At 35.8% G+C, this 288,358-nt stretch overlaps 1 protein-coding gene and 1 pseudogene across 1 annotated transcript; one reads left to right on the top strand and one right to left on the bottom strand.

The window, feature by feature from the left end:
* Nucleotides 1-48,755: 48,755 nt before the first annotated feature.
* Nucleotides 48,756-218,423, bottom strand: Tusc3 (tumor suppressor candidate 3). Its single transcript, XM_042701903.1, has 10 exons — nucleotides 218,061-218,423; nucleotides 136,332-136,501; nucleotides 123,880-123,997; nucleotides 118,228-118,368; nucleotides 114,323-114,463; nucleotides 105,600-105,689; nucleotides 69,038-69,101; nucleotides 57,080-57,154; nucleotides 53,758-53,848; nucleotides 48,756-49,710 (listed from the first exon to the last, which is right to left on the bottom strand). The coding sequence occupies exons 1-10, from the start codon at nucleotides 218,196-218,198 to the stop codon at nucleotides 49,695-49,697; spliced, it is 1,044 nt and encodes a 347-aa protein (XP_042557837.1). The 5' UTR covers nucleotides 218,199-218,423; the 3' UTR covers nucleotides 48,756-49,694.
* Nucleotides 217,249-217,485, top strand: LOC122125017 (annotated as a pseudogene).
* Nucleotides 218,424-288,358: the final 69,935 nt, after the last annotated feature.

The following is a 288,358-nucleotide window of genomic DNA, read 5'->3' as shown; positions in this document are numbered from 1 at the left end:
TGAACTCTTAATGGCAACTGTAAAGCGTGGACTTTACTTTCTTTCTTTTTTGTCAGTCCTGGGGCCTGAACTCTGAGCCTGGGCGCTGTCCCTCAGCTCTTCAGCTCAAGGCGATCGCCCTACCACTTGAGCCACAGCACAATTTCCATTTTTCTGAGTGTTTGATTGGAGATAAGAGTCTCACAGACTTTCCTGCCTAGGGCTGGCTTTGAACTGCGATCCTCAGATCTCAGTCTCCTGAGTAGCTAGGATTATAGGTGTGAGCAACCAGCTCCTGGCTTACTAATTCTCTTTAAAAACTATGGGGTAAGTCCCCTCTCACCAAAATCTAGATTTATAGGCTCACTGCTAACTTGATCTTCTTTTGGATATGTGTTAAGCTTTGCAACTCTGATTTATCCAGGTTAGACTAGCAACAATTCAATTTTTTTCTGCTTGTAATATCTACAAGTTTGGTTAATGTCTAAATGTCCCTTCTAGTTGATAAGATCAAAATTCTTAAGTTACTATTATCTTCTCTCATATTCTACACTTTATAAGATAATATTGTAGGGTTTCAAAGAGCATCCAGAAAATGACTACATCTTGTTACCTCTACTGTCAAGAGCTTTGTCAAATCATCATCTTTTATCTAAGTATGCATAATCATAGCCTTATCTTTCTCTGGTCTAATTTGAAGATAGCAGTAAAATGACCTTAGAGAATGTGGTAATTCAGTTCTATTCTGATGATCCCACTAAATTCAATCCTCTGACTGATTATGACAAAGATTTCTGAAAAAAAATGCAAAGATAAATGTAAAAGAAAAATGAAACTACCAGAAGACCCTCAAAAGCAAATAAAGGAAAAGGTTGAGAAGGAAAGTCAAAAATTCAGAAAAAATCCTGGCTTAGGTTATTTGATTTGTTGTGCGATTTTTTTTTTTTACTACAAGAGTAAATTGTATCATGGTGAATAAAAGTAAAAGAATCATCTTTCTGGAAAATAAATGGGCAAGTCTTATAGGGAGTAAAAAGAAAAAAGACTGGGCTACCCTTATTCGGCACAAAGTGAATACCATGAAGAAAATCTTTCCAATGATACAGAAAGTTAAACTGGTTAAAAACTCCATCTATCAATCCTGGCATTGTGGAACAACCTGTAATTTCACCACTCAGAAGGCAGAGGGAAGATGATCATTATCTAGGACAAACTGGGATACACAGTGTGATGCTGTTTCAACAAAAACAGAAGCAAAACACACAGGAAACCAAAACTTTCTTTCCCCTGCCTCTCAGGGTCTCACTCTTTTACCTAGGTTGGTTTCCTGATTCTCTCGTCCCTGGCACCCAGCTTCTTATCAATTTCTTAAGGATATCTATTATCGCTCAAATATTCTTAATTTATTAAAAAATCAATGTGAATTTTTTTTATCTTTTGTTGGTTTTCTAAGAAAGCTTTGCCTACACAAAGTATGGTAAACTTCTGTTTTCTTCTCAAATATTTTATTATTCATATTCTATATTTGCATCCATGATCTATTTCCCTTAATTTTTGTATGTGGTATGGGAGAGGATCAGTTTGTATACATAATAGCCCCAAGACTAACCATTAGTCAAATAGGTACTCCTTTTTTGTGTGTGCTGGTCTTGGGGCTTGAACTCAGCGCCTGAGAATTGTTCTGAATTTAGTTTACTTTATGAATCAAAGTTTTATTAAATTTCAGTTCGATGTACTGACTTGACTACGCACAGCCACTGAAGAGACACAAATGAGAAAATTCAGTAATGTCTTCAAAGAATAAAGGAGTCACTGGGATCATTAAACTATCATCAAAGGGACAGTCTGGAAGATGTGACAGTATATATGACTGTCTGTGTCCGTTGAAATTTACTTATGTTCTAGAACTAAATTTTAAGATGCGACTATAAATTAGGAATGGTCTGTCTAGAAGAAAGTGGAAGAGGTTGAGGTAATGGAAATAAATTAGGGATAAATCCAATTGAGCTAAGAAGGTAAAAAGCAGAGACACAGTCGAGTGAAGTATCTCGCCATCATCTTAGTATAATTTTTGAGGCTAGAGCATCTGAAGTAATGAACACATTAACCCAGAATGAAGATGAGGTGCTTGCTGTCCAGCCTACTTCTACATCCAGGAGAGTGTGAAGTCTAAACATGTTTCCAGAGAAGAATCAATGAATTGGAAAAAAGAAAAGGATGAAGACACAAATTCCAAAATCAAGGATTCTCTGAATATGAAACACATAAAGCAAATGATTTTGTCTATATTTACTTACAAAAGGACAGTGTAAAAATGCTAACAACTGTATTTATTATTAAGTAAATCCAAGTATTTGGTGGTGCCAATTTGAGACAATGTGTAAACAACGTGTGAACACTTGTAATTCCTCAAAGAATGAGTAGTTTGAAACACGCATTCCATTTTAAGACACACTGAGGATGCCCTTATATGTCAAAACTTCAAAGGAGAACAGTCCCATTTGTATCATCATGTTTAAATTTTCTTTTCTCATCCCTACTGTCAATCACAAAGGATTGGGAAATGAGAGCTTTTCTTTAGAAACTCATTTTTTAATCACTTGTCAAATGCAATGGCTCAATGGAAAGAATGAGAAGATGATTAGACTCAAGTTGTACAATCAGTGGATCTAGGAGCAGTTTTGCCAACTTTGTAAAAATGAAAAATAGAGTATATTTGAAGTGTTTGAAAAAGGCAAATGAAAGTACAATAATCTCACAAGAAAGTCAACTCAGGAATGAGCCGAAAAGCTATCTGAGAAAGATTCTAATTGAAGTCATACAGCGATATGTGAAGATTTCATGGGATGTTTGGCTCTGAAGGTATACCTGATTAAGTCAGGAAAAGAATATCACATGTCACTGTTTTCCTTAGTATATCAACATTTTTTTAACAAAGGAAACTTTAAAAAGATGGTCTTGACAAAATCACTTTGCTATCTCACAAGAACTCCTGTTTCCTGTATTCATTTATCTTTCTGGTCTCTGGCTCTTCTCCAAGATGCTAGAATTTAGACCTGAAATAGTATGGTCACGTTGGCTGATAAATTTGTATTTCTTCTTCCTGACAAAAGTCTCTTCAACTTCCTTTTCCAGTTTATTCCTTGTCATTATGAGAATCAGGAGCTACAACCTGGCACTAGAACCATTGCAGTATACTGAGCTTCTTCTCACATCTATTCCCAATTTAGCACTTAAGTTGAATTCTCTAGGAGAAGACCCTGAGACCATATTTGGGGGCAAGAATCATTTTCTTCTACAAATGTTGATCTGTATGACAAGCAGGAAGCAGATTAGAAAAGGTCAGGTCTAACAAACCATGACCAAGTTCAAGGAGTAAAAGTTTAAGAAATAGGGAGTCAGGGCTGAGACTTCCTTTAAGAAGGAAAATGAGGGGCTGGGGTATAATTTGGGGAGGGGAAGGGAAGAAACAAAATTTTAAATAGGGATACAGGTGGACCCATTGCAACAAGGAGATGTACAAGACGTTATTTTGGAAAATGAACTTTACAACTTTGGTGCGTGGGGTGGGGGAAAAAGGAGGGAGATGGGGAGGGATGGGAAGGGGAAACAAAGGAGGAGGCAACAATGCTTGATAAGAAATGTACTCATTCCCTTGTTCATATAATGGTAACCCCTCTATACGGTATTTTCACAATCAAAAAGAAGGAAAATGAAAGCATATACATAAGTGTTGCCTACCAGAGGACCTGCATTGGACATCTCCCACTGTTCACTTCACCCAAAGAGAAGAACTGTGCTCCAAGCTGAGGGAGCAGACTGAGTGAAGCCACCTTGAAAACCTGTCAGGTTCATCCTGTCTGATGACTCTGTCTCCAGAGTGGGCAATATTCGTGTTCTACTCTTCCTTTTTAGTTTTTATAATTTTTAAAACAATGTTTTAAATTATCTTTAGTTGTACAAACAAGATGTCACATAACAAAGCAGTTTGTGAATGGGATGCATCTTGATCAGTGTCCTACCCTTAGGACATATTCATATTCAGTTTTACTGATTTTCTAATATATTTATAAGTGTTTATATAGGCATATAAACATATCCACATGTATCCCACATATGTATAGGTGCATGCATGTGCATAAGTATGTATATATGTACATGCATGCCATGTGCATGTGTGTTTGAGTAGTTTCAATAATACTGATTTTTGAAAGGCTGAGAAATTTCCTAATTATTTCCTAATTATTGCCTCTTAACTGTTCAACTTCCCTGTCCGTTCTTTTGTCTTTAAGTATATGCTTTCATTTTCTTTTTTTTTACATTGTTTTTTGTATGTTTTCATTGTAAAAAATGCTGTACAGAGGGATTACAGTTACCTGAGCAAGGTAATGAGTACATTCCTTTGAGAATTGTTGCCTCCTCCTTTGTTTTCCCCCTACCATCCCTTCCCTCCCACCTCCACAACTACCGCCCCCCCCTCCCCTGCCATGAAGTTGTAAAGTTCATTTTCAACATAGTGTTTTGTACATCTCATTAATACAATGGGTCAACCTGTATCCTTATTTAAGCATTTTGTTTTTTCCCTTCTCCTCCCCAAATTAGAGAAGTGTATATACAAGATGCAGGGCACTGACATCAAATACAGTGAAAATAGGGGTTATACTGTGGGGGAGGAACATACAAAGCAACAAAAAAAAATCACATGGTACATTATAAATATGTTAAAAACTGTAGCAAGAAAGAAAAGTGATATTTGTGTTTTCATTTTCCTTCTGAAAGGAAGTCTCAGTCCTGAGCCCCTATCTCTTAAACTTTTATTGGACAGTGTTTAAATATTGATAATTCAGAGTACTTTACTTTTATGATGGAACAATTTGAAAATTAAGTAATAATGACAGAGGAGGTAGTGAAATGCCAGTAAAAAGCAGGCAGTCTTTAAAAATGTACCAAAATGATAGATGAACTCATCAAGGAAACAGAAAAGTAAAATCAAGTACAGCTTCAGGTAATTTATCGTGTACCTTTTTCCTAAAACCAAGCTTTAGAAGATCTTCTTTATAAATTAATTTTCTATTTCTCCAGTCTCTTGATCTTTAAAGATAGCTTGAGTCAGGTCATTAATTGTCATGAACCACTATTTGAAAGACCAGAAGTTTTTCTGGGCTGCAGGTCCTCATGGATGCATTTCCAGGTAAACCACTGTGACCAGCCCAACTCTGAATAGTCTGATCTTTGGGCACAAATAATCACATGCATTTTTTTTATTAACTTTGTCAGTCTTTCCAATACCTTCCTGAGACAGATTTCAAGAGGAAAGATTTAGTCTCAAAGTCTTAGATGTTTAAAGTCCAGAGATGCATAGTCCCAAGGTGTTAGGCTTAGTGTGATACAGTAAATCATGGAAGAGAAAAATCTCATGACAGGAAGCAAAAATCACATAGGTTATGGATTTAGAAGACAATATAAATATACGTTTTCTGTGGTACACTCCTGCAATCTATTGTCCTGAGATCTATAAATGATAGATTATATTACTACTGGTTTTAGTCTAAGTTCCAAATTACCTAACAGTAACTTCAACATCTGGTCCTTGCACTTTGGATTTTATTCTTTAAAAGAAACAGGATATTTTGGGGTCACAGAAATAGAGATGAAGAATTCACTCATGTGTAGTGACATGAAATAGTTCTGCTGCTTCTGGATACTAATTCTCCATTCTGCTATAAATACAAACCCAGTCTAAATTAAGATTGAAAATTTCCTATTTCACATCATTTGAATGAAACTGAATTACATGCCGAGTGTCCAAACTCTAAATTCAGAAGCTCTAAATTCAGCTCCTGGACATGGAGTGAGCTGTGCATGTGTTAAATTCCAGGTTAAAAAAGTGGGTAAAAGTCTTGCTCTAAAAGCCTGTTATTAATGAAGTACTTGTTAGGTGGGAAAATGTCAAATGAAGAAGGAACTAAAGCATAGATGTATTTGCCAAAGTTCCCAAATCTCCAGGATAGGAGAAACAGTCCTCTGGTCAACATTGCTAGTCATCTATACAAAGGTCTTTGGAAGATCTTTCTTGTCTTGTATCTCATTTTCTAATTTATTGCCTGATATTTCATGATTACGGTTATTATTTTATATGGTGGCCTAAATTGGCCAGTTGTTCTCAGAAGAAGAATTAAAAAGTACGGCCCAGTTCTTTCCCCTTATTTCTTTAACATTTAAGTATTATCAGTCTGGACTAACAAAAAAGATGTTTCAATTTTAAGAAATAAAATGTTTCCATTTTCCTTCTTAGATCTCATCTTCAGTACTCCTCATTATCTAAATCTATTGGGGATCAGGCTCAAAATTCATACCAAATCCAAGAGAGACTTTGTAGACAATACTAGACTTTCAAGTTACATTTCGGCAAAGACAGCTGCTAACTGGGGAAATGCAGTCATTCATCCTAACTGCCAAACATGTAGGAAGTTCACCAGATACACTGGGTAATTGACTCACTGAGATTTGGATTCCACATATGTAACACATCTTCCTTCTTTTGACAATGCTGCCAGGAAAAGGCAGTTAGGGTTGTCCCATGTTCTAGTATTTATGAGTCCATATTGGCTCTTAAGGAGTACTTCATCCATATTAACTACCCTATAAGATAATACATTCTGGAATTTTTCCTGGAAACAATGCCTAGTTTGCTTTTCATAATTTAGCACTCACCTTTAGAAAACACTTAGTGGGAATGTCTGCAAGTTCTTTAATAAGGAAGTAAGGTATAATTTACCTGAATTAAGAGATCTGAACTCAGTGTTCAAATGACAAGAAAAAGAGAGGCAGAATGTCATAAGAATTGTTTTTTTTTTTCTTTTTTGCTGTTCTTGTTTTCTTTTTGCTTTTTTGTTTGGCTATAGGTCTTTGGCAGTGTAAGGAGGAGGCACAAAGATGGATGGACAAGGGGTAAACAAATAAAACAATGATACTTACTGGACACCATGTTGAAAATGAACTATATAACTTTTGGGTAAGATGAAAGAGAAAAACTGGGAGAAAGCGAGGGAAAAGATGACATCGTGCAAAGCAAAGTGTACTCTTCCCCTGATTTATCTAACTCAAGCTCTTCTGTTTGTTAAAATTGTTTTTCTTCTAATTTGAAAAGAAGAATTAGTATTTTCTGAACATTATAAATACACAATGACCCATGTTTGTCCTGGGACTGTGTCAAAGATCACTAGCAGATCCTTCTCTTCCCAGTTCTAATCCATGATTCTAGACATCTTCTTCCCTTGCCTGAATTTCTTCTACATATTTTTTGCTGGTTTGAGCTTTAATGTATCTCTAGCACATTTCAAGAATTTGCAATGACTTCTAATATGGTTTTTCAGTAAAAATCACATCTATGTTAAGGGGCTTTACATTTTTAGCACTTTAATCTTTGATACTAAATGTTTATTTCCCTTTGTAATTCCATCTGATTGACGATCCTGCTATTCTTGTACCCCATCCCCACAGCCCTTACATGATTTTGTCCATAGATTTACCCCTGAAGATTTCTTCAGTCAGGATTGCCTTTCTATCACCTCTCAGAGTATTCTATACCTTCTTCATATACCCTTCTTAACTCGCTGTGAGAAATCTATACATTCTTCGCACATATGTCTCCTATTTAATTTCTGCCTGGAAAGCTCACAGTCACTCCAGATTATTAAACACTCACTAATTATTAACAGTTTACATCCAACTAATAATACATTGTAATATCCTGCATTGTCTCATTACCTCAACCAATTTAGCCCTACAGGGAACCAAGGTCATTTGTATGTACCCCGGTGTAACTTGTCTCATGACAATATCCTATCTACTAAATAGTAGACAATTTAGGAACCTGTTCTGTATTTATTTCATAATCAATCATTCCTAGGTAGAACAAAATTTGACCAGTAAAAATACAGAAAGTAATCTATATGTACTAGAATTCTTAGCCAGTCAAAATTGTGTATATGTGAATGTGTGGGTCCTAGAACTCGAATTTGGGGCCTTGGCACTCTCCCTGAGCTTTTGTACTCAAGGCTACCATTTCAGCCATAGCTCCAATTCTGGCTTTTGTAGATTAATTGAGGAATCTCAGATCCTCAGAGACAGCTTTGAACTGTGATCCTCAAATCTCTGAGGATCTGAGTAACTAGGATTACAGGTGTGAGCCCGTGCTCAGACTAGTCCTAATTTTTTTATTGTGAAAATACCGTACAGAGGGGTTACAATTACATAAGCAAGGTAATAAGTACATTTCTTATGAAGCATTGTTGCCTCCTCCTTTGTTTCCCCTTACCATCGCTTCTAGTTCTAATTTTTTATACAATTATGTAAGAAAACTCTCCCCTTTAAAAATACTTGATCAGTCTCTAGGATAAGGAATCAGCTGGATCTTTGGGTAAGAGAAAGATATACAAGGAATAAGGCAACTCTTTAAATAATTAAAACAAATAAATGCAAAGATAGGGATTTGTGTTCAACATGGTTTTTTGTCTCATTTTTGGGCAAATGAATATTTGTCAGTTTAAATAAATTGAATCATTTCCAATCTCTCAGCACCAAAACTTACAGAAATTAACTAGCTTCTGAAATGAATGCATCTTTATTAGCAATGTACTGCAATAGGAGAAGATAAATATTCAGCACTACATTTACATCTTATTACAACCATCATCTTCATTTCCTCCATTTGCCACTCATAATCAAATATGGACCTTTTTTCCTTGAAAAGTGTGAGTTTATGCAATAGCAGCATTTTATTGCAGGTTTCTTCATCTTTCTAGGGAAAAATGGTCTTGTTTTTATTATGGAATTTAGTAAGTATAGTACCCACAGACAGTCAGAAAAAGAGCAAAGCATAACTCTAATAAAAACTAAATTGAGTTTTTAGTATCTTAATTTGCAAGGAGAAATCTGATCCTTCATTATACTAAATAATAATGTATAAATTATTTTAGGTGAGTTATGATGGGTATACATAAAATGTACATAAAATCAAATACAAGCCAGCTAGAACATGAAACCTATGGTCAAGCACTGTTGCAAGTACTGTAGGTGTGTGGGTTCAGTTAGTTCTCAAAATTCCTAAAGAGTAAACACTCCTGTAATGAGAAAACTGAGTCACAGAAAGGTTAAGTAACTTGTTCAATATTCTAAAACTAATAGTAGAAGAAATAAATATTAAACCTCAGCAGACTGGCTCAGTCTCTGTTTTTCACTCCCTCATCGAGCATTGTATATTAAATTCTTTAATGGCACTAATGTCGAATGCTTTGTATGGCTGAAGAAAAACTGTCATATCATGCTTAATAAGCTACCGTGACTTATTCTAAGAGCATGCAATCAGTAGGTGCTCCATTCAAAGGGGTTGAGTTAAATTTATTTCCCCTACCCTAGATCTCATAGATTAAGATATAACAATGATATGTAGAATCATTTACATTCTATATTCTGCTCTAAAATTACTCTTCAAAGTTATTGCAGCTTCTTACTGCTGCCAGCAGAAGAGGAGTTATTGTACGTTGTGAAGCAACTGCTATCACCTGCCACCTCTAGCAAGCTCCACAAAGAACTAGAGTCAGAATTTGCAGATCATCTCAGAAGCCCAGAATAAATACCAGAGACAGGATTGTTTTTTATTTGGTAAAAATGGATCATTATCAATACTTTTAATGCCACACAGAACTCAGCTAAGTGTGGTGAGTGGAAAGGCTATTTTAGCTTAATCAAATTTCCAACTACAACTTGCAGGAATATTTCAGTCCCTCTAATTCTAGTTACTTATTTTGGTTGATTATACAATAATGAAATCTAAAGGAACTCTTCTAGCAAGTACAAAATGTTAACTCCTAAAGGGGCAAAGTCACTGTGCCCTAATTAAGTGAAGTATTTAAAATCAGGGTTCATCTTACATCCATGAGAGACTAGAGTCAATGAAATAAGATTCAGCATGCTTAAGACACTGTTCTTTTGGGGATCATTGGCAGCCATTGAGGTACTGGGGGCCAGGAGCACAACTGTTTTCTCCATTAGAAATTCAAGTCATGAAGCCTTAGGTTACTTCTTTACTTTATAACAGCCACAAGTCCATCTCTGCCATTATCCATGAGAGTATTTCTTTAACAAGAAGATGTACATATTATAATTTAACAAATTTTCAAAATTACATCACCATTGTATCAACATGTACATTTTAAATTTCCTTGCATATTGGCCCTAAATATATAGTTAGAGAATAAAACCTTTTGTTTTATTTTCTGCAATTTTCTCTAAAGCCTTGCTGCTTAAGATCCTTCTGAAACTTTGTTTTCAATCCTCTAGCTGAAAAAAATTACTGTTAGTTTTACATTGAGTATATAATTGTGTATATGCTTTATATTCATGGTAGCGCACACGTCTCAGTTTAAGATTCACTTTAATTCTTGCTGACAATAAAATTAAAATGTCTCATCTGAGCTGGTTATCTCCAAACCTTGACAGGAAAACCAATAAGAGTAGTTTTGCATCTTCTCCTAGTTCTTTAGAAAATAAAAAGAATGCAAATTAAGTCAATGAGAAACCATGGGCAAAATATTTAATGAATCATCAGAGAGAACATAAAACCCTCTGTTCTTCAAATACTTATTACTATTTTTTTTCTATTAATCTGGTAGAAGTCAGTAGCTAGAGAACTGGCTAGGGTTTTTAGGCAGGTGTTTATGATTCAGACAAGTATAGCTCTCAATGAAACTCTACAGCAGAATTTACCCTAAGAGTTTTCACCTGTTACTACATTATTAAGGAACTGACATACCTTGCTCACTTGCTTTCTTTTTCAGATAGAATTCAAAGGTCACTTCTGATAGCCACCTGGTTGCACATGCCTGGATCTCCTTGCTTTGTTCTTGTTCTTTTTCATTCATTCTGCAAATCCCTCCATCTGGACTGGTCTATCAGTGCTGACACAGCGTGAGGGAAGCATTTTCTCTCCTTGTCGGCTGGTTGAAGCTCTGGTTTCTGCTCAGTGCAATGCAGACAGAAGTGGTGCACACTGCATTGAGGCCTAGCTTCTGAATATTTATTTCGATGTTGTCTATATCCTTTCATTCTGTGGTGAGTTTGTCAGTGGAGAGTGTCAAAATAGGGGAATAGGTAGTAGAGGACTATGTTTGGAGATATTTGATGCAAAGACTGCAAAGCAGAGCCCCTAAACCTCTGTGAAATGGAAAACAAGCAACCTTCACTGTTGACAGATAGTTTGCTATTTACCTTAATATAATAACTACATGCATCTGATCATACAAAATAGTATTGTCAAAATGAAATAATAGTTTTTCTTTTTTCCTGTTTTTGTTTTCTTTTTTCTGTCTGTTCATTTATTTTAAATTTTATTTTATTGTAAAGATGCTGTACAGAGGGGTTTTAGTTACATGAGTAAGCATGTTACCCCATCCCTGTTGTTCTCCCACTATCCCTTTCCTCCCCCACCTACCTCTACCTCCCCTCCAAGGTTGTAAAGTTCATTTCCAATATACAGTCTTTTGGGTATCATTGTTGCAATAGGTCATCCTGTGTCCTTGTTAGCATTTTGTCATTCATCTATATGTCATTGGGAAAGTAAGGGGAGGCACAAAAATGGAAAAATGCAGCTATAGTGCTCACTGGACAACGTGTTGAAAATGAGCTATACCAAGCTGGAAATGTGGACTAGTGGTAGAATGCTTGCCTAGTATGCATCCTTAATTAAGTTTATTTTTACAGATGTTGTATGGTAGATTCAGTCAAGAGACCAGAGAAGACATCACTTAAAAGGCTGAATTTGGAGTCTTATTGGAGCACTAGCAGGTAGCAGAGGGAACTCCAGTCACAAAGCCCTACTGCCCTGAATACAACTAGCACACAGCTTATATAGCCCCCAAACCACATGAGGTGCATGAAATTAATCTTAACAGAATAGAAAGCAAATCATATGTGAACACAAAGTGAATTTAAAAAGTAAACATCAAATCTAACAAAGATGTTAATTATAAACCAAGACAAATCAAATGTGTGCACAAGGGCAATCAAGAACCAATAATTTAAGGAGAGTAAGACTTGTCTGGAATTTACCAATTCAAAACACATTTGTAAACTATTAAACCCCCCCAAACAAAAACAAATCCTCAAAGAAACAACCACCTGATTAATAAGTGGGCTAAAGAATTAAAAAGATACTTCTCTGGAGAGTAAATAAGAATAGCCAATAGACATTTGGAGAAATATTCAAGATCTGTGGCAATAAAAGAAGTACCAATCTAAACTACATTGAGATTCTACCTCACCCCAGTTACAATGGCGATTATCAAGACAACAAACAATAACAGATGCTGACAGGGTTGTGGCCAAAAGGAAATGCTACTCTATTGTTGGTAAGAATGTAAATTTGTTCATCCACTCTGGAAAGCAGTATGGAGCTTTCTCAAAAGACATAAACATAGAGCTCTCCTAAGATCCAGCCATCCCACGCCTGGGCATTTACCGAAATGATCACAAACAAGGCCGCACTAAAGCTACCAGCACAACTGTGTTCATTACAGCAGTATTTACCATAGCTAAGATATGAAACCAAACCAGATGCTGCCTCTCAGTAGATGAATAGGTCAAGAAAATTATGTACATAGAAAGATAGATAGATAGATAGATAGATAGATAGATACATACATACATACATAGATATATGTAATGGAATTCTGCACTTCCATCAGAAAGAATGACATTACCCATTTGTAAAGAAATAGAAAGACTTGGAAAAAATTATATTAAGTGAAGTACGCCAGACCCAAAGAAACATAGGGTCCATGGCTCCCCTCATTTGTAATAATTATGTATGTCTAGGATATTCCTAGTAGAGAACCACAATAGCTCAATGGCTTTGTACATGTGACCATATAAAATTATGCTAATCAAAATGAACTCTAATATACAGAAACAAGAGGGTTTGGGGAGGTTTCTTTTTGTTTTTTAATGTACTATGTGAAATTTTCTTTTTTCTTTTTTTCCCCTTTTGGTTTATCCCCTGTTGTCACTGTGTGTGTGTGTTTGTGGGTGTGTGTATGTGTTTGGTACCCTGTGTCTTTTATATACCTTATCTTATTTTGGGAAGGGAAGGGGAACAACAAAATGATGAGAGAAAGGACAAACGGTGAACCAATGCAACAGCAATACTCATAAGACACTATGTTGGAAGTGGACTTTACAACTTGAGGGTGGTGAGGAGTCAGAGGGGGAGGGAAAGTGGGAACAATCAAAGGAGATAACAATATTCAACAAGAAATAAACTCATAACCTTACTTATGTAACTGTAGCTCCTCAGACATCACCTTTACAATAAAATAAAAATTTAAAGAAAACAGAATAGCCTCTGTTATTAAGGCCTTTTGCTAAACCCAGTCTTCTTACTTCACATAGTTTTTAATTTATTGGAAATGGGATTGTTCTAATTTCATTCTCCATCTGTTCATTATTGGTATACAAGAAACCTACTGATTTTTGTGTGTTGATTTTATATCCTGCTATTTCGCCAAAGCTATTTATCAGCTCTAGGAATTTTGGAGTAGAGTTTTCAGAGAGTTGTAGATATAAAATCATGGCATCTGCAAATAGGGATAATTTGACTCCTTCCTAATTTAGATCTTTTCCATTTCATTTCTAATTGCATTAGCTAAGCTTTCAATTACTATACCGTATAGGAGTGGGGCAAACACTGATTTTACAGGAAATTATGTTAGTTCTTTACCATTTACTATAATCTTGCCTGAGGTCTTATCACATATGTAACCTTTATTATGCTGTAATATGAATCTTATATTCCTAGCATGTCCAGGAGCTTTAACATAAAAGAGTGTTACATTTTGTCAGACTTTTTCTGTATCATCATGTGATTGTTGTCCTTGATTCTGTTTTTGTGGTGCATTATGTTTTTTTTTGTTGTTGGTATTGGTCATGGGGCTTGAACTCTGGGCATGGGCTCTCTCTCAGCTCAAGGCAAGCACTCTACTACTTGAGCCACAGCGCCACTCCCAATTGGAGAGAGGAGTCTCATAGACTTTCCTGCCAGGGCTGACTTTGAACCGTGATCCTCAGATCTCAGCCTCCTGAGTAGCGAGTATTACAGATGTGAGCCACCGACACCCAGCTGGTGAATTACATTTATTTTGTATATATTGAAGCAGTTTTGCCATTCATAGGATGAAACAAACTTGATCAAGGTATGTAAAATAATGATTATGTTTATTTAGAAAGTATTTTATTGAATTTTGCATCTTTGTCCATCAAAGAGATTGGCCTGGAGGTCTTTTCTTTAAGTCCCTATTTAATTTTGAGATAAGGCTAATGTAGCTTTGTAGAACAAGTTTGATAGTGTGGTCCCTCCCTTTCTATTTCATAGAAAATTTCATAGAAAAAATAGTAGTATTGGTTTTCTTCTATAAATGTCTTAAGGAATTCAGCTGTAAATCCATCAGAGCTTTTCTTTGATGGAAGGTTCTTTATTTCCATTTCAAATTCATGATTTGGTATAGATATATTTAAATAGTTTATATTCCCTGGGCTTTGTTTCAGTGGATTGAGGTTATTTAGGAATTTATCCATGTGTCCTAAGTTTTCCAGTTTTTTAAACGGTTAACAGAGTATTCCCTCATAATGGTCTGAATTTTATATGTGATTGTTGCAATAGTCCCTTAATTTTATTTGGGTGATTTCTCTTTTTAGTTAGATTGGTTAAGAACTTATCAAACTTGTTTATCTTCTCAAAGAACCACGTTTTAAAAACTTCTTTGTATAGTTTATTATAGACCCGACTTCATTGATTTCTGCTGTAATTAGATTTCAATCTGGCATAAGAAAAGTGTATTTTGCTGTCCTATTAAATTCTTCAATTCTCATTGCTTAAGAGGACATGTCTTTAATTAGAAGTATTTTTATTTCAGAAATCATATCAAGAATAAAAAAGTTAGAGATTTTTATCATTTGTCAGTTTATAAAATTGTTATAATAAAACAGACAGACTTTACAGCACTTTAAACTGCCGTGGATGTGTCCAATGAGAGTAGTAATACTAAATTTACTAAGATATGAGAATTTTACTGCATTATTTCCTCTCAGGGATTTCCTTTCCTTGTAAAAGGTAAAAAAAAAAAAAAAAAAAAAAAACCTGTAAAACTGCATATACTGCAAAAGTGGTTATGTTTTCAAAAAACAGTCTCTGTGCAATTAGGACTCACAGCTCCTTGTATTTTTACTGAAATGATCAAGATTATATAAAGTTCCTTAAATTTCAGGTCAACATTGACCTTGTTCGTAAGTTGAATGTGTCCATTTTCTCCCACCCAATACTTCTGTAAGTTGTTTGGTAAGATTCACACATTTACTCACAAACAAAATGAACACTGTCTTTATCCAGAAATTGCTTTCAGGTGACACAGTGTGCATACAATAATTTCATTTGCTTATTAATTTCAAGAATATTTAGTGCTGAACGACCACTGAATATGATGGCAATTAGTATCTTTTCTGCTAAATTTAGCCAAATCCTGGGTCTTAGCTTACACAAATAGCTTTTCTTTGAAGAAATTGCCCTTCATTTGAAGTACTTGTGAATTCTGTTCTATGCTTAATGTTTCTCAAACTGAACACAAGTGGATTATACAAACAGTAGGGACATATGTATAGGGTCCAGAAGGAAACATTAACACTGTGTTGATTCAATAGATGCAATTACAGCCATGCCCTATGTAAAGACAAGTTGGATTTTCTATGTAGATTTGCATATTAGGGAAATACTGTTTCTAAATATGTCCATTGATACTAATAACCTTAGAAGCTACACTAGCTTCAGCCTTCATGACTGCAGCAAAACAGTCTTGTTTCCTGCTGCTATGGGTCATTACCTTTCTTATCTTTTGTACTCAGTGTTTTTAGACCTTTTTATCTACTTAAGGCTCCTGTTCTGTATACTTCACCATTCCTTTAAATCAGCCAAGAACGTTTAGAATTTCTCGTTGTTGCTTGAGATATTCAGTCAGCCTTATATGAGGCTTTGGACTTTTTTTCCTTCATACACTTCTAAAAATCTTCTGCCTCTTCTGACTGGATAATTTCAATGCTCTTTCTGCAATTGTAGGTATTTGATCAAGCAACACTAGTCCTGCAGAGGTGCCAAAATCTATAATTTCTTATTTCTGTTGTAAGAAATTACCACAAACCTACCAACTTAAACCCACACAAATTTATTATCCTCTAGTTTAGAGATCAGAAACCTAGAAATCAGTGTGAGTGGGATGAAATCAAGTAAGAACAGACCAACATTTCTTCCAGAGCTTGTCAAAAAGGTCAGTCTTCTTGTTCTTTCCAGTTCTAAAGCTTACCTGAATTTCTTGGCTCAGCATTCTGTGCCAAGTCCCACTTGTGCACATCACCACATCTCCCTCTCTAACTCCATTCCTCCATGTCTCCTCTTACAGTGGCTCACTTTGGTACTACTGGATAATCTTCCCATCAAAGATCCCTAATCACATCTGCAAAGCACCTTTGCCTCAGTGGGAAAGCAAGCTTTGGAATTAAGACATGGACCTGTATGTGGGACCATTATTTTACCTACCATAAAATGTCCTGGTTTGCTTGGTGCCAGAAGTGAGCATAGAAGCATCAAGAACATGCAGTTCATGACTGGGCAATGGTGTTGAAGTTCTTACAGAGTTTTTAACTTTCTTTGTGAGGAGATCATGGGCTCTGAGTGATGCTACAGGTGACAGATTCCATAACATTTCCATGTAGCGGCGCTACTCTCCTATATGATAGGACGCAGAGATCATCTTTGGACAATTATTAGGTTTATGTGAGGTCACAGGAGAGAGGCTGTCATGATGGAGTGAGTCAGAACCTGATAAGAGACTGAACACGATCTTCTGTTTCTTTTCTTTGTCCTCTTTCTCCCTTTCTTTTGCTTCTAGAACTCTCAGACAGCAACACATTTGAAATTCACTGAAATGGTTAATTCCAGAAATGGATGTGTACTTCAGGTGGTAGAGTACCAGCCCGTAGTGAAATATGTAAGCAAAAGTGTAAGACCCTGAGTTCAAGCCCAACCCCCATCCCTCAAATGCCCAATCCCTAATATATATAATCTAATTTCTTTCTTATCATATAACAAGATACTAAAATTTAAATGAGCAAGGCAATTTCTGTGTAAAGAACTGATCATTTATTTTTAAAATACGGCAAGTACTTAATATTTCTTCCCATATCAAAATGTGTATGTCATCTTTAGCAAAGATAACCTGCATCAGGGTGGAATTTATCTGAACACCACAGAAAACAAGCCATTTATTAATGCCATCAGTTTTGAGGAAAAAGAAGGGAAGTGTTCTCTAGTCAGGGGATCTCTTCATGTCACCTCATATATTTAATCCCTGTCATACTTTTATCCTAGATTAATTTGTGGTATTAGCAGTGCTTCAGGTTTCAAGCTCTCCTGCCCTTTCCCATATGCATTTGCTCAACATTCTTCTCCAAGAATGCTTCTCTATGGTTGCTTTTAAGGGCCGGATAGGAAAAGCTAGGAACCTAAAAGCAAATCTAATTTCAGCTGGCAGGACTCCTGAAGATTCCTGATTCCTCTTGCTCAATTCAAAACCCCCACCAGAATCTTCGTTGTCTTTGTGTATTCAACTTCTTGAATAGCATTGTTTATAACTTCTTTGGTTCAAAACTATCTACCCAAAAGGAAACTCTTCCCATCAATTCAGGGGGACTCCTGTGTCTAATATCTCACTTTTTTTTATTTCTTATGGATCTTGAACCCACTTGGTGCACTGGGGGAATACACCTGTCCTGTCATCCAAGTTCCCATGGAGCTCTTGCGATCCTTATTGTGATTTAAATTCTCCTTTTCCTCTGGTTGGGTTTGCTTGTTTGGTAACGCTGGCACTCCAATCTCAGGGCCTCCTGGATGCTGGGGAAAAACTCTACCTCAGAGGATCTTTCAGCATTATCACCAAGAGACTGCTGCACGCTATTTCAGACAATCTGTCAAATTAATAAAACACACACACACACCTTATTCAAAAGGGCTAGATCATTTTGTTAATCTTCTCATAGTTATTACTTAAAAGAAAATATTAAAATAACAGAGTTTAGTGCATTCTAGCATGTAATTTGCCAAACTCCTTTACTACACAAATAAGACTTCCATAAACAGTTTCCCTGCAAACACATACAATCTTGTGTTCTTCTTTATGCGGTCCCCCTCTGTATCTCTCAGGTCCATAGCACCAAACTCCCCTAACTGCTCTTGGGACTTCAAATCCTGAGCAAAATAGTTAAAGAAAAAATCCCTGAAAAGCTAAGGAACACAACAGGCATCCGACACACTGAAGAGCTTTAAGAGACAGTAAGGCAGCTTCAGTGTCCTCATTAAATACCTCTCTTACTGGCAATCTGGGGCTTGATGGCTGTCTTGTGAACTATCGGAAATAATTGTAGTTACAATTTTATTAGACTCTGGGGGATATCGTTATATTTTCTCTCATCTTCATTTTAAGAACATTTTGTTGTGGACTCTATGCATCTAAATTCAGGAAATGAGCTCAGAGCACCTCCTAGCCATTATGCATTAATGAGTATCCTGCAGTAGGCTAAACATTATTTACAGGAAATGCATGCTACACATTCTATGCTTTCAGACTCTTACCATCTACAGCCACAGGATGCTGCTAGTTACGTTTTTCAACATGAATTTTTATATTTATTTCTCCCTCTTATGGGTAATGAAATTTTTTAAGACGCCAAATATTCACTTTTATTGAACCCATGTGCATTTCAAACGTGAAGTTGGCAGCAGCATTCCTCTGTCCTGTCTCTTTTTTAAACTATAAGATTTTTTTCTCCATTTTGGTCCCTTCAGGTGAGATTCTGGACACCTGAATGAAAAACTGTAAGTATTTCCAAAGCACTAGTATTTTCAAGAGTCACTGAAGCCTCAGATGAAAGTGGAAGATTCTTGCTTAGAGGATTTTGTTTCTGGTGGGGGTAGAGGATTTCATTACAAACTAGAAGAAAACTATGTTTTCTACAATGTTAAATTGGACCATATCTTTATTAAGAGCAAGTAAGTGATCAAAGGCAGATCAATTGTGAATCATAACAAAGAAAAACACTCAGATGTCCCACAAAACAGTTCATGGCCTGTGTCTAGCTTGTTTGCTATAAAATTTTGGGAAGGGCTGGAAGTGGACTACTGGCTATGAACATGTCCACAGATTTTGAGTCATGATATGAAATAGATTCTGCTGCATTCATGACTTTGAGCTGTTAAAGCTTTCTCATTCATTTCCCTCTCATTAGATAGAAATTGCAAAAACAATCATCCTACCAAAATTGTGTTTACCTCATAAGGCGTTGGGAAGAATTAAAGACAATAGATTATACAGAATGTGAAGAACAGATTTGCGCTCTAAAACATCCCCTTACCCAGGGGGAGCTGAACAGTAAAAGTCTCATTTGAAGATAATGAAATACATCTGAAAAGCTCTTTACCATTAGAATTTGTTACAAGAGCAGAAAGTTTTTACTTCATAGTCTGAAAGAAACTTGGAAAATTAAAAGCCTGCCATGTATGGGCTTGCTCTCTAAATTCAGATCAACAGGTCTTCCTCTTTTCCTTCTTTCCTCCTAACAGTACCTGATCCCTTTAAGACGGAACAAGTCAGAACCACAAATCAGAAATTCATCTACTCTTCACCTGCAGCCAGGCAGCCAAAGTTGAATGGTGAAGCACATATAATACCCTTAAGACTGGGATTAATGTATCTGAATAGGCCTATCTTTTTGCATGTTTGGTAAGTTCTCTGCTAGGATTATGTTAAATAAATTTCCTAGACCATTAACTTCTGTCTGTAGGTGCTCCTCTACACCCATTATCCTCAGATCAGGCCTGCTGACGGTGTCTTCCAAATGTTTTATAGATCTATCATATTTCTTGGATTTGTCTTGGATAGTGGTATGTTCTTTTTCTATAATATCTAGACTGTCTTCAAACCCAAAGATCTGATCTTCTGCATGGTCTAACCTACTGTCAAGACTTTCTACTTTGTTTTTAATTTCCTTTCCTTCTAATTGGTTGGCTTTGAGGCTTCAAATTTTTTGTTGGATCTTTGTTTTAGATCTTGTATGAACATCTTTACTTCCTTAATTTGGTGTTCAGTGTTTATTCTCAAATCACTTAGTTGACTGGTTATGGTTTCCTTGGACTCCATTCCTTTTGTCGGGCTCCACTCGGCATTGCCTTTGTGGCCTCCCTGTATTCCCTCAGCGGTCTGTTTATGAATGACAGGAATGTCTCCATTGATCTTTGTCTATTCTCATCCCACTCATGCAATTCCTTTATTACTCTTTGATTAGTTGCCTCTTGCTCACACAATTCCTGTGTTAATCTTTGATTAGCTTCCTCATGCTCATGAGATTCCTTTATTAATTTTTGGTTACACTCATGCTCATAAAGTTCCTGTGTTAATCTTTGGTTAGCCTCGTCTGGCTTCCTATCACAGGCTTTCAATCTTTTCATTCACCGTGTTTACCAATAGTGTTGGTAGAGCTTTTTGGGAACTCTCCACCAATTTCGTGCTAGAACACTATTTTAAGGCAAGCATCAACCTGACTCCAGTAGTTGCACAGATTGATTGACACAGTCAAAATGGCTGCAGATACAATCTATTTCAACAGATACAATCTAATGCAACATCAAACAACTATGGATTAATGGGCTAGAATGTCAAAGAGGGATTCAGCAGACAAGAAATTAATAGGTTTAGGGAGAATTGTGGGGAAAAATAGGAATACAGGAATGTGGATAAGTAAAAGGAAAAAGTGAATTTAACCAAGCCCTAATTTCAGAGAGGAAACGGAATCAAAGCAGACACCCTGAAAACATTGCAGGAAGATGTAGGAGAAACCCTAGGTCTCACAGGCACAGGTCGAATATTTTTAAATAAGTTTTTATTGTGAAAATACTGTACAGAGGGGTTACAGTTAATTGAGCAAGGTAATGAGTACATTTCTGATCAAGCATTGTTGCCTCCTCCCTCCCACCTTCTCAACTACAACTCCCCCTTCTCCTGCCTAAATTGTATCATTTTTTAGACATAGCATCTTGTACATCTTATTGTTGCAACCAAGATGAAACTTTTTAAATAGAGACCCAGAAACACAACAAATCAAAGAAAGGTTGGACAAATGGGATTGCATGAAATTGCAGAGTTTCTGCATGACAAAAGACATAGCTAGCAAGACCAATAGAAAGCCCACTGATTGGGAGAAGATCCTCACTAGCTATACAACAGATGAGGGTCTCATATCTAAAATATACTTAGAACTCAAAAAATTAAAGTCCCCAATGACAAATCCTCAAAGAAACAACTGCCTGATGAACAAGTGGGCTAAAGACTTAAAGAGAAACTTCTCTGAAGAAGAAAGAAGGATGGCCAATAGACACATGAAGAAATGCTCAACCTCCCTAGCCATAAAAGAAATGCAAATCAAAACAACATTGAGATACCACCTCACCCCAGTTAGAATGGCAAAAATCAAGAACTCTAATAACAACAGATGCTGGAGGGGATGTGACCAAAAGGGAACCTTACTGCATTGTTGGTGGGAGTGTATACTTGTTCAACCACTTTGGAAAACAGTATGGAGGTTCTTCCAAAGACTCCACATAGAGCTCTCCTATGATCCAGCAATCCCAATTTTGGACATTTACCCAGATGATTACAAACAAGGCCATACCAAAGCTACCAGCACAACTATGTTTATCATAGTATTATTTACCGTAGCTAAGATATGAAACCAACCCTGATGCCCCTCAGTAGATGAATGGATCAAGAAAATGTGATTATATACATATATATATATATATATATATACACACACATAAATATATGTATACACACAATTCTGTGCCTCCATCAGAAAAAATGATATTGCCCATTTGTTAGGAAATGGAAAAACTTGGAAAAAATTATATTAAGTGAAGTAAGCTAGGCCCAAAGAAACATAGGTCCCATGGTTTCCCTTATTTGCAATAACTAGTACATGTATAGGATAAGGAGAAAAGGCCAAAAGCTATGTACATATGACCATATAAGATGATGAAATGAACCCCAAGATAGGGATGCAAATATCTTTTTTCTTTCTTGCTCTTGTTTCTAACATTTATAACGCACCATGTGATTTTTTGGTTGCTTTATATGTTCCTCCTCCACGGTATAACCCCTGTTTTCACTGTATGTGATGACAGTGCCCTGCATCTTGTATATTCACTTCTCTAATTCGGGGAGGGGAATGGAAAATACAAAATGCTTAAATAAAGATACAGGTTGACCCATTGTAACAATGAGATGTACAAAATACTATGTTGAAAACGAACTTTACAACTTCATGTGGTGGGTAGTTGTGGAAGTGAGAGGGAAGGGATGTAGGGGGAAAACAAAGGAGGAGACAACAATGCTCAATAGGAAATACATTCATTACCTTGCTCATGCAACTGTAACCCCTCTGTAGACTATTTTTACAATAAAAAATGTACCAAAAAAGATTAGGATTCAGTTTTTAGGGTCTTTTAAATATAGGATCATATCATCTGCAAATAGGAATGTTTTCATGCCTCCCTATTTGGATCTCTTTTTGTTTCTTTCTCATTCCTTCTAGTTTTGGCTAGTATTTCTACTACTACATTGAACGATAGTGATGACAGTTGACATCCCTTTCATATTCCTGATTTTAGAGGAAAGAGTTTCAGTTTTTCCTTATTTAGTGTGGCACTGGCTATAGGTTTGTCATACATATCTTTTATTATACCATCCTCCTCTGAGGTTCTGCTGAACTTTGATCATAAAAGGCTGTTTGATTTTTATCAAAGTCTTTTTTTCTACATCTATTGAAATGATCATATGGTTCTTGCTCTGATTCTGTCTCTGCATTTAATGACTTAAAAATATGTTGGACTAGCCTAAAATTAAATCAACTTAGTGGTGGTGTGCAATTGATATTATTGTAGAATTTGGCTAGCACATGCTTGATGAAGGAGTTTGTAACTGTGTTCATCAAAGAGACTACTCTCTAGTCCTTTTTGTTATATCCATGTCTGGTCTGGGGATAATTGCATACCCTTTGGAAAGTTCAGTAGTGATCTCTCCTTTTCTATTTCATAAAAAAATTTGAGTAGGCTAGATTGTAAATTTTAGCAATGAAACCATTAAATCTTGGGTTTTTCTTGGGCTCTTCTTCCATTGCTTATTGTAGACATGTTTAAGTGATTTTTATGCTCTCTTGATTTTGTTTTATTTTGGTTACCTCGAAATACACTCCTTTCTATTATATGGCCCAGTTTGAATAAATGTTGTGAAGTATTCTTTAATGATGTTCTGGATTTAAATTGTATTTGTTGTGATATCCCATTTTCATTCTTAATTTATTTGGACAATTTTTCTTACACTTTTGGACAAATTAGCTAAGTATTGATCAATCCGTTTATCTCTTCAAAGAACCAGATTTTTTATTTTGTAGATTCTTGAATAGGTTTTTAGTCTCTATTTCAATGATTTCTGCCTTAATCTTGGTTCTTTCTGTTTATTGGTTTGGGGTTGGTGTTCTTATTGTAAGAGTTTGATGTGCATTAGAGTGTTCATTTGAGATCTCTTTGTTTTATTGAGAACTCATAACTATAAAATTTCCTCTAAGAACTGCCTTTGCCAGGTCCCAACACTTTTGAAAGGTTGTGTTTTCACTTTTATTGAATTCTAGAAAAGTTAGGACTTTCACTGTTTTCAATGACCCACTCACTCATCATTCAGCTTTGTATGTTCATGCTTCATGGGTTTGAAAAGTGCTGTGTTTTCTTTATTTCTGTTAACTTCTGATTCCATTAGGGTCTGACAGGATATTGGGGTTAATTTTATTTTATATTTGTGGAAATTTATTTTATGTCCTAGAATGTGACAATTTGGAAAATGGTCAGTATTTGTTAATTTTCTTTTATACCTATTGAAATATGCTTTAAACCCTAGAATGCTATAATTTGGAAAATGTTCAGAATTCAGAATTCCTATTAAAATGTCTAGTCATATCATTTCTCTGTACAAACCCTCTATTACTGACTTTTATTTTTCCAAGCAAGCTTACTCAGGCCTAAGGCTTTTCACTGTCTGTTCTCTCTGTCTAAAGCAAAAAAGTAATTTGTTAACTTTAATGATACTCAGACATCAACTTATCATCGAGAGCTTCCATAACCATTTACAAAATAACACCAAAATCTCAACTCAGCAGAGCTTAGCCCTGTATTTGATTATTAGTTTCTTTCAGGCTCTTTCTTTACTTACCATCCTAGTATATATTGTCCATGTGAGAAAGTCTTCAAAATTTTGTCCACAGCAGCAAGAACCATGTTAGGTAATAGAAGCTCAACAATTACTCCTCATATGCATGATTAAATTACTAACATATATCCTCGTTATATTGTTTGGAGTTTTTAGGCAAAGCAAGTTAAGATCTTAGGATATAGATGAAGACAATGGAAACCAATAAAACTGTATTAGATTAATAGTACTCTGCATGATTTTATATTTAAAAAATAATTTTACTATGGCTGTGTCATGAACATCTGTTTATAGAAGAAACTGAAAAGGTACCTGTCAAGTTTGAACATTGTACATTACAGTCATGCCAGTTCACTGGTGGTACAGACTCAAATAAGGATTCATAAAGCCAGCATTGCTCAAGAAACAGGGTTAGCACCAAAGAAAGCATTATCTCTGTAGTTCCTAAATGGAATCAGGGGAGAGAGCTACAAAGAACTAATTTGCTATGAGTCTCTTGTGTCACTGTAAGTCAGAAGGCACTAATTGCCTTTTGTCTTGGACTCTCTGTTCAAGGAGTAACCTGGGACACATGGCTTTCCTCTTTATAACAAAGGGCACATTTACTTACAGCTTTGGAAGATAGGAGGGTGTATCTCCCCCATTTTTTTCTTCAAACTTTGATGTCTTCTCCCATGCAACTTACTGAATATAGAGGTATCACCTTGCCTTCTGTACTTCCCTATGGGTCCTGGAGCCCAGGATAATGGTACACAAATGTAGATAATTTGGTTATCACTGCTGCACAAAGTGATACATTGTCTCTCATCTCTGATCTTGAGACTTAATGCTATCAGCATCCCATCCATGAACTTGTGACAGGCTAATTTATTATCTTGCAAACAGGGTAAGATCTTTCACAGTACTTGATAGTTCTCATGATGACAATAAAATGCTGACAAAGACTTTTTTGTCATGGGACTTGAACTCTGGGCCTAGGTGCTGCTGTCCCTCAGCTCTAACATTCTACCACTTGAGCCACACCACCACTTGAGCCATAGCACCACTTCCAGTTTTCTGGTGGTTTCTAGGAGATAAGAGTCTCACAGACTTTCCTTCCCAAACTGGCTTTGAACTGTGATCCTCAGATCTCAGCCTCCTAAGTAGCCAGTATTACAGGCTCCCATCAAGATCTTTTTATAAGATTAAAAAATGAAGAGCTTATAGACTGATAGACAAAGCTTCATGGAAGTCCATAGCAATCAATAGTGAATATGCTGATCAAATTGAAGAAGAATGGACAATAAATGGTCTATCACCATTTGACATCAATGAGAAGAAACTGACTTTGAAACTGAGGTTGCCAGGATCAAGAGCCAGGTTCCATCAAATAAAGGATATGTTTTGTTGCTATCTGTCCTCGGAACCCAGGAACTTGAGAATGTAATGGTCAGATTGAGTCAACTGCATAGTAGTAAGTAGATTTGTGTGTCATCTAATTCTTTTAAATGTCTCCATCCATTCAGACAAGAGGTAAGAGAGGTTTAGGCAAGACTAGGCAAATACATAACCAGCTTGATGTTGGAACATGATCAGATCAGTCTGCTCAATGACTTATGTTGAACGATAAAATTGTCCCCTATTTCTGCTTATAGACTAACACAGAATTGGTGCTAATTCTAATACATCCTTCTTTCTTGGATTAATGCCCTCAGCCAAGTAGAAAGGTCAGTACAGAAATGGATGTTTATGAGATTTGTTTAGCTAATTAGGGCTAAGTTTCCAGACTACAGTCATTACTTCAGTTTAGAGTCTTGTTGGTAATAGCCTCAATTAAATGCTACATAGGACAAATTAAAAGCATGCCTCCCCGGCTTCTGTCAGTCAGATTTAATAGATTGGTTATTGGAGTGAAATATTCAAGGTGAATTCACAAGGCAAATATTCCTGGATGCTATCTCTTTATAAGACTGACATTTCTGCTAATGTTGTGAATAGGACACTAACTTTCCTTAGTCTAGAAAGCATTCTGAGTTCAATCCTAGTACTACCCACAAGAAAAGCATCTATTTGTCCAGAGAAAAATGAAACATTCAATGATCCCCTTTCTAAAATAGAGCTTAGTGGTATGAGGCAGGGGGTTAGGGGGTAGGTGGCGGAGGAGAAGGAATAAGGCTTTCTGTGTTATTGTATTATTGCTATCAAAATTACTGATTCTTACAAAAGTGAGATGGCAAAGAAAAAAATCAGGATCAAGAAGAGCGTGGTTCATCATGGTTAGGTCCTGAGAAGAATCTATAAGTGTTATTATTAGAATGCTTGGATTTCGGAAAATGCCATAGTTAAGATGCACAGTTCATTCGATAATTACTAACATAAGGTGCTGGTGAGCTCAGGGAGGGAGCTTTGGGGACTAGATATGTCTTCCCATATTCAATCCATTTGACACTTATTTAATGAGCCCCTGGATGTGTCAGCTTTTATTCTACAATCTTCTGACAAAGTAAAAAATCAACAAAAAGAATCTGTGTTCTGCTCTTAGGAAATTTGTATTCTAGTAGAATATTACAACATCACATAAGTACATGAAACAAATGGTGTTTCAAATAATGACATGCCATAGAGAAAAATAAGCTGGCAAGAGTGAGCAAAACAAAAGTGAGAGGGTGTAGAATAAATGGGCATAGGGAACATTTGATAAGTGACACAACAAAAGTATACAGTAGGCAAGGGGGTAAGAAGAATAAATACCTGGATGTAGATATCTCGATGACTCTAAGTAGTGAGAAGGTCCTGGGCTGAAAGCCAGACGCTAAGTTCAATGGCCAGTGTACTGTGTATTTAGAGTCAAATAGAAAAGGGGTCACAGGGATAATGAGGCTGCAGTCATGAAAGCATGAGGCTGAATCCCACTGAGATTCAGGGAGCCATAGTCCTTACGGGGATTTTAGCGTCTGTCTCCCTGATGAGAAGTAGTTTCTGAGCCTGGATGGATGACTGAATAGATCAAGAAGAGCAGGGAAATGTGAAAGACTTAAGAGAGGAGAGAGCAGAGCTGTGGCCATGCCATAGGGCAGCAGAGAAAGATGGAGGTACTTCACGTAGGAACACAGTGCTTCTCCCAGAGGAAGGGGGGAAAGGTAGGTTTGATAAGATTTCTTCTCACAGCTAAGAGGCAGGTGGGGCCCTGGCCGAGGAAGAAATGAAGCTTTAAAGAACATGTAGGTCCTTTGGACTAGAAAATGTAACACGATTGCCGGCAGTGTGGAGTCGTGGGGAGCACTGTGACCGCGAATGGCAGATGAGATTCCTTATCATGGGCGTGCATTTTTTTTTTCTCCAGGCTAAATTCAATGGGCAGTGCAGGTGTGAGGTAAGATAGTCACTTGATTGTATCTCAACATAACGTTTTTCTTCCCAAGTCTAAAGGGCACTCAGAAACATCAGCCAACTTCAATTCCCTGCATAGCCTGCATTAAAAATGTACTTCTGTTTCTTAAGATGTCCAAGTGGTGTTTTTTTGTGTGTGCTGTTGTTTTTCTTTCTCATATGGGGTTGTGAGAGAAGACATTTCTTCTTCACTCACAGCCCTGCCATCCAAATAGAAATCAGACTGGAGACTCATTAGTTAATTAAACATCTCATTTATTAGATCCCTAAGGTAGAACAATCATATTTATGCCAGTCATTCAGGTGGATGGACCTATACATATATGTTAACATGTTATAAAACAAGGCAAGGTGTGGCCAAGGCTCAGGGAGCTCATACCTGTAATCCTAGCTACTTAGGAGGCTGAGATCTGAGGTCCAGTTCAGAGGCACTCCATGGAAGGAGAGTCCAGGAGACTCTTTATCTCCAATTAGCCACCAAAAAGCCAGAAGTGCAGCTGTGACTCATGTGGCAGAACACTAACCTTCAGCAAAAATGCTCAAGGATAGCACCAGAAATAAGTTCAAGCCCCAGGACCCACACACCTCCTTTTCCCTCCAGATATTTTCTGAATATATAATAAGATTACAAATATTTGTATTTGCTTATACTGACAGACTCTGTGTGTATGTGTATGTGTATGGGCATGCAAACGCAGGTAACCACCTTGGGCAAAGAAGTAGCTGGTCACTCAGGTTGCATGCTCTCTTCACCTTTTGCTGTAGCTTTTTGAACGTGATTACATTGGCATCTATACTAGAAGACAAAGGATGGGGGAAAAGTGGTTTTATTTAGTATTTTTCATAAAATGTTTATAGTGAGAAAGTTGTGAATTTTTCTGTAAGACAAATTCTCATATTTTTGAGATGCTGGATATTGAAATCGGGGTCTGGTATATGTCAACTACTTTAACACATAGGTCACACCGTGAGCCCTTTTGTTTTTATTCTTCTTTTAGAGAATAAAATCTTCTCACTGCTTTTTTTCCCCAGACTGGCTTCAAATTCATAATCCTCCTTCCCTCATTGTATTTGAGTGGCTAGTATTCTGTGAGCCATCATAACTGGCTTATTTAAAAGGATTTGTTTTTGCAAGACATTGGTTCCTCAGGCCTTTAATACTAGCTACTCAGAAGGCTGAGATCTGAAGATGGAGGTTTGAAGCAACCTTGGGAAGGAAAGTCCATGAGACTCTTATCTCCAAATAATCTCCAAAAAGCTGCAAGTGGAACTATGGCGTAAGTGGTGGAGCACTAGCCTTGATCACAAAAGCTCAGGAACCTGAGCACTGACCCTGACTTCAAGCCTCAAGACTGGCACACACTCTCTGTCTCTCCTCCACCCCTCTCTCTCTCTCTCTCTGACTCTGTCTCTCTCTCTCTCTCACTCTCTGTCTCTCTCTCCATCCACACTTCCATATCCTAGTTTTTGGCTGATCATCATTTGTGGACTTTAAAAATGCAACTTTCTCTACACCTACTCCAATCAAATCCATTCTCCATGGTGGACCGACTACTATTTATGGCCTTGTAATATGCCATTGTGATAAACATCCATGTGTTGTTGAGCATCTCGACTCATTTCATAGCTTGCCTACTGCAAATCGTGCTACAAAAACCGTGGCATACAGGAATCTGTTACACAATGCTGACGTTGTTTCCTTTCTATACCTAGGAGTGGCACAGGTGGATGGAAGATAACTTTTAGTTTCTTGATAACCTTTGTACGAATTCCCACCAGCATTGTGTAAGGGTTTCTTTTTTCTCACATCTTTCCCAACATTTTTTTTGTCTTTTGTTGTGGTTTGTTGGTTGGATTTATTTTGATAAAAATAAATGACGAATGAGTCTTGATATAGCTTGTTTTTGTGTGTTTCCTCTCCTCTCTTCCTCTTCTCTCCTATTCCTTTAACATCTTTTTCAAGAATCAACTGGCCTGGGGTGGGAAGGTGACTCAGTGGTAGGGCGCTTGCCTTGCAAGCCCAAGGCCCTGGGTTCGATTCCTCAGCACCACATAAGCAAAAAGAAAAAAGCCGGAAGTGGCGCTGTGGCTCAAGTGGTAGAGCGCTAGCCTTGAACTGAAGAGCTGAGGGACAGTGCCCAGGCCCAGAGTTCAGGCCCCATGACCGGACCCAAAAAAAAAAGAATCAACTGGTCTGACTTTATTTCTGGGTTCTCTTTTGTTGTTCCTCTGGTGTATGTTGTCTGTTTTCCTACATCAGTACCATGCTGGTTTTGTTAGTATGGCTCTATAGTATAATTTGAAACTAGGTCTTATGCTGCCTCATCATTATTCTTTTTTGCTCAGGATCATGTTGGTTATTTTTGTATGCACTTGGGGATTTTTTCTAGCTTTTTTCCCTGATTGGGTCTCACTCAGGCTTCATCCTCTTGCTTCTTTCTCCTGAGTGGAATTACAGGCATGGTCCACCATCCCTAGATCTGGCTTTTGTTGTTCTGTGAAGAATGCCATTAATATCTTTATGTCCTTGGTATCTTATGTCATGCTTTCATTGAATCTGTAGATGAACACTTTAACACATTAGTTCTCCCTGAAATCTTGTCATTTGCATGAACATGGATAGAAGTAGAGGTCATAATGTTAAGTGAAATAAGCTACATGTGAGAAGCAAGCGTCACGTGTTTTCTCTCCTATGTATAAGCCAGAATAATGTTAAAAAGATAACCTGGATGTAATTTAGGGACTGCAAAGGAAGGGTATAGAGTTCAGACAAAAAGTGTGGGGGCAGGGGAGGGTTAGGATAGTTGAGAAGTTGGGTGCAAAGACAGCACAAATACTCATATATGAAACTGTGTCTCTCCGCCCCCACCCCCATCTAGCCATGGGGAACTAATTTCATTATCTTTAATGATACCTTGTTTCCATTTGTCTACATTTCTTCTAGTTCTATCATACAGGTGATTTGCCTGACAATCTTAAATCCTTCAGGTATCACAAAGTGTTTTGCAAGTCCCTCTTCCTCCCCAGGGTTAGGTGATTTGTGTACTCTCAGAAAACACACTTTCATCATCATGATGTACTTCATTTATTCCTTGTCATGTTTAAGCTCACGGAGGACAGCTGTGGCCTGTCTTGTTCTACCGTTGCTCTTGTACATTTCATAATGCTGGGGTCCTGGTCAATATTCACTATGTCTAGTTGAATAAATCTATTTTTTGTGCATTGAAATAGATACAAAATTGTGTTTCAACTATATATAGCTGCATATACAAAGAGAGCTGACACATTCAGGTTATATTTTTCCTGGGATGATTTGAAGGTTTGGGTATTTTCAATTCATAATAGCTCATGGTTTCATTTTCTAAATGGCCTTAATTAAGCATCTGTATAAGATCCTGTAAAGCTTATAAGCTGTCTCTTAAGACTCACAGATACATCTAAATGAACCTACAATTAAACGATATAAACAGCATGGTAGCAGGGTGAACTGAATTTAGGCAACCTGAGAGGCTATTCTTAGAAATGCTATTTTCTAAGCATTCCTTGTACAGAGGCTATGGGCTTGGTTGTTTTTGCTCAACTGCTGACATAGGTTATCAGATGCATTTAAGAGTGTGTTGCACACCAAAAACCACTAGTGGGATCTACCCACTTTCCTCTTCTGAGCCAGTGACATGAGCTTCCTCAGTGGAATCCAACACGGTTGGTTGAGTCTCTGTCTCTCTCTCTCTTTCTCTCTCCCTTTCCCTCTCCTCTGTGTCTCTCTGTCTGTCTCTCTCACCCCCCTATTACTGCCTCACACTCTGAGATAATGTTAATGACAATATTTTTCATAATTCTGGACATCCTTGAATGATTATACTAGTTCTCTTGCCTTGAAATGGCAGGGGGCTTTAAAATTTTTTTTTAAGTATATGAGAAGCTAAGCCTGAGGGTAGGAATTCCTGGCAGCAGAGGAAAGAGGAGGCATCCTTTGCCAGCACCATCTGCTTAATTTTCCGAATAATCTAACACCTGCCAATGAGATACATCTTGATTCCTAAAATGGCTTAAAATTGTTGAAACACCAACAATAACTCCTCTCAAGCCCCTCGCTCTCATTACCGGGAGGATAACTTTTCAACCTTGTGTGTGTACTCTAAAATGAGGTGTTTGCTGATACCTGTTAGGGACACCTTCATTGCTACTAAGTCCTCTTTCCCGAGAGTCTACAGCATTCTTGTCACACTATTTGAAATAAGAGGCTGATTAAGTAACAGGTCTGTGAGAGAAATAAACCTTTCACTTAGAAGAACAACCATTGATATATTTCCTGGCAGGCTGAGTGCCCGAAGACCTATTTCCTTACTTTCCCATTTCTTCTTAATCATCCTTTAAAGATAACTCGTAAGTATTTATACCACCATCTCTTCACAAGACTGAAGGAATGCATGGATTGTAATGTAAAAGTGTATCAAAGTGACTAAGAATGATGACCAAGGTTTAAACATGGTCTTTCAACTCAGGATTTTTTCCAAGAGAGTCTTGGCTGGTTTTCAAAAGTTCTTCATGGCTACAATCTGTTACTAGCTCAGTAACTTTGTGGAAGTAAGCAAGATTGAAGGCAGAGGGCTTATGTCAGAGAGCTCAGCAAGTTTGGTAATGTGGCCCTTAAAGTCACATATCCCTTCTGAATTAGTGCATATTAATAGAGATTTGGATCACTAGAAGAACCATGATTTACCCAATACCCCTATCTCTCCCAATGCCAAAGGGTGACATTTCTTAACAAAAATTAAGGCTTACAACTGATGTACAATCTGGTACATTCTTTGAGGACATAGAAGAAATGGGACAAACTGTTTTTATGTATTTTACAATATTATCCATAATTGACACATAAATGTATTGGTCATATTAATGGTGTTTCAATACATGTATACATTAGATAATGCTTTATCAGGTTAATCATCTTTGCTTTTTGAAACAAACAGTACACTGTTATTAGGTGTAGTATGAACTCTGTTTTTATATTAACTCTGGGAAACAAGTTCTAAGGGGGAAGCTGTGCAGAAATAGATACACTGTAGTCAGACTGATTTTATTGGTTATTAAGATCCAATACGTGAAACAGATTTTAAGAGGTAAAAGCATCAAATTCTAGTTGTTCTTGTTAAGTAAGATTCACAAGAGTAAGAAGTAGATGGTTGTAGTCAAAGAATAGACAGTGAAGACTGGCATTGTTCTCATAACAAATCTTTCACTGGTAACATAATACTTTAGCAATGTATTTTCGTGTGTGTGTGTGTGTGTGTGTGTGTGTGTGTGTGCGTGCGTGTATGTGTGCACACACACACACTTGCATACACTGGTCTTGGGGCTTGAACTCAGAGTACTGTCTCTAAGCATTTTTATTCAAAGCTAGTGTTGTACCACTTGGGCACAACTCCACTTTTGGATTTTTTGCTGGTGAATTGGACATAAAAGTCTCATGAAATTTCCTGCCTAGGCTGACTTTGAACTGTAATCCTCATATCTGAGCCCCCCAAGTGGCTAGGAATACAGATGTGAGGCACTGAAGCTAGCTTTTTTTGTTTGTTTTTTTCTTTAAAACAAGACTAACTCACCATATAAGATGGTGCTAAGCAAAATGAACTCCAAGATGTGGACACAAGAGGTTTTACTGTATTGTTGTTGTTCTCAATGTACTACATGATTTCTTTTTTCTTTTGGGTTTTCCCCCATTGTCACTGTATTTAACTTTGGTACCTGGGTATTGTATATACATTTATCTGAACTTGGGAAGGAAAGAAGAACAAACAGATGGTGAGACAAAGGATAAAGGGGGAACCTATGCAACAGCGATCCTCACAAGACAATATGTTGGAAATGATCTGTACAATTTGGGTGTAGGAGAGGGGAAGAGCGAAAAAATGAGGGAGGGGGTAAAAAGTTAGACAAGAAATGTAATCACTACTTAGGTAACTAACCCCTCTGTACATCACCTTGACATTATTTTTTAAAGCATAATTCAAACACTCCAATGAAGATTTTTTTAAACATGATAAATATGTAATTTGGGGACAAATTTTTACCCATGGAAATCATTATGTATTTTGAATTTCATTGAAATAATTATTTTGGTATTCTTAATGTAGGTCCTCTAATGAATATATGCTTCACAAAGATATCCTTCATGTAAGACTTCTCTTTTTGTTATTTTTTTTGTTTTTGCTTTTTCTCTTATTCATATCCTTAAGAGCATATATTTTAATTTTCAAAGAAATAAAAAATTTCCATTTGTATGGTTAATACCTTTATTCTATTTAAGCGATTGTTGGTAGCTGGGTGATGATGGCTTAGGCCTAAGAGCGCAGCTAATTGATAGATGGAGGGAGGAGAAGCTGCAGATTAGACTGGGCAACACTAGCAAAGCCATGTTTTAAAACATAACAAAGTGCTGAAATAGGATAGAGGATGATCCACTGTAACAATGAGATGTACAAGACAGCATGTTGAAAACAAACTTTACAACTTTTTGGGGAAGGGGGTGGGAGAGGGGAGGGAGGAGTTGGAGAGGGAGGGAGGAAAAGGATGGTAGGGGAAAAATAAAGGAGGGTGTAGCAATGCTGGATAGGAAATGGACTCAATACCTTGCTCATGTAACTGTAACCCCTCTGTACGGTATCTTTATAATAAAAAAATATGTATTAAGAAAAAAAAAACAAAAGGTAAGTGGTAATACACTTGCCTAGGGTGAAGTCTGGCAATATAAGACCTCTGAGACTTAGATGTCAAGGTTTACATTTCGGTTTGTGATTCATTAGGAATTCATTTACATATACAATGTGAAGTGAGAACATTCCAAGATTGACAGAGCTGTGTGAAAGCTAAGTCTACTTCCTCAATCTCCTTAAAATTTTTCAAAAATGTTCTCAAGGAACACTTGGATTCCACTTGGAGAGCAAACTTTATGAAGGAAAACTGGGACAATGTCATCTGACTAATGAAAGGCTGTAAGGCTAGGTGGTCATTTTTTACAAGAAATGAATGGTCTGTTTTATTTTTTTTGTCATTGAGAAAAAAGAATAGAACAACTTGGCTTAGAAAGAGATTTTATTTAAACATTTCATCATATATTCTGATGTTGGTTTTGTTACAAGTTTTTTTATGTGTTTGTGATGGTCCTAGGGCTTGAACTCTGGGCCTGGACAGAGAGTCTGAGCTTTTTCTCTCAAGGCTAGGGCTCTGAGCCATTGCTCCACTTCTGGGTTTTTTGGGCTTAACTAGAGATAAGATTCTCGTGGACTTTGTTGCCTGTGCTGGCTTTGAGCCATGCTCCTCAGCTCTCAGCCTCCTGAGAATTTCAGGTGTGAACCACAGGTGCCCAACACAATAGTACTTGGTAATTTTAAAACTTTCCTTGGATGTCTTTTAATAAAAAAAAGATGGTTTTGTTTTATGTATGTCATTTGCTATGTGAGAGTTAACATCTTCTGTAAATGACTATCCAACACTCAAATTCTTTTCCAGACTTTTTGGAGATCAGTACTCTATAATGGCATTTTCTTTGTAAATCCTGTAGTTCTTTTGCTTATTGCAGCAGAATGTTCATGGATGGGTTCTCTGACTTTTTTTCTCATAAATATTAGATTTCTAATTAATTAATAAGAACTTAATAATAATAGGACTTATTGTCAGAGTATATTTCCTAATTTAGAATTCCCTTAGAATTCTCATCCAGTTCTCCTTTCTCTTCACACCCGTTTTGTAGCTTCTATTTGAGGCTTTGCCCTTTTTTTTTTTTTGTTGGGGGTAACTGGAGTTTCCTCTGATCCTATTGATCACAAACTTTTCCCCCACACAATCTAAATCAGTATAGAGCTACTCTTCTGTCAGAAGTTGCAAAACAAAAGTCACAGGGTAGACTGTTTCTGATAATTTCCCACTAGAGTATGTGTGTGAATATAATGGAGACAGAGTAGACCAACTCCAGGCTTAAATGTTTTCCTATTAAAGTGAAGCTACATAGATGGGATAGTGAACCAAAGAGTCTTTTGGGTTTAATATCACATCTGCACTGCATTCTTCTGGCTCTAAACAGATAGTGTTAATTTGTGGAGGCAACTACTTTTGAAACAGGTTGCAGGCTCTTAAGTAAAAGTGTATTTGGAAATATACTTTTATGGATCTGGCATAAAGCCTGAGACAGTGATTCTAATGATGAAATAAGGGATCTAGAATGTTAGCCCTGTACAACTGGAACAGGGAAGATTATTAATGCTGTTACTTTTGACGCTTTTGTACTGTGCTCAACATGGTGATGATGAATGTTGGAAGTATGTTTAAGGAAAGATGCTGCATTCACAAAATCATTAAGCATTCTTCCCCCCAGACAGGCTTGAATACAGTGTACTAAATGATTAGTCTATACTGATACTCAGTATCAGATCTTAAAGGATTTCTGCCTTGTTCTTCATTATTCAAGCAATCCTTAAAGAAAATCAGGTGTGAAAGACAGATTTAGTACCTGAGAAGCAATTACTAAATACCTGGGACAAAGAAAAAGATAGTAGCCAGTTCCACTTGACAGTATGGGCTCTGGAGTCTGATGTAAAGGCATCCTAGGAATGGTGGAGGATCATCAAGGCTCAGTATTCCTTTCTTCCCTGCTCCTCTCTCTCCTTTTCTTTTCCTCCTCTTTTGCTAGTGATGCTGGGGATTAAGCCTAGAGCCTTGGTTATGCTAGGCAAGGACTCTACCAGTGAGCTACATCACTAGCCCTCTTCTGGCCTTTATATTTTGGTGATATAATTAAATACGGCATTGACATTTTCAATCTGATCCATAAGCACTGAAGTTCTATGAATTCCTCCAAGAGACTGACATATAGCACATTGATAGTCATCATTGTGAAGAACTTTTACATATTTGTGTAATGTGTGTTTGTATATGTTTATTAAAAGGAAGTTATAAACGAGAAGTATTCAGCTGGGCGCCGGTGGCTTACACTTGTAATTCTAGCTACTCAGGAGGCTGAGGATCACAGATCAAAGCTAGCCCAGGTAGGAAAGTCCATGAGACACTTATCTCTAATATACCACCAGAAAACTGGAAGTGGTACTGTGGTCCAGGTGGGTAGAGTGCTAGTCTTGAGCTGAAGAGCTCAGAGACATTGCCCAGGCCCAGAGTTCAAGCCCTATGACTGACCAAAAAAAAAAAGAAAAGAAAAGAAAAAGAATTATTCACAGCCAGTCCCAGTTGTTCTTGGCTACAATCCTAGCTACTCAGGAGGCTGAGATTTGAGGTTTATAGTTTGGAGCCTGGGCAAGATTCTATTCCCAATTAACTACCAAAAATCCAGATGTGGAGCTGTGGCTCAAGTGGTAGATCATCCGGCTTAGTGATAAAGCTAAGGGACAGTACCCAGGCCCTGAGTTTAAGCCTCAGTACTAGCACACACACACACACACACACACACACACACACAGATTCAGAAATTTTATGATGGAATATAAACTACATGAAGTTGTAAGAATCAAATATTTGCAAAAATTTCTAAAAGGAGAGGTACCATACTGAAAGGAAATACAATATTGCTCATATGGTCTAGACTAGTTTCAGAATGTGTCTTTCTTCTTTCACATAACTTCTAGAACTGTACAAACTTGAATTATAGCCTCAGATCTATATGTAAGCAGCACATACTGAAGTAGGTATCTTTTACCTAGGTATCTTTTGTGCACTAGCACCATAATGAAATAACATCTCCCTTTGATGAATGACTTAGGTTAAGAAAGGTAATGTGTTGATGAGGCATGTATGCCTTTTAGTTCATCTTTGGAAACAGCTGGGTAACACTTCCCACTATCCCTAAAATGACAAAACTATGAACTTTGCTAGGTTTTGTTATACTTTCTTTGAAGTGTTATTCTTGAGATGATGGAAGTTAGAGACTTTAAGCAGCAGATGACTTGTCTACTAGTTGTCTTACTCCAGATTCTAAAATGGGGCCAGGAAAAAAAAAGTTTTCTTTGTATCTTCTATTCTTCAAAGAAAACTCTAACTAGAAAAGAACTTGATGAGACTTCAAAAACACAAGCATGTAAAATATTTATATTAGATTTCACAACCTGCTCACCTTCAGTACAGTGCCACTACTTTATGGTAAAAGCATAAACATCAATGTACATAAGTTAAATGATTGTTTTCAATGAACATGTGAGAATTATGATAACTAAACTTTCCATATTTTTTTTTATTATGTTACCTGGCTTTTGTCACATGGCAGTAGAAGACTCCTAAAATCCTTTTGGGAAGACATTATTTCAAAAGAATGATTATAACCCAAGAGGAATGTAAAATCCTGTGTGTCTTACCATAGTAGATTGTAGGATAATTGATGGTACAAAGTGCTTCTATGATTAAAAAGAGCTCTTTGCCAATTACAGACTCTAGGGATAAATAAAAGATATTACTACCCCCTCTCCTCCTTGAAAGTAAAAATTGATTTGACTATATAGCATAGTACTTGTCAGGTTTTAACATTTGTTAAAACTAAATAATGGTAAGAAAATGAGGATTTTAAAGTGAGCTGGGTTGAAAATAATACAGTTGAATAATGATACATAGGTAAATGAGAAATCCAACACATGCAGTTTTGAGATAGGACTGAAATTTGGAAACCTGGAAACAATCTACTGATAACAAGTATTAAAAAGATGCCTCAAAAAACGACAGCACCTACATACCAAACATCAGTCTAATTTCCCAGAGGAATGGAAGGCCATATGTTCTGCTTTTTCTGTTTTTTTCTCTTTTTTCTAGTTTCTCTTTTTTACTTTTATTATTTTTAAGTAGTTGTACAAAGGAGTTGCCACTTAGCAAAAGTTTATGAAGACAGTGCATCTTTATCAGTCATCCCTTTCAACACTCTCACCGCCCCCTCCACCCTCCCCATCCACCCCTTCCCTCACTTTTCTTAATTCTGTAGGATTTTACCACTACATAAAGGAATCTAAATATGTGTGTGTGTGTGTGTGTGTGTGTGTGTGTGTGTGTGTGTGTGCATGTACTTCAGTAGGAAAAAAAATCAGGAGCAGGGCTAAATGTTTTTTCCCATTATAGACTTCACATTCATCTTCAGATCTACATTGTTTGTTATGATGAGCCTAGTTTTCACACTAGTATCTAGATAAGAGCACCTTGTAGTAGTGGTGACCTTGCTCCCTTTGCCCCTCCCCTCTAGATATCCTCCTTCTTGGGACCAGGAACCCTCACATTCTTGATTAGGATCATACAGACTGCTAAAACATGTTTCTAGGGCTAATAGATACTCTTTGTGTGGTAAAATATATCAGAATCAAAATGACTGCATTATCCAGTATTGCGCAAAAATCACTTCCAATGGAAATGAGGGTTTTTTTCTTTGTTGTTGTTTTTGTTTTCTTCCTTATTTGTTCCTTTATCTGTCTTTGAGAAGTTCAGGTGGGGCACAGAAATGTAGGGATGAAGGGTGAACAAATGCAGCAATGACTAGACACTATGTTGAAAATGAACTAAACAACTTGGATGGGTACAGGAGGGAAAAAGTGGGAGAGAAAGAGGTGTTGTCCAAAAAGAAATGTGTTCATTATGCACCTTTATAGTAACAAAAATATTTTAAATGTTTGCAAAAAAACTATCTAGTTTCAGAACAATGTCATGACTCCAAAAGTGAACCCTCAAATCTGTAAACAATAACTATTGTCTTTGCCCTTCTGTAAGATCCCAACAACCACTAGTTTATGGATTTTCCTACTCTAGGTATTTTGTGTCTGGTTTCTTTTGCTTGCATGATGTTTTCAATACTCATCCCTTTTTGTCCAATACTTTTCTACAGTTGAGTGTTTGCTGACAAACTGCTGGGCGTTTGAGTTGTTAGCAGTTGTGAGCAGTGCTGGTGTTATGCAGTCTTTATTTAAAAGCCTTTCCATTGTCTTGGATACATACCAGGAGCAGAATTGCTACATTATATGCTAAGTCTGTGCTTATTTCACTGAAATGTCAATGACCTGTAATTCAAAGTGGCAGATTCACTTGACACCCCCATTAACCATGTACAAGGAATCTTATTCTTCCACATCCTCCCCAAGACTTTTTTTCCCCTTAAAATGTGCTTAATTGGGAAGGAGTAGATTATTTTTGTGATTTGGATTTGTAGTTCCACAATAAGTGAAAGCATTGAGGCTCTAAGATTGGTAACAATTGTACATTCTCCACTAACGTCTACTCCAGTGCTTTGCCCATTGTATTAGTTTCCTAGAGCTGCTGTAACAAAGGAGCACGAGATGGTTGGAAAATAAAATTTATGATTAAAAGTCAAGATGCTGGAAAGGCCGTCTTCTCTAAAGTCCTCCTGGGATCCTTTCTTGCCTCTTAGCTTTTGAGGGTTGGCTTTTGATGTTAACAACTGTGACATGTTTTGTTTTTTGGCTGATACTCATTGAGTCAACTATGCATCTTCATGTTGCATCCTTTCTGTGTCCCTATTTCATTGTGCCCTTATCTAGACTACAACTGTTTCAACTCAAGGTCAAAAACCTGAAATCCAGAGAGACTTTTTTTTTTTTTTGCCAGTCCTGGGGCTTGAACTCAGGGCCTGGGCGCTGTCCCTGAGCTTCTTTTGCACATGCTAGCACACTAACACTTGAGCCACAGCACCACTTCTGGTTTTCTGGTTATGTGTTGCTGAGGAATGGAACCCAGGGCTTCATGCACGCTAGGCAAACACTTTACCACTGGGCTATCTTCTCAGCCCACGTTCACTTTTTTGCAGGGAAATAATTTGACATGTAACATGTATTATACATTAATAAATTATTTTCTTTTGGTTGAATTGTAAGAGCTCATCATATATCCCAGATACTAGATCTTTATCAGATACATGATTTGCAAATGTTTTCTATTCCTTTGTGTTTTCTTTACCTTTCACAGTGTTGTTGAAATTTCTTTTTCTTTGGTGGCATATGCTATTTTCCTATTTAGGAAAACACTGCCAAGTTCAAGATCATTTATTATAGCTTTGCTTCCTTCTAAGAACTTTATAGTTTGGATCTTTAAATGTAGTCTTTATGTTTGATCCAATTAAGTTACTTTTTGTATATTGCATGAGGTATGGGACCAAGTTCATATATTCTCTTTTTCTCTATTAGATGTGAAAATTCAATTATTAGTGGTTGAAGAAACTACTCTTCCTCAAAATTAGAAACTCATGTTGACAAATCAGTAAATGTGAGATTATGGGGAATTGGAACTGTAGTTCTATACTATTAATCTAATTCCTTTAATCTATGCCGCCAATATCTATATTTGATACTGAGTACGTCTCATTCCAAATATTCATGGTACTTTCTATTAATGTAAGAATATACACACATAGGCTATGGAGTTTGATGTAAGGGCTTCATACTTGGCAGGCAGATCCTCAACCACTTGAGCAATACTGTTAGCCATTTTTGCATTCATTTTTTTGAGAGGGTCTTGTGTTTTTGCCTGGGCCAGCTGAAACCATTTTTCCCCCTTTTGGAGTTTCCAACGTTTGAACTTAGTGCCTTGTGTAGTTAGCTTGTTCAGCTGGTACTCTACCACTTGAGCCACACCACCAGCTGGCTTTTATATTTTGTAGATGGAGTCTCCTGAACTTTTCTTCCAGCAATGGCTTATGATTGTGATCCTCTAGACCTCAACTTCCTGTGTTGCTATGATCAATTTGGACTGTGATGATCTAAATAATGGCTTCTAGTTTGAAATTAGAGTCATCAGCAACCATGTCCAGTAACATTGTTGAGATGGGACCTGCTAACTTTTTGATAGGACTGGTCTCAAACTTCAGTCTTTCCAGTCTCCACCTCACATAAACCTGGGCTTAGAGATGCATGCAAACATATGTTACTTGTAAGTGCTGAAATGACGAATGTGGATCTTCCAACTTGGCTCTTCTCTTTCAATATTGTATTGACTATTCAGAAAAAAACAAACATGAATGTCTATATGAACTGCAGGATTACCTTTCCCACATTTTAAGTGCCACTGAATTTTTAACAGGCAGTTAAACTTGAGGAACATTGCCATCTTGGCAATATGAACACTATCAGTGTATTAAACACAGGAAGCCAGGTCTTGTTTAATCTTAGCAATGTTTTAATATTTAATATTTCCAGTGAATTTCTTTTAAAGCATTTTATTTTGATATCATCAATAGAATTGTCTAATTTCTATTTTTGCAAATATATAGGAATAGTCAATTTCTGCAAGTTCATCATGTATCTTGAAACTTTCTGTAGTCATGCCATTGTGAGTGGAGATAGGTATATGTCTGTCCTTTTGTGGTAGCTGTATTTTATTTCTCCTTTCCTAATTTAAAGCATGCAGTGTAAGACTGAATGGAAGTGCTATGTGGTCATTTTTATGTTCCTGACTTTAGGGGGAAAGTCTTAATCAGTAAACAAGGTGTTAGCTTCAATCCTTAATGAATGCACTGGATCAGGATGAGAAGTTATTTTCTAATTTGTTTCTTGAGGTGGTGTCTACATCATGGACTAGTACTGGATTTGGTTAGATGTTTTCCTGGCATCAATTCTAATATTAAATATATTGAGCTATTCTTGCAAACTTGGAATAATTGCAAGTGGCAAGCCTTTATAATAAACTGTCAATGTACTGCTGGACTAGATTTGCATTTTGTTGAATTTTTCATGAACAGTCACAAAGGAATATTAGTTTTTGTTTTTTGTTTTGCTGGTTGTGGGGCCTGAACTCTGGGCCTGGGTGCTGACCCTCAGCTTTTTAGCTCAAGGTGAGCGCTCTACCACTTGAGCCACAGCACCACTTCTGGCCTTTTCTGCTTATGTGGTGCTGAGGAATTGAACCCAGGGCCTCATGCATGCAAGGCAAGCACTTGACCACTGAGCTACCTTCCTAGCCTGAAATATTAGTTTTTAATTTCTTAGTTATTTGTCTGGCTTTCATAATAGGGCAATACTAGTCTCAAAGGATTGGTTAGGAAGAGGAGTTGCCTAAGGATGGTTTTCCTTTCATATTGATGTAACTAACCAGTTAGGCTACCTGGCCTTGAGGGTTGTTTTTTTTTTTGAGGGGGAGGGGTCTGGTCGTGGGGCCTGAACCCTGGGCCTGGGCGCTGTCCCTCAGCTCTTCAGCTCAAGGCTAGCACTCTACCACTTGAGCCACAGCGCCACTTCTGGCTTTTTTCTTTTTGCTTATGTGGTGCTGAGGAATCGAACCCAGGGCTTCAGGCATGCAAGGCAAGTGCTCTACCACTGAGCCACCTTCCCAGCCCTGGCCTTGAGGTTTTATACTTGGTAACTGACTCTATTTATAGATCTACTCAGTTATAGAGCTTTGGATGATTACTTTTCCTAGAGCATTCAATTATACTTTCCTCCTATATTATTCATGTTTATGTTTCCATGTTTGTGAGACTTTGTTGTTGTTGTTGGATGTGGGGTTTGAACTCTGGGCCTGGGCGCTGTCCCTCAGCTCTTCAGCTCATGGCTAGTGCTCTACCACTTGAGCCACAGCGCCACTTGTTTCCATGTTTAACTTTATTAATTTTTGAGTTAATAATGTCCATTATTAACTTTATCAATGTCATCCTTACTGCTTTTGTCTAGCTAAAAGCTTACCAACTCTGCTCTTTTCAAACACAAATTTTTGGCTTCAAGGATACTTTTAAATTCTTTCTGCTATACTCTTTAAAAAATGTTTGTGCAGTACTCTGGTTTGTGATCACTTCAGTTTGTTTGCTCAACTGGTACTCTACCACTTGAGCCAAACATCTAGCTTAGCTATTTGGTGGTTATTTTGGTGACAGAGACTCATGGACTTTCCTATCCTGACTGGCCTTGAACTGTGATCCTTTGGGTTCAGTCTCCAATAGCTTGAAATATGGGCATGAACTACCAGTACCTGGCTCTCATTTATACTCTCCTGCTAGATTATTTTTTTTCTCCTAATTCCTTAGGAATACATTTAAGATGTTGACATGTATTCCTTTACAGTATGAAAATTTACAGCTAAAATACAGTATATTTGGTGTGTTTATCTTTAAATATTTTCTAATTCTCCTTAGAATTTCCTCTATAACTCCTTGTTCATCATGTGTTTCCCAGCTTTTGTGCTGTTACAGAATTTTAGTTTCATTCTATTATAGTTGGAGAAGACGGTTTGTCTAATTTCAGTATGTTAAAATTGTACAAATTGACCAGGTGCTGGTGGCTCACACCTATAATCCTACTCAGGAGGCTGACATCTGAGGATCACGGTTCAAAGCCAGCCAAGGCAGGAAAGTTCGTGAGACTTTTTTTTTTGGTTGGTCGTGGGGCTGAAGTCTGGGCCTGGGCGCTGTCCTTCAGCTCTTCAGCTCAAGGCTAGTGCTCTACCACTTGAGCCACAGTGCCATTTCTGGCTTTTTTCTGCTTATGTGGTGCTGAGGAATTGAACCCAGGGCCTCAGGCATGCAAGGCAAACGCTCTATCCTTGAGCCACCTTCCCAGTCCCATCGTGAGACTCATCTCCAATTAACCACCAGAAAACCAGAAGTGGTGCTGTGGGTCAAGTGGTAGAAGACTCACCTGGAGCTGAAAAGCTCAGGGACAGCGCCCAAGCCCAGAGTTCAATACTCATGACCCACTCCCCCCCACCAATTCTACAAATTGTCTACTCTTTTGTCTAGACAGACTGTCTAATACATATTGCATATTATTGTCATGTGTGGGCAACACAGTGCTGTGCGAACAGTTAGGTCTTCCTGACCTAACAGCATTCTGTCTGTTCACTTAAATACCTGCTAATGTGTCCTGCCATTTCTGCTTTGCATTGCAGCTTTCAACACATTTACATTCAGTGATGTAACACATTCTCTATGCTACATATCGTCTGTTTCTCTTTATTCTTCCATTTATGCTTTTGTTCATTTCTCTGAAAGAAGGGATCTCTTTTCATTTCATTTTGGCAGAATGCAAACCTATTTCTTAATGGTTCCTGTGACGATTACAATGATGACCTATGCATTGACAATAATTTGCAGTAATATCAACAACTTAGTGGTGCAGATTCTGAGCAAGTCCATCCATTCCACACTGTCATTACGCTCACACAGTACATAGGTAGGTTATATACGTTACTGACCTATGTTGGACTCTATCACTGGCGAGTGTCTTTTTCAGCTCCAAGAACTCCCTTTAGCATGTTTGGCAGACTAGAACCTTGAGCAACAGATACCTTTATTTTCATTCTTGGGGATATTCATTCTTTATTTTTAAAGGATCCCTCTTTACCAGATACAGAATTCTTTGTTGAGAATTTTCTCCACTTCAAAATGTAAAACCTCTTCCCTCCTCAGTAGTTACCACAGAATAGCTGTTATACATGTACACAGTGAATCACTTTCTCATGCTTTAGTCTTTTTCCCCATCCTGTTAAAGTTGAAGAATTTGAACTCAGGGATGTGTACTTGCTACCAAAGCACTGTACCATTTCAGCTATCCCCTCAGCCCCTCTGCTCTGGCTACTTTTGAGACAGTCTTGCTTTGTTGATCCTGGAAAGCCTGGACCATGGTCCTCCTATTTAAACTCTTTTTGCACATGACTACTCCTGGTTTATCTCCAGACATGGTATCTGAGTTCTATTGTCTGTGCTGGCTTAAAACAGTGATCATTCAGATCTGTCTCCTGTGTAGCTGGGATGACATATGGAGTTTTGCAGACTTCTCTATTGACTGATCTCAAAGCACAACCCTAACTTCAGTCTCCTGGATAGCTAAGATTACAGGCATAAGGCAGCAGCACTCAGTTCACTTTCAAGATTATCATATCTTTTGTAAAAAGGCAATGTGGATTTTGGGGGGTTTCTACTAACTGGGAATTTGTTGAGATTCTTAGAATGTTAGAACCGTATCTTTAAATTTGGGAAGTATTCATATTTTGAAATGTAACCAAGTTTTCATTATATCTATATTGGTATGCCTGTGGTGTATGCTAAGTTACTGCTAAGTTTTCTTCCGATGGGATCATTTCCACTGGTCTTGTTTCCCAGAAACAAAAGAATTGCAGACTGGTAGAATGTGGGGCACTCCTTCCTCGTGGTCTGTAGCGTATCTTCCACACTGATTTAGCCTTCACTTTGCATTGTGCTAGTGTCAATATTAGCAAGAGGTAAACACTTGGTTTCTCTTTAAGTATTTTTTAAGTGCACAACCCATGCTGTGTGTGTGTGTGTGTGTGTGCGCGCGCACACACGCTGTTGTAGTGTCGCAGGTATTCACAGGAGCTTTTAAGTCTTTGTTATTCCGAAGCATGCCACCCTCACCTTTTCTCCTGGCCTTGTAGTTCTATGTGCAACCTTAGCCTCAGGTGACAGAAGCTTGTTCACTTACCTTTCAGCGCTTTTAAATCTTGTTTTGTATAGACAGACACTTCTTCACACAGGGGAATGCTGAGGAAAAATAAAAGCAAGCCCCTAGATTGTGTTTCAGGAACAAGGTCTGCTCTGCTCCTTATAGAACCAGAAACCCACATCGGAAGTGGAGGCTTCTGTGTGCAAAACCACTGCTGACTGGGAAGTACAAAGCAGGTAAATGCTGTAAATCTAGCAAACTGGCTTTCAGCTAGAAACTTTTATTTATCAAACTTAATAGTAATACTGGTAATGAGTTTTTCCTTTCCAGCTTCTCATGGTGTACTGTATTGGAGTACTGTGTTTTGGAAGTTTCCCACTCACATTTTTCTTTTTTTATAGCAATTTTTTAAATTGTGATTAGGTGAACACATAAATTTCACAAATTTCACAGTATTGTGAGAGAGTGATAAAGTCACAAACACATTCTAACCTTCATGGGGCAAACTGTCTTTACCATGAGTTCTATGAGCTTTGACAATAGTTATTTCTTCCAAATCGGGTGATATGTACATTTCTTTCCTTTTGCTTAGTGTCAGCTGTTCCCTCGTTCCCGCTCATTCCCTCCCTCCCATCGCTTCCTTTGAGTTGCTTTAGTTTGCTTTGATCAATGACCAGGGCAGCTGATGGGTTCCACCGTTACATGTTTTCCCTTGCTTCCGTTTGTTTCTGTGTCCTCCTCCTAGTTTTCTTCATATGTCAGTGGGAAGGAATAAACTAATGCTTAAGTGACTCTGATATGACTTTCCTAAAGGAGTATGGATATGCGATGCTTGGTTAAAGAATTAGTCTCTTGCTTTATATGTATTTGTTTCCAAATACATATAAAAGAGATGGAAAAGTGCATAAATAATAGGTCCTTATTAATTGTACAAAGCAATTTTAGGACAAATGGATACACAGCCTTTAAGTATGATTAGCTATTCATGCTTTGCATATATTACTGGTCTGACTCACCAAAATTCTTGCAGGAGAATGAAAATAACGTTGTTGTAATATGTTGAACTGCATGAGCTATGTGAACTCTGAAGAACACTGGGTTTTCAACAGTCTGTTCAAGTATTTTGTCCTAGATGCTGTAGCTCATGTGTGTGCCCTATTACCAGTCCTTAAAACACATGCTTATCAACACTTACCATTACAAATCTCAAAATAATGACGTACTATGTCTTATTAAGAATAACCACTCCCTTTGCAGTGTGTGTGTGTGTGTCATAATAGTAAGGGAATACTTTTCAAGTATCAAGTTTCTAGTTACAGCAAGACTGAATTTCTTCAAACTGCCATGTCCACTTAAATGTAACTGATATGACTTTATGTATTAAAGAAAATTATGGTAAATCACAATGTTACTAGGCTCCAAAATACAATAAGTTATTCATCAGATGATGTTGGAAAATGAAACTTCTTTAGCTGGAATTTTGTATCAGGATTTTTCTAGGCATAGAACTAATTTTTGTTTTGAGATTCTAACACAAGATTATTAAACATACACTCACTTTTTAATGCTAGTCTAATACAAGAGAATCTGGAGGAAAGTGAAAATTACCGGATGCAACATACCAGTTACAACTTCTAGTTGTTTGGCACAGGTAACAGTATCATGTTTTATATATGTGACATTCTGTAGGCACACAGGGTTGCAGCCTCTCTTTAGTTCTGCCTATAGAATCATAAAATAATGATTTATGTTGACAGTCCATTGTTCTCCAGAATCACTTCCCTAATTCAATAACTATGAATAAAGATGCAGCTTTCAACTTAAAATCCTGAGAAAATTAACTGTTTTAACTGCTGGAACGAGTTTTAATGTTCAGAAGAAATTATAAAATGCCTACTGGAAAGAGTTTACTACTACAGGGTAAGGGAGTATTTCTTACCTCATAGAATCTGAGAACAAGTTGGGTGGAGTCATGAGTTTAGCATCACACAGTCACAACAATATGTACTATTTGTAAAATTTGACTTCAAACTTCAATTGTACTCTCTAAACTTCTGAATAAACTTCAGGACTAAAAAAAAAATACATTAAATGGTTCAAGAGTTCTACTGCTACATAGGCCTAAGCATCAAACACATGTTTACTTCCTGCTTTTCCATCAGTGCCATTCCAATCATGAATTTATTAAAACTGAAAAGGAAACCAGGGAAATTAGTGCTTTCAATAGTGGATTTGGGAGTATATAATGTTGACACAGTTTTGAATTATGTAATTTTCACTGAATATCATGTTTTGAAAAGAACTTTCTTTCAGCACACTCATTACCAGAATAGAGCATGACAAAATTGCCTTAGTAGGCTTTTATATTTCCCATTGTTCATTAAAATTCATAGGCACAAAATAAGCAAAGTCAATGTGCATACACCTGGTTCCTGCCTGACTTCAATTCCCAGAAGACAAAATGCTCCATGGTCTTTTACGTTCTTCACAGAAATTAGACAAGTCACAAGGAGAGACAAAAGTAGGGGAACACTTATTTGACTGAATAAGGAACTGTTTTTACTAAAACCATTTCTGAATTTGCATTACAGAACATGAAAATATAGATGAGTTTGAAAGCTTGTTTATAGCTTAACCTTTTATTTCTGGCATCTAGTACACTTGTAAGTCAGACAACATTTACATTTCCTGTCTAGTCTAGAAAGATGTGAGAAACAGATGAGCTGTATAAAACTACAGCAAGATACAAAAGGTAATAATAGTTACATTCCTGAATGTGGTTTTCACTGGGTCATTCGCTCCTCCAGGAATACTAACCTTTCATACAGATTCAGAGACTGAGATTTTGATGGCAAGCTTCTCCATAAAATGCGAGAGGAAAATGGCCATAGTGGGTTCATTTTGCTGTTATAAATCTGGATTCCTAGAAGACACTACAAGATTTGTGTGTGTGAAGTGCTGCTTCTACTGTCAGAAGGCCTTTGAGAAAGCTGATTTAGTACATGTTTGTTTGCTTTAGAATTGGATCTTAGGAAGAAAGCTTCGTTTTCTGTTTAGACATCAATATCACAAGTACCATCCATCCAGCTCTCTTGTCCCACAGACCTTGATCTACTTATGATTAATAAGACCAAACAAGACACTTTGTAACAGTGCACATCCTTTATAACTGAAACTGCAATAATTTTCCATACATGACACGTTTTCATGCATATGCTTTACCCCTATACAGAACTAAATTTAACATACATGACGTAGGTTTCCTTTATGAACACTGTGGTTTCCTTTACTACTGAGGAGTTGGAAAACATTGTCATTTATTTCAATCCTGTGGCACACGACTATAATATGCTTGAAAAACACTTTCATGTTTCTTTTATAGATTGTTACTGTTTTTGAAAATTAAATTTACTAGGAAAACCCAGTTTCAAAAAAGTATACAAGAAGGAGCTAGCTTATCACAATTAACAAAGAAATGACTTCAAGAATTCGAAATAGTATAATGTCAGGAACAGGTTTATCTTCATGGCAAACATTCAGTTTATGCAAATCCTGCTTGGCTTCATTTAATTAAAAAGCTGGAAAAGAAAGAAAATTATTATGTACTGAACACAATAAACAATAGGCTTTCTCTTCCATTCTAAATTAGCACATGTAAGTATAACAGACATAATAATTATATTTTTTCACTTAAATAATATTTTTATTAGGGAAATTTTTTTGAAACTACTTCCTGTAATGAGGTCATATTTGAGGTGAGCTAAAGCAAATTGAGTTAATTTATATAAATGTCCCTGTCATTACTATCATTTAAAATGGTAATACAGGCAAAATAAAGGGAATAGACTGAATATTTGAATGCCTAAAAACAGTTCTCTCATTGAATTTATAATGCATTTATTTAGAACAATAATTAATATTTGGTCTTTCGTTAATGGTAGTCTATGATTGCAATATATTAAATAGCCAAAAGAATGCATCAGCACAAACATATGAAAGGAAAGGTAACTATTGCATTTTGAAGTGCCTTAAGCTAAGCTTTATGATCAGAATGGGAATTTAGCTTGGTGAAATGGTCAATTTAAATAATATTTCTATTTACTATACATCTGCTTGATTTTTGTGCCTTCCTATAGCACATTTTTCATGGCAACTCTACAAGACTACAAGACACAAATACTAAAGCAAAACTGAAATTGAGTGTTACTGCAGCTGAAAAACCCTATTATTGGAAAATTTAAACTGGTTACTTTAACAGCTGGCTGTCCTAGGCATGAAGGGTTTGTCTCACTGAGTGCTGGGATTCTCACTAATATAAAAAACACTGCTGCATATGATTGCCCAGGTTCTTCCCAGCACTAATGCTTTATGATTCTGACAATACAGGCTGCTAAAAGTCTGTATTTTGACATAAGATGTAAAACAATTCTATGACTGTATATTGCATTGCTAATGTATTCTTATTCATAACATAACTACAGTGTAAACCGCATGCAACACATGCAGAATAGTTATTCTAAATCTATTTTAAGGAATTATTAAATTAGAAGATAGACTTAATCAGAGATTGATTATATTGCAAGGGTAGCCGTCTCCACAAATACGATTTTCATTAGAAGCCTTATAGCATGAAGGCTGGAATTCCTGCTTAGTCCAGCCCTTACAGCAGGGAGGGAAAGCAGATACATTTATCTCTGGCAGATGAATTTCTGGGATTTTTATTTGGGGGGAGTCCAGTCGGGGGCCTGAACTCTGGCCCTGGGCGCTGTCCCTCAGCTCTTCAGCTCAAGGCTAGCGCTCTACCACTTGAGCCACAGTGCCACTTCCGGCTTTTTTCATTTTGCTTTATGTGGTGCTGAGGAATCGAACCCAGAGCCTCAGGCATGCAAGGCAAGCGCTCTACCACTGAGCCATCTTCTCAGCCCCTGGGATTTTTTTTTTCAAGTATAAGCTAACTTGAAAATTTAACAAAAACACTGTCCTGAAATATACTGGTTAGAGAAAGGTATAAAATACAGAGTACTTTGAGATGGTTATCCCATCTCCACCAATGTGCTCAGTGGTTTTTCTAACTAGCAAGATTAAAATGTTCTATGATATTTAACTGCTGCTGTATTTTAAAAGTATCTTGGCTACTATATTGTTACTAAAGGTTAAGAACCCTCACTATTATATCTGTTCACAGGGATTTCCAAACTCAATACTTAGTAACTATCCCTTGTTTATACCTGATTATGAAGTAACAATCTGCTGATCTAGTAAATGCCCAGTAATAAGTGTGATAAGCAGACCATCTACTATATTTATAATTACAAGACTTTTCATGAAAATGGGATATTTGTAAAATTTTGTATATCTTCATGACTGAACAGAAGAAAGTGGTGTTTTTAATTTTTTTAGAAAAGCAAAGCATGAGTTGCTATAAGTATAACTAGGATTTCAGTTTTTAAGTGTATAGTGTATGTTCATGTGAATTTTTTTTTTTTGTCGGTCTTGGGGCTTGAACTCTGGGCCTGGGCGCTGTCCCTCAGCTCTTCAGCTCAAGGCTAGTGCTCTACCACTTGAACTACAATAGCTACAACGGCTACGATGCCACTTCTGGTTTTCTGGTGGTTTATTGGAGATAGGAGTCTCACGGACATCCCTGCCGGGCTGGCTTTGAACCACAATCCTCAGATCTTAGCCTCCTGAGTAGCTAGGAGGACAGGCGTGAGCCACGGGTGCCCGGCTCATGTGATTTTTTATATCACTATCACTCATGGATTTAGTGTCATTAAGCTTGGCCTGTTGTATTCTCTTCACATTGATGAATCTAATATTTCTAATGGCATTGCCATTTTTATAGATTTATACTTTCAATAATGCTTGTAAATTTTCCTATTGATGTTCAAATACATACATACATACATACATAAATCCTTTTATACATACATCCTTTTATATTGTACTTAAATTGACTAAATTATAAAAACAACTAGATACATTCCTCTTTTCCTCCTATATCTGTGCTTTTTCAGTGTTGCAGTCTGTTTCCTGATGGCATAAGAAGCTGGTGAACTCCAGTCTTCCAGGTCAGGAATCAATGTCATAGTCACTGTAGTAAACAGTCAGCAAATACTCAGCAGTGAATAATATGTCTGGTTTATACCAGAGTGAATGCATGTACTTTCAAATTAACTCACTAATATGAGACAGAAGCTAATCTGCAAGGGTAGAGAGTTGTACAGGCAGAGATTTGATAGCAAGGCAAAGGTATATTAAAATTAAGACAACTCTAACTCCAAGTTTCAAAGTTAAGGAGAGGATTGAACTACAAAAGGGTAAGCTGTTATCTATGTAATATGAAAAAATCCCATTATATCATCTCTCTAAGACAAGATTTTATGAACAGTAATCATGGTAATAGATCTAATGTTTCACATGCTGCTAAAGCTGAGACATATAGATGTCTTCCTCAAGATACATAGAATTACATACTCAGTGTTTTCACCCGCATGGAAGACTATGATGTGTCCTTATGAACACTTTGCTCATTTTAGAAAATGAGCCAAGAACTAAAGTTAATTTCTTATGCAGTATCTCTCAGATGCCAATGATACACAATTCATAGGAAAGCTGACATTTGACTTAGTTTTCAGGTGTTTTTGGAGCCTAATGAAGTTCGTGAAAGGGTTCAGAAAGTATCTGTTATTCACTCAACCAGCTATGTTAAGTCTAAAAGCTTCTGAATGTTCACCATAAATAAATCATTTTAAGCAAAGTATATGAATTTAAATACATCAGAATTAATGGTATTAGCATCAAATATTTGAGTAATACTATGATCATTTGCTCAAAGTCCCAGATAGAAGCAGACTGAGGGTTCAAGGAAAACACTGAAATTTAACTTTCTGGGACAATTTAATGGCATGAAACAGCTTGATACTGTAGAATAAATAGAACATAAATGCTGAAACTCTAAGCACTCTCAAGGAAAAACTATTTTAAATAGATTTTTGTAATTTTAGCAGGTTCATTTTTGAGGTTGTGAGATACACTGAGAAAATATCATACGGGCACAATAAATGTTTATAGTTCTCTGAGGCTTCTAAGTATAGATTAAAATTAAAAATGAGAATTACTCCGTATAAAAAATAAGAGCTACAGAAGTCACAATGGTGAAGAAAGAATGGAAAAAAGTTTTTTATAGCACCGTGCCTTAATCATCTTTAAAAGTTTTTGATTTAAGACTGGTATGAAAACAATAATTGATATTGAAAAGGAAGATATTGGAAGCTACAGTGAAATAACAGCCAAGGATGAAATTTCAGTGAAGCTCAAAGCCCCTGGCTAGAGGTGCATGTAGTATATATACTGTTCAAGTGAGCATTTTCAATGAAAGACCAAGAGTTGTCCCAATTACAACACGATTATCTGAACTAGGTACAGGTAGGATGTTTGCCCAGCAAATCTTATATACATACTTGGTGCTCACTTTATTTTTATTTCTGCTTTTCCTGGGGCTTGAACTCAGGGATTGGGCGCTGTCCCTGAGCCTCTCTGTGTTCAAGGCTAGTGCTCTACCACTTGAGCCACAGTGCCACTTCCTGTTGTTGAGTGGTTAATTGGAGATTATTATATATTACCTATATGGATAGCCATGGTACTTGGAACGAAATATTGAAAGCAGAAAACTGAAGAAGAAGACCACCAGGCCTAATCCCACGAGGCAAATTACTAGAGAAAGATAATATCATTAGTGTCTAGAGACATGCAATTGACAACTCCAGTGTATATACTCTTAGAATACATTCAGTTACAGAATTCTTACACTTAATAGTTCATGACATAAACCACCAGATAATCCACAACAAAACATATTCATTATTTTCCACCTTCTTCTCAATAAGAATGTACTATTCTGGTTATGGGAAACTGATAGATTTATTCTAGCTGGTAGATTTATTCTCTTACAAAGTTTCTGCAAGAACTAAAAGGGATCAAATTATGTAATAAAAAGACTATCAACCCCATAAAACACTGGCTATAGGAGGAATATTTGTGTTACAAGAATTAAAATTACATTTATTTAGATTACTGCTACTTAAAATAGTTCATTCTAGAGTATAGAAGCTTGAGGAATAGGAAATAAGGTCCCAGTAAGAGCCAGGAACACTCAAGAACAGGTCAGAGCTCTATGGCACAGTACAGATTTCAATGACTATCTCAGGAAGATTAGCAATAGGAAAATTACTTATTTTCTGTTCTTTATAGTATGGTTGTATAGATTTTTTACGATAGTAAATTTGTTATTAATCCAAACATGTTCAATAATTTAAAGATCTGAGCCAACTAAATACACTTATTTGCACTGCAAAAATATGTATCACAGATTAGAATGGATTATTAGACCCAAGAAATATTAACTGCATCAAAATCTTAATAGGTCTAGAATCAATTACATAGTACTTTATGCCTTCTAAAATGTATTTATGAAATATTTCATTTTTCCTGGATGGTAAGAAATAAGGAAAATACTTTTTTTTTTTTTTTGGTCAGTCGTGGGGTTTGAACTCTGGGCCTGGGTGCTGTCCCTGCACTGTTCAGCTCAAGGCTAGCGCTCTACCACTTGAGCCACAGCGGCACTTCAGGTTTTTTGGTGGTTTACTGGAGATACGAGTCTTACGGACATTCCTGCTCAAGCTGGCTTTGAACCACGATCCTCAGATCTCTGCCTCCTGAATAGCTAGGATTACAGGCGTGAGCCACCGGCCCCCAGCTTATTCCCTTTTATTTGTTACCTTGCTACATTATGCTTAGTGGCAAAGATTCAAGGTATTTCATCAGGAAAACCATTTGTTTACTTGATTCTACACAATTGAACAAAATACTAGATTATTTGTAGATGAGGGAAAGGGGCTGAACAAAGCAAAGGATTAGTAATAGTAAGTGAGACATCACACCAGGAGCATAAAGACCCCTGGAAGTGGTAGTAATCACAAAACGGTTATACAGTATCACCATGATAGACCCTAAAATAATTCCTCGTATGCATTTGTGTCTCTGTTGCACACACAATCACAAGAATAAATGAGGTAAATGAGGGAAACATCTAAGAGGGAAATTCAAAGGATTTGTTTTTTACAAACTATATAGATGTCAGATGAAAACATTTACTAAGTATTACTATTATCAGAATGACACTAATTATTCAAAAGATACATCATAAAATGATATCCAGAATTACTTAAAGCAAGGTAATATATTAATTTCATCTGTGGTTTCATTACAACACTATATAGATAAGCATCATGGGAAAACACGGAAGATGGTCTTGATTGTACCTTACTTCCAAGCAATTTTGAGTGTTCAGAAACAAAGGAGGAGGCAATAATGCTTGATAAGAAATGTACTCATTACCTTGCTCATGTAATTGTAACCCCTCTGTATTTTCACAATAAAAAACTTATTAATAAAAAAGAAATCACTATGAATCATTTACATGTTCATCACAAAAATTCCAAGAACATATTTAGATTTTAATTTCAAAATATTCTGATAAATTTTCTCATATACCATTTTTAGGCTTGGAAAAGAGGTGAGAATTAAATGTATTGAGAAAAGTTTTAGGTTTAAATTTGTGATGGCACAAAATCATACAGACTTGATATCAATGATAAAAAGGATGACAGAAAGGACTCTAGGATCCCTTCCCAAGAATGAAGTCAAAAATCCAATGTATATCCTACAGAATTTAAGAAGAAGGGATGGGTAGGGGAATGATGCGTGAGAATGCTGAAAGGAGTAATATTGAGGAAGGTAACACTGAGTTCATAAACGGAACAGTTAAGAGGCAAGTTTTGTACACTAAAGAATATAGAAGGAACTACATATAAACACAAATTTTTTATTTAAAAATACAAAAAAAGAGAGGATGGAGGGGGTATGGCTCAACCAGCAAAGCAAATTTGAGGTTCTAATGGTACTTGCCCTTACCCCCGCACCTGCCCCAAGTATAAAAATATACGTAGAAGTACAACCTCCTAAGAGGGATATTTCCATCAAAGGATAAAACAATTTGGGCCAGGTGCAGTGGCTCACATGGGTAATCCTAGTTATTTGGGAGGTAGAGACCAGGAGGAACAAAATCTAAAGGCTAGGCCAAGCTAGAAGTGAGATTCCATCTCAGTAAACAAGGTAGGAATAGTAGTATATACACCTGAAATCTCAAACACATGGGAAATTATATAGGAAGGTTGTGGTCTCAGTTGGTTACAGGCAAAAACACAAGACCCAACCTGAACAATAGCTAAAAGTAAGCTACCTGAAAAAGAGCTAAAAGCAAAAGTGAGCTAGAGATATGGCTCAAATAGTGAATGACACATCTGCCTAACAACTGGGAAGTCATGATGGGTGAAAAAAAAAAAAAACAACCCTAAAATCTCAAACATAGTTAACTTGCTTAAAAATAATGCTGAAACTGGAGTTATAAATCTTGTATAACAGGAGAATGGACAAAACCTTTGTTAATGATAGTATGAAGAGATGTCCTCTTCCTTGAAAAATGTCGATATAAGGTTTGGAAGGTAATAAAAGTATTTGCAGAGAAAAACTATACAGCAACTCTTTTCCGATCCTAGTCGCGCATATTTGATTTTTTCAAGATTCTGCTCGCAGAACACCACCTCTCTCTGTAATAAGGAAGGACTCTGAGAAGAACGATGTCATCTCAATCAGGTATTATACAGCATTCCACAGGAAATCACCTGAATCGTGTTTTGGAAAAAAATATATTTTTCTAGGACATTCACATATATTAGAGAGAGAAAAAAATGGAAAAAAACCCCCAAAACCTGAACTTTCTTGGAAGCAGACCACATTCTCAGAATCTTATGTTAACAAAGAGTCTGTCTATACTTTTGATTGAAATCAATGTCAAAATAATGAAACTGCATTGCAGACACTTACTCCGTCTTTTTCCAACATCTCCTTTGGAAGTTGCTGCTTCATTCAGAAGAACCATCCCCATGGTGATGGCGGCATCTGCAGCAGTTGTCAAGGAAGCATTAGAAATAGAAGCAAACAAAACCTATTGATTTTTATGGTCTGAAAACAGTATTTCAGAATGGCTAAATTACACACAGAGATAAATAAAATTGGTGCTCATTATGTAACATAAAAATCACCATTCTTTGTGTATGTCTTCATTTTTAACTCTTATATCCTGAAACTTTAATTTGCCAGATTTGGGGAAACCAGTTCTAAATGCTCTTAAATTGTAAGACTTTCAAAGCACATAAAGATCACATAAAATTTCAAAAGCAGTTCTAACATTTCACATATTACATAAAAATGTTACAGTCACAGTAAATTTCACTGGAAATCCTGGAAAATTAAAATATATTCATGATTTCTTATTTTATTTTCATAGCACCTTTGTGCAATTATTTAAAAATTATTTCATATATTGTTTAAAGAAATACTTAAGCTCCAGTTCCATGTTACACAGAAAATATGGTATTCAACTATAAGCTTTATCAAATCAAATAGGCACATAATACTAAAACAATTCTGACAAATTTAGCAGGATCTCAAACTAGCCAGTTCATTGACATTTTAAGAATGAAAACACAATTCCTTCTGTACTTAATGTGGCTTACAACAGGATAGACTTACTCCTCCCTGCTGAACGATGCTAGGGATTGAAGAAATGATGGATGTGCTCCAACTTCATAAAATGATGGATGTGCTCCAACTTCATAAGAACACTTTTTGCGGATTATTAAAACATCTTTAACACTATTATCCAGGTTTTAGAAACCACCAATTCTGGAAATATGTATATGCTCAAATGACTAATAGATTAAAAAATTACAGTTCCAGCCCACAAATTCATCCGTTTCCTTCATTGCACTGTCATTTCTACTGCTATCTGTGTATATACACCACCAACCAGTCTCTGGTGGGAGATGTCTTCCACCCCAATAGAAGCACAAAGCACATCCTGAAGCAAGAGCTATATAATTAAATGGATGTCACAGCAAGTTATTCAGAGTAAGTATCTCCACACTGAGTCACCTTTCATTACCATTACTGAATGTGTGATTATTAATAGTCACTAATTTTGGTTCTGCTCCCATGAACTTATTCAACTTCTGAATATCTGACTCCTCTCATTATGCATTATTATACTATCTTTAAAACAATTTTCAAACTCTTCTATTAGGTAGAGCATTGGAACCCATTTTAGGAAAAATAGCAAATAAATAAAAACCTTGAGTTGCAAGCTAATGTATACCAGTCCTCACCAAACACACATATGCCAAGTGCTACATACAATTAAACTTTTGAGGATCCCGGATAGTTTTAAAAACACTGAAATTTAGATATTACTGAACTTCTCAGTTTAAGATAGGTAATAATGGATAAGAATGATTTCTAGACTTCAAGGATTAATTAATTTAAAAAGTATTTTAGACTTTCTACCTGCATATATAAACAGAGCACATGAATTAAAAACTCACTAAAATGGTTCAGGCAGGAGTTTCTGTTGCTTAATGTAGGTGTTTTGGAGAAAGCTAGATGTGACCTTACTGAAGAATTTCCTTTTTAATCTTTTAAATTTTAATCTGACATATTAAGATACACATAGCCAGGTGCCAGTGGTTCACAGCTGAAATCCTAACTACTCAGGAGGCTAGGATTTGAGGATCACATTTTGAACCCAGCCCAGGCAGGAAAGTCTGTGAGTCTCTTATCTCCAACTGAAACATAGAAACAGCCATAAGTAGCGCTGTTGCTCAGTAATAGAATGCTAGCCTTGCACGAAAGAAATGAAGGGACAGGACTCAGGCCCCACAAACAAAAGATGCACATAACATTCACTGAGGAGAAGGGAAGAAGATGGCGGAGGAGAGGTCTTTTTCTAAAATAGAACTCAAAAAATTAACCCTCGCAACAACAAATCCTCAAAGAAACAACCATCTGATTAATAAGTGGGCTAAAGACTTAAAGCAAGACTTCTCTGAAAAGGAAATAAGAATGGTATAGACACATAAAGAAATGCTCAATTTCTTTAGCCTTAAAAGAAATGCAAATCAAAACAACATTGAGATTCCACTTCACCCCAGTTAGAATGGCTATAATCAAGAACTCTAATAACAACAGATGCTGGAGGGGATGTGGCTCCCTGCATTGTTGGTGGGAATGTAAACTTGTTCAACCACTTTGGAAAGCAGTATGGAGGTTACTCAAAAAGTCTTTTGACTTAGAGCTCCCCTGTGACCCAGCAATCCCACTTCTAGGCATTTACCCAGATGATCACAAACAAGGCCATACAGCACACAACTATGTTTAATGCAGCATTATTCACCACAGCTAAGAAATGGAAACAACCCAGAGGTCCCTCAGTAGATGAATGGATCAAGAAAATGTGATATATATCTATATATAGATATATATAGATATATATCTATATATATATGTATATCGCCATTGTGTATACACACATACACACACACACACACACACACACACACACACACACACACACAATGGAATTCTATATCTCCATCAGAAAGAATGACATTGCCCCATTTGTTAGGAAATGGAAAGACTTGGAAAAAATAATATTACATGAAGTAAGCCAGACTCAAAGAAACATAGGTTCCATGGTTTCCCTTATTTGCAATAACTAGTATATGTCTAGGACAAGCAGAAGAGGTCAAAAACGATGTACATATGACCATATAACTTGATGCTAAGGGATATGAAGCCCAAGATAGGGACACAGGTTTTATCTCTGTTGTAGTTCTTTTTAATGTACTTATAATGTACTATGTGATTTTTTTTTTTTTTGGTTTCTTTGTATGTTCTTCCCCCCATGGTACAACCCCTGTTGTCACTGTATTTGGTTCCAGTGTCCTGCATCTTGTATATACATTTTTCTAATTTGGAGAGGGAAAGGGAAATAACAAAATGCTGAAAGAAGGATACAGGTTGACCCATTGTAACAATGAGATGTACAAGACAGTATGTTGAAAATGAACTTTACAACTTTGGGGCAGAGGTGAGGGAGACATTGGGGAGGTGGGAGGAAAGGGATGGTAGGGGATAAATAAAGGAGGATGTAACAATGCTTCATAGGAAATGGACTCATTACCTTGCTCATGTAACTGCAACCCCTCTGTACAGTATCGTCTCAATAAAAAATGTATATTAAAAAAGCCATTCACTGATAATTCATACAGCATTCTGTAGTATTTTGATTCTGACAAAATAATCTGTGTATATTCAAAATACAAATGGAATTTTAAATGTGCTCATATAAGTACTGAACACAACCCATTTATGGATTTTTTTATTCCATTTATGGATTCATCTGCTAAATCTCTCTCTTCCATAAAAAAGGGGGAAATGACAAGTGTTTCCCAATTTTAATAAGCATAAAGGCATGTAAATATGTAGGTCACATCTTATGCACATAATTAAAATATATATGTTCATAATAAATAGATGTGATCTCAGTGAAGAGATTATCCTGGTTCTGTCATCTCAGCTCTGTATCTTGGTTCTATCATCTTAGCTCTATCTTGGTTCTGTCATCTTAGCTCTGTACCTTGGCTCTGTCATCTTAGCTCTGTACCTTGGTTCTGTCATCTTAGCTCTGTACCTTGGCTCTGTCATCTCAGCTCTGTTCCTTGGTTCTGTCATCTCAGCTCTGTATCTTGGTTCTATCATCTTAGCTCTGTATTTTGGTTCTGTCATCTTAGCTCTATGTTGATTCTATCATCTTAGCTCTGTACCTTGGTTCTGTCATCGTAGCTCTATCTTGGTTCTGTCATCTTAGCTCTGTACCTTGGCTCTGTCATCTTAGCTCTGTACCTTGGTTCTGTCATCTTAGCTCTGTACCTTGGTTCTGTCATCTTAGCTCTGTAGCTTAGTTCTGTCATCTTAGCTTGGGAAGCTGAGGCAGGAGGATCCCAAATTCCCAATGAGCCTGGAAAACTTAACAAGGCTCTGTCTCAAAAATATAAAAAAGAAAGAAAAGCGGGGAGAAGGATGAGCATGAAACTCAGTAGTAGAGTTTGTACTTTGTATATGCCCTGAATTTAACTCCTAGTACTGCAAGATGTTTTTGTTTTTTATTGGTAATTAATTGGATATGTCTTCACTGAATATTTTACTGTCTGTTTCTATGTTGCACACTATGTGGGAAATGTGCTTCTAACCTGAGTTTTTTTAATGTCATAAATTTCAACAGCATCATAGCTGAAAATTACAACATTTTTATAAGATTAGACTTTGCTTTATCTTACTGACATTTAAAGATATCCCTAATATTCACATTACAAATAAGACTGTAAAGAATATCTTATGTACGTGTATTCCTTCTCAAAGTTCTACACTTATGCACAAAAGTTGTTCAGTATAATCATATTCTCTAAAATGAACAATGTATGGGTTTACATTTTTCTATAGATATGTGTATATATGTATATGTGTGTATAGTATATGTGTGTGTATATTTATTGTGTATGTGTACTGAGTGAAACAATACTGGGACTTGAACTCAGGGTCTAAGTACTGTCCCTTAGATTTTTTTACTCAAGGCTAGTCCTCTATTAGTTGAGCCATTGTTCTATTTCTGGCTTTTTGGTGGTTAACTGGAGAAGAATCTCAAAAATTTTCCTGCTTGAGCTAGCTACAAACTGCGATACTTAGCTCTCTCCCTCCAGAGTATCTAGGATTGTATGCATGAACATTCAATTGAACACAATATTGATAGACTGTAGAGTTTTATTAATTGTTAAATGTGGAGCAATGTTCCAACTGAGTGTAAGAAATTTGTGAAGATTTTCTCTTTGTTTAATCTTCTGTGTACTACTAACATATTTTCTTTTTTCCATTGAAACATACTTTCTTTTCCTTAATGGTAAAGTGTGCTCAGTTTTTTTCTTCAATAGAAATTGACTGAACTTTGTACTTTATTTCTCTCAAATCATTATATTATGAAGAAGGCTTTTACTTAATGTGTTCAAATTCATTAATCTTTTTCTTGATAAATTCTGCTTGTTGTTTCTGGCTTATGAAACTAATTCCTATCCCTAGATCTTTCAAGCATTTCTTTTTGCTGGCCCTTTCTTCTACTAACATTGAAGGAAGTTAGGTAACACATTCACATTTTAATAGTTTTCTTTCTCCAAATAAAACCTAAAGACCTTAATGCTGGATGACTTGTTCTTCACCCAATGACACCATACACTCCCTTGTCCTTGTTTGCGCTTAGTCCAATCCTCAGTATTCTTCCAACAAGCCATACACGCCTGTGGACAGTATTTCTAAACTTGCTATTCTAAACTGCCTGGAATGCTTTTCCTCTAAATATTGCATGAATCAGTCCCATTCTTCCATTCATCAGGTCTCTCCTTGCCTCACATATCAGAGAAACCACCTTTGACTTTCCTATTTCCTTATTTTGCTTTTATACATCACATTATTGTAAAAGAAACTTTCAGGCTTTTTTCTTTGTCTTACCACTATAAAGGACAGATTTCTTTACTATCTTACCTAGTAGCGACAACTATTTGATATAGATATTATCAGTTTATAAAGAAAGAAATTGAAGCCCAGAGAGGTCTAGTCTGATTAACTTGTTCCACACTACAAAGATACTGAATACAGGGTGGAAACCAAGAGTATAAAATAAATGCCCCACAATAGTATTAGGGTTAATGAAAATCAAATGAGGGTGAGTAAAGGAAGAAAACTGCCAGCTCAATTTCACCATAAAAATCATACATTGTAAGATATTAAAAATATTCTAACCTCAAAATATATTTTTATTTCATTTTATTTATTTTTATATCATTTCTTTAGCTCTTTATAAGTCACGAATTTTTGTAAGATCTAATGTTTTGTTTTTGTTTTGTCAGTCCTGGGGCTTGAACTCAGGGCGTGGGCACTGTCTCTGAGCTCCTTTTGCTCAAGGCTACCACTCTACCACTTGGCTTTTCCTGAAGTGAACCCAGGCTTCATACATGCTAGGCAAACACTCTATATTTTTATTTCAACTTTTACAAATAAATGTGCAAATTATTCATAAACTGCTATCTGAAATGTATCTAGATTATTTCTACCTTCATATAATTTCTATTTTATATTGATTTTAAATCAAACGTGCCTAATGTACTACTATTATTGGGAGCAGATGAGGAACAATGTAGCACCTACCAAATTAGACTGAGTTCACAATATGCAGAATCACTATTAATGAGGCAGAAAGGAATAGAAGCTGCAAAACTAACAAAAAATTTGAAGTTTTAACATGTCAAAAATCTCCACAGAAGTCAATGATCACTGGAATAGATGCATATTTCAAGAACATACTCAGTAATACCATATCCATAAAGCTAATCCTAAGTATGGCAAAATATAAAATACACAAAGTATTTCCTATTAAAATTGAAAAAAGATTTAAAATATCACATGAGTGAAGTTACCAAAAGTTACCCCCTCATGAGAGGGAAAACCTGTCCTACCAGCAGGCCAGGTTTCTGCAATTCCCTGATGCTATAAAACTAACTCCAGTAAAAGCTTCTTCAACCAATTATAAAATTCTGTCTCGGGACCACCAACAATCTGCAATATTTTCCCCACTATAACTATCATCCATTCTTAAGCATTTATGTAAGGAATTAGAAAATCTGTCTCATAGGTGAGCACCCTTACATTGGTCCAATACTTTGTCCTTTCATTTGAAGGGCCTCAAATTACCTTTGGATAAACAAACAAAAACACATAAAGATAATTTGCAACATAGAAATATTAAAAACATAAAGGTTTACTATAATGTGTGGTACTACATGTGATAAATTAGTTATACAATTCTGAGTTAGAAAGTTATTACTCACAAGCAAGTTAGTTTTGTCATTATACCAAATGAAAATAAAATAAAGCTAAGAGTACAACATCATGTCTCTCTTTTTTGCAGGTACTGGGAGTTCACTTTTTTGGCTTTCTTACTAAGGCCGGCACTCTAACATTTAAGCCACACAATGCTTACAGAGTTTTTGCTGGTTAATTGGAATTAAAGAGTTCCTCAGACTTTTCTGACCAGGTTAGCTTTGAACCTCAATCCTCAGATCTAACCTCCAGAGTAGCTAGAATTAGTGTGAGCCACTGGAACACAGCCCAGAGTTCTCTCTTAAAAATAAATGTAGAGAAATGACTGCAGGAAAAGAAATATAAGGGTAATAGCAGGATCGTTAGGGCAATAAATAAACTGTGGAAAAATAGCATGTGGAGAAAAAAATCTTACTTGTAGAAAATATGAATCTATAACCTATGACACCAAAGAATTTCACCTGCTTTCTCTCAGGTTTTTCTCAACAAAATGTTGCATGGAGCAACTGCACTGAATGATGCTGACTTCCTAAATTAAGAAAAAGCCAACAAAGGGACATTCTCTACAGATAAACAAAAGGTAAGCATCTGGGATTTATGTATTTTGCATTGGGGAAAACAAAATAGTTTAAAAATATAGAAATTCAAAAATGTAAGCAGACTGTCAAGTAAATTTAAAATAAAAATTATAAAATATTAAAACTTTATTGATAATGTGCATTTAAAATTTTTAGAAATAATTTCCCAACTGAGTACAGTGGCTCAGACTTGTAATCTTAGAATAGGAGGCAGATTGAGCCTGGATCCAGGGCAGACCTGGCAAAATACTGTTCATGTGACTTCATCTCAATCAATAAAAAGCTGGGTGTGGTGATTCATGTCATCATCCCAGTTACACAGGAAGCATAAATAGGAAACTCGTAGCCCAGACCTGTCAAGCACAACGGTGAGACCAAATCTCAAAAATAATTAAAGCAAAAAGGACTGGGATGGATAGTTTTAATACAAGTGCCTGCCTAGTAAGTGCAAGTCTCTGAGTTCAAACATCAATACCACCAAAAATGAAATATAATTTTTCTCTCTTGGTGAAGAAACAAATAATTACTGATAGCCTTAAGACAACCGAAACCTTTAACTCAATTAAATGTTGCTGCTAGGATTTTTACAGATGACTTCATATTGCTTGTGAAATATCTTTTCTTCCTAAATCTCAAATTGATGTCAATGATCTATGAAATAAAATATTGGAAACTTTCTATATAAAACAAAATTCTAACTATGCAAAGGAATTATGACCGCAACACAGCTTTTCACTGGTAGGTATTATGTATGTATGTGTGTGTGTGTGTGCGTGTGTATCTGGTTTTGTGAGTGTTATATATTTTTGACAGTCCTGGTACTGGGCAATGTCCCTGAGCCTCTCTGTGTTCTAGGCTAGCACTCTACCACTTGAACCACAGCACCACGTCCAGCATTTTCTGAGTAGTTATTGTAGATAAGAGTCTCATAGGCTTTCCTGCCTGGGCTGGCTTTGAATTTCAATCCTCAGATCTCAGCCTCCTAAGAAGTTGTGATTACATGTGTGAGTCACTGGTGCCTGGCTTGTGAGTTTTTTTTTTTTTAATTTTGTTTTTTGTGATACTAGATCTGAACTCAGGGCCTTCCACATGCCAACCTGGCACTCTACCAATTCAGCCATGCATCTAGCCCTGATTTTTGTTGCTCCTTTTTTTGAGATATATTCTAGGCAACTTTTCTGCTTGAGCTAGCATCAAACTATTATCCTCCAGACCTCAGCCTGCTGATTAGCTAGGATTACAGTTGTGAGCCATGGATACCAGGCCCTGATAGCTTGGGTTGTATTTTGACTACAATATACTGCAAAAATGCTATTGATTGGAAAAAAATAACAAAAGAAAATAAGAGGAAAGTATAACATATAAACAAATAGAGCTAAACTTATCTGTAGCAAACAATTGATGTTTTTTGTTATAAATGAATTTTGCTCCAGAAACATTTTAAATTTAACAGTAAATATGGGTTTGTCTTTATATTTTTACTGAGATTTTCTTATTAATGTCATCTCAAAGATCTGATTTGCCACCTAAAGCCCCACTGATGTACAAAAACTATTAACCGCTTAGTATATTCAAGTTGGAGTATAGAAACTTAGTAACTATTGAAGTAGGTCACAAAATTTGAGAATATGTATTCATACATAGGTACTTCTGATCCTTGTCTCTACAGACTAATAGAACAACAATACTAACATATATATATATATATATATATATATATATATGTATGTATTTACTTTTGAAACCATAACACACACAGGTAAGTGTAAGCAAGGAGTGAGCTGCAGTCATCCATAGCTCATGTACACATCCAAATATGTGTAGCCAACAGTGGAAGAAAGCAACATGTTGGAAACCGATACAGAGCAAGAAAATAATCACTGCTGTTTACACATAGAAATACCATAATAAGTGTTCAGTTGATATGTGAATTCACTGGATACTCAGAACTTCCCTCTTTTTAACATCACTTCCAAAGTCAAACTTTAAATAGTATCATCTGACTATTTTGTAAATACAATTGGAAGGACTCAACAACTCTTATTTTGGAAAAATTCATTTTACTATGTAAATAGTTCTTTTTCTGTTTATCTATATTTTTGTTAAACATTGAAGAATTAACCAATTGTACATGCTACATGAAATTCTGAGTTAGGAAGATGAGAAAATCAAGGCTATATTAGAATACTTACCACAAAATAGAAGAGGCAATCCAAAAATTCATATGGAACAATAAAAGACCCCGAATAGCAAAAACGCTCCTCAACGGAAAGAACACGGCTGGAGGAATATCAATACCAAATTTCAAACTCTACTATAAAGCCATAGTAATCAAAACAGCTTGGTATTGGCATAAGAACAGACCTCAGGACCAATGGAATAGAATTGAAAACCCAGAAATGAACCTACAGACCTATAGCCATCTAATCTTCGATAAGGGAGCTAAAACAATAGAATGGAAGACAGACAGCCTCTTCAGTAAATGGTGCTGGCAAAACTGGTTAACTACATGTAGAAAACTAAATCTAGATCCTTATATATCACCCTGCACCAGAATCAACTCCAAATGGATCAAAGACCTTGAACTCAAAGCAGACACTCTGAAAACATTACAGGATGGAATAGGAGAAACCCTGGGTCTCCTTGGCTCAGGCCGAAATTTTCTGAATAGAGACCCGGAAACACAACAAATCAAAGAAAGGCTGGACAAATGGGATTGTATAAGGTTGCAGAGCTTCTGCAGGGCAAATGACATAGCTAGCAAGATCAATAGAAAGCCCACGGACTGGGAGAAGATCTTTACTAGCCATACAACGGACAAGGGTCTCATATCTAAAATATACTTGGAACTCAAAAAATTAAACCACCCAACAACAAATCCTCAAAGAAACAACTGCCCAATAAGTAAGTGGGCGAAAGACTTAAAGAGAAGCTTCTCTGAAGAAGAAAGAAGGATGGCCAATAGACACATGAAGAAATGTTCAACATCCCTAGCCATAACAGAAATGCAAATCAAAACAACATTGAGATATCACCTCACTCCAGTTAGAACAGCAAAAATCAAGAACTCTAACAACAACAGATGCTGGAGGGGATGTGGACAGAAAGGAACCTTACTTCATTGTTGGTGGGAATGTAAACTTGTTCAACCACTTTGGAAAGCAGTATGGAGGTTCCTCAAAAGACTCCACATAGAGCTCCCCAATGACCCAGCAATCCCACTTTTGGGCATTTACCCAAATGATCACAAACAAGGCCACACTAAAGCTACCAGCACAACTATGTTTATTGCAGCATTATTTACCATAGCTAAGACATGGAACCAACCCAGATGCCCCTCAGTAGATGAATGGATCAAGAAGATGTGGTATAAATACACAATGGAATTCTATGCCTCCATCAGAAAGAATGACATTTCCCCATTTGTTAGGAAATGGAAAGGCTTGGAAAAAATTATATTAAGTGAAGTAAGTCAGGCCCAAAGAAACATAGGTCCCATGGTTTCCCTTATTTGCAATATCTAGTATAGGTATGAGTCAAGCGGAAAAAGTCAGATAATGTGATGTTAGGAAAACGAAACCTCAAATATGTATTTTAATGTTTTTGTTTCTTTCATGCATGTGTTTCTAACGCATTTATAAGATTATTTCTTTGTTGCTTTGTATGTCCCTCCCCCACAGTGTAACCCCCGCTTTCACTATATTTGATGTCAGTATAACATGTGGAGGAGATGGGGACAAACAAGTCGTTTAAGGATTCAGGTGGACCTGTTGCAACAATGAGAAGTACAAAATGTCATGTCAAAACCAGCTTTACAATGTCGGTGGGGGGGGGGGTATGATTGGGTGGGAGGGAGGGGGGAGGCTGGGAAGGGAGGTGAAGGGTAAACAAAGGAGGAGGCTGCAATGCTTGGTAAGAAATGTATGCATTATCCTGGCCATGTAATTGTAACCCCTCTGTACAGTATGTTCTCAAGTAAAATAAAATAAAATTTAAAAAAAAAAAAAAAAAAGAATACTTACCACATTCTGAGAGGTTGATATTTTACCCATTTCATTAACTTCATATAAAAGATAGGAAATAACTCCTTTTGTATGCATTATGTTATTATAAGCCCTTTTCTTCTCCCCAGTAAGATGCTAAAGAGAAAGGAAGTATAAACTACACAAAAAAACTAACAAGGCCAATTAATGCAGAGTAAAAGTCAATTTTCATATTTGAAATTCAATGTAAGTAACAAAGAGAAAATTACAGTTTATATATGATTTAGAATAACAAAATTATACTGTAATTGGGAACAATTAACTTAAGAATTAGAAAATTAGTTATATAGTAAAAGTTTAAAACTTAATGTCTTCAAGAAATCTTGACAGGAACAAAAACGGAATTATTTGCCTGCATCTTTGTTTTGCCCTTCCCATTTCTCAGCTATCTGAAAGGATACTCAGTACCAGGATGATGTGTGATTCTGCCACGAACTGAGCCTGACTGCTCCCATGAATATAGCTCTGCAAGAGAAGACAGAAATACAAAATTTATAAGCAAGCAAAAGATATAGATAATGTATAGTTTTTCACAAACTTAATTAAAACACATGCAACCTCTAAAACATTCAGCAAATAACAAATAATGTAGTTGACTAAGTACTCAGGTTCTGAATCAGAGACCTAAGTGCAAATTCAACAGCTTACATATATTAAATTTGTAGTCATAGGCAAATTTCCTCACCCTTCTTAAGCCTCTGTTGAACTCACACGTAAGTTACCTAACATATAAAATGAGTACTGTAAAATATCTTACCTAGTCTGGCTATTAGAATTTGATTTGATTTAGAGGTTTCATATGTGTTCTTATTGTGTCTTTTTAGCAACCCTGTCATCTTCTTTTACTACCTGTCATCTTCTGTATGAAAATAGACTTGGAGAGATTTAATTCCCCACTCAAGACTGGAGACTATTAACTAGTGAAAGCTGGACTGTAAACTGGGTCTGTCCATGTAGGCTACTCCTTTTTTTTTTTTTTAAACCATTTAAAAAAATTACCAAATATTCAAAATACATCAAGTAAAAAAAAATAGAAACAAAAACAAAAAACCTTAAAAGTTGCACTTGGCACACAATTAAATCGCAGTTAAAGCAAATAAAATCAACACTTTCTCTTCTGCAAATCTTCTAGTATCTAATTCTACTCCCACTATCTAGAGTTCTGTAGATTTAAGCCTTTCATCTTTCCTTACCCTTCCTTCCCAGGTGGTATTTACTTAATCACATGGCTTTAATGATCAAGTCTGTATTGAGGATTTTCATATTTACAACAAGGCTGAGATACATCCATTTCCACAGGTCACTTTGTCTTCACTAGCAGACTCCATTTGGCAGTCTAAAACCTAAAGTGGCCAAATGCAAATTGTGAGGGATAAACCTTCCTTTTTATCCAAGAATGTGCTTATCTCAGCTCATTCAGGAAAACAGCAATGTGATTATTCCAGTTGTTTATTCCAAAACTTTATAACCAGGCTTGTTTCTCCTCTCTTCCCTTACTTTTCTCCTCATCCATTCAATTTCAGAAAACAGCTTGCTCTACCTTCAAGATTCATTCCAAATAAAGCATCTGTCATCACCTCTAGGAAGAACTGGCAAAGTGAGTGACCTAAGGAATAAGGACAGATATTGGTCTGGTCCAGGAACTCATCATCTCTTGCCTAGATAGTTGCAAATCCTCCTTCATTCTTATTTGCTTTGACCCTAAAGCTCATCAGTTTGTTTAAAATTAATCAGATCCGATAACTGCCTTGCTCAGAATCCCTCAATACTTCCTCAAACATGGAAGAGAACTATCATATCATGGAATGCATTTCCTGTTTCCAGTCACAATATCCAAGATATGGACATATTTCTCCCATTTCACCTTAACTGATCATTTCTTGATAACTGATCTGTAATTTGTAGTTTGATTCTTTTTTTTTTTTTTTGGGTCCGGTCATGGGGTCTGAACTCTGCAACTAATCCGTTGAACACATTACTTAACCGTATTATCCCATCTTTAGGAAAAGTATTCCTGGAAATACTGTCCTAAAATCAAATGAGATATATTATACTAGGTTAGTTGCACAGTACATGGCTCTGTAGCAAATAATCAAATATTTACCTTTTAAACAAATTGTACCTATTAAACATTTTAAACTATGGTTAAATACCATTCCAAAATTCGATTTTTACAAGTGAATTTTAAGTATGTTCAACTGATGGTTTTAAGTGATGATATTTAGATACACATTCACTTCAGAACATCATTTTACTGTTCAAAAATCTTTAGGTTTTATTAAACTAGAATTCATTTGATAATGTTTACTACTTTTTATCTACTTGTTTAGGCATAGTATTTTTCTTTTTTCCTTTTTCATTTTTATTGTGATTATAAAGGTAATATACAGAGGAGTTAATTTCACAAGTTACATAAAGTGTATGTTTCTTTTTGAACACTGTCATCCTTTTCCTCATTTTTCCCAGTTTTTCTTCCCCTCCCTACACACAAGTTGTATAGTTCGTTTATGAAATTACTTAACTCTACTTCCTAGAGTTGGACTGATGTCCAAATACAGTCATTGGGGGGTGAAGCTTCAATGGATGAATTTTGTGGAAAGTATACTTACATACCTCATTCCAGGTAAGTATAAGACTTCCAAATAACTATTACAAATGTGGTCTAACACTCTAGACTCTAGTCTCTCTTTTTTTTTTTTTGTATCAAGGAACTAGGGATACTAAAGTGAAGTAATGTTATTTCTCTTTCAGTTTCCTTCTTAGAATACTAATATTCAGGAAATAATACTTTTGAACTATTCATATAGGTTAAAATACCTTAGTGTATCCATTAGTACATTTTTGAAAAAGGTATCCTAAGAACTTCCACTATATCATACTATATATCATACTATACTATCCTGTCTAAGGTAGAACAAATTAGTTGAGCCTTTACTTAAAAAAAAAAAAAAGGAAGGGAAGGGGTAACAATGATCAAGTAATGTACTCATTGCTTTGCTCATGTAACTGTAACCCCTCTATACATCTTAGCAATAAAACTTTAAATATGTAAAGAGATGAAAATATAAGAGAAGGGAGGGAAAGGGTGGGAGGGAGGGAACTTAGAGGAAAGAAAGAAGGCAAAGCAAGTACATAGGCTTCTGGAGAGCTAATGGCAAAAAGAACACTCCCAAGTCATCACTGCCACTGTACAAAATAGGCTAGAGTTCTTTCACTTTAAAAGATTCTTCGTTGAAAGATTCCTCTTATATGTCCATATTTCTAGTCTCACCCCTGGGGTCTCTTTGTATTCATCCAGCTACATCATCTTCTTTGAGGCAGGATTAATTCTTACTAAGTCACTACACCAAAATCAAGATGAGAGATAGATTAAAAAAAATAGCTAAGTCAAGTCTCTTAGGATTTGCTTAAAGGAGGGATACACACACACACACACACACACACACACAGACACACACACAGACACACACAGACACACACACACACACACACACACACACTATCTACATCCACTTAACAAAGAATTCCCCTCTGTTTGACTACCTTAGAAGCTGTACCAATCATGCTTGAAATTTCTCAGCATTTCAAACAACTGGCTTAAACTGGAAATGGTTAAAAAAAAAAAAAAAAAGAAAGAAATAAAACAGTCTATGGGAACAGTAACAAATCTCACATCTGATATCCAAGTATTTTGTCTCTATCAATTGTTAGCAGGAAGATCTCATTCTCCTTACCTCAAATTTTAGAGACATTTAAAAAATCTTGTTCCAGCTAAACTAACTGCATGATCTGTAAACTCTTGGGCAAACTATTCTCCCAAACTATACTCCTATTTGAGGGTTAGATATTTTCACCAATAAACCTAACAGTGGTTTAAAAGAATTCTCAAAATTGCATGTGTATGTATGATACTTGTTTAAGAAACAACTTTTCAGGTTTTATTTATGGAGAACCTAATAAGTCCATGGTAGGAAGAGAAATTTGTATTGCCGATGAACTACAAACCTTAAATACATAATTACATTTTTCAGGAGGCTGTATGGGAAAGTTTTAAACTGAAATCTTGAGGAAAAGCTGGAAAAAGAACTTTATTATTTAGGTGGAGGGTGTGTGTGGGGGGGGGTAGTTGAGGAAGTGGGACGGATGGGATGGTAGGGGAAAAACAAAGGAGGAGGCAACAATGCTGGATAAGAAATGTACTCATTACCTTGCTCATGTAATTGTAATCCCTCTGTACAGTATTTTCACAATAAAAAAAACTTATTTAAAAAAAGAAGTCTAATGTGCTTTTGATCATTGACTATTACAGTAGTAGTTGGGTGCAAATTGAGCTCAAGTAACAGAAGGATCTATATCTCATTCAATAAGTAGATTATACACAGATAACCTCACAGCAAACACAGAAACTCAGATTTGAATCATATTTTCTAGTTTCCCGAGAGATTCTCTAAGAGACAAGGTAATTAACTCAAAAGGAGGTATGAATTAAGTCTACTAGAAATGGATGAATCTAATGAGCTAGTAGTTCCTAATCAGGGTTTTAGAACATTTAAAGACTTTTGTGGAATTATGGCCCTAGGCCAGAAAGTAACTATCAAATGCATTAGTATTCTCATTTCATTATTATAAATGTAAGTCCAAATCTCAATACCAAAAAGGGAAAACCAATGAATGCAGCTTAAAATTTATAGCATTACATTTAAAACAACTCAATTCACATGACCAAGTATTGTGCACTTGTGACTACTCTAAGGATACAATAAGAACATAGTCTCTGAGCCCCAAGCTAGATTTGCTAGTAAATTCACTGTTTACCCCAGGAAATCTAGTTGAGATTTTTGTAATTCATTTTTTCTAGTATAGAACACTTTTGTTTATTTATAGGACAACTAAAGAATAAAAAATGTCATTATCAAATTTCTACACTAAGAATCACTGTCTTCTCTGAAGCAGAATGTGCCTCCTAACATTTCCTTCTCTCTTTTAAGTACCTCTGAATGAGTGTCCACCATATACTTTCAAACTCACTTGATAGTATTTTGACAATTTTCTCTCCAGGTACATACTCAGGTTGAAAATGAATCACATGGGTGAAAAGGCAATTGTTATTCTCAAATAATAAACCTTTTACAGTATCTGACAGATATTTTTGCTCATCATTTGGACTTGTGTTTATTTGTGGTTATTGCCTTATGACTGCAATACAACCAAAGTACCGCCAAGTCTGAGTCCCATTACATTATGTGGAACTATCTGTCAAGTCACCATCAATCCCAGTATTTCAGATATCATTAGCTCATGCTCTCAAACTCATTCTCTTATCAAGACCTGAGAACATTATAGGAAGGGGAAACAAAGGAGGAGGCAACAATGCTTGATAAGAAATGTACTCATTACCTTGCCCATGTAATTGTAACCCCTTTGTACAGTATTTTCACAATAAAAAAAAGTGCACCTACTGTCAATTGCATTAGAAGTCTAGACCACTGTATCCTGATGAATAAATTGAGAAGCTACTGTTGCTAAATCTCTGCCATCAGAGTATCTTGACATGAGATGTGAAATGTAGTATAGAGCAGTATAATAAATGAAATCTGCCTAACAAATGAAAATGGCACGGATAAGGATTCAACTATTAGTACCATGCCTCAGGCATTCAGGCTGAATTTAACTAGTAATGGTGCTAGTGACAGTGCTTATCTGCCATTAGACATTAAAATTTTGGTGTGCTATTCTTTTTTTTTAAGTGTACTATTTGAGGGTTACAAATGAACAAAGCAACATATTCCTAGCCTCATGGGTATAGATTTATTTAGTGAGTATGTATGTACTTATGTGTTGGGCCAGGGCAGGGAGAGATAAAAACCAAAACAAAGCAAAAAAATGAGTATATAAATGTGTGTGTGTGTGTAAGGTAAAATGAACTGCCTACTGTATTTGCACAGTCCTATGTGAAAAGAAAAAGTAGAGCAAGGGAGGGGATGAAATGTTAAAAATGGGGAGTAAGTTAATGAGAGGAAATCAGCATAATCACCACAGACAGTGCATTTGGCATCAGAGCAAGGGACCTCAACAAAGGATAGGAATGCTGGTTTGGAGGATGGAATAATGCACACTGCTAAGGTAGAAAAGTGTTCAGGGAACAATAAGTAGTTAATGTGTTGCTGAGGACTTTTTTTTAAAGGTACAATAATGAGTTTTTAACTTAGTACTTGACTTATCTGCTCATTAGCACCATGTTTCCAAGCCCATGGTTGGTTCTTTGTCTTTTTCTTTTTTCTGATGAGGATTTAGGGTTTTATTCTGAGCAACAGGAGGAGCTGTAAGTGCGTGTATGTTGAATGCGGACTATAATGGAGCAAAGAGACAGCGAAAAGATTACTGCAGTAATAGCAGATGGCAAGGACTGATCTGACCCTAGATATATTCTGAAGGAAGAACAAAAGCATTTATTTTTCACTGTGCTTTGATGCAAAAGAAGACAAGACTATAACTGATAGAATATATAGTTAAAATTTAGTGAAAGTTTAAGTTCATAGTAAATAAATACTGCATCATTCATAGTCCTATTCATATAGGACATCAAAATCTAATTGAGAATACATAAATTTAAGATTAAAAATTTATATATGCAGTTGTATAACTACGTTTGAACTGGCCATCACAAATTGTAATTTTTAAGGGTAAGACATAAAGAATAGGAGCAAAAATTTTTCTTAGTTTAAATAGAACAGACAACAAGTATTTGATTCTATGTATTTCAAAATAATTTCAACAAAAAGTATCCTTAATTCCTAAAGATTTCTCATAAAGATCTCCATATTTACTTTAGGGATTACTTCCTGAGTACTTATTCATAATTTCCTATTTATATTTTATTTCTCAAAGCTTAACTGAGTTCTTCAATATAAAAGAAAAATCTAAACCCAGGAAATAATATAAATCATAGAACAAAAGAGTGATGAATAAAAGTAAAAAGTAAAGACTCTTTAGAATAAAAGTAGCATTTCTTTAGATTTGTTCTAAACTCATTAAATGTTTTTCTTTTTAGTAAGCAATTTTTGCTCAAGATTCCTAGTAAAAATATTGACATCTGCATTTCCACAGAGATTTACAGAGCATATTCCATCATTAGTTTACGCATGTTCAAGTCTTAGTGCATAAGGAAACACTTTTACAACTTATTAAGATATTATCTTTTTACATATAGATTTAAAAGAGTCTTATATTAATTTGTAAAAATAAAAACCAGGCCAGGTCCAGTGGCTCATGCCTGTAAATCCTAGCTACTCAGGGGGCTGAGATCTAAGGATTGCTGTTTGAAGCCAATGTGGGCAGAAAAATCTGTGAGACTCTTACCTACAATAAACTACTCAGAAAAAGCCGGCAGTGACACTGTGCCTCAAAAATGATAGAACAGCTAGCTTTGATCACAAAGAAGCTCAGGACAGCGCCCAAGCCCTGAGTTCAAAACCCAGGAACGGCAAAATAATACTAATACTAATAATATAAAAACAGAACTTTCACATTAAGAATATTTAACACTGCAAATATGTTTTATTTAATAACTAAGAAGGTTCTCCTTATATTGCAGTTTAAAAGAAATCTGGCCTATTTACATGAAATACCTCAGATTTGCCTTTCATCACAAATACATGTTATCAGGGAAGGGTTAATCACAGTATTTACACTGGAACATGTAAGTACTGCAAAAATTTAATTATGAGAGATTGATAAGGTACAAAGATGGGGCTAGGGAGTAGGGAAAGGTGGATGGGGATGATCAATGAATCATGTACTCATTCCATTAATCTGTATAATTAGTATCTATTAATTGTAAGAAAAGTCTCAGTAATGACAGAGAAAAAACACCAAAATCTTTTCATTATTTTCTGTATACAAATTACCTGTAAAAACAAGAGAAAGTATGGTTTTAAATGAAATATTTGGAAAAACAAGTTGAAATATATAAAAATCATTAATTGTGTTAGATCAATGGAAGTATGTATATTTTTCATTTGTAATCAGAAAGCATTTTCCTACACCAGGGGCTAATTTTATATATATATATATATATATACACACACACACACACACAAACACACATATATAGTGTATATATACATACATATATATATACACTATATGTGTATACATATAGTCATGATATAATATACATATATACACTATATATGTGTATATGTGTGTACATGTATATGTACATATACATATATGCATATATATTACATTTACACACTTGTATATATACATGTACTTCTGATATTCTCTTAGTTAATATTCATCTTTCATTTTTACATTCGTTTTCTCAATTAAGTTCACTGATTCTTACATTGGACAACCTGAAACACAATTTAGCAAGTAGAAAATAAGAAATTATGTATTTAATTACACTAAGAAATAATCCTGAAAATTATTCAGTATGAAGAATCTGTTTTGGATTAATACTAGATATTTTTAGATAGTTCACAACTCTTCATTAGTATGAGTATTTCAGTGCTATTGACTCTGAAGTATTTGACAAGTACTTCTAGCAGGTATAACTTACTAAATATAATCACTACATAATTTGTACTACCTGAACTGTAATGTACATAGCTGGGAAGAAGCTCTGAGAAGCTCTTTGTTGCATTTTCTTACTGTAAATGATGGCAATAATAGCTCTGGAGGTTTAAAAATGAAAGTTCAAGACAAACTTATTTATGTATTGTCATATTACTGATTATATAAAGTTGCTTTATAGGTTAATCACCCAAATTCTGTGTAAATGCGTTGAAGGTAAAGGGCAATAAACACAGTCCTATCCCCATATTTTAAGCTCTTTGGGAAATATCATTACACAAAATGTGAACAATATTCTAAGATGTGCAATAGAATATACAAACAATCTGTCTTCAAAAGGCTTTTATAACATCAATAAGTTATCTCAGGCTAAGGAAGCTATTAAAAGCTATTCGTAATTTGAACAACTACTGTAGCTTCAGGTGGAAACAATCTCCTTTAAACTGCATTTCCTAGAAGAAAATTTAATTAGTAAACAATAAACATTTAAGTTGTGCTCAATTACATATATTTTAAAGCTTATGAAAAAGTGATGAACTGTTATAAGCAGTACTTTCTTTTTTCAATTTTCTCTTATTTTATTGCAAAGATGCTGTACAGAGGGGTTACAGTTACATGAGTAAGGCAATGAGTATATTACTTGTCGACCATTGTTACCTTCCCTTGGTGTCCCACCATCCCTTCCCTCCTCCACCTTCCTCACTCCTCCCTAGCCCCAAACACCCTTAGTTGTAAAGTTTGTTTCCAATATACTGTCCCGTGGGTATCCTTGTTGTAATGGGTCATCCTGTGTGCCCTCCACAGATTAGACAAAAGTATATACAAGATGCAGGGTACCAAAATCAAGTACAGTGACAACAGGGGATATGCCATAGGGGAAAAAACATAAAAAGGAAACAAAAAATAAATCACATAGAACATTTTAAAAAATAACAATAAAGACAGACATCTTCTTGGGGTTCATTTACTTAGCATCTTCTTATCTGGTCATTTGTATACAGCTTTTGAGCTTTTCTGCTCATCTGATAAGATTATCCTAGATGTATATTAATTATTGCAAATAAGGGAAACCACGGGACCTAAATTTGGGGGGGACTGGCTTACTTCACTTAATATGACTTTTTTCCAAGTCTTTCCTAACAAATGGGGCAATGTCACTCTTTCTGATGGAAACATAGAATTCTATTATATAGATATAGATATATAGATATAAATATCTATATATATATAATTTTCTTAAACCACTCATTTACTGAGGGGCATCTAGGTTAGTTCTTAGCTATGGTGAATACTGCTGTGATAGACATAGTTGTACTGGTAGCTTTAGTATGGCCTTGTTTGTGATCATTTGGGTAAATGACCAGAAGTGGGATTGCTGGGTCACAGGGGAGCTCTATATGGAGTCTTTTGAGGAACCTCCATACTGATTTCCAGAGTGATTGGACAAGTTCCCTTCTCCACACCCCCTCCAGCATCTGTTGTTATTAGAGTTCTTGATTATAGCCATTCTAACTGGGGTGAGGTAGAATCTCAATGTTGTTTTGATTTGCATTTCTTTTGTGGCCAGAAAAGTTGAGCATTTCTTCATGTGTGTATTACCATTCTATAAATGGTACTTTCAATAAAGGTTTTAACTGAATACTCATGCTCTATTGTGTCTTGTACCTTGATTCATAAAGACCTGATCCCAAGTACTTCAGAAAATGACTATACCTAGAGACATATCTTTGAAGAGATAATTTAGTTAGAATGGGGCCATATGGTGAGCTATACACCAATATTATAAATAGTAACCTTACAGAGTTGAAGATGTAGCTCAATAGAAGTATTAGCCTACTATGCACAAGTCCCTATATTCCATTCACAACACAGAAAAGGAGAAGGGAGAGAAAAGGAGAGGGGAAGATAGAGAAGGTCAGGGAAAAGGAGGACAGGGCTGGCCAGTGAATTTCAACATTAAGCAAATCCTTCCCTTCCTTTCTCTTCCCTTCTAGGTTACAAGCTCCGGTAGTTATATGCCTATAGTTGATAGTTTAATGTTTTGTTCTAATCCATTTTTCAGTATTACCCCCCCAGCAAAACTCAATTTACTTTACATTTATTATTCCAAATTACACACACACACACACACACACACACACACACACACACACACATTTTTTTTCCTACCTAAGATTGTGCGTTGAGTAATATCTAAACTCTCAACTCATGGCATTACAGAAACTCTAAGAAGTAGATGTAGTTAAACATCAATATCTTCATGACAATACATATAGAAATACTGAGGAGCTGATGTGAAGATAGAGGCAGAAACAGGAGTGGGGTAGCACACCCTACGGGGAAGGGTTTTTTCCTGAGAACTTTTTGAAGAACCAACCCTGATAATTTAGCGTGATTTTGGACTGCTGTCCTCCTTAATTGTGAGAGAAAACATTTCTGCTGTTTTAAGCTATTCAGTATGTGGTATTTTGGTGACGGCTCTAGAAAATTAATATGCCTGTTATCCCTTTTCCAAATTGCTACAGTAAAGTTAAAAGACCTTGGCTTGCCCATCTTTTTCTTTATTTCCTACAGATATTTCCAAGTAGTAGGCCATTTCTCCATTTTTGTTCTTACAGAGATATTTTATACATAATTATCACTATGTTGCAAGGCTGTGGTATATTTATATATCATTTTGCCTACAGTTTGGGAACATATCAAGATAAAAACAACTTATTATTCTTTCATTTCCAGTATTAATGTGTGCTAGTTATAACAGATGATCAAGAACCAGTTGCTGAAATGTTAAGTTATAGGCTTAAAACAAGCCATAGGGGCTGGGAAGGTGGCTCAGTGGTAGAGTGCTTGCCTTGCATGCATGAGGCCCTGGGTTCGATTTCTCAGCACCCCATAAGCAAAAAGAAAAAAGCCGGATGTGCCGTTGTGGCTCAAGTGATAGAGCGCTAGCCTTAAGCTGAAGAGCTGAGGGAGAGTGCCCAGGCCCAGAGTTCAGGCCCCACAACCGGGCCCAAAAAAACAAAACAAACAAAAAAACAAACCATAAATTTTGAAGTTGTTATATTCATTCATGGAAAAGGTAACTATGTAGGGACTCTCATTACAATGTTCACCGCGTAAGTTCAGGATAGGGAAGAAATGCTAAACAACTTCAACCTCATGCTGGATTTTTTTAAAATATAAATTTAAATGCTAAAAAGTATAAAATGGAAGAACTGATACAAGTTTCCCAAAATGCTAAAGTTGTATAATGGGAACATATTCAAGACATGTTCCTGAGGTATGCAGCTCAAGGGGTATTCCACAGAGTGCCTGTCCTCTAGCAAGAGGACAGCCCTGTACGGGGAAATGTTGATAATCATAATTCACAATGAAGAGTCAATATTATTCATGTTTTATACATATAGATGACAGAATATTTTTTACTTGCACTTTAAACTACAGCCCTTATTTCAGTGGGAGCAACACAAAATTGAAATTGGCTATCTTCCACTGATAATGCTGACTTCTCTCCCTGCTTGTAAACTTGATTTTAGAGTAGAAGCCTTCTCTCCTGGTATTTCAAACTTCTTTTTAACCATCCACATTAAGATATTAAACATCATTGTTTTTGTTTTTTGGAAGTTTAGCAGAGGTTTATTTAGAGAAATAGGTCAAAGAGGAAGAAACAGTGGGAGAGATGAACACCACAAGGCAAGCAGGAACAGAGAGCCCCGAACATGTACGTGATGAGACAGCATGGCTATAAGGAACACAGGCATTTTCTAAGTTAACTTTAATATCTAAATGGATGTTCTTATTAGCTCACATACTGTGAGCTCACATACTTTGCTCCACTCACCTTCCCTAAATAGAAATCAAAGTCCTCATGGTTTTCAAGGTCCACCATGGTAATAAGCATGCCATGTCATTCCCACCCCTAACTCCAGTCTCATTCATCACTCTTCGCTCTCACTACTACTATCTCACTGGTTTAATATTCCATAAACACTATTAAGAAAATTTCTATATTCATCTTTAGTATTCCTTCTTCTTCTAGACATTAATACAAATTACTGTCCTCTTCCAGATCTCTGCTGAAATGACTCCTTTAGATAGGCCTTCTTTGAAACAGTATAAAACCGCATTTCCTCTGCTCCCACCATTCAGCTTTAATATTCTCATGCACTTACTATTACCTGCCATATTGCTTTAACACTGTGTGCATCCCCTGCCTAAAATGAAAGTTCTTAGCTCTATTTTGTTCATTACTAAATTTGCTGTACCTAGCCAAGATCGCTTATAGCTTGACTAGAAAAATGCATAGCACACAGCTTTTGTTCTTTAAACATGTCTTGAAGGGATAAGTGAATACATTAATGAATGTGAGGCTGTCAAAAACTTAATAATAAATGTTACAAAAGTAAAAACTTCAAATCCTACAGCTCAGTTACAACCCAAAGTATGTGAAGCTTAAGAAATTCCCACTTAGTTCAGAGGGAAGTTGAAAATAAACACTTTCCTTTAATTTTTGTAATATATTCTATAATTAATTAGGCATAGGTAAAGTCTATTTAAAGTTTATATCTGCATTTGTGTCTCCTGATACTTCTATAATTCAAAACTCAAGAGTTTAGAAGATGCTTCTTTCTTTAGTAATATCAAGCCACAACACTGAGATACATAGACATACATGACACTCAATAGTTTCTCACTATATTAAGGTCTAAATTCAACAAATATGGTAATAGGAGAGCTTCAGTGCTACCTGCTCTGAACTGCTGTTTTCAGTTGCAAAGTTAATTACCAAAGGACAGAGGCTTTTCTAAGTAAAAAAGATATCCAGAAACTATTCATTTAGGCTTGTGTGGATTGTACCTTTTTGAAACTACTAAGTTAGTTGGGGGATTACTTTGGGTTTTTGCCTTAAACTTATAGTAGTCTGGATTTTACTTACATGAACATATTTTTACACAATTCATTTTTTAAACACCATAGACAGTTAAGTATTCTTTCCTCAGAATATAAACAGAAATAATCTACCTGTCAGCATCACCTACACAAGCAGATTCAACTTTTCCCTCTGGTTCTGTTATTTCACCTCTGTCTAGAAACCAAAAGGCAAAATAAACATGTATTTACAGTCTGATGCAGTTAATGGAAAAGTAAAATTGGGTTCACTTGGTTTCTACTGTTTTCTGTTTTGTTATTTTAAGTAACATATGGTACCAGAAACGTATGGTACCAGTCCAGAACACATCTACCAAACAGTATTCAACTGGAGTGCTACAGAGGTTAACAGTGGCACTGATAAATTAGAGCGCAAACTGAAGAGCCACGAAAAGATGTCTTAGAAATGACAACAGCTGAACAAACCAAATATAGGCGGCCTGGAAAAGATTCAGGTGCCGTAACTCACCTCAATTATTTGCTCAGTTAATAAGAGGACTAAGAAAGCATTTATTAAATGAGATTCCAGGGGAAAATGTATGATATGGCATTTTAAAGAAACAGCTTCCAACTTAATATAAAAATATCTTTCAACTAACAAAACTTTCTAAAGCTACAATTGTTTCATGAGAAAACAAGTTTTCTATCATCTAAGTGTTTATGGGGATCAGTACCTATTACTTAAATAGGTGTATGCGTGTGTGCGTGTGCGTGTGTGTGTGTGTGTGTGTGTGTGTGTGTGTGTGTGTATTTATCAAATAGAGAATTCTGGCTTTTTAATGAAATATATTGGAGGAATAAATATCAAACTAAAAAAGTCTACAAAAATAAGCTCTGTCTAGTTTTGAAAACAGAACCTCTTCATTTTTATTCTACATCATTCTTTTGGTTCTTTATGCAAGAGTTATTCCATTTTTATCAGAATGCCAGTTATTTATAGAGCAACCTGAAGTTTATCAGTAACCTCTTAACTTACCTCTTAATAACTGAAAACTGAGACTACCTGTGTAAACATGACTTAGTACTTTGTTCAGAGAAATCTTTGTCTGGGAAAGACCATCAATCAAACAAATAATTTGCTTCACAAAATTCTACAATTATTTTACCATTGACAATAGCCTACATGCCTGGATAAACAGCTTTCCATAAGACTTTAGCCTTATACTGTCGAAGAAATGTAGTCTACTATAAATTTGCTTTATCCAAATCAATTCCCTGTCTTGAAAAGCCCACCATAAACTATTTAAGCCAAGTTCCAAAGCCCTATAAAGATGCCACTACTTCTACTTTCTCAAACATTGAAACTCTCCATACCCAGTAAATTCTAATACAATTTAGCTTTGCTTTAATTTACAGATTATCCCATGACATTGTGGGAACTGAGATTTCTCCATTAATCTACTCCTATTCTGAACCTTCAACTACCCTCCTAACCCCCAAACATATACTATCCCTCTTACAAAATTAATTCCCTTCCTAAAACACCACCTTCAATGTATTATTGTATATAGGATATATTCTATTCTATATTCTATTCTATGCTATAGTGTATATTCTGAAGCATAGAATGTTATTCTATAATTTGATATAAAATAACAATCATAATGTAAACTATTATATGGCTTAAAATTTTAATAGCTGAAAATATACTTACAAAGTACTACAGTCTACTTTGTGTCCAAAAATGTAGACTGGGTAATTTATGAAGAAAAGAGGCTTATATATTAAAGTTATGGCTGGGAATGTGGTTTAGTAGAGTGCTTGATTAGCATGCATGAAGCCCTGGGTTCAATTCCAGGAAAAAAAAAAAAAAAAACAGAAAAAGCCAGAAGTGGTGCTGTGTCTCACATGGTAGAATGCTAGCCTTGAGCACAGAGAGTCTTAGGGACAGAGCCCAGGCCCCGATTTCAAGCCACAGTACCGGCAAAACAAAATTAAAAAATAAATAAAATTATGAAGGCTGTGAAGTCCATATTCATGGGGGTGGCACGTAATTAATCCCATCGTAGTACATCATCTAACCAAAGAGTGCAGAAGACCAAGAAATCTCTGAAGCCTGGATTTACTTACAGAGCAATTCTACTCTTGAAATAATGAGCCCACATTTGAATTAATTCTAAGTGCAGAGGCCCTGTTGACCTAATCACCTCATTAAGGCTTACTACTTCACAAGATGGCATGAATAATACAATAAGCAAAACATGAATTCTGAGGTATACAGTCCCACATAGCACAAGGTATTTAAAAAAGTTTTAAACTCAGAAACACTATTTTAATTAAAATAAATAAAAATATATGATTCTTTTCACAGAAAACTCAAATATAAGGCAAATTATAATCTATGGCAAATAATTCAGAATAATGATTTCCATAAGAAGAAGAAAGGATATAGTTGGATACTGGCCGCGCACGCCTGCAATTCTAGCTATTCAGGAGATTGAGATCTGAAGGTCATGGTTCAAAGTCTATAAGAATCTCATCTCTAGGGCTGGGAAGGTGGCTCAGTGGTAGAGCGCTTGCCTTGCATGCTCGAGGCCCTGGGTTCAATTCCTCAGCACCACATAAGCAAAAAGAAAAAAGCCAGAAGTGGCGCTGTGGCTCAAGTGGTAGAGCGCTAGCCTTGAGCTGAAGAGCTGAGGGACAGCACCCAGGCCCAGAGTTCAGGCCCCACTACTGGACCCAAAAAAAAAAAGAATCTCATCTCTAATAAACTACTCAGAAAAAGCTGGAAGTGGCACTTTGGCTCAAGTGGTAGAGTGCTAGCCTTGAGCACAAAGAGGTTCAGGGATAGAACCAAGGCCTTGAGTTTAGCCCAGGATTGGCCCAAAAAAAAAAAAAAAAGGTTTCAGGTAAACTTCATGGAAAAATAAAAATGATTTGAACCTTATTATAACATACACATTTATGGAAACACACCTGTGTATTACATTATTTTTATATTTTCCATAAAATCTTTAAAAGTCAATTTACAATTTCTAGTGGCAGACAAGATGGATAGAAGTCCCTGCTCCTCTGAGAAGAGGAAAGTCCTGAAGTCTCTGGACATAAAATATGAAACAAATGTAAGCTTTTTGAGAGGCAGAAAAAAAAAGCATCAAGATGGCATTTTTCAGGACCCAGAAACAATACTTCAGTGGAGTCTCATAGATTTTTTTTTTCATTTATCATATCTTGGACTAGAATATTAGAAAATCTGGTCACCAGAAAACCTGTTTTCTCTAGTTGAAGACAGGAAAGGAACATTCTTTTTTTTTTTTTTTTTTTTTTGTCAGTCGTGGGGCTTGAACTCTGGGCCTGGGTGCTGTCCCTCAGCTCTGCAGCTCAAGGTGATACTCTACCACTGGAGCTACAGCACCACTTCCAGTTTTCTGGTGGTTTATTGGAGATAAGAGTTTAAAGGACTTTCATGCCTGAGCTGGCTTTGAACCACGATCCTCAGATCTTAGCCTCCTGAATAGCTAGGATTACAGGCATGAGCCACTGGCACCCGGCAAGGAAAGGAACATTCTTGAGAAACTTTTTAGACAAATACTTCTGTTGGTAAGTATTGTGATAAATATTTGTCTCTTTTAGACATGTTATCTTGATTAACCCTAAACTCATCCTACTCTTTACTCAAATCATTTCATGATTTTTTAAGCTCTTAGGATTAAGGTTAAATTACTATAACGCGTTCAAGTTCCTTCATATTCTAGCACAGGCACCAATCACATCTGATTACTCCCTATGGCCTTTATTCACTCTGTGCTATTCTCAACATGCTTTCTACTTGGCCATTAAGAGAAAATTTGATTTTCCTACAATGTCCACCTAAAAAAGGGTCTTTCAGTCCAACTTACTCTGTGCTCACATGATTAAAAGACCTAGAAGTTAAAACTATTCTTACTTGCACCTTTGACTAAATTGAAGTTATTGAAAACTGGATTTGAATCTAGAATACTGTTATAACCCCAAAGCATAGTTTGAATTGAACTGAAATAAATGATCTGAAGTATGACTATATCTGGGGAAAGCACAATGAACATTTTTAGACAAAGTATCATTGCTCTCTGCGACTCAAGAGTCATGTGGCTTGAATTCTTAGTTTCATCCCCTAAACTTCAGCTGCCACTGTAATCTTGCTATTTGTTAAATCTATGGAAAGGCAAAGGACAAGATCTGCAATCTCTTCAACTAATAAATTCTATCCAAGTACACACTATAAGTAGAGTACAGTATTAAAATATACTTTATGCTGACTCAAATCTGTTTATAAAAAGTGAGTTGGCAATGTACTATATATCAATTTTGGCTGTTGATTGTGTAATTCTTGCTTTTGTAGCATTTTCTGAACTACTTGTTCAAAAAAGTGTTTTAAAAGTATTCTAAAACACTGAAACAGATTTTCCAATGCTTTCTTTTTTCTTTTTTTTTTTTTTGCCAAGAAGTCAACACTGTCTGTTAAGTATTCTAGGTCTAAACATGCATAAAACATTCAAGGGCTTTCAATACTTACACCATCTTCTCATCTTCTACCTGAGAGTGAGACAGCTGTTATCAGGATATAAATAAATAAAATTGACTGGACAATCCAATCATCAACTAACATTTTATTTAAGTCTGCTTTTAAGCTTCTGGGAGCAAAGTGGATGTAACATTGGTTAACTCAGACTATATTACCATGATTGATGTTAGTTTTTATTATCCATTTTAATTACTGACAGCTTGATATGTTTTTAAAAATCCAGGTGGTCTGGAGTATTACTGTCACTAATGGACTAATTATAGAAAAGGAGAGAAAGAAGTGGTAGAGAGGAGTATCACTAACTATAGTGAATGAAAGTACTTCAACAGGAAAATTGCTTTTTCTGAACTGTGAATGCCTTAGTTATGACACTACAGTAATGAAGCACAAATTACAATCACTGAAGAGTTATTACAGTTAAGTGATTGCTAGTTATACTGATACATCATTTTATTAAACTTGTTAGCTATTAATAATATAATGAAAATGATAAACAGTTTCACAATTTACTACTAATTTAGAATTCACTCTACAAACAAGCAATCTGTAGGAAAACAATGAATTGTAGTTATTAAAAATTAAAATTACAAGTAAAATAAGAAGTGAAGGCCTACGAATGTCAAAGGTATGAAAAGCATTTCATTTTCAAAAATGAGAGGGCCAAGTGCTGGTGCTCACATATATAGTAGCTACTCAGGAGGCTGAGAGCTGAAGATCTCAGTTCAAAGCAAGTCTCTAAGCAGTTTAGTCTGTGAGACCTACCTCCAATTAACCACCAAAGAGCCAGAAGTAGAGCTGTAACTGTAGTGATTATAAGACTGCTACTTTTGAGGACAAAAAAGCTATAGACCAACACCCCAAGCCCTAAGTGCAAGCCCAAGGATTGGCTGACACACATTCATACGCATGCATGCACACCTTCCCACACAGCATATTTGCTTGTTTCTATTTGCATAAAGACAATATTCAGAAGTACAAAATATGAATTATGTAGCATGGAACCCAGGATGCTGATCAGCCCTTAGTAAAGAAATGTGAGAAAACCCAAATACACATTCTATTTGCATAAAGACAATATTCAGATACTCTTGGAAATTCACCAGTAGCACAAAATATGAATTATGTAGCATGGAACCCAGGAGGCTGATCAGCCATTAGTAAAGAAATGTGAGAAACCCAAATACACATCAGAACTCAGAAAACTGACTGAATTAAGGCTACTAAAAACTCTATAAAGCAACCTAAGAAAGGTGCCACTTGGCTCATGCCAAGGGGCTCAGCTTCACTTAGGAGATGGCTTCTGCTGATCCTGACTCAAGCAGCAGAGAACTAGCCTGGAAATAAAAAAGATTAGGTACAGCACTTGGGTCCTTAGTTCAAGCCCCAAGACCAGCACAAATTAATGATAATGATGATTACAACGATGATGATTATAATGATGATGATGATGAAGAGGAGGAGGAAGAAAGAGGAAGAGTAAGAAATGTAAATGAAAAGTACCTTAGCCATTTAAATGTACATCAAATATAAAAATTGTCTAGCAACAAATAATACTGAGATATATAATAATCTAATACAAATCAGGTGCCATAAAGACTGTTTTAGAAGTAATTCAGGCATTTCCACCTTATAACTAGGTGCATGAATTCAGCAGTTCTAGAATTGCTAGCTAAGAGAAAATGGTATCGACTATAGGTGTACTCTTACGTATTTAAGTACTACGTATTTAAGTACTATATCCTTTTAGAAGAGCATGCACCATAGAAAAACATGGACTCTACTGTTCCATATAATTTTTGTCTTTTTTTATTAAGTAGTTGTATATAGGGTTAAAATTCCCTAAGTCAGGTTATGAATAAAATGCTTCTTCGTTAATGTCAACCCTTCCTTCATTTTACCCCATTTTCTGACTCCTGGCTCTACCCTCAAGTTACATAGTTCATTTGCCTCCATATAAATTTGAATAGGTTAAAGAAAGACTGTACAGATCAGACTGCATATCTAATTGAACTGAACCTGACAGATATGTATCACAGAAACAGAACAGAGATGCTCTCAAAAAATGAGAGAAGCTGTAAATTTTGTTTTTCGACATAATGTCTTTACAACTTTGGCCAGGAAAGTGGGGGGGGGGAGGGAAATGGGGAAGCAGGAGTGGGGGGTGGGAGGGAGGGGGAGATGGGAAGGGATGGGAAGGGGAAACAAAGGAGGCAACAATGCTAGAAATGTACTCATTATCTTGCCCATGTAATTTTAACCCCTCTGTACGGTATTTTCCAAATTAAAAAAAAATGAGAGAAGTATTCCTGGAGATTTACAGTTTATCCTTTGATTTCAAACTATAAGAAAATTTTAATAAGGCCATAAACTGCATATCAAATTTCAGATGTATTGTTGCTACTTATTTTTTTATGTTCCTTTCACTATGAGAATGATTGTTTTCATTCTTTTAGTGAATGGGAAGTATAATGTTACATAATTTTCAGGGCTTACAACATATTATTACCAGATTTGATGTAGGACATAGTAATTTTATTTCTTGGCAGGAATTTTTCTTGTCAGTTATTGCTTCTTTATAAGAGAATTAAAGTACTTTTGCATTACTAATACTGGAGATCTGATACTATAAAAAACTATTTGGGAAAAAAGTTTTACTTGGTATATTGCTAAGTTCAAAAGCTTTTGAAAGTGTATTTTGTCTGTATTTGACATGGTTTCAAGTAAGTCTAAATTAGTAATTTTTTATAAATCCAAACAGATTAGGTTTAATATATGCAATAAATAATAACTTGCATTAGGACACAATAAACATTTTTGTAAGACTGGAAATAATAATCTTTACACTACATAATCAATGGTTACCTGGTGATTGAAACAAATTAAATTTAAAGCACTTTTTCAGACTGCCCCAGAAACAAGCAAGCAAAAAAACCTCTTTACTATTCTATAAATATGTAGGGTGATACAGGCAGTAAATGAACCATATGAAGTTCCTTAGTGTGCACTTTGGCACATTTATAATGTATTGTTTTATGACAAGTATTATAAACATGAACATTACACCTATTCTGTCAAAATATTTTCATGTTATTAGCAGACAACTTAGTTAATAAAGCAATTATGTAAGAGAAATGAATACTACAGACATTCAGAAGAATATTTTGTATTCATCCAAGCAGATAAAGAAAAATACTATAGAACAGAAAGGAAGAATGCCATTTCAGTTTTATACTTACAATGAAAGAAAAGTGATGTTTGTTCATGTCTAGCCAGAAGTAAAATAAGACTCATTTTCATGTCTAGTCAGAAGAAAGATCCATTCTTTTGCCTGTATTCTATTTGCCTACTTTTTATCATTTAAGTAAAACTGACCTTAATAGATTAATAATACTTAGGGTGAAGGAAAAAGACAGGAGTAGAAGTTAAGGAAGATGTGTGACAGTGAGAGACAGATAGACACTTATATGAGAATATAAAATACTCCGCATGACCTAGGCAAAGAATGGACATTTTTCTTCAATTGCATCTATGTCATCACTTTAGTATTATTTTCTGACATTTTATAACTCATTTATAAAGGCATAATTTGCTCAACAATATGAAATTAGGCTGTGAGTAGCTTTTTTATAAAAGAGAAATAGGTATTTGATTTAGTCCTTTGTCAAGATACATAACATATTTGATATGCAGTGTTAAGTCATTATGGTAAAAAAGGAAAAAAGTATCCTCAGACAAAAACGACACTTACATTTTAATACAACAAAATACTTTACAATTTTTTTTACCTAGATATAGGTAATGTAGATATACTGAAGTGACAGATTTTGAATGTTTATCCCATCCAAGTTTATATAAAAATTCATATATTAACACCGTTATTAGCAAATTTTGGTTGAGAGAGGTTTCATTGTGATATTTCTGTGTATGCATACATCCAATTCGTGCCTCCTATTATATCTTCCTCCATTCTCTTACCCCCTTCTGAAAAACACTTTCATCAAGTTTTCTGTTTATGTGGTACTGAGAAATAAAGCCCAGGACTTCATGCAAGCTAGGCAAGCACTCTACCAATAAGCCACATTCACAGCCCTTTCATCAAGTTTTATTGTGCTATTTTCATAGAAAATATGTATGAAGTACTTTATTGTATTCGGACCCTTTCACCTTCTCCCTTCATCTGTTTTACATTCCTGTCTTCATTTTACAAGATTCCTTTTATGAAAATAAGTCATTAACCTTAGACAGAAATCAAACTTTTATACTTATTCATATAACAAGAAATAAATCTGAGTTACTGAAATATATATGGTCTTTTAGAAATGTAATGCTATAAATTAAAAGTCATTTTTGAAATCTCACTATGCTTATTACGAATTATATTTAATATAATTATGCTTAACTGTATTGGTAAGCTGAGAATAATTTCTTTGTTTTTTACAGACCAGATGGTTCTATTTAGCACATTACCAGTTCTAATATACTAATTTTCCACAATTGGAAAAAATTAAATATGAATAAGTTAATGAATAATTTATCCTTTTCTCTATGTGTAGAATGATTCTTTGCTCTTTTTCTTCTCTAGAATCACATTCATTCTGGACTGTATGAAAATATCTCACTGGACTGGATGACACTTGGCATGTTAAATGACATTCTTTCATTTGTAGTTCTCTGATGTATGTTTATGTTCCTTGATAGTTTAATTATAAAGCACAAACAAGTATTGAAGGGAAAATCTTTTTAAGATTTGCTTCAATTTTTGAGAGGATTATAATGTAAATTTCCACTTGCAAAGAAACACTCATTTATTTAGCTATTGTTTATTTAACATCTAACATTTGTGAAATGCATGGTTATAAGGTAAGTATAGTAATAATAGCTTTTCAATTAATTTTCTCCAAAGCTAGCACTCAAGATAGAGTTGAGGATCAACAGAACATATAAATAATAGTGAAATGAAGAAATAAATCCAAGTGGAAAAAGGCCCAGAGCAAAGAAATAACTTCTAGAGATGATGGTAAGCAATATTACTACAGCCAGTCAGCTAGAAAAAAAATAAAAGTACAAAGGAATATTGAACAAATCTTGTAAGAAACCAGACGCAGCATCACAACAATAAAGTCCCCACAGTGCCAAGATTCTAAAGCAATTCTAATACCATGCATGTAATAAGCATCAAGATAATAAAGCCTTAGATGTTGGGTTAACCCATACAATATCTCCTTACTAATTTATGAACTCGATGATATATTCTTACTGCTTGTGCAAATGAAATCCCTAACAAAATGACCATCAACAAATATTTACTAAATGGAAAAATAATGAATATATGAGGAAAAATGTTCCCAGTTCCAACCTCTAAGGTTTTCAGTATATTTCGTAAATCAGTTGCTATGACCTTGTTTACTCCATGTTTTAAAAAACATGTCAAGATAAAGTTAATATTCTCTTTGTTGACAATATTTAAACTGCACTGAGTTTTAATTAAATTTCTACAAAGATTAGTACTTAGTTGAAGTTTATATAGTTCTTGACTTACATGCCTGCTACAACGTATATACTATAATAAATCTACTAAGAATGTTATGAGCTATGACTATTATAGTCCTCCTTCACTGAAGGAATAAAAACAAATACTTTTTATAATAATACAAACAGCAGGAAATGAGAACATCAATTGTGTCTGATACTTAACATAATTTATGTACTTATTAAAATTAGTTAACAAGAAATCAAAGGGCAAATAATAAATCTTTAAGAATGCTTTCAACTTATAACCAAAATACGGTTACAATACCTTTAATATGTACCTCAGAGATCTAACTTGTGCAAAATCTGAGGGATGACCATGTTGCAAATTCAAGAAATATAAGACCATTGTGCCTCATTAATGATGGATCCAAGATGAAATTAGCAGTATATCATTTTGCAGTAAATGCTTTTGCACATGCATGAAGAAAATAGCACTTAGTTTTATTCATATCTGAACTACAGTGCAGTGGAAAAATTCTGGATTATGTATGGCAAGTCCAAAAGAATATTCAAACAAACGTTAAAATTCAGACCCTTGTTCATTGTATGACTAGTAAAGATCTTCTCCCAATCCGTGCAATTTCTATTGATCTTGGTAGCTATGTCCTTTGCCATGCAGAAGCTCTGCAACTTCATGCAATCCCATTTGTACAACCTTTCTTTGATTTGTTGTGTTTCTGGGTCTCTAATAATAACATTTCAGCCTGTGCTAAGGAGACCTAGGGTTTCTACTAATCCATCGTGTAATGTTTTCAGAGTGTCTACTTTGACTCCGAGGTCTTTGATCCTTTTGGAGTTGATTCTGGTGGAGGGTGATATATAAGGATCTAGCTTTAGTTTTCTACAATTAGTTAACCAATTTTGCCAGGATATTTACTGAAGAGGCTGTCTTTCTTCCATTCTATTTTTTTTAGCTCCCTTATCAAAGATTAGATGGCTATAGGTGTTTAGGTTCATTTCTGGGTTTTCAAATCTATTCCATTGGCCCTGAGGTCTATTCTTGTGCCAGTAACAAGCTGTTTTGATTACTATGGCTTTGTAGTAGAGTTTGAAATTTGGTATTGATATTTCTCCAGCACTGTTCTTTCTGTTAAGGATCATTTTAGCAATTTGGGGTCTTTTATTGTTCCATATGAATTTTTGGATTGCCTCTTCTATTTCTTTGAAGAATGAGGTTGGAATATTAATAGGTATCGCACTGAATTTGTAGATAGCCTTGGGAAGTATTGCCATTTTCATGATGTTGATTTTTCTAATCCAGGAGCATGGGAGTTTTTGCCACTTTCTAAGTTCTGTTTTGATTTCCTTTTTCAGGTTTTTAAAGTTTTCATCATAGAGGTCCTTCACTTCTTTGGTTAAGTTAATTGCTAGGTATTTTATTTTTATGGGGCTATTACAAATGGGGTTGCTTTCCTAAATTCAGCCATACTTTTCTCATTGTTGGCATACCAAAAAACCATTGATTTTTGAGGGTTAATTTTATACTCTGCTACTTTACCAAAGTTTTGAATCAATTTGAGTAATTTGGGAGCGAAGTCCATGGGATTCTAAGATCATGTCATAGTGGGCTAAACACTTAAAGAGAAACTTCTCTGAAGAGAAAAGAAGGTTGGCCAATAGACACATGAAGAAATGCTCAACCTTTCTAGCCATAAAAGAAATGCAAATCAGGGGCTGGGAAGGTGGCTCAGTGGTAGAGTGCTTGCCTCCCATGCATGAGGCCCTGGGCACCACATAAACAGTAAAAAAAAAAAAAAAAAGGCTGGAAGTGGCACTATGGCTCAAGTGGTAGCATGCTAGCCTTGAGCTGAAGAGCTCAGGGATAGTATCCAGGCCTAGAGTTCAAGCCCCACGACAGACAAAAAAAAAAAAAAAGTAAAAGAAAAAAAGAAATGCAAATCAAAACAACACTGAGATACCACTTCACCCCAGTTAGAATGGCTATAATCAAGAACTCTAATAACAACAGATACTGGAGGGGATGTGGACAGAAGGGAACCTTACTTCATTGTTGGTGGGAGTATAAACTTGTTCAACCACTTTGGAGAGCAGTATGGAGGTTCCTTAAAAGACTCCACATAGAGCTCCCTTATGACCCAGCAATCCCACTTTTGGGCATTTACCCAAATGTTCACAAACAAGACCACACTAAAGCTATCAGCACAACTATGTTTATTGCAGCCTTATTTACCATAGCTAAGATATGGAACCAACCCAGATGCCCCTCAGTAGATGAACTGATCAAGAAAATGTGGTGTGTGTGTGTGTGTGTGTGTGTGTGTGTGTGTGTGTGTGTGTGTGTGTGTGTGTGTGTGTGTGTGTGTGTGTGTGTGTGTGTGTGTAATGGAATTCTATGCCTCCATCAGAAAGAATGACATTGCCCTATTTGTTAGGAAATGGAAAGACTTGGAAAAAATTATATTAAGTGAAGTAATCCAGGCCCAAAGAAACATACATCCCATGGTTTCCCTTATTTGCAATAACTAGTATATGTCTGAGACAAGCAGAAACGGTCAAATAATTTGATGTTAGGGTAATGAACCCCAAAGTCAGTATTCAAATGTTTTTTTTTCTTTCATGCAATTGTTTCTAGCATATTTATAAGATGAATTCTATGTTGCTTTGTATATACCTCCCCCACGGTATAACCCCTGCTTTCCCTGTATTTGATGTTGGTATAATTTGGGGAGGGGAAGGGCAAAAACAAATTATTTAACTAGGGATACAGGTGGACCCATTGCAACAATGAGATGTACAAGTCGTTATGTTGAAAAATGAACTTTACAACTTTGGTGGGGGGGGGGGGGGAGGACCAGGTGGGGGGAATTGGGAGGAGTATGGGAAGGGGAAAAAAAGAAGAGGCAACAATGCTTGATAAGAAATGTACTCGTTATCTTGCCCATGTAATTGTAACTCCTCTGCATGGTATTCTCAAAATTAAACAACAAAAAAAAAGGAACCACTTTTTAGTGAAATTTAAAATAAGTATAAGCTTTATTGTATTTTATGTATTTCTCTTTAAAACAACTTTTCTAACAGAAAAATTTTTTATGTCCCATATAAACATACAGTTGTACAGCTACCCTTTGGCTACTCAGTAATGATTGTTTATGTGATGACTTTCATGCTGTTAAGTGGCCCATTAGCACTTGACTTCTGCCATTACATAGCATCTTAATAGTGAAAACAAAGAAACTTGCAAATCAGCACAGCACCGTATTGTCTGCACTATTAATTTTCTTTACATTCTCTGTATTCCATTTACATTTATGTTTAATGAAGTAGAAGTTTGTTAATATTTTCAGGTTTTTCGTTCCTATTTTAGTATATGTGCTGCTGAAGCAAGCACAATATTTTCAGGTTTTTCTAAGCATATTTTATCTCACAGTTAATAGGTGAAAGTATGAAAATAAACACCAAACTTATACCTAATTCTTATTTTTACAAAACCTAGGAAATAAATGAAGACCCAAAAACATATGTGTATTTTTTTTGTCTTGTCCAGTTAGCTCAGTCCAATTTGACGATTAAATAATTTCAGGTAAAGAAGTTCAGACATCAATTATATATAATACATACTATACGAAGCACAAATAAAATTCTACTGATAGACAAATGATGGGCTTTTCTGATCAGTGTGCCTTCACGAGTACACTGATAGTATGATCAATGGGAAGTAGGGATGGATGGCTCAGACGACTGCAATGGATACTGCTTTTGAAAAATAGTTGAACAACACAGGCCTTACTGACAAAACAATAACAAACCTTCCCTATGAAAGCAAATTATCCCTCTATGTGGAACTTAAGAAGTGTCAACATGTATAATAAAGACAAAGTAACATGATAAACAAAAGACAGATGTTCTTAAAGATGTGTGCATTTTTATACTTCTCTCTGTAGAGTTGCTAAACTCTACTTGTGATTTTAAGTATTATTTTTGACAATTTTTGCAGAGCAACATCTTTAAAATATTAACACCTTGACAATAAAAAAGAAAAAAATATCAGAAAATGTGGCTTTTCACATACTGTTTTCCTTTGCTTTGGAATCTACAAAGAAAGGGAAAGAAAACTGCCATAATTGGGCTGGGAAGATGGCTCAGTGGTAGAGTGCTTGCCTTGCATGCATGAGGCCCTGGGTTCGATTCCTTAGTACCACATAAGCAGAAAAAGCTGGAAGTGGTGCTGTGGCTCAAGTGGTAGAGCGCTAGTCTTGAGCTGAAGAGCTGAGGGACAGCGCCCAGGCACAGAGGTCAGGCCCCACGACCAGCAAAAAAAGAAAAAGAAAAAAGAACAAAAAAAGAACAGAAAACTGCCATAATGTTGGAAACTGAGCCGTGTTCGCAGTGTCTATGAATGGCTGATGGTATTTGCTGAACCTTAGCAATTCTGTGCAGTAGAGCCTGACTTCCATGTCTAGGACCTGGTTGGCTTTCTTTGATAGCTGATGTTTCCTGATGCCAAGAGAGTAGTACTGCTGGGGGACTAGTGTTCAACAAATGATTGATGATTACTGGTACATAAATTCCTCAGCTCTCTCTTCTTTTGGATAGGAAAGTTGGTATATATGATCTGCAAAGGAGTTGAGAGATCTCCCTGCAGAGAGAATATAGTTGCTGAAGAATTAAGTTCTGAAGGTACATAGAATAAATGACTAAATAACATAAATTACTGGGCTACTCTCCCTTCCTAGCACAATTACTCAATTGCTCACTCTAATCCCATCCAAAATGAACTACTTCCAAGTGATTGTCTTTATGATTTTCCTTGAAAAACCCAACACAAAAGAAGACAAAAGTATTTTCAACGTTTACAAGTGTATGTAGTAGAGTCCAGCTTTTCTAGACTGCTGCCCTCCTGCCCTCCTACGTGCATCCTGCTTCACTCACTTCCTCATCATCCCGGGACTGAGTCTCTTGCAGGCCCTACTCTGGCAGCCAATTTGACAAAGGGCTATCTGAAAGTGCTCCATCCTTGTCCTATGATTTTCTTATACTAAACTACAAGTTAAAAATTGGTGTTAAGGTTCATTTTACAGAAGAATAGAGAAAGCAATGGCCCCCAAATGATATTTTTAAGACCACAAGCTTATGAGCCCAACTCTGTTTCTATTCTGTTTTTCTTTGCCTGTAGTTTCAGTACAAAAGCATAGAAAGGTCTTTGTGTGCTAATGTCTTCTGCACTTTCTCTTATACCTTTTGTAAAAAATATTACACTTTAAATTATGTTTATGTAAATATCTATTAAACTATCATAGAACATCCACTTACATATAAATCATATGTACTGATAGCATTCAATACATACAACTAAACAATAAATGAGTCAGCGTGGTTCAAAATACCAGTTCTTTTACCTTTATAAAATGTTTTTAGAGGAAAAAAAACATCACAAAATACCTTACTAGATGAATGGATCAAGAAAATGTGATATACTTGTGCCAGTACCAAGCTGTTTTACTACGGCTTTGTAGTAGAGTTTGAAATTTGGTATTGATATTCCTCCTGCACTATTCTTTCTGTTAAGGATCGTTTTTGATGTTCAGGGTCTTTTATTGTTCCATAAGAATTTTTGGATTGCCTCTTCTATTTCCTTGAAGAATGAGATTGGAATATTGATAGGTAACACATTGAATTTGTAGATAGTCTTGGGATGTATTGCCATTTTCACATTGTTAATCCTTCCTATCCAGGAGCAGGGGAGGTTTTTCCACTTTCTAAGTTCTGTTCTGATTTCCTTTTTCAGGTTTTTAAAGTTTCATCATACAGGTATTTCACTTCTTTGGTTAATTCCTAGGTATTTTTTTTCTTGTGGGGCTATTACAAATGGAGTTGCTTTCCTAATTTCAGCCACACTTTTCTTATTGTTGGCATACAGAAAATCCATTGAAAGCCCAAGGATTGGGAGAAGATCTTCAGTAGCCATAAAACAGACAAGGGTCTCATATCTAAAATATACCTAGAACTCAAAAATTAAACCCCCAACAAATCCTCAAAGAAACAACTGCCCAATAAATAAGAGGGCTAAAGGCTTAAAAGAAACTTCACTGAAGAGGAAAGAAGGATGGTCAATAGACACATGAAGAAATGCTCAACTTCCCTAGCCATAAAAGAAATGCAAATCAAAACAACATTGAGATACCATCTCACCCCTGTTAGAATGGCTATAATCAAGAACTCTAATAACAACAGATGCTGGAGGGGATGTGGACAGAAGAGAACATTATTGGTGGGAGTGTAAACTTGTTCAACCACTTTGGAAAGTAGTATGGAGGTTCTTCAAAAGACTCCACATAGAGCTCCCCTATGACCCAGCAATCCCACTTTTGGGCATTTACCCAAATGATCAAAAACAAGACCATACTAAAGCTACCAGCACGACTATGTTTATTGCAACATTATTTACCATAGCTAAGATATGGAACCAAGGCAGATGCCCCTCAGTAGATGAATGGATCAAGAAAATGTGGTATATATACACAATGGAATTCTATGCCTCCATCAGAAAGAATGGCATTGCCTCATTTGTTAGGAAATGTAAAGACTTGGAAAAAATCATATTAAGTGAAGTAAGCCAGGTCCAAAGAAACATAGGTCCCATGGTTTCCCTTGTTTGCAATAACTAGTACATGTCTGAGACAAGCAGAACCACAGGATAAGGACTCAAATTAGAAGCTTATTTCTAATTAACCACCAGAAAACCGGAAATGGAGCTGTGATTCAAGTGGTAGAGCACTAGCCTAGAGCAAAATTTCTTATGACAGAAAATGATTTGGGAGAATAAGATACTAGGAAAAAAATCTAGAACATAAATGATAGATATAAGGCTTATATTTGTATCTCTGTTTCTAAGATGTTATTAGTTCTTAGGTCTATTCTAAACTGTTCATGAAGATTATGGCACAAGGCTAGGTGCTGATGGCTAATGAATGTACTTAGCTACTCAGAGACTGAGACCTGGAAGAGGACTGTAGGGCAAAAACTGCAAGACTATGTGTCTTATTTATTAGCAAAACAGAATAGATATATGGCTCAAGTTACAAGAGCACCAGTTGAGAGAGAAAGCTAAATGCGAACAAGGCTCTAAGTTCAAGCCCCAGTACCAACCTACTGACCTCAAAAGTAAGGTAACACCATGACTTTTTCCCCATATTTGTGTATGTATAAACTACAAACATATATATATATATATATATACATATGTATATTTGCATGTGTATCACTGAAAAATAAAGCATTTGTGTATAGTGTACTTGTACATAACATACATATATGTGTTCATACTTTTTTTCCTAGGCTAGAGAAAAAAATCTACAGTCCTATGCATACTACGATACAAATGGCTCTATCATCCTGCTTTGCACTCTACCCTCTTAGACTCATATGCAGTCACCTTCTGTATAGAGAATGGTAGGTATCATCTTTGATTCACAGATTGTCCAGAAACCTGTTACAATTTCTATCAAAAATTTTCGATTTTATCATCAAGGTTCAAACAGTGGTGATTACTAATTATGTGTTTTGAAACTTTATATTTCAAACAAATTATCTAATTTTTATCAAGGTAAGTGTTCAATTACACTTACATCTACCTTGCTATTTCTGGTCCTAGTACATTCTCTGGGAATATTACATATTTCTCTTTTATAAATGTCCATTCTCTGTTACTTTGAATTGGGTAATGTATTTTGAGTTCTTTACATGTTAAACATGAGGAATGCCGAAGTGTATTTTAGTGCATATATATAATGAATAGAGGATAGAAGCTGAGAGGCCCTACGTTACTTCATGTACGAAGGTGTGCTATAAATGTCCAAATAAATATTAGATAAAATGCTTAAAATTTATCATAAAGGAAAAGGATTAGTGCATAGCAGTAAGGCACGTAAAAGTAATCCAACCTAGAAACAGAAAGTAGAATATTGTTTGCTAAAAGAGGCATAACGGGACCCTGTGTATTGTATATACATTTATATGATTTGGGGAAGGAAAGGGGAATAACAAAATAGTGAGACATGACAAAAGGTAAACCAATGCAACAGCAATACTCACAAGACACTATTGTGGAAATGAACTTTACAACTTAGGGGGGAAGAGGTGTGCAGGGAAAATGAGAGAAAAATGAGGGAGGGGATAACAATGTTCAACAAGAAATGTACTCATTACCTTAGTTATGTAACTGTAACCCCTGTTCATCAACTTTACAATACTTTTTTTAAAAAGAGGCATGAAATGATGAAAAATGACCTCAAAAGGTATATCTTATAAATAAAAATGCAAGACTCCATAAATATAATGGCAAGTCAATTACATCTGGAAGATACGAAACATATCTTATTTTTGTTAGCAATATTTACTATGCACTTAAAATGGGTTAAAGGTGGTAGACATCACAGGAAATTTTCTTATTACAAATAAAGGAAGGGGGAAAGCAAAAATATAAAAATTTTGACACAAAGTAACATCACTCAGAAGTGTGACTTCAGAGAAAGAAAAAAATTATTTCATGAAAGCATTGGGAACCAGATTGTGAAAATGGAAAGCATTTACAAAAGTGCACTTACTAAAGTAAAATTAAAATACATTAAAATAACAATTTCAACATAAATTTTTGGCCCAAATAAAATGCTGATATAAATAAAACATACGTACATCAATCATCTTGAGTAAGTATACAAAAATTAGAATAGACATCTTTTTGTGCACAACAGTTTCTTATAAATGAGTTTGAAATTTTAAAGTGTAATAATACTGTGCTTTGATTATTTGTCCCCTCTCAAACTCCTATCTAGGCCTAATTGTCATTAAAACTGTATGAAAATGAGTCCTTTAAGAGGCAATTAAGCCATGAGTAATGCTAACTTCTAAATGGATTAATACTGTTTACATGATCAATCCTCATGATCAATCATTGTAGCCAGATTGTATGGCTTTGGCTGTCTTGTCTTCTCATCAGCAACAAAGTTCTCACCAAATGCTGACATGTTTTGACTTCCTAGCTTCTACAATTGTGAGAAATAAATTTCATTCACAAATTATCTAGTGTCTAATATTCTCTTGTAACAGCATAAAACACACTGTGACACACAGCTATTCAATTATATTATAAAATATGAAATCACAATATTAAGCCAATAAAGATGAAAAAAGAAGATGCATATGGTCAAAGTAGATTATCTGCTTGTATAAAGATAGAACAATAAATCTGTTAAAATTCTTTTAGAAATGAAAAGGCAGGAAAGGGGATGGAAATGTCAAAATAAGCTTCCCTCCCCATATAATTATTATAAGCTAACAAAAAGAAAATGAAGTCTCAAACATGTTTAAGTTGTTCTGTGAAATTTAAATACATCTATTTAAAGGAAAACATTTACTATTCTCATTTTAATAGACAATTACTGTTTCAAGTAAAAATTCTTTAGCAGCATGCATTTCATTTCATAAAGCAAAGTTAATGTTCTAGTTTGTTTCCACATTATGGAAACACATTATTATGCAAATCAATTCATTAAAATGAAACTTAAACCAATTTTCTTTTTCAGGATATGCTGACCTAGTACATACAAAAATTTGGAAGGAAAATTTTCATCAAGTACAGTGAGATGCAAAGTAAGAACAAGCTGCATAGTACTGAGCAACTTTCTCCCATCTTTGCATGATGGAATAGATGTTTTTAAAGGCTTCATCTACCTCATGCAGCAACTGATATCTTCATCTAATAACTGACTCAAATATAATAGAAGTTTATAAATATAAAGTAATGATCTCTATGGGATGAAATTGAGCTTTTAAAACATTCTGCGTATAGACAAGTTTCATTATTTCTACAATTCTTTTTTTTTTATTGTGAGAATACTGTACAGAAGGGTTACAATTACATGGGCAAGATAATGAGTTAAGTTTTTCAACATAACGACTTGTACATCTCATTGTTGCAGTGGGTCCACCTGTATCACTATTTATTCTTTTTGAATTTTTATTAATTGGTAAATTACTGATTGTATTTATGGCCTAGAGTAATACACTAATTCATGTGTATACTGTATCATAATCAAATCAGAATATTAACCATATCTACCATGTAAAACACTTACCATTTCTTTTTGGTAAGAAGATTCAAAATCTTCCCTTGCAGTTATTGTAAAATAATATGTATTGTCAATTATCTCCATCTTACTGAACAACAAAGAATGTCAGAACTTACAACTTTTGTCATTTTGTAACCACTATTCTATGCAGCACTTTCATGATCTCAGCTTCTCTAAATTTTTTGAGGTGATAAGAAATACAGTTGCAAAATGTATAAAACAAAAGGTTTTCCTTAACTGAGATTATCAGCAGTACACATTAACTATGCACACCTCAGTTTCATTTGGCATTTCAACACATGCACCCCATCGCCGTCACTCTGCTATCACTCTTACAGCCCTCCTCCTTTGTAAAACTAGTACCACAGCTTTCAACGTTTATCATTCTATTTTCAGCTAAAGTACTTTGCTCATAATCATCAATTCTATAAATTCACCCTCCCACTTCTGATGATATACACCCCCCAAGAGAGCTGGCTTTACTTTCCTGTCGTTCTTTATTTAGTGTATATTAATTGTAGCTAGTGGTTTCACCATGGCATTTCTTATGTGCGTATTTTATATTTTAACCGAAATACCTCCTATTGCTTTTTTCCCATCCCCCAGTCTAGCGTTCAATAGCTTTCAGTGTGACTCTTAGACCATTTTTTAAAATATAAAGAATGTTTATTTTCTTATTGTGGGCTTTAATGTTTCAAGTACCTCGCAGGACGGGATAAATTTTCCCAAATAAGAAAATCTTTATAATCTCAACTTTAAGATAAATGTTCCTTTCACATTAAGGATCCTACTATTTCATGCTGAATTAACAATGACATGTTGAGGATGAAATTCCAACTTTAAAAAAATTCCATATACAAGTGCACTGTAACAGCATCCTGCCTGTAGACCATATGAATACAATTGTACATATGAAAAACAGGTTAGATAAACTAGGTTTAAATATTTCACTAACAGCATATAAAATGTCAACTATTACATTAAAAGAAAGGTTAAAATACCTAACAGATAAACTCTTAAATTAACAAATAAGGAAAGGAAAAAGACTGTATAAGCAGTAATTCCTTTCAGAGGAATGGCAGATAAGATGGTTTATGAAGATAAAAGTAGAATATCTAAAGATAAAAGTAGAATAATAAATACATATTTAGGAAGCAATAAGCAGAATATACAGGATAACAAAGTTTTTTTTCTTCTTTGATAAGTACCAAAGGAAAAAGTTGAAAAGGAAATTACAGTAGACAAAAAATTATTCGCTTTTTATGATTTGCAACTAAAATGGTAACTGAACCACAAAGCTGACAGCATTGTAATTATAATTAAAGCATGCTTTTAGGAATATTCACCTATAAATCCTCATCTTGTGCGTGACATGTGTACAGTAATCAATAGATAACTTTTGGAGTGGTGGTAATTATCAGAACAAACTTCACCAGAGCTTTTTCTATTATAATGCATGTATGGGGCCAGAGCTCAACACCAAAGTACTGAGTAAAATAGTTAAGAAAACAGATTACTGTGACTTGTTAATGTATTTAATATTAATCTATTTTTCTTGTACTTTAATGAAGTACAAATGATGATAAACATATTACTTTTTCCCTAAAGAACACTGTCTTAGAACAATAAGATATAATCAGTAATAAAAAATGTATAAGACTTTCTAAATTTCCACTTTTAAAAAATAGCAAAAAAACTTGATCAAATCTTTGTGTTGGTTTCTTCTTTTTATAAGAGAAACATAACATCTTAAATTAGAAAAGTATTACAAGGGCTTGTGTATTACTGGAATCATGGTAAAAGATACACACAAAAAAACCCAGCATCCATAAATTATAATCATAAAATTATTAGTAGTATAGAGAAAAACTAAAGGAAAGGGAGATAGGATGGGAATCTGAGAATGACTTAGTAGAGGGCTGCACCTTGCAAACAGGGAGATCATTGGGAAGGCAGCATTTATGTGAAAACTTAAAGCGAAAGAACATTTTATTGTTCTCTGATTACTTTTTTCCTTTAAAATAACTTGATTTTGAATAATGAAGGTATTCAGAAATTATTTTTCCTTGTGGGTAATGACACTTGAAAAACATGAAAAATTCAGTCTGATTTACTATGACAGCTATTTATACTGAATTAAACACTGACTCCATACCCTTACTATATATTGAAATCTGAAAATGTTCCTAAATATGAGACCAAATTGTTGCCTAAGTAGTGTGAATAACTATTTATGGTAATATGCAAATAGTCTCTAAAGCATGACAGTTATCAAGGAATTTCAATAGCAATTGGTATATTTATGCATGAAATGATGCTGAACACTTCTTTCAAATAAATGTAACAGGAGGTAAAACGAATAAGATGTAAAAATCTATGAAGTAAGGTTGGTTATGAAGTGATTATTGGTAACAGTATGGTGATTTGTATTTGAGGGAAATCCTTATTCTCTCAAGATCAATAAAGTAAAAAAAGTTAAAGCAAAGCATAGTTTCATGTTATTTTCAACTCCAAAAGCTAATACCTATATATTCCTCAAATACTCATCTACCTCAGTATTTTTTACCTACCCAAAGGAAGGGAAGACAAATTTAAATGAGACAAATTAAGAAGTTACTAATGTAAATTCTGCTACTAATTAAAAATACATTATTCTTATTTTAATTTTATAACAAAGATTACTAATATTCAAAAGCAATGAAACCTGTTTCTTAATGATATTTTAACTATTGAAATAAGTTAAATTTAACATCAATGGGAAACTGACTATAAACTGTTCCTATTTTCTCCTGTAGCACTATATATTATGCCAGAACTATTTATAAATAGTTGAAAGAGGTGTGTGTGTGTATGTGTGTGTGTGTGTGTGTGTGTGTATGTGTGTGTGGTTGCAGGGCTTGAACTTAGGGTCTGGGTGCTGTTCCTGTGCTCTACCATTTTGAGCACAGCTCCACTTCTAGTTTCTGAGTGGTTAATTGGAGCTAGGAGTCTCACAAGGACTTTTCTGCCTGGGTTGGCTTTGAAACACAATTCTCAGACTTCAGCCTCCTTTCTAGCTAGGATTATAGGCATTAGCCACCAGTGCCTGGCTGAGAGGTGATTTTCCTATGTATACTTGTTTATGGTAAATAAACTGTTAATGGATTGCTATTTAAACATTCCTTGCCATGTTAAGCAATAGATTGTTTTGTGTATGTGTACATATGTGACAGAGGCAGTAAATGATATTGATGCTTCATTATGAATAGAATCCTTTTTTACTAAATCCTAAAAATAACTTTATTAGGGAGGTTTGAAGATCATGATATTGATGGTTAGGAATGCACTTACCACTTGTCCATTGTGTGGGTTCTTATGAGCATATGGAGGTCCACGAATATGATTCCACATCTGTCCAGACGTCATAGCAAAGACTATACACTGAAAACCAGGGTACAATGTTTCAATATGTAAGTCAGAGAATAGCAGGAAAATGCATTTAAAGAAATAATGGGAGATAGGTGCCAGCAGCTCACGCCTGTAATTCGAGCTACTCAGGAGGGTGAGATCTAAGGATCATGATTCATAGCCAACCTGGGCAGGAACACCTACTAGACACTTACCTCCAATTAACTACAAAAAGCACCAGAAGTAGAACTGTGGCTCAAGTGATAGAGTGCTAGCCTTGAAAGAAGAAACTCAGGGGAAGTGCTCAGGTCAAATTCAAGCTCCAGGATTGGCACAAAGGCACACAAGCACACACATGCACACACACACACTAACAACAATATTCATCACAAAACTTAAAAAAAAAGAATCATCTATCTTATTAAGAAATTTTTATGTTGGGTAAATTCTTCTTTCCTCTGCCATATCAAATTCCATATATATATAAACTAAGATACATACTTTGCTGTGGAGAATTCTAATGACTAAATTGGATAATGTGTGAAGTAGCTGGCATGGAAACATGATATCATGTGCCTACCTAAGCCAGACAAAAGCATAGACAAAAGCTGAAGGTATAGCCCAAGTGATAAAGCACAAGCCTAGCACACATGAGACCTCTTCAAAAACCCAATACCGCCCCTTGCCAAAACCAAGGACAGATGAAAACATGGTAATTATCCAGATCCTTTAAACTTCAACAGTACTATGAATCACCAAAAGCCTGTATTCATAGCTTACTTATATTCTTGTAAGTACTGAAATGTTTTCAGCAAAGCACGTAACAGTTAAGTCAGATGTGTAGAAATGGAAGAAACCATAAAAAGATGTTAACTACCCACTAACGAAAGAAGTGTATTTTGAAACTAATCTTGAAGATTCAAGGTATTAGCAGAGAGGATTGTAGAGGGTTTGAAACAAAAGTTACAACCCAATCACTGTAACTTAACTCCTGAGTAACTAGGATTATGGGTATGAGCCAATGCTCCTGGCTCATTTCTATTTTTTGAGACAGTCTTGCTATGAATGTAGTATAGGCTGGCCTATATGCAAGCTCAAACTCATGATTCTCCTGTCTCAGTCTCCCAAGTGCTGGGGTCAGAGTTTCTGGTTTTTGTTTTGAGCCACTAGGTAGCTGTGGATCAAACCAATGATATACATCAATGAGAAAGGCATATAAAGGGGGAAAGGATGCTGGTAATAAAGCCTGAGCTTAGATTTTAAGTAGAGTAACTACTTTCAATACACTCATTAGAAAAAAAGTTCCCTGGTAAGATTGTTATGAGATACTTCCATATATTATAAAATGACAAAAAGTCAAGGGGAAAAAAAATCAACCAATTTGAGAACTGACAATACACTGTTTATTTCTCTTATCAAGAAAATAGATATGACATCTCCAGCACAACAGGTAGGATACAATGAAGGCCTAGGAAGGAACTCTGAAGGAACTCCTCAAGTGGATTCAAAAATGGTCTGCACAGAACTGGGATAGACATAACAGAGTTGGAAAGATGGTATATTCTATCTAAAGAAAGACACAGCTGAGTGCCAGCGGCTCACACTGTAATCCTAACTACTAAGAAGGCTACAACTGGAGGATTACAGTTCCAAGCTAGCCCAGGCAAGAAAGTCCATGAGACTCTTATCTCCAATAAACTATTCAGAAAAAGTGGAAGGGGCACTGTGGTTCAAGTGTTAAGAGCACTAGCCTTGAGCAAAAAGAAGCTCAAGGACAGCACTCAGGTACTGAATGTTCTACGACTGTCAAAAAAAGAGAAAAGAGGACTTAGTAGATAGCAGCTGCCAAAGCTAAAGAATGCTCACACACAAAGCAACCAGAGAAATCTCAATTTCCATAGGGTGGACAGGCCATATACAGATACTAGAATATCTAGTACATTAAAATATTTCCACAATCTCAAGACCTATATCTGGCGTGCTTTCTGTGAGAAGATGCCTATTACAGAAATTGAACATAATCTGGGTTGCCGTGGCTCAGGCCTGTAATCCTAGCTACTCAGGAGGCTGAGATCTGAGGATCATGGTTCAAAGCCAGCTCAGGCAGAAAAGGCTGTAAGACTCTTATCTCCAATAAACCACTCAGAAAACCAGAAGTGGCACTGTGGCTTAAGTGGTAGAGCACTAGCCTTGAGCTGAAGAGCTGAGGGGCAGTGCCTAGACCGAGTTCAAGCCCCATGATCAACAATAAACAAAACAAAACAAAAAGAAATTAAACATAGACACACTTAAGTTCTAATATTTGAGTTTCAGGCCTACTTTCAGTACTTAGAGATTTGAGGCAAGTACATTAGTCTGAGCTTCAGTTTCTTTTCTGTACTATTAGTATTTGAATCCATCTTTGTAAGCTACTGAATTATAAGTGGCTAACTTAAAAACTAAGTAAAAGTACTCACATAGTAGTCAATTACATGAGTAATATACTCTTAATATCATGATATATAATATCATTTATTGTTAATCCAGTTTTCTCCCACATCTGTAAATAGCAAAATAGAGTATAAGTGACAAAGAACAATTATAAAATTTTTCATTTGTAAAACAAAATTTAAAAAAAACACTACCACCACCACCAAAAAAAAAAAGGGGTATTAGTAAATGACTATAGAAAAACCATGCCTGTGGCCTAAAATTTCAGGGTTTTGTTTTTTTTCTCTTCCTATCTGTCGATTATGAAATGCCCTGGTAGATTTGCATGCTGAAATAACATTAGTAGCTACATTGTTATCATTCCAAGTTTAGGGATATGTGACTTCAACAGAAAGTACATAAAGCCTTAAAGTACAAGGAAGTAAATTCAGAGAAAAGAAATTTCATCATTTCACATTGAGAGGTATAGTACGGAAATAGATTCAAAAGTGCCAAATAGGAAAATGCCAAGTGTGGCAAATTAGAAGGTAAGTGAAGAGTTGTAAATATCCAGGAGGAATTAGATGATTTGAAATTAACACTGGATTTAGTTTCCTTGAAAATAGTTGGACCCTGAACAAAAGCATTCTCAATGAAACAGCAGAGCTTTAGGAGAAAAGAATCAAGAATAAGACAACTACTTCAAGGAGCTGTGTCACAAAAGTGATCAAATAAGTAAGAAAACTAGCGTTACATTATTTTAGGATGTTTCTATTGCTAATAATGTTCAATAACTATATTTTAAGGGAAAATTTTATGATAACATTGAAAGAGGGGAGAATTGTTGGAGCACTGGTACTGAATAACTGAGAATAATCTAGTACACAAGTGGGGGTATTAATCTTATATGTAAGTAGAAACCATTCAAATAATACAGAAATGGTGAGATAAAGGGCAATCTAGTTCAGCAGTGATACTCATTAGACCCTATGTTCAAAATGAACTATACAACTTGCAGCATGGGGGAGTTAGGGAAAACCCTGGGAGAAAACAAGGAAAGAGGTGACACTTAAAAAAAAAATGTCCTCACTACCTGACTTATGTAACTGGAACCCCTCTGTATATCACTTTTACAATAAAAATAAAGACTGCACTGGAAAAATTATTTTAAAAAATTAAGAATGAATTCTTTACCTGACTTATATAACTATAACCCTTCTGTACATGACCTTTATAATAAAAAATTACAATAATATTAATGATAATACAGCAGTCCACAAAGCCCAAGAGATTCATGTTTCAAATGCAGTGGTGGGAGAAAGTCGATAAATCTACATAGGATGAAAACAAATCTTCATTTTTAATTATCTAATAAAAATATAATTTACTTCAATTAGGCATGTAGCTGATAAATCACAATAGTTTTTGAAGTATCTGAAATTTTGTCTATGAGACAAATACAGGTATTTCTGATCAGAAGCTAAAACTCAGAACCTGTGTGCTGTCCTTTAGTATTTTGTGCTGAAGTCTGGTGCTGTACCATTTGAGCCACACTGCCACTTCTGGACTTTTCATGTTTCACAAACTTTTCTCTGTCCTGGCTTCTGCTCTAATCCTCAGATATAAGTCTCCTAGGTAGTCATATTGTAATTTTTAATTCACAAGATTATAAAATATGTACCATATTTTTAGAAGCTTTCTGCTTACAGTTTTTTTTAAATTAATCTTTATTGAAAAGGTGATGAGCAGGAGGTTACAGTTACATAAAGTCATGAGTACATTTGTTTTTAACCACTTTTTCTCCATCCCTCATTTTCTCCCACTTACCTCTCCCTACTCTCCTCTAAACCAATTAGTGAAGCATGCTTATAGTTTTCAAACATACCTCCTCACTAAATGTCCTAATACTGAAGACTTGTAAAGTTTCTGCTCAAACTGGCTTATTTCCTCATAGAATCAGACTCATGAAATGCAAAAGATGTTCTTTTTGAGTATTTTCTTCAGAAAAAAAAAATGACAGTAAAACAAATACTAAAAAAAGCAATCTTGGAAAAGGCACCAGTGAACAAGCCTTTCAAGATTATTTGCTGCTGTTAGTTTAGTTAGTCCCTTTGAAGATACTTTAGTTTCTAGATTTACATTTTCTTTGAGACACATACTAATAGCTACATTGTTATAATGAAGATGGAAAACCAAGATTTCTAAGTACATGTTAACCAGAATACTGGTATCTTACTGTTGCACAAATCTGGTTTCCCCATCCTCAGTACACAGATAAGGCTCCTGAGGGCAGGGCTCATGCCCTTCTCCTTTTATTGTGTCCTACTTTACATCTTCATGTGGTTCTCCACAGTTCTGAGTATATATTTTCAAACACCTAATTGTTATTCTAAAACCCATCAAAATGTAATAGCATAAATTGGTATTTCTAAGAAAAAAAGTATTTTAAATAATAGTGAAAATGAACACCTTATTTTAAAATTTCCTTAAACCAAATTGTATGTATACACCCATTAAACTTACAGTTATTCAACAAAAACTTAACAAGCTCTTTCCACCGGCCAAACACAATTCTGAACATTAGGGAGACACACACAAAAACCTGATAGAAATCTCTACCTCACGGTACAAAGGACATACTTACTTCTAGTATAAAATAGGTTAGCATTCAACAAACCCTGAACTGAAAACAAGGCCACTTGATATCTAACTCATTCCTAGGTTTCCATAATCCTTTGGTGAGCTAAAATACACTACTGGCCTTAAGATGCCTCCATTCTCCAAACATCCTTTTTTCCTGTTTATTTGTTTGGGTTTTGTTCTATTCTGTTTTGTTTTAATGAGCTCCTCAGTTCCTAAATCTCCCCAGCGGGTAGGTGTGTTTCATGTCTACTTCAGTCACAACTATGATTTTAACAATAGACTCGCGTGAGAAAAAAATTTAGTTTGGGGAAAATGTTTCACATCTAATCTAAAAAAGAAAGAAAATTAAAAAATAAAAAAAGAGGTGTGGAGGAGATCAGGAGAAAGAGTGAAGGAGGGAAAGCAGATGGAAAAGGAGTGTATATTATATAAGAACTCTAAATAATTTTTGGCTAATGTCAAAAAATTCAGGGGAAAAAAAATCACTGAACTCTATTATTTTTAATTGTTGCTCATAGATCGTGAATTTTCTATGCAGACAAGTATACCATAAGCAGATCATATCATAAGTTAGGAATAACACATGCTTCTTCATTAACAATTTTTATTCCCTATACTTTTTTCTAATCTATACCTTAATTCTATGAGATGAAGAATAGTAAGAAATAATAGGTATCATTCTACATTATCACTACTGCAATATCTTTTATGAATTTTTATATTTTACCTAAGAACGTTCTCTTCAATTTGTTGCTTGTTAAACTTTATAAAACTTTAAGAATCATGATGGATAGCTAATTATATCGCCTCTAGGCATACTCATAATCAATAATATTTCTCTTTTATACATCTAATACACTGGTTTACACTTAATTTATATCTTCCCTAATGCTTAACCTTTCCTACAACCAAACACTTGGCATTGTACATAGTACTGAATTTACTTGACTATTTTTTTAGAATATCTGCTCATGTATTCATAAGATTGGCTATAGGCCATTGTGATGTACTCCTGGGTGCTGGCATTCTCTTCTATATATTATCCTATTTGGATCATTGCTTGTCTCTAAAGGCCTCAAGGGAACTTAGAAATCCAACTCCCTTTTATGGATGTGGCTGCTGTGCCAGTGCCATTTCCATGTTCTGGAAGACAGGCCCTCATACATGTATAAGCTCAGACATATGCTCAGTCAGAGCTCCATGCTGTGGCGATGGTGGTGGTGGTAGTGATTCCTCTCTCAAACATGGACCAGCTGGAAAATGGTGCCATGGTAACAACCAGGCACCATCTAAAAACTCTATGGTCTCAAACAGCACCAAGCAGAGGAATGGAATCTAAACATCTTATTGCAATTTCCCAGGTGCTTGCCCTACAGAAGCCTAGGCTGTGCTGAAAGTGGTCCCTGTCCCATACCTCACAGCTGCCTGTGCTTCCTTTTACTCTTCGCCCCTATCTTTCAAAACTGTGGGCAGATAATAGACCAGCTATGTTCATTGCCCCAACTGCTGCCACTTCAGGACTGCTAGGGATTCTGGTACAACTAAATAAAAATGAAGTAGCAAAGATTTGAAAGAAAATAATCCTGAAGAATTTCCCCTGTGTTTTAACTTTAACCAAACCCTTATCTACTCTTCAATCAGAGTGTATCTCCTAGAAAACTGTCTGTATGACTTTGCACTTACAAGTTTCGACTTACACTAAATTCACAACAAGGAAAACTAATTGCCAACCCATAGCTAATCAGATACCATTTTGAACATGATGTTAGTGCTCACATCTGACTTAAGTCTACGGCGTCATATAAATAGGTATATAAACTCAGATTCATTAACACAATATTATAATTTTCTGCTTTACCGTTATGTATCTCTCAAAATTGTTGAAAAGAAAAAATGTCATGTATCTTTCAAAATAGTTAAAAAAGAAAAAAAGAAAAATAACATCTGGAAATTTGTTTCATTGTTGAGTCTATTTGCATAATATAAATATAAACAAATTATATATACACACAAAGCACTAATATTTTATTTAATATATGCAGCTGCCTTCTCAGTCTGAAGGTATTTATTCATATGAATATACCTCATTTTGTTAGCTAAATTACAAAATTTAGTATGATCTTAAGTCATTGAGAAGAAAAATATTTTTGAAGAAACCAAAATAGATCGTGTTCAGCTGGATTCTTGTAATATCCTAGTCTTCCATAGGCCCAAATTGCCCCTTTCTATCAACTGCTCACTGCTACTAGAGTGATTTTTATACATAAATGCAATGATGCTTTTTTCCTATGGAATATTTTGATGACTTCCTTGTACCAGTGGGATAAAAGCCATATCCCTTCACACTATGGACAAGAGTCCATCTCTTCTCTCCAGTATCATTATGTACGTCTTTCTTGGCTGTAACAACTAAAGAATTTCATTTGCTTTTTCCAAATTCACTGCTGTCACACTCTGGGATGCCTATCTTGATTGCCTTTGCTCTCAGTTAGGTATCTTTCTTCTGCATTCCTATAGTTCTCCCTGCTTTTCTCCCTCTTAGCCTGTACCTTACACCTATTTGTTTCTATTGGTAAATTTGTGCATGCAGAAGGAATTCATTACATACCCTCAAAACCTAACAAATACCAGGTATACGGTAGACACAAGAAGTAATTGGTGAAGAAAATACTGTAGGAGCTCATTTCTAAATCTCTACTTTTTGAAAACTATTCTATAAACTATTAGTTCTTTTAGTCTTACTATATTTCTTAATATATGCAGCATAAATTTACCATTTGTAATATGCCAAGAACTAAAGAACATCACTTTTTAAACTTTTGTTGTTTTTTTTTGTTGTTTTTTGTTTTGATTTTTTCGTGCCAGTCCTTGTGCTTGAACTCTGGGCCTGGGCACTGCCCCTGAGTTCCTTTTGCTCAAGGCTAGCACTCTACCACTTGAGCCACAATGCCACTTCTGGTTGCTTTTTTTTTTTTTTCTGGGATTAATTGAAGAGTGTCATGAACTTTTCTGCCCAGACTGGCTTTGAACCACGATCCTCAAATCTCAGTCTCAGTCTACTGAAGAGATAGGATTACAGGCGTGAGCCACTGGCACCAGGTGGAGGTTTTGGTTTTTGGAGGAGTGTGTGTGTACTGGTCTTGGAGCTTGAACTCACAGCCTGGGTAATGTTCATTCAGCTTGTTTGTTCAAAGCTAACATTCTACCTCTTGGGCCACACCTCCCTACTTTAGCTTCTTTGGAATAGTTTTTGGAGTCTCACACACTTTCCTTCCTGGGCTGGCTTCAAACCACAATGCTCAGCCTCCTATGTATATAATAATACCATGCATGAGCCACCAGCACCCAGCTCATATTTCTAAATACATTGAACATACGTTTATTTACCATTTGTAACGTGCCAAGAAATGAAGTACATCATATTTTAATAAAATGAAGGAAGATGGAATAATTTCAACTGATAGTAAATTTTTATCAGCCCAGTTATGAAAAGTTGATTCTTATCATTTAGACTGATTTCTACTATGATAATGATCTGGCTATTTCTGTTAATAATATTAAAACTTCCACTATAATCTGAAGAAAGCAAAAAGAAGGATAATTAGATAACATACCAGTGACACCATGGCCCACCCAGTCTTGTTATAGATGAACTCCAAGTTGTTTCTTCTTAAATAGAGTAAGCCACCAACAAGTGACACCAACAGGGCCAAAGCAATGGTGCCAGAGTAGTTGGGCGGTCTGAAAACCCGAATCTGCAAAAATGCAATGAAAATTTACATAATAAAAGATAAATACTTTTTTATCCTTTCTGTTTTCATATGCTAGTAGCAGCTTTGAATTCAGAGGCTTATGCTTTGACTTGGCTTACTTACTCACTTGAGGCATGCCTCCAGCTTAATTGTTGGTTGGATAACTGAGATGGAATCTCATCAACTTTTCTGACCAGGCTGGCTTTGAACTCTGACACATGATCTCAGCCTCATGCATAGCGAGGATTACAGGCATAGCTAGGATTACAGCTGGTGCCCAGCTTTGTATTTTTCCATTTGACCATATTCTAGAACTTCTGATCTTCAGCACAGAAAATTCAGAGACATATCACTCCACCTTTGACACCTGGCATTGATAATTCTTTTATTATCTATTTCTAAGTCAATAATTGAATTAAAAACGCAGAAACTATGTGAAAAGTCCTTCTCTTCATTTTAGACAAATGCACTCAAGCATATGCAAATCTAACACATTTAATAACACTAAGTGACTCTAGTATACACACCAACTACTGGATTATCTAGGAAATAATCGAGTAAGATGTGTGCATATTTGTATTGTTTCAAATGTGGAGTTTTTTTAAAGGCTACTTTAAACAATTGTATTAAATATAAACCATATACCATGTAATTCACCCCAAAACGAACAATGAACTAGTCTTTAATATATTCGCAGATGGCAGATGGAACAAAAATTTTTTCACCTCAATTACCCACTAATTCCCCCTTAACCTGCAGCCTTAACTACTAATTCACTTTGTATCTACAGATAACCCTAACTCTAGACTTCAATATAATGTTAGACCATTTGAAACTGACGTCTTTCCATTAACACCAGGCTTTCAAAGTTTACACATGTTGAAGCATATGTCATTATTTCATTGTTTTCTTTTTTCTTTTGTGGGGCTTGAACTCAGGGCCTAAACACTGTCCCTGAGTCTTTTTGTGCTCATGGCTAGCACTCTACCAATTAAGCCACAACTCCACTTCTAGTTTTTTGAGTTGTTAACTGGAGATAAGTCTCATGGGGACTTTACTGCTTGGGCTCGCTTTGAACCATGGTCCTCAGATCTCAGCCTCCAGTAGCTAGGATTACAGGCATGAGACACTGGCACTCCACTCCTTCAAATAGGTGGACAATATTCCCTTGTGTGACTACACCTATTTTGTTTATCCATTAATCCAGCTGAACATAGCAGTGTTTCTACCTTATGACCACTATAATTTATGATGTATGGGTTCTTTTCTCTTGCACAGGCAGCTAGTAGTAAAAGGCAAGGTCATATGAAAACTATGTTTACTAGTTTCAGGAATTGCCAAAGTGTTTTCAAAGTAGTTGTATCATTTCACATCCAACAGTACAAAAAGGATCCAGTTTCCCCATTTCCTTGACAGTCTCCGTTATCTAATGGATTGTAGCCATTCTACTGAGTGGCAAGTGCTATCTCATTATAGTTTTGATGTTTCCCTATGGACTGAATATTTGTATATTTTCCTTGTAGATAAGCTTATTTAGATACCAGTTGTGTTTTATCTTTTTTATTATTGAGGTCAAGAGCCCCAAATACATAAATTTCATCAGAAAAATGATGGTACATATTTCCCACTTTTCGTGGGTTGTTTACTCACTTTCGTGTAATTCTCTCTTTAAGATAAAAGGCTATTTTTCGAAGTTGATACAATTGGTACAGTCATGATTTCTACAATATATAGAGATATTGGTTCTCCTAACATTTTTCAGTAAAATGAGCGAGAGTTCTTTAAAGACATGATGTACTGAATACTGTGTAACAGATACTAGAATAAACAATTATAAAATAAAAATAGTATTTAGAGAAAAATGAGAGAGTCAGAGATCAAGAACCGGGAGCACAAAAAGGGCCCAATGGTCTAATGTAGGGCAGTTCTAGCACCAAATAATTTAAGAATTGTGATAGAAATCACATAGGAGTAGTATATTTTGTATTCGTTTATGGGTTGGTCAATCAGGTACAGAAGAAGCTCAAGACAAACCAATTCTCACAGGTTCTAGACACATGAGACACTACACACACCCAAGGCGTCGCTTAGTGGCAGAAGTACAAAGTTAAACTATTGCCTCTATTGGAGCTTCCAACAGTCGGTCAGGGCAAACTGGGCAGGGCAAACAGTTTAAGACTGATTGCTCCACATAACCTTAGGAGATTTCAGGGATAGAGGTAGTTTCTAACTGCTTGGTACCTAGTCTGGAATGATTAAGAAAGAGGAATATTGTCTCCTAAAGGTATGTAAGATATAGAGAATACATAGGTCACAGCATTGAACAGGCCTCAGCATTAAACAGTTTTTTTTTTTTTTTTCATGGGAAGACATGTTCCTGGGAAGGCCATACAGTATAACTGCAATTACCTAGGTCTAGGTCAGGCAAACTCTTACCATCTAGAATGCTGTAGAGATGTTTTGTGTTTTCTGGGAGTGTTACTGTTATTTAGGTTTCTGGGTGTGTTTTGTTTTGTTTTTTTGGTAGGCTGAAGGTAGTACAAATATTTGTACACAAACTATTACATGCTTAGCTTGTTTGTTTAGTTGGTACTCCATCATTTTCACCAGGCCTCCAGTCCTGATTTTTGCTACTTATTTTGAAGATAAGCCTCATTTACTTCTCTGCCCTATACATATATAATCATCAATATTTTTGTTCCATTCCTTCTAGAATACATGGTCTCTTTCAACTTATAATCATATTCCTGTTTTAAATAAAAATATGCTATTAGAAATATTTTTAATCTATTTTTGTTAGATTTGGAACTTCATTCTCTGTGACTGCTCAATTTGACTATTTCCATTAGAATGATTTTTTCTATTAAAATGAATACTATTTAAAAAAAAATAAATAGCTAAGAATTTGAAACCCCTAATTCTTGTATCCATTCAATTCCTAGAAGAGAACAACGTGTGAAGTCAGATTATATGAAATGAAGACAAGACACATTCTATTAGGAGCATTATACTAACTTATAGTTTCCAGAGCAGCACCATGTGCTTATTTTTCTACATGGCTCTAAACCCTTTATTTTATTTCCATTGAAAAAAAGAATCCATTTTAGAATCTAGGTTTTAAAGCTTTATTAACTACTAATTACATTGAACATTTTAATGTATTTTTTATCCTCTGAAATTCTTTTTTTTTTTTTTTTTTTTGTCAGTTATGAGGCTCAAACTCTGGGCTTGGGTACTGTCCCTCAGCTCTTTAGATCAAGACTAGTGTTCTACCTCTTGAGCCACAGCAACACTTCCAGTTTTCTGGTTGTTAATTGGAGATAAGAGTCTCACAGACTTTCCTGCTGGGGCTGGCTTTGAACCGTGATCCTCAGATCTCAGCCTCTTGAGTAGCTAGGATTACAGGCATGAGCCACCAGCGCCTAGCTTGAAATTACTTTTTGTCTCTTTTTTAATGTCATTGAATCACAATTCAACAAACTATCTGAATTAACCTGTTACTGAAAGTTGAATCAGCAACAGCTATCAAGCATAGTTTGCTCAGGACAGTGAGCTGTAGCTCAGTGGTAGAATATTTGCTTAGCATATGCAAAGTTCTAGGTTCAATATCAGCACCACAAACAAAAGCACTGAAAGAATCCATAGTACGTCCTATGCAAGGAGAAATAGCCATACGGAAAAAATTAAGTCCTTTAGGCTTATTACAGTATACTATAAACCAAGCTAATCAAGACACATCATTAAAACTTAAGGGAATAAAAGCATACATGAACATCCGTTCTGTCAGCAATCCACTTTGCTAGCTGTTCCGCTGCAAATCCAATTCTTTGAAGGTCAAAAGTATCAGCTCTCTTTGGTCTGCCTTTTGAAGGAAAATGCATGAATGTAGGAGCAGAGTTCATGTTGAGCTGAAAAACATGAGATAAAAAATATTAATTATAACATCCTAATATTCTTTATCATTGAATTAAAATTTTATACTTTTTGCATGAATTTTGAACAGATTACCTTGCAAAAATTTAAATAGCATTCTACTTAACTACCTAATTTGTTTTTAATCAAACAATGTATTTTTGGATGAAAGAGAACTGGTGAGTTTGCCTAAATTCTCTGAATGATCTCATTTAACATTAATAATTCATATTTTAAGCTATATCCCTCCATATTCAACATCTTTTTTTATTGTCTTTGTAGATTTTTTTAAGTTAGTTAAAAGAAGAAAGCTAAAAGTAGAAATGCTATAATCAGGCAGTACATGGATTATTCAACTTCTTGAGAAGTTACTGGGATTTGAACAAATAAGCATATTATGGAAGTTGCAAACACATTTTACAAAGACTGAATTCTCTAGTAAAGGTTTTAATGCCTTCACTTTCCATAATGATAATGACTAAACAACAGAAGCCAGTGTTTATGCTCTGAAGAACTTGAATTACCAGAAACTACAGGCAAAATCCCCAATACAGTATTTTCTGCTGAACTTTTCTATTGATTAAATATTCTTAAATTGGTTTTGCAGCAATATCTCCTATAGGTAATTTCCATTCAAAAAGCATACTAAATCGAAAACAAATAAGTGTTGTTTAACAATATGATCTCTAGGAACATGTATACAGTTAATTTGCATTACAGACAAAATTGTAAGTATATACATATAGGTATCTGTATATGCATATATACACATAAGTACACATATACATGTATGGAAGTGTCTGCCGCATAGAAATTATAGAAAAAAAACTTAAAGGGTCAAGTGATTTTTGCCCTTGACTTGCAATATAATTTTTAAAGTAGAATAACAATCAAATCAAATAAACTATATTACACAACAGCCATTATCAAGGTTAAGAAATAGCTGTGAAAGCACAGATACCTGTAATAGCCAAGTTTATAGCTCCTGTTATACAGGTAAACTCTTACCATAACTGTCATATTTACAAGACAGCTCCAAATCAATGTTTAGACTGTCAAACAGTTTAGCACAAAAGAGCTGAATTCTCTAAATAAATCTATTTGTATCACATACTATTCATTTTTAATACTGCAAATACTATCAGATTTTTTTTTACTTACATTCCTTTTACCCACATTAGTACTCTAGTATTAAAGAAAAATAGTTGATAATCCATGTTCACTACGATTTTAATGTTCAAGATTAGCTGCTATTATGATAGTATTAAGAGATAAGAACTTTATGAGATGACAGGCCATAAAGACTCCACCGGCATCAAGGGAAGGGATTGTTGTTGTACAAGGGCGAGTTTACCCCTTCTTGCCCTCCTGCTTGCTCTATTTCCTATCATGTGATGATGCACATGGCCATTTCCAGATACTAGATCCTTGGTATTACACTTCATATCCTCCAGTAGTGGGGGCTTATGTATTTGCTAATTACAACTATCCAATCTCATGTGTTTTGTTACTATAACACGGACTAAGACAATATTTAAACAAATATTTTCCTAAAGAGACAAAGAGATTTTGCTTATCCTATTTTTCTTGCTCTTCATTTCTTTCCATCAACTTTACATTATTTTCTACAAAATTTAGGTTTAAACAAGTTCTGCAAAATTAAGATAGTACTGGAAGATTATTGTTGCTTATGCTGTACTGCTATAATTATTTCCTAAACATTTACACATCAGGCATCTAATTTTAATCGTCTAAATAATCCTATGAGAAGGGCACTAATACTTTCCCTCTTTCACAGAAGAAATAGAGGCTTAAGAATATCACTTAGTTTATAAAGATTACACAGCTATAAACAGGTAACACTGTAATGTAACATATGGTCTCCTATTTTAATTATGATGTATTTTAATGAATATTTTATACCAATTTTGAACAAGTTTATTCTAAGACTAAATTATGAAATTCCTATATTTGACAAACATGACAGATTATAACATGCAACATGAAAATACACAGTATATAGCACATATGTCACATATGCACATTAATACATACACATACATATGGACATCAGAGGTCTACTTTTTATTCCATTTCACCAAACTAGGCCTATTACAGACACTTAGATATTAATTAAAATGAAGGCAATTACCACTTCCTTTTTATCCATGCCTACCCCATTACAGAATTTATTCATTTGCATTTCTCCCGTGGATACACAATAGTTTTTGGTCAACATGTAAATTTAAGATTACAAGAGAAGAAAAGTCTCCCTTATTATTTCCTAAATCACAACAATCAGAAATCCATATGAAAGCTTACCATTCTACACTTTTGGAGTTTAAAAAAAAGTCACATAATTCAAAGACTTTTTAATTACAATGTCCTAACTCCCCAAGGTTGTATAAACAGGGCATAACACAAATCTGTTCTCTATTCCAGAAGTCCTTCCAACACACATTCTCATTAACTCACTGGCCTACTATCAGACCCTTAGCCTCAGCCATTCCCATGGGAATCATATATACTTTCCTTTCCCAGCAAGCCCCTCAATAAGCTAGAAATTAAATTTATTGTACATTTTTATTAATTATATCTTCAGATACCACATTATTCTTGACAGTGCTTTAAAATTTTAATTTTGAGAAAATATTTCAACAAAATATAACTAAGTGGGAAACAAAACATCAGTATGAAAAATCTTTTAGTAGCTAAGTGTCAAAAGATACATACTTTACGACTTTTTCAGACTCTAAATACCTAAAAAAAATCATTAACATAACTTTTATGCATTATTGAATTTTAAGATAGAAAACAAATGCTAAGCAAGGGATTAGGTTTTAGGAAACACAGCGCAGATGCATTTTTGGAATTATGCTCAATCAAAATAGTTCTGAACAAAGTTTCAATTGAAATCGATCTGACTTGAAAACTCATCACCATGGTAACTTTATAAAATGTTCAATGCATATAAAATAATGGAATGATTATATCCAACGATGTACCAATAAAGTTACAAACTGACAGCCTATTGGTACCACAAATTCAGAATGACTTTCTTCCCAAAAAGTTTTTTTTTTTTTTTTATTGGGCAAATACTATTCAGAGGGGTTACAATTACATGGGCAAGATAATGAGTACATTTCTTATCAAGCATTGTAGCCTCCTCTGTTTCCCCTTCCCATCCTCACCCCCGTACTCCCACCCAGTGCTACCCCCACCACACCAAAGTTGTATAAGTCCAGCACCAGTGGCTCACGCCTGTAATCCTAGCTACTCAAAAGTTTTGTTTAATATAAATAACTTGTAAGATATAAAAGATTGAGGAATTTCATGTTAAATTAATACTTTGAGCTTTTATTGATAAATTGAGCTGGTTACAAGTGAACTATGTTCCTTCATAGAGCTAGAGCTCTGATGTTTCCTTCCCACAGCATTAAAGCACATCCATTTCACTTGGTGGTAGACCTCATTCACACTACACTGTCCTCCCACAATGGGATGTGAAATATGAGTGTTTGTATTAAAGATCTACTTATGTAAAAAGACAAAGAAACTTTTAATAAAAAACAGTATGCTTAAAAGAACTAACACATTTAACACATTTAACTACTTAGTACAGGCATATTAACAATAATAAACTAAAGTATCCCAAACCACTTTTGCTATAATTCACAGTCTTGGGTCAACACAAACACTTGATCTCAATGTCTGCTCCAACCAGATTGGATACAAATGACTATTTTTCAATGTAGAGGAGACTCAAGTACATAATGAACAGTTCTTCCATTTGTGATCTCTAAGACCAATTTCCCAAGAGTATATAAAAATGTGTAAAGTACACAAATTAATATTTGAGTTATAGACCCATATATTTGCCTTTAAGTTGATTTGAAATTATGCATATATAATTTGAAATGCATATAATGATTTGAAATTATATATGCATCTGATTTAATTCATTTGAAATGATAATGACCAACTTCCTAATCTATAAACTGCTTATAAGAACTGTATTTGTTTTGCTGTTTTAAAATTACATATGTGCTGCTTGTAAGAACTATATGTTTTTCTGTTTTAAAGCTATCTTCATATGTATATATAAACACATACACATAGACATACATATGTATATATATATATATATATATATACACACATATATATAAATTAACTCCAAGATACAGAAACAACAGATCTCTTTTTAACTTTTTGATTATTCTGTCTTCCTTATGAATGGTGTGGTCAGGTGTATGTCTTTGGGGGGCAAAGAACTCAAGGGCAGAAAGGTGAAGAAGTTCAGCAGTGGAGCCCACTGGACACTGATGAAAGGGAACTATATAACTCCTGGTAGAAATGGGAGAGAAGGACTGGAAGAGTGAGGGAACAGAAGACACGATACAAGAGAAAATGCACTCATTGCCTGACTCATGTAATTGCAATCCCTCTGCTTTATAATAACAGCATATTAATTTTAAAAACTTTTTACTTATGTTTTCCTAGAAATTTATAGCTTCTATAGATTAATCCTCTATAATACTTATTGACTATGAGTAAACACACACACAATTCTAAGCACAGATACTCTACTATTTAGTTTAGAAAAAAACATCTAAAATAAACTACAAATGAATTAAAAGGAGAGGATGTAAATGAAATCTACTACTAATAAAAAGATACTGAAGGCACAAAAAGAAAAATATGTTATTGAAATAGAAACTAATAGCAATGAGCTAATCTGGAAAAAATAAGAAAAAAACTACTCACTAATGGTCCATTTCCTATTAGTAGTAAGAATCGATCAAGCATTAAACCAAAGTGCACCATGTGAGAGAAAGAAAAGGCCTATCACCCCAAATTTCTAGATCAAGGTGCTGGGTTTTTGGTGAAGCCTCTCTTCCTAAGCTTAGAAATAGCTCTTCCATCGCCATGTCTCCAAATGGCCTTTGCGACCATGCACTCTTAATCTTTCTTCTTCTCATGAGGCTATCGGTCCTACTGGAGCAGGGACTCATCCTCATGACCTCATGTAACCTTAATTATCTCTAGAAGGCCCCAACTACAAATAGAGTCACAATGTGATTTAGGGTTGAAACACTGGAATTTGAATATGAGAGGTATAATAACTTTAAAATAAATATGTAACATTTTACATGTTAAAGTATCTACAAAAGTAAAACTTTCACTGAATTTTACAGAAAATATCATAAACTTGTATAAAATATTGCCTAAACTATATATAAATACCAAAGTAACACTAGTCATTTGCTGAAAACAAGCTTCCCTACAAATACAGATGTGAACTGTTTTTACTGTACTTGCTACTTGCTACTAGCAAACCTTCTTCTAATGATATAATATTAACTGCAATTATTTTAATAATATCACAGAATTTATTGTTTATATCAGTTAATGTATTAACTCACTCTATGAATTGTATTTTATACAGAAAAAAATGTAACCAACACATTGTATAATATATTACAAAACAAATACAGCTTCTTTACCTGTTGAAAAACATCTGTTCCCTCATCATAGTCCACCATACCGAAAAACAGTTTGTTACAAAACGCAGAGGAATAGCGCCAGGAATTTGCCAGTATTTGATACTCTTCATTAGCTTGCCTGGAAAAGATAATGAAGCAAAACAGAAAACACTTCAGTATTCCATTAAAACAAGCAATTCTAGGGTAAAATTTGACCATCATTTGTATGAACTGAAAGGTAAATGAATATCAACCATAAAAAGAGGAAACAGTTCAAACATGTGCAAATTATATTAAAATTACTCAAAATTTTGCTATTCCACAATGGTTTCCATTAAATACAGACACTTAGATTCATGCATGTATCCCCTATAACTCCTCGTGTAAGGGCCAAATCCAGCTGCTCTTAATGTTACCTAAAATGGGCTATGGCCTAGCGTGGACCTTTGAATAAAAAGTTTACCTATTTTACTTTAGGAAAGAAAATACTTGGTGGCATTTTTTATGATGTAAGTCAAATTTTCCAATACATTGTAGTAAAAGGCATAGGTCAACATTTAACAAGTTGAAAATAAAGCTTTCCTTTACCATTATGCATTCCTTTGATTTAAAGCACATTTACATTCAAATCTGAAAGTAAGCAAAATTTTCTCTGAGTGGCTACACCAGAGGCAACAAACAAACCTTCCCTTAATATAGTATTTATTCATATACTGACTCCATTTTTATTGGGGATTTTGAAGACTTTCCAGATGACAGTGATTTATATATAGAGAAGGTAGGAATAGAGAAACACCTTTGCTGGAAAAATATAAACCATAACAGAAACAAGAATCAACAAGATATTGCTCAAACATTGGGGGGAAAATAGTGCTTCTAATATTACTATTTTCAAGAGTTTATCTTATTCTTCTCCAAAGATGTAAGAAGTGAAATAAAATAGGATAATACTATAAAAACAGTAGAGTCAGTAGCAGATAAAAACTTTCCAGAAACATTTGGAAAACAGCTCATGGAAAAGTTTGACAAAGACAGCTAAAATTTCAGGGGCAATTGCAACTAAAAAGGAAAACAACCAAATTCAGAAATAGTTGAGTCTGAAGATAAGAAATGATTCTGAAACAGAGTTCATAATTAAATTTATCTGTCAAAATAATAGAGCCCAAACTTTAATCCTGCCCTACCAATGACAGAATTCACCTTTCTATTACTTAATACTAAACTATCTAAAAGCTCACTAGAAATTTAAGGAAAGCCTCATGAACTTTTTTTTAAAAAAGTATTTTCTTAAATGACTATTCTTCCTAGAATAGACAAATGTTGAAAATTTAATTCGTCAAGAATACAGGACCCAAAACTATACCCTAAAATAAGCACAAAAGAGTAACAACAAATATCTCTGGATTACATATCTACAAATAGAGGAGTTCAAAGACAGAGTGAACATAGTTTAACTTTTTAAATTATTATTAATATTATCTGTGTGACTGTGATTAAAAGATATATCTAGCAGTGTTACAATCTGAAGTTATTTAGCTTAAACATTTTAAGAGCATTATGTCACCAAAGCACAGTGCACAAACTAATCATATAATCATTACTGCTTGACTGTTATTGTGGTTAGTGGCTAGAATATTATATAGAATTATTTTTAGAATATTTTCAATCCAATTAATTATAAACTTTGAAAGCTTTTGTTCTTAAATTTAACTCACTGTTAATTCATACAAAACTATATACAATGTATCCAAGAGCAAGAAGTAAGCTAATCTCTAAGGCCTCTTACGTCATTGAGCTGATGCTTGATTGGGGAGACTGAGAAGATAACTACAAGAATATATAAAATAATTTTAAACTAAGTATGTGCTGAGATAATCATCCACAATAACATTACAGTAAATAATGGTAGATAGATGGAATGGTCAACAGGACTTTTCAGAAGAAGTGACAGAAAAGGTCAACTCTCAAGAATGAGAGTCTCACTGAGAAGAACTACAGCATGAACAATAAGGGCACCAGGAAAAGCAAAGATGAAGTTTTACATAGTGAAACACTCTCGGATACTGGTTTAAAAAAAAAATCATATAAAAGAGAACGTGATCTGTTTCCTAGAGAAACATGCCAACTACAACAGCTATGCCCTCCTTCCATGTTGCAACGCATATTAGAATAATGATAAAGCTTAAGAGATTAATATTGTTAAAAAATAGAAGGATGACGTCATAATTAAGAAAAAAAGCATATAAATAAAATTGCATTACTGGACGATTTTATTGAAAAACATCTTAACAGAAAAAATCATCAAAACAGCATTCTTGGGTAAATGACATCCATGAAACAACAATAAGTCAATTAAATATTTTTGATTTTTCAACATCTATATGCAATATATTATGAAATAGACTAAGCAAATATGTTGACTTCTTTCCCTCATACTGTTATAAACTATCCTAGCCCAACTAGCCCATAATGTGATATCATATTAATGTCAATTTCATATGTAAATGTGGAATCCAGAGCTTAATTATCAATGGTATTCATACTGAGTCTTCGGCATATGCTCCAACAACAATGACAATGAGGTATCGTTCATAATCGCTATTAATAAGAGGCTTGTTAGAGGAAGAAGTGGATCTGTCTAATACATAAATAAGAAACTCATTAAAAGAATGCAGATTGTAGATGCTACACAGCATACAAAGGAAGTTGGCATCATCGTGGATTGAGCTATGGAAAATAACCAGTTTGTCCAGGACTAAAATTATAATAATAAAGAAAAAAGAGGGAAAAAACAATGAGGAAATAGAAATATAAGATTCATCTTAGAAAATAAGAGGAAGAAAGACTTGAGGGGAGAAAAATTAAAAAGACATGTCTGTAAATAATGACAAAATTCAGGTGTTTTCGAAAGAATTAGAATTAGAATTAGGTAACAAATTATTTAAAAATATTGTATCTGGCAAAAGTGTATAATATATTGGAAGAAAGAAAATAAGCCATGGGTTCCATTCAAAATGCTTTCTTGGAAAACAGAAGATATTATTAAAATGTTATATAAAGATATGACCTATTTTATAGGATTGGTTTTTTGTTTTCCTCTGAAACATTTTTGTTTGCTTGTTTTTGGTTATGGGGCATGAAGCTCTTCAGTTCAATGAGAGTGCCCTACCACTTGAGCCACAGCGCCACTTCCGGCTTTTTCTGCTTATGTGGTGCTGAGGAATCGAACCCAGGGCCTCATGCATGTGAGGCAAGCACTCTACCACTGAGCCATTTTCCCAGCTCATAACCTATTTTATATAGTCTCTTTTATGATATAGCAGGCCAACAGATCCACTATAATTTTCTAAAACAGTCTACATTGAAATATCTCTAGCTTGGATAAATGAAGGCCAAATAATTTCCAATTTCTCAACTCAAATATGCCTAATATTTAAGAGAAAATTAATAATAACAAAATAAATAAGAGCTTTCTTCTGATGGGTATAATTCATAAACAATAAAATCAATGGACAAATCTGTGTCATTAAAAACAAGTCAAGGAAGCTGAGAAAAACATAACAATGGAATAGGTTCAGAGTACAAAAGATTCATTAGCAAGAAAACTATCCTCATAGCAAAGATTCTACATTCTTATTATATTATCATTATCATGTATGCTCCTAATAGTCCAACTTCTTTACACTTCGTAGGAGGTAGAGGAAATCTAACAGAAAAAATAAATTTAGTGGATTTTTGTCTACATTTATGTCAGTTTAGACTAATGATCAAAAGCAAATATTGTTCCTGCTTACTCAGACCTAACTGCCATTTCAAACTAGAAATTAAAAACTACAGTAAATCCAATATCTTCATTTACAACACAAATGCCCCAGCATGTACCTCAAGTTATCTACATTTACTATATTTACAAACTAAAACAACATTTTTGTTGCAGTTTACAGGCGCACTCAAGGCCTAACCTAAGAACTTAGGGGACTGTATAAGATTCATAAGATTCGTATGCAGCCTGAAGAGGGCAGTAAGGCTGCACGAGAGAGATTCAGGAGTGCTTAAGCAGTTAACTCCAGGGCACTAGTTATATTAAATCTGGTATAGTAAAACCTTCAGTCAAGGAAATAACCTACTTAACCCAAATATAATATTTTTTATAGTACAATCCTTCTTACAAGATTACATGAAACAAAACAGATTAACTCATCCATGGTCTATAGATAGTCTATATATTTCCCATGATGAGTACAATTTTTAACTCTACTTTTCTTGGAAGGACAGCTTACAAAGTATGTTTGTGCTTTTTACTGTTACTGCAACTTCCTTTCAGGTAACAGGTTCATATTAAAATACTAGCGCTTACTGCCTATTTAGCCATAGTTTCATGATAAATTTCACACATATGAATAATAAAAATAACAAATTTAAGAATTTTCAGAGATTTATACTAGATCTGAAGTGATCAGACTTGCCTATATAGAATTACTTCTATAATACTGCAATATCGAACTTTTCAGTTAATTCTCTACCAATATGAAAATATTCTCATTTCATTAAATAAGATTCTAATACAGAAAGTACAAAGCTCTGAATTTCATGTGATCTAGAATGAACATATCATTATAATAATATTAGTAAAATAGTTTGCATTTTAAAGATCCTTCATGTTTGTGTTCAGATTCCAAGTTAACCTACTAGGTATAATATTATAAGTAGAAAATCACTGGGTTCCTATAATGACAAAAAGTAAAAATCATCTAGTTCTACAAATAGAACAAACAAAACTATAGCAGGCATACAGAAAACGCTACAGAAATTACATCTATTCTCTCAAAAGTTGGCAGAGGAGCCAAAATGTGGGATTAAAGCAAGCATTATACTCCAGTTCAAAATCAAAACAATCACGACAGCAGGGGGTTGGTGGGGAATAGTTGTGGAGGTGGGAGGGAAGGGATGGAGGGGAAAAATAGAGGAGGAGGCAACAATGCTCCATAGGAAATATACTCATTACCTTGCTCATGTAACCCCTCCATATAGTATTTTTACAATAAAAAAGTACAAAAAAAATCAAAACAATCAGGAAACATCTTCTACTCAGCAAAGTGAGTAAAGTTAAACAGTAAACAGTGAAGAAAATCAGACTGGTGCTCAGAACAGAGCATGAGAAAGAACATATTAGCAATAAGCAAACAACAGTCACAACATGACAGATAGGAAGAGGAAGGGGAAATCTAGCATGGGTGAACATATAGAAAAGAAGTAGCTTCCACTCAGCTGAGCTGAGTGGAATGCCCAATAGTGGGCTGGCATTGATAACTGTTTCATGATCCTCAGGGTGTAAGTAGAGTACTATAAAAGGGACATATCCTGAGATTACACCCAAGGTTGCTGCTGTGGCAAACTGTCTTTACACAGAATTTACATAGACTGGTGGTTCAGGCAGCCAGATGAGGTAATTAATATTATGTATGCCTTGACCAATTTTGCTGTAAGAACTGCAGATATAAAGTTTGAGTTTCAGTATCTGGTTCATTGTTATTTGTGGCTATTCTTGCTTTGTTTGCCTTTCTACATGGTGCTGAGCATGGCACACTAAGTGAGTTACACTCCCAGCCCAGTTTAGGGTCAGCGCACTTTACATACAACCCAGCCTTGATTGAACTTCAGTGGATATTTGACGATTTGGGAAGCTAAAAAGCAAGGCAAACAGAAACAAAAAGCAGCCATGACCTGTGTGTAAATGTGGTCCGTCAACTGAGGCCTTTGCCAGGCAAGCCAGCTAGCTATGCCACATTTGTAGGTACAGAAGCTAGGTCAATGGAAAACTAAGCTATTTATGTTAGGTTACAACTTTTAAAACTAAGGTAGAGATGAAGTCCTGAATGTTCCCAAGGCATACTTTTCTAGCTATTCTCTTGGCCTGTGTCTGGCACCTTGATGATTGTTCTTTTTGATCCATTCTGGATGTTTTTTAATAAATAAATTTGAAAAAAAAAAAAAAACAGCCAATGACCAGTATTCAAACATGGCTAGCAAGTGTCTAAGGACTCATTCATGAACATCAAATTCTACTACACAGGAAGTGGGAAAGGTTTTCACCTACAACCATTGATTGTCAGAGATCACACAAGTGTTGAAAACTGAAGCATTTTTGTACATTTTAAAGACAGCAAATGAGCAAACGCATTAAAACTGATTGAGATTGGGATTTTCATTTTGGAAAAAGTAAAGATAAATTGATGAAAAGACAGGTAAAACTGTGTAGTATTCTTCTACAATAGAGCAAACTGAAGTCATACTTCTTAAGTACATACACAGAGTTGTTCAGAAGTTTTTTTGTTCAATTAAAAAGGCCTGAATGCTTATGAAAATATACAAGGAGCAATGACTACAACTAACACTGAAGCCATGGTGATGGTATTTCGATAACAACAGTACCAAGTAAACATGTGAGTATTCATACTAAAAAGCAGAACAGTGCAGATCTGTGATATGGGAATTGGTACCCACAGATTAAATAAAAAACTCTTCTAAAATAAAGAATATTATGGTGATGCATTAGTGAATAAAAATAAGTCCTTAACATATTCAAAATACAAGAGTGTAGAAAGCCAGTCTTTACAGAAGCTAGCAACTAATTAATTTCACAATCAGCAACATAATACCAAATTCAAGCAAAAATTATCTATGGTTTCTACAACCACTAGCTGAGAAACAGGATGTTTACCTGGTACCCAAGTGTCCTCTCTCCCAGACCTACTTGTCATCTTCAAATAATTATTTCAAGGGAAAAATATACTTGTACAATGGAAGGATTTGTTGACAATCATGTTAATTCAAATAAGCAGTGTTGTAATCTGACATATGAAAAGCATATCAATAATTACAATAGCACTTCTGCCAAAACCATGAAGAAACAATCAGACCACTCTAGAGCAATGCAAGTAATACCTTGATTGCTCTAAAAGAAAAATTTAATGATATTAAAACAAAAAATAATTACAGTGTGAGAACAAAATATATTAAAAGTAACTACAGAGGCAAAGGTAAATTGGCCAGTACAGAAATTGGGAAAGAGCTATAAAAAGCATTTTGTAGTCCAAAACAGATTCTACAATGAGATTATACTGTTGAATTAATGATAATTATCACCCACAAAGAGCACAGATACGATGAAATTACATCATGTATCTTTAACGTTAAAAATTTAAAAAAAAACAACTAAAAGACAGCATCACTCCTATTAAACTGATAACAGATTCAATCAGGCCATTTCTCATGTATTATTTAAACTATGAAAACAGGCACACAAAAAAATGCATGAATTTCAACAGTTTTCTATTCTGACAAAGAAGTAAAATACCTGTTTTAAGTTGCCAGGCAAAAGAGAGACAATTAAAAATTTAACATCGCCGAGTAATATGAGAGAAACAGTAAGGGCAATAGTTCAAAAACCACTTAAAAAGCAAATGCACTTACAAGTACATTAAGTGCAGGATGATTTTTATCTATACTTGGTTTTCACCTTATGTGGTAACTATAAAATCCTATACTATGTGACCTCACTTGTAATAAAAATGGGAAGCCCAGCACTTTTCCACATGATTTTGGATATGTAAACTGAACATTTTAGTTCTATTATGAGATGCTACTAGAATAAAAGTTTTCATGATCCTATGTTTAGAAAATGCTGGCTGATGAATCCTTGCTCTAAATGGCTAATAATTTTAGCTGGGAATGCAAGCAAAATACAAATAGTTCATGGGTCAGGGACGAATGAATACCTTAAGTATTAAAACTCTAATAGCTATGGAGTACCCTTTGAGCTTTAATAGTGTCATCTATAAAAATGGATTTTTCTCAGATTTACCTTCAGATTAATAATATACAACACAAATGTATACATATGTTCATATATATACAAAACATATAAGAACAGTTACAATTTAATAGTTGGGTAATACATTCCTCAGCTTATACTGTATTTTACTAATTTTTATATATATGGAGTCCAATAATATTGTAACCTCTAACACATGACTATTTTATCTACAAAAGTACTGTATTTGATTCTGTAAGTCAAAAAGGTTTTATTTTTTGTAAATATTATTTTTATTGCTATTATAAAAGTGATGCACAGAGGGATTACAGTCAGGGCAATATCACTCCTTCCATCACTCTCTCCCAGTTTTTCCTTCCTATGCCCAGCCACAAGTTGTGTAATTCATTTTCAATGTAGTGTCTCAAGTACCACGTCTGTATTTGTTCACCCTTTGTCCCTCCATTACCATGTTACACCTTACTCTCTCAAACACAGCTAAATAAAGAAGAAAAAAAGATTAGAAAACAAAAACAACAATAAAGAAAATACCTCATTTCTATTTCCTACAGTATATTTTGATAAATATAATTTTACATGATTGAGGCACATAAGCATAGCACCTTTGTGTTCCTCCCCTAAGAATCTCTCTGTGTGAATGCTAGAGTCCTGTATAATTTAATATATACTGGTGTATTTTAGATCTACCTTCTACATATGAGAGAAAAATGTGCTGTTTGTCTCTCTAAACTTGGCTTATTTCACTTAACATGATTTGTTTTAGGTCAATCCATTTCCCTGAAAAATTTTTGAAAATGTTTAAAATGTTTTATCCAACTAATTTGTTCCCTTAATTTTTGAGACACAGAAGTAACTTTAAACAGGGATATCTTATAATATGTATTAAATTCTAGAGGAAATAAGTATTTTGGTGGGAGAATAGATCTATAACTTTTAGCAATTAGGGGCTGGGAATGTGGCTTAGTTGTAGTGCTTGCCTATCATACATGAAAGCTCTGGTTTTGATTCCTCAGTACCACATAAACAGAAAAAGCCAAAATGTCACTGTGGCCCAAGTGGTAGAGAGTTAGCCTTAAGCACAGAGAGGCTCAGGGACAGAGCCCAAGTTGAAGTCCCAGGACTGGAAAAATATAAATAAAATAAAATAAAAACAAAAATTTAGCAATTATGGAAATATTCCCCGCAGTATAATTTGATGGGGAAAGTTTGGAGTTAACATTTAAAGGAAGTGAGAATTGTATTGAGTAGTAATAATTAACAACTTTACTTGGCCAAGGAGTGTGATACTAGCACTGAGGGAGGTGAGAATTGAATTCACAAATTTGTGAATAAACTGACTATGTGATGGAAGAACGGAATGTATTGCTAAATGGAAATATAAGAAATCAAAGGCTCATTCACTAGCCTTTCAGCAAGAAGAAACAACTAGAGAATCTAGCTATGAATTAACTCTGAAAGAAAATTTATTGTTTTTATAGAGAAACAAAACAACCAGAAAAGGCTCACAAAGAAAAGCCTAAACTAAATTATAGTTATGAACTTTTCAAAAACTGTATAAAATCTTAAATAATTACAACTATATTATAAAAATAGTCCAGGTAGGTTCTTATGATAGTAGTTTGTTTACAGACACAACTGTGTTATTGTGGGCCAAAATTAAAATCTAAATGTGTTATCTTCATTATTTTATCTATTTTAAGTAGTTCAGTATTTAAGAGTACAGTGTATCTTGATAAAAGTATACTTTCCATCATTATTTATCTTTTTACATTGTCATTGTTTTCTCTATATATTTTTCACTTCTCTCACCTCTCAAACCATTCTACTTAGTGATTAAGCTTTCTTCTCTTTATTAACTGTTCTATCCCTTTGAAGTCTGTGACAATACAATCTTTCTCCACAAAAACTGAACTAAACATCTATACAGAGAATTAATGAAACAAATAGCTAGTCCTTTGGAAACAAAAATAACATAGCGCAAATTAGTAGAGGATAGGGACAGCAAATACCAAGGAAATAAAGAACATTATAAAGAAACTTTCAAAGCCTATAGTCAAACTGGAAAACCTAAAAGAAATAGGTAGATGTACCTACAAAAATAGGATATAAACTGCTTAAACAGATATGTAAAAAATAATGAGATTGAAACAGTCATAATATTCTCAATAAAGAAAAGTCCAGAACCTGACAGATTCATTGCTGAATTTAACTAAATCTTTAAAGAACACCAATACTCTTCAGACTTTCCTGTAAGACAGAAAGAGAAGTAACTACCAAACTCATTCTATAAAGAAGGGTTGCTTCATTCCAAAACTAGATGCAGACATAGTAGCAATAACAAAAATAGATAAGAAAATTATAAACCCATCAACTTTGATGAAAATGAAACAAAATTTCTCAAAAAAATACTTGCAAATTTAATTTCCCAACATAATAAAAAGATCATATACCATGATCAAATTGGATTCATTTTGGGATCAAAGATTGGTTCAATATATGTTACTTGACCAATGTAATATAGGTCATAAATATTATCAAATATAAAAATCATACCCTCTCATATGCATACAATGAGGTATCTTAGGGAAATGGAAGTCTCTAGATGAAATTAGTTTATGTTTCATATATATCTTTTATACACAACATAAGTGTAATTTTACAAAAGATTTTTGATGCCTGGCCATGAGCTAGCACAAGGATCAGGTGTGAAATTTTCTATTAAAACATCATGGCAGTGTTCAGTTTCAGATTCTGCAGCATTTTAGATTTCACTTTATTCGGTTAGGATGCTTAACCTAAAACAATCCAAAAGCAGAAGCAAGCCAAGTCACTTTTAACAAACTGTAGAACATGCATACCATAAAATATTGTTTAGTAATAGAAAGAATGAACCGTTTAAAATGAAATAACTTGTAAAGATTTTGAGGGAATTATGGTTTAGTTTAAACGGTGCCCAATTAATTATTTAGAATGTGAAAGGTTTTAGTTATTATATTCAAGAATTTTATAAAATGAAAATCAAAAGTCGTATGTGGTATGATTGCATTTATATTCTTTAAGTAAATTAAGGAAATGAAAAATAAGTAAAGGAGAAGTCAAATTGAAAGTAAGCTGTGGAATATGGGGTAAGGGTGGACAACTTTATCACTATTATCATTAATAATGACTTACCAATGACAATACCTGCTTGAGTTATTACATCAGAGATTTGCACAATGCTATTCATGGAGTAAACAGGAAACAATACAAGGCTGTTATAGTTTGGCTATAGATATCCCCAAAGCCTCACATATTCAAAGTTTGGTACTTAAATGGTGGTGAAGTGACTGAGAAGTGATTATATTGAGAAGTGATTGTATCCAAAAAGTGCTAACTTTCTCAATGGACATTTCCAAGAGTATATATATATATATTTGAATGAGCTATTAGGAAGTGGGGCTTAGTTGGGTAGGTCATAGGGGACATATCTTTTAGGAGTTTGTTTTACTTCTGGTCACTAGCTGGGTCTTCTGTCTGGCTACCAGGAGGCAGCAGATTTTTCTATCATGCTCTTCTACCATGATTTACTGTAGGCCCCCAAAAATAGAGCCAAATAATCATGGACTGAAATCTCTGAAGCTGTGAGCCAAAATATATCTTTGCTCCTTGAAGTTGATTTTCTAAAATATTTTGTCAGCTATAGAAAAATGACTCACACACAAGAACTCTACCATTTCTTATTATTTCTTATATATGTACCACCATATCTCAAAATAAACTAAGAAATATTGGCTACATATTCATTGTTTTTGTTCTAGCTCAACTTTATACAAAAACCTTTGATTTCCATAGGTATGTTTTCAAAGAGATCACCATGAAGAAAGACCATGAATGAGCAGGATGTGTAGGGCTTTAAATACAACTAACAAGAAATGGGGATTATTGCAAGATGCTCATCAACTGAGCTTATTAACATACATGCCATATATGCAGAATTTTTTTGACCTGGCATAATGAAAAGTACTGATATTCACTCATTTCAAATTGTTTAACACTTATTTTCTATTCACTGGAGGTATCAAAAAGTAAATGGACTTCCCTAGGCAAATATGATTTGCTCTATTTTTTATTAAAAAGACCATACTCAAATGAGCAGCTTATATGAACACAGATATAATTAGGTAACCCAGAAACCAAAATGTAGGATATGAAAAAGACAAAACATTCTTGATCTTTTTTGGCAAATTTAATAAATATATACTTTGATGCCTGAAATAAAATATTAGCCTATAAATATGCTGATTTTGAGCTTACTCTATAATGTTCATAGTTGTATTCCACAATTATTTTCATATTATATATATATATACATATATATATATATCAGGTTAAACATATAGATAACACTTTTTTTTTTTGGGGGGGGGGGGTCTGGTCGTGGAGCCTGAACTCTGGGCCTGGGCGCTGTCCCTCAGCTCTTCAGCTCAAAGCTAGCACTCTACCACCTGAGCCACAGTGCCACTTCCGGCTTTTTTTTTTCCCTGCTTATGTGGTGCTGAGGCATCGAACCCAGGGCCTCAAGCTTGCAAGGCAAGCACTCTACCACTGAGCCACCTTCCCACCCCCCACCTTTTGAAACTAATTTAAATACAAAGCTCACCTGCAAACAGAGCACTGCCGCTGAGGCTGTAGAGCCGTGAACATAACAATCATAGAATAGTTGCGAGGTGGTGCCTTCACAAACTTTCGGAATTTATCACCATTCATTCGGAAGATGGAGCGCCTAGAACTCCATTCCATCAGCTGTTCTACTTTTTCAGCCAAAAGATTCTGGAATTATACACAAAAAAATTTAATTTACACAGGGTTAAACTATTACTGATATTTTCCAAACAGAAGTTATGTTAAAACTGAATTTTTACCAAATTAGTAAATGTTCTTGTATTGGTGAATGGACTTATTATTAATTGTTGTGCATAAAATATTTCATTGTTCCTAACAATTTCAAAATACTATAAAATACATTTTAAAAATCAGAAAGATGAAATCCACATACATTTTCCTAATCTTCCCACTAAATACATAGTAATGTGAAAATGTAAAGAAGCTTTTATAGGTAAAAAGAAGGCAGACTGGCTAAGGATCACATAACCTGAAAAATGAAAAAGCAATGAGTTCCCTGGATTTTCACTTCGTATTTAAAGGACTCTTTAGGAAGTCCACATTGCAAATGAACACTTACTGTCTCTACCCAAGAGACAAGGAAAAGGGCAGGCCGGTAAAATAACTGTTCTCCAACCAAACACCATAGAACAACTGTGGTCTCATTACCACTGGCAGGTTGAATAGGAGCCTCTGCTTGACTAATTTTAAGAGTTTATGTAATCCTAATGATTCACAAGACTGAGATATTGAAAACAGAATTAAAACAAAGTCAGCTGGAGCAGAAATGAACAGGAGAGTCTATCTCCAATTAACCAGCAAACAGAATGGTATAGTTTGTCTCAAGTGGTATAGACAGGCTATCGGCAAAAAGCTGAAAGAGTAAGAAGGCAAGGTCCTAGGTTCAAGCCCTAATACTGTTAAAACACACACACACACACACACACACACACACACACACACACACAAACACACACACATCTAAATTAATCTACTGTGATGAAGTGAAGATAGGACTAAAGTGGGATAGGCAGGACAATGTAAATGCCCAATGGCTGGGAGATGGCCTAATGGGAGGTAGAGTGCTATCAATAATATTATTTTCTAGAGGGTAGAGAGGACACTGTAGATTAGCCCTTAGAGCTTTCATTTTTATCTAAAAATCCCTGAGGCAAAAGAACTGTACAGGATTGCATATGTGTAAGAAAAAGAAATGTTCTGTCTTGGAAAAACCAAGTGTCTATGGTCAAGAAACAGGCTTGAACAGGAAAGCCCCAAGAAATTCCTTTCTTTTCCCTCCCTTACCAATAGTTGTGCAGCAGTGGCTCTTCATGAATTGCATAGATGAGCTTGTATACATGAATCAGACAACAGGCACACAGGCACCTGCTTTAAATGCCAAGACCTGACATGTGTGCACTTGCTTAAGTAAACGAAGAAGACAAACTGAAAGAAATGGAAGAAAGGGAAGAAGAAATAATAACCAGTACAACATACAGAATTTTTAATTTGTAATTTATGCTCTACATTCAGTTCTAGTATGCTAACTATATGAAAAAATATATGGCTCATTACTGAGATGACTGCTAGTATTAAAAACCTGAACCTGGGTATAATGTCTCAAGCCTGTAATCCTAGCTACTCAGGAGGCTGAAATCTAAAGATCTCAGTTCAAAGCCATCCTGACCAAGAAAATCCATGAAACTCTTATCTCCAAAGCCCCCAGAAAACTGGAAGTGGATCTGTGCTTCAAAGTGGTAGAGCACTAGTCTTGAGTGAAAGAGATCAGGGACAGCACCCAGACCCCAAGTTCAAGCCCAAGACCAAAAAAACATACACACACAAAACATAAAAACAAACATAGAAACAAACTAAAACACTCGACATAATTTTGCTGTAACAAAATGGTCAAGATCTCAAGTTGATCTTAACTTCTAAACAAATTACTAAGATCTAGTTAATAAGCAATGCTTTAGTTTTGCCTACACATATGAATATGTTTCTACACATAAAATCATAAAATCATAATCTTACTAAACTAAAACTAAAATAAAGCTTATTTTAGAAAATAATCAGTCTTATCAGTATACCCCTAACAATTGGAAAGTACACAGGAATTTTATTATCTGTTCTTTAAATTAATTCTGAGAAACAAAGTAATGGTATTTTCTATGTTAGGCATAATCTAATGGTGTGTTACAAAATACTGTTATATAATTAATAGAACATATGTGATAGTCTTCAACTCTTCACTATAACACTTAGCAAGACAATATAGTAACTATAAATCTTTTGTACAAAGAAATATATTGTTATATATTATATAAGCATTTATATTTTATATTATACATATATTTTATATTTATATATTTAGAAATTGTGACCCTCTATGAAAAAACAGAATCAGGATAGAAATCAAGCAGGGAAATCCACTAAGGAGGACAAAAAGTAATTGGCCTTTAAATAGTTGTCTATATATTTCTACTGTGCTTTAGTATAGCTTTCTCATTAAATACAACATACAAACAACACACACACAGTTCCGTACTACTTTTTGCTTCTACAATATTATTCTTACAGAATTCTGTTTGTTGTTTTTGGTTTGAACTCCAGCAATTAACCTTGATAGGAACAGGCTCTATTAGAGCTACTTTGCCAGCCCACCAATCCTCTTGTGTTGATTACTCTAGAAAAGGGTCTAGCTTTATGCTCTAGTTTTCATAAACAATCCTTGTGCTTCCCTCTGTTGTTGAGATGACAGGCACATGTACTTTCCCTGTAACTCAGGATAACAATCATTAGTTGAGATGGAGTTTTCTGAACTTTTATACTCATGTTGACCTCCATCTTTAATTCCCAAATATCTAGGAATATAGTCTTGAGCCACCATGCTCACCTTTCTATTTTTTAAAACACTACATAATTATATCAATATGTTTATACTAAGACATAAAATAATTGCAGAGGGTCAAAGTTTTTACTCCACTTACAAGATCTTAAAGCCAAGGTTAATCTTACAGAGGGTACAAGCATGAATTCTCAATGAAAGATATTCCTTATGCCACAACAATCAGAATGAGCTTTTTGTCATTCACATCCTAACAAGTCCATAAAAGATGACACTGAGTAACCCAATTCTTAAAAGACCCCACATTTCAAAGGAAATGCTAGAAAAACATGCAGATAAAACAATTCTTCTATAATCTTGCACAAGAAACATATCTGCCTTCTGTCATAGAAAAAGATATGTGTCTATCTTCCAAGACTTCTGTATAACAATATCCTTGAAACGAATGTCATACTAAAATTGTTAATACTAGTACAGATGTGCAGAAACATGAGACCCAGTTTCAATAATGTCACACAGTATGTTCTTTATTACAATGCAGAATTTGAAGACATCTACATATTTTAGAAGTACAGAGGTATGTCTCCTCAATATAACTCCTCAATATTTTAGTTCTGCTATATATGTATAAAAGACAGCACAAATATATGCAACAAACTTGAAAATAACCTTTGAGTGGTAGAACTCAGTCACTGATCCTGACAATTACTCTTGGCTATCAAAAAGTTTCCATCTACCTTTTGGCAGGATGGAATTTTTTTTCGAAGTCAAGTAATAATATTTATTTTCATTCAGAAATTCTTTCATCTTAATTAAAAGTTCACACTTAGATGGCTTTTAGAAGTGATGTCATATCTGTGACTTTTTAAAGATAACATTAAACAATGTAATTTTCTTAAGAAACTTAGCAATTACAACAGGAATATAAATATACGACAGTACTTTTAATTATTATGTATTTTGTCTCAAAGGCAAAAGCCACAAAAATATCGTACCTTAATATGCCACAAGAATTTTCTTGCACCAAAATCTGTGCTAAAGAACAAAAATAAGGCTGGTACCCACATTTTCCAAGTGCTTTCCATTTTAAAGTTAATATTAAGTTCATTTACCTATGACATTTCCTCAGTAGGTAAGATATTTCTTATTTCAGTGACCAGAGCTGGTAAGTTACATTGTCATTTAAAAGCCAAACAAAACACAACAGGGGCTGGTGTCATAGCTCTACAAAAGAATATTTGCTTAGCATGCTCAAGGCCTTGTAGTAAATCCCAAGCACAGGGCGGGAGGGGGGATACACGGCAATGGATAGGTATCACCTGGCTTATCTTTCTTTTTATAGTACATTTGTAGTTACCAAAGCAGTTAAAAATATTCCTCCAAAACTGTTCAAACCTAAATCTTTCCTTTTCCTAATTAATGATTCATGCGTTGGCAAGTACTCTGCTACAAATTTTAGGTTACGCAAGGATACACAGGCATGTCCAATATTTTGTCTATGTAAAAATATAATTTTTACACAATCATGTCTTGGAAAAGATAGAATACAATTGTACATACTGTTTATACTATGGATAATCTATAACATATTTCTTTAAAGAAAATGTCCATCAAGTGATTATTGTCTGACAGAGGTATCATTGGTATTTTTTATTACTGTGACCATCATGATAAAGACTCTAAATCATAGTGAAATTCCAATGCCAGGTTCAGTGTACAAATTTGTTAGAATGTCAGTCACTACTGCTTTACCAGATTTGTATGTTCATTCTCATTCCGCCTCTGTCTCTACCAGATTAGTGTTTATTTTCATTCTCTCTATACCAGATTTATATTCATTCTCTCTCTCTCTCTCTCTCTCTCTCTCTCTCTCATGCATCTAGATACAACTATCCTTTAATAGGTGAAAATAAGATATCATTGTTTTAATGTACATTCTTATTTTCTGGCAAAATTGAGCACTTTCCATAATTCTGCATACATCTGCTTTAACTGCCTCATGTCCATTATCTTTTTTTTTTTTTTTGTCTGTCATGGGTTTTGAACTCTGGGAGCTGTCTCTGATCTCTGGGAGCTGTCTTTGATCTCTTCAGCTCAAGGCTAGAACTCTACCACTTGAGGCCACAGTGCCACTTCCAGTTTTTTGGTGGTTAATTGGAGATAAGAGTGTCATGGACATTCCTGCCTAGGCTGGTTTTGAACCATAATCCTCAGATCTCAGCCTCCTGAGTGGCTAGGATTACAGGCATGAGCCACCAGCGCCCGGCCCATTATCTTTTTTCTACTCACAAATATATAAATTTGTAATATAAAACAGATGAAAATGAATGCAACAATACTATATCCAGAATATTGATACAAGTGGTATGAGGCTAAGGTTTTATTACTTCTGCATTACCTTCTATGTATACATGGGTGGACAAAGATAAGTAAACTTATAATATGTGCAAAAGGTTATGTTTTAAAGTACATAATTTTTGTGAGATACTTTTGTTTAAACAGTTTCAACGTATATGAAAATTCCATTTATTTAATCTGAAAAAGAAAAAAACCATGTTCTAACATGGTGATGAATACCAATTAAGAAGTGACATTTGCTAGGCATCAGTGGCTCATGCATATAATCCTAGCTACTTTGGAGTCTGAGATCTGTGTATCATAGTTGGAAGTCAGCCAAGGCAGAAAAGTTTATGAAACTCTTATCTCCAATACATTTAAAAAAAAAAAAAAAGGATAGCAGAAGGAGAGCTATGACTCAAGTAGTAGAGCATTAGCCTTGAGCAATACAAGCTCAGAGACAGCACCTAGGCCCTTAGTTCAAGACCCCGGCCTGACCAAAAAAAAAAAAAGATGCTCCTTGTGGATCTCACTTAGTATCTCAGTTGCTTGACTATTCAAATAATCTTTCCTAATGTGATTACTCAAGCTAGATTAGGATACCAGAAAAACGCTCATGAAATTTTTCATATAAATTTTAAGTTCAAACTACTTTCAAGACTTTTTTTCTAAAATATAACAGAGTGATGAAAGTATTCTCTCATGAGGGTAGTAGTAAAGTTAGGGCTATACATTTTTTTCAAAGCCATAAAAAATATAAAAATCACAAATTCTATTGGCATAGATTTTAAATATCAATCTCAGAGAGGTAGGAGTTACCAAAATGAAATGCAAACCCTCATAAATAAGCCTAATATAACACTATGTTGTTAGTTATTGCACATGTTATGTTAAAATTATCTTAGAGTTAAACAAATAAGCACGTATATTGTAAAGAATGTCATATTAATCGCTGTCAAAAAATCACAAATAAAGCAAAAGGAAAAACTCTGTGGTTTGGAATAGATGTGGGAGGCATCCATATCAATCTGTGGCTTTTAAAATAGAAATGTAAAAGATAGAGAAACAGAAATGACCTTGCATGGACAAATTAAGGAGGGGTAAAGAGAGAGGGGCAGAGAGAGAAAGAAAGCTTCTAAGCTCTGCTGAGAGGACTGAGAATTGTTGATATGCCAATAGCCACAAAACTTGATTTTTAAATATCAGCATCATTGGAAGGAATCAGAAGTGGTCGATTAAAAGGCTAAAAGTGAAGAATGTTACATGAATTGTAAATTTATGATACTTTATTGTGCCAGATAAGGAGTTGCTGCTCAAGTCACTGAAAACAAAAACAATATGAGAAAATACTAAATTACTCAAGACTGAAAATTTTGAGCACATGAGAAATGAAAATAGAATTGAATTTAAATCACACAATTATTTTATGAATAATGGAAGAAAAGGAATTAAACCATGATTAAAGAAAAATTCTAAATACATATTTAGAAGCCACAAAGGAAATTTTATAAAGCATCATTAGAATACCAGGCTAGGACTCAGGAAAGTTTACTACTTTAGGTGAATTTTGACAAACTGCCTATTTTCACAACACAGATGTTTATTAATCATCATGACAAAAACATTACTATGATAATAGAGAATTACAGTAAATAAAACCTTATCCAAAAATGATTCTCAACAATACTAATAAAAAGACTTACTGATATTAGATCATTCATGACACAGTCCACTATAGGAAATTATTTTTTTGCTATGCCTCCCCCAAAAAATGAAACTTCATTCTAAACATGGGAAAACATTAGAGATACTCAAAAAAAGCAACATATTGAAAAAAATACCTGACTAATATTCTTCATAGGTATCAAATTCATGAAAGACTAGGAAGAAAAGAACAAGAAACAAAGACTGAGGAATCATCATAGAAAGAAGGCGGCTAAGGAGACAAGGACAAGGAATCTGGACAGGACAATGTCAAACTCTGAACTGGAAATCTAGTGAAAATGGAATAACAGACTATAGGTTGGATAGTAATACTGAACAATTTTATTTTTAGTAGCTCTACTCACCTTAGAGACTATGAGAAAGACATATGAACTCTGCACAATTTGCAGTCTTGAATTATTTCAAAATGAAAAAAGGGATTAATATAAAAATTATAATGCCTTCAATTTTTTAATATGCAAAGTTTTCAATACTAGTCAAAACTGGAATGAAAATTTCTGAACTATAAATTCAGATAGATGATTAACATTTAGTGTTATAGTGGTAGATATTTGAAATGCATAATTTTTAGTTTTCCTATTTTGTGATGACTATGAAAGGTATACAAAAAGAAAACAACAGACTAAACATTTCATACTCCGATAGACTTGTTAAGAAATTTTCAGGATGATACTTAAAGCATGCCCTCAAGAAACAGAAGTATATAAAAAAGCACATGTATTTCTTAATACAGGAGAATCAGAAAGCATACTCTATAAACTCAAAAATACTGTGTGAAAAAAATACTGTGTGGAAGGCACAGAACTAGAGCTTGAGAACACAAGAACCAATATGATTACTACTGCCCTTCCTTTTTAAAAAACTTACGTTTCTCATATAAGTACATCTACTGACTATTGAAACAGAATTTTTCTTCCAGTAAAAGCATAACTATCCTCTGATAACTATAAAATTTAAGCATTTTTTGGCTTTGTTTTTTGGTGTGCCAGTCCTGAGGCTTGAACTTAGGAAGTGGTTGCTCTCCCTGAAATTTTGTGCTCAAGGATAGCACTCTGCAACTTGAGCCACAGCTCTACTGCTGGCTTTTTGGTAGTTAACTTACTTTTCTGCCCAGGCTGTCTTAAAACTATAATCCTCAGATCTCAGCCTCCTGAGTAGCTAGGATTACAAGTGTGAGCCACTGGCACCCAGCCAAATTTAAGAATTTAATAGCATTGCTATAGGTAGGGGTGTGTGTGTGTGTGTGTATGTGTGTGTGTGTATTTGAGAAAATATCAAACAGTGTCATGAAATACTTTAGATTTGATACTAGCAGTAATAACAAAATTAGATCAATGAATTCAGACTTCATTGAAATAAACTTCAAATAGACTTCAAGAAATAAACTTCTCATAACCTAAAATATAATGCTTCTACATAAAACCAATACAAAGTAAATTAAATGTAAGTTAATTTAATAATCATATTTTCTTAATATAGCCAACAAAATATTTTTTAAAAATAGCAAAACACTTAGGTGATCAATAGAATACATACTAAAATACCTAAAATTAGCTATGAAATCAAGTACATTAGTATAATAAAATACTGCAGATCAGAAAGACACATGTGGTCTACAACAAACAAATCAAATATCATAACAGTAAGTTAGAAGATAGATGGTAACAAATTTACAATAGATACAGCTACAAAAATCTGTTGAGATAAAGGTCGTAAGAGTCATCTGTGTAGCTGAAAATGGACTCATGGTATTGGGAGTTACTCTTTTATTTTTACTATATGAAAACAGGCTTTTAAAAAATTTATGTGAGCTGACTTATAGCTACTTTTTACAGTAAAGTGTGAAAGTAAAAACAATGCCCTCTCCTCCTGTCAAAAAACTGTATTCTACAATGAATACAATGACATTTTCTCTGAAGGATCAAATATAAAGTAATTTTTATAAGAGATAATCACAAAATGGGCTCCAATAACATCCCTATTTAATTGTACCAGTGCATTAGCTTCTGTCCCGATCTTTCTAGTACTCTTTCATGTCTTCTGTTGGATATTTTTATTGTATAAATAATGTGCCATTTAAAAACAAGTACCAGATACTAAGAATCACAGCAGATGTTAAGAGCAGGGAGAGAATTCTACTTGCAGCTGTACACAGCCATCTGTTCTTACACTCTTGGGGACATAGATCCAGGCAAGATCGCCATTACCAATGTAAATGAGTATAGCATGTAAGCTATTATAATAATATACTATATCATAAAATAGTCTGTACTACTTTCGAAGTGACAGTATGTAACTCCTCACTGTTAATGAGAACATGTGTGTTAGAGATGAAGCTTTAGTATTACAATGTGGGGGAAAAAAAGTTCTGCATTTTATGCATGTTTTCTCAGCAAATGTATTCTTGAATTATGTAAATCAGTAAAATCTAGAAGGGTTAAATTATTAAAAGAAAAATTAAATAGAATACAACAGAAAACAAGCCAAAGGCAAAGTTTTAAGCCTATGTTAAAATTTTTCTAACATTTTTTTCAAGTTAAATAGGATTTGTGGACACCAAGTTACTTCGAACTGCAAGGGAGCACGTCAAGTATTGGGAGTGAATAAATATATTAGCTTTCTATTTTCTGTAAAAGCTATGATATCAAAAAGTGTCCAAGCTATCTATTAACTCCAGACGAATTGGTCCCAGTAGTACTAAAATAGCCAAAACAATTTCTTGCATGGGATTTTATGTAAAAGTCATGATAGCAGAGCAATGATTCCAACTCATGATGCCCCAAGAGAGACCAAAATGTTCCCAATGTCATTCTCATAATCTCTGTGCATAAATAACCATTTCTGATTGTAATTTAGTGCTGATACAAACTATAAAAATGTAAGTTAATGGGGCTGGAAAGGTGGCTCAGTGGGAGAGCGCTTGCCTTGCATGCCTGAGGCTCTGGGTAAGATTCCTCAATACCACATAAGCACAAAGAAAAAAGCCGGAAGTGGCGCTGTGGCTCAAGTGGTAGAGCACTAACCTTGAGCTGAAGAGCTGAGGACAGCCCCCAGGCCCAGAGATCCCCATGACCGGATCCAAAAAAAAATTTTTTTTTAAAATGTAAGTTAATGAAACAAGCAATAACTTAAGGAATTCAGTACCAATTAGCTCCTTAAGGAGGTGGGACAACTATAGTATACAATCTAGCAAAAAGATAAATCAAAATGAAGAACCCAAAAAGGAAGAATTGATGGCAAAATATTAGATTTTAAGCACATTGGTTACTAAATGCAAACACATTTAGATATAAAACAAAGGATAAAGAACTCTGGTAATGGCAGTTACAGAGAGTGAAGTATCCTGTGCGCTGCCTAAGAAACCCAACTGCACTTTCTAACCCTGCACAACTGTTGATGTCATTCTTGATTCTCAAAAAGATTGCAATAGGGGTAAATTATGTGGTTACTTAAGATTTATGACCTATTGTGCTCTGTAATTAGATAAACAATTCATCAAAAACTTACAAGGTGGGAAAGGGACTACAAAAGAAATTTAAAATTCCAAACTTGTAACATATTGAAATTATAGGCTTTATTTTTAAAAAAAGTATTTAAAATAATGCTAATTAAACTGCAGGTTGAAAGGAGGATAATTATGTTTCAAAAAATTTATGTTCATTTTTTGAGGCTATCATGAATGGAATTATTTTCTTTCTCAGACTGTTCATTCTTGGCATTAAGAAAAACCCCTTATTTGCATATAATTCTACTTCTTCCTTCCCTATTTGGATCCCTTTTCTTTTTTTCTTTTTTTTTTTTTTTTTTGCCTTACTTCTCTGATTAGATATTCCATTACTGTAATCAATCAGAATACAGAGTGGACATTCTCGTTTTATTCCTGACTTTTGAGTATTTTTTCTTGTTTAGTAGGATGTTGGTTATAGAACTGTGACATAGAGTATTTATTATGAGAGCATACTTTTTTTTATTCATAGTTTCTTCAGAACCTTTATGACAAAAGGGTATCAACTTTTGCCAAAACATTTTTCTGTATGAATTGAGATGATTACATGACTTTTGTCCTTGATTCTATTTATGTGTTGTTTTATCACACTTATATACCTGGGTTGAACCATCCTTGCACGCCTGGAACGAAATCAACTTGAAATTGGTGCATGATCCTTATAATTGTTCAATTCAGTTCCCAAGTATTTTATGGAGGATTTTGAATCTACATTCATTACAGAGATTACTTTGAAATGTTGAGCAAGATAAACCAAACTGAAAAAGCCCAATATTACATGTTCTAGTTCATTTGTAGAATATAAACCTGAAATGATGAGATGAGGAAACTAATAGTAACAGGTATATAAAAAGGAGATTGTCTAATAGGGAAAAAAAGTATACTCAGAAGTGAAAAGGTCCCAGGGACAATATATTTATATATGACTCTCTCTCTCTCTCTCTGTCTCTCTCTCTCTCTCTCTCTCTCTATATATATATATATACATATGATATATATGAAGATATGAAGACACCATAAGGAAATTCACCAAACACCATTTGAAAAGGAGAATGAAGGGGAGGGAAGAGAGAATAAAGTTGTATTGTATGTATGGGTGGAAATGCTACAGTAAATCCCTTTTGTATTATAAACATATGCTAATTCAAAAATAAATTTTTGAAAAGCATTTTAAAAGATGGAGAGAAAGTGGACAAAGAAATATGCAAAAAAGCATAAAAAAGGTTAATTAGAGAAATGAGATGGTATACATGTGAATACTCATTCCAAAACTGTGTAATGTGTTGAAGATTCAGAGGAAAATTATACCTAATGCTAATGACAATTTGAGTAGTAAATATTTTAGTGAATGTTTAGCTTTCATTTTCAAGCATTTACATTTTTTCTTTTGTTATAATTCATTGTTTTAACAATATGTATAATTCTATAGCTACAAATAAAATATTTAGCTATGTGTTGCTACTTACCAGTTTCTAATACTAAATTATAAACTGTTGAAGGACCACAATTCTATTTAGGGTTTTTTTTTCTTTTTATACAATACTGGGGTATTCAGCACCATGCCATAGCCTTTTTGCTTTAGTTATTTGTTAGTTAATTTCTTGCACTTTTGCTCAGTGTTGGCCTCAAAACATCATCTTCCTAGTATGCCTCCCTCAAAGACAATTGTTGGAGGACATTCAGCCACTTGTTGGCTGAGATGAAGTCTCAGTACCTTTTGTCTGAGCTGGTCTAAAATTACAATCCTCCCAATTTCTGTCTCCCAAATTACTGGTTTTACAGACATAGTAAGCTACTATGTCTGGTTATATTCTATACTCTTCAATGTATCTAGCAAATAACCTAATGCATTACCCATAAACAAGTATTGGTATAACAAAATAACAAAAAAAAATGGGAAATGGAAAACACAGCTATCTGATGAGTAACATATTTATTTAGGGCAGAGACACATCTCCTAGGCAGCTGTGGCTGAAGAGCTATGCCTCTAAAATCACTTACTAGAAGCGGGGTAACAGCCAGGGTGAAAGCTGATCATTCATTAAACATGGAAGCTGTCTTTACATATGATAATTTCCATTGCTAGTATTCACTAGGTGAAAACATTATAAAAGACTGTGCTTAAAATGTGTTATCAAAATTATTTTACTAAAATGTAGAATGTAGTTAAATCTAATGCTATAATACAGATATGCATTGATAAAATAATATGCACGATAATATATATGTAATTTAAATAAATGTATCTTTTACCGTGCTTTAGGAATGTATCCTAAAGAAAAAAACATCAACACAAAAACATGGGTCTATGAAAAAGGACATTCATTGCAAAGACACACTTGGAAGGAAGGTTAGTGCAATCACAAAATGGTGTTATTTAACAAAATGAAACAGACTTACATAAGAAGGCCCTTGTGTATGAGGACATAATATAAATTTAAGTAAATTAAATTATTTAAATGTTATGTATAATAACATTAAGTTACTATTTTGTAGTTTTAAAATATGTGTACGTATTCATTAAAATTTTTACATACGTGGTTGAAAGGATAAATAAAAAATTGATGATGGTTTATTTCGAGAGGAAACTTCAGAGATATATTCATTTATACTCTATAAATTTCTATATTATTGAAATTTTTACCTATTATCACTTGATAAACTAAAAAGTAATTGTTGATCAGAAAAAGACAATGTAAGAGATTAAAAAAAAACAATTGGCTAAGAGTCAAGAAATTTTGATGGTTCAGAAAGAATGTTAAAAAAGGATATTATAGTATCTCTGTGCTGCTACTATGCTCATCTTCCCATCTGCAGATCCATTTTGCTCTCTGGGAAGTCATACTCACTTCACTGTAATCTAAACCTTACTTTTGGGTCAAGCTGCCATTTGAGAAAATGAGGATGCTTCATTATATTGTACTACATCTCTCTGTATTGACTACCATTTTAGTTCTTTTCAGTAAAAATGACCTAGAAACTGCACCAGAAGTTTCTCAGTAACCAGAATTTTATGTATCTCTTTATTAAGAAACTCAATAAATCAATCCTAGATATTTGAAATCATGTTTAGTGAAGCATTACAGAGAAGCATTTAATGAAACATTAGAGAATGTACATCAAATAAAACATTTCTCTAGGTTTGCCAGGATAATTTTGAGCTTTGTTGATAATGAAGATGTCAAAAATGGGGCAAATTTGGGACTAAGTTATACCAACGTACTTTAACGACCTTCAGAGTTTACATTCTGCTATCGTAAATATCAACTAATTGAAAGACATACACTTTCATATTCCAAATGGAACTGGAAAAAGAAAATAAGAACTCGCATGAATTTCAAAATACTAATTTTATAATTCTCTGAGAAACCAATATGCACCAATAGTATAAACAAAAAGGGCTGTTGGTTTTTGTTATTGTTTTGTTTTGTGTTGGTCCTGGAGCTTGAATTCAGGGTTTTGTCCAGGTTCTGAGCTTCTTGGCTTGTCTCATGCTCTACCACTGAAGCCACAGCCCCATTTACAGACTTTTTTAAAGGTTAACTGGAGATAAGACTCTAGAGGGACTTTCCTGCCTGGGCTGGCTTCAAATTGTACTCTTCATATCTCAGCATTACAAGCAACTAGTATTACCGGCATGAGTCACTAAGACACAGGTACAAAGTCTCCTTTTTAATTGCTATCTTGGTGTCACTTTTCCATTATTATAGTACACATTATAATAAGTACATGTTTCATTATCACTGAGTAAATTATCATTGAGTAATGTCTGTTTATTTCAGATCCTCTGAAATAAAAGAACAGGAACATAAAGAACTAAAATATTATAGGGGGACTTCCGGACCAAGATGGCGACGGGGCAGTAGGGAAACGCCACAGCTCTCTCCAACCAAAAAGAGTTCGAGTTCCAACGTTTAATCTCCCCTAGAGACCGACAACAACAAAAAGACGAACACTCAGAGAAAAACCAGAGGTGGAAAATAACAAAAAAAGAAAGAGAGGAAAAGAAATTCAGAACAGAGAAGAGCGAAGACCCCTCCCCCAACCTTTACTGGCCACGCGGCAGTGCGCCAAGCCGCCGGCCAGCCAGCCCGGCGGGGGCTGCCGGAGCCACAGAGACAGAGGGGGCTGCTTGCAGATCACCAGGTACCGGATTGCAGAACAGCGGAATGCCAGGAACAGAGAAACCTACCAGCTGGGAGTCTCCACGAGGATCCCACCCCTACCCCTCACTCTCCACCGGAGCAGAGAGGCTCCATACCGCCAAAGCCACCCGGCACCAACAGCGCCACAAAGGGACCTGTCCGCAGACCACCCGCCCAATCACGATCGCAACGACCCGGCGGGGGCCGCCCAACCCAGCCCGCAACCACCCCAACTGAACTCGGATTGCAACAACAACTGACGACCTACAGGGTGAGTACCCCACAGGGGACAGTGAATCCATCAAGGGAGACCAGAGCTGGAGGGAATCCCCAGACCCTGACCTAGACTCCCTACCCCAACACCCGGACCACAGGACCCACTAAAACTGGGAACTGTTCGAGAGCTCCACCAGCCGGTGGAGCACACTCTGCTGGCCAGGCCAGAGCAAGAGCGCCCCTGGAAGGGAGCTTAAATGCCCAAGCCAGGAACAGCGCCCCTGGGTCAAGACTACCAACAGTAGAAGAAATTTGAACTGTGTCCTCCAGGCTGCATAACCTAGGTGGTATACACATTAGCACAGGCCTAACGAGCGCGCTCCAGGCTGGGGCCGGAACCAGGCCGGGGGACCGGGCCTGAACAAAGCAAAAAGGGTCAGAAGTGGGGCTGTGGCTCAAATGGTAGGGTGCCAGCCTTGAGCTGAAGAGCTGAGGGACAGCACCCAAACCTAGAGTTCAAGCCCACAACCAGCCCAAAACAAACAAACAAAAACAAATCAGGAGCCCATAGCAGACTCCAGTATTTGGGAGAGTGCATCCAGAGCATCTGATCTTCCCAAGAGCACCCGCAGGAGCAAACACAAGCAGTCTAGGCTGCTCAACCCTTCCAAAGGCGGGAATTGCCAGCAATCTACAGCAGAGAGCTGAGAATCCTAAGTAAGTCAGAATAGCAGCTGGAAATAGGCTCCCAACAGAATCCAGATCAGGCACAGACTCTCTCTACCAATACAGAATCAGCAACCAAACAAAGACAGACACACCTAAACAAGATTGAAGAGCAGTCTCCTGAACCCCCATGCGAAAATCACAGAGAAAAATCACAAGGTTTTCCACTACCCAGGACAGCAAGCTCACCTCAAAAGCCAGCAGCCACGCAGGGGAGAGCCCCAGTGGGAGCAAAGCAGGAATGGAAGACAAAAGCTACATCCAAGGGTTGCTGGAGGCAATGACTCAAGAAATAAAGCGAGAAATGGATCAGAAATTGAAAGAGCACAAGGATGAACTATCAAAAGATATACAGGATATCAAACAAAAGTTGGATGCAAAAATAGAAGCTGCACAAACCTCAGTAAGAAATGAGATAAACGCCAAATTAGAGGTAATGCATAATGATCTCACCTCATTGAGAGGTGAGATCAGTACTCTGAGAACCAACATTGAATCCATAAAGGGATCCATTTCCACCATGCAAACCACAATAGAAGCCACGGTCAACAGAGTGAATGAAATGGAAGGTAGAGTGTCAGATACAGAAGACAGAATACACCAACTGGACCAAAAAGTGACAGATATGGAAAAAATCACTCAAATTAAACCAAAGGGAAATTCAAGAGCAAGCAGATAATGCTAAAAAATTTAACCTTCGCATAATCGGAGTGGATGAAGGTGAGGAATTCCAGAGCAAGGGAATGCAACACCTATTTAACAAGATAGTCAATGAAAATTTTCCCCACCTCAAAAACGACCATCTTAACTACATCACAAAAGCTTATCGAACACCCAACAAGCAAGATCCCAGGAGAAACACTTCTAGACACATTATAGTAAAAATGATGGATCTGAATAATAAGGAAACAATCCTGCATGCAGCAAAAATGAAGAAGGAGCTATACTACAACGGGAAAAAAATTAGAATCACTGCAGATCTCTCCACACAAACAATGAATGCAAGAAAAGCCTGGGAAAGCACCATACGAGCCCTGAGAGCCAATAACTGCCAACCCAGACTGATATACCCGGCAAAGCTAGCATTCACATTCGATGGAGAACTGAAAATTTTAATAGCAAAGAAAAACAAAATGAATACATAAACATTAAGCCGGCGTTACAAAGAATTCTAAGAGAGGGGACACAACCTGAAGAAAGCAACCAGGAACTGGGACCTGCCCCAAACAGGCATTACTCAAAGTCTAACTGAGCAAGCACAGGAGGAAAGGAAAGAAGAAAAACAGGAAAACGGAATGGCAGGGACAACAATGCATCTCTCTATACTTTCTCTTAATATAAATGGGCTGAATTCGCCAATTAAAAGAAAACGAACTGAGGACTGGATCAGAAAACAAGACCCATCCATCTGTTGCCTTCAGGAGACCCACCTCTCAGCCAAACATACAAACAAACTCAGAGTGAAGGGGTGGAAAAGGATCTACCAATCAAATTCCCCCAATAAGAAAGCAGGTGTAGCTATCCTGATATCTGACAAAATAAACTTTTCATTAAAATCAGTACAGAAAGACAAGGACATATTAATAAAAGGAACAATCCAAGAGGAGGATATAACCATCATCAACTTATATGCCCCAAATATCGGTGCACCCAGATATGTTAAACAAATGCTCTCAAACTTACAGAATAAATGAGATCCCAATACAATAATACTAGGAGACTTTAACACGCCACTCTCACCAAAGGACAGGTCTACCAACCAGAGGATTGGCAAAGAAGCTACCGAATTAAGTGAGGCCATACTTCAAGCGGAATTAACTGACATCTACCGAGTATTTCACCCTAAAACAACACAGTACACATTCTTCTCAGCAGCTCATGGAACTTTCTCCAAAATAGACCATATCATAGTTCATGCAAGGAACTTAAGCAAATACAAAGGGATCGACATAATCCCCTGTATCCTATCTGACCACAGTGGAATCAAGCTAGCTTTCAATAACAAAGCATACCGCAGAAATTTCTCTAATACATGGAAATTGAACAGCACACTCCTTAACAAGGCCTGGGTAACAGAAGAGATCAGAGAAGAAATAAAGCATTTCCTACAACTCAATGAAAATGAAAACACCTCACAAAGAAACTTGTGGGACACAGCAAAAGCAGTCCTGAGGGGCAAATTTATTGCCCTCAGTGCCCACATCAAGAGAATGGAGACAGACCAAGTAAATAATCTCATGTTGCAACTAAAACAGCTAGAAAAACAAGAAAAAATGGGACCTAAAGCTACTAGACAAAGCCAGATAACCAAATTGAGAGCAGAGATTAACCAATTAGAAAATCAGAAAATCATAACCAAAATAAACCAAACAAAAAGCTGGTTCTTTGAAAAAATAAACAAAATTGATGGCCCGTTGGCAAGATTAATTAAAAAAAGAAGAGAGGAAACCCATATTAATAGGATTAGGGATGCCACAGGAAACATCACAACATGTACCCAAGATATCCAAACAATTCTAACAGACTACTTTCAAAAGCTATACTCTCTAAAGGAAGAAAATCTGGCGGAAATGGATGCATTTTTAGAGAAATACAAGTTACCCAAACTGAGCAAAGAAGAAGTTAACCAATTAAATAAGCCAATATCCTATAATGAGATACAGGAAGCTATCAAAAGTCTTCCAACAAAAAAAAGCCCAGGACCAGATGGATTCACAGCAGAATTCTATAAGACCTTTAAAGAAGAACTAATACCCATACTCCTCAAGCTCTTCAGAGAAACAGAGAAGGAGGAAGCTATCCCAAACTCATTCTACGAAGCCAATATCACACTCATCCCCAAACCAGGCAAAGACCCAACCAAAAAGGAGAATTACAGGCCAATTTCCTTGATGAACACAGATGCAAAGATCCTTAACAAGATTCTAGCTAACAGAATCCAGAAACACATAAAAAAAATAATACACTATGATCAGGTAGGCTTCATCCCAGAGACACAGGGATGGTTTAACATACGTAAGTCAATAAATGTAATCCAGCATATCAACAGAGCCAAGGTCAAGAATCACATGATTATCGCCACAGATGCAGAAAAGGCCTTTGATAAAATTCAACATTCATTCATGCTAAAAGCTCTGGAGAAAATAGGAATAGAAGGAACATTTCTAAAAACAATAAAAGCCATTTATGACAGACCAATAGCCAATATTATACTTAATGGGAAAAAGCTACAACCAATCCTCCTAAAAACAGGAACAAGGCAAGGATGCCCACTGTCTCCACTCCTCTTCAACATAGTCCTAGAACCCTTAGCCAGGGCAATAAGGCAAGAAAAAGACATTAAAGGGATCCGCATAGGGAAAGAAGTTAAACTATCCCTTTTTGCAGATGACATGATACTATACCTCCACGATCCCAAAAGCTCCATCCCCAAACTTTTAGAAATCATAAGTCACTTCGGCAAAATGGCAGGATACAAAATAAACCCACAAAAATCAGTTGCCTTCCTATATACTGATAACGTAAAGGAAGAGAGGGAAATAAAGGGAGCAACCCCATTCACAATAACCTCCCAAAAAATAAAATATTTAGGAATTAACCTAACCAAAGATGTAAAAGAACTATTTAATGAGAACTATAAAAAGTTAAAGAAAGAAACTGCAGAAGACACTAGGAAATGGAAAGACCTCCCATGCTCCTGGATAGGCCGACTTAATATAGTAAAGATGGTGATACTTCCAAAACTAATATACAAATTCAATGCAATTCCTATTAAAATCCCAATGACGTACATCACTGAAATACAGAAAACAGTCCAAAAATTTATACGGAACAACGAAAGACCTAGAATAGCCAAAACAATTCTAGGGGATAAAGACAATATGGGAGGGCTATCCATGCCGAACTTCAAACTCTACTACAGAGCTATAATCACAAAGACAGCATGGTACTGGCACAAAAACAGACCCGAAGACCAATGGAACAGAATAGAAGATCCAGATATAAATCCACAGGCCTACAGCCAGCTGATATTCGACAAAGGAGCCAAAGACATACAATGGAAGAAACACAGCCTCTTCAACCGCTGGTGCTGGGAAAACTGGGCAGCCACATGCAGAAAACTAAAAGTGGACCCCAGCCTATCACCATGCACCAACATCAACTCAAAATGGATTAAAGACCTTAACATTAAACCTGAATCTTTGAAACTACTGCAGGACAGAGTAGGAGAGACACCTGAACTAATAGGCACAGGAAGGAACTTCCTGAACAGAGTTCCAGGGTCACAACAAGTTGGAGAGAGACTCGACAAATGGGACTACCTTAAAATAAAAAGCTTCTGCACAGCTAAATCTATCGCAACTAAGCTAGAAAGACAACCAAGTAATTGGGAAAAAATATTTACCAGCAATATATCAGACAAGGGGTTAACATCCTGTATATACAGGGAACTCAAGAAACTAATCCCTCCCAAACCTAACAAACCAATTACTAAATGGGCAAGGGAACTAAAGAGGGACTTCTCAAATGAAGAAATAAAAATGGCAAAGAAACACATGAGGAAATGTTCATCATCCCTGGTGGTGAAGGAAATGCAAATAAAGACAACCCTGAGATACCACCTTACCCCAGTCAGAATGTCCCACATCCACAAATCAGCCAACGACAAATGCTGGAGGGGATGTGGAGAAAGAGGAACCCTATTACACTGCTGGTGGGAATGTACACTTATACAACCACTTTGGAAAGCAGTCTGGAGGGTCCTTAGAAAGCTAAAGATTGACCTCCCTTACGACCCAGTCATACCACTTCTAGGCATCTACCCTGAACAACAGGAACCAATATACAAGGACACGTGCACCTCCATGTTTATTGCAGCACTGTTCGCAATAGCTAGGATATGGAAACAACCTAGATGCCCCACCACAGATGAATGGATCCAAAAATTGTGGTATCTATACACAATGGAATATTATGCAGCCATTAGAAATGACAAAATAATGGCATTTGCAGGGAAATGGATGGAGCTAGAAGGAATCATGTTGAGCGAGGTAAGCCAAGAACGAAGAGACAAACGGTACATGGTCTCCCTCATAAGTGGATGCTAAATCCAAAAGGTTAGGTGATACGACAAAACTAACAGGACTTAAGAAACAAAGAACTCCCGCTCATCTGGTTGAACCACTACTAAATATCCCCATGCTGCTGATCACAAACATGGCATATAACATGTGAACACTGTTATATATTACAGACTGTGGTAGACAATTTGCTCCAGGGAAGTTAGAATGAACTTGTGACTTTGAAATTATGTAATCATTTAATCACAATCAAAAAAAAAAAAAGAACCTCGAGGGAGGGAGGGAGGGGATGGTAGGGGGAAAACAATGGAGGGGGTAACAATGTTCAAGAGGAAGTGTACTCATTACCTCACTCATGTAACTGTAACCCTCTGTATAGTAGCTTTACAATAAAATAAAATTAAAAAAATAAAAAAAAATGATAGATATCATAATTTGTCCTTGGCCAAAAGTTGTATGTTCAGAAATGATTGTGAAATTAAAACCTAAAATAAAAACTGTAAAAAAAAAAAATATATTATAGGGATAACTGAATTCTTTTATGTTAATTGATTTGCCTTTCACAGGTAAATATATTGTTTTCATATACATAGACACACACAAGTCCATAAGCCCACAATAACACACACTGTAACTGTACTTATGCCTTTACTTTTCTCAGTATTAGATGCTTATTATACTGAAACTTTTGGATTTTTATTTCTGAATCCATGCATGTGGACACATGTAGGTAGAATTCAGTAATCTTCACTGCTGCTGAGAATTTAATCCATCCCAATATGATTTCCATCTTTCTATGTAATGGTCACAAAAGTTTTTCCTGTTTATATCTGTACAAACAACGATACAACTATTAGTATTGTTCTCTAGTAAGATATTCTCCAATGGTAGTGTCCACCATCTCCGTGATTATAATCCAGGAATCATGAACTTGAAATGGAAAAAGGAGGATTTTCACAATTTTCTAACTAAAACTTAGCTGTTCAAATATAGAGACACAAAAACACAAAAGAAAGCACTATGTGTTACAGGAGAAAACATATTTTTCTGTTCCATTTTCTTTGTTACTAATAGCTCAAAACATGGTTTGTGCTAGTCACTATTTTGGGATCATGATATTTATTATGGCCTATTACTAGATTCCTGTTAAAGAGGCCTGATAAAATTACTCTTTGTTGTATTTTGGTATTTCAATATAATTATCATTTTTAATCCTTTATATATTAATTCAAAAATTATTCTGTAAAGTACAAAGTTTTCATTTACAACACTGTATAATGTGGCCATGGTACAAAAAGTACAAAAACATAATTGTGAGATCATGCCAATTTTTTCTCCATACAAATTACTAATGTTCCTTAGGAACCATTAATATTCCAAGAACGCCTACAAGTAACCAAAACTCTTATAAAGCTACTTATACATTTATACAAAAAAGCACTAAATGTGCATATAACCTGAGTACATCTTCTAATATACTTTAATTCACCTGTCAATTAGTTATTTTATAAGTACTAAGAATTAAATGCTACCTAAATAAACTGTTCTATGTTGAGAAAAATGAAAAGTGCATTAAAGATGTACTCCTTTCATGTATTTTCTATGTATTTCAATTTTCTTGTAATTTTCATATTCATGATGATCAGTTAATATGATTATTAACCACTCAGGTTTGAATTATGCACTACCTGTTTGGATTACCCATTTCCAATTGTGGGTCTGCTCTTATTAATTTATCATTTTTTGATAAATAATAAGTAATATATTACTAATGTTAATTATTTTCATGGCAATCTTTGACTTGACATGTGAATTTTGTTTTCCTTTGTTACAAAACTATTTAAAATATGGCAAAATTAAAAATTGCTTTTAAGCACCTCTTTGTGTGGTATGTATGGATGGTTCCAGGGATCAAACCTAGAGCCAAGCACTTACTACTACTTACTACTATGATACATGCCAGAATTCTTTCTTATTTAAAACGTTGGTCTCTACCCTAGCATTATAAAGTATTTTCATAATCTAATAATATTCAAGATTTACTTATACTCAGGCTTACAGTTTTTATGTTAATTTTAATAACCTAATATTATTTTTCCATAATTTCCAGTGCCCTTTTCTTTGTATAAAAAATTAATAAGTGATAATAGTTACAAAAACTAAACTCATTATATATTAGGTACTATACAAATCTATGGAGATACATAGTATGTATACACATATACACACAGATTATACACATACACATACACATGCAAAAAATTAGCTTTTGCAAGGGCCCAGAAAGGCAGCAATTACTAATGCTTCATTTATAAAGATTAAACCCTTGCACAAGACAGTATCACAAAGGCTTTGCCTTCAAATTCCATACTTCTTTCAAACCACTGCCTTGTTTTCTTCTACCAGTTCGTTTCACGGGATGAAAAATGTAAGGACTAACACATACAGCCTACTTGATGAATTGTGTGAAAATTAACTGTGCAGAAATAAAAGCTTATATGTACTTTTCATCTTATTTGTGTTAGAAGTCAGTAAACTTTTCCAGACTAACAAAATTTAAATAATGTATTTAATTAATACTAGACCACTTAAGACATAGCTTTGAATGATCAGTACAAAATAAAATACAGTGAATTGTTAATCAAGCACCATGGAATAAAAATTGTAATGTAAAAGCAAATGCTGGTTCTACATTTCAGAACATTCTAAACACTGAAAAAAAACAGATTACATTATAAATAGCCAGAAAAACACATAAATATTTTATTCAGTATATTTTGGTAAAAACTGGCACAAAGAAAGCCACAAATCAAATAATACCTAGACAGAGTCTATGTAATCCTAGCAAATGAAAAACGTGTTTCAGAGAGAAAATATGATTCAATGCAAGTAGGTATTTAATGCACTCAGAATTCCAGCATTATGTTCATACAAGTAGTAAATGTGATTGTTTCACTTGTTATGTGTTACAATTAAGATAAACTTAGTAAAATAAAAATTCACATTCAGCCACACTCTTCTCATTGTTGGCATACAGAAAAACCATTGATTTTTGAGGGTTAATTTCATACACTGCTATTTTGCCAAAGTTTCAAATCAGCTCAAGTAATTTGGGAGTGGAGACCATGGGATTCTTTAAATATAAGATCATGTCATCTGCAAAGAGGGAGAGTTTTACTTCATCTTTCCCTATTTGGATCCCTTTTATGTTTGCATCTTGTCTTATTGCTATAACTAGGCATTCTAATACTAATGACATTGCCCCATTTGTTAGGAAATGGAAAGACTTAGAAAAAATTATATTAAGTGAAGTAAGCCAGGCCCAAGAAACATAGGTCCCATGATTTCCCTTATTTGCAATAACTAGTATTTGTCTGAGATAAGCAGAAAAGGTCAGATAAGACGATGTTTGGAAAAATGAACCCAAAGATAAGGACACAAGTGGTTTTTTCTTGTTTGCTATTGTTTCTAACATATTTATAAGGTGATTTTTTTATTGCTTTGTATGTCCCTCCCCTATGGTATAACTCCCATTTTCACTGTATTTGATGTTGGCATAATTTGGGAAGGGGAAGGGAAAAAACAAATTGTTTAAATAGGGATACAGGTGGACCCATTGCAACAATGAGATGTACAAGATGCTATGTCAAAAAAAGAACTTTACAACTTTGGCGGGAGTGGGGGATGAGTGTAGTCCTGGAGATGGGAGGTCAGGGATGGTAGAGAAAAAAAAACAAAAAAGGAGGCAACAATGCTTGATAAGAAATGTACTCATTACCTTGCTCATGTAATTGTAACCCCTCTGTATGGTATTTTCACAAGAAAAAACTTATTAACAACTTCACATTTTAATTGCTTGTATAGCTAACAAAATAGTAGCAGATATTTTAAACATTTAACATGCTGTTATTCCCACATCTGCAAAAAAATAATCATGCTCAGGGCATCTGTACCTATATCATCTCTTCAGAAATTCAAGCAATCTCTTACTATCCAATAGCATTCATTACATGGAACCACTATCATTATCTTCAAAATGCCACTGTCCAGTTCCCTATTCCATCATAAGCCTTCTAAAATTTAGCTGGAAACTAATATAAAAAGAATGTCCCCACTACTACAGATTTCACCAATGGGCAATAATAAAGTAATCCAGAGAGGGTCAAATTTAAACCTAAATCACTATGGCACTAACCCTGATTTTCTATGTGGCCTGTAATTGTTTAAAACAATCCACACCAGTGGCTAAATCCTGTAATCCTAGCTGCTCAAGAGACTAAGATCTGAGGATCATGTTTTGAAGCCAGGCTGGGCAGGAAAGTCCATAATACTCATCTCCAATTAAGCACCAGAAAAGCTAGAAGTAGAGCTGTAGTTCAAATGGTGGAGTGCGAGTTTTGAGCTTAGGGCCAGTGTCCAGGCCCTGAGTTTTTAGTCACAGAACCTGCATGGACTCACCCATGCACACACACACACACACACACACACACACAAACACACACACACACACACACACACACACACACACACACACACACACACACAGCAGACAGACACAATAAAAAAAATGTAAATACATTTAAAATAGTGCTCTAAGTAAAGACTTCATCCTCCTAAGATTCTTAGAATAAAAGACCCAATTTTAGACTTCCTAGCCAAGCAATATTCACTGGTTTTTTACAAAATGAGGGAACTAGTTCCACTACACATAAATTATTTTAGCACATTGCTTGCACATATTGTATCCTTATATTTATAATCACTATTAAGTCGGTCATTTCATTGATACTAAGCAACTTCCATATAAGCAAAGACAAAGACACAATTCTTTGGGTACAAAAGTCTTTGGGACCACAAATAAGTTCAGAATCCACTGCAGAGACTAAAATAGTTAGTGAAAGGGTCCAAGAAGAGAAGGATTCAGATCTGAATATGCAAGGCAAAGGAATACGTCACACCTCTTAGCTCAAGCTATAAATGAGTTACCTCCTTAAATGTTCATGCATGTTTGCCTTTTCCTCATCTCCAGTCCAATTCATTCTAACTTATAACTTATTAAGACAAAGCAAAAATTAAGCAGTATTTTCTATAGGATTTACAAACTTAATGGTCACAATAACAAAACTTTATAAAAAAATATAAACAAGAATCATTACCCATTTCTATGTCTAAATCTCCTTAGAATCAGCTAATATTCTTTACAATTTCTGTATGTCTACCAACCCCTTAATCCAACTATCTGCCCTTCAAAAATAGCATTTTGTTTTGTTTTTTCTAATTTTATAGTTCAACGTTTGTATGAATATTCCTGCTCTGGTTAGTCATATTTACTTTTCGTTACAGTACAAAGTTCATGTTCCTCCCCAATGCCAGCTACATAGTCTTTCCTGGACTAACTATAGTTTTCCAATAGCAATTACATTTAGAAAATAAGTTAATTCAAACAAATACTTACAAAAGTTTAAAACAAATGTATTTCAGCATCTTTCCTAAGTAATTTTATGAAATTTTATCTTAAAAAATAAATATTTCAAGAGTAAACTCACAGTTTAAAATTGTAAAATAGGCATTGGTGATTCACATCTGTAATCCTGGTACTCAAAACAGGCTGAGATCTGAGGATAAAGGTTAAGTGCAGGCCTGGGCAGAAAAGTCCCTAAGACTCTTATCTCCAATTAACCAGAAAAGAGCCAGAAGTGGAAGTGTGCTTCCAGTGGGAGAGCACACCAGCCCTGCATTAAAAAAAAAAAAAAAAAAAAACAAGAGTGCAATGCTCTGAGTTCAAGCCTCAATAGACTAAAAATTAAAGTGAAATAATTTTTAAATGGAAAATACTGATTATTCCATCAACATAGAATCTACCCCAGCATCTCTACTTCTGATCCAGCATACAGTGGAACAAAACATTAGTTTCATCAAATTCCAAAATAGGATATTATAATATTGCATGCTTAAGTTGAAATGAATTTAAAAGTCACCTAGCCAAATTAAAATTTCAGTAAAATGGCCAAGTACAACTCTGGTTTCCAGTTCCACATATAAGGAAATTTTTTAAGGTGTCACTTCAGCTGAATGAAAAAGCACCTTTTGTTGTATATGTGAAGGCACAGAGCAAATCACAACATGCAAGGCTGGAGAAGAATACAGAATTCCACGTTCATCATGGAAAAACAAGCACTATCATTATTAATACAAGTCTCAGCACTGTAAACTCTGTAGGAAGCAGTGTTACAGTAGGAAAATCTGAGATGTATCTGACAAACTACTGTAGGTTCTGTGTAGACAACTCAAAGCTCTGTACTCTAGGAGAGCGCTTTTTATAGAGAAACCCTCCACCATAGATTTTAGTTTTATCTCTAGGAACTCAATCAATGACTGCCTGGCAAAATATCATGTTTCCACCTGGCAGAGGGTAAATGGAACCATTTGGAATATTCCCTTCCCACTATTCTACCTCATCTTAAAAAGACTGCCCTTAGATGCAACTATTAACAGAGTCTTATCTACAGAGGTTTGATCAGAGGCTAAGTGACCTGGCATAAGGAAATACCTAACTGCAACCTAGTCTACCCTTTCTATCCCACATTAAGGAAAATAAGTAAACACCAAGAAAGACTTGTGAAGTCCACATTTTAGGACACAGGCTCACAAAAAGACTGAAAACTAACCAAAGGGCAAGAGAAATATTGCCTTCCTCTTCCAACACTTAAATTACTAAAAGCCTATTCATAGAACCTTTAACCTGGTACATCATTTCTAGGTACCAGGGAAAAATATACAATACATAGTCAAAGGAAAAAAAATGAAGAGGGAGAGCAATCATAAGAACTAGACATGACAGATGTCGCAAGTACTTTATTAGGAATTAAGACCATTCATGATTACTACACTAGGGCATATTAATGAGAGACCAGACAGCAAGCATGTTTGGATAAGCAATGTTAGTGAAGTGGAAATCCTAGAAACCAAAGCCAAATGGTAGAGCTCAAAACCACTGTTATGAAAAATAAAGGCTGTTGCAGAGCTGATTAATAGACTACAGCTGAAAAGTCACATAACTTCAGGCTTGTTTTATAGAATCCTCAAAATCAAAGAGCTAACAAATAAGCAAAAAAAAACCAGAATACTCATAATAAATAAATAAATAAAATAAAGCTATAAAAATGTGACATTTCCAGAATGGGAATATGAGGATAAAAGGAGAAGTGGAGAGTGGGGGGAGAACAGGACAAATATTTGAAACAGTAATAAAATAAGGAACACCATAAAGGATGAGGACCAAAAACCAAAAAGTCATGCAGGCATTTTATTTTTAAATAATGGGAAAAAATGAAAGAAAAAAAGTCAGAAAAAAGAGAAAACATATTACTAAGAAAGGACCAAAGATAAGAAGTCAATCTGACTTCTCTGAAACCATGCAATAAAGAAAATTACAGTAGAGTTAAATATTTAAAATGTGTTGAAAAAAAGTTAAAACTAGAATCCAGTGCCTTCAGAATATACTTTTCAAAATGAGAATAAAAACTTTCTCTGACAAGTTTAAAAAAAAAAAAAGAGCATGGGATTTTTGGCCAGTAACCTTATTTGTAAGTAATGCTGAAGGAACAAAAATTGACACAGGACCTAAATTTAGTCTACACAACAAAAATTATCAAGGGAAGGATAACTAAATGTAAACCTTACAAAGGAAGAGAATACTATGTGAACTTAAAAATTTAAAAGGGAGGGCAGGAAAGGTGGCTCAGTGATAGAGTGCTTGCCTTGCATGCATGAGGCCCAAGGTTCCATTCCTCAGCACCACATAAGCAGAAAAAGCTGGAAGTGGTGCTGTGGCTCAAATGGTAGAACACTAGCCTTGAGCTGAAGAGCTGAGGGACAGAGACCAGGCCCAGAAATCAGGCCCCACAACCGGGGGTGGGGGAGGGGGGGGAGTTCAAAGGGAATACTATAATAAGGGAATACTATAATTCTCCAGACAAAAATAAAAAATAAAACAAACCTGTGTGACTGTGCATACACAAATGCCAAGAAATAAACCCTGTGTAGATACATTTACCACAAAAGAATTCACAGGATTAAAGTTTTTCCCTCATACTACCAATTTAGAATTCCAACTGCCTTAAAAATCCAGGCCATACTATTTTTGACAAATGACAAAGTACTGAATAGTTACAGGTCAAAGAGTTAAGACAGTCATATGCTTTCAGTACATGTGCTTAATCTCAATGTCAGATAACTAAGCATTTTCCAAGAACAAATGTATGAAGGTTTTTCTGAATAATATCAAACTAAATTCAATACACACATACTTAGTTATACATACATATGCAATAGTCTACACTTATACAACTAATATTTTCAATATTAGATTTTATTGTTTTTGTACTTTGCCATTTAAGAATGATTTACAAAATAATTTATACCTGTCACGTCAAAAAGGATAATTTGAAGCAAAAAGAAAACCTATGAATCTAATTACCTCAGCAAAAATGATGAATTTTGTAGTCTTTTAAGGTACCTCCATACTGCTTTCCAAAGTAGTTGAACAAGTTTACACTCCCACCTCCAATGCAGTAGGGCTCCCTTCTGTCCACTTTCCCTCCAGCATCTATTGTTATTAGAGTTCTTGATTATAGCCATTTTAACTGGGGTGAGGTGGAATCTCAGTATTAGTTTGATTTGCATTTCTTTTATGGCTACAGAAGTTGAGCATTTCTTCATGTGGCATTTGGCCATTCTTATTTCCTCTTCACAGAAGTTTCACTGTAAGTCTTTAGCCCACTTATTTATCGGGCAGTTGTTTCTTTGAGGATTTGTTGTTGGGAGACTAAGTCTTCTGCCCACTTATTGATGGGGGGGGGTTCCTTTGGGGCTTTGTTTTTGGAGGATTTAATTTTTTGAGTTGTGAATATATTTTAGATATGAGGCCCTTGTCTGTTGTATAGCTAGTGAAGATCTTCTCCAAGTCCATGGACTTTCTATTGATCTTACTAGCTATGTACTTTGCCATGCAGAAGCTCTGCAATTTCATGCAATCCCATTTGTCCAACCTTTCTTTGATGTGCTGTGTTCTGAGTCTTTATTGAAATTTTGGCCTATGCCAAGGAGCCCTAGAGTTTCTCCTATTCCTTCCTGTAATGTTTTCAGAGTGTCTGTTTTGACTTCAACGTCTTTGATCCTTTTGGAGTTGATTCTGGTGAAGGGTGATATATTGAATCTAGCTTTAGTTTTCTACAGGTGTTTAACCAATTTTGCCAGCACTATTTACTGAAGAGGCTGTCTTTCTTTCATTCTATTGTTAGCTCCTTTATCGAACATTAGATGGCTATATGTCTATGGGCTCATTTCTGGGTCTTCAGTTCTATTCCATTGGTCTTCAGATCTGCTCTTGTGCCAGTACCAAGCTGTTTTGATTACTGTGGCCTTGTAGTAGAGTTTTAAGTCTGGAATTTCTATTCTTCCAGCACTGTTCTTTCTGTTAAGGGTTATTTTTGCTATTCAGGGTCTTTTATTGTTCCATATGAATTTTTGGATTGCTTCTTCTATTTCACTGAAGAATGAAGTTGGGATATTGATAGGTATCACACTGAATTTATAGATAGCCTTTGGCAGTATTGCCATTTTCATGATGTTAATCCTCTCTATCCAGGAGCATGGGAGGCTTTTCCACTTCCTTACTTCTGCCTTAATTTCTTTTTTCAGGTTTTTAAAGTATTCATCATGTAATTCCTTCATTTTAATTCCTAGGTATTTTGTTTTTTGAAGGCTATTACAAAAGGAGTTGCTTTCCTGATTTCAGCTGTGCTCTTCTCATTGTTGGCATACAGGAAAGCCATTGATTTTTGAGGGTTAATTTTATACCCATTACTTTGCCAAAGTTTCGAATCAGTTTGTGTAACTTGGAGTGGAGTCCATGGGTGCTTTAAATACAAGAGCATGTCATCTGCAAAGAGGAAGAGTTTTACTTCATCTTTCCCTATTTAGATCCCCTTTATGTTTGCGTCTTGTCTTATTGTTCTAGCTATGCATTCTAATAATAAATTGGAGTGGGAAGAGGAGATATCCTTGTCTCATCCCTGAGTTTAAAAGAAACAGTTTAGCTTTCTGCCATTAAATATAATGCTAGCTGTAGGTTTGTCATATACAGCCTTTATTGTATTGAGAAATGTTCCTTGGATTCTTAGCTTCTCCAGAGCTTTCATCATAAAGGGGTGTTGGATCTTGTCAAATGCTCCCCTATGAACCAGCAAACTCACTTTTGGGCATTTACCCAAAGGAAAACAAACAAGGCCATACTAAAGCTACCAGCACAACTATGTTTATCGCAACATTATTCACCACAGCCAAGATATGGAACCAACCCAGATACCCCTCAGTAGATGAATGGATCAAGAAAATGTAATATCTATATCTATCTATCTGTCTATCTATGTGTGCGTATGTATGTATATATGTGTGTGTGTGTGTATGTATATATATATATATATACATATATATATATATATATATATATATATGAATTCTATGCCTGCATCAGAAAGAATGACACTGTCCCATTTATTAGGAAATGGAAAGACTTGGAAAAATTCTTATTAAGTAAAGTAAGCCAGGCCCAAAGAAACATAGATCCCATGGTTTCCCTTATTTGCAAAAACTAGTATATTTCTAGGACAAGAGAAAAGGTCAAAAGCTATGAACATATGACCATAAGATGATGGTTAGCAAAATGAACCCCAAGATAGGGACACAAGAAGTTTTATCTTTGTTGCTGTTGTTCTTAATGTACTTATAATGTACTGTATGATTTTCTTTTGTTTCTTTTGTATGTTCTCCCCCCATGGTATAATCCATTTTCACTGTATTTAATTCCAGTGCCCTGCATCTTGTATATACATTTTTTATTTGGAGAGGGAAAGGGAAATAACAAAATGATGAAATAAGGATACAGGTTGAGTCATTGTAACAATGAGATATACAAGACACTATGTTGAAAAGGAACAACTTGCAGGTGGAGGGAGAAGTTAGGGCAGTGGGGAAAGTATGGGAAAAACAAAGGAGGGGGTAACAATGCTCCATAGGAAGTGTACTCATTACCTTACTCATGTAACTGTAACCCCTTTGTACAGTATCTTTACAATAAAAAATATGTATTAAAAATGATGCTAAGTGAAATGAATGCCAAGATATGTACACAAGAGATCTTTATAGTTGTAGTTTTAAATGTACTATGTGATTCTTGCTTCCTTTGTATGTTCTTCCCCCTATGGTATATTCCCTGTTGTCACTGTACTTGATTTTGGCACCCTGAATCTTGTATATACATTTGTCTAATCTGGGAGAGGAAGGGGAATAACAAAATGGTGAAACAAGTACACAGGATGACCCATTATAACAATACCCATAGGGACAATATATTGGAAAAGAACTTTACAACTTTAGGCGGAGTGGGGGAGGGGTTGAGGAAGGTTGGGGAGGGAGGAGTGTGGGAGGTGGGGGAGGGAAGGGATAGTGGGACAACAACAAGGGAAGGGGTAGCAATGATCATCAAGTGATGTACTCAGTGCCTTGCTCATGTAACTGTAACCCCTCTGTACAGCATCTTTACAATAAAATTTTTTTAAAAACAAAATGACAAATTGAAATTGTAATATAAATGAATCAGTCCCTCACATATTCCACTTTTCACTCCTCTTTGTAAGCCCATGAAATCTGAGATTTTTAAAGGGAATAAAGACCTATAATTGATGAGGACATTAACATAACTGTGTGAAAAAGAAGGTTATAGCTAACAGTATGCGCCACAATTATCTGTTAATTATACAATTATAAGACATAGTAACTGAAGCTCCAAATAATTTCTTAGCAAAACTCTCCTAAAAACATGGCATTATTCTTTCTGTGAACAATAATGAAAATAAAATACACTTTAAAAAAGACATCTGCTTTAGAAATAGTCTCTTATTGTTTAAGATATATATATATATATATATATATATATTCAGATGGAGCATGTTAATACAAAAATGGAAAATAATATTTTGTTTCAAAGGCTCTTGTAAATTCATTTGGAAAAAGTGGTTTTTATACTCTACATAAAATACTAGAAGACTTTCAAACTATATATAGGGTTCCTGGACTACTCTTATTCAGTTGGTCAAAGTAACTACTCATTACAACCCTCATCTCCTATAGCACAAAATGAACTTACTAAATAGCAATCCCTACTGCAATGACAGATGAAGAACAACTTGCAAAATGGAAAACATTGTTTTAAGTTAGACTTCTATAAACATACTAGAAAAAGTACTTAAGTTTGGGGATAATTTTATAGGACTATAAAACTAGAATGAATCCCATATTGTATTACGCTGAACTTCTTCCTTTAAGAATGTCTGTTTCATATTACTTTTGAAAAAATGTGACAAAAAATATGCTTCTGTTTGTGACAGGTTAGCGCAACAGGGACCAGATTTATCTACCTAACAGAAACAAAAACAGGAAAAGGCAAGGGAAAAACTATACAAAACAACTTTCAGAACATTGGATATAAAAAAAAAAGATACAAATGTTCAAGGCACAGGAAAGAATCCAGTGGACACCTGCGGCTGTTCTAGCTCACTGCACGGAGAAGGATTTCAGGTGAGGCACAGAGAAAGAGAATCCTAGCAAAGCCACTTAAGTCAAGGCACTGAGGATCACTGGACACCCATAGAGAGGAGAGAATTATACTCAGACATCTTGAACATTCAGTGTGTGCTGATCATACCCTGTGCTGTGAGGAAAATACCTAAGCCAGATATTCCAAAAAAAAGTCCATCCAAATTATCATGACTAGTAAATCTCCTGTTAGGAAAAGAATGTCTAGCCCCCAGTGCACTATCCCAGAGTTGCATTGCCCTTGAGTGATGGTGTTCAAGGAAGACTATTCTCCAGAGTCCCTCAGCTCAGAACAAAAGGGACACCCACAGTGGAAACTATATTTCCCAACACAGCTTTCTCTTAGCACTGAGGGGAGGGGATGAAATGAATGAATTATAGACTCGTGTTGTCCTTTATGACATATGTGTAAAAGTTTCATGGTTGAGTGTGTTCTTGCTCAGCAGTCTCAACAGTGGATGCACAGCAAATGTGCACTTACATCAGTGAAGAATAGAGGCTGTTTCTACTAACAAAGCATCCCAATTCAGCATTCTTTAGAGAGTAGTTACAGGAGCTTGCTTCAGTCAGAAAAAAGTTATCTTTACACAGAATGCTATTCTGTGTCCGACTAAGGAACCTTACAAAAAGATCTGAAATAGAAATGCTTCTATCACAGCCAGAATAAACCAATACTACTACTCATAGGAATCCTAACATAGCCAGCATCCCAGGTAAAAAACATGTCTGGCTTCTAATCAACAACTTCCAGGCACACAGAAAAATACATTTAATAGTATGGAGAAAACTTAGCCAATTTTTATTGGAAACTGGACCATTTCCAATATGGAAACTGCACAGATTTTAAAAGTAGCAGAGAATTACATTAAACTGCATCCTACATGTTCAAGATGTTGGACACAATGATATTTAAAATAGTGAAATTTAACTATTTGTAGGAAAGCACTACAAATCTGAAATAAAAGTACAATGGGTACAACAGATAGAAAAAAATTAGTAAACTGGAAGACATCCCAATAATAAACTACAGAAGATCAATGAATTGTGTGACAACTTCAAATAGTTTCATAAATGTTTTATAGCAATATACCCATTGATAAGAACATGGTTAGAAACCTCACATCACAGTATTAATTGGATATACCAGAATTGTTGACATGAAAATGACATTACTGGTATGATCATAAAGAATACCTTCACTTATGTTTTCAGTAAATGTTTATGCTTTCAGTAAATCTCCAAAATTGGTAACATTTGACTGGTGAAGGACTGAAAAGATAAGACACACAGTGAAAAGGCAAGGAGGAGAAAAAAGCGGAGATGCGCAGTGGTAGCTAACATTAACCAGAACTTAAAGAAAAAACAACAAAGCCAGGCACTCACGGCTCCTGTTTATATATAGTCTATAATTAAAAGGTGTAATTCTAGCAATTTGGGAGGCTGAGATCTGAGAATCATGGTTTGGAGCCAGCTGGTCACTATCATGCAGGAAACAAGACTAGACTTGTACCAAGAAATAGATTACTGAGAAAAATGTAGCCATTTGAATCAGTAATTGTATTGTTTAACCTTTGGAAATAAGATGGCAAATCTTAACTCAAATGGTATCAACTGTAAACTAAATGTAAAAGTAAACTCAGGAGGTAGATTATACTATATATACAATTATATAACAACTGATCTGTGTATCTCTATTGAAGAACACAATAGCTGGGTGCTGGTGGTTCATGCCTGTAATCCTAGCTACTCAGGAGGCTAAGATCTGAGGATCACGATTCAAAGCCAGCCCAGGCAGGAAAGTCCATGAGATTCTTATCTCCAATTAACCACCAGAAAACTGGAAGCAGTTCTGGGGCTCAAGTGTTAGAGCACTCACCCTCAGCTGAAGAGCTGAGGGAAAGCACTCAAGCCCAGAGTTCAAGCCCCTCGACCAACAACAACCAAAACAATACACAACAGTGCTTTATTCTACTGAATGGTGAAAACATATTTCATACAATTTTAACAAGTGATACTCTTTAAAAAGTACATTGATAGGCTACTTTTGCATGGAGTGATAATAGGAAGGTATTGGAGGCGGAAGGTAGAGGTGGCCGAGTGGTGAGCAGGAGAATCAAGGTGACTTTGGAGATATAAGAGAAATAGACATAGTTGTTAGTGATTGTAAGAATAGAGGTGATTTCAGAGAGCCTGGAAATATGCCCCCCACCTATCTTCCCTGTCCCAGCACTGGGATGTCTGAACAAACAAGACAGAAAAAAAATATATCTATATATCTGCAGGAAAGAAACTTCTGCAAGAATACCAGAATTGTCCTGATGGACCTGCAAAACTCAAGAAAAAGAAGAGAACTAAAAAGGGAGAAAACCCCAAGAAAAACTCCACAGGGGATTATAATTCAACTTGGAGTACAGCCAAAGATCATGCTGACCCTAAGCCTCCCCTGCCTGTGGACACAGTCAGAGCAGCCAGGTTCAAGAGTGACAGATCCCAATAACACCAAGGATCTAGAGAGGCGCTAACAACATCTGGTGCTTGCCCTAAGAATCCAACAATTTTGCAGTGAGATTGAACAACTGAAGCAGGAAAAGAAAGACCTGCAGGACCAACCTAAGAAAGAAAATGAGAGGATAGCCCATGTGCAAGAAGCACTGAAAACAGAGCTGGAAAACAACAGGATATCAATACAGATGTTGGTTTCAGAAGAATGCAATTTACAATCTGCCCTGACCCACGTACAACAGGTAGCCAATGAAAGAGAAATGGAGCATGAAGGTCTCGCCAGCTGCCTGCAGGCTTCACAGCAGCACGCCGCAGAGCTAGAGATGACATTGTCAGAAGTCATCATCACACAGAATGAGACTGAAAAGAAGAACCTACAGCTCATCGAAGACCTGAATAATGTAAAGCTACAACTCCAGGAAAAGACCAGAAGCTATGATGACCTGGAGGCAGTGAACACCGAATTGTAGGAGAAGCTGGAAGTGCTCTGGACACAGAAGATCAACATGAAGAACGGGCAGCACTGAAAAGACAATTACACAACATGAAAGGAGTGTGACCACATTAAAGTTGGAGAGAGACAACTTTGCCAAGGACCTGAGGGTGGAGAGGTCCATGTGGAAGGATAAGGTCCAGCAGCTCTCAGAGCAGATGAACCAACTTAGAGAGGAGAGAGAGCAAGGGGTGAGGCAGGTGTTGGACCTAGGGACCAACCTGGAGGAACTGAGAAAGAAGCTGGCAGGGTTGCAGCCCTTTGCAGGACCATCTCAGGCTGAGCAGCAGCTGCAGGCCCAGGCCTACCAGATATAGGAAAACAAGAGCCTCAGTCTCCAGAACGTGGAACAGCAGGAATGGCTAGAGAAAATGATGGAGGAATGGGATCAGCATGCCGAAGATCACCACAAGGTTTCTGAGACCATGACATGCTCACATGTGCACAACAGGGAGCTGAAAGATCAGCTGGCCTAGCTGCAGGATGCTTTCCACAGGGTGAGTATTGAGGAGGAGGAGCTCACCAGCATCCTAAACTCAGAGCAGCAGGTGAAGAAACATCTGCAGGAGAAGTAAGAAGAATGGAAAGAGGTGACTGAGATAAAGAGCCAAGTGGCTCAGAATCTGTAGGAGCTGCATGACCAGTACTTGGCCCATCTGCAGGAGCTCAGAGGCACCTGTGAGCAGCACATAGCCTCCAATCAGCAGCTGAGCTCAGAAAAGGAGGCCCTGCAGCAGCACCTGTGGAGGCACACCCAGATGCTAGAGCAGCTGAAGCAAGTGCAAAAGCAGACCACGTTGGGGGACCAGAAGGTGACTCAAAAGTTGCAGGATGCTCTGAAGTGCCAGGAGGCAACCAGATAACAGAAGGAGTAATAGCAGGCCCAGCTGAGCTTTCTGGCTTTCCCTAGGGAAGGTGAAGGAGTGAACAATGAAGAAGAAAAGGGTGAGGAGGCAACTCCACCTGACATGACTGTCCCAGAGGATGTACACAACCCACAAACCATGTGGGATATTTACCGTAAAGCACTATCAGTTGCTGAATCAAAAAAGGTAAAACTCAGCTGGCAGCTGCAGGAGCAGCAGGCCCGCTGCAGGTGCCTGGCCAACCTGGCAACCCAGTGCCAGACGAAGCTGGAACAACAGGCTCTCTTCCTCAAGAGCTGGAACCATGGTGTGTATGGGGACAGGAAGCAGGACACACAGGTACCAAGAAGTTGAAAATCTGCTTCACCCATGACCTGCCTAACAAGGTGGACTTCCAGAGTCAAGTGGATGACCTCCAACATCGATGCAGCCAGCTGTCAGAACTTATTAGCACTATTGAAGAAGCCAAAGTTTTCTGTAAAGAACAGATGGAAGTCCTGGATCAGCTGTATCAGAAGAAAGATGAGTGTTTGAGTCAACCAGCTGACCCAGGAGGAGGAAGAGAAAAGACAGCTGCAGGAGCTGCTGTTGCTCCTTGCAGGGGAAGGCTCGGAGTGCCAGGGCACAATGCTGGCAGACACTAAGACCCCTGCTGCTGACACCACTTCAAATCTGTCAGGCCCATGAAGACTGAATTTAGGAAAGTACAGAAAGGTTTTGAAGAAGTGCTACTTAAAGACAATGTGGAGCCTGCCCAAGTAGAGGCTGGGGTACCTTGCTCCCTAGAGAACTCCACAAAAGAGCACACTGTGCTGATGCTGCCTGATATCCAGCACCACCAACAGCATGCAAGCATGGGCAATGAGCACTCTGTCCCTTTCTTCTCCAGACTGGTGCGAATGATGACTTTTAGATAATTACTATCTAAGGACTTGGCGTCCACCTTGTAGAGAAGTAGGCAATTGAGTGGCATTCCCCCAGGCCTTGATAATAATGGGTGATGAGAAAGGTTAACTGCAGGCTAGTAGGCAAAGGCTACTGGGAGGTGGCCCAAATCCTAGGAACATCTACTAGTCCATTGGTTGCCAGGGAAGGGGCCCATGTTGTGGTTATTACAAAGAACAAATTCTTTACAAAGGAAGATGAAGAGTGATGATGTAATTTTCCATTAGCATATTGTATTAGTGATATTTTATAAATGACTTCCATATGAGCATAATCATTGTTATTTTCTGACGTATTTTCATGCTGATTTATGGAGTAGTTATCTATTTTGATTTAAGGAAAAATTTATTTCCTCAAATTAGTTATTTCATTAACTTTATAGGTTGGTGCATTTGTGAGTTTTAAAACGGTACTCTGTACCAACAACACTGAATTTTCTCATTTGTATTTTAATATACCACAATGGTAGTACAAACTGAAAACAAAGAAAAGGTTATTATTAAACCTGACAGTTTAGGGAAAAAAGAAGTAATATTAATAGAACAAATGGAGGTATCCTGTAATGGAAAAACAGTTTCCATTAAGTATTCTGATGAGATTGACAATTTTAAAAGAGCACACCTATAAACAAGTCCTCTCTCTCACTTAAGTTCATTGAAACAATACTTTGAAGTTCACAATTGAAAATGTTATGTGTTAAATAAACTAAATATCAAATAAGCATTTCAGCATTTTAATGATTACAGAAATATTAAAACAATTAAGCCACTGTGTTTGGTGAGTCTTAAGAAACTATTTTAGCCAGATGCTAATGGCTCACATCTGTAATCCTAGCTACTCAGAAAGTTGAGATCTAAGGATCACAGTTCACACTCAGCCCAGGAAGGAAAATTCGTAAGACTGTTATCTCCAATTAACCATCAGAAAACCAGAAGTGGAGCTGTGGCTCAAAGTGGTAGAGCACTAACCTTGAGCAAAAGGTGTTCAGGGACAGCATCCAGGCCAGAAGCTCAAGAAAGAAAGAGCAAACTAGTTACACTATATGCTAAGGGATTTAATTCAATCTATAAACTTGCAAAGATGACACTCCCCTTCTTATTCATATTACTGAATTTTCCTTCCAATAACTGTATCCTCATCTCAAGTGTTTCTCTGGTTTAATACTTATAATCATGCAGTCCCTCCAGAATTGTCAAAGTAAAACAATAATTTAAAAATGCATTTACAATAATCATTACCACTTCCCTCCATAAGAGGATAATTGCCACAGGAATAGAAACAATTTACTTAAAACTCCCACCCAATACAGCCCATGTACTTTCCTGACATTGATCACTTCTAGAAAAAGGAGCTTGCTCTCCCACTAAAAACCAACTCCATTTTTAAAAAATAGTTAACATTTCAAAATTTCTCTTTCTATGTATGTACACATATACATACAATATCCATCAACTGATCCTACTTATAAATAAAATCAAAGAAAATAACCATTCTATCAGTATGTATGCTGAACTTATTAATTATTTCCAATATTCCCTATGTAATCATTATTTCATTTGCTTAACATCATGCCAACGTTCTCTGAACTGGCTCTAGCATTCAGACTTAGCATAGACTTCAGTCTATGTTATAAAATTATTAATTTATTTAAACAAAAATTGCTAGAAAATGTATCCTGAATTCTATAATCTTTGTGATTGAATATTAAATGTTTAATGCCTTACATTGGCAGGAAATTAAGAATACTAATTTAAGTGTTTATAACACCTAAACATTATATCTAAGTGTTTAACAATAGTGTCTGAAACAGAAAAAGAGGGGAACACATCAATCTGAACTCTCAGATTTAACTTTCATGAGAAAGTTTTCACAGCTGTATCAATCACACTCAAGCTAGCTTGACTTCAATGTCTGTCACAATCTCAAAGTTAAATTTCAATATTGCCATTCTTTCTAATAGAGGCATAGAATTCCATTGTGTGTATGTGTCTTTGTGTGTGTGTGTGTGTGTGTGTGTGTGTGTGTGTGTGTGTGTGTGTGTGTGTGTGTGTGTGTGTATCACATTTTCTTGATCTATTTATCTACTGAGGGTCATCTAGATTGGTTCCATATCTTAGTAATGGTAAATAATGCTGTGATAAACATAGTTTTGCTGGTAGCCTTAGGATGGCCCTGTTTGTGTTCATTCGGGTAAATGCACCAAAGTGGGACTGCTGGGTCACAGGGGAGCTCTATGTCGAGTCTTTTGAAGAACCTCCATATTATTTTCCAAAGTGGTTGAACAAGTTTACACTCCCACCAACAATGCAGTAGGGTTCCCTTCTGGCCACATCCCCTCCAGCATCTGTTGTTATTAGAGTTCTTGATTATAGCCACTCTAACTGGGGTGAGGTGGAATCTCAATGTTGTTTTGATTTGCATTTCTTTTATGGCTAGAGAAGTTGATCATTTCTACATGTGTCGGTCATTCTTATTTCCTCTTCAGAGAAGTTTCTCTTTAAGTCTTTAGCCCACTTATTTATCAGGCAGTTGTTTCTTTGAGGATTTGTTGTTGAGGGATTTAATTTTTTTAGTTCCAAGCACATTTTAGATATGAGACCTTTGCCCCTTGTATGACTAGTGAAGATCTTCTTTCAATATGTGGACTTTCTATTGATCTTGCTAGCTATGTCCTTTGCCATGCAGAAGCTCTGCAATTTCATGCAATCCCATTTGTCCAACCTTTCTTTCATTTGTTGTGTTTCTGGGTCTCTATTAAGAAAATTGCCCCACTTGTTAGGAAATGGAAAAATTTGGAAAAAATTACATTAAGTGAAGTAAGCCAGGCCCAAAAAAACATAGGTCCCATGGTTTCCCTTATTTGCAATAACTAGTACATGTGTAGGACAAGCAGAAAAGGCCAAAAGCTATGTACGTATGACCATATAAGATGATGTTAAGCAAAATGAACCCCAAGATAGGGACACAAATATCTTTTTTCTTTCTTGCTATTGTTTCTAATGTATGTATAATGTACCATGTGATTTTTTTTGTTTCTTTGTAAGTTCCTCCCCCATGGTATAACCTCTGTTTTCACTGTATTTGATGTCAGTGACCTGCATCTTGTATATACACTTCTTTAATTCAGGGAGGGGAAGGGAATAAACAAAATGTTTAAATAATGATACAGGTTGACCCATTGTAACAATGAGATGTACAAAACACTATGTTGAAAATGAACTTTACAACTTCAGCAAGGGGGGGAGGGATGGGTGTGGTAGTTGTGGAGGTAGGAGGGAAGGGATGGTAGGGGGAAAACAAAGGAGAAGGCAACAATGCTCAATAGTAAATATATTCATTACTTTGCTCATGTAACTGTAACCCCTCTGAACAGCATTTTTACAATAAAAAATGTACAAAAAATTCAATATTGCATTAATAATAATTTAAAATCCCATAGGTTTGTGGAAGTAGACGAATCTAAAATCAAAGAAAGGAAAACAAAGGTCATCACCAACTAGTTTATGGCATTAAGCTATTTAAATATGTATATTAACTTCATCTGTTAGATGCATAATGCATCTCTAAAATGCTCTAAGGTATTAGCACTTACTTCACTTAATGTGAAGGTTAGCAGCATATCTAAGGAAAACAAAATAAATGTGGTTGAAAACTTTTAAATTGTCCTAAGAAAGCAACAAATTTAAAAGCATTTATTTAATCTTCAAGTCTTGGTTAAGAACATAAAATGTTCATCCCATTTGAGCCCAAATCCCATTTGAGTTCCCAATACCTTACTAACTTTTTATTACAGTAGATCTAATCTGGGCAAATAAAGCTAAGGTGGTTCCTATCCCTTGTCCAAGCCCTGCACATAAGACTAGAAAGAAACCATACCAGTAGGAGGAGGGCAAACTGAGAAGAACAGAGGTTATCATTCCTAAGGAACAGAAGCTCGTCCCACATGAATGAAGGTGTTACTCAGGGAGATGCAGGTACCAATACTCAAAGCACAACTACTATTGCTTGAATGGTACCTGCAACACTGTATGAGGTTATTAGATTACAAGCGTATGGTGCTTATATAAATGAATTCATGAAAGTGGGTGGGGTATGACCACTGTAACCTGATGAAAAGGACAAGTTCTTCTGAGTTCCACACATGATTGCTTATCTTCTCATGTGGTGACAACCAGGAAGGTACTATTCAGAACAGTGTCATGCCTTTTAAGTTTCCAGCTCTAGAACTGCAATCTAAGTGAACTTTCACTGATTTTTAACTACTCAGCCAAAAGAATTGTTATACCAGTAAATCCTGAGTCACACAATAGCCGAAATTACAAACTCCAGCCAGGTACGACACACCTCTCATTCTAGGTATTCAGGAGGTTAGGATTCAGAGGATCACAGTTAAGGGAGCCCAGGCAAAAAAGTCTACCAGACTCCATCTCCAAAATAATCCACAAAACTTGGGGTGAAGGTGTGGCTGGAATAGGAAGAGTGCCAGACATGAGCAAGCACGGCAAACAAGTACAAACCTGAGTCCAAACATTGGTGCAGTCAATTAAAAAAAAAAAAACTAAAAAGACAATATAAACTTTAAAAAAAACATAATTTTTACCTCAAAACTTCTAAAGAGGGGTAAGCTGTCCTGGAATTATTAGCATAAAGGAAAACATTAATATTAGAATCCACTGTATAAAGTGACAAATTATAAACCAAAGTATATGATTTACTTTTGTCTTTACAAAATAATGTATTAGGTCTGCTAGAAACAGTTCTAGTGTATTTCTACTTCTATGCAGTAGTCCTGGAATCTCCTTTTCTTTCCAAATGCATTCCAACTTTACCGACCAATTATATAGTTATCTAGCTTTATATTATCTTTATATGCTATTCACATCATTTTTAAGTTTTAGTCTCCAATCTTTAATTTCTTGACATTTAAAATGCTAGCATAATTTTTATATTAGAAGTGGCCAAATGATTTAGAAGTTCAAATGCATAATTTTCATCAAAAATGATAAGCACCATATTTACAAGGCAGTACAGTACTCCACACTGAATCACCAAAGATAAGCTTGAAGATTTCCAGAGGATATCTGAAACCGTCATGAGTACTGAACTTGACACTTTTTGCTATATAAACATACTTAAAGTTTAATTTATAAATTCATCAGTGTAAGATTAGCAATAACTAATACAACAGAATAATGATAACAATACACCATCATAATAACATTATGTGAGCGTCCTCCCTCTCTCCTCCTATCTTTCACCTTCTCCCTCCATCTCTCTTCTCTACTTCTCCTATAATTAGTTCATATGATGGGATGAAAAGAGCAGGACCATCATGCTGTGAGAACAGCACGTATATTAAGACGGATCATTTCTAAAAAATTCCACTTACTATTTTTGGACTGTGACTGACAGCAGATATCAAAACATATAATGTAACATTAAAAATAAGTGAGCTCAAGACCTTAACATTAAACCTGAATCTCTGAAACTACTACAGGACAGAGTAGGAGAGACACCTGAACTAATAGGCACAGGAAGGAACTTCCTGAACAGAGTCCCAGGGTCACAACAAGTTGGAGAGAGACTCGACAAATGGGACTACCTTAAAATAAAAAGCTTCTGCACAGCTAAATCTATCGCAACTAAGCTAGAAAGACAACCAAGTAATTGGGAAAAAATATTTACCAGCAATATATCAGACAAGGGGTTAACATCCTGTATATACAGGGAACTCAAGAAACTAATCCCTCCCAAACCAAACAAACCAATTACTAAATGGGCAAAGGAACTAAAGAGGGACTTCTCAAATGAAGAAATAAAAATGGCAAAGAAACACATGAGGAAATGTTCATCATCCCTGGTGGTGAAGGAAATGCAAATAAAGACAACCCTGAGATACCACCTTACCCCAGTCAGAATGTCCCACATCCACAAATCAGCCAACGACAAATGCTGGAGGGGATGTGGAGAAAGAGGAACCCTATTACACTGCTGGTGGGAATGTACACTTATACAACCACTTTGGAAAGCAGTCTGGAGGGTCCTTAGAAAGCTAAAGATTGACCTCCCTTACGACCCAGTCATACCACTTCTAGGCATCTACCCTGAACAACAGGAACCAATATACAAGGACACGTGCACCTCCATGTTTATTGCAGCACTGTTCGCAATAGCTAGGATATGGAAACAACCTAGATGCCCCACCACAGATGAATGGATCCAAAAATTGTGGTATCTATACACAATGGAATATTATGCAGCCATTAGAAATGACAAAATAATGGCATTTGCAGGGAAATGGATGGAGCTAGAAGGAATCATGTTGAGCGAGGTAAGCCAAGAACGAAGAGACAAACGGTACATGGTCTCCCTCATAAGTGGATGCTAAATCCAAAAGGTTAGGTGATACGACAAAACTAACAGGACTTAAGAAACAAAGAACTCCCGCTCATCTGGTTGAACCACTACTAAATATCCCCATGCTGCTGATCACAAATATGGTATATAACATGTGAACACTGTTATATATTACAGACTGTGGTAGACAATTTGCTCCAGGGAAGTTAGAATGAACTTGTGACTTTGAAATTATGTAATCATTTAATCACAATCAAAAAAAAAAAAAAAAAGAACCTCGGGGAAGGGAGGGAGGGAGGGGATGGTAGAGGGAAAACAATGGAGGAGGTAACAATGTTCAAGAGGAAGTGTACTCATAACCTCACTCATGTAACTGTAACCCTCTGTATAGTAGCTTTACAATAAAAAAAAAAAGAGGCTAAAACTGGAACTAGAGACATTGCTCAAGTGGTAGAGCACTAACTATGAGCAAAAATAGTCCAGTGAGAATTGCAGGCCCCAAGTTCAAGCCCCACTATAGGCACACATATAAAAAGTTAAAATGGTTACTTTTATGCTACTTATAGAAATAATAAAGCTCTCACAAATTATAGCACAAAAAAAAAATAAAATAAAAATAAAATAAAATAAAATGCACCTAGAATCAATTATCCTCAATTATATGCTATAAGACTTATTAGAGCCCAGTGCTGGTGGGTATTGCATGTAATCATAGCAACTATGGAGGCTGAGATCTCAAAATTGAGGTTTGAAGCCAGTCTATGACTCTTTCTCCAGTTCTGCATGCGTGCATGCGTGCGTGGGTGCGTGCATGCATGCATGTGTGTGTGTGTCTGTGTGTGTGTGTGTGTGGTACTGGTCCTGGGACTTGAACCTAGGGCCTTCTGTTTTGCTCCAGGCTGAATTTCTACCTTTTGAGCCATAGCTTCATTTCTGACTTTTTATTGGTTAATTGGAGATTTGAGTCTCACAGACTTTCCTGCCACAACAGGCCTTGAATGGCAATTCTCAGCTCTCAGCCTTTAAATAACCAGCAAAAAGCCAGAAAAGCAGGCATGACTCAAGCAGTGGAGCAACAGACTTGAGCAAAAGAGCCAAGTGAGAGTAGGAAGCCCTGAGTTCAAGCCGCGGTATGGGCACATCACACACCCACCCACACAAACACATACCACGGGCACACGCTCCTGCACGTGTGCGCGCATGAGCACGCGCGCGCACACACACACGCACGCATGTACACATAAGTCTCAACAGAGAATTATAAATGAATAGATCCTTTTGGTAGTAGGAAGGGGAAAGCATAGGGAAAGTCCCTAGTATGAGCCCCAGGGCTCTAGGAGAGTTGGCAGATAGGAACATGAAATTCCAGCCAAGTGCTGGTCAGCAGTATGCCCCTCCTGATCCGTGGCTTGAGAACTGCTTCATTGATCGTCATTGTCCTCATTATCTAGTGTGTACCCAGCATGAAAGAATTTGCAAACTTAGCAGTCTCTCTATTCATACTGGAGATAGCAGAATCAAAGGTAAACACAGAGGTCCCATCACAATTGATGTCTATCTGTTCTTTCCACTCTCTTGGTTTAATCTTATATGCATTTTTGTTCTGCTTCTTTGTCATATCTATTTCTGTGTGTATTAGTACTGGTGCTTGAACTCAGGACCTGGTCGCTGTTCTTTAGCTTTTTCACTCAAGGTTGATTCTACCACTTGAGCCACTCCTCTACTTCTGCCCTTCTTTTATTGATTTATTTTTTAAGGTCTAAGCCTGGGACTTGGTACCTGCCACTTTTGCTCAATTGATTCATGACTCCAACCCTACAGCAAAAGAACTGGCTCTTTGATGGTTAATTGTAGATATGAATCTCATGGACTTTTTCTGCTTTGGCTGGCTTTGAATTTTAATCATCAGATCTCAGCTCTCTTAGTGTTTAGGATTGCAGGCATGAGTCACCAGCACCCTACTAGTCCTCTCTTTAAAATTGGAACTAAGGATGGAATCTGTATTCAGGCTCATGTTAGGCAAGTGCCCTACCACTGAAATATAGCCTCAGTCCTTTTTTTTAAAAAAATGCTTTTTTTATTTTGTCTGAGATGTGTTCTTCCTATGTAATCCAGGCTGACTTTGAACTGCTTAAGCCTCCAGAATAGTTATGATTACAGGATGGTACCACCACACCCAGCTACTTCTTTTATGTACGGGGTAAGTTTTATCATGGGAAAAATATCAGGGTCATAATGGCAAGATTTGGACAAAGTTCCCACATTCCCTTGCATTCCTTTCCTGTGCTTAGAATGCTGTCAATCCAGAATCTGCTGTTCATTGTTGGGGGCAGGATGTGCTGTTGTTGAGGGCTCCTGCGTGGTTATTAGAGTGACTTATTCCTGGTGGGCAAGTGGATAGATACCTGTTCTGGAAATGAGTGTGAATGGGGTCTCTTGATTGGAAAGTTGTTTAGATTAGGGGCTAGTAGAGTAGAAGTGGGGAAAGAGAGAAGGCAGAACATGAACATGCAGTCTCATTATGGGTGAGCAGAGCTACCATGCTGTGGAATTGTTACCTGTGGTAGCTGACAACATCTGTTTGTATATATGGTTCCATCTGATTGGAAGAAATTTGGGGTACAGATATAAAGACAAGCAAACACGTAGATTAATTCTGTAGTCAATCAATGGTGTGTGTGTGTGTGTGTGTGTGTGTGTGTGTGTGTGTGTGTGTGTAAGTATGTGTGTGGGGGGGGGAATAGGGGATAGAGCTTGAGGACTGTCCCTGACCTTTTTTCACTCAAGGTTAGCCCTCCACCATTTGAGCTACAGCTCCATTTCCAGCTTTTTGGTAGTTTATTGCAAATGACAGACTCACAAACTTTTCTGCCCAGGCTACCTTTGAACCACGATCCTCAGATCTCAGTCTCTTGAGCAGCTAGGATTACAGATATGAGTCATTGGCACCCAGTTAATGTTTAGGCTTTTGCAAAGCCTTACATGAGAACAAAGATAGGCAAATTGATACCATCCATTCCCTGGAAAGAACATATGGAAAGGACAATTCATATGCTTGGTGCTAATGATAGTCAGATGACTTCTACTAGGGTTTTCCCCTCCAGGCACTGTGGGAGTCAATGGTAACAGTGCAGACACAGCCAAATCCAACAACCATACTGCCCACAAGCACAGAAATGGCATCAAGAAACTCTGATCAGTTGGCCAGTACTGGTGGCTTAAGTAATCCAAGCTACTGTGGAAGCTGAGATCCAAGGACTCTGGTCTGATACCTGCTTGGACAGTAAAGTCTATGAGGTTCTTATTTCTAATTTATTAGCAAAAGGCTGAATGTGAGCTGAGGCTCAAGTGATAGAGCACAAGCCTAGAGCGAAAAAGCTAAGGGACGGCATCAAAGCCGCCAGTTCAAGCCCCAGCACCACACTATCACTACTTACCAAAGACAACAAAGTGGTGGTGTAATAATTTGTCCAAGACAATCCAAAGAAATAGGCCTGATGAAAATTTAAATAGGAAATCTAGCCAAGAAGAAACTAGTCTTATTAAAACAGGTCCAAAGTGACCCCAGCTTTCCAGCAAGCCAAGTTGCCCAGCCTGATGGGGTAGGAATATGTAAAGAGTGTGTAAAGGCTGGCATGCCTGAAGTGTGTTGGAATGGAGACCCAAGAACCTTCCGGGAAATGCTCAACCTCTGGGAATAGAATTCATGACCACAGGTCTAGGTCAAGGCCAAGGCCAAGGCCAGTGTAGAAAAAAGGCTTTTTTTTTTTTGCTAGTCCTGGGGCTTGAACTCAGGGTTTGCATGTTGGAGTGTTGTCCCTGAGCTTCTTTTGCTTGAGGCTGGTACTCTACCACTTGATAGCCACAGCTCCTTTTCTGTTTTTTTTTTCTAAGTAGTTTATTGGAGTTAAGAGGCTCCCAGACTTTTCTGCCCGAGCTGGCTTTGAATTGTGATCCTTAGATCTCAGCCTCCTGAGTAGGATTATAAGTGTAAGCCACTAGTATCTGGCAAGAAGGCATTTGTGGTGTGTGTGTGGGAGGGGGGTGTACATGTGCCAGTACAGGGGCTTGAACTCAAGGCCTAGGGATAGTCCTTTAGCTTTTTCACTCAAGGTTGGTATGTACTACTTGTGCCACAACTCTATTTCTGGCTTTTTGCTGATTATCTGGAGGTAAAAATGTCTTAGATTTGTTTGCCTGCTCGAGGCTGGTTTTGAATCATGATCCTCAGATCTCAGCCTCTGAGTAGCTAGGATTACAGGTGTGAGCCACTGGTTCCAGGCAGGAAGGCATTTCTGATTACAGCTCCATAGTTCCTGGTGAGGACTTCCACCAAGTTCCCCAAATTCCCCTGGACAAGAGGCTAAGAAGAGAGAGCACCCCATGACAAGTTTCTCCTGGCAGCAAGAGCACAAGGCAGCAGGGCGTTTGGTATTATGTGGTTGAATGACAGAAGTTAAGTTTATTTCCTGGAGGATCATTGGAGCCTAGGACAATGTATACCTGAAGAGGTCTCTGTGCCTAGATGGGGAGTAGCCTCTCTATAGATAGCACGAAGCCCTCTAGGAGTGGGTTGCCAGATGTTGGAGAGAGCCGGGTAGTGGTGGTGGTGGTGGCAGCAGCAGCGGAGTGTGTGTGTGTGTGTGTGTGTGTGTGAATAGGATACCTGGTCTTTCATTGACCCGCTCACATTCCCTTCCTCTGGTTGCTGCCTCTGCCTCTATGACACTAGATGCGCCACCAATCCAGCACTTTTCTTTACTCCTACTCGCTGCCGAGGCAGGAGGATAATTCCAGGTTAACCGACAAGAAAATACAATTCTGTGGAATCCAAAGAAGAAGCCAGGCACCGGCTCCCATCTATAATCCTAGCTACTCAGGAACCTGAGCTCTAAGGATCAAGTCTGAAGCCACCATGCAGAAAAATCTAAGAGACTTCTTTCTCCAATAATTTACCCAAAAGCTGGAAATAGTGGTGTTGCTCAAGTGGTAAGAATTCCAGCCTTGAGTATAAAAGCTAAGGAACAGCCAGGAAATGGAAACAAGAAGTTTGTTCTTTGTTGCTGTTTTTGTTTTCTTTTTGCTCTGTTTTTTCATTTATATGTCTTTGGGAGTGTAAGAGGAGGCATGGAAATGGACAAAGGATGAACAAATATAGTAGTGGTACTCACTGGACACTGTTGAATTGAGCTACACAACTTGTGGTGAGGAGGGGAGGGAAAAATTGATAGTGAGGGAAGGGGTGACATTATCTAAAAATAAATGTAAACTGCAACCTCAAAAAAAAAAAATAAGTGAGCTCAATTGACTGTACAGTACAAAAATACTTTTTGAAAAATATATTAGCATCTTAGGATGAATAACATATATGTAAATATACAGGTATGTACACGTAGGTTTGTAGAGAAGGGTACCTGCTTTCTGCTAAACATTTTTTCTCCTTCAAAATAACCTTAAAATATAAAACAAGAAGGCAGTTTCCCAGCAGGAGACAATCTATAATTGACAGTATAAAGTTGAACATATTTACTAGATTCTAAATGGATGATCCATCTAAATGTTTGCCAAGTGATTTATGCCCAGATAAAACTAAAATTGGGCACAAAGGATTAACAGCTACCATAAAATATTTTTTTATTTATTTTCTCTAGAAGCAATATAAACTTACTCAATTTCTCAAGAGGAATGAGATAATGTTAGCTACAAAATGAAATATAACTCTCATAGAAACAACCCTAAGGGTCAAAATCTTAAGTAAGCTCTGTGAGGCAGAATTATTAAAATAACCAGAATTACCAAAATTACTAGAATAACCAAAATTTAAATTACTCCCATAGGGCTAAGAGGCAACTGAAAAATATTTCTGTTATAACTCAAAGCAACAATTGTAAATAGTGGTAACTGAATGTCTTAATCCAGACCACCCCAATACAACAGCTAAAAGCAAGCAACAATTTCCCAGTTATAGGAAAGGGTCTGAATTGGGAGACAATGAGGGAGGGGTGACACTGTTCAAAAAGTAATGTACTCCTTACCTAACTTATGCAACCCCTGTGGACATCACATTTATAATTAAAAACATCATAAAGAGGGGATGGGAAGGTGGCTCAGTGATACAGTGCTTGACTTGCATGCATGAGGCCCTGGGTTCAATTCCTCAGTATGACCTAAGCAGAAAAAGCCAGAAGTGGTGCTGTGGCTCAAGTAGAGAACTAGCCTTGAGCCAAAGAGCTCAAGGACAGTGCGCAGGCCAAGATCAGGCCCCACAACCGACAAAAAAGAATAAATAAATAAATATTTAAAATAGAAAAAAAAAAGAGGCAGTCTTAGAGAGTAACTGAAAGCATAAAACTTTAGGAGTAGTATTAAGAAAAAAATGGCTCTAGCTGGGTGCAATGGGTGGATCAAAGTTGAAATTCTAGATAATTGGAAGTAGAACAGGGGACTATAGTTTAAGGGCTAGTCCAGGCAGAAAGTTCTAGAAATTCCATTTCCATCAATGAGGCCAGCTGGTAGAGTCCTGTTATTCCATCTACATTAGGAAGCATAATAGCTGGGCATAGAAGCGCCCCGTTATCCCAAAACTCCATGTTCTTGACCATATAAATGGTGTATGTATGCATGTATGTGGGGAGGGGTGTGTGTGCATGTGTGCACACACATATCTGAGGGAAGCTAGGAGGGCAAAGAATCAGAGGGAAACAGGAAATTATACAACAGAGGGGCCCGTCAGCTGCACTGGACATTGATGAAAACGAACTACGCAACAAAAGGGCAGTGATGGTAAGGAGGGAATGAGAGGGAAAGAAGGAACAGCTGACATTAAGCAAAAGAAAAGAAATATACGTATCACCCAATGTGGAAGAAATAACTGTATTGTCAAAGCTCACAGAATTCACAAACATTATAGACCATGATAATGACAATTTGCCTTGTGAAGGTTAAAATGTGTTGGTGATTTTAAGTTTCACTATCCCACAATACTGTGAAATTTTGTAATTTATGTAATCAATCTCAATAAAATTATTTTTTAAAAAGACCACAAAGGAAAAATCAGTTCATGAATATAAATATGCATATAATATAAAACTATTAATATTAAAATGATCTGACTTTGTGCGGGGCTATGTATACATACTAAACTATGATAGCCCAATAAATAAATCTAAATGTAATGTCACACTACTTCATACTACAAATTGATATAATGTTAAAATAGTCTGAGTAACATTTTTACCACTAATGACAGAAGGAAAAAAATTATACAAGCTGTGCAATTTCCCAGTCAAATTTACAATTATATACTTTTAGAAGTAATGACTAATGTATCACACTAAACCTCTATAGATCTAGAGAGAGGAGAGAAAGGGAGATAAAGGAAGAGAGAAATATAATAAGAGAGAGGGGGAGACAAGGAAGGAGCCTTTGCACATTAGTAATAGTCATGGCTATGAACAACAGGTAATTTAAACACATTAACAACTGAAGCATCAATGAGGTTTCCTTAAATTTCCTTTATTAAGCCTACCTAAGACAATTATAGAATCCAAACAAGAAGAAACCCCCAACCTAGAATTACATAAGCGCTAGCTTAATTACCTTCTTTGTTCCCTACCTTCCACTGTGAAAATATCTATCTTCCTCCCCACCACTTGAAAAATACAAGAAAACTTTCAAGATGGGGTGGGGGGGTTCCTAACAAAATCTCCACACCATTTCTGCCTTATGTTGGAACATTTTTGGCAAAACATATTTTAATAACATTTGCATACAGGTAGCCTTAGAAATAGTTTTCCAAGAACTATGTAACCTGTGGGCAGGGAAAGACAGAAATACTGGAGGAAAGCAGAGACAGGAGTGTCATTATCCCAAAGAAGAAACATACTTGCCTGGTGCTGGTGGCTTACACCTGTAATCCTAGATAGTTAGAAGGATGAGATTGAAGATCGGAGTTCAAAGCCAGCCCAAGCAGGAGAGTTATAAACTACTCAGAAAAAGACAGAAGTCTTTCCATTTCCTAACAAATGGGGCAATATCATCCTTTCTGATGGAGGCATAGAATTCCATTGTGTATATATACCACATTTTCTTCATCCATTCATCTATTGAGGGGCATCTGGGTTGGTTCCGTATCTTAGCTATGGTAAATAATGCCGCAATAAACATAGTTGTGCTGGTAGCTTTAGTGTGGTCTTGTTTGTGATCATTTGGGTAAATGCCTAAAAGTGGGATTGCTGGGTCATAGGGGAGCTCTATGTGGAGTCTTTTGAGGAACCTCCATACTACTTTCCAAAGTGGTTGAACAAGTTTACACTCCCACCAACAATGCAGTAGGGTTCCCTTCTGTCCACATCCCCTCCAGCATTTGTATTAAGTGAAGTAAGCCAGGCCCAAAGAAACATAGGTCCCATGGTTTCCCTTATTTGCAATAACTAGTATGTATCTGAGACAAGCAGAAAAGGTCAGATAAGATGATGTTAGGCAAAATGAACCCCAAGATAAGGGCACAAATGGTTTTTTTTTTCTTTCTTGCTATTTTTTCTAACATATTTATTAGGTGATTGTTTTGTTGCTGTGTATGTCCCTCCCCCACAGTGTAACTCCTATTTTCACTGTATTTGATGTTGGTATAATTTAGGGAGAAGGGAAAAAAACAAATTGTTTAAATAGGGATAAAGGTGGACCCCACTGAAACAATAGATGTACAAAATGCTATAATGATAAATGAACTTTACAACTTTGGAAGCGGGGGGGAGGGAAGAGAAAGTATAGTCGTGGAGATGGGGGGGGAGTATAGTCATGGAGATGGGAGGGCAGGGATAGTAGGGGAAAAACAAAGGAGGAGGCATTGTTGCTCATGTAATTTTATCCCCTCTGTACAGTATTTTCACAATAAAAAATCTTATTAAAATAAAAAGATAGAAGTGGTGCTGTGGCTCAAGTGATAGGGCTCTAGCCTTGAACACAAAGAGGCTCAGGAACAGCAACTGGCCTCTAAGTTCAAACCCAAGACTGGCAAAAAGTAAAAATAAAAAGGAAATGTACTGATTACCCGACTTATGAAATGGTAATTCTGTACAACACCTTAATAATTATATGTAGATACACCCACACATACACAGCATAGTTTTCCCTCAAACAAGAGGACAGATTTATTTCCAGACTGCAGGGCAAGGTTGGACAAGTTTAATGTAGTCTCTTTGGAAGTGTGAAGGTTCCTAACTGAGGGTTTTTCAGCTGCAACACCAACCCCATGAGTCAGTGGCAGGCTCCCAGAACTTCTGTTGCTATGGAGACCAGCAGCTTATGTGGACTCTGCAAAGCAACAGTCTGGAAGTGCAGCAAGACAACCTATATAGCTCCCATACTCCTTCAGGAAGAAGCTGCTCTCCTAAACACACACAGTTCTCTATGGGACTGACTGGATGTGGATCCTATTATAAAAGAGCACATTCTCTGACAAAATAATCCTTGCCTCCACTAGGGTGATCCATGAAAATACTGCACCGCCTCCTTTAGCAACTTACACTCAACTGAAAATACAAAAATCTATTAGATAACAGAAAGCAAAGTACTCAAAAGTTTTAATATAAAAATAGAAGACCACAAAGATACTCCAAAATACCAGCTGGTAGCTTGCTATTCCTCCACATCCCTGGAAATGCACTTTTATTTACTCTTTCTTCTTTCAGTCTGAGAACCACCACAAGGGATAATGCAAAAATACAGCTTTGAAGTCAACTCTGCACTTTAAATATCAGCGACCATTTACATTATTTGGAGCAAATCATCCTAACAAAACACTTTCATCTACCAACCTCAACATTTTCATCAATAAACAAAATCATACTAAAGCTTCTATGGTTCTCAAATGAGACATTATATATACAAAATAGAGAACAGCATGCTGTCAGAATTTAATAAGTGGCAGTTATCATTAGTTCAACTATGCTAGAACATAGAAATATTACTTCTTGTTTTAATTAAATCTAAACAAGTTAATATATTAAAATCATTTCCAAGTTTTGTCTAAGTTCGAAAAAACAGGCTTCTATTTAAATTTCAACGTTTTATAGACTACATATACTTACAACATATTCAAACCAAAGAAAACAATCTTGTAGCCAATTTCCATTAAGCATCATTAAGAAAACTAGGCAATATTTATTGGATTTTATTCTACATATATGTTACATATATAATAGACTACAAAATAATATTTTAATACTAGAAAAAGCCAACTATGTTTTAAGGTTTTCTATTCAAAAAATTACATTACAAAGAAAATATACAATGTGAAAATTCAGAGTTTTATTAAACAGAAGAGGTAACCAAGAATTTTTAATGTTGTAAGACAAGGTAAAAATTAATGATAATGTCGGTTTCTCTTTAAAATGCACATGCTCTCTTTGAGCAGAATTTTCCACCAATGATGTGTCTGGATATATATATATATATATATATATATATATATATATATATATATATGGATCTGTATATATTCCAAAATTTAGTTCATAAATACTTGAACATAAGTAAACCTCTTTCAATGAAAATAAAACACTCCTTAATGAAAATACAGAAAATTGAAAAGCTGAGATTAAATACTGCATATATAAGTAGCACTCACTGAAACCAAGGTAAAATTTCTCCGTGAAAAAAAAAAAAGTAGCACTCACTAGACCAATCAGAGCAATGCATTAAAATCTTGGTGAATGCTAAATAACCAATCATATATGCTAGTGTAACACTGAGTGTTAACACAAAGACAGTTTCTATTGAGAATCTTATATAACTGTTCTTAGCAATTTAAAAAAAATGTATTAGTGTATCCATTTTAGAACCTTCGTATCTATCCTCTAACTACAGTGACCAGATGTCCCAGCATCCCAGGGACAGTCCCACCTCATTCCTGTAACCTCAGCAAAATCATTCATTGCAACTTTTCTCACTCCCTAGTGTACTGATTCAGACAATCAATTATATAGTCATCATCATTCTAAATAGCTGGATCCTTCTGGCTATAACCTATTATCTTTGCCCTGAACCAGATATCAAGATAATTATACAGATGATTTTGAGATGGATAAAATAAACTTTATGTATGTGTAACAGTTTTATTGTCATTAAGCTATAATTTATTATCTCAAATTTGCAAGGGAAAATTTCCTTTGACTTTCACCTCAATTAGTCTAAATTTAAGGGGTATATAATTTTATGGCAATAAATTGACCATGTATTATCCAGCAAATACTAAGAAGAACTATATAAATGGAGGATGATCTTGTTTAAGAAAGACATGTCAGAATCAGAAAGAATGATACTGCCTCATTCATAAGGAAATTGAAGGACTTAGAAAAAATCATATTAGGTGAAGTGAGCCAGACCCAAAGAAACATAGGTCCCATGGTTTTGCCTACTTGTAACAAATAGTGTCTTTCTAGGATAATCTTAACAGATGAGCAGAACAGCTCAATAGCTATGTACATATGACCATATAAAATGATGCTAACTGAAATGAACTCCAAGACATGGACACAAGAGGTTTTTCTTTGTTGTTCTATGTGATTTTTTTTTCTTTTGTGTTTTCCCCTCTATGGTTTATTCCCTGTTGTCACTGTATTTAATTCTGGTACCCTGGGTATTGTATATATGTTTATCTGAATTAGGGACGGGAAGGGGAACAAAAAAATAACAACAGATGCTGGATGGGATGTGGACAGAAGGGAACTCTACTACATTATTGGTGGGAATGTAAATTTGTTCAAACACTTTGGAAAGTAGTATGGAGGTTCCTCAAAAGACTCCACATAGAGCTCTCCTATGACCCAGCAATCCCACTTTTGGACATTTACCCAAATGTTCACAAACAAGACCAAACTAAAGCTACCAGCACAACTATGTTTATTGCAGCCTTATTTACCATAGCTAAGATATGGAACCAACACAGATGCCCCTCAGTAGATGAAATGGATGAAGAAAATGTGGTATATATACACAATGGAATTCTATGCCTCCATCAGAAAGAATGACTTGGAAAAAATTATATTAAGTGAAGTAAGCCAGGCCCAAAGAAACATACGTCCCATGGTTTCCCTTATTTGCAATAACTAGTATATGTCTGAGACAAGCAGAAACGGTCAGATATGTTGATGTTAGGAGAAATGAACCCCAAGATAAGGACTTCCTATTGTTTCTATTATATTTATAAGATATTTCTTTGCTGCTTTTTATGTCCCTCCCCCACGGTATAACTCCTGTTTTCACTATATTTGATGTTGGTATAATTTGGGGAGGGGAACGGCAAAAAAACAAATTGTTTAAATAGGGATATAGGTGGACCCATTGCAACAATGAGATGTACCAGACGTTAGTTATATCAAGAAACGAACTTTATGACTTTGGCGTGGGGTGGGGGGTGGGGAAGATGGGAGGGATAGGAAGAGGAAACAAAGGAGGAGGCAACAATGCTTGATAAGAAATGTACTCATTACCTTGCCCATGTAATTGTAACCCCTCTGTATGGTATTTTCACAATAAAAAAAAAAGATGAGTCAAAGGACAAAGGGAAAACCAAGGCAACAGTGATATTCACAAGACAATATGTTGGAAATGATCTGTACAACTTGGGGGTGGGGAGGGTGGGGGAGAGAAAGTGGGAGAAGAATGAGGAAAGGGGTAACAAGTTCAACAAGAAATGTACTCACTACTTTACTTATGTAACTGTAACCCCCTATGTGTATGACCTTGACAAGATAATTAAATATTTTTTAAAACCTAAATGAATAAGTAAGCAAATAAAGAAAGTGATAAAAGTTAAAAAGTAAATAAATAAAATAGGATAAATTTAAGAGCCAGGAGAGAGATGCCTAGACAAAGGCCACAGACCTTTATTAAGTATCATCAGATAATATGACCCCTGGAATGTTATGGCTTGTCTGTTTGTTTCAAAGGTATAATATGTCAAGCCTTATGTTTATTCTTTATGTGTAAAGACAGAAAAAAAATCCTTCAAACCTTGAATATAGACTTGGTTCCTACTTTGGATGGTTGACCAGCTATCATTGAAGCCATGCATCTTTAAGGAAATAGGAATGAGCCTGTTACAATTTGGATGTGGCTTGTCCCTCACAGATTTATGTCCTGGAACTTTGGTCTATAGGGAGTTGGGTGTTGGGTAGTAGTATTGGACCTTGTAGGAGGTCCTGAGGTCAGTGGGGGTGTGCCTTTGCAAGGGAATACAGGGCCCCAGTTGTGAGGGGCTTCTGGTCCTGCACAGGACTTTCCACATGTTCTCTCTACAGGGGCATCTACCAATAAGCTTTCACCAGAAGACCGGATCTCAGACTTACAAACTACAACACCACTAAATAAACAAACCTTTTTGGCTATGATGTAGCCCCTTGTGGCATTTCATTATTCTGACAAAAAAGAAAATCAGACCAACATAGGGCCTGTAGTAACAGATGACATAAAATCGCTCTACAACAAAATGTTGAGACAAAGGACAAAGGGTGAACTAATACAACAGTGATGCTCAAAAGATACTCTATTGGAAATGAACTTTACAACTTTGGGGGAAAAGAAGTTGGAGGGGAAGAGAAAGTGGGAGAAAAACGAGAGAGGAAATAACAATGTTTGACAAGAAATGTACCCATTGCCTTATTATGTAACTGTAACCCCTCTGTACATCAAAATGACAATCAATTTTTAAAAGAAAATAACAAACTGGAGCAGAAGAGTGCAACAGTTGAATGAAGTTGCTTATCTATTTTACATTGCTTCCAATGCAAATACAAAAGCATCTCAAAGACATTTCAACAATTTAACTGCAAGAATAAAAATCTTTCATATATTCTTAATCTCACTAAAACTGGATTTAAAAAGTTAAGTGACTAAAGCTTTATTAACTTCTCAAAATTTGTCAACACATAGTAATGATTTATTAAAACTGTATTATCTTAATGCAAGTCTATGTGGCAACATTTACTAAACAACAAAACACTTTACCAGAATTCTAACACAGGTTAAAGCTCAAATACAATATAAGGAGAAAAATTAAGGATAAGGTCATCTCCATTCACCCAAAAGTGAAAGGTAAGTGAAAAATCTAAGTTTTTACCCAAATTGGCCAATCAGAATTCATATACTTTCTAAAATTTAATTATATAGTGGAACAATGGACCCTTGTGTTTGCTTGGCTATTGTTACCACTTGAGCCATATCTCCAGCCCTACATTATAGGTTAATGAGAGCTGAAAAAAATATAAATATTATTTTATTTATTAAAGGCCTGGAATTATAATTGGCATAAGCCTTTATTAGGAAAGGGGAATATTTCAGTTCATATAACAAAGAAAGAGAGAAATCTGACTAACTTAACTGATGCTGGTAGAATTCCCTCTAAGTATAGAAGTTCCAAGAGAACAACGATTTTTGTGTGTGATATTTCTGTACTGGTGACACTTATATCAAAGACCAGATAAAGTTAGTGCTTAAATATTTTACTGAGTAAATGAGTATGCCCTCTTTGATTCTGCCTAACTTCTGTACACCTGAGTTTTCTATGCCCGAAGTGACACATGAACCTAAAAGCACATCTTTCCCAGTTTATAATCCCAATAGGAAGGCAATCTTCCTCCTATTTCCATCTAGAAAAGTTCCAGGTAATGGCTACTCAACCTTGTCCCAATAATTATGAGAAAAAAGAAAAATGACAAATATGCCTCTCCTGGCCTACTTTAGTAATATGCTTATCTATACGACCCTGAATGAAGATGAAACAATGTATCAAAAACTTAAACAGTGCGGGGGAGGAGGGGGAAACTTCAACAGTTCCTGTGTGGACATCAATCTTCATTTGATACCCTACTCCACAGCACACTAACACTACTTTTTCAACAGTGTCATATTAGATTGTGATCTTGTTAAGAATAAAATTGTTTTAACTAATACAAGAAAACTGCCCAAATTATATAAAACCATTGCCAAATGAAGATCAGAATTGTGTAACAAAAATAACAATTGACATAAGAAAAAGTAAATGAAGATATGAAAGAAGTCTGATAAAACTGTAAAATCAGAAGTACTTTTCCAGAACTTACCCCTAGATTTTAGATTGAAGGCTCAGAAAGTCAAACATTAATTTAATAACACCCTATCAATGCTATCCATCATATGTTATTATTGAAAAAAAATCACATCAGATACTACCAGCATTTAGTTTTTCTTTGTTCATTCCAATAAATAATATAATTAAAAGCTAAATTTCAGGAATTAAACAATGTCTATAATTTTATTTACTTTTATAGAAAAAAGTCCAATGTTTTTTCCCACTACTATGAAAGCCTATTCATCATTTAAACTAGATTCATAAGCTATTCTTTTTCAGAAAGAAACCCTGTGTACCCAAGAAGTATTTGCTAGTATTTTCACCATAAAATGAATACATGAGTAAGCACATATCTTTGGACATAATAATAGGGTAGTCTCCATGCAAGATTTGAAGGCTAATAATATAAACAATCTTAAATTAGTAATTGATAAAATATTAGTTTGATGTGAGAACACAAGGAACAATTAATGTTTGATGTCTAAGCGGAATATTTTTAAATTGAAAAATGTTAACTTCAGTACTCTGTTTAAAATTTAAAATAAAGCTTTCTTAACTTCATTTTTAGTTCTTTCATTGAAAGATGTGAGGGCTCAAAATGATCATTGGATCCTCTCTAGTTTTTAAGTGACAAAATATAATGACTCAGAGATACATCATAACTGCATGTAAAATTCTGAACCTATATGATTACAACTTTGTTACAGATTCCCAGTTTGCCACACTGTTGTTATACATGAACACATTCAATTAGAAACTCCATTGGTGGTCCATTACAAAGGGCAGAACAATGGATGCTACAACACAAAACAAGAAGTGATTTGTGTTATAACTTTCCGTGTCTTCTGTAAAGCAAGGCATACAGGAAAAAATGTCTACTCTGAGGTGTAAACTTTGAAAAAGAGTTGGTGTTCAAAACTCAGGTCTTCCTTTATTAACTATGATGCCTAGGGACAAAAATCTTTGAACTTAGGTTCTCTCATCTTACAAAGGTAATGATAATAACTGCTAAAAAGATGCTACAAAGTATGTTCTTCAAAACACCAACCACTAAGGTTTGCTTCTGAGCCCAGACCTTAAGTCTAATGGTAAAAAAACACATATACCGGCAGTAAAACTGCTGTATCCCACATGAGGGACATACTATTGAAGAACAGCAATTGAACCTCAAGCTTTAGTCCAGACTCTACAAAAAGTCTATTATATGAGCTCACTGCTATACTTCTGCAAACAATCTCATATCCTGATAATGTAGTCCACAGAGGACACCAAGATTGCATTCTGATAAATTCACTTTGAGGCTGAGTGAATTTTTAATAAGCAATTGGGACAACTGTAATAGGAATCTGTTTTCCTAGTACATTATATTCATAGATTTAAAAAATGCCATTCTAAATCCAGTGTACTTCTGTATACACCAAAAGAGATGAGATTTCAAGTATTTAATTTCAATCAACCAAGTCTATTAGTAAGAAAATATATTCTCCCCGTCGGAAGTTTCAAAGGGACACAATACACAATATTCTAGACATCTAGATTCATCCCAGTGAGGCTGATTTTGGACATCTCTCTGAAACATTAAATAAATAAATTTTAAGTCACAAAATTTGTGATAATCTGTTATACTCACAATAGGAAATGAATAAAAGGGCTACCACGGGCTTTCTGGACAAGGTTTCAAACTATCTAGCCATGACTCAGCCTGGACTGTTGTGAAGAACAGGGTTTCTCTCCTTCCTACCTACCTCCCACACAATACAGACAGCCTCACACATGAGCCTGGGACGTGATGCAGATGAATACTTGCATAGTGGTACTGGGAAAACTAACCACAGGCAGTAGTCCAGGCTAGAAGTAACACAGGTCATGTCTATCCATACTTTGTTACCTAGAACTCTGTCACTTGCCTCTATCTAAATATGAAAGAGTAGGAAAAGCTATCTAGTTTGGCACATGGAGAAGAGAAAATGGATAATGATAAATATCTCACATACCATAAAAAGAATGTAGAAAAAATTCAATAAAATTTGATTAAAGCACAAAGGCCACAAAAAGAAAACAAGGAACAGTAGCGCTCTAAAAGCTGTTGATGACACTCCTGAGGAAAACACTGCCCTAGCAAGTGCAAAGTCCTGAGGTCAATAGAAGAAGGAGGAGGAGGAGGAGGAGGGATGAGCAAAGGAGGGAGGAGGGAGGAAGGAAGAGGGAGAGAGGAAGGGAAGTAGGGAGGAACAGAGGGAGGAATGGAAGAAGGAAGAAGGGAAGGAGGGAGGAAGGGATGAAGGAAGGGATGAAGGGATGAAGGAAGGGAGGGAGGGAAAGAGGAAGGGAGGAAAGAATGGAACACAAAAGTGTTTTTTTTGTGATGTGTGAATCTTTCAAAGCAGTAGAGAACACCATATAAATTGTCAATTTTTTTTTTTTTTTTTGGTCAGTCATCGGGCTTGAATTCTGGGTCCTGGGCACTCTCGCTCAGCTCTTCAGCTCAAGGCTAGTGCTCTGCCACTTGAGCACCACTTCAGGTTTTCTGGTGGATAAGAGTCTTATAGACTTTCCTGCCCAGGCTGGCTTTGAACCGAGATCCTCAGATCTCAGCCTCCTGAGTTACTAGGATTACAGGTGTGAGCCACTGGCACCCGGCTAAATTGTCAACTTTATTAAGACATTATCTTTAAATTCTGCTTATTAAGTAATAGAACCATAGACAGATTTTATAATTTGCTTTTTTAAAATAATACCAATCTTTTGGCAGCTGAGTAAAGGTAAAAAGCTTGTACAAAAATTTCAAATAAGGCAAGAACCCATTGGGCATTTTAATATTATTTTCGTTGACAGAGAATGAAGAGCCAAAGTAACTTCAATTTGAGATTAACCCCACCATCTTGTGCGGAACTGCCCTCAAAATAACCCCGAAAAGAGAAAAACAGTTCTCGGAAAAACTGCAGGTCACCACTACCCTTTAGAAACAGAGTAATTACCCAAGTGTCCCAAGATCAGAAAAAGGGCAGTGCAGTCAGAGTGGACTCAAACCTCAGTACTAAGCAATTTTTAACCAATCATGTAACTGCTTGAGTGGAAATCCCCAAAACTTGCTGCTTGTGTGGAAATCCCCTGAACTTGTTTGTTCAATACTATAAAAGCTATGCTAATTTTGTGCTCAGGGCCTCTCAGCATCACCAGTTGTTTGCTGTGTGCCAGGAGGGCCGAGCTAGCTCACAATAAACACCTCACTGTTGATTACATCGATCTTGGTCTCTGGTGGTCTTCTTGGGGTCCTGAACTCAAGCATTTCACTGGGGGCTCATCCGGGATTCCCCTTATAAGCCCACCTAGACACCCAATCGAGAGGTGGAGGAAACCCAGCCGGTAAGTTAAGGCATTGCTGATAAGTAATTTTCTGTACTCTGGTTTGCCTGCAGGTTCTGGTTTGTGGTCGGCAGAGAGCCCTGGTGGGCACACTATCGGGCCATTGATGGGGTCTGTGGGAGATGTCCCCAGCCCCTGGAGGGACATGGAATCCCCTCACTTCTGGAGGGACATGGAATCCCCTCATTTTGATAAGGGGAAGCAGGTCACTCCCGCAGCTTGGCCTCTGGAGGAACGTGGAATACCCTCACGTGGAAGGCCAACATCTTTTGGTCTCTGGTTAGCAATTTACAACACACAGCATGTCTTTGTCTTAAGTTGTATCTTTGTGTTGAGTGTTCTGTTTGTCATTTGAGGTTTATCTTAGCCTTAGCCCTTGGCCGGGGGGGGGTGGGGGCGGGGGGGGCGGGGGTCTGAGTATGGAGGAGAATCTGCCAGTCTGAGGGAATGGCTGTTAGGGACTTATTTCCCTTGTCCCAAGATGACTGGGACTTCTCTTCCACCTTAGAAGGCCCCTGGGTCAATATTTGCAGGAATCTAAAAGTAAAATCCTCCTCTGGAGGTGAGTAGAGGGGTTGATGGGATTTGAGTCCCACTTGTAAATGTTGGTGAGATGTCACCCCATTCACTGAGATCTGATTGTTCTTTGTTCTATGTTTCCTGAGGTAGGGAAGTCTTAGGTGAGAGTGGCAGGCTCACTCCACAGTCCCTTTGGTTGTTGTCTTGTTTGGTTTTGTTTTACTGGTACCAGTTTTAAATATGGATGCTTGGTTTTTGTGTTTATTTGTGTTTTTGTTATTTATTTGAACAACTCTGGGGGAATAAAAGTTCCAGCTTCTGGCTGGGCTCGGTCACAGAGAAGGCTGTGTGCCTGGTTTTAACTTTTCAGCTAGTCCTGACAATGTAATAATTTGTAAAGTGCTCTTGTCTAAAATTGAATAAAAAACAGGCCAGTTTAGTTTCAGGAGACCTCCCCCCGCCCCAGCCTTCCCCCAACTCAAGGGATTCCAAAGACCACCTGGTAAAAGGCCTTGCTAAACAAGCAAGCCCTGGGAAAACGAAGCTCAACGAAGGTACTTAGTTCAAAAGAAATCTTGTCTTAAATCTTTAAAAATTTTTAAAAATGTATGTACAACTGATTTTAATTTTTACGTGCTTTAAGATTTGTGTGAGTGTGTTTTGTATGTGTTTGTGAACATGTTCAAGATAAAAATTGTCAGCATGCTGTTACAATTGGGTGAGTTTAAGTTTAAAATTCAAAAGGTTATGAGGTTTGACATTACCAAAAATTTTTAATTTTTCACATTGTTTTAAATGGCACATTAAGAATTATTTAACTTAAAAATTAGAAAATTTGGTATTTTAGAATACATAAGGCTGTTTACACTGTAAACAAGATATCTGGCTTAACAAAAAGGAGAAACAGAAGCCAACAGAAGACCTATCTTATGGAGTGAAGGGTGAACAGGCAGAAGTACGATTCAGCTGGCCATGGTGTAACAGGCTCTGGGAGGAGTCCGGGCATGGCGAAAGAGGGCAAACTGGCACAAATGCAGTTCCCCTAACCCTAAAGAATCAGATTAGGTGTGTGCCCGTTCCACAAGGGGGGGGGAGAGGGAGTGCGTAAGTGGCCCATCTTTATTCTATCCCTTTTCCCCTGATGAAAAGATGTTGGTAAAAATGAGTGATATGATCATCTGATTAGCATTGCTAAAACTGCCCCTTGGATGTGTTAAAATTAAAATTAAGAAGGCCTTAAAAAGAGGGTTAGAAAAGGTTTATATGTATAATGTGATTTGCTCTCAATGATATTGTGCAATTGGATATGTTTTTTAAGGCATAAAGGTGTTAAGTCTAGCTTCTTGGTACAGCGATGGTGATTGTCATTCTTGCAGGAAAAATTGTCATTTGAATTTAAAAGTTATAATGTCTACACATAGAAAACCAACAAGACCGCAATAAAGGCCAAGAAACTGCACCCAAACTGAGAATCCAAGAACCATAGGAAGAACCCAGTTTTTGCAGCCCCCAAGAAGGTAGATAACATGGCAGGAACTCCCAAATACCTCTCAGTCCTATCTCTTAACGTTAAGGGACTGAACTCTCCAATTAAGTGACATAGACTGTCTAGTTGGATTAAAAAACAAGACCCTTCTATCTGCTGCCTGCAGGAGTCACATCTTGCCCGTAAAAACAAACACATTTTTAATGTTAAAGGCTGGAACAAAATCTACCAAGCAAACGGCCCCCATAAACAGGCGGGAGTTGCAATCCTATTATCAGATAAAATAGACTTCAAATTAAAATTCGTGAGAAGAGATAAAGAAGGTCGCTACATACTAATTAAAGGATCTCTCCTTCAGGAGGGTATTACAATTCTAAATATCTATTCGCCAAACAACGGAGCAAGCAAATTTATCAAAGAAACACTACTTTCCCTCAAATCCCATATAGATCCAAAGACATTAATTGTTGGGGATTTTAACACACCACTCTCCTCACTAGATAGATCAACTCGGCAAAAACTCAACAGAGAAACCGCAGATCTAAACAGCTGCATAGATCAACTACACTTAACGGACATCTACCGAACATTTCACCCAGCAGCATCAGAATACAAGTTTTTCTCAGCAGCACATGGAACGTTTTCTAAAATAGACCACATTTTAGGCCACAAAGCAAACTTATCTAAATTCAGAAACACTGAAGTTATACCTTGCATTCTCTCTGACCACAAAGGAATAAAATTAGAACTCAACACCAAAAGCCACCAAAGAAAGTCCGGTATCACATGGAGGCTGAACAACACACTGCTGAATCATGAGTGGGTCATGGAAGAGATTAGAAAGGAAATTCAAATGTTCATGCTATTCAACAAAAATGAACACACAAATTACCAGCTCCTCTGGGACACAGCAAAGGCAGTACTCAGAGGCAAGTTTATACCTCTGAACTCCTACATCAACAAATTGGAGAGATCTGAAACTAACAATTTAATGACACATCTAAACCTCCTTGAAAAAGAGCAGCAAGATAAGCCCCAATCCAGTAGACGGCAAGAAATAATCAAAATTAAATCAGAATTAAATGAATTAGAATCCAAAAAAACTATAGAAAGAATCAACAAAACAAAGAGTTGGTTCTTCGAAAAACTTAACAAAATTGACAGACCCTTAGCAAATCTTATCAGAAAAAGAAGAGAACACACCCAAATTAATAAACTCAGAGATGAGAATGGAAACATCACCACGGAAACAACCAAGATTCAGAAAATTATAAGGGAATACTTCTCAAAACTTTATGCTAATAAGTTTGAGAACTTGACAGAAATGGACCTCTTCCTAGCAAATATTGACATGCCAAAACTAAACCAAGATGAGTTAAACTATCTTAACAGGCCCATATCAAGCATTGAAATAGAAACAGCAATAAAAGACCTCCCAGCTAAGAAAAGTCCAGGAGCAGATGGTTTTACAGCGGAATTTTACAAGGCCTTCAAAGCAGAGCTCACACCAATTCTCCTCCAACTCTTCAATGAAATTGAAAGAGAAAGCTCACTACCGAACACATTCTATGAAGCCATCATAACCCTCATCCCAAAACCAGGCAGGGACTCATCAAAGAAAGAGAACTATAGACCCATTTCTTTGATGAACATTGATGCAAAACTTCTCAACAAAATTTTGGCCAACCGCCTTCAACAATTCATCCAAAAAATCATACACCACAATCAAACAGGATTCATTTCAGGGATGCAAAGCTGGTTCAATATAGGCAAATCAATTAATATTATTCATCACATCAACAGGAGCAAGAATAAGAACCACATGGTTATCTCAATAGACGCAGAAAAAGCATTCGACAAGATCCAACACCCCTTTATGATGAAGGTTTTGGAAAAATTAGGAATCCATGGAACATTCCTCAATATAATAAAGGCTGTATATGACAAACCTACAGCCAGCATTATACTCAATGGTGAAAAACTAAAGCCATTTCCTCTTAACTCAGGAACAAGACAAGGATGCCCACTCTCTCCACTTCTCTTCAATCTAATATTAGAATGCCTAGCTACAGCAATAAGACAAGATGCAGACATAAAGGGGATCCAAATAGGGAAAGAAGAAATAAAACTCTCCCTCTTTGCAGATGACATGATCTTGTACTTAAAGAATCCCATAGACTCCACTCCCAAATTACTCAAGCTGATTCAAAACTTTGGCAAAATAGCAGGTTATAAAATTAACAGCCAAAAATCAATGGCTTTTCTGTATGCCAACAATGAGAAAAGTGTGGCTGAATTTAGGAAAGCAACTCCATTTGTAATAGCCCCACAAAAAATAAAATACCTAGGAATTAACTAAAGAAGTGAAGGACCTCTATGATGAAAACTTTAAAATCTTGAAAAAGGAAATCAACACAGAACTTAAAAAATGGCAAAACCTCCCATGCTCCTGGATTGGAAAGATTAACATCGTGAAAATGGCAATACTTCCCAAGGCTATCTACAAATTCAACGCAATACCTATCAAAATTCCACCCTCATTCTTCAAGGAAATAGAAGAGGCAATCCAAAAATTCATATGGAACAATAAAAGACCCCGAATAGCAAAAACGCTCCTCAACGGAAAGAACACTGCTGGAGGAATATCAATACCAAATTTCAAACTCTACTATAAAGCCATAGTAATCAAAACAGCTTGGTATTGGCATAAGAACAGACCTCAGGACCAATGGAATAGAATTGAAAACCCAGAAATGAACCTACAGACCTATAGCCATCTAATCTTCGATAAGGGAGCTAAAACAATAGAATGGAAGACAGACAGCCTCTTCAGTAAATGGTGCTGGCAAAACTGGTTAACTACATGTAGAAAACTAAAGCTAGATCCTTATATATCACCCTGCACCAGAATCAACTCCAAATGGATCAAAGACCTTGAACTCAAAGCAGACACTTTGAAAACATTACAGGATGGAATAGGAGAAACCCTAGGTCTCCTTGGCTCAGGCCGAAATTTTCTGAATAGAGACCCGGAAACACAACAAATCAAAGAAAGGTTGGACAAATGGGATTGTATAAGGTTGCAGAGCTTCTGCAGGGCAAATGACATAGCTAGCAAGATCAATAGAAAGCCCACGGATTGAGAGAAGATCTTTACTAGCCATACAACGGACACGGGTCTCATATCTAAAATATACTTGGAACTCAAAAAATTAAACCACCCAACAACAAATCCTCAAAGAAACAACTGCCCAATAAGTAAGTGGGCGAAAGACTTAGAAGCTTCTCTGAAGAAGAAAGAAGGATGGCCAATAGACACATGAAGAAATGTTCAACATCCCTAGCCATAAAAGAAATGCAAATCAAAACAACATTGAGATATCACCTCACTCCAGTTAGAACAGCAAAAATCAAGAACTCTAACAACAACAGATGCTGGAGGGGATGTGGACAGAAAGGAACCTTACTTCATTGTTGGTGGGAATGTAAACTTGTTCAACCACTTTGGAAAGCAGTATGGAGGTTCCTCAAAAGACTTCACATAGAACTCCCCTATGACCCAGCAATCCCACTTTTGGGCATTTACCCAAATGATCACAAACAAGACCACACTAAAGCTACCAGCACAACTATGTTTATTGCAGCATTATTTACCATAGCTAAGATATGGAACCAACCCAGATGCCCCTCAGTAGATGAATGGATCAAGAAAATGAGGTATATATACACAATGGAATTCTATGCCTCCATCAGAAAGAATGACATTTCCCCATTTGTTAGGAACTGGAAAGGCTTGGAAAAAATTATATTAAGTGAAGTAAGCCAGGCCCAAAGAAACATAGGTCCCATGGTTTCCCTTATTTGCAATATCTAGTATAGGTATGAGTCAAGCAGAAAAAGTCAGATAATGTGATGTTAGGAAAATGAACCCTCAAATATGTATTTTAATGTTTTTGTTGCTTTCATGCATGTGTTTCTAAAGCATTTATAAGATTATTTCTTTGTTGCTTTGTATGTCCCTCCCCCACAGTGTAACCCCCGCTTTCACTATATTTGATGTCAGTATAACATGTGGAGGAGATGGGGACAAACAAGTCGTTTAAGGATTCAGGTGGACCTGTTGCAACAGTGAGAAGTACAAAATGTCATGTCAAAACCAGCTTTACAATGTCGGTGCGGGGGGGGGGGGGGGGGGGGGGGGGTTGGGGGGGTATGATTGGGTGGGGGGGAGGGGGGCAGCTGGGAAGGGAGGTGAAGGGTAAACAAAGGAGGAGGCTGCAATGCTTGGTAAGAAATGTATGCATTATCCTGGCCATGTAATTGTAACCCCTCTGTACAGTATGTTCTCAAATAAAATAAAATAAAATTTAAAATAAATAAATAAATAAACTGGAAGCAGGACGTGGTGGCTCATGATTTACTTGGAAGGTATAGGTGAAAGAATAGCAAATTTGAGGCTAATCTGGGACTCTAACTCTAAAATCCAAAATCTCCCCCATGGTATAACCCCTGCTTTCACTGTATTTGATGTTGGTATAACTTGTGGAGGGGAAGGGAAAAAACAAATCGTTTAAATAGGAATACAGTTGGACCCATTGCAACAACGAGATGTACAAGTCATTATGTCGAAAAAAATGAACTTTACAACTTTGGTGAGGGCTGGGAAGGGCAGAAGATTCAGTAGGGGGGGACGGTGGGGGGCGGGGGAGGGGGGGAAGAATAGGAAGGGATGGGAAGGGGAAACAAAGGAGGCTACAATGCTTGATAAGAAATGTACTCATTATCTTGCCCATGTAATTGTAACCCCTCTGTACAGTATTTTAACAATATAAATAAATAAATAAATATCCAAAATCTTCAATCCTAAAAAAAATAAATAAATAAAAAATAAAAGTTTTAATGTGTATCTGTTTTAAAACAAGCAGCCAAGAGGCAATGAGTAACACCTAGCCTCGAGAGTTCAAGGAATTTTTCAAAATGCAACTAAAAATTAAAGTATAGAATATTAAAACAGAGGTTAATAGGAGGCTTAAAAATTAGGAATGGATTTATGTTTATAAAGTTTAAAAGTAAAACTGTTCTAAACATTTGCCTCAAAGTGCAAAAAGGAAAAAATTAAGATTATCAAAATAATTGCTTAATTCCTATTTTAGTTTGATCTTATAGTTTTTTGTTTGTTTTTGTAACAGTTCCCAGCAGGCCCCCAAAAGGAGTGAAGATTCTTGTTTGTCAGATGTAACTCTGGCTTTTAATAAGTTGCAGGTAAGAGCATGCTTAAAAGCTACTTCTATGTTGACCACCTTGTTGCTTTTAATTGGAGTAAATGGCCTTTTATGAGACTCATTGATCTGCAAATTGGTTCAAAGCCACCCCGGGCAGAAAAAGGTCCCTGTGAGACTGTCACCTCTACTCAGCCAGCAGAAGGCTGAAAGAGTAAGCAGAGTTGCTTTAGGACTCAAAGTAGCAGAGTGCTAGCCTTGCTCTGTAGAGCTGAGGGACAGCACACAGGCCCCAAGTTCAAGTCCAGCAGCCAACTAGAGAAATGCCAATGAGGCATGTATCCCAGTGTGAAGACACTCCTGGGATGAAAGCAATGGAGGAGCAACCAGCAGCAGTAAGCCACTGCTTGGATGGCAGAAATAATGTCAGATCCTAGAGTCATTTGTGCATGGCCCTTCAAAACTTGCTCAGAGCAGGAGGTCATGGGAAGATAGGTTGTAAGCATGCCTAATGTCCATGACCATCTACCTTGTAAGGGACAGGAACTTGTCAGCCATCTGTGATAGTACTAAGGTTGTAAAATGTGGAAGATAGTTTAAATCCCAACCCCTGTATGTTCCAAAAGCTCTAACTGGCAGTAACTTTTGAGCTGACACCAGCTACATGAAATTCATCTGCCCAGGAAAAAAAGTTTATAAACCTGAGAGTATGTTTCTATTGATATCTGTCTGACCTGCATAGGTAACTAAGGCATTGTTAGGATCACAGAGTTGTTAAAACTATCTTCTTAGTACTACTGAATTAAATAATTATGACCTCAGAAATCACTGAGGGTTGTTTCAGTCCATCCTCATGGGTTCCGATTTGTTCTTACTCTACCCACCTTACATTTATCTTCCCTTCTCGGCTGTCTACCTGCATCATCAGCTCCATTACCAAGTAGCATATAAGAGGCTTTCAGAGACTATTAACTATTGCATCTGATCAAGTCTTTATAACAGACAACAGATAGTCTTCTTGTGAGCTTACTGCTCTAAGGCCTTAACTGACACAAATGTAATTGTAATTTTAATTTTATAATCATTGCTAAATGGATTCAATAATGATTCTCTAATACATTATCATATTGAGTTTGTATGCCACCATTTAAAAATTCATCAACATCTAAAAGTGCCAGCTTGTCTACTTTGGTAGACAAAATTCTAAAGTAAACCCTTATGACCCACACTGTTTTATGATCCCCTATATTACAGATTTGGTTTACAATGTAATATATAGCATTTTACTAATCTAACTTACTGGCAAACATCTGTGGACATAAAGTTCCTAAAAAGTTAACCAAGTTATTCAAAAGGGAGATTATTCTGGGGCTTGATCTAATCAAGTGAGAATCTTAATTAAAAGAACTATACTGTCTGTGAAGCCATCCTTTAGGAAGAAAGCCAACAGTTATGCTGAGAACTATATGCAGAGAAGGCTAGCATCTAAGACTGGCATTAAGAAATGAGAGCAACCTTTTTATTGCATATATGTTTATCTGAATTAGGGAAGGGAAAGAGAACAAAATGGTGACATAAAGGGCAAAAGGCAAATCAATGATACTCAGTGATACAAGACAACATGTTGGAAATGAATTTAACAACTTGGAGGGAGGGATGTGGGAGAAAAACGAAGGACGAGTAACAACGTTCTACAAATATAACTGTAACCTCTCTGTACATCACTTAGAGAATAAAATTTAAAAAAGAAAACACTTAAGACAAACCTGTAACTATGAGGAACTGAATTCTGCAACAAGCCCTGAGATCCAAATTAGAATGCAAACCTTAATACTTAGAAGCCAAACCTTAATACTCAGGAGAATTTCCCTGTACCATGCCAACTTTTAAGAAACAGAAACTAAGAGCTAAGAAGTAATTTTTATTATGTATCAATGCCACTCTTTTATTTTGGTTTTGTTTTGTTTATGCTGATATGGGGACTTGCCCTCTCACAACATTTTTGCTAATAGCTAGTGCAAGACCACCAATGTGGCATCTTGATTGTGAACTGGAGAAAAGAGTCTTGAGGACTTTCCTGCCTGAGCTGGCTTCAAATGGAGAACCCCAGAGCCTGGGGAATCATTAGGATCTCAGGCAAGAGGCACCACCAGCACCCTGAATATTTTTTTGTATTTTTTTTATTTTTAATTTTACTGTAAAGATGTTGTACAGAGGGGTTACATTTACATGAATAAGGTACATTTCTTGTCCAGCACTGTTACTCTCTCCTTTGTTGTTTACCCACTATCCCTTCCCTCCCCCACCTGCATCACTCCTCCCCCCCCCCAATCCCCGCAAGTTGTAAAGTTCATTTCCAACATAGTGTCTTGTATCACTGTTGCAAATATATTTATTTTTTGATAGTACTGGGGGTTGAAATCAGGGTCTTATGTTTGCAAGGCAGATAACCTACCTCCTGAATGATCACCTTTTCTGTCTGTTATTTTCCATCCTGGGCTGCAGCAATGCTCAAACTTGTGCTTGCCTGAGTTGATGGAGATGACAGGCATCTGCCACCACATCCAGCCTCATGCTTACTCTCTAGCTAGTATAACAGGCACATACATCTGTATCACCACTGTTAGCTGGGATGAAGTATGGAGAACTATGCCTGGATTGGCCTAGAACCAAATCCCTGAATCTTTGTCTACCAAGTAGCTACAATTACAGGACTGAACCTCCATCGCTGTCCTCTTTCTTAATGCTTATAGTAAACTATATATCTTAAACAGGTAGAGATGAGTATGATAAAAACATTTTACTTGTTAGACCACTTTCTGAGAAGATAATTTTAGAACAAGGCATTTTATATGTAATGTACAAACATTACAGAAAAAAATGAGAAATCTCTACTTCATGAACTGATTGAGCAGTAATCCCATCATGTCCAAGCATATAAGAAATAAAATATTATCTCCAAAATCTCTGAAAATAGTTGTATTATTACAATGCTGTTAATACATTGCTATTCCTCCTGCTATTTTTACATTCCTATTTTATGTATAAAGGCTAATTTTAAAAAGGTCATCTCTATTTCTTAATGGTTTTAATAATCTGCCAAGGAACTAAAAGTTATTCATATCTGCTTACATTTCATAAACAGACTCAAAGCAGAGTCTATAAGAAATTCAACTAACATTAATAATTCTAAACAAAAGGATACTTAGAACATATAATCAAACGTCAGATTTCTATAAAATCTATAGACAGAAGATTATATGTGGTTATGAACTACTACAAACACAGAAAGAGTTATATGATTCACAAAAATGTTGTAGCAACAGGAATTTGGTTTGAGAACTTGGAACTAAGACATAAGGTGAAGGTTACCATTAACTGCCTAACAATTTTCATTTAAAACTGCACTGTTACCTAACCAAGGAAAAGTCTTACATAACACTGAAAATTACCTTTTCAAACCTTGCATCTTTCATATCAATAGTGTGTGTTCCCTTAATCTCTGCTAAAATTTTAAATGGTTTAACCATGTTTCATTGTTTTCTAAGACAAATGATGTATTCCTCACATTACCTATTTAGAATTGTATTAAAAAGTAAAAGAGGCCATCAGTCCTTGATATAATCAATATAGCTTACAGTGTGCTAACAGCTCTAAATCTCAGCAATTAAAAAAGCTACACTTTTCCATCATGGGTTGGCAAGGAAACTGTTCATCTTACTCACTCAGCATGCCAAGGTGATAAACCACCCTGGATCTCAAACATTCTGAGTCACTGTAACAGAGACAAAAGAGCATGACAAGGAATATAAAGACGTTTCAAATGTTGATCTAGAAGTGACACACAAGGCATTTGCTCACATGTTTCTACATCCAGCATGTGGCTACTCCAAAAGAATAGGAAATTACAATTCTACATGCTATTGTCTACTCAGTAAACATTGTATAGAAAATTCAGCTATACAATTTGTGAGTGTGAACAAGAGGAAAAACTGTGAATGAATGAAGGGAGGCATTGCTCAAAAGAAATGTACCTTATTACCTGGCTTATGAAACAGTAACCTGTCTGTATATCATCTTTGTAATAAAAAATTAAAATTCATACATTAAAACTTATTGTAATGGTAACCAAGTCGTGAATGTAGAGCCTTCATGAATGGGATTAATGCTCCTATTTTCACAATAGATCCAGGTAAGCTTATTCATCTCTTCTACATATGACTTTCAGGCTGATTTTGCTAAAAGTTACTGACTCTTCACTTACACTTATCAGCGGGTAGGTAAAAGATTGGCATCTCTACCTTCATTTTGTATCTGGCTCTTATGACCTAAAAACTTTGGGTCACATTTCTGTTTAATGCTGCAGGGGACATGTTAACCATTTAAGTAGCATCTAAAGGGAGCAATCCACCTCTTTAAGGATGAAAACATGGGTATGAATTAACTATGGTATTTTCATTACTGTTAGGAATACCATAATCAACGTATTATTTACCATCAGCTTTTAAAACATAGTTCCAGCCCTGGAATGGCAGATGTAAGTCTTGCAGGCAGATCACCCCACAATCAGCCTACAAGGCTTAGAAATAATGATCTCACCAGGGGAACCAAATTACCTGTTCAAGCAACCAGTGACAACTTCCCTGGAGTTCTGCATAACCAGTCCTGAAAAAATGGTCACAAAGACCAAGGGTACCCAAGATTTCTTGACTATCATACTTCTTGCCTCAGTTTCCTGAAAACAAGGCTTAAGATACTTGATCCCTCTTGGCTATTAATTCCTTTCCTGCTCTTCACCAAATGGAAGTTACATTTTTTCCATTTCTTTTCTGGAGAAACAAACTGTTTCTGAGAAACAAAATGGTGGCCAGTAGAACTACTAATCTGTCTTGGGACACCAAAACACTTCCCATGTGCAGAGAGGGTTAAACTCACCATCTATGAGAATGTAGGACTCACCAGACACCAAAGCTGTTAATACCTTGTCCTTGGAAAAGCCCTCTGGACTGAGAAGAATGAATTTCTGTTATTTAGAAACATGGTTTATATTAGCTTGTCGTAGCAGCCCCAGTGGCCTAAGACACTACCACATGCAAAAAAAGAAAGCTAAGTAGTTTGTGACCAGCCCTAGAAGCACTTCATTCATTCTCAAGGTTAATTTAACCAACTCTTCCCCAATTTCTAGTCCTTATTCTACTTTCTCAGTCACCTGACTATATCAGTACTCCTTTTTGTTTTAATTTCTGTAACTACTACCTGCTTAATTCTCCCATTTATAACAAAATTGCTTGATAAAATAGGTTGACTACTCTTCCTCACAGCCCATTCACTTATTAACTGCCTATACAGTATTCTAGTTTCCTTTACAATAAAACCATGCTTGCTAAATTCAAAGTACTTTGAACAAAGTTTTTGTTTATTAACCTCTCCCCAACAGTACTGGGATTTGCACACAGAGCTGGTGGGATCTGAACACACTTGCTGGGCTGGTCCTCTGTCACTTGATGCCTCTACCCTAATTATTTTCCTGGTCATTTTGGAAATGGAGGCTCAGATTATTCTTTCTGGACTGACTTTAAACCTCAGTCCTCTAGATGTCATCCCCAAGTAGCTAAGATTGAGGCACCACGCCACTGGCACCCGGCTTCTGTACAGTTTTTATTTAGCCTCTTAGCAGTCATCATTTGTAACTTCCAACCTCCCCTTGAATCACTCTGCTCATATATCCAAAATTACTATGTTTCTTTCTAGTTATAGCACTGCAGTCTTGGTATCGTTTTGCAAGTATACCAGCTATAGGACATCAAAACATCAGTATCATTTGAGGAGTGTGTATAACAACTTCAACTTCCACTCCCATGTATGCTTATTTCTAAGTTCATTTTATCTTCAGCCCACATCATAACTTCACATCCACTGTACTGCCTCAAACATCTCAATTGTGACTTCAAAAGACATTTCACACATTCTAAAAAGTGAATATATTATCTTTTTTCCAAACCTCCTCCTTCAATTTTCTAGTTCAAAAGATAGAATTTTTTTCCAACTTTAATAATATCTTTAGAATTTTTCTTTTAACAACAAAAACAAAAAGGCATCACCTTGGCCCCCTTTTCCCTTATCCCACACACCCTTTACTGCCTAGTCTGACTGCAAAACAACTGTGACACCCACCTAGCTTCCTTTATTTTCACTATCACAATCATTAACTTTTACCTTGACTTTTACAACCACTTCTTGAGCAAACTGGTCTTCTTTCTCTAGTCTTGCATCCCCATCAAAGCTGTTCTCCACAGCATAACCAGGGCAGTCCTTCTGAGCATAACTGCATTTTGTCACCTCCCTTTAATTCTGCTCACAGGTACCAGCATCAAGTCTATATTCTTTAACAAGGTCTAAGAAGTTCTCTAAGACTTAACCCATAGCTTCCAATCTAGCTTCAACCTATTACTCAACATCCACACCAAGTGGCCTCATTCAACTACTTCAAGTTCTTTGAATTTGCTTTTTCATTTTTGGTCTTTATCAATGTTGTTTTCCTCTACCTGGTGCACACTCTCTCTTTATTAGCCTATTTTCTTTGGGTATCATCTTCAGCTTAGCCCCACATGGCTACCATAATACCCCCACTTACACATTTTTCACACTATTAATTCCTCTTCTAGCTGAACCTTCACTAGACTGACTGTACAGTAGCTGTCTTCTTAGTCATTTCAAATTCTGCTATTGCCTAATATTCACCAATAAACATTTACATATGAGCCATATTTTAGGGAAATCTATTTTTACTTTTTTTAAATATACTTTTTATTGCTTAAATAGTATTGTTATTTAAAATCATCTAAAGGTATATGATATGAAAAACATACAAGACAAGAAATTCAGAGCCAGAAAATCAATCATGAAACTAAAAGGAGTATCTGCTATGGGGTTTCAAATATTGTAAATGCCCAGAGAGCAAACATAAGACATTCCCATATGTTCAAAGTTCATATTTTAGTAGCAATCCAGGAAGACACAGCTCACTGACACTATGCCTTCTGTGTCATGATGGAACCATCTGAAAATGAAAAAACAAAATGATGGTATTCTATTTAGAGGACTAGCCCCAAATCATAAAAGAAATAGAGAAAATAGAAATACAAACATTCTCCACCTCCATACCTTTATAGATTGTAAATTTTTTTCTATTTATACATTTACACAAGTGTTCTTTGAATGCAAAGGATATACCTTATAACTTCCCTAAGTTTTCTTAACCATCGTTGAGTTATTATGGCCTATGCAACTATGAAGTGCTTTGAAAACTACAGTAATATGCAAAAGTAGCTTACTGTTTTGAATTGTGGCTTTGCAAATAGGTATCTGAAACAAGCAAATCCAATGTGTAAATTTAACTGCTACTTGATAATTAAATGAAGTTAAATAGCTCTTCCACATTAGTTTTGAGTATTCCCTAAGGATCATATAATAATTGTTATTTAGATTTATTTATGTTAAGAACCCTGATCAAAGCAGAACTGTTACCATGAGTCAACACATAAGGTATAAAATTAACTTTAATGTATAAACTACCATAAATCATTTCACTTCCATACTTCACATAACTTTAAATTATAGGAAAGACCTAAGCAAATGTTTACTCTAGAAATTCTTAAATCCTCTTAGTATCTCATAAAAAATTAGATACACCAGAAAAAAATGCATTATAGTCATACATGAAAAATGAATGTAATTTTGGAGAACCAATAACAAATATTTTCTTCAGAAATACTTCCTTCAGAAATACTCTTGATGGATTGCTCTTAGTCAATTCTCACTTTACAATGCAAGAAAAGCTGATGTCCCAAAAAATGTGATTTGCTCAGAGTTTATATTCAAGGAATTAGCAACCATACTTTTCTATAGCTTTTCACACTTTGTAAGTTAGGCTTCACTTCACCTTCAAAATAACCATTTGTAAATACTATAAAGTGATGTGAGGGACATGCCATGAAAGCCTTTCAGAGAGACAGCAATGGCAAGTACTAGAGAAAAAACAAACAAGAAAACCACCTATTAACTAAGGAGGGGGTAACAATGGCTCTATAGAAAGTGTACTCATTACTTATCTCATGTAACTGTAACCCCTTTGTACAGTATCTTTACAATAAAAACATATTTATATATTAAACAAAAAGAAAACCACCTAGTAGTTAAGGCATGGGGAAGTCAAAGGGGGAGCTTTTCAAGAACCAACACAGTACCAGAATTTGCCAAAAAGGAAAATTGTTTCACAAATTTTAAAAAAAAAATGAAAATGCTTACCTAATGCTATATTTACTCATAAACTGTCAAATTAATTTTCTATTAAAAAAAATTAAGACAATGACAACAAACCCTACATCCTGAGAATCCATTCACCAATACCAGAACAAAATCTGAAAAGTAGGAAAGAAGGTGGATAAATGAGCAAAAATTAATCAATGGGTAGGTACAATGTTAGAAATGACTTGGGATACTGGGTTACATAAGAAAAAAAGGCAGCAACTCAAAAGGAACTTGGCAAGACAGAGTGTACTTCTGTAAAAAGGTATGCTACCAACAGGAAAACAAGTATGCAAACACTGAGCAGGCAGTCTGTCTGTCCAGGTTTTATCACACAAGCACTGGGCAGGCAGTCCATCTTCCTGCTTTTGTCCCTAAAGCATTACTGCCCTTCTTTTTAATTGCTCAGAACAAGCATTAACAATTTTGCATGATTAGCTAGTTTAAAAGGGGTTTGAAGTTCATTTGAGCAATCAAAAACAAGACACCCAGCCATGAGAAAAACAATTCTGACTCTGCTGGCACTCCATCATTTAAGTAATGCCTATAGTCCAGGAACAAAAATTCTCACACTAAATTCTGCACTAAACCCTTTATATTTGCACCACTTATTGATGATGTTTTATCTTCTAGGCACTGCACTGAACTCTTTAGATTTACACAATAATTGCTGGTAGTTCATAGACTTACCTGAATGTTTATTCGTGTACATTTACATATACTCAGGAGGCTGAGATCTGAGAATCACTGTGCAAAGCCAGCCCAGACAAAAAGTTGGTGAGGCTCTTATCTCTAATAAACTACTCAGACCTTTGGTGAGGACACAGAGCCCATTTATAAAGTACTTTATCCTTGCCATCTAATCGCTTCCCAACAGCTCCACCACCAATCATGACACACAGAAGTATGCCAAAAGAAACTGAAGCATGTTTCATTAGGAAAAACACTGCACTACTTTCTTAGGAAATATTTGGGTGTCACAATTTTCCATGTTGAAAATTCATTACCTACATAGCATAGACTAATAACTAAGCACATTATTTTACAAAGAGGATAAATTATTTTAACAGGTGCTTTTGAAGACTGGCAAATTCCGTAAGTCACATGGAAATCATTACAGAATTTAAGATCATTTTTTCCATTATCAGAAGAGGTCATTATAAATTACAATGATTCTAAGTGACTATTTTTAGGTGGTATTAATGAGGTAAGAAATTGAAAAACTGCCAAAATAAAGCAAAATGACAAGGTATGAAAATAATTACTACTACAAAGCCACAGTCTTCCACAAACTTGTATCACTCAATATGAGTTTTTGAAAATTCACTTTTAATGACTACACTCATTGTAATTAAGGGAAGCAACTATTTTAAAATCTTTAATCTTTTTTGCCTATTCAACTAATATTTTTTAAATATCTTGCATAAAAATATTTGGGGGGATGTACAGAGGGGTTGCAGTTACATAAGGGAATGAGTTCAATTCTTGTTGAACATTGTTACTCCCTTCCTCATTTTCTCCCACAATCCCTCACTCCCAATCCCTCCCCCACAAGGTGTAAAGTTCATTTCAACATAGTATCTTATGAGTATCACTGTTGCATTGGTTCACCCCTTTGTCCAACAAATGCTACAGCAACACATTTAATTGTACCAAATTACCAACTGTGTTTGCATATTAAAATAATCTGACAATTGGATATAAGATTAAAGATTGGAATGACCATGATTTTCTTCCAAGGAGATAAAACACTGGGATTTCCACAAAGTTCCTTGTCATTTTTTTACTGCCCTCTACCAACTCACCAAAAAAAAAAAAAAAAAAACGGCTATTTCTTAACCTCCTACCTTTTTAATGTACAACTATGAAACATAAAACACTTGGAATAAATATGGCACAAGGAGCTAGAAAGCACACTTTTAATTTATATTTGTAAATTCAAATTTACAGTAGTGCATTTCTAAATCCCTTTTTAGACTTCACCAAGCTTTTTTGTGACCCATTTGTATGGTTAAATTGGAAGAAAAAGAACACAAAGCAAAACAAAAAAACTGGAAGTTTTTAACACTAGGCATAGTTGTGTTTAAGAGAAAGAGAATGCTCATGTAAGGCTTTTCCACTCTTCATCCAGCTGTTAAAAAAAAAATTCCACTTATACCTTGAACTTGAGTCCAATTATGAGCCACCTGTAGTTGTATCATTTCACCAGGAAAAAAAATCTTCAACTATATAAACACAGTACTCTTCTTTACTCATATTCCCAAATTTTTCTCAAGTTCCCACATAAGCTATCCACAGCAAGTATCTGTAACTAATCCTAAAACTCCTTTAAATAAGGGTTAATTCAAATCTCACCTTCCCCAGAATTTAATGGTGAGCTAAGATCGAAATCAAGTGGCCCGAACTTTGCAAATAAACTTGAAGAATGGAAGGGTTTAGGTGCAGTGAGCCTTACTAGATGCTAAATCACCAGCCAGCCTATAGATTTTCCGTGGAAACCAGTATGGCTGTGAGCTCCGACACCTGCATATCCCTTAAAAATATCCTTATATTGCAGTAATGCTAAAAGTGGCAGATCATTCTGGCCAGGAGCAAGTCCTGTGAAATGACAATTCCACAGTTTCATAACTTTTGCGGACAGTTGGAGGAAACTGCTGCTGCTACTGAAACTATTTGGTTGACACAATCCTATCATCATTTGAAAATTATGGACCCAACTTTCTGCAAAAGAACTGCCTAAGGTTCGAATGATATCCATCAAACCTACTTTCCATTTTTTAAATCAAAAAAAAAAAAAAGCAGATAAACATCACCATTGGCACATCAAATTTAGCATAGAAAACAAAAGCAGATTTAAAGGGTTTAATTAAGAATGCAGAATAACTCTGACAAGACAGCACAACAACATATAAGAGACAACTAGTTTGTTGTTGGTTGTTTGTGCGGTGGAATAAATACTTCTATCAGCTATTTCCCCACCCACCACCCTTTCAGTGACACAGGTGGGTAAAGCTGGGCCGCAGCTGGGCTTCGGTCAGACAAGCGCGCCTGCCCTGCAGGTGTTATTAAGGAAAAGCTTCCTGTTTCAGAGTAAGGACCCTGCTCCCCCACATCCAGACAGGAGGCGAGCCCCCCTCCCCAACCCACCCCCTCCAACCCGTCCCACCACCGCCCAAAAGCGCCAGCCCACGCCCAAGGCCTCCACAGCCCAAGCCCCGTTGCCTAGCAACGCGTTGGCGTTGCCTAGCAACGCGGCCTGGCCCGCGGGGGGGGGGGGGGGGGCGGTAAGAAGAAACCAACGCAATTCACTCTCACCTCCTTTTTCTTCTGTCCTCCCCCGAGCTGGATGCACAGCAGCAGCAGCAGGAGGAGGAAGGGAAAGCTCCCGGTGGGCAGGTAACGCAGCCGCCGCCCCGCCTGTCTCCGGCGTGAAGGAGCGGCCCGGGCACCCATCGCCGCAGGGCTGTGTCTCCTCCACGCGCGGTAGCCGTGCGCGCCCAGCTCCTACCGCGCCCCACACTGGCCAGGCCAGGCCAGCTGCCAGGAGTCTCCTGGTTGGGCCCTCGGGGTTGGCAGCCAGCGGCTTCGCCCGGGAGCTGGGTGGAAGCCGAGGACGCGGAGGAGGAGACTGGCAGCGCATCCGGTTCACCGGGAGAAGGACCTGGGAAGGCGCGGGATGGGGCAGGAAGTGGGCGTGGCGAGCGCGGGTCCGGGCGCGCCGCGCGGGGCCCTCGTCAGGACCGTTCCGTGCGACCCTTGCTGGGGGTTCCTGGAGCCAAGAACAGGTGCTGCACCTGCACACAGCGCACAGCTGACCGTCTCTGGCTGATGGAGGAGGACTTCGAAGAATAACAACTTCCCCTGACCCCCAACCACAGCGGACTGTCTTCTTGGCTACTAAAGAATAACCACTGCCCCCCGCCCCCAGCCCAGGCAATCTGCATTAGCTTTGAGCCCTATTTAGGGACACAGAGGGGCCTCCCACCGAACCGTCTGAAGCATTCAACATATTGTATAACCCTGAGGATCCATAGAAGCCGCACCACAGCTTTATAGTGTTTTCCCCAACCCACAGCCAATGGGCCTAAAATGCCCATCTGGCCTCTATTCATTTCCTGTTCATCTTGTGCCAATGTACAGAAGATTTCTCTAGCTGCTTGAAATACAAGAGTGAATAAGACCTAATAGGGTTGTTTTCAAACATAGCTGTAGTTCGTTAAACTTTTGATGTGAGCTAGTTATTTTAATGCACATTGTGTACCCATTTTATACCTCTGTGTAAAGTTTTCTTCACTTATTCAGGAACACTTTCAATAATCTAGTGGAACCCATAGACCGGGACTTTACATAGGTTTATTTTTAATACATTTTATTATTTATTATATTTAATATTATTTAATACATGAGATTAAATAATAAGATTCATGGGGAGTTATAAAATATTATGAAAATTAAAACTTACCTGTTGGTCAACAAATAATTTGTACTAGGGCAGCAGTTAGAGGTGAGAAACAAGGTGTCATTCACTGTGATTAAAATTGACAAAGAAGCACAGAACTGAGAGCTATTCTTCACAGTAGCATGGAGAGTAAATCCTGCAATCACATGCATTCTAGCAGCAGTTCTTATAAATTTAATAATTTTTAATTAGTAAGGTTCTGATCGTTCATGATATCAATCACTGTACTATTATGTCCATGTCTAATTTGTCTAATCTGTATTATTAATGCATGCTATGGTTTGTCATCTATCTTTGAAATGATAGGAAACTGATTTTTTTTCAGTATACAGTTCTCAGGTGCTCTGCAATTCCATGGATTCCAGAATAAGAATATGTGCTTCACAACCTTATTGGGTATGTCCAGCATAATTTTTAAGCAAATAATTACACTCAGAAGATCTGATTTTGAGTAGGCATTATAAAGTGTATCACAAACATTAAATTGATAGCATAAACTAAGTGCAGCATAATAAGAGCTAAGAAATTTAGCTCTACAAGCCATGCTTATGTTGTACTACCTATTAGAAAGTGATTTTCAAATCTTGTTTATTATATCCCAGGCTTTTGATTGCTTGCTGTTATGTGCACATTTTGTCCATATTAGTTATCACTCCTGTTAAAAATAATAAGTTAAACAAATTAAATTTATCAGAGTTTACCTGAACAAAGAACAATCAAGAAATATGACAGCACTCAGAAGACAGTAAGCTAAGTTCCAATAGTATATAAGTGGCCAGCTCCAGGAAGCTCAACAAAAAAACAAGGTGAGGAAGTTATCTGAATGCACACATCTATATGAATTTAAGGCATTTGTTTTATGTGTTTATGGTCTGATGGGAGGTTTCTAGCCATCAGTAAGATGGCTGTTGGCTGTTGGCTGTGATTGCCTGAGGTTCCTTTCTTTTATTTTTCCCTCCAAACCAGCTAAAAAGATGTCTTTCCAGCCTAAGTTAGAGTGTGGGTACATTAGTGTTTCTGATAAACAACTCCAGGACTATGGCCTCTTGCCTATTTTAATATAGATAATTGTTTTTTCTTAGGGATATGTGAAACAGCACAGGCTTCAATCTGCTTCGAGAGACTGTATCAATTCATCATCTTCATCTAAATATGAAATCAGAATATGTAGATCATAGGTCCAATCTGCAGGATTCTACATGTCTGGTTTAGCCACTCACCCATGGGCCAAAAAAAGAGACATGGTAAAGGACAATGACAGGAGTTTTATAATGGGGCAGCCTCAGAAAGCCCCTCAGTACATCTTCTGCTATTGTTAGCTGTCTTCTGAGCTACAGATATTTACCTTAGGATAAATAGGGTATATATAAACTTCCTTAGTCAAAGTTGTGGCCTGATTGACCATTATCCTAGACTTTGTCTCAGAAGCGATTCTGGAGAAGTTGTTACCACTTTATCACGGGAGAATATTAAGAACAACTTGCCAGGCAAGTGTTCTGTCCTGAGGTTTTGGTCTCTTTCTTTGAGCAGTTTTACCGCAAGATCATAAGAAGAAAAGCTTTGTGTGTTTGAGGGGTAATTTGTCTTTTGTCACAAGTTACTAATGGATAAATCCCTTCCTTCCCGGAGCTAAAGGTGATTGCAAAGTGGAGAGTGGCTACAGGAGAGAATGAGGCAGGTCAAAGGACATAGGTGTAAAGTGTTTCCAGCTTTTAACTGGCTTTTAGTTAATTCAGGGGTAAGGGAAATGCAACCTTTAGGCACCTTTTACTCAACATAATTACAGTCTGTAATCTGTTTTGTTTCCCAAATTTGTGTTGATTTCCTTGTTATACTTATCTGTAACACTGTCATTTTCACTAAAGTTGAGAGCCTTCTTTTGCATAATTGTTACAAATACCCCCACCCCCTCTCTCTTCAAGCTATATCTGTGGGCTGTTTGGCTCCCTTTTGAGCCAACCAGTTTCCCCATTCTCTACAGCAATATTGCCACTCACCGTTTCAAATTTACCCTACCTCCTCGGTGTCTAGGATTTCGGTGTCCCAATTTCGTAATTCCGACATTCATTAGAAACACATTAGATATTATTAGTTAATCCACCTATTTATAATTTTAGCATCCTTCCTTACCTGTATAACCCAAACCTTCTTAATCATTCTTCCTTGCATTCTATTCTTAGTAACCAAGTTAGTGTGATCCTTTTAATCCATAAATCATCTGCAAAGTTTGTTTGTTTTGACGTATTTTATTTCATCTTCTGCAGAAAGAGCAAAATCTATAACTTAGGACTTCACATCTCCATATGTTTGGATGTTATCCGTTAGTTGTCAGTTCCCTTTTTGCTCTACCCATACAGGAATCTTGGGTAGATAAGGCAAAGTTCTTGCAGTGCATGATCCTTTAGCATCCAAGGGCTAGATTCTTAACCGAGAAAGCCAAAGGTTTACAATTCCAAGTTCTTACAGCTAAGGTCCTATTGCCCCATGTATCAGGAGGTGGATACTTATGGTTTTGGCAATCAAGTTGTAGACAATACTCTAGGCTTTAACTACCAGTGGCCCTGTCCCATGGTAACTATTGTAACCCTCAGTATCCATCCAGAATGTAGTAAAGACACAGCACCAAGCAGCAGCAAGCAAAGCCTTCTAGTGTCACAGCTCATCTTGAGGCAGGTCAGATTTCAAGTGCTAGAATTTTCAGGTCTCCAGTGATAAGTGTTATAGCTCTTAGGCTTTGTGTGTCAGGATCTTTAGTTCTTGACAGTGATAAGTGTGACAACTCTTTAGGATGGTATGTCTTAGACTCACGGCCCTTCAAGGCAGCTCCCTGGCATTGTTTTTACCATCATAGCTCACAGTTTCCTGTCTTCAGTTATTCACAACTTTCATAAGTCAGGGTGATTTCTGCTCTAAATCTATTCTGCCCTAGTTGCTTTCCAAAACTTCTGAGCTGCCTTTTGTTGTTACTTGCCATACACCGTTTAGATATATCTATAATGGGACTGCAGTATGGGTATTTGAACCAATCATGGCAGATCTTTCTGCAAATGAAGGACTGTGTTTATGTAAATCACAGGCCTCCTTCTGGGCAGCTATAGCCTGGATAAGGATGACTATAGGGTCATTTAGCATTAGCCAAGGCTTGTGATGGCTAAATGACTGTCACAAGCTGTTTTGAAACAGGCCTGGAAAAATGCCTCTGGAACCCCAGTTTCACTTTGGCAGGAAGCAGCTCTGGTCCCCATGTTTCTTCCTGAAGGCATTCATGGAGTGTTCCAAGCAGCTGGGCTGAAGTAAAGGTAGTCTGGCTAGCTGCTTGTCTGAGTGTCCTTTGCTCAAGGCAGCCAGGCCTCCAAAGAAGGTCTAACAGCTGTCAACTAGGTCCCAACATCTTAGATTATTTAAAGGAAAAAGCAACAATAAAAGGGATATTTACAATAAAGGTGAATTACTGAAACTAAGTGATTTAACTATATTTAACAGAACTTACAGTCAGGGATAATTTGTTCTTTCTCACATTAGGGAAACTGATCTGTTTTCTAACTACTTTTCTTTCTTTCTTCCTTTCTTTTTATACATCAGGACTAGGACTGGAAATTGGTACCTCATGCTTTCACTCACTGGCTATCACTCTGTCAACTGAGTCACAATCCAACCCTGTTTATTTTTAAACAAATCTTGTGAGAAGTAAACAGTCCATATAAAGGGATGATTAACACATTGAGAATAAATACATGTAATAAACATTTGCTAATTCCACCATTACTTATACTAATCTGATTCTGTTGCACTACATAGTTCACACTTTGCAGACAGGTACTGTGTTTTACAGATCTTTATTCCCCACCCTGAACTCAACACAGTAGAAGGTTTGGGAAATAGATGACTCCTATCTCTTGCTCTCTGTATTACTTTAGGCAGACTGCTTCATGTCTATGTATCTCGATTTATTTAGTTATTTCTTGCTTGCTTGCTTGCTTGTTTTCTTTTTTAAAACAAGAACAATAGTGCATCATAAAGATGAAAGAACTGAGCAAATGCAAAATATCTACCACAGTGTCTAACACACTATCACTGCTGCATGTTAATTCTCATTATGATAGTGGGTGCTAAGAAGTGTTAAATCAAGGTATAGACATGAACCCCTCCACTTGCCAACATGAGAGATGCACGAACAGACATACTCCATGCTTCAGTTAGAGGAATGTGGATATTGGTGGCATTCAATGACCCCTTAACTGCTTTGTGAACAATACTGGGGGCAAGAAATTGAACAGAGTTTAGCCCCACATACTTATTTCTGCATGTCCCCAAACTATTACATAGATGACAACATTATATAGAAAACAGTTTGAAAAGCAATGAAAAACAATAGTTGGAGATTCTAAGTGTTAATGTTTAATCTTAACTGGTTTTTCTGATTTTCCAAACATAATGATTGCATATATAAGTTGTGTTTGTATTCCTCAAACAGATGGAATCCTTTAAAATGAATTTTCTATAATAAGTATTTAAAGGTATTTTAAAGTAAAGGCAACTTTACTTTAAAATGTAACCTAAAATGTAACCTGCAATTTCAAAGTGCAATGTCTAAGCAAACAATAACAATTGAATTGATTTCAATAATATTGTTAAGCCTTAACCTAATGTCACATCTTATAACATTAAATTATTTTTTACATTAATTTAGTAGCATTTACAAAAAATTTGCACTCAGTGTTTTTATTGTTCTTTGATTCTACCCTAGAGTCTTTATCAAGGCTAACATAAATTCATATTTTAAATACAGTATTGTACTTTAAAATTGTTAAAAGAATTACCAAAATAGAATTATAATACTAAAGAGCAGGCACCTGTGCAATTGGATTTTAACCTGTATTTGTGTTTGGGATGTTTTAGAAACAACCGCTGCATATTATTTGATTATGCTGAGCATTTGGTTATCTCAAACTAACAGTATTTTCCTTATTTGTTCAGCATGTCTATGTATCTAGAGAGGCTAGTCCATAATATGTTAGAGCCAATATCATTTCAAGAACTGTACATTGATTAGTAACTAAGGGTTGGAAAAGAATACTAAGAAAAAAAAAAGAAGAGTGGAATTATTTGCTTAAGTTCTTCTCTATCACATAATCTTATGCCAAAACCCATATACTCTGGCTACTCTTTGGAAAAATACAATCAGAGTTTTCTTAGGCTTGAGATGAAAAGTCACCTGATTTTGATGAAAATATATAGAAAGAAGGTAAAGATATTAACAAATGATTGAAGTTATTTAATTAAAACAATCTTTAGCAATATTTAAAAAAGATAAAGGAATCCAAGAGGGATGTTGGAGTGTGTAGAAACATCTCTGAGATTTTGAAAACAATTGAAGAGGGTTCCACAGAGCCAGGAAAATGTTGGAAAGGAAACTAGGAAGCCAGGTGAGAAGCAGAGATAATTTTGCAATCTTTATTATGGCAAACAAATTGTCTGGGCTTGGATAGATGTGAGGTTGCTGCAGAATACTTAATGTGTTTTGATTTGTGGTTCTCTGGGTTTTAAAATTCTGTAATTTGTTAATGTTCAAATTCCAACATTGTCTGATTGTATTTAATTATTCTTTCTTTTGAATTATATATTAAAAGTGTGAATTGAACTTTTAAAATTAATGAACAAACTGTACAAAATTTCCAAGTATACAGCTTCTTCTCAATCTGTTTGCTAAGCTCATCAAATGAGCTAATAAGCGACATGTCAATAACTTGATCTCAATGAATAAGTGTTCCTTTTTTTTTTTTTTTGTCAGTCTTGGGGCTTGAACTCTGGGCCTGGGCACTGTCCTTCAGCTCTTCAGCTCAAGTTGAGTGCTCTACCACTTCAGCCACAGCATCACTTCCAGTTTTCTAGTAGTTAAAATTGAAGAGTCTCACAAACTATCTTTCCAGGACTGGCTTTGAACCACAATCCTTACATCTCAGACTCCTGAGTAGCTAGGATTATAGGTGTGAGCCACCAGCGCCCAGCATAAGTGCTCTTTTTAACCTTGTCATTTTAAAGGAAAGAAATGATAGGGAGTTCCAGTGAGGGGTTTAGTACCACATATGCTGAGTTGAGGGGTTTTTTGATAGTAAGAAAATTAAGTATTTAAGTGAAATAATAATCGTTAACTTTTATTCATATAATATAATGATATATGTTTGATTTCTTCAAGAGTTCATCACCTGTTTCATGTATTAAATTTGTTACTAAGAAATGTGTCAAAAGATACAGCTTTGTGCTCATAACAGGACTTACCAGAAAGCTCTAATTCTTAGTGTACTAATTTAATAGTTGAATTTAATCTACAATGACTTTTTTTCTTATGCCAACAAGACTAGAAAGAGAGGAACTTTGTTCCATTCATTTATGTATTTCCTAAACTAACATATAGAAAATAGTCTATTTTGCTGAATAATTGATAGCTTTTGTGAGATATTGCTTGGGAGCAGGGCAATACAGAGTGGAGGCTATACAGAATAGATAAGGAGAACTATGAATACTCAAGAAAATTAAGGATTTAAACCTATATAACTCCTCTATAATTTACATATGACTATATTCATAGGTACATGAAATAAAATGTATGTTATCATACAACACAAAATGTAATACAATAAGGAGGAATGTTTCAAGTGTCCAACAAACTATCAGCTTCATAGAGATACATACTGATACCATTTAACAAACACAACATTAGCTAACACTGGCCAACTATTTGTTAGAACTATACCAGGCACTAAGTAATTATTTCACTTACAAATATGAGATGAGAGCTTTCAGATTTTTAATATCTTACTCAATATTTCAATCACATTAAGTGATATATCTAGAAGGAAAATTCATTTGCACCATTGTACTGTTATCTTTGTGATTTTAAAGATATTTGAGGATGTCTAGCTAATACAAAATCATAAGAATTCTATTGACAATGACTAGGACTCCTCTTTTTCATTCTTCAGTGTTTCCTGAATTCTTTAGAAAAAGAACATGCATGTTAAATTTGAATTTATCTAAAAATGAAATACAAGTATGAGATTAATAGAAATAACAATCAACAGACAAAGGATACTAGTTCTTATTGAATAGGACCTTCACAGAACTAGCGCTAGATAGAGTTCCTAGTCCAGTGCACCAGGGCCTTCAGCACCTACAAGGGGAGTGATGATGTAACACAAAGACAGTCTCAAGAAATCAAAGCAGAGCATCCAGGGTGTCCTTCATCCAACAGGACAAACCTCCCTAGTTTATCTCCCAAGTAGTTTTTATTACCTACCATGATATTAGGTAGGAAAGCCATTGGACATGTGAAATACAGTGAATTCCTCTTCTAACACAAATCAGACATCATTCTAGTAGAAAACAACCTCAAGTAGATCATAACATTCTTACGCAACTATCCCTGAGTAAACTAGCTCTATCCTTACCTTGAACTGTGCTAAATGCTAGGGCCACTAATCTTCTGTGCATGTCTCTCCACTTGACTTAAGTGACCTTTGTCATATAGGCATTCTTGGCATTGTGCCTTTGCATTCAGTCAAGTGTGCCTTTAAGCTTTGCTTAGTGAGCACAATAGTCATTGACGTATAGGGGCTTACATCTCTAATCTCAGATATTTTACAGGTTGAGATCTGACGGATCACAGTTTCTGACAGACAAGGCAAAAACTTAGCAAGACCCAATGTCACAAAGAAGTTTGATATATCACTTCACACCTGTAATCAAACCTACAAGAGGTGCCATGGGTGGAGGGATCATGATCAGAGAGTATTCCTGGGCTGGGGATGAGAAGGGAAGTAGAGGGAGGCACCCAGAAATTTTACAACAAACTAAAGAAAAAGTAGAAGAAGACTGAGAACATGGATCATGGTAATGCATGCTAAGACATGATAATGCACTCGTAACCCCAATACTTAGGAGATGGAGTCAGGATCTAGAGATTGGAACAATCTAAGCTATATAGCAAGTCCATGTCAAAAGCAAACAAACGAAAATGCAAAATAATAAAAATAGAGCCAGGTGCTAATGGCTCAAGCCTGTTATCTGAGCTATTGAGAAGACTGAGATCTAAGAATTGAGGTTCTGAAGCCAGTGCAGGCAGGAATGTCCATGAGACTCTAATCTATAATTAACACCCCCATCCTCCCACACAAAGACAGAAGTAGACCTATGGCTTAAGTATTAGATCACTAGCCTTGAGCAAAAAATCTTAGAGGGCAGTTCCCAGGCCCTGAGTTTGAGCCCCAGAACTGGCACAAAGACAAAAATGAAAAGTAAAATATGTATCTGTTAGCCTTTGATAGTTGATGTAGACTCTTCTAAAATTAAAGGAGCCCTTAGTCTAGTTGATTAATTAACTTCAAATTCCTATAATTTATGAGTCATAAGCTAGTGGGAACCTTATATAGCTATAACAAAAAAAGAGATTCTAAGATGCTGATTAATGAAATATACTTTGAGGATTCATATCAAAAGATATTAATGCTTTTGCCATCTTTAATAAGCTTTAATTAGAATTTCTATGCCCAACTTTCTTTTAAAACTCTGAAAATTAACCAAATAAGAGAATAAAACATAATCATTATTCTCAAAATCATGACTCTTCCATCATGCTTCAACAATTTAATTAAAAGATGGGTGATAAATCTTATGTCAGCAGATGTGTATATCAGAATGAGCCGGAAGCCAAATCAATGAGCCAAATACAGGACCACACAACGCTGTTGTAATAATGTTTTGTTGTATAAGCAAATGCTATTTTGTGACTTATTTGCATACAAAGATTTTCTTTGATGATTCAATTTTAGGATAGAGTTGTCGTGTCCTGGGCATAGTTCACTAAACATTTTCAAACAGAGACAAGAGAATAGTATAATTTAGATTGATTCCATTTTTAATGGAATTATATCTTCACATTCATATGCAAATTTGAACATAAAACTTATGTTTAATTTTATTAAAAACTGAGGGATTGTTAACACTGCTATGTTTTGATATTTCTTTTAGCTATATACTAAAATGTCCTCTGCATTAATCTCTAGGGATGAAAATCTGCTTTAAATCCTATTTTTTTCCTCTTAAAGTTCAATTTTGCTACTAAAGACTGGTAACTGTTCCTATAAATATGTAGCCTATTTAATGTTTCTTTAAAATTCTAGAAATAAAGGGCAGGGCGCATAACATCGTGGAAACAAGAGCATTATTTCATGAGGCAAAGCAACTTGATGATTTACTAAAATTTCCAAAGTGGGCATGATGGCATGTGTATATAGGCCATTCTATGTGAAGGCTAAGATGGGTGAAATGGGAGCCCAGGAGTTCAAAGACAGCTTGGACAACACAGGGAATAGAAAGGATTGATAACAATTGATAACTGGGTATACATTAAAGTTATAGAAAGAATGTTTGGTGTTCTTCTGCAGTTACAGTGATTATAGGTAATGAAAGTGCATTATATATATATATATATATGTATATATATATATATATACATATATGTTTGTATCTATCTCTATATCAAGAGGAAAGAATTTTGAATGTTTACACCTGAAAGTTTTAGATGTTTGACTTGACTTGAATATTGTACAATGTATAAGAACATCACATGGTACTCTGTAGGCAGGTAGAATTTGATGTATCCATTAAAATTTTTGAATAAGAAAAAATTTATAATCTCATTTTCTGAAAGTAAATCAAATGAACACTCTAAAATTATGAACTGTGGTTTCAAACCATAGGCTGATTTTGAAGTATAAGCATTGTAATGAATGAACCCCATCCTTTACATTTTTGTCTGACAGTCGGTTGCTCATAATTTTCATTGTTCCACAAACACTGGGAGATTAGTGGATGCCCTTTTTATATTTCATGAGATTAATATGTTTGAATAGACCCTGCCAAAGTAGAGGCATTTTGTCCCTTGATGAACAGTAGTGTAGATATGAAAGAGAACACTTCAAGTAATGAATGGGAAAACAGAGTTTCAAGGAGGAGCCAAATGCTTTCAGCTCCAATTTATAAACCTACCCACTTTAATTAAGGAAAGTAATCTGTATGGTAATAGAAAGGAAAGAAAAAAATCACCTGCCATTGTATCAAGAAGCTCTGTATATATTGAGAGAAGTACATAGAACCCAAGTATAAAGTTTTTTAAAAGAATAATGTTCTAAAGTAATCAAAGTGAGAAGCAATCTACCACAAAAGAAGGTAGTAAACAAAATGGATTGTCAGTAATTAAGGTCAGGTGAAAATATAAGAAACATTTTGGTAATTTCCTAAGATCAACTAAACCATGGGTTCTGTTTACTAATCTGTCAATGCATTCCTCTGTAATTTTTTAAATGTCCTCTATATGCTGAATAAAACAAGGACCAAGTATAGGATATGTATGTTAATTTTAATATCAGTGAAGCATTTCTGTTGGTATAGATGAGGATGAACGAAATACAGTTGAGTCAACCATGAAAGCATTAACAAATACTAACTACAAAACTCTGTACTTGAGTGACTTCTTCACATGTGATTCCAAAGTTGCCTAAAACTTATTTAGAATTATTTCCAATAGGAAATTCCAGGAAAGCACTGTGGATATAGTAAATAATTATTGAAGAAGAAATTTTCTTGTATAATATGAAATAGAATTTTTCTATTTGTAAATGTTTGATTAACAGAAACCCATTTGTTATTACTAAATGGGAAGAATTAGAGGAAATGTGCAGCTAGAATACCAAGTGATCACTCTTTAAAAAAAACTTTTATCCCAGTGCCAGTAAATCCTAGCTACTCAGGAGGCTGAGATCTGAGGATCGCGGTTCAAAGCCAGCCTGGGCAGGAAAGTCTGTGAGACTCTAATTTCCAATAAAGCACCAGAAAACTGAAAGTAGTGCTGTAGCTCAAGTGGTAGAGCGCTCACCTTGAGCTGAAGAGCTGAGGGACAGTGCCCACGCCCAGAGGTCAAGCCCCATGACTGACAAAATAAATACATAACAAATAAGAAAAACTTTTACAGTTATTATAAAGGTAATATACAGAGGAGTTACAGTTACATAAGTCAGGTAATGAGTACATTTCCTTTTGTACAATATCCCCTCTTCCCTCTATCTTTCCCAGTTTTTCCCTCCCTACCTACATGATAATTCTTTTTTTAAATTTTTTTTCTTTTAAATATATTTTTTTATTGTAAAGATATTTTACAGAAGGGTTACAGTTACACGAGAAAGGTAATGAGTCCATTTCCAAGTAGCATGTTACCTTCTCATTTGTTTTTCCCCTACCATCCCTTTCCTCTGTACCTCCCCAACACCTCCCCCACCCCAAGTTGTAAAGTTCATTTTAACATAGTGTCTTGTACATCTCATTGTTACAATGGGTCATCCTGCATCCTTATTTCAGCATTTTGTTATTTTCCTTCCCCTCCCCAAATTAGAAAAAACGTATATACAAGAAGTAGGATAGCAGAATCAAATACGGTGACAACAGGGGTTATACCATGTGGGAAGAACACACAAAGAAACCAAAAAAAGTCACATAGTACATTATAAGTACAGTAAAAAGAACAACAAGAAAGATAAAATCCCTATCTTAGGGTTCATTTCGCTTAGCATCATCTTATATGGTCATATGTACATAGCTTTTGACCTCTTCTGCTTGTCCTTGACATATACTAGTTATTGCAGACAAGGGAAACCATGGGACCTATGTTTCTTTGAGTCTGGCTTACTTCACTTAATACAATTCTTTTTACAAGTCTTTCCATTTCCTAACAAATGGGGTGGTGGAAGAAAACCAAAGAGTCATTTTACATGACAATTCTTAAATACATCATCTGGTACTATAATCTGAATTTCTTAGTAGACCAACTTGGAATAAACTCTTTATGTACAACTTCTGAATATTGATGGATCACTGAAGATTGGCAGCTAAGCTGGATTTTTTGTTACTATTTGAAAAACATTAAAGTAGAAATTGACTTAAAATAGAAGTTAGCTTTAAAATTCAGTGAAAAATGTTAGGAAATCCCCAAATAACTAAAAAAATAAAGAATTTTGAAAGAGGACAAAAGAATAAATAAGTTTTGAAACTTTCCACAACACTATAGTTATCAAGACAGTAAGGTCTTTCCCATACAGTCTAATGGGAATAAAGGAGAAAATCCAGAATAAACCTAGAAGTTTGTGTACCATTGGTTTACAGTCAAAATGAAATACTAATATTATCTAATAAATACAAAGTATTTCTTAAAAGTCAGGTATTGGATATTTTAGTGATATTTTAACACAAAAGAAACATGATTTTAAAGATAGCTTAACAATAAAAGCTTAATAAACAAATGTAACAGGCTATTTCATACTAAAAACTTCAACAAAACAAAACACAGTGATTCTGTACCTATAATGTAAAAGAGTTATAACATTCTGAACTTTGGAGAAATGGAGTTCTGCTTTCAGTGTGATTGAGAGTTTGTTAAAGCTTCCAACTTTTTGCCTTTTATAGACAATATATTTAAAAATATTACAGCATTTCCAAGAATACATTCTATTTTATATCCTTTGTAATAATGAAAGTATTTCATATTTTTAGTATACTAAAATTTACATGCTCAACTTTACTCTTGACACAGTATTTTAAGAAAATAGCCAAAACACAAAATAGGTCACTGCTAAAATTTTATCTAAAATTACATATCTATGTAATTCAAAAGAAAATATATTTTGTTACTACCCAACTAATTTATCATCCTTCACAACATGCAAAAAAAGATAGAGTAAGTAGTCATGTAATTATGAGAAAATAGTACTCTTTTATCTAATGTTACTTAATATAAAACATCTGAGTAACAATATTACATTAAGTCCAATATTACAGTCAACTTATAAACACTAACAGAAAGCAATTTTTGTTATTAATGCCTATTCCGAAAGTGATGGGAAGTGATGGTATATACTCTAAAGAATGAATGGTTCTCTGGAAGTGGCGCTGTAGCTCAAGTGGTACAGCGCTCGCCTTGAGCTGAAGAGCTGAGGGACAGCGCCCAGGCCCAGAGTTCAAGCCCCACGACCGACAAAAAAAAAAAAGAATGAATAACCGGTTCTCAACCCAGAAGCCCCTCAGTAGATGAATGGATCAAGAAAATGTGGTATATATACACAATGGAATTCTATGCCTCCATCAGAAAGAATGACATTGCCCCATTTGTTAGGAAATGGAAAGACTTCGAAAAAATTATATTAAGTGAGGTAGACCAGACCCAAAGAAACATAGGTCCCATGGTTTCCCTTATTTGCAATATCTAGTATATGTATGAGTCAAGCAGAAAAGATCAGATAAGGTGATGTTAGGAAAATGAACCCTAAGATATGTATTTAAATGTTTTTTTATTCATGCATTTGTTTCTAACTCATTTATAAGATTATTTCTTTGTTGCTTTGTATGTCCCTCCCCCACAGTATAACTCCTGCTTTCACTGTATTTGATGTTGGTATAATTTGTGGAGGGGAAGGGGAAAAACAAGTCGTTTAAATAAGGATACAGGTGGACCCGTTGCAACAATGAGAAGTACAAGTTGTCATGCCAAAAAGGAACTTTACAACTTTGGTGGTGGGGGGGTGGATTGGGTGGGGGATGGAGGCTGGGAAGGGATGGGAAGGGGAAACAAAGGAGGAGGCTACAATGCTTGATAAGAAATGTACTCATTATCTTGCCCATGTAATTGTAACCCCTCTGTACAGTATGTTCACAATAAAAAAAAAGAGAAATTGTAAAAAAAAAAAAAAAAAAAAGAATGAATGGTTCTTATGTGCTGTTAGAAAAGTGATAAGGGAGAGGAAAAGGAAGCTGAGGTATGAGGAAAAACAGATGGCAATGAAGAAGAAGAGGAAGAGCACTGTGCCTGGGTTCTGGGGTTAGGCTGCTAGGCATGTTTCAGGTTGGACCTATGCAAATGGCACTTAGATTCCAAGAGGACAGGACTTTGATTCTGAATTTGGTTCAAGAACCAAGAGTTAGTAATAATGATAAATTCTGTCTTCTCTTTCAGGGCAGTGATTTAAGGGTGATTTTTTTTAAGATAAAGAGCTATTGAATGAGACAGTATTTTTCTCAGCTATGACACTACATATCACAGAAGGGTTATAGATAGGAATGGATATTGTACATAGGAAGGGATAAGAAAGATTATAAGAACACAGTACTCTAAAATGTCCCCATCAGTGGTTTGAAACTGTCTGTATTGTGAACCGTAGGTTGAGCCTCATAAATGCAGAAATTTTAACACAGGTATGAATGTTGACTTTTTCTATCAACTGGTAACTGGCTTACCATGGGGTAAACACCAAGATGTGCAAACATTTCTTTGGTAAATAGTGTGTAGCCACTGAAAATTTCGGGAAAGAGGATTTTCATGGTCCAAGGACTACATTAGGAAGATAAAGTCATCTATACATATTGATCTGAGAGATCAATTGGGATCTGAGAGATGATACATGGAGAAATCATTTTGAAAACCTTAGAACATAATATAAAATTAACAATCTCATTTTTTAGATGGCTTGTCTAGAATTGGAAAACAAAGATGGCTTGGTTTTATGTTCAACCAACTAACATGTTAAAAATTAAGTAAATCTAAATCACCATGATAAAATTGTAATCACTTCGCCTCCGTTATTCCTTATCATGCGTTTACCTTTTTGAGGCAACTACATAGAGATCTTTCAGCTACTTCTCTAAGAAATCCTAACATATTTTAAATATGCACAACACGTATCCATACAAGGAGCATATTTAAAGTGTGAGATATGCAAATTCTATAGATGTACACATTCATGAAGACATAATTATGTTTATGAACATTTCACTCCCAACAGATCACTAATGAGATTTTAGAAACCTGTTCTCAAGTTCTGCCCCTTCCATCCTATTTCAGTGTGGTTTTATTTTTATGTATTTATGTATTTATTTATTTTAGTGTCACTAATAAAAAGTAATGTTGAGGATGATTCTGATGTGTTTAATTGTAATTTATTCAACATCTTTTATGAAGCCCTATTCAAACTTCTGTTTATTTTCATTGGATTCTTTGTTTTCTCTTTATCATTTTGAGAGTTCTTTACACATTATAGAAACAGCTTAGTCTTCATACATGTGGTTTATAGTTATTTTCTCTAAGCTTGTGGCCTATCTTTTCATTTTTTCTGACATTTTTCAAAAAGCAGAAGTTCTCAATTTTGGTGAACTTGAATTTATTAAACTGTTTTGGGTCAGGTAATGTTGTCTCTTAAATATATTATTTTAGGGTTGGGGTATACTGCAAGTAGTAAACTGCTACAAATTAATTTTAAAAAGTGCTATTTTAGTTTTACGTTAGGGTGTGTGCCTGTAATCTCAACTACTAAGGAGTCTGAAGCAGGGGATGGGAAATTGACACCAGCCCAGATAACTTAGCCAGATCTCATCTCAATAAATAAATAAATAAACAAATTAATTAAAAATCCTCAATGATATAGCTCAATGGTACAGCATTTCTCTAGCATGTGCAAATCTTGAATTCAAACCATAGTATTGGATGGGGGGAGAATGCTTACCTAACACATGTTTAGCATTTTTTCTTCTTTTTTATTCTAGTTTTGTAGCTTTAAATTTAGGTGTCTGGTTCATTTTGTGTTAACTTTTATACATTGTATAAGATATGAATTAAAGTTCACCTTTTAACCTATGAGATCCAAGTTTTCCATCACCAGTTGGTTGAACAAAATTTCCTTTTTAAGTTTCATAGTCTTTCTTTGCACCTTTGTAAAAAAAATCAATTGACCAAATATTTGCTAGTCCATTCCTAGAATATCTCCTGTAATTTAATTCTCCTGTAATTTCACAAATACATGTGGGGACTGATCTTTATCTTTTATTTATTTTTATTTTGTCAGTTGTGGGGCTTGAACTCTGGGCTTGGGCACTGTCCCTCAGCTTTTCAGCTCAAGGCAAGTGCTCTACCACTTGTGCTACAACACCACTTCCTGTTGTTTCCTGGTAGTTAGTTGGAGATAAGAGTCTCATGGAGGTTCCAGGCTGGCTTTGAACTGCAATCCTCAGATCTCAGACTCCCGAGTATTTAGGATTACAGGTGGGAGCCACTGGCGCCCAGCTTAGGCTGATCTTTAAACTTGCAATCCTTTGCCTTTTTCTCTGAAGTACCTGAGATTACAGGCATGCACTGAAACACACAGCCTAGAATTTAAATCTACAGAAACATTTAGGGTCAATTGATATCTTGAAAATATTGCAGTTTTTTTAATTGTATGGTACTAATGAAGTTAGAATTCTATGCCCCTTAGACCTATTTTGTTTTATTATATTTTTCTGATAGGCTTCCATTTTTGCCAAAGCCTGGCCTTATTTGAAAATCCTCTAACTTCCATCTCCACATACCTAGGATTATAAGACACGTGTATCTGCATCTAGCCCTTTATTAGTTTTAAGATCATTGGTTGCAGCATGGATTGCCATTTATTTAGTAATTATTTAATTTCTTTCCATGTGATACTTTCCAGAAAACAGATCTTTAAATTTATCTACCAGTATTTAATATTTTGATACTATCATAATTATCAATATTGAACTAAAATTCAGTTTCTCATTTTTCATTGCTATAGAAACAACAAAATTGTGTTTCTGTGTGTGTGTGTGTGTGTGTGTGTGTGTGTGTGCCCACGCGCTCATATTGGTCACCTGAACTCAGGGCCTTCCACTTTCTCTGGGCTTTTTGTTTATGGATGGTACTCAACCTCTTAAGCTATAACTCTAGTCCTGATCAACCCTGACCCTATTGCTGGTCAGTAGCTATTTTTTATTTCTATCAAAAAAGGAACAAAAAGAGTATAGAATTAGGACAAAGGGCTTGACCAGTGTGAAAGGCTGTCTAATATCAACTGGCCAAGTCATTTTTGTGAAGTTAATACTCTTCCCTAATGGGTACTCTAGTGGACATGAACAGATGATAAAGGGATTAACCCTTTGTGCTTCTTTCCTTTGGCTTTTAACTCAGATCTATCATGATCCTGCATCTAACCTCAATTTTTCCATGTTTATTCTTGCTTCTTATTCTCTTTCTCAAGCACTCCTCAATAATCATCTTGCATTATAACAGCCACCTCCTGCCCTCTGGTTGCAGTGATACTTCTTTGTGTCTTTCCTGCTTAAGGATTTGGTGTTTCTTATGTTTCTGAAGTTTAGGATTATTCTCAGAGTTTGCTTTCCAGATGTGCTACCTTTAATGGATATGTTTAAACACTGTTGGTCAAAAATATTAAGAAACCGTTTGAATAAATTTATGGTTTGCATCTTCTCTGTATACATCATGAAAACAGTTGGACACAATTTTTATGAAATATACTTATTTGGTCTATGTCTTGAATACAAATTTTTGTCAGTCATGGGGCTTGAACTCTGGGCCTGGGTTCTGTCCCTCAGCTCTTCAGCTCAAGGCGAGCACTCTACCATTTGAGCAACAGTGCCACTTCTGGTTTTCTGAGTGGCTTATTGGAGATAAGAGTCTCATGGACTTTTCCTGCCCAAGTTGGCTTTAAACTGTGATCCTCAGATCCCAGCCTCCTGTGTAGCTAGGATTACATGCAGGAGCCACCAGCACCTGGCTTGAATATAAATTTGGAGCTGTTCATAATAACTCTTTAGACCAATTGTGAGATACTGCCCATGGATTTTAAATCACTGGATTAGAGGTGACTTATTGTTACTTAGATATTATATATCTAGGATACTTAATTTTTTATTAGTATTTGACAAAACATTTCTCCATGCTACTTTCATAATTTGTATAATAGGCTCTATATGGCATCTATATATTATGAAGGAATTAAGAGTCAAATTTCAATGTCTTTCTAAACAACTGAAAGACCAATGGAATCAACACAGACTCATAGACACAGAGACAATAACAGCAGAGCAGCCGGTGGAACAGAAGGTTGGTCTGCTGAGTTTATTCTTGAACAAAGACTTCAAGCATGTTATGAGTCTTAGGGAGGAAAGAGCCAATAATATCATGTTGTGCAAATAGCAGCTGGACTTGTATAATCAAAGGGCAAACTTTATGTACAGAAGCAAGGAAGGTGGTTGCATATTTATTGGCCTTATTATTAAAAACCATCAGCTGAGTCCTTTAGCCACTAAAAAAGTTATACTTAAACATCCTTAGGTATTGATTTTCAAACCAATAGAATGTAAATGTCATATTTAGTGAATTAGCAAGTAAAATTATGTTATATTCTAGATTTTAAATTGATGTAACTTTTACCTATTGTGTTTATTTGTACTCAGTTTTGAAGCTACTCTTTCAATATATACAGTATTTTATCTTCCTATTTAGATAGTTCCTTAAGGGCAGGGACTAAATTACATTCTTTTTGATGAATGTAACTTGAGTGGCAGAGGAGAGTTATGTGAATAAGTGCCCTTTATACACCAAATATATTTGGTTTCATAGCAGGAAGAAACAAGTTCACCCATGTAAATGCATGTCCTCTCTGGGCTTATTCTTCTCTATGTTCCCATTAGATACTGCTCACTACTGACTGCTTTTCTTAGCCTCAGGTCTGGTAGGTGTGGCCTATTGGAGTAGAGTTAGTGGTAGAAGAAGGCAGAAGGAGAGAAAGACAAGATGTTTATCCTCTTCTTGCCATTGTAGGTTGCCCTCATGTAGGGACCATGGCTGCTCAGTGCCCAAAGGACCATTTTCATGCATCTTTTTCCTGCTGTCCAATAGCAATATTTGAATCTCTTTCCTATGGATGTTGCTGGTTACCTATTGGTAGCCTAATATTAGAATTATTCACCTTCACCTGTTTGTAGCTCTAAACTTTCCTTTATCCATGTTAAACAGAAAAGAAAAATGAACAACCTATAAAACTTACAAATCCCTTCTGTTCCAAATACCTAAAGAGGACACTGTCTTCTAGAATAAAGCCTTGTTAACACAATATCTCAGTAGTATAACACAAAATAAGATTATTTCCACTATTTTGGCTCCAATAAAATTACCAACCTTTATCAGAGATGATTGCCTAATCATATTGGAATTAACCTCAATTCTCTGGTTTGATTTATTTTGGAATAGAAAAGATTATGCTAGAATATGCTTTGAATGAACAGAATTCCAATTTAGTAATAATAATTGAGAATATGAAGGACATCTCACAATCTAAAGGTCAACATACATAACCATTTTCCTAGTTGAGAGGAAGAGACTGTCTTAATTATAACAAATGGCATCTGCAAGTTTCCTATAACAGAGTTCCATAGACCAATTAGACAATAGACCTTTATTTCTCACAAGTTATAGTAACTGAGTAGTCCAAGATTAAGGTGCCAGTAGATACCAGATTCAGTCTCTGGAAAGAGCCCCCTCACTGGACTTGCATTAACAATCTTCTTGTTGCATGACTGCATGGAGGAGCAAGAGAGGTCTTCTGCTTCAGCTCCTTCCTGCTGGGGCAGAATCATTAAGAGCATCCCTGCCCTTGTGATTTCATCTGAATCTAAGAACTCCCCAAATCACTGCCTCAAAATCATCCCATTGCAGATTAAAATATCAATGCATATCATCAGGGTCTTGGTCTTTTCTTTTTAGTTTATCACATAACCATTCCTCCATTTGACCCAAAAGAAACTCATAGGCTTTGAACTGGAAAACCTGTATGATCTGAATATGGAAAAGCCAGCAAGACAGAAAACTTGAGATAGTCTTTCAGAATTCCACAAATCATATTAAATCAATCAATAAACCCTCCTTGATGCTTCTCTGCAATCTCTAGATCTTCACCTGAAGCCAATTTCTACATTAAGGCAGCTCTTTCTCATGAATCCTACAATTTCAAGATAAATTCTTCTTTTTCTTTTTTTTTTTTTTTGTTCAGTTGTGGAGCTTGAACTCTGTGCCTGGGCTCCGTCCCTCAGCTCTTCAGCTCAAGGCTAGTGCTCTACCACTTGAGCCATAATGCCTCTTTTGGTTTTCTGGTGGTTTATTGGGGATAAGAGTCTCACAGTTTCCCGCCTAGGCTGGCTTTGAATCACGATCCTCAGATCTCATCCTCCTGAGTAGCTAGGATTACAGGCGTGAGACACCAGCACCTGGCTTTAAAGATAAATTATTGAAGAATGAGACTGAAGAATCAAAGAAAGGGCCCTACAAGAGTAAGCAGCATATACTTGACAGCCTGGTTATGGAGAACTGCTTCACAGCTCCGTGTTACCCCATCCTGCCGGTGTGACTCTAGCTTTGAATTTTCTCTCTAAAATGGAAGGAAAAATAAAATAAAATGGGCTAGGTACCTCGATGCCTCACCAGTAAACTCCCTACTTAGGAACCTGAGATCTGAGGATTGTAGTTCAAAACCGGCCTAGGTAAGAAAGTCCATGAGCCTCTTTTCTCCAATAAACTACCACCGCCCCCCCCCCCCAAATGTAGTCGAGCTTTGGCTCCAGTGGTACAGCACTAGCCTTGAGAAAAGGCTCAGGGGACAGCACCCAGGCCATAAATACAAGATTCCAGGACCAGCACACATGCACGTTTGGGTGTACATAACACCCACACCCACACACTACTACTACTACTACTACTACTACTACTACTACTAATTACTACTCCATTTAAAAAAATGGGACTAATTTAAGAAAGGATATCAATATAGACCTTTCGGAAACACAAAAATATTTAGTCTATAGCACTATCATAGTGGCAGAAACATTTTAGAGATAAATGTACATATTCAAGGTTGATGGTAGAGAAAAACCGTAAGTGATTCAGGAAAAGGAAAACATGAATCATGATAAGAGGCAGCATTAAAGAAGATTAGAAATCATCTATGTTAAAACTCACGTTCCTTCCCACAGATATATCATTTTCCAGATAATGACACTGATGCTCAGAAAAATTGGTTTTCAAGAGGACACATGATTAGAGTTCAGAATAGAATTCCAATATGAATTTTATGTTTATTCGGATACTTCACACTGCTACTCTTCTCAAGAGTAGGAAAAGGAATTTTTAAGGGTAGTGATTATTTCAATGAGGAAAAAAAGATAAACCAAGAGTAGATAATAAATCATGTAGACTTTGCATTGTAATTTTAAGGAAATTGTATCAAAAATAGATTCTCTGAGATAGAATTTAGGAAAACCAATAGAATAAGTTTGGATTTTTTGGTCAGCAAATGCAGAGACTATTTTTTAAGTAGATGTTTAGCTTGTAAACAAAATTGTGATGATACAGAGATAACAGATTAAGTGGAATTATACTTCTATTATTAAATGCTGAGCTAAAACATTGAGAATCTAAAAAGAGTGTTGGTGTTTATTTCATATATAAAATTTTCCTTAAATGGTTGGCAGGTCAGTAGAAAGATATAACCCAACCAAGAGGAATAAAATAAGATTCATTAAATACTCTTTTGGAAACTCAACCAAGAATTCTTAAGACAGACTCTGCTCAGTATAATTATCCAAACCGATCCAAGATAAGACATTGATTTTAAAACAGTATGATTTTCAAACTTAAATATGTATGCTCACTAATATACTAAAAAGAGAAATTTAATAGCAGGAAAATCATTTGGTTCTAAAGAGTTTTAGAAGTCAAGTATGATTTCTCCTAAAAGAAGAAAACAAGAGCATGAAAAAAATATAAGTTAGATCACATCATTGAAGGAAAAAAAGATATGAAACAATATAATCACATTAAAATACAAAATTAAGAAAGGGATATATTCCTCAAATATAATAGATAATAACAAAAGAACACAGCACTTTGGGGTATATACACATATGTACATGTATATATACATACGTGTATATATGTATGTATTTGTATATCATACATATCTATGTGTATGTATACACACATATGTATATACCAATATATATGTGTATACACACATATATATACATACATACTGGGGCTTTTCAATATATACATTCTTACCCCCTTGAGTAACATTACATGTTAGATGATTGGTGAATCACATTGCAGGTATTGTCAAAAGATTCAAATTTTAAATTATGAGAATACATATTATCTGATGGAAAAACCTGAAATCCTCCCCGAAGGGGCCTGATCAGCATTCTGGAAAGTCCCCAAGGCCCAATTATCATTCCTGGAAGCTACTTAACCAGACATTTTGGGAGCCCTACTGAAAGGCTCCTGATCACATGTCTACCTTGCCTATCAACATGCCCCTATAGACATCGCTAATGGGGCACTCTGAAAAACTGGCTTTCCCCAACTAGTCTCCTGGTCCCTGGAATAAAGGATAAAATGAGATTCCCATGGGAGCTAAAACAGATGACCAATTTCCTTATCTCCCTTGCTCATTCTTCTGGGTGAACTTACTCTTTTACTTTGCAATAAGGTTTTTATTCTACTAAAGTTTTCCCACTGTTCTTGCCTTCCCCACTGTTCCAGAGAACAAAGCGAATAATGAAATAGAGAGAGAATAATGAAATATAAACTTAGCTATTACTTTTTAGTCCACAAATTACCATGTAAATAACAGATACATATCAGGATGAGTGACTGACCACATCATTTTTTTTTGAGATCTATGAATGACTAATCACTGTGCATTCAGTTCATGCTCAGACAACAGCATTGTTGCTTCCTGTCTTCCAGTAATAGATCTATATCAATGTGACACTTTAATAAATTGGATAATTGAAATAGAGAGCTTGCTATCAAATATATAAGTGAATCCAAGATAGGAAGAGTAATAACATGGGAAGTGAAATCCTAATCAAACATAAGTAGTAGTTGCTAATGAGAATGTTAGCTGTTGCCTCTAATAGGCAAAGAAACTTGGTAAATGGCACCTTACCAGTGCAAAGATAACTGTTATAACAAAAAGGGTAAAGATGCTTAAAGAAAGCATCTGACAGTTGTTGGTCAGTTAATTGGAGATAAGAGTCTCATGGACTTTCCTTCCCCAAGTTGGCTTTGAACCATGATCCTCAGATGTCAGCCTCCTGAGTAGCTAGGATTACAGGCATCCGGCATTTTTTTTTAACATAGAAATCAAACACTTTCAATCCATCCTAAGGTTTTAAATTACAATGTACAAAGTACACACTCAATTTTCTTTTTTCCTTTCCCTACATATTTACCACAGAAAGAATGCTTTTTTTTTCCCCAGCAGTTTGACAGTCGCTGAACATCACAATTTTCCCAGCTGATTATTGCATGGTTGATGTTTGTAGTAAGTTTTATGACTCTGAACTTCTGTGCAAGACAAACATTGCCTATGTTAAGCACCTTGTTTGTATGTATCTAAAAGAACATAGTGCATTGCCAAATTACTTTTGTAAAGAACAATGTGCTCAAGATTAATTTTACTTTTTAATGTGTCCCACACAAGAGTGAGCTCTAATGTTACTGAAAATTTAAATGTAAACACACACACGCACATAAACACACATACAAACTCACACACAGAGGTATTCATGAATACTTACTGGATGTCCTCTAGTGTGCAAAATTTACAACAAAATAAAAATAAAAATATAATAACTTCATAAATCTAAAGCAAAATGATCAACTAAATACTGAATTATTTGTACCTGTGACAAAGAGATATTAATATGACAATACAGCTTCCTGGAAAATGTGGCAGGGTGAATGGGGATTTAAATTAATTCTTCAATCACAAGAAAGACTGGAAAAGAAATAAAAACATTTGGGTTGTGTAACCACATGTAATTTTTTTTTTTTTTTGCAGTTGTGAGGTTTGAACTCTGGGCCTGGGTGCTGTCCGTCAGCTCTTCAGCTCAAAGCTAGTGCTTTACTACGTGAGCCACAGCAACACTTCTGGTTTTCTGGTAGTTTATTTGAAATAAGAGTCTTAGGGACTTTCTTGCCTGGGCTGGCTTTGAACCTTGGTCTTTAGATCTCAGTCTTCTGAGGAACTAGGATTACAGGGATGAGCCACTAATACCTGTTACTACAGGTAAATATTTTAAATCTTGTTAAATTGACTTATTTAGATGGTGAGAGAGGAAAGAAAGAGAACATAAAGGCAATGCTATGCACTTTAATGTTTATAGTGTGACTCAATCAATGAGTACTTCAAAATCACAATGATTTCCTTTATTTTTAAGAAGTGTTTTTATTTTTATTTTTCTCAAGGCTGGCAGTTGCTCTATCACTTGAGCCACAGCTCCACTTGAGCCACAGTTCCACTTATGGCCTTTTTTGGGGGAAGAGGGAAAGAGTAGTAAATTGGGGAGAACAGTCTTGGGAACTTTCCTTCCTAGGCTGGCTTCAAATGCTTCTCAGATCTCAGCTCCCTGAGTAGCTAGGATTATAAACATGAGCTCCTGTTGCCTGAAAAGTTTTTTTTTGTTGTTGTTATCATTTACTTATTTTCAATATTTATTTTTTATTGTTATTATAAAGGTGATATACAAAAAGGTTAGAGTTACATACGTCATGTAAAGAGTACAGGTTTTTTTGAACAATGTCATACCTTTACTGTTAATTCTTTAAAGAAACTAATTAACTCACATTATTTAAAATACTTGAAAATTAGAGGTGTATTAATGTGTACTCTGATTTTTTTTTACTTTTGGGAAATACAACGATCAATAATCTCAAATAGAATTTTAAATGAAAAAAACTGCTGTTTGGGTTTGTTTTTATTTTTGTTTTTGTTTCGGTGATGTTGGTGGTAGCACTGAGAATCAAACTCAGGTCATTGTGCATGCTAAGAAAGCTATAGCATTTATGTTTGATGTCATTATGACCATTTAAAAAATTTGTCGTTTACCTATTTCATTTTCCTTTTAGCTTTTTTCTATTAACATAAATTAATTGTATACAAGGGTTCAAATTAACCTCCTTTATTATTCTTTTTTAATCCCTTCTCCTACCTTTTGCACCAGTTAGGTTTTATTTTGTTATTTTGTACAAGTAAATATTAGCTCCAATGACCCTTTCCCTTCACCCTCACCACTCCTGCTGCTTCCTTTCCCCAAGCAGCTTCTTTTTAAAATCACATTACATTAATGCTGTTTCGTGATTGTTGTTGCTGTGCCTAGATTCTGCCAATGAGGAAAACCATGCAGCATTTTGGTTTTTAAGCTTGGATTACATTGCCTAACACGATTTCCACTAGGGCTAAGAGATAGTAGGGATGTGAGGTATATAGTTATGTAGCCAGAAGTGGTCACTTGGAAGCCAAAGAGAAAGGGAAAAATGGAGCCAAAGAGGGAAGGGAGGGCAGGGGAGGGCAGAAGAGGAGAGGGGAGGGGAGAGGAGGAAAGGGGAGGGGAGGAGAGGGAGAGAGAGAAAGAGAGCCATCCAGACTGTTGAGTTGTATTTTGGCAGCCCTAATAAACTAAGAAAAATCTACTTCAGTAGACTTTTGAGATGTTTGATTGATATGTTATTGATTTCTGAACATAATGGTACCTAGTTGGAAAACAGGCCAGAAAGAAGACAAGAGAAAAAAGTACGCGAGGAAGAATTTAGCTACTATCATCTCATATAGAGTTATTTGATAGTTATAAGAAACATTATTTACATGTACAGAAATACATTTCTTACCAGATTTTAATGTGAAAAGAAGATTCAGTTTTTCGTTGGTAAACTAATTACAAATAATTACTTGGAGAAGTAAACTTTCTCTACAATGAAAGCTTGATATTAAGTTGAAGGTACTATATCTTGTCTCCATTCTATGAAATTATAAGAGAGACAGACAGACAGACAGACACATACACACACACACACACACACACACACACACACACACACACACGGAGAAAGAGAGAGAGGCAGAGAGACAGAGAGAGAGAGAGAGAGAGAGAGAGAGAGAGAGGGAGGGAGAGGAAGAGGGAGAGGGAGAAATTGGATATTAACCTATGGGTACCTAAATGGCAGCATACTTACTCTTTGATCAATGAAATTGAAAAATTCTCATTTATGACCACAATATAGAATAAATTGCTTTGTGAATGACATTTAAAAAAAAACTGTAAGTGAATTCTCTGTTAGACCTCAGTGTCTGAGCCTTGGTGATATAACCAACATGTTTCTTTGAAAAATTGCATTAATTAATAAATGAAAGTATTACATTTTAATAAATTCATTACCCTTTCTAAACCTCTGAACTATGCAAGAAGGTAAGGTGTAATGGAATACAAAGCAATACAACATTTAAGAAACAATCCACATGTTGAATGATTAGATTTATTTTATAGAATTTATGGTAGTCTTTTTGTTGTATTCCATGTTTACACTGAATTAGATGTTATTTTTTCTGCAAAAAGTTCTTTATAGAGGGATTATTTTCTTAAGTGCGTAAAACCTATTTGAAAAAAATCACATAATTATGTAGTCATCCCTTGGGTATAGGCTACATCTTTGAATGTTAAGAAAATTTACTTTCTTTACAATAAAGTTTCTAAGTAAGAAAAATAAGTATTGTAAGAATTATTTTAGAGATATTTTTGGAAGCTTCACATACAGAAAGGTGAAAAAATAAAAAGTAAAAGAAATCTCATTATGTTGTTAAAGTTCTGGAGGTTCTATTCTATTGTACTCTAAATACATATCACACTGAGTTATTCTTGTTAGAATAATCTAATTAAAAATGAATATATTCTGAATTACTTAAATCTATCCAGGGAAGAGAATTAATGCAACTATGTCATTAAACTATCAGAGTGTATACATTCTATTAATGCTAATTACAATTATAAAATGCAAATTAGTTACATCCTTTTGCTCTGTGTATTTATGTTAACATGCACAACTTAAACTGAAACAGAAATACAAGCTGATAAACTTCATATAAAGCACAAATAATTCATTTTTGTAAATTGCTCTTATAAATGTATGTATCCCCCAAATACCCTAAAGCTCCAGTTTTCAAGTTGGTTTATCTACATATTTTCTTTCAGTTCTCCAAAAGTGAAACTATCTGTATAAGGTTAAACAGTTTCTGATCTCACCGTTTATCTTTGTGAAATAAAAAAAATCTCTGTTGAAATTTGGCTGAGGCTGAAAAATAAACAGAAAGCTGACAGATGGGAAGAACATTATTAGTACTAATTAAATGAAGTAAAATATGACAAATCTTAAAAATTATCTCAAATGTTGCCCTAGCTATGTATACAACACATAAAGGTCATAGGGAAAGCCTATAGATATCAGATCAATTTCTTAGGCAGGCTGATTTGCTTTCTGGTGTTAGCTCTTTCTTTTATCAGTTCAGTAACCTCAGGCTAGTTTCTCATCATCTCTAGACTCATCTCTGAAGTGCATTTAATAGCCATATATATTTCTCCTAGGTTTTTCTGTGAAGACTAAGTAGGATGATTTAAACCTTCAGGCTTAGCACAGTGCTAGATAACGAGATGATTTCTCATTAATATGAGCTATTATTGTCTTCTATGCTTTGAGTAGATTTTGCTCCCACCAAAATTCATGTTGAGGTTGTTGAGATGTGAAACTCAAGATAACGGGAGATATTTAGATCATGTAGGCACACGTTTTACTCATAGATCATGACCTTTTTTTCCTGTTATTGAGCTCTTTCCTTTATAGAATTGGACTAGTAATCAAGAGAGCAGGGCTTTAACAAGTCAGGCTGCACTCACCTGCTTGCTGTGTTATTTTTCACCACATGTTGGAGAGCCACAAGAACTGCACCTAAAAATGAGCAGATGCTCTTGGGTTTTCCAGCTTCTGGAAAATAATCTTTTTTTTTGATAAATAAATTACCAAGGCACAGAGGTTCATTCCATGATAGTGGTGGAAAACGACTAAGACAAAAAATAAGACCATTATTCATTGGTGTCATTAGCTACTGCCACATAGCAGCACACCCCCAAAAAAGGCACACCTGCCAATGCAATTGTTAGATCACAGCACCTGGTTTTTCACAAAATAGTCTTGTAGTCAAGATAAAATATGCAAATGAAGCTCTGAATCTACAAATGTTGTAGGAGGGGGTGTGGATTAAAGAGAGATGAAAAACTTATTTTGTTGGCTGAGTGGCTTTAAGACTGTAAGGATTAAAAAAATTAAAATTAAAGAAAAGACTGTAAGGATTATGGTTGAGAGGTTGTAGGTCTTGGTAGAATCAGTTGAAAGCGGGATGAATGGTATGTGAATATGAAGAAAAATTGTGATAAAAATTATGATGCAAGGGGCTGGGAAGGTGGCTCAGAGGTAGAGCGCTTGCATTGCATGCCTGAGGCCCTGGGTTCGATGCCTCAGCACCACATAAGCAAAAAGAAAAAAGCTGGAAGTGGCACTGTGGCTCAAGTGGTAGAGCGCTAGCCTTGAGCTGAAGAGCTGAGGGATAGCGCCCAGGCCCAGAGTTCAGGCCCCATGACCAGACCCCCCCAAAAAAAATTATGATGCAAATACTGAGTTATAAGCTGTCAATATTTTCTGGCTATTTTGCTTCCTTTTAGGTGCATTTTCTTGTTTCTGTAGACAATCAAAGTGATGTTTTTCTACTGTAGCAAAAATGTGCATATTATTAGAAACTATCATTCTCCTACGGAGATGTAACAACCCAATTCCTATCTTATAAGATTAGTATACGCTAACAATGTTAATAAAAGAAAGTTTCTAAATTTGCAGCTATACAATGACACATTCTATGTTCTGATTTTTAGAATTTTTAGAATTCCTGAATGGAAATGGCTTTTCCTGTCCCCGTTCCATTTGTTACTCATTATTGTGTTCCCAAAATTAGGTTATCCTGCAGTGTGAAACTTCACTTTGTCACTTGCTTTATGACCTTATAATTCCAAATCAATGGTTTGAGTGACAACACAACACTTCAACTTGACAAGCAGATTCAGATGGAGTCCACTCTTCTCTCCAGTATGTTCATGCAAAAGTGACATTTATTTATTCATAAATAACCTCCAGTTTGAGATTAGAGGGTCCCAGAACTACTTTTTTGTGTGTTGGTTTTTATGATATCCCAGGCACACTGTAAAATAGGCTGTTTGTTTTTGTTTGGTTTTTGCCAGTCCTGGGGCTTGAAATCAGGACCTGGAGTTTTTTTGCTCAGGACTAGCTAGCCCTCTACCACTTGAGCCACAGTGCCACTTCTGGCTTTTTTCTGTTTATATGGTACTGAGGAATCGAACCCAAGGCTTCATGCATGCTAGGCAAGTACTCTACACCTGAAATAGGCTTTTTATAGTGGCTTTTTTTCTTTTATGAAAATTATTATCTTTAAGTAGTTATACAATGGAGATTTCATTTAACAAAGCAGTTTATGAATACAATATGTCTTTATCAAGGCCACCTCTTTTGATTCCCTGTGTTGTTCCATGCTGGAACAAAATCTCAGGCTTGGTAAACACTTAAAGAAATAGAAATGGCAGGAGGCACGTGGACTAATTCAGATATTCCTTTACCTCTAAGGGAGGAATGGCCAGACCAAAAATTCACATCCTTCAAAGGTCACCTGCAAAATGATTGATATATGAGAACCTCATGAATTACTCAACTGCAATATACAAATTTTAGCTCAACCACACAAATTGAAAAAAATTCATCTTATGTTCACTTTTGTGGTAATTTTTCTTTTTGGTGAAAATCTTTGATCACATCTTAAGCTTATAAGTTAAAAAAAATCATTTGAGGGGCTAGGGATGTGGCTTGGTGGTAGAGTGCTTGCCTAGCATTCATGAAGCCCTGGGCTCTATTCCTCGTTACCACATAAACAGAAAAAGAAGTGGCGCTGTGGCTCAAGTGGTAGAGTTCTAGCTTTGAGCAAAAGAAGTTCAAAGACAGTGCTCAGGCCCTAAGTTCAAATCCCAGGACTGGCCAGAAAGAAAAGAAAAGAGAAATCATTTGAGATGAACATTTTTGAAGAAAAAGAAGACATATTTATTAGGTTTTAGGTAAAAGTTTACTTTTTTATGTTGCTTCCTTCACATGTTATTTCAATTAGACTAAATGTATTAAAGATTATTTTTTATCAGGAATTATCTTTTATTCTTAGCTTTGAGAAATATGTTACACACTTATTATTGGGAAAAATATTTGCTGTGATCAAGCATTATCTTTTAATTCTTAGCTTTGAGAAATATGTATCACATATTATTGGAAAATTATTTGCTGTGATTATACCTTATTTGACTATGTTAGCCTATTTTACAAAACATTTCTGGTTCACATATCTCCCAAAGCACTGGTACTCATGAATTATGTGATTCAATTATAACACTAAGTCAGTGAAAATTGGAAATAAAAGTTACTCATAAATAAATTCATAATGTTACAATATCATTTATGTAAATGTTCATTTCCTCCCTAAAAATTTAACTAAATTTAACATATTCAAGCTTTGCTGAAGGCAAAGCTTCCATAGTAATATCAGAGAAATTTCTTATCCCAAAAGAAGAAGAGTTTTGTGATTGGAGAACAGAAAAGAGAAAGAAGAAATAAGAAGAAGGAGAATGTTATTCTTCAAAAAATAATACATTATTTCTTAAAAAACAGAGTTTTATAAGAATGATTTTTATTTTTGTAGGAAAAAGAAGCAAAAGTTACAGAATTCACGTTTACCTGATACCCTGATTCTCAACACCAGTCTCCAATGTCTTAGAGTACATTGATCACAATTGATACACTGACAGTGACATAGCTTTGTCTTTAAAGTCATGAGTTCTCATTAGGGTTCCTTTGCCATTAAACATTCTATTTGTTTTGACCAGAGTTCAGTGACATGTGTTTGTTACTGTATTGTCATATTGCACTGTCACTATCCTAAATACCTTCTAGGTTCTGCCTGTTCGTCTCTCCTTCATTCCCAACTTGGCAACCACCAATCAGGCATTTTATTGTCTATTTGGCTTGCCTTTTGGGAAATATTTTATGAGAAAATGCCAAAGAACCATTTTGCATTCCCAACAACAATGGAAGAGAACTTATATTGTCCCATACTTGTACCATGCTTTGGAATTTTGCCCATTTGAATTGTTCTTTAATTTTTATTTCCCAGATGAAAAATATGATGTGAAGTGAATTTGCATATATTTATTTGTCACCTGCATATTTTCATAAGGAATATATATTTTTAGATTTTTTTGCCTTTTTAAAAATCAAGGCTTTGGAATTTTTATTGGTGGAGTTTTGGAGCATTTATTTTGATACACTATTAATCATGTGTTTTGCAAATGTTTTCTCCCTATCTGTGGCTTATCTTCTCATCCTCTTGATAATGACTACAGGATCCAATTTGATGAACACCAGCTTCTCAATTGGTTCTTTAATGGGTCATTCCTTGGCCATTCCAATTACCTCATTATCTGTTTTTTTTTTTTGAATATATGAGTTGTACAATGGAGTCTCATTTTGACATATATAAATATTTACTTCCAGTGTATTCTGCAAATTACCTCCTGCCTTCTATTCTTTCTTTCCTCCACCCTTCTTCAAACGACTTCAACATATTCCATTGCCTTATTTTCCTATATGCATATAAAGTATTTTCCCTCTTCCACCTTCTCTTTTTACACTCTCTTCTGTCATTGATACAGACCTCTCTCTCAGATAAGGCCTGCATTACATTATTTGTTCAAAAAGGTTCCACTGTGATATTTTACTCATGCATCTATTATGTTCATATTAACCCCTTAGATTACTCTCTGTCTCCTTCAGCCATACCTGTCATTAATCAAATTTTCAAATTTTACTTTCAGTAACATTCAAGTAGAAGTATTCTTTACAGGGGCAGTCATATATGAATTTCAGGATAAAATGAATTTAGCAGTAAATAACCCATCCAGGATAACAAACCACTTCCTGCATAGGGGTAGATGAAGATGTCCTTAGAGACAAGGCTATGGTTATATTGGTCTTTTTGAAATTGAAGCCCTCCTACCTAATGCATCTTTCCCACTGTTCTTGTCCGCCATGGATACAGCATAGTTAACCGTATCTCTTTCATTAGCTCTTCAACTCTTCATGGGTTCCCATGCTTTAGAACAACACATTTTTTTCCACTCACATGAAGAAGCTGTTTGTGAAACTCTGCCACGGCCTTTGTCCTCTCTTTACAGAGAAAAACAACCAAAACAAATCATATTTTTTCTCCGAATGATAATTACACAATAACCTTCCATTTGCTTTCCAGCATGACCCCATGAAGTGTATAATTAGCAGAAATTTCTAATATGTACCTGACATCCATTCCCCTTTTGATTACTAATGTTTACTTTGCCTGGTTAAAGAAGTTGTTTTTCTGTTTTGTTCTGCTTTCCTTTGCTGACACCTTCATCTTGATGGCTAAATATTTAGATTTTTAATCTTTTAAAAAACAAAGTTACAAGTGTATTCCATGGTAAGTACAGTACCCATACTGTCATATTGTTGGGATTATAAATAGAACATGGCAAAAATGAGGTTGTAGATATGCTGTTAGAAGCAGATGTACAAAATAAGATACAATGTTTGAGGGAAAAAAAGCATAGATAGGTCTGAAAAGGAGAGGAAAGAACATATTTCAAATGATTTCTTGGACACTCATGAACATCAGATGGTTAAACACTTCAGATGGAGTCAAAACCATGGGAGTACTTGCTGATTTTGGTTGAAGGAGTTTATCATACTAGCAACAGTTTCTTAAAGAAACAGGCCTAAATGTCAACAGACTTTACTCTTTCAGGAATATTATCAGCATGTTCCAGGGAAAACTGGAGGTGAAATTAAATAAATTAGTTTAAGTAACAACTGCCATTAAGATGTGAGGATTACAAAAGTGCTCTGGCTGAAAAGAAGTATTTTTAATTTATTGCAATTGATTCTGTTCAAATTCTGTTTACTCAAATTCCTTCACACTGCTTTTGCATCTAGCTGTTGACTTTACCAAGTTCAAGGTATAGAGGGTTATCATGAGAGAAGATGAATGGAGAAAACCCCAGACTTACTTTTTAAGTAAAGAACTTTCCTATTTAATACCTTTGAATGACAATAGATAAGAATGAATTCCAAATAGAATGTCACCAGTAGACACATACTCTTTGATGGCCCTTAAAAAAACCCACCCTATTAAATGTTGCCTTGAATCGTCCTCCATTGATTTATTGCATTACTTTTTAATCAAATGTATGTCTCTTTTCTGAATCCTTTCCAAATATGCCAAGCTCTTAATCTGTGTAGCCAGGACTGTACACATTTCCTGGTTTGTTCTTTGCTGCATGTAATGGGAAGATTACTTCTCAAATGTCAATTAAATGACCATCAAAAGGAGGGCAAACTCCTGGTGTTGAATAGTTAGAAATCAATTTCTTTCTACTAAAGGAAAGTTGTCTTTTATATAACAGAGGAAGAGAAACAATGTTGAATTACCAAGTGGAAAAATTACGACTTGCTCTCTATCATCGAAAGAGAAATACACATTCGTGGAAAAATAAAAATAGTGCTATAAAAGGGATGGCTCATTTTGGGGAAAGAAAAGAAAGCAAAATAGAAACAAGAATTAAAGAAACAGCCAGGCTATAACACAGAAACAGAGGCTTAGCATGTATGAAACCCTGGTTCAATACCTAGTAAATGTCCCCTGTCAAAAAATTTTTTTAAAAAAGAAAGAAATATAAGCTTGTATAAACTCACACAATATTTGTCTTCATTCACTGTTTAAAAAAGTGAATAGGAATATTTGAGAAATACCTTGATTAATTTGAATAGCTAATGTGTGAATTAATATTTTAAAGTCTCTTAATGTAGATGTTAAGGGTAAAAACTGTTTCAAGTTTCTCATTGACATAAATTATGAATTTAATATTTGACTTAATATTTAGTATTGAATTTTAGCTTAATATAACCTAGAAACCATTAATGAATCTATAAAAATCATTTTTCATCCATTAGCCATACTGCTTTGATTCTCAAAGTTGTTTTCAACAATGTCAAAATACCAGATTAATTTATATAAAGTTCTAGGATATAAAAAAGTCATGCAATTTGTTTAGAGCATTGAGATTCTATGCAATCCAAAGAAAACTTGTTATCTTTCCAAGGAAATTCACTGGGGTAAGGTATTTTTAAGTGATTTCCTCTTGATGTGCCATTCTTAAGATGTATTGAAATTATTCCAAGGGAATGTGTCTGCCCTGGTAGAAAAATATTGCTATTAAAAGAAAAATAGCTTACAAATATATCTTTCAAAGTGGTAGTGATTTCATTACAGTTCATTTCAGCAAAAATAATATAATAATATTTAGCTATTTTTTTTACAGTAAACCATTGTTCCCAGGAAGTAAAAAAAGCATATGCTAAATTTACAAACTCCCAAGTTCTTTCAGACAAGAAATTTTGAGTTTGAGTATTATCTAGTAATATTAATAACACTATATTTAGAAGTACATAATAAGACAGAATATTATAGTACACTTGTATTAAATTAATTTCTGTATTTATTGGATGTCTTGGAGTATTCTGGGCTGAAGTAGAAGGGAGAAACTGCACCGTAATGGAAAATGATGTTAATTCTAATGCCTCCAGTTAAAGTGGATTCATGAGAAAAGCACCCAAGTCAGTGTAGAAGTCATAAGAGAAATGAACTGAGGATGTAGCACAGAGAAGCAACCAATTCATGAAACCCCTTTATGTTTGATCTTTAATCCATGCTGTGAGTTATTTTAAGCATATCTGATGAAAAGAAGTTTGCAATGAAATCTGTATGTAAACTTGACTTTTTATTCTAAAAAATAAACCTTTTATAATTCAGTATTAAAATAGCAAATACAGTTTTATTTAGTAAAACTTTATCATGTCCTATAGAATATAGGGTGTCCTTTAAAAGGTGCTCTAGCTTCTACTAATTAATTTGCAATTCAGAGCCAGTAATTTTAGTTTCCGTTTCAGAGTTTGAATCCCCCTTTTGTACTTGCTAGGCTGCTCTACTGTTTTAATCATGTTCCTTGACTATTTTTTGCTCCAGTTATTTTTGAGATCAGATTTCTTTTTTTTTAGCTCAGGCCAGACAGCATTATGATTCTTTTCAATATAGCCTTCCCATTATAGTTAGAATGACAGGTACAATGCCCTACTTTTTCTGTTTAGATGGTCTCATGAACTTTGGTTGTTCAGAATGTCCTGGAGCCTGGATTCTCATGAGCTTTGCCTTCTTGTAGCAGAAATTACAAGCATACATGATTGTTCCCAGCTATTCATTGAGATGGAGTCTCTAGACCATTTTGCTTAGCTGGCTTTAAATCTTGATCTAGATCCCTGACTGTCAAGTAATTAGGATTAGAGGTGTGAGCCATGAGCGGCTGGTTATATATTTTCACATTGTTGGGATAAAATACTACTAAATTAAATTAAATTTTTTACTATTTTTTTTTTTAAGATTACATGGTCATGTGACTTCAGAGCATACTTCACCATGTGGTTAAAAATCATCAGAGTAGGGGCTGGGAAGGTGGCTCAGTATTAGAGTGCTTGCCTTGCATGCATGAGGCCCTGGGTTCTATTCTTCAGCACCATGTAAGGAGAAAAGTGGCAAGTGGCTCAAGTACTAGAGTGCTAGTCTTGAGCTGAAGAGCTGAGGGACAGTGCCCAGGCCTAGAGTTCAGGCCCCATGACTGACAAAAAAAAATCTGGCTGTACTTGTATCCCAGCTGTTCCAGAAAACAATGTCAACAGCATGCAGAATCTATGTGGTAATAAAGTGATTTTTCCCTTTCTACTCAGTGCCAAGATTGAAGCATTTATTTATTGCCATTTCTTCCACGTGTTAGCTATATATATATATTTAAGAATCCAGCCTAATTATAGTATCTCATCATCTACACTTTGCTTTCATAGTACTACACAAACCCATGATGTGTTTGGCAAAGGAAGATTTCTTAGGTTCAATATAAGGCAGAAATGTGATTGAGATTCCTAGGTGTCACTATGACTCAGTTTGGACTAAGTGAAGGGCCACATGTGTGTCATGAAGGTGCAATCTCTGGAAACATGTAAAAAAATGGCTTATTGTAAATGCATTTGGCTTGTAGATTATTTTTTTAAAAAGCTTTGCACTGTACTTACTATATATACTGTGGCTAAACGTGGAAGTCCCATCTCTCCAAATAAGACAATTAACCCTGATTAATAAACCAAAGTACATGTGTTACTTAAAAAAACAAAACATGAATAGAGCTGAGAAGTTAGCTTAGTGATAAAGTGCCTGTCCAGCATGTATGAAGCCCTGGATTCAATTCCTCAGTACCAAATACACAAAAGCGCCAGAAGTGGTGCTGTGGCTCAAGTGGCAGAGTCTTAGCCTGGAGCAAAAGAAGTTCAGGGACAGTGCCCAGGCCATGAGTTCAAGCCCCAGGACTGGAGGAAAAAACAAATACAATAATATGTATAAAAATAATCATTTTAATATGCACTTTTTTATGTTTCAGATAGATCACTAGATAGAAAGCATTACAAAAATGATTTTTTTCCCCTCCCTGGTCCCTTTACTGCTAATGAATAACTATAGAACAATGCTTGATATGTAATAGATACTCAAGAAATGTTTATTGAATGAATGGGTCCTGCTGATACAGAACTAAATGTAAAATTGTGTCCTACTTTGTTTGATGAATCATTGACTATGTAAAGCTTAGATCCATACTTGTTTAATTCTTGGAACAACTCAATGAGACTACATCTCAGGAAGCAGAGGCATCAATCTGGAAGTCATGAACCCTTCCATATTGCTGTACTTTACTGAGATACACTAGTTAAGTTGACTACTGTTCTTATCTAGACAAGTCTGCTATTATGGTAACCAGTCAACAATTTTGACCAATTTGCCATGCTTCACATGGTAAATACACTAATACCTTGATTAACTATGAAGCTTATAGAGGACAGTGTGACAGATTCTTACTGAATAACATCTTAGAGTATCCTTATGTTCATTTTCATAAATCCCAAAGCCTCTTCACCTATAAAAGGAATGATACTTAAGCAAATTAATTGTCAGATGTTCAAGTGGAACCTGAAGGAAGGCAAGAACTTTATTTGTATAGTTTTAAAAAGATGTGATGACATCTTTTACGTGTTATTCAGAAATAAGCATAAGTAACTGTATTCCAACAGCACAAAAGGATGTTAGGAGGCTCCCTCACTATAATATAGTAGCATAATCATTATGGTTTCAGATGAAACTAAAAGCTGATAATCATCTGATATTAGAGAGTAAACCAAGTTATATGAGAATTCTCCTTATATTCTTCTTAATGCAAGTGCATGAGACATATAACTTAATGGAGCTTTATAGCACTAATTATTTGGTAATAGTCACAAGGCTTCATGACCTGAAGAAGTTGTTTCTGTACAGCCCATTAAACAATAGGAAGAACTGTTATTCTAGCTTCTACTTTTTGCCACTCAGGTGTTCATTTACCAGATGCTTTCTAATTAAGAACATATAAAATGAGAATAACATGAATTGCATCATCAGATGAGTTTATCAAGTCTAATTATGGTGCCAATATTATTTTTGTAAAGTAACTTTTGTCAAGATATAACTATTTTTTCCCACTGCTCATACTGAAACTATTGTATGTCACTGAAAGTATTTTATAGATCCAAGGGTACTATGTGAATTATAAAATGAATGATTCCCTGATCTTTAGGCTAGCTAGTAGGATTTATTTTTTTTTTACCAATATGAATTAAGTAATTTAAGATCTATGCTAAGTAGTTTGTAGTAAATCGATCTCTTGGTGGAAATTTTTATTTCATAGTTACTTAGTTTCTGAATCAAAACAAAAAAAAACTTCTAAAGTGCGGGGGTGAGGAAGAAGGAGGGACAAGAAGGAGGAAAAGGAGGGGTAGGAGAAGGAAAAGGAGGCAGAGGAGGAGGAGAAAGAAAAAAGAAGATAAGAAATAATTGCAGTCATTGCCGAAAGATTTTCTTCTTTTCTCCCTTTACTCTCCTTACAATTGACAAATTGGTTTTGGACTTGTTCCACACGTAATAGAAGAAAGTAAATTCTCTTTCACTTGCCTTCTCTGACCCAGAGAGTTGGTGACTCAGAGTTATTGCTAAGAGAATAGTATCCCTTCCACTCATTGTTGGAATGTATTTCTTAAGCCAGAGCTTTAATAGCTTTGTGCAGGTACAAAGGTAAGTTGTCAGGCAGGGAAATAGATACAGTATGGTCATACTGCAGTGTAAATGACTGGGTTTCCAGAATTAAACTCTTGCAGTCCTATTTTTTTCCATGTCTATACAAAAAGTATTCTCTTAGTTTTAAAGTTGGCTCCTATCCAAAACAATGAAGCTCATTAAGGAAGTAATAGTTATCTTTTCCTATAGTAATAATGTGTTTTTGTTTTTTTGTTTTTTTGGTCAGTTGTGAGGCCTGAACTCTGGGCCTGAGCTCTGTCCCTCAGCTCTTCAGCTCAAGGCTAGTGCTCTACCACTTGAGCCATAGCGCCACTTCTATCTTTTTCTGCTTATGTGGTGCTGAGGAATCGAACCCAGGGCCTCATGCATGCAAGGCCAGCACTCTACCACAGCGCCACCTTCTCAGCCCTCTGCTTGATTTTTGAAGACTAATTTGCTATCTTAATGGAGAGAGCATAATGAAGCCATTCTCACATTTAACTAGTCCAGCAAGGTTCAAAACCCAAATGCTGCTAGGCAAGTCAGGTTCCTCGCCTAGAAGATAAAAGCAGAAGTTTATTACTCATAAGTTTTTGGAGAATTATATTATTAGAATCCTTGCTCAAATTTCAGTCGTTTGTCTTATTATGATGATATTGTGATCATTATTAGAGGGTTAGATGATTTATGACATGCAAAATTCTCAGAACTGAGCCCAGCATATGTCCTGTACCAAATAGGTTACCATGACAAAGCTGAGATAAGATTCTCTAATTAAGCTATCAGTCATTAATTAAATGCTTCACTCCTGGCCACTGACCTTTTTTCATCTGTATTAAAAAATTTTACTACATAGAATCCATATACTGTATGTGAGAAAAACTGTCTTTACTATTAAAGCGAGTTGTTTAAAAGTTCCTACTTTGGTTTGGGCGCTTGGCTCTTGTTAAGGAAAAGAGGAACTGCTCTGGGGTAAGGAGGGATTTTTAAAGGCAAGGTTTTGTCTTAAACCTTTCAAGATGAAATTAAGACATACCTCAGATAGTTCAGGTAAAAAATAAGGCGTGGGTATATTTTGAGATTCCTTGTGTACTTAAAGTTATTTCAAAGTCATCTTACATAAATACATTTTACCCTATTCAAACTAGCCAACCAAGAGCAGATTGTGAACCTGAGCTCAACCACTCAGAGCAGAGGGGCAGGGCCTACTGCATTAGGGATAATTGTGGGGGCAGGCTGTCTGGTCTGTGTGTTTGCTTGCCAGATTTTTGGCTGATAGCATATCCTTCTGCAGAAGTAAATTTTACCTTGCTGAGGCAATTTTCACGGCTATCATGGTGACCACAATAGATCTTGGAAGGAGTATTTATAGCAATTATAATACAAATTGCTCAAAATAAATAGAAGAAATTAAGAAAATAATTACAGCTTAAGATCTGTTTCCTATTCCATCTTCATAAGCAGCGTAAATCATACCTCAATCATTTATCATTTGCTTCTTTCTTCCCTCCCTCCCTCCCTCCCTCCCTTCCTCCCTCCCTCCCTCCCTCCCTCCCTTCCTTCCTTCCTTCCTTCCTTCCTTCCTTCCTTCCTTCCTTCCTTCCTTCCTTCCTTCCTTCCTTCCTTCCTTCCTTTCTTTGCTTGGGATTGAACTCAGGGCCTTGTGCTGGCTAGGCAAACCCTCTCCAGTTGAGTCATCCCTGGAAATCCCTTTTATTTTTTTTTAGTTTCTTCTTCAGATGAGTCTCATGTATTTTCCAAGGCTGGCCTGGCATCACTATTCTCTTCCCTCTGCCTCACCAGTAGTCCACACATCAGAAATTCATGGGTATAGGCACGAGGTACCCGGTCTCTCACTTTCATAAATTGTACTCTCATTTAACTTTTCTTTATATTAAGCAATTTCAACACAATATGTCTTCATCATACACCCCAATCTTTGATTTTGCCACTGTGTAATTTAACACAGATACAATGCTTACATTAGTTGGTTATTAAGAAAAGGAATTCTTCAACTTCCAATTGAGCAAGAAGACTGGCAGTCATTAACAACAACAACAAAATAAATGTCCAAATGTTTCTATTATTCCTTTAGAACAGATCTTCTTGAAAGGCAACATTATTACCAGAGGCAAACTAATGATAGTTCATTCAGAAGCTTGTTAATATCTTAAGGCTAAACATAGAAAATATCATAATGATGAAAATACTGTCATATCAGATATATTTTCAGTTTTTTCTTTATATAAACTTGGAAACTCATCAAAAAAGTTCATATTTAGTAGAGAAATAATGCAAGGTAATTGATATGCTCATAAATAATTTTTAATTAATATTTTAATAGACTTAGACTAGCTAAGCTTTAAATCCACTCTCCTCACTTAGTTAAAAAAATGGTAAGGCATGCTTAACAACTTCTTAATATTTCAGTTACATAATACATACAGAAAAGGGGGGTATCTGAAGTAGAGTAACAGTTGATTGATTTTTTTTTTCTGGTGGTTAATTGTATGTTTTTTTGGGGGGGGGAGTCTGGTCATGGGGACTGAACTCTGGGCCTGGGCGCTGTCCCTCAGCTCTTCAGCTCAAGGCTAGCGCTCTACCACTTGAGCCACAGTGCCTCTTCTGGCTTTTTTCTTATGTGGTGCTGAGGAATCGAACCCAGGGCGTCATGTGTGCAAGGCAAGTGCTCTACCACTGAGCCACATTCCCAGCCCCAGTTGATTGATTTTTATAAAGAAAGATCCTAAAAGAAGAAAATGAACAACTGGCTAGACAAATTCTGTTTCTAATCAGGAACAAAATAGAAATGAATAGCAATCTGAAAGCTAGTTCAAGCATTCATCTATGACAGAAAATTAAGTCTGACAAAATAGATTCCTTTAGTTATACATATAATCTATCTATCTACTTACCTATCTATCTCTCCTACAGATTCACTCTGAGAATCAGAGAACGAGTTCCCTGTGTAGTTTTTTGAAGTCCCAAGTCATTTGCCTAAGTAGAATTCTCCTTGAATTTATTTCAGTCCTGTGTGTCTATTTCTTGACTATTCACAAAATTCATGCATATATGCATGTGTTGAAAATGTGGCAGTGAGAGTTTGAAACAACAGCTGCATGGGTAAAGAAAGTGGTTTGTTCAATGCTTTGTAGCAGTGTGTCAAGTCCATTTATTCAAGTAGACAAGAGTCAAAAATCTGATGGAATATTACCACTTTTTCCTGGAAGATGCTGACAAGAAAGGAGCCAGGAGTCACTATCTATTTTAGTACTGCTCTAAGATTAAATGTTCAATGGCAATGTGTGTGTGTGTGTGTGTGTGTGTGTGTGTGTGTGTGTGTGCATTCAAGGTTAATATATATTCAATGTTCATATTATATCTATATATCTATCAATGTTCATCTAGTACTTGTTTTTGAAGTCTGTTGTATTTATGGTTTAGTGACATTAGAAGAATTAGAGAGGATGAGAAATAATAATAATTCCTACACTTCTGAAATATGGACAGTTATTCTTTAAAAGCATTGTCTCAATTGGAAATTTTTGTATGAACTGTATATTTGGGTTTACAAAAAGGAAACACAAAAATTTATCCATGTTGAAAATACAAATCCTCAACCTATTTATTACATCTTGTCCTGGACACTGGCTCTAGTTCTCTAGCTCATTGGTATACTACAGTACTTAGAAAAGACTAATATTAATACATTTTGCCTTCCTCAAAGTTCAAGAAAGTTGTAGGATTTAAATAAACCTCTTCTATATCTAACAGTATTGTTACTCTAGAGGGTAAAAAGATAATTTCTACTTGACTGAAGGTCTCAGTAATCAATTCTTCTTTGCTTTCACTATTAGATCACCTCTGATATGTACTTTACTAATTCATTCATATTTCATTTTTACCCTTGAGAAATATGGCATTGAGAATGAGCACTAAAAACAATAATGATTTGAAAAAAGAGTTGTAGGAAGAAAGTCAGCAAAAGAAATATTTCTTTGTTGAAAAATATTTTTTCCTTGGGAAGCAAAACTAACAATGTACATATTATAGCTTCTTAATGTGTGTGTGTGAGAGAGAGAGACAGAGAGAGACAGAGACAGAGAGACAGAGAGAGAGATCCAAACAACCCAAAACATGTCCAAGAATAAGGTGGCAACCAAACACAAAATGCTAGATTATGTTTCTTCACTACTGGTAGAGGAAGTTTTTTTTTAATTTTTAATTTTTTAATATTATTTTTGGGTCCGGTCATGGGGCCTGAACTCTGGGCCTGGGCTCTGTCCCTCAGTTCTGCAGCTCAAGGCTAGCACTCTACCACTTGAGCCACAGCGCCACTTCCCGGCTTTTTTTCTTTTTGCTTATGTGGTGCTGAGGAATCGAACCCAGGGCCTCATGCATGCAAGGCAAGCGCTCTACCACTGAGCCACCTTCCCAGACCTAGAGAAAGCTATTTTAAGGCATATAGTTTAATAAAACATCAATTGTGTGTGGCTTGGAACAAGATTGCCTAGGTTGAAAATTCTACAATAGTGTTTTCTCATTAGCTTTGTGACAGTATCAATGTTTATATGTGTTTAGTTTGCTTTTACTCATTTATTGGTTTATTTATGTCTTTAATTATCAAAAGGGGTTAGAATTCATCATGTCGTTTCATAAGTACCTATCCCAACTGCATTTATCCCATTTTACATATGTACATTAATTTTGATAACTTAGCTGTGGCTAAATTTATAAAGACATTAAATATGCTGCTGCAGTTAAGGCATGTGAAAAGTATTTCTCATATATGTAGCAAACACATGAGAATTTGTAGTTTCTTTCATGGGAAACATTGATACAGTGTGTTATAGTGGTGGGAGAATAGAAAGAAGCTGAACAGGAGTGATTTTTGCCCAGAGCTTTAGCGGTTTTCCTTCAGTACTCTTGCGCAGTACCACTACTCCTTCCACTGCCTGTTGTATGAAAACAAACAAACAAACAACTTCATTTTGATAAAAGTTGGAAGTGCAACTTCATTTCCACATGCATATAACATTTTGGTGCTCTAAAGAGAGTTTTCTATCTTCATAACAAGAAACTCTCCACTTCTGAGCAGACACCAGCAGCATTTTCCAACTGAGTTTGGATGTTGTCATCCAGCACCATGGTATAAGGCCTCAGTCCCTCAAGATCCAGACACCAATCACAAGTCCAGCATAAACCAGGTTTGGGACTGCCCCTTGTAACTCGGTGATTTCCTGAAAGTCCTCCGGTGGATTAACTAGAGTAGCCCACAATGTTTAGGAGAATGCCCTGCTTACAATTGACTCTATTGTAAAAGAATCCAACTCAGGTACAGTACTGTGGAAAAGATGCACAGGGAAAAGCATATGATAAGTTTGTGCAGCTTCCTGTTTGCGCTGTGCCTTTTCCCCACATTCTATGTGTTACCAATGTAGGTTCTACAAACTTAATTTTATGGTGGCTTCATTATATAGTTATGACAGATCAAATCCTTGGCCATGATGATCAACTCAACCTTTAACCCTTTACTCTCTCTAATTAGCTGTTACCTATATGTGGCTACTGATCACTTAATTACTGAAATGTTTGAGTATCTCAACTTATAATTTTCATTAACTATGAATATCTATATGTATATAGCTGGGAACTACTATGTTGAATGACCTAACTATGTTTCTTAACTTTGTTTCTTCCCCTCCCCTCCCCTCACTTCTCCTCACATTTCTTCCCTTTACAATAATCTCATGTCCTTTCTTCTCTGTCTTCCTTGTTCATTTGGTTATACATGGTCTGACATAAGGATGATAACATAGGTCATCTATAATCTGAAAAAAAGAAAACATATAAGTATATTTTCTTTTTTATTGTGAAAATACTGTACAGAGGGGTTACAATTACATGGGCAAGATAGTGAGTACAGTTCTTATCAAGCATTGTAGCCTCCTCCTTTGTTTCCCCTTCCCATCACTTACCATCCTTCCTCCCCTCCCACCCAATCCCCCCCCCCAAGTTGTAAAGTTCGTTTTTGACATGACAACTTGTACTTCTCATTGTTGCAACAGGTCCACCTGTATCCTTATTTAAACGACTTGTTTTTCCCCTTCCCCTCCACAAATTATACCAACATCAAATACAGTGAAAGCAGGGGTTATACTGTGGGGGAGGGACATACAAAGCAACAAAGATATAATTTTGTAATTGCGTTAGAAACAAATGCATGAAAGAAAAAAAATATTTAAAATACATATCTTAGGGTTCATTTTCCTAACATCACCTTATCTGACCTTTTCTGCTTGACTCATACATATACCAGATACTGCAAATAAGGGAAATCATAGGACCTATGTTTCTTTGGGCTTGGCTTACTTCACTTAATGTAATTTTTTCCAAGTCTTTCCATTTCCTAACAAATGGGGCAATGTCATTCTTTCTGATGGAGGCATAGAATTCCATTGTGTATATATACCACATTTTCTTGATCCATTCATCTACTGAGGGGCATCTGGGTTGGTTCCATATCTTAGCTATGGTAAATAATGCTGCAATAAACATTGTTGTGCTGGTAGCTTTAGTGTGGCCTTGTTTGTGATCATTTTTGTAAATGCCCAAAAGTGGGACTGCTGGGTCATAAGGGAGCTCTATGTGAAGTCTTTTGAGGAACCTCCATACTGCTTTCCAAAGTGGTTGAACAAGTTTACACTCCCACCAACAATGAAGTAAGGTTCCCTTCTGTCCACATCCCCTCCAGCATCTGTTGTTATTAGAGTTCTTGATTTTTGCCATTCTAACTGGGGTGAGGTGGTATATCAATGTTGTTTTGATTTGCATTTCTTTTATGGCTAGGGAGGTTGAGCATTTCTTCATGTGTCTATTGGCCATCCGTTTTCTTCTTCAGAGAATTTTCTCTTTAAGTCATTAGCCCACTTATTTATTGGGCAGTTGTTTCTTTGAGGATTTGTTGTTGCGTGGTTTAATTTTTTGAGTTCCAAGTATATTTTAGATATGAGACCCATATCCGTTGTATGGCTAGTGAAGATCTTCTCCCAATCCGTGGGCTTTCTATTGATCTTGCTAGCTATGTCATTTGCCCTGCAGAAGCTCTGCAACTTTATGCAATCCCATTTGTCCAACCTTTCTTTGATTTGTTGTGTTTCCGGGTCTCTATTCAGAAAATTTCGGCCTGCGCCAAGGAGACCTAGGGTTTCTCCTATTGCATCTTGTAATGTGTTCAGGGTGTCTGCTTTGACTTCGAGGTCTTTGATCCATTTGGAGTTGATTTTGGTGCAGGGTGATATATAAGGATCTAGCTTTAGCTTTCTACAAGCAGTTAACCTATTTTGCCAGCACCATTTACTGAAGAGGCTGTCTTTCTTCCATTCTATTTTTTTAGCTTCTTCATCAAAGATTAGATGGCTATAGGTCTGTAGGTTCATTTCTGGGTTTTCAATTCTATTCCATTGGTCCTGAGGTCTATTCTTGTGCCAGTACCAAGCTGTTTTGATTACTATGGCTTTATAGTAGAGTTTGAAATTTGGTATTGATATTCCTCCAGCAGTGTTCTTTCTGTTGAGGAGTGTTTTTGCTATTCGGGGTCTTTTATTGTTCCATATGAATTTTTGGATTGCCTCTTCTATTTCCTTGAAGAATGAGGTTGGAATTTTGATAGGTATTGCATTAAATTTGTAGATAGCCTTGGGAAGTATTGCCATTTTCACGATGTTAATCTTTCCAATCCAGGAGCGTGGGAGTTTTTCCTATTTTCTTAGTTCTGTTCAAAACTTTATGCTAATAAGTTTGAGAACTTGGCAGAAATGGACCTTTTCCTAGCAAATATTGACATGCCAAAACTAAACCAAGATGAGTTAAACCATCTTAACAGGCCCATATCAAGCATTGAAATAGAAACAGCAATAAGAGACCTCCCAGCTAAGAATAGTCCAGGACTAGATAGTTTTACAGCGGAATTCTACAAGGCCTTCACACCAATACTCCTCCAACTCTTCAATGAAATTGGAAGAGAAAGCTCACTACCGAACACATTCTATGAAGCCATCATAACCCTCATCCCAAAACCAGGCAGGGACTCATCAAAGAAAGAGAACTATAGACCCATTTCTTTGATGAACATTGATGCAAAACTTCTCAACAAAATTTTGGCCAATCGACGTCAACAATTCATCCAAAAAATCATACACCATGATCAAACAGGATTCATTTCAGGGATGCAAAGCTGGTTCAATATAGGCAAATCAATTAACATAATTCATCACATCAACAGGAGCAAGAATAAGAACCACATGGTTATCTCAATAGATGCAGAAAAAGCATTCGACAAGATCCAACACCCCTTTATGATGAAGGTTTTGGAAAAATTAGGAATCCATGGAACATTCCTCAATACAATAAAGGCTGTATATGACAAACCTACAGCCAGCATTTTACTTAATGGTGAAAAACTAAAGCCATTTCCTCTTAACTCAGGAACAAGACAAGGATGTCCACTCTCTCCACTTCTCTTCAATCTAGTATTAGAATGCCTAGCTACAGCAATAAGACAAGATGCAGACATAAAGGGGATCCAAATAGGGAAAGAAGAAATAAAACTCTCCCTCTTTGCAGATGACATGATCTTGTACTTAAAGAATCCCATAGACTCCACACACAAATTACTCAAGATGATTCAAAACTTTGCAAAGTAGTAGGGTATAAAATTAACCCTCAAAAATCAAAGGCTTTTCTGTATGCCAATAATGAGAAAAGTGGGGCTGAAATTAGGAAAGCAACTCCATTTGTAATAGCCCCACAAAAATTAAAATACCTAGGAATTAACTTAACCAAAGAAGTGAAGGACCTCTATGATGAAAACTATAAGTGTATTTTCATTTTAAGGAGTTTATTTGTATATTAGAAACTCATGAATCATGAGAGAACCAGGGTGCTGGGTATGACAAAAGGGGAAACTATAATATATATATATAATATTTATCTTGCATATATATAGGTATATATGTGTGTATGTATATGGGTATATATGTACATATATGTGTAGTATATATACATATATGTGTATATATACATTTATGAACCCATATACATATATGTATGTATACTTATATATAAGTATGTATATATATATATATATATATATAGGTACATACATATATACCTATATATAAACTCGTATGTATATATAAATATACAGTATAAATTATTTTTATTGGTTGAGAGTGGAAAGTTCCTAGCCACTGGTTTCTTTTTCTTTTTTGCCCATGCTGGAGCTTGAACTTAGGGCCTGGGCACTGTCCTTGAGCCTCTCTGTGCTCAAGGCTAGTGCTCTCCCACTTGAGCCACAGCACTGCTTCTGGCTTTTTCTGTTTATGTGGTACTGAGGAATTGAACCCAGGGCTTCATGCATGTTAGGCAAGCACTCTACCACTGAGCCACATTCCCAGTCCCTGATTTTTTTTATTGATACCAGTTTCACTATTATTTTGGGAAATTGGTTGGATTACACAGAGATATTAGGTCACTCCAGACTCACTCCAACTTAATGGCCCTTAATTAAATTTTTTAACATTGCCCTTCTTGCTTTCCTTTAATTTGCAATCGTTTTCTGACATTCTAAATTATGCACATGTGATTTCTTATAGAGAAGTAGGGCTAACTTCTAAATCCATAAGGAAAGGACAGGAAAAAACTGAAGAAATGAAATAATTATCTCTACATTTTAAAGACATAGTCATTAGCTTCTAGTTCTGAATCATGTTAGTATTCAGAGAGTCATAAATGAGAGAATCTTCAACTGAAATTTATTTTAAACAGCCTGTTTAGTGCTGTTCATTGTCTCTTATTGTTGTTTTTTAGCCACTAAATCTTTAGTCTTTCAGTATTTCAGTCTGGAAATATTTTATTATATATTTAATTTAAAATTTCTTCCCAGAAAACCTTTTAACATTCATTTTGGTTTATCATGAAATAGACAACAGGAATTTCAACTTGCATCTTTAATCTCCATTAATGTCTGATCTTCCTCATTCATGGGACTTCATTTATTTTTAATTTTTGTCTTTGTTTTTCTGACAGCTGAAGTGCTTCCATGCATATGAATTTGTTGAGTTATACATTTTCCCTTCAAAGCTCATTAGATCTCACTGTATCATCTTCTAGATGTTAAGTTTGCACCCCTGAGATGTGGTTGTTTGGGTTATTTTAGATTTCTTGTTTTATGAATTGGTGTTTTTGAGATTCTCCTGTGTACTTTATTTATAAATAGGTTTGGTAGCACCTGTTTTGCATATAAGCATTGTATACTTTCCGCCCTCATTATTTTAATCTCAATTTTCTCTTTCAAATTTAAGAAACAGTATTGAAGTTGTTCTATGTATCAAGATTTTGCCATTCTTCACATTTGCCATTCCTTACTACAGTGAATTTTTACTTTAACATTGTGTTTTTATTTGAAATATTGTTTTTTAACATTCTGTAGTAACTTTATTCCCCAACGATGACTTCTTAAACCTGTCCTTGGAAATATATCAGAAAATGATGTTATTGAAATAATTTTTTTTTTTTGGGTCCGGTCATGGGCCTGAACTCTGGGCGGGGGCGCTGTCCCTCAGCTCTTCAACTCAAGGCTAGTGCCCTACCACTTGAGCCACAGCGCCACTTCCAGATTTTTTCTTTTTGCTTATGTGGTGCTGAGGAATCAAACCCAGGGCCTCATGCATGCAAGGCAAGCTCTCTACTACTGAGCCACCTTCCCAGCCCCTTGAAATAATTTTTAAAAAATTTATTTGAAATAAAATAAATAAATAAAACCTATATTTCCTTTGCCTATCTCCCTTTTGTCCTGCTCTGTTGCTTACTTGTCATTTTTATTTACTTTAAAATCTGTTCCTTCTCTCCATAGAGCCCTGTAATTACATGCTATTCATGAGGCTGCTATCTGAGGATTGTGGTTTCAATTCAACTTCCTCTTTTCTAAGACTTCTCAGAGTGTACTGTGCCATCAAACTGCTCCCACACCCTTTCTAGTAGTTTACAGAGATTTAAAAAATATCTCCCATAAGAGGAAAATTAACAAATGGAGATATGAGGGAAAGAAGAAATAGTACCTGCTTAATCACTGTAAATCATATTAAAGGGGCAAAGTAGCATTTTTCTTCTACTATACATATAATACATAATCAATTTCTGAGTCATAGAACAGATTTTGGAAAATTGCAACAAAGATTCTCTCTTTGATCAAATGTGAGGCTTTTCTGAACTCATTTTTCAACTAGGCCCTGCCCTCTAGATTCCATTTTTATCTTGGAAATATTACTTGATACTTGAGTTTAGCCAAGTTCTGATCTGGACCTTCTTCTTCTACTATAGTCTATTTAATGTCAGATCCACCTGGGCCTACCTACAGCAAAATTCTGTTAAGTCACTTTAGGCAGAATACTCCTTCTACTTTGATGTTTCCACTTAGCGATATTCCATCCAGAAGCTATCATCTTCCAGATTCTTGACTCTAACCACTATTTATTTTCACATTTATAGATGGGCTCAATTTCTCTCTCCTGTCATAAAATCTCCTTTATGATACTCCCTATTTTAATCATGGTTATCCTGATGGATAAGCCTACCTTCAGGCTTCTTAACCAGTGTCATGAATAATTCTATCTTCAACAGTGTGAAGCCTCTGCTTACTTTATAGGTAGTCTATTTCAGGCATCAAAGGTACAATGTGTAACCATCTAAAGCCTGAATAGTGTGTGTGTGTGTGTGTGTGTGTGTGTGCACGCGCACGTGTGCGTGCGTGTATTTGTGCGTATTGGATTATATTAATGAATTGCTTACTAGGAAAATCTACTGAAAATTATCTAAAATTAGTCATTCCCTGTTTTTAAATGTTCAATTTCTATCCAATGCTTCCAGGAAAAAAATGCCCCAATTCTAACCATACAGACCCTCAGGGCATTGTGTACACACTTGCCTTTTCTGACACATCTTTTAACCATTTTACTACTCTTTCTTGTCCCTTGCACATATTTTATCAGATAGACTTTATTTTATTGAATAGAACATTTAGTCCCTCAAGCCATAGGGATTTATCATGTGTTATTTGCACTTATGTTCCTATCAATCTCTTTAGCTCATCTCTCAGTTTCAACTTCCTCAGGGAGGAATTCTCTGATCAAAATAATGCAAAATACTCATTTGTTTAAGAGTACTTATCTCAGATGTCATTGTAACCGTCTTAGTGTGGTCAGGTGAGGAAAGCCTAGTTCTCATAGCATATAAAAACTGTGAGGGCAGAGCTTTTGGTTTCCTGGGGTTCAGTAGAAACTCATTATATAGTTATAACTTAATACATAATGAATGAATGAAATTGTTAAAATCTGTTGCATTATTTCTAATGAAGAAAATGGTACAATGATTCAAAAGAAAGCTACTGACTCCTAATGAATGAATAGGGTATTTGGAATTATTAAGCATTGATAGGTACATATAGGGCCACAATAAGTCAGAGCAGATGTGAATAAGTACTATACAGAAGTAACAGACCTATGAGGGAAATACTTATTAAGATAAACAAAGAACATGATAAAATTAAAAATTAAAAGGTGCTAGTCTACAGTCATAAGTCCGTGGGGTCTAGCCCTCATTCCCAAATTTCTGTAATCTTAGCCCAAAGCATTTGACATTGTTAAATCAGTGTGTAGCTAACTTTTATTTGCCCTTTCAGATATCTTTTTCCTAGTCATTTACTCTATAATGTAGTTGGCTGATGACCATGTATTGCATTATTGTATTTCCTTGACCCTGGTTACCAATCAAGTTGGTTTATGAAAGCAAAAGCAATATGTTAAAGCCAGATAGGAGAAGGTCATATGTCTATTCTCCTGACTCCATTCCCACTGAAATTGTATGCATGCATTCCTGAGCTGGGGTCAGTTTAATCAGGCAGCTTGCTCACTTTGAGTTCAGATAATATCCCTAGACGTCCCAATTATATCTTCTGACACCACTAGGATCCAGAAGTATCTCCTGTAGTTTCCCCTCTTAGTGACCATATCACTGTGTCCCTGTTAATTTCTCCTCAGTTTAGTCAAATCAAATGTGCTATGTGTTTCCTTGCAGAACTCTGGCTGCCATACTTAATTATCTATCTATCTATCTATCTATCTATCTATCTATCTATCTATCTATCTATCTATCTATCTATCTACCTATCTATCTATCTATAAGTATATATATTTGTCAGTCATGGGGCTTGAACTCTAGGCCTGGAAACTGACCCTGAGCTCTTTAGCTCAAGGCTAGTGCTCTACCACTTAAGCCACAATGCCACTTCTGGCCTTTTTTGTTTATGTGGTGCTGAGGAATCAAACCCAGGGCCTCATGTATAAGGGGCAAGTACTCTACTGCTGAGCCACCTTCCAAGACCTAATTTTATATTTTTGAAATGAGGATAATAATGTTGGTTTTGCCTAATACATAGGATTGTCAAAGTACATTCACATTATACACCGTTTGCAACACATTTTGAGGATTTTAGTAATGAGTCCCTATATAAAGTTAAGGACTATTACTATATAGAACACCATGCCTGGCACAAAGTTAACACCCAGTTCACCGGAATGAACTATTTAATTTACTGATGTAAAATATTTTTGGTCAGCCAAGATGTTCTCAATCTCATGAGCAGCATGAAGAGTCTATTCTTTACATATTTTCAGAAGCACCAAAAATATCTCACTCAGGAGCCCACACATCAGCAGAAATTATCACCTGCAATTATCAAGTTCCTAGTACTATATCAAGGCCCTGGACGAGAACTTTATGTGTAATGTCTCAAATATACATAGCAACGTCATTTCACCATACAGGAAAGCAATGTTCAGAAAAATTTAACAAATTCTGAGCATGATGGTAAGAGGTGGGAAGAGTTTAAAACAAATATCTATTCAGACTCAATGGCATTATTCTGTCTACTATTACCGTTTTGGAACATTTTCAAGTTAGAATTTTATAAAAATAGAGTACCTTCATCTTATTATGAATAAACAGAGGTGAATCAAATAGACAGATAATTCAATACAAATGGTTCTTCCCTAAATCCTTAAGGAAACAACAGGAGCAATATAAAGTTTAAAGTATAGATATTGGCTTTCATGAAGAAAAAATATGTCCCCTCTGGGACTGCTCAAAATGCAAGGCTAGATACTGATACTTTTAGCTATACATATGTCTTTTAATTATATGAACATATTCCTAATGCATTTCATCTGCACTAAATATATGTATATATGTATATAATTTTTTGAGACTAGGACTTAAGCTCAGTATGTGATGCTTTTACTCATTGGCTGGCTCTCTCTCTCTCTCCTGTCTGTTAGACTGTCTGTCTGTCTGTTGTCTGTCTGTTTGTCTCTTTCTCTGTTTGCCAGACTTGGGGCTTGAACTGTGGGCCTGAGTGCTGTCTCTGAGCTCCTTTTGCTCATGGTTAGTGCTCTACCACTTGAGCCACAGTGCCACTTCCGGCTTTTTCAGAGATAGGAGTCTCACAGACGTTCCTACCTGGGCTGGCTTTGAACTGTGATCCTCAGATCTTAGCTTCCTGAGTAGCTAGGATTACAGGAGTGAGCCACTGGCACCTGGCTTCATTGGTTGCCTCTCTACCACCTGAGTTATAACTCTAGCCCTTTTGAAGTGTTGGTTATTTGGTGTTCTTCTCACACTATATTTCCTTAATGCTTTTAGAACTCTAAAGTAGTAAGAGAGAGTTAAACATTCTTATCAAGGCTGTGTCCTTCAAATTCAAGCCAGATAGTATTATAGGTACATAGAGCTCTATGCACTTAATAGCAATCAGAGAATAAAATCATGTTTCAAAATAACACTATCAGTAAAAATATGCCATATCATTAGAGAAAGTAAAGCAACATAGAAATGTAGTGATGAGAAATAGATATATACCAGAAGGAATAGCATCATGTTTTTAACCCCCTTTGGTTTTATCTGGAGAAATAGTTGGTGAACGAAACTCATGACAAATTTTGATCTTAAAATTTTTCAGTGAACCACCTGTTCTCTGTTCATATGATATAATTAGTGCAATTACAATGGCATCAATGATCACCTCAAAAGAGTATTTTATTTTTTGTTAAACTCTGAAGTAATGAAAAACAATTCTTTTTAAAATAGACAATTTCTTCTATCCATCCAATTATTTTTAAATGGTAAATTGTTTAATATTATCAAAATTGCTACAAATTCAAATTTGCTTAATAGAAAAATTGCTCTGAATCAGCAGTAGGATGCAAGAGAACAAAAAGAAAATATATATTACCCCAGAAGTCAGTAATGCTGGTGGATTGTTCTTCACACCATGTCTCTTCCTACACAGTCATGTCTCTCAATCTCACTGATTTTTTTAAAAACAATTTTGTCTTTAAGATAATCTCAGAGTTATGAATGATTCTGCGTAGGTAAAGAACTCAAAAAATTAGGAGCGCTCAACCTGTTTCTGTTACATGAAAAATAATATCTAGTTTACAAAATTATTTTGAAAATCAGTGTGGTCTAAACTAAAATCTGGGCTGGCTGTGGTGGATGGATGTACACTGTCAGTTGAACCCAAAACTCAGAACTCGGAGAGGTTGTACTGAACAAAGATTACGGAACCAATAGATATTCCATTCCATTTCCACATACCATCTGGTAACTGTCTACTTTCCTTTTCCTTTTGTAATAATAACCAACAATGGACAGGAGATGTGGTTCAGGTTGTTTCTATGACAGGATCATGGGCGGAACTATGGCTTTTTCCAAATGCCCTCTGTCTCAGAACACTTGAACTGGGGAACCCAGTTATGAAAATGGAGGCCCCCATGTACGGCCAATTTGAAATGACTAACCATGAGAGTGTGAAGAAACTGTGTTGAAAATAGAACAGTCTCCCTCAAACCCTCGAGGAGTGAAGCTGCAGCCTGCCTTTGTCTGTGACTATGGAAGCATCTGCTAGAGAGTGCAGTCCAGATAAAGCTGCTTTAAAATCCAGATATCATGGACAACAAATGTTTGGCTACTATTTTAAGTCTCTAAACTTTGGGATAATCTGTTACAAAAAGACAATGAAAAGATAGCAAAACACGAATTATTAATCCAATTATTGGCTAATTAACTTCCATGCAAAATTGCAATTATGCCAATCCAGATTCCAAGAGCAATATAGAACAAATTAAATTTCCTAAAATCCTTAATTCCTACCTACTTCATTTACTCAAACATAAGGTCATGCTTTTTAACCTTATAAATTAACTTTATGAAAAAGGAGTCAATATTATTAAGATTATTATTAAGTGCTTCATATTTTTAAGCAATGAAATATGAAGAGTTTTGAAAATTTTCAATAAAGTTGTTTTATGACATTGGAAAGACAAAATACATTCACATTAGTATCTCAGCTTGTTCAGTATGCCATTTTAATTATGGATTTATATTTAATAATAAAGTACATATTTTACATAGACATTTGGCTAAATAGAGACTGATTTACATAGCTGAAGTTCATATACTCAAGTTTAAAAAATAATTTCATAAGTATTTTCATTAAGACACGTAAAGTGACTATTTATTGAGCACATAGAATACTTCAGGTCAGTGAATAAGATAATCAGTCTCATTAAAAAAGGACTTCATGAGCCAGACTGTGGTGGTTCATGCCTGCAATCCTAACTACTTAGAAGGCTGAAGTCTAAAGATTGCGATTCAAAGCCAATTAGGACAGGAAAGTCAATAAGAATCTTATTTCCAATTAACCATCAAAAATCTAGAAAGGGAGCTGTGGCTCAAGTGTCACTGTACTAGCCTTAAGTAAATATGTTCAAGGATAGTGCCCAGACTGAGTTTGAGCCCCAGAACTGCTACACATAAAAACAAAACAAAATAAAACTACTTTATGGCCTGAAGTAGTGGTTCATTGTTGCAATTATTCATACTCAGAATGCAGAGATAAAGAAGATCATGGTTTAAGTCAGCCTGGGCGAATAGGAATGACACTTCATCTCAACCAATAAAGCTGTGTGGGAAGATGGGAATTTGCCATCCCAGCTCCCCTGGAAGTGTTAATAGAAGGTTCACCAGGCTCTGTTGGCTTATGTCTTTAATCCTAGCTACTCAGGAGACCAAGATTTGAGAGTTGGCAGTTCAGAACCATCTTAGGCAGAAAGATCCATGAGACTTTTTTCTCCAATTAACCAGAAAAATGTTGGAAGTAGAGCTGTAGCTGAGTAAGGCACTATGTTTGAATAAAAATACTCTGGCCCTGAGTTAAGTTTCAGGACTGACACAAAAATAAAAAAAAGTAGTAGGGTCATATTTCAGGCTTGGTCAGGCAAAAAAAACTATACCCTATTAGAAAAACCCAAAAGCAAACAATCAATATGTACTGAGGACATGGCTCAAGCAGTAGATAGAATGCTTGCCTTGCAAAAAGGGCCCAAGTTAAACCTTAGTAAAAGACAGACAGACACACACACACACACACACACACACACACACACACACACACTCACAAAAGAAAAGAAAGAAAAAAGGAAGAATGAAGGAAAGAAAGAAAGAAAGAGAAAGGAAGGAAGGAAGGAAGGAAGGAAGGAAGGAAGGAAGGAAGGAAGGAACAAAGAAACAAAGATAGAAGAAAAATTTGGGAAAGAAAAGAAAAATATCATTTCCACGTCTTTCCATTTCCTAACAAATGGGGTGGTGTCATTCTTTCTGATGAAGGCATAAGATTCTAATATATATATTTATCACATTTTCTTGATCCATTCATCTACTAAGGGGCATCTGGATTAGTTCCATATCTTAGCTATGGTGAATAATGCTGCATTAAACATAGTTGTGCTGGTACCTTTAATATGGCCTTGTTTGTGATCGTTTGGGTAAATGCCCAGAAGTGGGATTGCTAGGTCATAGGGGAGCTCTATTTAGAGTTTTTTGAGGAACTTCCATCTGCAAATTAAAAATGGTATTAAGGAAAAGAAACCATAATCTGGAAGATTTTGAGAAAGCATGATTTATAACTGAAAGAAAATGTTCATAATACATATATCTTGTAAGGGTATTATATATTAAATGTATTAAATTTCACAACTCAAATAATGAAAAGACAGAACTGTTCAGTAATGGATTGTCAAAATTTCTTAGTTGACTCTTCCTCATAATGTCATATATATATAAATGACCAATTAAGATAAGAAGATTGTCATAATTATTAGTAATTAGGATAAGACAAATTAAAACAATGTGATATTATTAAACACCCACAAGAAATCACTAATTAAACAAATGTGACACTATCGAGTATTAGCAAAAGCATGGGATTCTGTAACTCTCAACTTCTACTATTGAAAACATGGAATAGAGTGACTTTGAAAATTGATACTTTCTCATACAGTCAACATATATATAGTAATTCAACTTCTAGTTGTTTACTTATAGAAAATAAGAACAAATATCTACAAAATAGTTTCTACAAAATATTCATAGCAACTGTATTTCTAATATCCCCAAAGTGGAGAAAAATATTCTTCCATGCCATAGATAAATACATAGAAATGATTCCAAGTAACGGTTATTGTAACTCAACAATGAAAAGCTGAAGAACTAAAACATTGAAGAGAAATGAACGCCAAAACCACTTTTGCTTAAGGAGAAACAAAGGAGGAGGCAACAATTCTTGATAAGAAATGTACTCATTACCTTGCTCATGTCATTGTAACCCCTCTGTACAGTATTTTCACAATAAAAAAACTTATTAATAATAATAATAATAAAACACTTTGCAAGTGAACAAAGCCAGGCAAAATGAGTGTTCATGTACAATTCCAAATTATGGAATTCTAGAACTGGCAAAATTAATGTACAGTGACAATGTAGATATGAAGATTGACCAAGCCCTGGCATGTGGCCCTGTATATATGGTGGGGTGTTAGTGAGCAGAGCATGGGGTTATTTTGATGAAGAAAAGGAATAAAGAAACATTTAAGAGATGATAGAAATATTCTTTAATTGTTCTGGTAATTATCCATGGGATCAACACTCAAACTGAAAAAAAGTCCATGCTCTATTTTACAAAAATTAACCTCAATCAAGAACTTTCATAAAGAAAAAAAATTAAGAGATATATGGGCAGTCAATGGCACCAAACTTGACTCTGTTGTGGCCTTAACTCAGCCATATTTCAATCCTCACATAAACTATATGGCTTTTGAAATTGTGTGGGAAAAATTTCCATGATGGCATAAAACTGCTTTAGAATGATATATCATTTTAAAAAACCAAAGTGTCATCTTTTGTTAAAGTTTATAATAAAAATTTTCTACTATAAAGATGCAAAAGAGGACCAGAAATATTCTCAAAAGTCAAGTAAAAGATTAAGGATGAAGTGAAATAGATTTAGTTTGGAAACTGGGTCATGGGACTTGATTTACCTCCAGCCTCCAGTTAAGCTAAAGAAAAATCTCCTTGCAGTGTGGGCAGGGAATGGGGGAAATAAACCATTTTGAAACATACTACTCTATCTTTCTCTGAAGAGAGTTATTTAAACAGAGCCTAAGCTGCTCCTAGAGTGTTAGAAGTGTCTGGCATGTGGGAAAAGAAATTTTGAACAGTAGCCAGCCTTCTCTAAGTCTAGTCCACACTAGTTATTGTGCATTTACTGTGTGTGTATGCATGTGTGCCTGTCTCTGTTGGTGGACTTAGTGAGACATACATTCTAATTTAGAATTCTGATATACATATTCACAAAAGTGTAAGACCTAAGCATGGATCTACAGACATGCCCTCATACGCTTGCCGACACAATTACAGAGCCTTATCTAAAGCAATTCCTTTTAGCCACTACAAGGTGTCAGTCATCAATGAAAAATTATAAGACATAATGAAAGGGGAAGAATAGCACAGTTCAAAGATGTACATCAAGCATCAGAAATGGATGGAACAGAGAATTCACAAAGACTGTTAAAACTAATGAATTCAGTAAAATTTCATATTAGTTACCTTTCAAAACTCAAGTACTTTTTATCTGCTAGTAAGAAAACATATAAAAAATAAATTGTGAAAATCATTTCCCTTTTTTTCTTTTTCTTTTTGGTCTGTCATGGAGCTTGAACTCTGGACCTGGGTGCTGTCTCTGAGCTCTTTAGCCCAAGGCTAGTGTTCTAAACTTGAGCCACTGTGTCACTTCTGGTTTTATGGTGGTTAAATGGAGACAATAGTCTCACGTACTTTCCTGTCTGGGCTGGCTTTGAACTGTGATCCTCAGATCTCAGCCTCTTGAGTAGCTGGGATTACAGGTGTAAGCCACCGGCACCTGGCTTTATCTCCTTTTTAATGGCATAAAAAAAAAGATATAGAAATGCCTAGTACTCAGGAGACTGAGATTGAAGAATCCAAGTTTGAGCCAACTCAGGTAGCAAAGTCCTTGAGACTCCATCTTCATTAACCAGCAAAAACCCAGGCTGAAGGCATGTTTCAAGAAGTAGAGCACTATTATTCAGCAAGCAAGCCAACTAGTAGCTCCATAATTCTTGAGTCCAATCCCAGAAACTGCACCGAAAGATTAGAAATAGACTTAATGAAGAATATGAAAGTTCTGTACAGAAAATTTAGAGAACATTAATGAAGTTGAAGACACAAATCAATAGAAACATATCTTGTTTTCATAGATGGGAAGAATTAATATATTTAAAATGTTGTAAATACTCAATGTAATCATAGTAACTATCTCCATTAATATTCCAATGTTACTTTTAAGGCACAAACAGAAAACCCGGTTCTAAAATTCAGATGGAACCATAAAAAAACATAGAATTTTCAAAACATTCTTGTGAAGAAGATACAAACAAATATTGAGACATAACACATTCTAATTTTAAAATATACAATAAAGTCTCTGTAATTAAAGCAGACTAAAACTGTCATAAAACATCAATCAATGGGACAGAAAAGAAGCACTGGAAATAAACCTGGACATTTATAGTCTACACTTTTGACAAATTAACCAAGAGATCACAATGAGGAAAGGGTCGTCTCTTCAACAATTGGTTTTGGGGAAAATAAATAACCAAATGCAGAAAGAATACAATTTGATCCTTACTAATATATACCATATGCAAATGTCACCTCACAGTGGATTAAAGACATAAATGTAAGAATAGAAACTATAACACTTCTTGGGGAAAATAACTTAGAAAATCTTGAAATCACATTAGTGATTTCTTGAGTATGACATTCAAGTGCAGGTAAGAAAGAAAAACTAGACAAGCAATACTACATCAGACTTGAAAGCTTCTACACAGCAAAGAAATACTCCCCTGTTGTAGGGGAACAGATACTTGCAAACAATAAGGTATTGTAAACTGTTAAGGAATTTCCAAAACAAATAAAGAATTCATACTACTCAGTAGTAAAAAAAAATCAACAAAAAAGAACAAAAAAATACAAACGTACAACTAATTAAAAATAAGCAAATGACTTTAACACTGATTTCTCCAAAGAGGATATACAAATTTCATACAGGTACATCAAAATATACTCAATGTATTCAGGATGAGGGAACTATAAATCACAGCTACCTTGATATGTTATTTCCTCAGCCATGTTAGGTGACTTTTTCTTTACAGAAAAGGTGACAAGTATTTGCATTATCTCAATCATGCTTTTTCTTTGCCTGCTTAGGCAAAGCTTAGTTGTGCCTAAAGATATCTCAGTTTGTGCCTCTTCCTCCAAGGATTCTTTTGGACTGCCACTAGTACAGTGGCTTTTACAACTGAGCCTTTCTAATGAAGCTCTAGAGGATAAGAAGGGCCAGAAAGCTCAGAAATTACCTTTGGTCTCAGGCATACTTCCCAAAGAGAGCTACTGGCCATCTTCTCACTTGGAGTTAGTCTCTCATTCTCCCTTAGGAGGGCCAAGAATAGATTCCAACTTGGAAGAGGGAGAGATATCATGGCTGAAGTGGAAAAGCACTAGCCTAATATACAGGAAGCCTGGGGTTCAATCTCCAGACCTAAAAAACAACAACAAAAGAACATTCTCTTTCATATATGACACAAACAATTGGCTTTTGGAGCAACTTGTTCTTCCTGAAGTGATGAATAGATATTTAAGATGTATTCTTCAGCTGAAGATAATAGAAAAGCTAACTCAAGTTTTATAAGCATTGGGAGCTTAGCAAAGGGTTTGAAAATTATTGAATATACAATATGGAAATTGACAGGACCAAACCTGGATTTAAAAATGCCATTGCCCAGGGTACATTTGCTGATTTCTGAAGAAGTTGAAATAAAAAAGGACTTAGGACTACAATAGGTAGGGAAAACTTAGCAAATATCTCCCTAGAAATAAAACTGACAAGAAATAGAACAGGAGGGTACTTGATCTGACTTATTTTAAATTGACCAGGTCAAATTCTGAAAAGACATTCCAAGAAAGAATATTTGCAGAATGATCTTTCTCATCGTCTTAGATGCAGAAACATTAGCAAATGAAACACACACACACACACACACACACACACACACACACACACACACACAGGCTAAGGTTACCATGTCTGATTGCAAAATGTACCAGAAATATAAAAGCTCAACATTATGAAAGATATTCTTTTAGTTCCTTTTTTTGTAAAATGTTATTTATATATTTATCAACTAAAATGCTATATGTATGTATCATATATAAAAGGTTGAATCGAAATATATACATTGCAGAATGGAAAAATCAAACTAACACATAGATTATCTTACATATTTATTCTCTTGTAGTGATAACAGTAAAAAAGTGGTCATTTTAGCAGTTTTCAGAAGTATAATACAATATTAACTATAGTGATCATATACTGGAGCTCTTGTTTTTCTACTTGCAATTCTGTGTCCTTTGACCACCACTCTGAGACTCCCTTGAAGAATAATGAATAGTTAGTCTCGTAGTCAATAAGACTTATTTTAAAGTAATAGGAATTGAGAGTGTAGTATCATACCAAAGGAAAAAATAGGAGAATATAGTAGAACAACAATAGAATAAAAGAGGGTAAAACAGAATAGACCAACGGGATAATTGGGGATGTTATTCACTACTTAGAACTCATACAAGAACAGCAACGGTAGCATAAGACTAAGGTAAATATCCCATTGATTAAACCTTGAATTCACTTAGTAAGAAAAGAGATAGTAGAAAAGATATATTTAAAGCAAAATATTAGAAAAGAGACATTTGGTGGAGGGAGATTAAAGGACAAGAAAATAATAAAATAACGAATATGGGCTGGGAAGGTGGCCCAGTGGTAGGGGTCTTGCCTTGAATGCATGAAGCCCTGGGTTCAATTCCTCAGTATCACATAAGCAGAAAAAGCCAGAAGTGGTGCTGTGGCTCAAGTGGTAGAGTGCTAGCCTTGAGCAAAAGAAGCTCAGGGACAGTGCCCTAAGTTCAAACCCCAGGACTGGCAAAAAAAAAAAAAAAAAAGAATAGTGAGAAGAATCCAGAGACAGGAAAAGGGTCATGTAGTTCGGATCATAAGAAATAATTATTGTCAGGATGGAATAAGAGAAACCCTATGTCTCCTTAGCACAGGCCGAAATTTTCTTAATAGAGACCCGGAAACACAACAAATCAAAGAAGGGTTGGACAAATGGGATTGCATGAAGCTGCAGAGCTTCTGCATGGCAAAAGACATAGCTAGCAAGATCAATAGAAAGCCCACGGACTGGGAGAAGATCTTCACTAGCCATACAATGGACAAGTGTCTCATATCTAAAATATACTTGGAACTCAAACAACTAAATCCCCCAACAACAAATCCTCAAAGATACAACTGCCCAATAAATAAGTGGGCTAAAGACTTAAAGAGAAACTTCTCTGAAGAGGAAATAAGAATGGTCAATAGACACACGAAGAAATGCTCAACCTCCCTAGCCATAAAAGAAATGCAAATCAAAACAACATTGAGATACTACCTCACCCCAGTTAGAATGGCTATAATCAAGAACTCTAATAACAACAGATGCTGGAGGGGATGTGTAGACAGAAGGGAACCCTACTTCATTGTTGGTGGGAATGTAAACTTGTTCAACCACTTTGGAAAGTAGTATGGAGGTTCCTCAAAAGACTCCACATAGAGTTCCTCTATGACCCAGCAATCCCACTTTTGGGCATTTACCCAAATGACCACAAACAAGACCATACTTAAGCTATCAGCATAGCTATGTTTATTGTAGCATTATTTACCATAGCTAAGATATGAAACCAACCTACATGCCCTTCAGTAGATGAATGGATCAAGAAAATGTGGTATATATACACAATGGAATTCTATGCCATCAGAAAGAATGACATTGCCTCATTTGTTAGGAAATGGAAAGACTTGGAAAAAATATTAAGTGAAGTAAGCCAGGCCCAAAGAAACCAGGTCCCATGAGTTCCCTTATTTGCAATATATATGTGGGACAAGCAGAAAAGGTCAAAAGCTATGTACATATGACCAGATAAGATGATGTTAAGCTAAATGAACCCCAAGATAGGGACACAAGTGGTTGTTTATTTCTTGCTATTGTTTGTAACATATTTATAATGTACCATGTGATTTTTTTGTTGCTTTGTATATTCCTCCCCCACGGTACAATTCCTATTTTCACTGCATTTGATGTCAGACTAATTTGGGGAGGGGTAGGGAAAAAACAAAACGCTTAAAAGGGGATACAGGTTGACCCATTGTAACAATGAGATGTTCAAGACACTATGTTGAAAAAGGAACTTTAAAATTTATGTGTGTGTGGGGGGGAGTATAGTTGTGCAGGTGGGAGGGAAGGGATGGTAGGGGAAAAACAAAGGAGGAGGCAATGTACTCATTACCTTGCTCGATAGGCAATGTACTCATTACCTTGCTCATGTAACTGTAACCTCTCTGTACAGATTTTTACAATAAAAATCTTACATAAAATTATTGGAAGACTGGAATGATTATAGGAAAGAGTTTAAAGAACTTTCATTTTTCATTATAAACACAAAATCTGATGAGATAAAGGTAGATTTGACCTTATTTTTTTGATATGGCATGTGTCATCCTATGCTATATATCTATATCTATACATATATCTATCTATGTATCTATATATCTATGTATCTATGTATGTATCTATGTATCTATCTATGTATCTATCTATCTATCTATGTATCTATCTATCTATCTATCTCTATATTTATTCCACCCCCTAATCTAAGGTCTCAGATGAAGTGCACAATTTGTTTTCTTTACCTGCCTTTCAGCTTTGTTTAATTTATTGATTCAAGTAATTAACAGATATCCTAGATTTTCAACATGTACAAGATTACAATGTTCCTTAAGGTTCAAAAGTAACAAAAATGTCCTTTGTGTATATTTTCATTCTGATCAGAAAGTAGAAACTATCCAAAAAATGTAGTACATAAATATATTTTCTGTTAGATGGAAATAAGTGGTACAAAGATAAAATGGTATGGGGAACTAAGATAAGTCTTTATTTAAAATCAGGTGATGGGGGATGCCTCTTTGATCAGGTCAAAATGGGATCTGAGTAAAGATGAAGGAGTTAGCAAATAATTTCTATTCTGGTACTGGTAACTCACAACTGTAAGACTATTAACTCACGATGGTGAGTAGAAGCCTGGACAGGAAAGCCCATAAAACTCTTATCTCTGATTAGTCACCCAAAAGCTGAAAACAGAACTGTGGCTCAAATAGTAGAGGGATAGTTTTGAACAAAGAAACTCAGGGACAGTGCCCAACCTCTGAGTTCAAGTCCCAGGACCAGCATACACACACACACACACACACACACACACACACACACACACACACACACATTTCTGGAGTCTTTCATGTAGAGGGAAAAACATTGGGACCCAAAGATGGTTAGTGCATGATGGCAAACTTGGAAGTTGTAGAGATTTAATAAGATAACGAATGAAAAGTCAAACGTGTTAGGAGTTTGTGGACCATTTTACTTTGAATGAGATGGAGAGGCAGTATTCAAGTAAAGCGTGTCAATGTGTAGCTTTTCTTCTAACAGGGTCACCAGGTGGCTTTTGCGAACAGTCTATTTAGTAGCCAGTTTTGGAAGCAGGAAGCATTTTGAAGCTTACTGTGATAATACACCTGAAGGATGAAGATAACCTGAACCCCATGGGTAGCAATGGGAATGGTGATAAGAACGTCTCTCCTTAACTGAAAAGCCACTGAGACTTTGTGACATACTGCATAGTAAGTATGTGAAAAATAGCTGAGGATGATTTCAAGAATATTGACTTCAGCCACTGAAAGGTAGCTGCTATCAACTAGCAGGAGAAAGATACTAAAAGGAGGTCTGGGAGAAGGATCCTATATAATGTAGTTCCATTGTGGACAAACATTAAGTCAAACAGTTTTGCTGCACTGTTGCAGAGATTTTCAAGGAGGCAGATGAACGTTTAGGGTTTGGGGCAGAAGTCTTAGCAAGAGGTAAAAATTTTGCATCATTCTTTGATTTAATTAAAAAGGTCTTAAAGAAACTAGATGAAATCACAGTTTTAGATTTATGATACTATAACAACAACAACAACAACAACAAAACTCTAAGATGACCAACTGAATGAGTGAACATATATATTTTACCCCCTGATCTCAGAGACTTCACTCCATGGTGGTGATGTTTAGCAAGGCCTGTGACAGCACAGTGTACCGTGGCGGGAACACGTGGGAAACAAGGGGTCTCTACAATCACCATATTAGATCATACACATTACTTGATCTGAGCTCTCATTGACAATTAAATTCTAAGTGGAAGAGGTGAATACGTTTGACTTTTATGTTTGCATTATTTCACTGTCTGAACTTCTGTTTTTAAATGCATATATGCCCAATGCCCAGAGAAGGAATTGCATTTCTATTCTTTCTTTTTTCTACTTCACATATTCATCAGACTGAATTTGGAAGCATATGAATTCAACAAGTATTTGGTAAATGGGTAGATTATATATATATTCTGTGCTTTATGGTGATTACTAAAAGAGGCAAAGCCTAAAAATGATAAGATAAGTAGCTTTTGTGATAAGACATTTAGAATGCTGCTGTCTTTCGAGACAGTCAATGGATCCACAGTTATGAAGCAGCTAAGACTCTTTCCTAGCAGCTGCTTTGCTCTCTACTATAATGAAAACACTATGACACTTGACAATAGTTAAATGGTTTTAATTTTTTATGACATATCTTTTATCATGAGCTTAAAACTCTTTTTATTTGCCTCTCTCCCAGTGCCCTTCAGTCTCTTTATTCAGCAGAAAAAGACAAAAAAGACTTTATGAGATGAAGGCAAAGGGATTATTTGGGAAAAAAAGGATAGATACCTTTTGATGGTCAGATAAAATTTAGCTGCAAGGTAACACTGAATTCTTAACTTCAGCTCTCAGGCCTATTAACTTTACATTCACTAGCCCATTACTTATTATTTTACTTTCATCCTATTGTTTCTTTTTTCTGCTGATTTTTTATATTTTTAACTTCCTAATATAACATATTCCTCTCCTAATTTTTCTCTTTCCTATTTATAGTGTTTCTTGACAGCTCTGGGGGATTAATGACAGCTTTGTAAAATAAATGTTTCACACATAGCAGTTTGAGAAGTATTTCTTGAATATTTAGAACTTTTAGGACTTCTGGCAGATGGAAATGATTTTGTTTGAAAAGCCACAAAATTGATGCTATAACAAAAAGGAGATCGCAAAAACAGTTTTTCTGTATATTATTCATCCTGCCCAAATATAAATTCGACCTTTGTTTGTAAGATAGAAGACAAGCTAAGTGCAGATTACTCGTAGACCAGTGGTACAAACTGACCCAACTGGTTAATGACAAGTTTCATAGCAATGCTGTTATTGATAACGTGGATTCTTAGTTTCATTTTCCTCAACATAAAATAGTTCATTGCTTTCTCCCTTTTTATTGAGTATGAAATTCTCATAACTGCCTATCTAACAAAATAGATCCTTGAAGTCTTTTGTTTCTCCAACATTATAAAATGTCACAGTTTCCCAAGCACATAAACTTTTAACAATTGTTTCTATAATGTTGCTAAGAACTTCCCCATAGCTCATTAATAATCAGCAGGCTCCTACACCTTTCTTCTTCCTTTCTTTGACTTAATTAAGATAACTTCATACTGAGAGCAGAAGAGAGACCACAATCTTATTTAACAGAGCAACAACTTAACCATAAGCCAACACTAATCAGGAACATTAGATTTAGAGTGTAAGAGCTAGATATCCAACAGACTACCCATCCAACCGTGTATCCATCTCTCTTGAGTGCTGAGTCTCCATCCTTAGGGGCAGGTCTCAGTATTTTCAAATGGATTTCTCTGGCAGAATTTTCTCTACAGTGTAATGCTACGCTTATTTACTCTTTTTAAAATTTAATTTTATTGTCAAGGTGATGTACAGAGGGGTTACAGTTACATACAAAAGGGAGTGAGTATATTTCTTATTGAACTTGTTAATTCCTCCCTCATTTTTCTCCCACTTACCCTCCAATTTGTACAGTTTATTTCCAATATAGTGTCTTGTGAGTATCGCTCTTGCATTGGTTCACCCTTTGTCCTTGGTCTCACCATTTTGTTGTTCCCCTTCCCTTCCCTAATTCCGATAAACCTATATACAATTCCCAGGGTACCAAAAAAACCTGAAACATCCGAATTAAACTAAATTTCCAGGCACTTGCCTTCACATGATGTCTTGTCTGGATATACCCCTAGGTAGGTCAGGATCCAAGTCTACATGCTAGCCTCCTCTCCAAACTTGTGACATCATTTAGTCCACGTGTCATCAGACTGAGCTACTCCTGTAACTTTGTAATTTATTTTTTATCTTTTCCTATGCTGTTTTCTGAATGTGTTCCCTAGAGTTCATGGGTTAGAAACTCAGTTCTCCTCAAGAGTGGAAATGAAAGCTATTCCTTTTCTCTCCTGTATACTTCATGCATCAATACTTCATAAATGAATTATTCTTGTTAATACTTATGTACTATTTCATTAAAAATGACTTAGTTTCTATTTGTGAATTTTTGTTTAAAAAGTCACAAATCTCTGGCACCCTTCTTTTATGTAAGTATTTGAAGTTGCTATGCAAGCACATAATTTGAAAAAGAAAGGATGGAATAATGATTTTACTGTGGACAAATTGTGACTGTAATTGATATTATATATCCAAGAGAACTTCCTGAAAAACATAGAAGAGATTTTAGCTTTCTATTTTTTTACTACTACTTAGGAACCTTGAAAGTCATGAAATTCTCTGATGAGCCAAGTGAAGTCTTTTTTAATGAAGTTTAATTTGGCTTCTTGGTTCATTCCTCAAGGGTAATTGATAGTGGCTCAGTCTCATTAATCAATTAACAAATCAACAAGTACTATTTATTGAGTCCTAACCACATGGTCAGTACTGTAATTATGAAATTGGGAGACTTAAGAAATGTAAGACACCATTATCACCCTTTTGCAATTTCTATTTCCTTTTTGAGACACTTCTTGGAAAAATCATTTAGTTAATAATTTAAAATTACTGAGGATCTGATTTTCTTCAGGCACCAGGCAGTAGGGGTCAGAGGGAAAAGATTTGTTCTTTAAAAGAAATGCAGAAATGCATTATGTTCTTTCAAAAATGGTCCTGAGTTTTGTCTGAATCTGGATGTTCACATTCTTCAGCTTCAGTTCAAGTCATAGGTGTTAAGTGTGGCCTGAATTGTTACATGTCTCATATCAGTTGCTATACCTGTATTATGCAATAAACACCCTTTAAATGTAGTAGTTTAAAGAAAAAAACGATTTATCATTTCTCTCAAATTTGTAGTTACATTGATACTGCAGCACTTGGTGAGGATTACTCATCATCTGTAGTTAGTGGTATAGAAAGTGGCTTTGTTTTGGGTGAATTACTCACCTGTCTAGGGATTCACTTAAGACAACTGATATCACAGACTTCGCTTTGTGTCTCCACACGTTAGTAATCCAGCCTGGGAATACTGCATCTTCTCAAAACAAAGACCAAGGAGCAAAATGGAGAAAGCACAAAAATATACGAGGACTTTTGTAAGCATTTGCTTGAGCTGCATTATTAAAAAGTTATTCTCTTTGTGAAAAGAGGTGACTTGGCCAAACCCAGAATGGGAATAAATATTACCAGTAGAAATACTAAAAGAAGTGAAACATCTAGTCCATTGATGTAATCTGTCATGCTAAAGTAACTAGTCCCTCAGAGGTAACGTCCAAGCTAATGAAAGCAGCTCTATTACATTAGAGGTTCTTGCCATTCTGGATGTGAAACAAGATTTGGGTTTTTTTTTTGTTTTTTTTTTGTTTTGTTTTTTGGGTCCAGTCGTGGGGCCTGAACTCTGGGCCTGGGCGCTGTCTCTCAGCTCTTCAGCTCAAGACTAGCGCTCTATCACTTGAGCCACAGCGCCACTTCCAGCTTTTTTCTTTTTGCTTATGTGGTGCTGAGGAATCGAACCTAGGGCCTCATGCATGCAAGGCAAGCACTCTACCACTGAGCCATCTTCCCAGCCCGTGAAACAAGGTTTGACTGCTACAATGAGGATAACAATGATCTGATGGACATAACTGCTAGATCATTAATTACACACAAGCATTCCCTTGATAGATAGGTCCTCTGAACATATACGGAGGCAATAAGAATAAGAAAGAACTCTTCCTGGACACTACAAAGATTTCCTTAAATGTTTATGTGTGACTTCATGTGATGAGGACATTTCCTTGCTTCAACTGCGACCCAATTATGGTTAATTTTGGAAGTCTGATTTCCTACCACTCTGCTTAAGGAGTCAATATACTCACAAGGCCAATGGTATTGGCATTTTTCAAGGAACATATTGTTGTGATTTGGATTGTTCCTACCAAAAGATATGTTTCAGTTCTAGGCTTCTA

Source organism: Dipodomys spectabilis, unplaced genomic scaffold (genome assembly GCF_019054845.1).
Source record: "Dipodomys spectabilis isolate Male_0828 unplaced genomic scaffold, ASM1905484v1 ptg000009l, whole genome shotgun sequence".
In the NCBI taxonomy this organism is placed as follows: Eukaryota; Metazoa; Chordata; class Mammalia; order Rodentia; family Heteromyidae; genus Dipodomys; species Dipodomys spectabilis.
This window is presented reverse-complemented; position numbering and strand designations above follow the sequence as displayed.

Bases quoted from the DNA above. Each gene is read 5' to 3' on its own strand.
- Tusc3 (XM_042701903.1), bottom strand. From the start codon at position 218,198: ATGGGTGCCCGGGCCGCTCCTTCACGCCGGAGACAGGCGGGGCGGCGG. The intron at 118,369-123,879 runs GTAAAGAAGCTG...CATGTTTTTCAG, and splicing joins GAACAGATGTTTTTCAACAG to CTCAACATGAACTCTGCTCC. The intron at 105,690-114,322 runs GTATGTTATCTA...CCTGGTTTTCAG, and splicing joins GGTGGGCCATGGTGTCACTG to TGTATAGTCTTTGCTATGAC.